Source organism: Chiloscyllium punctatum, chromosome 35 (assembly GCF_047496795.1).
Source record: "Chiloscyllium punctatum isolate Juve2018m chromosome 35, sChiPun1.3, whole genome shotgun sequence".
Classification (NCBI taxonomy): domain Eukaryota; kingdom Metazoa; phylum Chordata; class Chondrichthyes; order Orectolobiformes; family Hemiscylliidae; genus Chiloscyllium; species Chiloscyllium punctatum.
Window position 1 is genome coordinate 15364812 of NC_092773.1, and position 246498 is coordinate 15611309.

Here is a 246498-nt window from a genome sequence, read left to right on the forward strand (position 1 = left end):
CCATATTGTTCTTTGCCTCGAGGAGGCAACTCAGTGACTCTAAACTCTGGAGCTCAAACTCGGACAGCCAGTAACATATCCTTCTCTTGGTCACCAAAATGTCCACGTTTGTCCACATGCCACAGGATAGGCAATCTGTTTGGTCAAGCTGCCTTGCTAGACCTAAACTTATACTTTTCAAATACTTACTGTAACTTTGATTAACTTCACTCTTGTTTTCTTAAATAATACATGCAGATAAGGAGAAAGTGGAAATTCCTCACCCCTGCTCACAAATTAATTCCTTCTTCTGTGCCGAGAAATTCTTTCTTTCCCTGTGCTCATTCAGAAATTTGTATTTAAGTTTGTGAAGTTCAAACACAGTCCCTTACAGTCGTTGCTCAACAACCAATCAACTAACTACTTTCCTGTGATGCCATCCTTAGACTTTGTTTTGTTTTCCTCATACTATTTTATTTGGTGCCCACACATCCCCTTTCCTCGCATTTTCGGGCTGCTGACTTTCTCCACATCCTCCGTCATTCTGCTGCAACCTTATCTGGATTTTCTTTATGTAGTCAAGAGACGCTGGCATCAATTGAGACAGCACAAATCAGGAACTGAACCTCAACTCTAGATGACTCAACTGCAAAATGCCTTCATTCTCCAGTTTTCCAAAATCAACAGATAAATGGAAGGTTATGTAAGTCCCAAAAAATAACAGTAAATCAGTTGTGTTTCTGTTACACACCCTTGACTAGTTTGGTCCAGGAACACTCTTGCGCAGTATGTGGCCAGTTAACAACTGGGAACCTTATCTGTCAGAATGCAGTTGTGAAGGTTTTCTTAATGGGGGAATATGTGCAATTATTATTTCTTGTATGTGTCAGAAATCCATGAGAATGCTCATTCCCATATTCTCACCAGCTGATGTACTAACAATGGTAATTAAAGCAAACATTCTGAAGAAGGGTGACTGGACCCAAAACGTTAACTGTGATTTCTCTCAACGGATGCTTCGAGACCTGCTGAGATTTCCAGCAATTTCTGTTTTTGTTTCTGACTTCCAGCATCTGCAGTTCTTTTGTTCATTTTTAGTTAAGCAAATGTCTTGTTTAAAATTGAAACATTTTCTGTTTTTAATTAACATAGTTCTGTACTTGAATGAAAACCACATGAGACTTTTTTTGTAATTGTTTTGCCTTCCTGTATATGAGCTCATGCCAGATCAAGAAACATATGTTGTTTGTAACTTTTGTACATTTTTCAAACAATTGGCTGAAGTGAACATCTCGCTCAAACAAGGCTTTACATCAAAAGGTTTTAATTTGTAACTTATTTTCTTTAATAAAAAAAAACTGCATTTGATTCCAGTTTAGAACAGAAATAGAATGATAGCAGTCTTGCAAATAAAATCACTTAACACTGTTTCACTTCTCCAATTTAAATGAAGACATATAGATCAAACTTCAGGAGAAAATTATCTTTTTTATTCACAGTCATTAATTGGAAATATTAGGTTTGGAATCAAGTAGTACATTAATTCAAACAATGCCATTACTCCTCAAGAATCTTGCACTGGATTTAATAGCTAATACTCCATTATATCAACCCTTCACAACTGAAAATCAGTGGCTCAAACTGACTATATTGTCTGCACATGTCTTTGGAGAAACCTATTTACAAGTACCTGAGCAAGTTCCCAGCTCATATATATATATATATATATATATATATGAATATATTAATTAGGAGCAGGAATAAGCCATTTGGCCCTTTGATCCTGCTCCGCTATTTCATAACATCATGGCTGATCTGACTCTAACTTCACCTTCAGCCTACCTCCAATAACCTGTCATCCTGGATGTAAGTTGCTTGCTGAACTGAAAGGTTCATTTTCAGACCTTTCATCATGATACTAGGTCACATCATCAGTGAGCCTCTGGTGAAGCGTTAATGATATCATTTTTAGCAACACATCACCACAGGAACTGGCATCACCACAGGAAATGACATCACCAACCCAAGGAACACATAAACGCATAAATAGAAAGCGGGTCACTAAAACCAGCGCTTCACCAGAGCTCACTGATGATGTTAACTAGTGACAAAACGTCTGAAAAGGTACCTTGCCATTCAGCGAGCAAACTTACATCCAGAACCTCAACCTGAGCTACAAATCTTCTCAAAACTCGCTAAGCTGTCTTCCTTTTGCTGACCAAAAGTTTATCCCCCTCTGTCTTAAGAATTCAGAGAAAATTCTTCAAGGGATTGAATAAAAAAACTAATAAGAAAGATTTTACTTCCTTGGCATTCACAAGAGGTTCCACAGGATGAATTTAAGAATCTTTCCTAATTTGGAGGTGCCGGTTTTGGCCTGGGATGTACAAGGTTAAAAATCACACAACACCAGATTATAGTCCAACAGGTTTATATGGAAACACTAGCTTTTGGAACACTGCTCCTTCACCTGATGAAAGAGCAGCATTCTGAAAGCTAGTGCTTCTAAATAAATCTGTTGGACTTTAAGCTAGTGTTGTGTGATTTTTAACCTTCCAAATTTATTTTTCATGCATCAGTAAATTCCTGTTCTCTTAGTGAAACAGACCAAAGAACGGGCCAACAGACATCAAAATGGACATAACCAACAAAGACTATCTGCAAGACATTGGCAAAAAGTATGAATGACATTTAATAAAAAATAGATTGGGATGTTTTCAGTGACTGTAAATCCCTGTGCATAAAAACTCTTTCATTATAGAAACGATTACCTCTAACTTGCATGATTAATGCTGCTCAAGACCCACCAGTGATAGGTTAAGAGAACAATTTTCCACATGGACAACACAGTAAAAGTAGAAGAATTTTAACAAATTCCAAATAACCAGAACATATTATAGGTCTGATAATATGAGACATTGGGGGCTGTTGTGGGTAAAGGTGAATGATTCATTGTATGAATCCCAAGGTGGGAATTTTGATTCTTTGTCCAGCTCACAGATTCCACATTCTGATTCACAGTAGTGACATCATTGGTTTGACCTTCCCCAATTTCTCCAGATGCTGGTGCCTTTCTCAACAGCACCACTCTGTTCCACGAATCTATCCTCATTGCTGCTGGGTCCTAGACCCCTGCATGATATTGTCACTTGTTACCAAACTGCCACAGTTCTTATGCCAGTTAGAACTATCCCAAATTCTGATTCAATTAAACCCCTATTCCTCTTTCCAACTGAACCGCCCTTATTTCCTCCCATCTTGCTTTGACAGCCAAGAACCTGTGCTTCAACACTCATAAACCCTACACTGAGCTCTTACTGAACTTCTCTTGATGTTGCCACTTTTAGTATTATTTAACACAATAGTGCCTAATCTAAGGAATTTCTACCTCCTCTGCTTTTATCATTCTGCAGAAATATCCATCACTGTTATCACAGTCTAACATCACTGTCATGGTGCCAGTCCCAAGGAACTATGTGCCAAAATAGCTGGGGTACAAATGGGGGTTAAAATATTATGTATCAGTGTCTTTTGATTCACTGTTCACAGGAAAATGGCATAGAATTCCTAGAAAATCATGTGTTAAAATGAAAGTTATTGCAAATGAAGTGGTCTGATAACACATTTGTCCATTATGTAGAAATCATTCTTTCTTGGTACAAACAACATATTCTTTTTGAGCATTGCCAACGATATCCTGTAATTGTAATTTTAAAACAGTGGATCCAACACAACTTATCTATCCCACTTCCTCTCCCTGTCTTACACTCTCTCACTGAGATAATGCAATATAGATATCATCAGATGTACACAGCTAATTGACTTATGGTAAAATTTGCATCAATTTAGATTTCCTCTAATTAGCTGTCTGGTACGTAAAATTCTCAGTTGTAATTTGCCTGTTCGCAAATTTATTCACAAGGAGGGGTGAAATAAATTATTTAGAATACTTTCTGAAAATGTTTACATCCACTATTTTTCCACTCAGCTTCCTAACGACATGTGGATTTAAACTTAATTCTAATTCAAGTATGGATAAAGTCAACCTGAGTATTGTAAGATTTCAATCTTTTGTTAGAAATGCAGCATGTAAATGTGAAATCTAAGATTTATAAGTTATCCTGAGATCTTGAATTTAGCATAACCCCGAATGGTGCAGACCAGTTTTTGCTCCCAGTGCTTTGTTCTTGGCCCAAACTGACTTGCAACAACTTGCACAGATACAGCATATTCTATGTACTTTCGGTCTTCATCATGTCCATAGTTCTTCCTTGGGCCTTTCCTTGGGCCATGTCTGTTTGTGTTAAGTTTTCAGCACCACACATTACACTTCACAGGTATCGTTTGAGTTCTGCAAACAGCTTATGTACTTCACCAAAAAAAATGAAAGAACTGCAGATGCTGGGAATCTGAAACAAAAGCAGAAATTGCAATTCTGAAGAAGGGTCAGTGGCTCTGAAAGGTTAACTCTGATTTCTTTCCACAATGCTGCCAGACCTGCTAAGCTTTTCCAGCAATTTCTGTTTTTTGGTATGTACTTGGCCTATTTTTTAAGATTAATGGTGAGATCCTGGAAAATGTGGATGGCGTTTCATCTGTTGGGAGCTTCCTCCCCAGAAAGCTGGACATGGACAATGATACTCATCATTGTTTCCAATGTGCTACCTCAGCCTTTGGGTGTGTGAGGAAGAGTATTTTTGAATCATGCTGTCAAACTTGACATGGAGGTCATGGTTTACAAGGCAAACAGTGAACTCTGTACTTCTTTTAATATTGCAAACTCAAACAGCAGCGAGCACTTTGACAAACATGTATTATCAAAGGTGCCTGAGCAAAATTCTCCAGGTCTGATGGTAAGAAAGCCAGTCTCTGAAGCCTGAATGCCTCATCGCAAGTTGCATTTCAGCAGTTCCACTTCACTTGGTGGTGGCAGGAGGCTCCCAGGAGAACAATGAAAGTGTCCTTGAAGCATCTTATAAGAGATGGAACATTCATGTGGTCTGTGATCTATCAACACAAAAGAAGTTGTTCAGGGAGGCACCAAAGGAGCGAAACATGATGCAGTGAAGTGAAGGATTGTGTAGAGGTAACAGACTTCCAAGTTCCTCATGAATCTGCTCCTTCAAGTGCTGTGTGTGTTTACATGTTACAGGATGCAGAACAATAATAGCCATTTCAGAACCCATTGAACTTGTCCTTGATCCCAGGGAATGCTTCAAAATAAAAGTGATATCTATTCTTATATGTGCACCGAACATGTTAAATCCCACGTGTGGTGTTTTATTACAGATGCAAAACAAATTTAAAATGATGAATGCTTCTGAATTGCAGTCTGACAAGCAAAATTCAAGCCACCAAGTTAAATGTCATGTATAACTTGAAACTGTCATGATTTGGAGGAACCAGTGTTGAACTGGGGTATATAAAGTTAAAAATCACACAACACCAGGGTATAGTCCAACAGGTTTATTTGGAAGCACGAGCTTTTGGAGCGCTGCTCCTTCATCAATGGTTGTCCACTTGATGAAGGAGCAGCGCTCTGAAAGCTAGTGTTTCCAAATAAACCTGTTGGACTAAAACCTGGTGTTGTGTGATTTTTAACTTAAGACTGTGTGCTCTTTACCATATTACAGAAAACAGGTAAACTTCATAAAGATCTCTTGGCACTCTTTCAAAGCAAAGGTGAGTTATTCCTGGTGGTCTCAATAAACATCGCATAAAAACAGATTATCACATTGGTGTTCGTGGGAGTTTGTTAAGTGCAAATTAACTGCCGCGTTTCGTACATTTCAACAGTGACCACACTTTAAAAAAAACTACTTTATGTGTGTGAGAAACAATTTGTAGATGTTTTTGTGTTTTTATGTAATAGGTTACACTGTTACTGTGTGCATTTAAATGGCTGCCAGAATTAACGAGTCCAAAGAAGGAATAAAGAGAATAGTTGTTGAATAAAACCGCATTTAAAAATGTTCTAGCAAAAACTCCCAAAAGTTTTCTCAATGAATTCATCATCAACGGTCGAAATGAAAAAAAAACAGGAAATGCCGGAAATACTCAGCCGGTCAGACAGCATTTGTGGAAATTTAAGATAAAAGTTAACGCTTCAGGCCAACGAGCTTTGCTCAGAAACTTGAGTATTGTTTGAGTTTGGGTGAGAAGATGGGATTAGAACAGGAAGAGTTAAAATGCAAACCACATTCTCGAGTGACTATTTGAGATCGTTAAAATAACAAGTCTGCTTTTCATTTCATTGTACATGGGAATAATTCTAAATGACGGAAATATATACATGACTGTTTGCCAAACTCTGACGGGAAAATAATGAAGTATGATTGTTTGCAGTCCTATCCCTGAGTCATAATTTATACATGGTGCGAGGTTCTGTTGAGTTTCGCGTTGTCGTACTTCCTGTCGCCTGTCCCTTCCTGTAGGACAATCACTGCACGCCTTGTTGCGAGGTTGCATGCCAGGGGGGGGAGGCGGCTGCCCTGTGCATGTTGGGAAATGTAGTTTTAATGCGACCGGATTCCAGCTGAAACGTCAACAAAAGACTACAATTTCCGGCCTGTCCCGCGAGTCGAGTGCATGCGCAGATCGTGTGCGACTGTTAAATAGCGGCTGAGATTGAAGCGAGAGGTAAAGTGGAGATAAGGAAAACATTGTAAAAAAATCATTTGATAAAAAGTATTCAAAGCAGTATCCGATTCATAAGATGTGGAGACCATCATGGCCCCGAAAACAGTAGTTGGTCACAAGTGCTTCAATCGAGTTGTTGGGGTTAATCTCACGTTGTATTGGAATTATTTATGATGAAGTAAAAAATATTGTATAGTTGACCGAGGCCCCATGACAATGGCTTTAACCTGCCATTTCTTGCATTTTTATTATAATTTGAACGTTTTGTACCGATGTCAATATCTTAGGGCGCTACTGGCCTCTTTTTCAATGACAGTTCTTATCCAGGTTGACCATGGAGAGTAGTTGTCTGGGAAGGGTAATGGAAGGTGCCCATTGCTTGTGGCACCCATGCCTGGGGGAAGAGACAGGGCCACTCTGGAGGGGTTAGTGACAACAGCAGTGTTACTTCCATTGGAACCAAAAGGACCAAATGGGTTGTAAAATGCTCAGATTGAGCCATAATCATTGTGGCATGTTGGGTGACCGATAGGAATGGTATCAGGCTAATGAAAGATTATTGGCAAAGTAAGGGGCAATGAGATTTAATGTAAATGAGAAGGTGGGCTTACCTGTCACCATACAGTATTATCCTCTCAAAGATCTCGAGGTAAATATCTTGAATTTGATTTTTTTATTGGCTGTTCTCAATTCCTTTACTGTTCCTCAACACCACTGATGTATGTGAACAATTTCTGGTTTATGTTGGTTGAAAAGAGGAAATTGACCAAAATGAATTTTCTCAGAGCAGCTGTTGTCTTATTTTGTTGCTGCTGTAACTTGCTGGACTTTTCCCATGAATTCCGTGCAGGATGTAAACAAGGCATTAGTCTTCATTGTCAGGAAGCTACTGGAATGTATTTGTTGGGCAGAAAGCACAAAGTTGTCACGCTGAAGTCTGCAAACTCACTCCTCCCTGCTTTTATCTTGGGATTGGCTGATGATGATTTCCCATTTCTTTCAGTATGGATTTTCCTGTTGGAAGTGCACTGGAACAAGAGTGACAGTGTAATAGGAGCAATGACAGTGACTATTATTGTGACATTATTTTTTGACAGTGTAGTGGTGGTAGATATTTGTTAATCAATCTGTTCAGACATGATGTGACAAAATCCCCCATCCCCACCACAGCAGCTGGTCTTGGCCCACAGGTGGTAATGCTCTCACTGCATCGCGAGGTCCAGTCTCAGAACTCAGACATGGTGATCTTGGCATAATCACAGACTTCAGCTACATTGAAGTCACCAAGATGAAAGTAGAAAAAGAACAGTGCAATAGAATTAGTGTAAGATTCAATGTCACAATAATATGGACTTGATTCATGAAATATTCAGCTGGGAAGGAATCTTGTTAGGATTGTGTCAAAATCCCAGAGCATTTGCTGCAGAAGAAGATTTGCGTCAGATACCAAGTTTAGATACATGCCATAAAAATGTGTTGCTGGAAAAGCGCAGCAGGTCAGGCAGCATCAAAGGAGCAGGAGGATCGACGTTTCGGGCATAAACCCTTCTTCAGGAATGAGGAGGGTGTGCCAAGCTGGCTAAGATAAAAGGTAGGGAGGAGGGACTCGGGGGAGGGGCATTGGGAATACAATAGGTGGAAGGAGGTTAAGGTAAGGCTTTTCTCAGTCCCAACCCTCAGACTCAGCACCACCTTCTTGACCTGCAATCTTCTTCCTGACCTCTCCGCCCCCACCCCTCTCCGGCCTATCACCCACACCTTAACCTCCTTCCACCTATCATATTCCAAACACCCCTCCCCCAAGCCCCTCCTCCCTACCTTTTATCTTAGCCTGCTTGGCACACCCTCCTCATTCCTGAAGAAGAGCTTATGCCCGAAACGTTGATTCTCCTGCTCCTTTGATGCTGCCTGACCTGCTGCGCTTTTCCAGCAACACATTTTTAAGCTCTGATCTCCAGCATCTGCAGTCCTCACTTTCTCCTGGATACATGCCATGTCTGTCACACTTTGCAAAAGGCAACTCTTAAGAAGGGCTGATGCCCGAAACGTCGATTCTCCTGTTCCTTGGATGTTGCCTGACCTGCTGCGCTTTTCCAGCAACACATTTTCAGCCCTTTTTTCCAGTACTCCATTTTCAGTTGTTTCAATTCCCAATGATGACTTCTTTCCCAAAACAGGAATTTGGCCCTCACTTACTCTTACTTACCTTCCTCTGAACTTGTAGTACTCTATTAGATCCAACTGTAACATTCTAAACCAATCTGTATCTTACAGAGGCCATCTCTGTGACAGTTCCACCAATCTCTTGTTGAACTATAGCTTCAACAAATCATAGTGCATTAATGTTGTTGAACATCCCAAGGCATTTCAGAGGGAGTTATAAAAGAAAGAATGAAATTGAATTAAGCAGGGAGATATTTGGACAGATGACCAAAGATGCAAGTATTTGAGAATGGCTTGAAGGAAGAATATGAGGTAGAAAGGCAATGTTGTATGTGGAGGGTATGCCAGAGCATTGGGCCGAGGCTATCGAAGTGGAATAAATAAAATTGGAGATACACGAGGCCAGAATGAGAGGAGCACAGAGACCTCTTGACAACAGATCATGAACTCCGAGTTTCAAAGAGTGTCATTGATATTGTCTTTGTAAATGTTCTTTCTCTATCTTCCAAACTCAAATTCCCTCAAGTTGGAAAAGCCCACTTCTGCCTCAGCCCCAAAATATATTAAGGAGACACCTGTTTTTGGACCTATCATTTAATCCTGTTCTTCACTACGACACTTATTTCTTCGTTTTCCCACCATTACATACAGCTCTGTTGACATTATTTGCCAGTTGGGTCGCATTGCCCTAATTGTCTCCTTTACACCAAGTTTATCCAAACTTTTTCCACCTTTATGTATCACAAGGGTGCTCTGAGGACTCTTCTTCTTTGTTGAAAGGAGACCCAACTTTTCCTGAGCCACCATCATTCTGTTTAACTTGATTGACCCTGGTTCTCACATAGAACCACATTCTTGTATAAATCCATTCATTTTGTCTCAAAAAAGCTGTTGCTTAAGAATCCAGATGCATCCTTGAAGCTCCTGCATTTTTCAGCACACATGGAACTTCATCTAGTTTTACTTGGGTCATCTTCCTTATCTGTTTTCCCATAAATTTCACTTTTGTATTGGTGCTGTTTCCTCCTGTCTCCCCACACTGGAAAGTTTCATCAACTTTGGTCCAAAATTCCATTGTTTCTTCAACTTCTTGTGGTCAGTGTCTGACTATTACCTTCCCTCTTGAACTCATTTATCTCCGATTCTGGGGATAGGGTGATCAAAATAGTCTAGGTTTTGTCAGTCTCTTGCTGTACATTGATGTATTCTGATGACTGCACATTGTAAACCAATGTGTTGCATATCTCTTTTGTTTGATGTCTTTGTGAATATATATTCCTTTTCCTTTCAGCCTGTTTGACATGGTCCTTGACTGTGTCAATTCCATGTCCTAGAACTCTTCCCCACATCTTTGCTCTCTCCTCCCTGCCGGAATCACTGGAGAGTTTGTTTTAGTCTCAACTTTCACCCATCAGTCTCCATGTTTTCTGAATCATACTCAATTATTTTTTCAGTGTGATGCCATCAAAGGTATCTTCCTCTTATCTTTCAGTATGAACTTTATTCCTCAATCATCCTCCGCACCGTCTTCCTCCTCAGAATGCACCTTCATCTCCAAGTGCATAAAATATAACACCTGCCCCTTTTATATCCTCCATTCCCATCCCCTAGTGTATCAAGCACTCCTTTGGGTGAATCAGTGCTTTGTGTACTTCTTTTTCCCAAGTTGGCAAAATGTTTTTTATCCTCACGATATGATATTGAGGAAACCATATGTAGAGGTTCTGGTTTCCTATAATTTTAATTCCTTCCCTCCGACTTGGCCTCTTATCCTGTTTCAATGAACCTCAATGTCGCTTGAGAAACAGCATTACAGAAGCATTTTGATTAGATTAGATTAGATTCCCTACAGTGTGGAAACTTCTGCCCTTCAGCCCATCAAGTCCACACCGACCCTCCGTAGAGTAACCCACCCATTCCCATTTCCCTCTGACGAATGCACCTAATACTATGGGCAATTTAGTATGATGAATTCACCTGACCTGCAAATCTTTGGACTGTGGGAGGAAACTGGAGCACCCGGAGGAAACTCAAGCCAACTCAGCTGATTTGGCCAAGAATTTCGACGAATACAGTCCACTACTGGAGACTCTGGACCTCTGTCAAACCGATTGTGAGAATTGTTTTTGTTTTAGTTATGACAGCTTTGAGTCAGATGAATGCAAGGTTTTATTTCCTTTCCTGGTGAGGTCTGTCATGTGAAGGTGAGATTTCAGATTAGATTAGATACAGTGTGGAAACAGGCCCTTCGGCCCAACAAGTCCACACCGACCTGCCGAAGCGCAACCCACCCAGACCCCATTCTCCTACATTTACCCCTTCACCTAACACTACGGGCAATTTAGCATGGCCAATTCACCTAACCTGCACATTTTTGGACTGTGGGAGGAAACCGGAGCACCCAGAGGGAACCCACACAGATATGGAGAGAATGTCCAAACTCCACACAGGCAGTTGCCTGAGGTGGGAATTGAACCCAGGTCTCTGGTGCTGTGAGGAAGCAGTGCTAACCACTATGCCACCGTGGACTTGAATGTGATGAGAGTGTTTCCGGAGGTGTCAGGCGGTGAATATAGAAGGTCTCTTAATTGCGTGCTGGACCCATTGTCTATCCACAAATTGGCTTATGATTCCAGAATAAAGGACAGAAACATTTGGAAAGGAATATGTAATTGCAAATATCCAGTCTTTGAGTGTTCTGATGAAGTCTTTACATTAACCATTCCCCTGTCTTTTTTCCTTCAAGATAATAATGGAAGCACTAATGTATGCTTTGATTTTGGTTCACATTCCAGTTTTATTTGAGCAGTAAAGGAACGATTCTGTAGAATTTATGAATTTAAGGAGTGATCCGATTGATGTCTTCTAGATATTAACAGGAAAAGCCAGGATCGATTAAGATAAACTATTTCCAATGTTTGGGATTATAGAACAAGTAGGTATAGTTTGAGAAATAGGGCCATACTGTTCAGCAGAAATGTAAGGATCACTTAAGTATCCAAAGGTTACAAAGGTGGGTAGAGGTTTGGAACTTTAGACCACAAATGGCAGTTGATGCCAGATCAGTTGTTAATTTTAAATCAGAGATAGATTTTTGTTGAGCAGAGTTATTGAGGGAAATGGGCCAAAGGCAGATAATATGGAGTTAGACCACATATCAGTTATGATTTGGCTGAGTAGTGGAAAAGGCTCAAGAGGCTAAGTGGTCTACTCCTGTTCCTGTGTCGACTCTGATGACTATTGGAAAATTCAAACCTATCCTCAATGTTCAGAGTGACAAAAATTCTGATTTCACTGTCCACGACCCCTCCCTCCCAACCTATGGAGAGTATGGAAGTCCTTGAGCAAAGCATCTGTTTGTCCAGAAAAGCATACTTGATATTTGTCCCATCATTGAGGTCTTTTACTCAAAAGCTACAGAATATCTATTTCCTGTTGAGCGATTACATGTCTGGCTGTTGTTGTAAATAAAGGGCCATTGTCAATGAAAAGGTGTTCAATAGACTTAAGCCATGTCTTCTGCTTCTGAGAGTACACTCACTCCTCGTTATTCACTGATTTGTTACCTGTGAATTTGCAAACTTCTGCGGTCTGCCCCCACCCCAATTTTGTTACACATTGATTCTTCCAGTCTGATCACAAGGACCTTCATGGTACATCAAGGAGCTACATGGGTTCAGGATCCATGGTTTTTTCATTCTGTAGATAATCTGTGCCCCTGTCCCCCACTGCTAATAAGGATTTAGTGTAATCACATTGGCTGACCCCTGCTGGGAGGTTTGCATGGATCTTCTGTAAGGGCAAGACCTATCTTTTCTGCATTATTTTCTGCTCGCACTTTGGAGCTGTGCTCTCATATTGAATAACCATTTGACTGAAATACCCACACTGAGAGTAGCACTCATGTCACTCTACCCAAGAATGGATCTGAGTCCACTGGAACAAAAGAGAGCAAATAGCTGAGGAACGGGAATAATTTTGTGAGTTCATCCTTTTTTGCTGAGGTACACTGAGCAGAGGAAGCAAGGGTGGGTTAAAAAGATTTGTTGTTCAGTTCCAGTTTAGATTTTTTTTCTGCTTTTGTATTCCTCAGAAAGTTGTTCTCCAACTGCATCTCATTTATATTTTTGAAAGTATGAGCAATTTCTTGAAAATCTTTGCATACGAAGGAATCCTTCATTATTTTGGCACAGAATAACAAGTGCAAGAACCCAACCTGTGAAGCTTCGAACATCGTCAAACAAGTCTTTGGATGAGATTTTGTGGATTGAGGGCTGGCATACAAAGGGTAGAGTTTCTCACACATCAGCATCGAGGGTTCCCTTTGTGCAGCACACATCGAATTAAATGACTGCATTTTGTAATAAATTCATTGTCAGCTTCCTGTGCTGTACATGAGCTGGCCAGTGCTTATCGTCACTGCACATGCAACAGGAACTCCAGCACCTTCCTTAACGATACAACTGCTGAACAGGACAACGTCACTTTACACAGTCGACCACACTATATATAAGGATAAGTCTGCTTTCTCGTATGAGATTCAGGACTATTTGCCTGTGATGATGTTGTGCAAATTAGGCCGGGCGCCATTCCAGATGTTGGTTATTGTGCAGTTTTGGTTTTGCACAGCACTGTTCAACTACCACCCTGAACCCATAGCCAATTGTTGACTTTAGAAATTTAAAAGCTGAAGAGACTCCTTTTTCCGGCCATTTCAAAAGCACATGGTTTTAAAGCTACCCAGAATCCTGAGAAGAAGTGACAGCTATTGCCATAGGAACCTGTGAAAAACAATGGATGGGGACCAGCACTGTCGAACTGAGGTGAAGCAAAAGGTATGTGAAACAAGTGGGTGAGTTGGACTGAGACAGTACCTAGCTTGAGTTCACCTTTGTGTACAAGTATAGATTATATTTCATTGTAAAATTTTCTATTACTGTTTTATTACTTGTTTTGGCACAAAACTTGATCTTAACAAGATTACACCAACCGACACTGAGACTGTTGTGTGAACTACTGCTGTCATTAGTGCAGCCTGTAGTTTGTTCATCTTATGTGGTGAGCATGTCCCACCTGGCCCATATCCCTTCAAACCCTTACTATACATATGCCCATCCAGGTGCCTTTTAAATGTTGCAATTGTCCTTGCCTCCACCACTTCCTCTGGCAGCTCATTCCATGCACGTGAAACTTCCATTCCTCTGCATGAAAAAATTGCCTCTTAAGTCTCCTTTATATCTCTCCCCTCTTACCTTAAACAATGCCCTCTAGCTTTGGATCCCCCATCCCAGGGAAAAGACTTCGTCTATTTATCCTATCCATGCCCCTCATAATTTTGTCAACGTCTATAAGGTCTCCCCTCAGCCTCCAACGCTCCAGGGAAAAAAGCCCCAGCCTATTCAGCGTCTCCCTATAGCTCAAGTCCTCCAACCCTGGCAATGCCCTTGGAAATCTTTTCTGAATCCTTTCAAGTTTCACAGTTGCACGCAATCTTCCAACAGGGCCTAACCAATGTCATGTACAGTCGCAACATGACCTCCCAGTTCCCATACTCAACACTCTGACCAATAAATGAAAGCATACCAAATGCTGTCTTCACTGCGACTCCAAGAACTCTTTGTTCATCAACTCTCCCTAGGACCTTAGGATTAAGTGTATAAGTTCTGATAAGATTTGCTTTCCCAAAATGTAGCACCTTGCACTGATCTAAATTAAACTCCATCTTCTACTCATCAGCCCATTGGCCCATCTGACCAAGTAATCTGAGGTAACCTTGTTAGCAGTCCACTACACCTCTAATTTTGGTGTCATCTGCAAACTTACTAACTATACCTATGATGCTCACATCCAAATCATTTATATAAATGATGAAAAGTAGGGGATCCAACATCCAACAACCTTCCATCACGAGCCTCTTTCTTCTACCTTTGAGCCAGTTCTGCATCTAAATGGTTAGTTCTCCCTGTTTTCCATGAGATCAAACCTTGCTAACCAGTCTCCCATGGGGAACCTTGGCGAACGCCTTATTGACGTCCATATAGATCATGTCCACCACTCTGCTCTCATCAATCCTCTTTGTTACTTCTTCAAAAAACTTGATCAAGTTTGTGAGACATGATTTCCAATGCACAAAGCCATGTTGATTATCCCTAATCAGTCCTTGCCTTTCCAAATACATGTCCATCCTGTCCCTCAGGATTCCCTCCAACAACTTGCCCACCACAAGGTCAGGATCACCGGTCTATAGTTCCCTGGCTCGTCCTTACCACTTTTCTTATACAGTGGCACCATGTTAGCCAACCTCCAGTCTTCTGGCACCTCACCTGTGACTATCGATGATACAAATATCTCAGCAAGAGGCCCAGCAATCACTTCTCGAGCTTCCCACAGAGTTCTAGGGTACACCTGATCAGGTCCTGGGGATTTATTCACTTTTAAGTGTATCAAGACATCCAGCACTTATTCCTCTGTGATACGGACATTTTTCAAGATGTCACCATCGATTTCCCTGCATTCTATATTTTCCATATCCTTTTCTGCAGTAAATGCTAATGCAAAATACTTATTTAGTATCTTCCCCATCTCCAATGGCTCCACACAAAGGCCGCCTTGCTGATCTTTGAAGGGCCTTAGTCTCCCTAGTTACCCTTTTGTCTTTAATGTATTGGTGAAAACCCTTTGGATTCTTCTCAACTCTATTTGCCAAAGCTATCTCAAGTCCCCTTTTTGCTTGCCTGATTTCCCTCTTAACTGTACTCCTACTGCCTTAGTACTCTTCTAAGGATTCACTCAACCTCTCCTGCCGATACCTGACGTATGCTTCTTTTTTTTCTTTACCAAACCCTTAATTTCTTTAGTTATCCAGCATTCCCTACATTTACCAGCCTTTCCTTCACCCTAACAGGAATATACTTTCTCTGCACTCTTTTTATCTCATTTCTGAAGGCTTCCCAGTTTCCAGCCGTCCCTTTACCTGCGAACCTCTGCACTGAATCAACCTTTGAAAGTTCTTGCCTAATACTGTCAAAATTAGCCTGCTTCCAATTTAGAACTTCAACTTTTAGATCTGGTCTATCCTATTCCATCACGATTTAAAAACTAATAGAATTATGGTCGCTGGCCCCAAAGTGCTTCCCCACTGAGAGCTCAGTCACCTGCCCTGCCTTATCTCCCAAGAGCAGGTCACGTTTTACACCTTCTCAAGGAGGTACATCCACAAACTGAATCAGAAAATTTTCTTGTACACATTTAATAAATTCCTCTCCATCCAACCCCTTAGCACTATGGTAGTCCCAGTCCATGTTTGGAAAGTTAAAATCCCGAACCATAACCACCCTATTATTCTTCCAAGTAACTGAGATCTCCTTACAAATTTGTTTTTCAATTTCCCTCGGACTATTCGGGGGTCCATAATACAATCGCAATAAGGTGATCATCCCTTTCTTATTTCTCAGTTCCACTCAAATAACTTTCCTGGATGTATTTCCGAGAATATCCTCCCTCAGTACAGCTGCAATGCTATCCCTTATCAAATTGCCACTCCCCCTCCTCTCTTGTCCCCTTTTCTGTCCTTCCTGTAGCATTTGTATCCTGGAACATTGCGCTGCCAATTCCTGTCCATCCCTGAGCCATGTTTCTATAATTGCTATGATATCCCAGTTCTGTGTTCCTAACTATGCCCTGAGTTCATCTGCTTTCCCTGTTCGATCTCTTGCATTGAAATAAATGCAGTTTCATTTATTAGTCCTACCTTGTTGTCTACTTCGTTACTGCCAGCCCTGACTGTTTGACTTGCTTCTTTTCTCAACTGTACCAGTCTGAGATTGATCTCTGTCCTCACTATCTCCCTGGGTCCTACCCCCTGACCTTACTCGTTTAAATCCTCCTGAGCAGCTCTAGCAAGTCTCCCCTGCCAGTATATTAGTCCCCTTGCAATTCAGGCGCAGTCCATCCTCTTGTACAGGTCACTTCTGCCCCAGAAGAGATTCCAATGATCCAAAAATATGAATCCTTCTCCCATACACCAGTTCCTCAGCCTTTAATTCACTTATGCTATGTCATTGGTTCCAGTGTGTACAATGACCTCCTGTTGGGCACTCTCCCCCGTGAGAACATTCTGCACCCTCTCTGAGACATCCTTGATCCTGGCACCAGGAAAGCAACACACCATTCTGATTTTTCACTGCTGGCCACAGAAATGTCTGTCTGTGCCTCGGACTAGAGAGTCCCCTAACACAATGTATCTCTTGGAACCCGACATCGCCCTCATTACATTAGAGCCAGTCTCGATACCAGAAACCTAGCTGTTAGTGCTACATTTTCCTGAGAATCCATCACTCCCTACATTTTCCAAAACAGCATACTTGTTTGAAATGGGAATAGCTACAGAAGGCTCCTGTAATACCTGCCTATCTCTTTTGACTTGCCTGGAGTTAACCCATCGATGTAAGTATCTGAGACTTTTCTCCCTTCCTATAACTGCCATCCATCACACCCCCTTGCTCTTGTAAATTTCTCATTGCCTCTAACTGTTGCTTCAACCAATCCATTCAGTCTGATAGGATTTGCAACCAATGGCATTTATTGCAGATATAATCTTCAATAACATGTAACCCATCCCTAAACTCTCACGTCTGACAAGAAGAGCATATAACTTTACTAAGGGCCATTTTTGCTTCTTCCAATCTACAGACTCAGAAAATAGCACTGTCTTATTCTTCTACAAAACACTGCTCCGTGCTAACTTAATACATGTGGCTTATATTATTAAGTTCAATCAAGAGACATATCTCAAATAAAACATATAATCAAGAAAGAACCCACTCTACTCACTATTGTAGATTTAAAGCAAGACTATACTTAAAATATTCACTTATCTCTTTCTGTGCGGCAATCTCTCCCAAATAGGTTCCTCCAAGATCAGTTTGAATTTCACTGTCCGTTAATTTTTCTAGAGGCACTCCAATGTCCAGCGATACATGAATTCAACAGCAAAGGCAGTAACTGTGCAGGTTCACGACTGTATCAGTTAGCAGTGTGGGTTTCTCTCTCTCTGTCTCTCTCTCTCCCACCGCACTGACCTGACCATGTGCTGCCTTTATCTGTCCCCCTCTCCCCTTTAAATCTGCCTTTGTTTTGACTTTTTTTTCTTCCAAAGTTCCACAACAATGCAACAGCATATAACACATTAATTGCTGCTCCTGGAATTCGAGGAAATCTCCTTCAACATCTAAAATACCTCAGAAAAGCCTGTTACAGCTAGAATGTTTTCTCTTCCTCTATCTTAGCAGATCCATAAATTGTTGAGTTCAACTGTTGTAACTGTCAGTCTTTTCTGTGCAGGTGTTGAACATTCCTGGCATTGGAAATTGTGCTCCTGGGACTCTGCAAGAACAACATAGTTCCAGAAACGTAAGCATTTCAGTCATAGAAATGTGCAGCACGGAAACAGCCCCTTCAGTCTAACTCATCCGTGCCAACCAGATATCCTAACCTAATCTAGTCCCATTTGCCAGCACTTGGCCCATATCCCTCTCAACCCTTCCTATTCATATACCCATTCAGATGCCTTTTAAATGTTGTGATTGTACCAACCTCCACCATTTCCCCTGGCAGCTCATTCCATACACGCATCACCCTCAACATGAAAAAGTTGCCCCTTAGGTCCCTTGTAAATTTTTCCCCTGTCAACCCTAAACCTATGCCCTCTAGTTCTGGAATCCCCCATTCCAGGGACAAGACCTTGTCTATTTATCCTATCCATGCTCCTCATGATTTTGTGAGCCTCTATAAAGTCATGCCTCAGCTTCCGACTCTCCAGGGAAGACAGCCCCAGCCTTCTTAGCCTCTCTCTATAGCTCAAATCTTCCAAACCTGGCAACATCCTTGTAAATCTTTTCTGAACCCTTTCAAGTTTCACAACCTTTGAGCATTGCTGTCTGCCGGGGAGAGGATTTCAGTGAAAACATTTTTCATGAAAATTGTGAAAGAGGGAAAGGAAGAGACTTTATTATGATGCTATGGCTGTTGGACTTTCTCTTGGACTCTGAATATGCACTTGTTATCAGAAGATAGATATGCACCAACTTAGTAAATGATCTTTGTTTTAAAACAACTTTGTCTTGGGTTTTGCAATGAAAGTGTTAGTCATTGCTTAAACAGGAGCAAATGACTCAAACGTATCAGAAATAGTACATCGAAGCACTGAGGAAGCAAAGGCAAAAGATCTCCAAGTTTGAAACCAGAACTGAGATGTTACAGATATTAGGAAACAAAAGAGACTGTGTTTATTTTCTCAAATAAGTATAAAGGGGAAGATTGACCTCACAGAAGTATTTAAAAATTTGAAACAGGTTTGATGAGATTTATCCATATGTTTCTTCAGAACTCCAAAACCACAGGTCATAAATGTGATTGTCACCCATAAATTCTGAGGGAATCAAGTAGAAACATCTTCATCTCGACATTGACAAGACTGCAGAGCGTGCTGCCATGTGGATGAATCCAAAAGACGGCAAGAGAAATATGAGTGTGAAAGGAGCAGAAAGTTATACCATTTGGGTTTGTTTAAGTTAGCTGTTGGGAGGAGTTTTGTGTGGAATTTAAGCATATTCATAGCCAGTTGTATTGAATGGCTGTAAATTCAATATGAAACAATGTAACACCTCAGATATTTTCCTCTTGGTTCTAAATTTATTTACATGAATGCACACAAATAAAGAGGTTTGGAATGGGAGCTGAGTTGGCTGCATGGTCAGCTGCACCATCAATATGATGATGGCTGATCCCATTATGTTACATTCCTGCCTTCCCCTAATAAACTTGCTTACAAAGAATCCATCCACCTCTGCCGTAAAGATGTTTAAATATTTTGTTTCCACTGCTTTTTGAGGAAAAAACTCACAACTGCCTCTGAGAAAAAAGATTCTCCTCATCCCCATCTGAGATTCACACCCTATCATTTTTATCCCTTCATTTGATTGCCTTACAAGATCTCACATTGTTTCCAAATGGTACATGTTATATGTTGTACTCTGATATGTTTCAATCACGAAGCTGATTACTCTTCTGAACTCCATCAGATACAAGCCTAGCCTGTCTAGTCTTTCCTAGTAGCACAGCCTGCCCATTGCAGGTATTAGTCTGCTAATGTTTTTCTTAATTGCTTTCTTCTTTGCTTAGGTAAGGACACGAGTAATGTACACAGTACTCTATGTACTCTCACCAGTGTCCTGCACAAACTGAAGCATAATCTCCCTATTATTATACTTTGTTCCCTTTATGCTAAGTAATAATATTCTACTAGCTTTGCTAATTGCTTGCTGTACCTTTCTGCTAACTTTTGGTGAATCATGAACAAGAATGTCCAGATTTCTTTGCATCTCAGACCTCTGTAATTTGTTCTCATCAGAATGAACCACCATTCCTGTGTGTGCTCCTTGAAAAGATTTATGCGAAAAGGGTATTTATTGAAGAGTTGCTCCAAATTCCAAGGCCTCAGGCTAAAATAAGCAAATTTCTTGATCTAGTTTTATCTGGACTATCTATAGGATTCAACAAGAAGTCAGATAGCTTTGACCCTGATTGTGTGATCAAAGATGAAATTTTGTTGTGTGAACTTATGTGAATTGATTTCCACCCTGTGTTCTGGTCCTGACAAATTGGGAGGTCTTCTTCAAGCTTACTTCATTGAAAGTAAAATGCTCACTGTTTATCCCAACAGTAACAGAAGATTAATGAATTAATGAACTCTTTCTCTCTTTAGTATGGCAGCTTCCTCACCTCCCTGGGCAGGAATGTTTCTGCTTGTGCATGATGTTCTCTTTTGTGCTGCTTTTCAGGGTTTGCTGGGTATGTGTTTACGTCCACATGTGGCTGATGATGTTCGTAATGGGAATGAAGTGCTTAAATCTATGCCTGTGAGTAGCTAGAGCCTTGCAGATTCAGAATGAAATTATGACGGTTCATGGGATATGTGTTTGCATATATTTCGACATTCTTGCTAACATCAGGAGTTCTTCAAGGCTTTGGATTTAGGATTGCTAATACTTGTATTCCAGATTTCTGCATTGAAGAAAAATGGCCTTTTACATTCTCTTACGGCTGGAGTTGATGAAAAAAAGCATGAAGGTGAGTCTGTGGTTCTAAGGTTTGGATAGGATGTGCGTTTCAGTTTCTTTGAAGGTTAACTCCTGCCAAGTATCCTCTCCAGCCACGAATCAACTTGAATTGCACACTTCTTGGACATTGCAGGCCAAAAGGTTGATTTTTGGCTTTAATAATCAAAATGAAGGTTGGCAAATTGGTGTACTGGCAATGAAATGAATGAAAGGCATCTTGCTTAACTTAAAAATGTGCTGTGTATGTGAGCAGCGCAAATATAAAACATAAATACTTTTCCTGAAAGGTGTACATACATGGTGGAAAAAGAAAAAGCTTTGACTCTTTTGCAGCATTAAGTGTTCATGGTCAATGCAACAAAGTGGTTGTTGGAGCTGATAGGGCAGAAATATGTTTTGTGATGTAAGTTTCTAATTTATTAACATAATTTGTGAAATTAGTTTCTCAAGAATTTGTAAACAGGCTGTTGATTTTCAGTTCTGTCAATATGACTTGTATTAGTTTCAGGAATACTTTGTTTTTTAGCAGTGGGTCAAACAACAGTTCGAACAAATCATGTTATGTCAAATGGCCAGAGAAACTGCCTGATGCACTACTTGTTGGAGTGTTTCCTAAGATAATTTTTTATGACCTGGTTAGACGCAGGATCAGTTCAGAAGAAAACAGTTGCACTGTTTAGCAGCTGAGTAGTAGTCAAAGTAATTGAAGAAAACTTTGCATTTCATCTTAGAGTTCCTTTGGAACAGTCAGTAAGTGAGTTTGTGGCTGTGTGTCTCAGGTAGAGATAGTAACACAGAGAATCACATCTTGTATATGTTCAGAAGTTCACCGAAAGGAAATGCTTGCAATCACATGAAGGTTTGAGTTATACTATAATGGGGTTGACTGTCTCTAAAGCATATTGCTGGTAAAGAGGGTTGAATCTTTCTATTTGCTGTTTATGCAAAGATCTTTTCAAGTTGTCATAAAGCTTTGGTTTTGATTTTCTTGTATGTCCTAGACTTGACATTGTTTGTTATAAATGCAGTGTCTTGAGAATATATCTCATGAGTTATCACCACTCCAACCAAATTGAGAAAATAAAACTATGATCCACTAATCTGGTTTTCATTCTGGAATCGAATTTGTCTGAATCGTTGTATGTGGATTGAACTCACTCCGTTCTTGTCAGTCTGTACCATGCTGTGGCCTCTTACTTGACTGAATTTACCAAACCTGAGAAATGTAACTCAGTTTGGAGAAAATAAGTCTATTGGTTATTTTATCAAAGATTATAAAATGAAAAGTACATATTTTGTTTGTGTAGATAGTTTGTTTCAGCTGATTAGGTCAAGAAAAACCAGAATTCATCATCTCAAATTATGAAAATTCATAACTCACCGAGATTCAGGAATATAGTCTTTTTTTCTCCCCCAGAGAAAAATGGAACCACTGGAACATGGTTCCACTGTGCATGCTGAACAACTTGTTTCTTTAAATGAGAATTGGACTGGTGGAGAGAAAAGCAAAATAAGATAGACACCTCGGAGAATCAGTGAGCCAAAGATGGGTTTCTGCACTAGCTTTGATTGTCTAAAGGGATCCTAGAATTTTCCAGATGCTTCCTCCTAATTGTGCAAGTTTGTATCTGGTTTCTCATCGAATCTTATATGGATTTTGGGTAGGCTGGGATGCAAATATTGTGATGTGTGAGCTGTTAGAGCTCTGCCTGAGTGGAACCATTAATTCTTTACGTGACTGTCTATCTCTTATATTTGTGTGTTTGTTGTTGCGACTAGAATAACTCATCAGAGATTTGATGCACATAAAGTATATGGCTGGATGTAGACGAGTAAAAGTTGTTTGGGCAAGAGTAGAACATAGAACATAGAACAGTACAGCGCAGTACAGACCCTTTGGCCCTCAATGTTGTGCTGACCTTTTATCCGACTCTAAGATCAGACTAACCTCCATACCCTTCATTGTACCATCTTCCATGTGCCTATCCAAGAGTCGCTTAAGTGTCCCTCACGTATCGGACTCTACAACCAGTGCTGGCTGTGCATTTCATGCACCTACCATTCTCTGAGTAAAGAACCTACCTCTGACGTCTCCCCTAAACCTTCCTCCAATCACCTTAAAATTATACCCCCTCATGATGGCCATTACCGTCATGAGAAAAAGTCTCTGTCTATCCCCTCTATTGATGCCTCTCATCATCTTATATACCTGTGTCAAGTCACCTTTCATCTTTCTTCACTCCAATGAGAAAAGCCCTAAGTCCCTTGATCTTTCTTCAAAAGACATGCCCTCCAGTCCAGGCGGCATCCTGGTAAATCTCCTCAACACCTTCACTAAAGCTTTCACATCCTTCCTACACTAAGGTGACCAGAATACAATTTTCCAAGTGTAGTCTAACCAGGGCTCTATAGAATTGCAGCATAACCTCATGGCTGTTAAACTCAATCTCCCTGCTAATGAAAGCGAACACACCATATGTCTTCTTGACAAACCTATCAACTTGGGTGGCAACTTTTGAGGGATCGATGAACATGAACCCCAAAATCCTCTGTTCCTCCACACTGCCAAGAAACTTGCCTTTAACCCTGTATTCTGCATTCAAATTCAACCTTCCAAAGTGAATCACTTCACACTTTTCCAGGTTGAACTCCATTTGCCACTTATCAGCCCAGTTCTGCATCCTGTCAATGTCCCTTGGTAACCTACAACAACCCTCCACACTATATACCGCTCCACCAACCTTTGAGTCATTGGCAGTCTTACCAGCCCACCCTTCCACTTCCTCATCTCAGTCATTTGTAAAAGTCACTCAGAGTAGAGGTCCCAGAACTGGTCCCTGCGGAACACCACTGGTCACCAAGTCCAGACTGAATACTTTGAGTCTACCATCACCACCTGTCTTCTATGGACCAGCCAGTTCTGTATTGAGACAGTCAGATTTTCCCATATCCCATGCTCCCTTACTTTCTGAATGAGTTTACCCTGGGGAACCTTATCAAACATCTTGCTAAAATCCATGTACATCGCATCCACTGATCTACCTTGGTCAACGTGCTTTGTCACATCCTCAAATAATTCAATAAGGCTTGTGAGGCATGACCTGCTCCTCAGAACATCATGCTGACTCTCTCCAATCAAACTATGATTTTCCAAGAAATCATAAAAACTGTCTCTCAGAGTCCTCTCCAATACTTTACCCACCACAGGCGTGAGACTGACTGCTTTGTAATTCCCAGGATTATCTCTGTTCCCTTTCTTGAACAAGGGAATAACATTTGCCTCCCTCCCATCATCTGGCACTACTCCGGTAGACAGTGAGGACACAAAGATCATTGCCAAAGTTGCAGGAATCTCTTCCCGAACTTCCTGCGCTTCCCATAGTAACCTAGTGTATATTGTTATGAACCAGGCTAGACCCCTTAAAACATTTCAAGAAGGTAGCCTAGACCCTAGCTTTGCTAGTTGTTTTAAGTCGGTGTAACACGGACATTCCGGGAATCGTGCAGCAGGTCAACCCACTTGGTTTTAAAAAGAGCAGAATTTTTTTACAAGATTACCAAATGAAACACCAACAAAAGAGAACAGAATACCATATCCGAAAACCCAGCAGACTATCCCAATTTAATGATGCTGTTTCAAATCCTTGCGACAATCCCCTTAAACACCCCTTGGCAAAAAGATAAAGTCAAACACAAGTTCTGACAAGGAGAGATGTCAGAGAGAGAGTACCTGCTTCTTTGGGTCCAGCAGCTTTTTTCACGCTACTGCTGAAAACCAACCCAAAACAGAGAAAGGCTGAACTGGCAGAACTGGACACTCAGTTGTACATTGTACAAGTGTTTTTTTAACTTGAAAGTCTTCTGTTTGAGGCAGGATCTGTTATCTGTAGTCAAATTGGCCCGAAAACCCTTCAACCCCAGACTTTTCGGGTCTGTGTCATTTACAATGTCTCTGCAGAGAAAAACAAGGCTAGCATAATCTTGTTAAAGGAGCAGCTTCATCACAATATCCTGTCTGGCCCATGGGATTTATCTGTTATGATAGTTTCAAAATTTTCAGCATATCCTCCTTCTTAACATCAACCTGTTCGAGCATATCAGTCTGTTTCACGTTGTTCTCAGAAACACCGAGGTCCCTCTCAGTAGTGAATACTGAAGCAAAGTATTCATTAAGGACCTCCCCAACCTCCTCTGTCTCTAGGCACAAATTCCCTCCACTGTCCCTGGTCTGCCCACCCTCACTCTGGCCATCCTCTTGTTCCTCACACAAGCATAGAACGCCTTCGAGTTTTCTTTAATCCTTCCTGCTAAAGCTTTTTCATGCCCCCTTCTAGCTCTGGTTCCAATTCCCCCAGCCAAACTAGCTTAAACCCTCCTAAAGAGCTGTGGTAAACCACCCGCCCAGGATACCGGTGTCCCTCTCGTTCAGGTGCAATCCATCCTTCTTGTATACATGTTCCCTTCCCCAGAATGTACCCCAATGATGCACATATCTAAAGCCCTCCCTCCTACACCAGCCTTGCAGCCACGTGTTCATCTGCAGTCACTTTTTATTCCTAGTCTCACGTGCACGTGGCACTGGTAGCAATCCTGAGATTACTACTCTGCTTGTCCTGCCTTTGAGCTTCCAACCTAATTCCTTAAAGTATTTTGAAGTGCTATGATTTCTACTTTATTGTACTTCATTAGATGATAACAGGAGGATAAAATAAAATTGCAATCTTGAAATTATTAATCTCTGAAAATAAGCCACTGGTGCATGGACAAGGCATATAATCTGAAGCAGCAAGAGTACAAAGGGAAGGTTTTCAACTGTGAAAGGAAGGAGTTTGTATACATAAATGGAACATTAATGGAACTTTTTTTGTCATTACTTTTGCAGTGACTTTGGAGGTGCTGCAGGCAGAAGCAGAGTGGGAGGCTTTGGAAACAGTTCACAGAGGTGAGAAATTTATATTTAAAGTTCTTGCTGTTTAAATCAGATCGTAACTAGTTACTGTTTCTGCCAATCCTGAATCATTGACAGTTGGTTGGAGTTTAATTATTTTTACTTAGCACGTTTACTGAGAACTACCTATTTCATTTAGATCCCACAACTTGTTTTGACTTGCTTTCACTATGATTAAACAGACACTGTGATCTCAGGTCATTATTTGACAGATGTGGCACACAGCCAGTCATGTTTCACCTCACATATTGCGATGCTGAAAAAAAGAGGAACCTTGACCTGTTTGTATGTAATGATAAGGGAGCAAGCAACTTCAGACCTTGTAATGTGTCAAGAAACGTGATTAATTAAGAATGTCACCATGATGTATCCTAAGTCAAGAGTGACCATAGCTTGATTCAATTTCATTCTCAGTTTGAAGGTAAGAAATTGACTTAAGAAACTTGAATCTTATCCTTGAAATTGCCTTTATTTAAGTGAATGAAGACAGAATTGGCTCAAGTGATTGGGAAAGTAAGTTAATAGCTAAGGCAATTCAGAAGTAGTGGTAGGCATTTCAGGTGATATTTCATAACTCCCAACAAAGTTATATTCCATTGAGAGAGAGAGAGAGAGAGAGAGAGAGACTCTACAAAAAGGATGCACCATTTGAAGCTAACTAAGAAGGGTAACAATAGTCTGAAATTAAAAAAATCAATGCGAGTATTAGTGCTAGGCTAGATAATTTGGGAAGATTTCAGAAATAGGGAAAGATGAGTTAAAAAAATCGACCAAGTCATTAATGTATCACAATGGCCTTACTCCATTTAAAAGAACTGACCAGCATTTTGTTGAGTGAAACTGGACTCTATGTATGTGCAGATTGTTCTTGCTGAACCAAATGATCCTTAATACCAGTGGCATGAATATTTTCTGTTTTGCACATTTTTTTTGAGAAAGCTGACATTACGCATGTGGACCACAAAAAGAAAGTGAATTCAGAGAAAACAAACGGCCAGCTCACAAATGCTGAGAATTTGCAGAAAACATTCAGGCTAGACATACGAACAAGTGATTCATTGGCTCAAAATATCTCAGTGTTGCCTGGGATACAGATACAGATATTCCAGCTTCATACCCTTGGAGAGTGACAAGGTTTTGTCTCATTTGTAAATGATCAATCCTCAGTCCTGAGACTGTGCCTCCATCTTTTAGGTTCTTCAAACATGGGAAACAACCTCTGGTTGTCTTATCTGGACAGTTATGATTATGTTGTCTTCTGAATGTTGCCATACCCTCTACCCCGATTCCTCCATGAATAATATTTTCTAACAATAACATTGCAGAATGTATGTTATCTCTTTTTCGGTTGCGTATGTTTCCTGATCCTCAAGGACCCTTGCAAATGCAACACCTGTGCCGGAGAAGTTAGGCAATACAGGCCACTGATGACAATGTTAATAGCAAGCAAACAAAATGCTGTATGGCTGGTCTCACAACGACTCCCTGTTGAATTTTCCTCTTTAAATGAAAACATTGGGTCTTTGATTAGATCCTCAGTGGAGTGGCACTTAAAACTCCATTGTGCCACTGAATGGTATTGTGCACAGTTGATCTCAACGACAGTACCATTTTATTTTTCTGGCTTTCCCCTGAAAAGGATTAATTTAGGTGCTGTGACACGTTATTTGTGTGATGTTACAAATATTTTACAGATTTTGCGATCTAGATGTATACAGTTTAATGAGTGGTAAATGAAATATAATGTGGGAAGTTTGTATTTACTTGGGCAGAAAATCAGAAAAGTAGAACTTTTTTTTCAAAAGCTTGAATTTGGAAATGTTGCTGTTCAGAGAGACTTAGATAAAATCATACAAGGAGCAGAAAGTTAGCATGTAGATGCAGCAAGCAGGAAAGCAATGGTAGATTGGTCTTGATCAAATGGGGTTTGATGATAAGATTAAGTGTCCATTGCCATGGACAAAACTAGATGGAAGCAGATTTTTGAAACCCAATGACAACAGAATTTAGAGGTGAAGTAACAGCAGTAAAAAGAACAAACCAAAGATTCGAACTAATAACATAACTAGATATTCCACGTGACAATAAATGCCCTGTTCACTTACAAATTCTGAATCAGCTATCAGGGAAGACAATAATCCTCACCTGCAAAGAATAACTACTATGCAGGATAAAGGAAGTCTTGATTTGAAGAGTTTGATGAGACCAAAGCTGGAGTACTGTGAGGATTGTGATCATAGCCCAGTCCAACATACAAACCAGCATCCCATCCATTACCTTCATCTATATTTCCTGCTGCATTCGGAAAGCACCCAACATAATTAAAGACCCCTCAGTTATATTCTGTTTCATTCTCTTTCATCTGGCAAAAAATGAAAAAGTTTATGCATACAAATGAATTCAAGAATGGCTTCTTTCCTGTTGTTAGCAGAGTATTGAATGGACCTCTTTAATGTTAATGCTGATTTCTCTCTGCACCTTATCGGCAGTTGGAAGATGGTATCCTGAACTTTTTTGTTACCGTGATGCACTTGTGTCGTACAATCTGCCTGTGAAGTGCAGAAGACAACACTTTTCTCTGTACCTTGGACATGTGGCAATGATAAATCAAATTTTGGGTTCCACCATGCAGGATGGATATATTTTGAGAGGAGATTGCACACTGAAGGTTCGCAAGGTTACTTCTTGTGATGAAATGTTGAGAGGCTGAATGTATTTGACCTCTATTCACTGAAGTTTAGAAGAATGAAAGGTGATCACTTTGCAACGAATGAGTCTCTGAAGGAACTTGATAGGACAAACATTGAAGGGTTGTTGGCTGGGTATCAAGAACACTTGGAGAGTAAGGGATTAATCATTTAGCACTGAAATGAAACATGTAAACTGAAAGGCTGGAAATCTTGGAAATTTTCTCTTCCAGAAGGTTGTGCTTTACTTTTTTTTTCATTTCAAAACCATACTTTATTCAGAAAACATCTTCATAAACATACATAGTCACAAGAGCAGTTCGAGTCTGTACTGTCTTAATAAATGGCATCTGATAACTGAATGGACTCCCATTTAACTTCAGCAGAAAGAGCTTAGGTGGTGATCTTTCCGTCTGAGCCTTGACAACAGCTGCCCGCTGAGTGCATCCCTCAGCACATAGTCCTTGGAATGTGCCAGTCAGCAACACTGAGTCAAAGTCAGCTCCTTGCTCTGGAAGACCAACAAGTATTGGACAAACCACAGAACATCTTCCACCACAGTTGATGTTTGACTCAGTGGGCATCGCGGGGGACAGCCCAAAGAGCACAGAGTCCTGTGTCATGGAGCTGTTCGTGATGATGACATAAACCACAGCATCTCTCTTTAGACTTGCTTTGCAAAGGCAAATTCCAGAAGGACATGTGTGACAGTCCCTTAACCCCTCAACTCCAACATCCCGCTTTGAGGGCAGCGTGCAGCATCCATGAAAAATCTCACTAACAGCCAAGTGATAGCTTGGGGCTTGTTGGAAGTTCTGGTGATGAGGCATTCTGCCAAATGACTTCAGCTCTGGGGATAACCTGACAGGATCCATCCTCTTCTTTTCCAGCAGGGTCTCGAGGACACTACGTGCTGATCAATTTGTGATAGATTTGTGGTTAAAGATGTTTCTCTTTGCAAATTACTCCATGAAAGACAGATGTTATGGAACAGTCCAACTACTTGGAGTATTCTGTGGTGCCGAGGCCAGTCTCAATCTTTGTAACACTGAAGACAGGTAGAACCTACACTTGGTGCAAAACTTGATGCAGCCACACGCAAAGGGGCCATTACAATGAGTGTGACGTTTGATATGTTTTTTCCTCCTCCCAACCAGTGCTTTGTACATGGTGTCCCTGCAGGCACAGTCCATCTGAAACCTCCAGCTGAATTGGGAGATTGCTTTGGTAACTGCAACGGCACAGGTTTGGGGAATGAGCCAGACCAGCACCAAGTGCAAAACTAGAGAGTAGCTCACACTTGATATCCAGGTTTTTACTTGCAGTAGAAATTGAGTGATGCTCCTAAAAACCCAGTTTCTGTTTTACCTTGATGATACACTCTTCCCAAGTTTTTATGTACACCCCAGTCCCTCTGAACAGTATTCTCAGCACCATTAGATAATCTGTACTAACGGTGAAGGGAATAAAGGATTAGACAATCCGGTCCCCGAAGAACATGGCCTTGCTGTTGCTTCAATTTATTTTGGCTCCTGACACCAGTTCCAACTGGTCACAGATGCTCAAGACTCTCCGCACTGACAGCGAATCCAAGCAAAAACGGTCATGTCATTCATGTACAGGTCTCCACTGTTAAGAATAATCACCCCTCTCAGACTCACATCTTTCCTCATGGACTCAGCAAAAGGCACTAATCCACACACAAAAAAGGCAGGAGAGAGGGGAAAGCTCTTCGTAACTCCAGATCTGATTCGAATGCTTTCTGATTCACACTTATTGAATGAGACTGCACTAGCAATGATGGTGTCGAGCAGTCAGATCCAATTGCAGATTCCCTCCCCAAAGCCTGTTTTGGAGACCACGTCCCACATGTCAGTGTATGATATCCTGCCACAGGACTTCTCCTGGTCCAGGCAGGCTTTCACCCCCTGTTGTGCATGTCAGTGATCGTATCCCTGAGGAGTGTAAGACTCTCGGGCATCTTCCTTCCTGGTAGAGCACAGGTTTGGACAGAGTGAATCAACAATCGCAGATCAAACTTAACTGGTTTGGCAATGACCTTAGACACAATTTTGTAATCTGCATTCAGCAGTGCAATTGGTTGCCAACTTCTAATTTTCTCCCTCCCCCATTTCAGCTTGTTGGTGAGGGTGATGATACCTTCCCTCATGGATTGATGCCAGATATCTGCCAGAAGCATATTTTTGTACACCTTCGGCGGGTCCTGGTCAATCAATTCCCACAGAGTTGAATACAACTTGGCTGGTAAGCTGTCACTGCTGGAAGTATTGTTCTTTTCTAAGGACTGAGGGCCTTGGTCAGCTCTTTCAGAAATAACGGCTGGTTGAGGCGCTCCCACGTGTTCTGGTCTAACACCTCTATCAAAGAGGTCAGGAGAGATGAGGAGGCCATGTTGTCTGTGGACTTTGTGTCAAATATTCTGACATAAAAAGATTTGCTGATCCTCAGAATGTCTGACTCATCATTTTCCTTCAGGTTGCTGAGCACAGAACTCTGCTTGTGCACCTTCTGGTAGAAGAAATATGAGCACGTTTCAGCTAGCTCCATGGTGTCGACCCTGGACTGGAGGATTATCTTGAAGGCCTCCGAGACCAAGAGAATGGCTTGCTGGCTCTTCACCTCCTGGAGATCCTCTGTGACATCAACCCACATCGTCTGCAATAGGATTAGGTTCTGAATGCTTTTCTGGAGTTTGGACAGTTATCCCCATCTTTCTTTCTCACTTTCTGAACATGTTTGAGGATAAAGAGCCTCTTGATGTTCCCCTTGACTGCTTCCCACCAGTTCTCTGGAGAGTCAAAGAGGGGCTTCACGGTTCTCCAATCTGTGTAATCCCTTTTGAGCTCCTCGGTTTTTTCTGAGGCCATCAGTTTCATGTTCAGCTTCCATGTCCCTTGCTGGTGTACTGGTTGTTGTCCTATAGGTGATAATTGGCCAGCAGGGGGTGTGTACATGAATTATTATCAGGAGCGTTTTGTGATAAAACGTCTGCTATGAGGAGGCATCTGTCGACCACCTCCTTACCCTCAGAGATGGTGAAATTGCCTCACCACAGCAGAATACCCAGATCACAGTAACAGCACTTGTTCCACCCCTGACCAAATTGAAGGCCTGTGTTCACAAGCTTGACCATTTCCTGTAGTTGCTGAGGTGTGCTATCCCATACTCCTGCAGAGGCAGGAGGTCTGCTTGGTCGTTAGCCAGGTAAACCGACATAGAAACACATCGCACAGTAGATTTATGTTAATGCTGGCAATTTTAAAACCCATTTTGAGAGTTTGTAAAATTATCTGTCGACCTGATGTCTGTTCACTTGGGGAACAGTCTTGTCACTGGGGGAGTTCTTGCATCCACCTGTGGTGTGGGTGATCTGTTGGACACTCTTAAGTGCTGAGGGAACTGTTCTCTTCCACCCTGACGGCTCTGCTTGATCTGATTCTGAAGCCACGAAGGTCCATTTCATTGTCCAATACAGGAGCTGTTGTGCTGTGCTCCTGATCTGGAATGTTGCTGCTCCCAGCTGCTGGAGCTGTGGTGCGGTGGGTGCCCCTTGGTTCATGGCAGTTGGAGTTTGTGTTTCACTAGACTGCTTGCGACAGCCATCGCTTCTGGGTTGGGGGTGTTTCTCTCTCTTTCCCCCATGCTGCTGTGCCTCTTTTTTTTGTTGGTGGCCATCCCTCCTCACGTCTTCATTATCAGAGGAGCTGCTGATGTGTCCATCATGCAGATGCCTCTTTCCATTTTGATGTGAGCCTGTGTAGGCCCAACGCATTTTCCTTTTCCTGTTATTTGTCACTGGGATCCACTTCCCTACCACCTTCTGTTTTGACTTCAGACCAACGCCACAGAGTCATAGAGATCTACGACATGGAAACAGACCCTTCTCGTCCAACTCATTCATGCCAACCAGATATCCCATCTAGTTCCACCTGCCAGCACCTGGCCCATATCCCTACAAACCCTTCCTATTCATTGGCCATTCCGGATGCCTTTTAAATGTTGCAATTGTACCAGCCTTCACCACTTCCTCTGCCAGCTCATTCCATGCACAAACCACCCTCTGTATGAAAACGTTGCCCTTAGGTTTCTTTTATGTCTTTCCCTTCTCACCTTAAACCTATACCCTCTAGTTCTGGACTCCCCCACCCCAGGGAAGAGACTTATCCATGCCCCTCATGAATTTATAAATCTCTATAAGATCACCCCTCAACCTCCGACGCTTCAGGGAAAACAGCCCCAGCCAAGTCAACCTCTCCCTATAGCTCAAATCCTCCAACCCTGGCAACATCCTTGTAAATCTTTTCTGAACCCTTTCAAGTTTCACAACACCTTTCCGATAGGAAGGTGACCAGAATTGCAAGCAATATTCCAGAAGTGGCCAAACTTTTATGTGTTTCAAGACATCCAGCACTTACTCCTTTGTGATATGAACATTTTTCAAGAAGTCACTCTCTATTTCCCTACATTCTATTTCTTCCATGTCCTTTTCTACAGTAAACACGAATGCAAAATACCTGTTTAGTATCTCTCCAATCTCCTGTGGCTCCACAAAAATGCCACCTTGCTGATCTTTGAGGGGCCTCATTCTTTCCCTAGTTCGCCTTTTGTCCTTAATGTATTTTAAAAACCCTTTGGATTCTCCTTAACTCTGTTTGCCAACACTATCTCATGTCCCCTTTTTGCCCTCCAGATTTTCCTCTTAAGTACACTCCTACTGCCTTCATACTCTTCTAAGGATTCATTTGATTTATCTTATCTATTCCTGACATATGCTTCCTTTTCTTTCTTAACCAAAACCTCAATTTCATTCGTCATCCAGCCTTTCCCTTCACCCTAACAGGAATATACTGTCTCTGGAGTTAGATCAATTTTTTTGTCTCTCAATCAAGGCAATGAAGGGATTTAGCTCTTGAGGCCCTGGTTGGTCATGATCATATTAAGTGTTGTACCTGCTTGAGGGTTGTATGTTCTACTCCTGCTTTTTCTTAGGTTTTTTGTTCCCTTGCTTTGACATCTCGAAGGGGAAAGTTCAAAGTGTTAATTGAATGAGCAAAGCTCTGTACTCTTTTTCTACTCTGGCTGAGTGATTTTCGTTGGTCTTAGAATTTCCTTTTGAGGAATGGAAAGTAAGGATTCCTCTTCATAGCAGGCTGTTTTAATGACGTTTAACATTCTGATTCCTCAATTGCTAACACAGCCAAAGTAAAATACCAGAGCAACATGTCAAGCTGACTTGGAAACACACCTTGGCATGCTCAGCAGGATTCCCCACTTAAAATGACATCACCTCAGAAGAATGTCCCAGAACAGCTGGCATCAAGCCCCAATACCCTGGCTACATATTGCAGGAACCTGCCGAACTTCACCATCAGAAGTATGGCCTACGAAATGCTTGAGTAGGTTAAACAGGCTACTTTGTCATTTTGATGAAGTGTTTCATAGTTAACTGAACATGGTACAATCACAGTTGCTGTGCATAGATTTGAAAACTTTGGTTGATGTAAACTGAGTGGAGAGTCTGAAATTTTCTTTTGTTTGGGTAAAAGATCATCTGAAAATTAATATGGAGGTGCCAGTGTTGAATTAGGGTGGACAAAGTTAAAAGTCACACAACACCAGGTTATAGTTTAGCAGGTTTATTTGGAAGCACTAGCTCTCGGAGCACTGCTCCTTCATCAGATAGCTGTGGAGCAGGATCATAAGACACAGACTTTATAGCAAAAGATTACAGTGTTGTGTAACTTAGACGATGTATTGAACAAACCTAGATTGCTGTTCAGTTTTTCATCTTTTCGAATGGGTTGCAGGTTTCAGTTCATTAATATGTAAATCTCAGAAGTTCTTTTAAGTCACATTCTCGATAACTTAAGGTTTTTCTTAAAAAGGGGGACATCTCAGCTCAGACAATGCATTAAAAGTGTGAGTCTGTCTTTATCCCAATCTTGAGTCGGCCTGGTTCTATTTCCAAAGTAGGACTTTATAAAATATTACATAGATTGACTGCCTGCAGGTCGTGTGCTTTTTGAGGAAAATAAAATGTGTCTGTAAATACAATTCTGCAAATGCAAATTCATGCACATATAAAACTCCATAGTTTTATATGTGCATGCATGAGAGAGATAGAGTTTGTGTATGTGAGAGAGTGTGTGTTTGCATGTGTGCATACTTGGAAAAGTGCGTGAGTGAGTGTGCTGGAGTATAAACCTGTGTGTGTGTGTGTGTGTGTGTGTGGTGGTGTATATGTGTGTTTGAGAGAGAGTATGTGTATGAGAGAGGGTCCGCGTGAGTGTGTGAGTATGTAAGAGTGTGTGGGGTCACCTGTAGTGTGACATGAACCCAAGTTCCCGATTGAGGCCATCCTCATGGGTACCAAACTTGCCTATCAGCCTCTGCTTGGTTACTTTGCTTTATTGCGTATCCCGAAGTTCATGTACCATGTCGCAGGGCATACTCCTGCCAATGTACCATGTCTCGGAGCATCCTGAGGAATGGTACATTGGCAAGACCAAGTAGCCGCTATAACAACGGATAAATGGACACTGCGCAACAATTGCCAGACAAGGATGTTTCCTCCCAGTCGGGGAACACTTCAGCGGTCAGGGACATTTGGCCTCGGATCTTCGGGTGACCATCCTCCAAAGCAGACTTCGGGATACGCAACAATGCAGAGTGGCTGAGCAGAGGCTGATACCCGTGAGGATGGCCTCAACTGGGTCCTTGGGTTCATGTCACACTACAGGTGGCCCCACTACACGATAGTCTCTCTCTCTCTCTCTCTCTCTCTCTCTCTCTCTTTCAAACACACACACACGCATCCTCTTTCACAGGCTTACACTCTGTAACACTCATGCTCACACTCTGCCAAGCATGCACTCATGCAAACACACACTCACACTCATACTCATGCAAACAATCACACTCCCTCTCTCTCTATCTCGTGTATGCACACACACATGCAAGGGTGAATTTGCATTTGCAGAATTGTATTTACAGGCACATTCTATTTTGCTCAAAAAGCAGACAATCCGCAGGCAGTCAATCATGTAATATTTTATAAATTTCCACTTTGGAAACAAAACCAGTCTGACTCAAGATTGGGATAAAGACAGACTCACACCTTTAATGCATTGTCTGAGCTAAGATGTCACCTTTTTTTATAAAACCTTAAGTTATCCAGAGAGTGTGACTTAAAAGAAGTTCTGGGATTTTCATATTAATGACCTGAAACCTGCAACCCATTCTAAAAGATGAAAGACTGAACAGAAATCTAGGTTGTTCAATATATTGTTTCAGTTACACGATTTTGCTATAAATTCTGTATCTTATGATCCTGCTCCACAGCTACTTGATGAAGGAGCAATGCTCCGAAAGCTCGTGCTTCCAAACAAACCTGTTAGATTACAATCTGATGTTGTGTGATTTTTAACTGAAAATTAATGGCAGTTTTTGTACTGAAATGCATTGTTCTTTTCCAGGTCCAAATGACTTTACTGGAAGCACCCCACTCATCTCCTTTAATGAAGCACTTCAGCATTTTCAAACGGCTGATCTTTGTGAGTACAGGGTAAGCACAATGTCAGACCAGAAAAGCAAGAGCAGAATGCTCAGCTTTTAATTTTGATGGGAGAAAGTGAGGACAGCAGATATTGGAGATCAGAGTCAAAAGTGTGGTGCTGGAAAAATGCAGCCAGTCAGGCAGCATTCGAGGGGCCGGAGAGTCAACATTTTGAGCATAAGCTCTTCATCAGGGATATGGCGGGGGGAGCCCAAGGGGGCTGAGAGATAAATGGGAGGGCACTGGGGCTTGGGGATGAAGGTAGCTGGGAATACGATAGGTAGATCAAGGATGGGGTTGGTGATAATAGGTTGGAGTGGAGGGTGGAGCGGACAGATGGGAAGACAAATGGACAGGTAGGACAGCTCAAGAGGGCGGTACCGGGTTGGAGGGTTGGTTCTGGGATTAGGTGGGGGAAGGGGAGATCAGGCAACTGGTAAAATTGACATTGATCCTCTGTGGTTGGAGAGTCCCAAGGTGGGAGATGAAGTGTTCTTCCTCCAAGCGTTGGGTGGCTGGGATTTGGCGGTGGAGGAGGCCGAGGTCTTGCTTGTCCTTGGCAGAATAAGAGGGGCAGTTGAAGTGTTCGGCCACAGGGCGATGGGGTTGATTGGTGCGTGTGTCCCGGAGACATTCTCTGAAATGTTCTGCAAGTTGGCATCCTGCCTCCCCAATGTCGAGGAGATCACATAATGAGCAATGGACACTGTAGATGAGGTGTTTGGAGGTGCAGGACAATTTCTGCTGGATGTAGAAGGATCCTTTGGGGCCATTGATGAAGGAGAGGGGGAGGTGTGGGTGCAGAATTTACACCTCTTGAGGCAGCAAGAGAACGTGCTGGCATTGGAGGGTGGATTGGTGGGGGTTGGGGACCTAATAAGGAAGTCACTGAGGGAATGGTCTCTATGGAATGCTGAATGGGAAGGGGAGATATATCTCTGGTAGTGGGGTCTGATGGTAGGTGGCGGAAATTGCGGAGGATGTTGCGTTGTATCCGGAGCTGGGTGGGATGGAAGGTGAGGACTGAGGGTTCCTCGGCCTCTGGTACCTGATCTTCACCATGGACAACCAGTCCCTTTACACGTCCATTCATCATGACAAAGACCTTCAAGCCCTCTGTTTCTTCCTCTCCCACCGACCCAATCAGTACCCTTCCACCAACACACTCATTCGATTGGCTGAACTAGTCCTCACACTTAACAATTTCTCCATCGAATCCTTCGACCTACTTCAAACGAAAGGGGTAGCCATGGGCCCCAGCTATGCCTGCCTCTTCATTATGTATGTGAAACAGTCCACCTTCCACAGCTATACCGGCACCATTCCCCATCTTTTCCTCCACTACATCGATGACTTTATTGGCGCCACCTCGTGCTCCCACAAGGAGGTTGAACAGTTCATCAACTTCATGAAAGCCTTCCACCCTGACCTCAAGTACACCTGGACCATCTTGGACACCTCCCTCCTTTTCCTGGACCTCTCCATCTCCGTTTCCAGCAATCAACTCAACACAGACATCTGCTTCAAACCTACTGACTCCCACAGTGACCTGGACTACACCTCCTCCCACACTGCCTCCTGTAAACACATTATCCCTTACTCCCAATTCCTCTGCCATTGCTCCCAGGAGGACCACTTGCACTCCAGAACATCCCTGATGGCGTCCTACTTCAAGGACTGCAATTTCCTTTCCCACGTGGTCAACAATGCCCTTCAGCGCATCCCCTCCACTTCCCACACATCCGCCCTGGAACTCCATCCCTCCAATCGCAACAAGGACAGAACCCTCCCCTAGTCCTCACCTTACACCCCACCAATCTCGGGATACAGTGCCATTTCCACCACTTACTGTCAAACTCCACCAGCAGAGATATATTTCCCTCCCCACCCATTTCAGCATTCTGGGAGAGACCAGTCACTCCAGCTCTTCCTCATTAGGTCCACGCACACCAACAACCACCCTCCACTGCCGGCACCTTTCCTTGGCACCGCAAGAGGTGTAAAATCTGCAACTGTACCAGCCCCCTCGCCTCCATCCAGGGCCCGAAAGGATCCTTCCACACATCCAGCAGAGATTATCCTGCACCTCCAAACACCTCATCTACTGTGTCAATTGCTCTTGGTGTGGTCTCCTTTACACTAGGGAGACAGGACACCAACATGCAGAATGTTTCAGAGAACATCTCTGGGACACACACAGCAATCAACCCCATCACACTATGGCCGAACACTTCATCTGTCCTTCACACTCCGCCAAGGGCATGCAAATCCTGGGCCGCCTCCACCGCCAAATTCTAGCCACCCCGATGCTTGGAGGAAGAACACCTCATCTTCCGCCTTGGGACTCTTCAACCACACAGGATCAATGTCGATTTCACCAGTTTCCTGATCTCCCCTTCCCCCACCTTATTCCCAAATCCAACCGCCTTCTTGAACTGACCTACCTGTCAACCTTCCTTTCCATCTATCTGCTCCATTCTCCTCTCCTACCAATCATCTTCACCCCACCTTCATCTAACTATTGCATTCCCAGCTACCTTCACCCCCATGGCTAATAAAGAGCTAATGCTCGAAATGTTGACTCTCCTGCTGCTCCTCGGAAGCTGCCTGACCAGCTGCACCTTTCCAGCACCAGCACGACTCTTTATGACTTTTAATTTTGATGGTTTGTTTCAGAAAATTACTTTTTGAAATGCCACTTCTTCATTTTCCCTCAAAACCAATGTTTGGCAAAAGGTCTGGTTTCATGTGATATCTTCTCAGACTGATTCCTCAGAGATTTTATTCCTTCTTTTTGGAAGAATCTTGAAAAATCTGATAGATTCAGAGATCTTTTCAGGATACGGTTCACCTGTTAGGGAGTCCTGGTGTTCTGAGAGAGTGTTTGAGACTTGAGCTGTGTGAAAGCGCAAGGTCAGATGTGATAAATGTTTCATGGCAGCAGCATATATGATGTAAAGGGCAGGGTATTCCAAACATAACAAGATCTGCAAGCTTGTTGAACACTATTCCAGATCTGATAGGGTCTAGTAATTTTAGAACATAGAACATGGAAAAGTACAGCACAGAACAGGCCCTTCAGCCCACGATGTTGTGCCGACCATTGATCCTCATGTAAGGTAAACCTAATGTACGAACCCTCAAATTTCTGTGACCATATGCATGTCCAGCAGTCTCTTAAATATCCCCAATGACCTCGCTTCCACAACTGCTGCTGGCAACTCATTCCATGCTCCCACAACTCTCTGCATAAAGAACCCGCCTCTGACACCCCCTCTATACTTTCTGCCAAACAGCTTAAAACTATGACCCCTCGTATTAACAATTTCTGCCCTGGGAAAAAGTCTCTGGCTATCAACTCTATCTATGCCTCTCGTTATCTTGTACACCTGAAATTTCTTTCCATTTACAGAAGAACATCCAGCCTACCGTGCGGAGGACAGGACTTTCTGCCATCACTCATTTTCTCTTTGGCCCTCCACGATTGCACAAGGAGTTGCAGGAGGAGCGGGACTTGGTCTTTGCGATTGGCCAGTGTGAGTGTGTCAAGCAGTGTATTGAATCTGAACTGAGACTGAATCTTGCGCTGGTGCACTGTGTATTGAGGTGATACAGCATGCTTTGCACATTGGTCACGGCCTGACATTCAGCATGGTACTCCTTATCATGTGTGGGTCGTGGAAGTTACTTGTCAGGATCAGTCAATGCTCATTGGAGACTTCTCTCTCCTGTGTGCCATGAGGTTCTGTGTACAATGCCCAATCCAAAACGTCGTCAGAAAACTCACTGCTGACCCTCCAACTCAACACTGCGGGAATACTACATTGATGGAGGGTGGTCTTTAGCATAATATTCAGCCCTGCCTGTGTAGACATAAAAGATCACATCACATTACCTTGAATGGCAGGAGAGTTATCACTGGTGTCATAGAAAACATTTATCCCTCAGTGAACATCATAAAACAGATTGGTTATCACATTTGTTATATGACAACAATGATCACACTTCAAAAAGTACTTAAATGATTGTAAGGTGCATTGTGATGTCCAGTAATCTTGAAACATACTACTTAAATGCAAGTCTTCATTTCTTCGAGTGAAGCTTGAGCTGTATGGTTATGTGCTAGATGAATATGTTGTCGAACATTTTAATGATCGAGCTGTATAGGTATCCAACACACGCTAAGCAGATATCACTGGGTTTTCAGGTTGAATTGACAAGATGATTGATAAGACTAGATATTTTAAGAATCTCAGACTCGAGTGAAATGAAAGCAAAGATGGAGCTTGAAAAAACACTGGTGAATATAATCACAGATAATCCAAATGTGTTTTCAGGGCAAGGTGATAACTAGCGATTAAATTGCAAAAGATATTGATGTGTTTCTTGGCACAGGCTCCTTGGACAATGATCAGGAAGTTCATATTCGGGTTTTGCAGACAATTTACAAGAAACTAACTGGGTCAAAGTTCGACTGTGCACGCTATGGATCACATTGGGAACTATTAGGGTTTCAAGGTAAGGATAAGGAAATTTTCTGATTGAATCTTTGTGTTATGGTAATGCCATGGCATTTCGGGCTGGGGCTCAACAGGGATTTGCCAATGGCGGGACAATTGTTATTCCAGTATCGATGAAGGTTGCATGTGAGCATCCTGTGGAATCCCTGTCGTTACAGACTCTTCAGGAATTACTTTGGAAATTGAAGATTCTGTTGGGTAATCTCCCAACACCTGGACCCAAGTGAAAGCCTTCATTCAAATCAGAGAATCTAGAGGATTGTGATGCATTTAAGTAAATTGTTACTTTGGGAAAATGAACTGATCAAACACCTTATCAAACTCCTAAGTAACTGTTCAATTGATCCCCAACTTAATTCACACCCCAGCTATCTCTTCTGACCTGTCACCTCCCCTCTGCCCCTGTGTGAGCTGACACTGTCTTCCCTACTCTGGACCAGGTGTTTCCTTCCTGAATCTGGACCTGACACCTCTTTACCCCCAGCTCTTGACCTGACCTATAGGAGCTGCCTCCATTCCCTCCTGCAACTCTGGACCCAAGGCCCCTTCACCCTGGAGGTTGACACACCTCCCACACTCTTTGGACCTCCAATCCCTTTTTCTGGACTTGCTATCCCTTTCCTCACTGCTGGGCCCCTCACTCCATGTAGAACCACCTTTCCTGTAACTGCTGTGGACTTAATAATTCTTAGTCTTCTCAGCTCCTGGCCTTCCACACCCGTTCTACATGACAAGAGAAGTGTTAGAATGGAATTATGGCTCTGCATTTCTGCTGGGTTCCTGATCGGAATCTGACAGGACATGTAATAAGAATTCATTTCAAAAACGTGTTTACAATGAGCTTGAACTGTGCAGCAACAAGCATGTTGGAACCAGTAACAAGAAGTATAATATATAACAGTTGTCTGACAGTGTAAGACTGAAATTTGATGACTTAAACTGTTTCATGTGAAGGTGTGTTTGCCACATCCATAAAACTGTTGTCATCTCTTCACATTATGTCTGATAAATAAGAAAACGAAAGGACGTATTTACATAAGAAGTTGTGAACTAGAAGAGCAAACTAGTAAACAAGTTTGACTTCTGTTTCTGCATGTGAATTTTTTATTTTTACTAGGTGCAGATCCAGGGACTGACCTACGTGGGACAGGATTCCTTGGTCTGATGCACACCTTGTACATGGTGATGGATTTGCAGACTTTACCTTTGGCTCGTGATATTTACAAATTGTCACAGCATCCAATACAAGTTAGTCAAATCTACCAGTTTTAATTTGGTTGAAAATTATCAGAAAGAGTCTGATTTGGATAAGGCCACATAAATCTGTTCATTAATATTGAATTCTGCTGAGTACACAGATTAAGTTTATTAAAATTGCAGGTGCATTGGAGTTTTGAAATGGTGTCCGAGGCTTTTTTTTCCTTCTGAGAGGAAGCCTAATTGTCGAACATAAGTATCTATGATTTCTTTCACATGTTAATGGACTGTTTCAGTATTTTTAAATGACACACCATTTTAAGGTTCTGAGAGTGTAACATGAATTCTGCTGTTTGCTTTCACTTTGACCATATTTTCTTTGTTGCAGAATTTCCCTTTCTGTCTAATGTCCATTAACATCACCAGAATCACAATCCAAGCTTTGAGAGAAGAATGTTTATCCAAGTAGGTGACATAGAATAATCCCAATTTGTTCCTATCAAATGAGAGGGCAATTAGAAATTAAACATTGAAACAAGAAAATTGTTGGAAGTGATACATCTCTTCTTCTTTCTTCAAAAAATACCAATGCCACTAAACAGTTCTCATCCTTGTGGCTGACAATTGTGTCTTCGTCTGTCTTAGTGAAATTGCATTTTACAAAGTCTTCGATTGACTATTTATTCATATGGGGACAATGAATTGTGCTTGAAGAATTAAGAAAACTACAGTGAAAATATTTCATCTACTCTCTGCATTCAGTCCACCCGTAAGCAATGTGGCTCACCAGACAACTCCCAGAAATGCAATGGGGCAGTTGTCTCTGACCCATGAACATTAACAGGTGACAGAATAAGTGGTCCCTGGAGGAGGAATTTGGTTTCAGAGCAGAGCTGGTGAGCCAGAAAACCAGGAGGTTTTTCTTTGTGCCTTCACGTGTTTTAACTGGTCGGTCTTGCAGATATTTCCTCACCAACCTGTTCAGAGATAGTATGACACACATCTGGAGCAGCGGGGCCTTGAACTCACACCTAGTGGCTGAAAGGTAGAGACACCACCAGTACATTACAAAAGCACTTGATCATTCTTGCAGCTCCCTCTGCCCACCAGTCTTACCTGTTCTCCCTTCATATCTTGGTGAAAGTGAGGACTGCAGGTGCTGGAAATTAGAGTCAAGTGTGTGGCGCTGGAAAAGCATCCAGCACATCCAAAGAGCGGGAAAATCAACATTTCGGGCTGGACTTTTGCCTGAAACGTCGATTTTCCTGCTCCCCCTTTATATCTGCTCAATCAGTGATTGAATAATTAACTCCATCCCCATGCTTAACTACTTGCTATGTTAACAATGGGAACCAAGTTGTGATAGGAGAAAACTGAAGATTTGGAACTATTACCTTTAAAGACCATTATTGTGATTCTTTTAAATTCTGGCTGAGTTTTAAGAGCTGTGTGTTTTGTGACAGAGAATGTAACCGAAGGCAGCAAGTGATTGGAGTCCTCAATGATTTCTATGTGGCTGCATTCCTGCATCTTTATCAGATATGGAAAACACAGCACAAAACCATCTCTGATTCAGGATTGGTTCTTAAAGGTGAGAAATTGAGTGCAAGATATGCTTCTCTGAAATTCTTTTGACTTGTATTCAATAATGCGTTGTTAGTGGGTTGAGGGACTCCTTGGACTTGATCATAAGGTTGCATGTTGAATGCCTAAAATATTGAAAGAAATACCTGAAAAGCTGCGCCTAAATGTTTGATGAATTCAGAATGGGTCTCACAGCTGGTGGTCGAAATGACATTAAAAGCACAAAATGTAAAACAGATTTGTGGAAGCCTGCGATAGAGACATAAGGCTTCATACAAATTAGAAAAACATTGTTACCTAGTTTGCTCAGACAGTTGGCACTCAGATAGTCCCAGTCAAAATACAATGAGACTTTCTTTTTGTTCATGGGATGGGGGTACTGCCGACTGGGCCAGCATTTATGACTATCCTTTTCTGCTGTTTCAACTGGGTGGCTTGTGAGAACCATTTCACATAGCAGTGCACTGTCAACGACATTATTGTGGATCTGGACTCAAACTCAGCAATGACGATGGATATCCTTCCCGAAAAGACATTTGTGAATTTACAAGAATCAACAAACCATTTGGCAAGTTTTTAATTCCAAATTTTAATTATAGAGTCATAGAGAAGTATCAAAACAGACCCTTCGGTCATACTGACCAGATATCCTAAAATAATATAGTCCCATGTGCCAGCATTTAGAGTCATAGAGATGTCCAGCATGGAAACAGACCCTTCAGTCCAACTCGTTCATGCCGACCAGATATCCCAACCCAATCTAGTCCCACTTGCCAGCACCCAGCCCATATCCCTCCAAACCCTTCCCATTCATATACCCATCCAAATGCCTTTTAAATGTTGCAATTGTACGAGCCTCCACCACTTCCTCTGTCAGCTTATTCCATACCCATACCACCCTCTATGTAAAAACTTTGCCAGTTAGGTCTCTTTTATATCTTTCCCCTCTCACCCTAAACCTATATCCTTTATTTTGGACTCCACAACCCCAAGGAAAAGATCTTGTCTGTTTACCCTATCCATGTCCCTTGTGATTTTGTAAACCACTGGAAAGTCATCCCTCAGTCTTTGATGCTTCATGGAAAATAGCCCCAGTGTAGTTAGCCTTTCCCTGTCGCTCAAACCCTCCAACCCTGTCAACATCCTTGTAAATCTTTTCTGAAGCCTTTCAAGTTTCACAACGTCCTTCCACAGTATTGACACAATATTTCAAAAGTGATCTAACCAATATAATGTACAGCTGCAACATGACCTCTCATCTCTTATACTCAGTGCCCTGACCAATAAAGGCAAGCATGTCAAACACCTTCTTCACTATCGTGTCAACCTGTGACTCCACTTTGATGGAACTATAAATCTGCACTCCAAATCTCTTTGTTCAGCAACACTCCCCAGGATCTACCTACTAATTGTATAAGTTCTGCCCTGATTTGCTTATCCAAAATGCAGCACCTCACATTTATCTAAGTTAAACTCCATCTGCCACTTCTCAGTCCATTGGCCCATCTAATCAGGATCCTATTGTACTCTGAGGTAACCTTCTTCGTTGTCCACTACACCTCCAAATTTGGTGTCATCTGCAGATTTGCTAACCATACCTCCTATGTTCATATCCACATCAGTTATATTATTGATCATTGATTAAGGTTTCACCTTCTGCTATGGTGGGGTTCAAACCAGAACATTAGACTGGATTGCTGGATTAAGAGTTCAATTACAGTTTTTTTATTGCAAAAGTAATACTTTATACATTAAAAACATCTTCATCTGCATTCACTGGGCAGTTCCATGTAGTCTTTGCGTATCAAGAGAAACAAATATTCCAATTTGACAAAAGCTAAAGGTATTTCTTACTTATGCAGGACACTGTTTACATACACTGAGGCAATGAGAAGGTCTGATAATTGAACAGGCACTCATTATCCTTCAGCAAAAAGACGTTATATAGTGGTCTCTCCCCACTGTGCTTTGGCAGCAGCTGCCCAAGCATTAGTGCCTCCCTCAGCATGTATTCCTGGACATTGGAATGTACCAGTCTGTGACACTCGTTTGAGTTCAGCTCATTACATTGGAAGATCAACATGTTTTGGACAGACCAAAGAGCGTCTTTCACTGAGTTGATGATCCTCTAGGCTCAGTTGATGTTTGTCTCAATGTGCATCCCAGGGGACAACCTGTAGAGCAAAGAGTCCTACGTTACGGAGCAGCTCAGTCCAAACCTCGACCAAAACCACTGCATTTCTCTCCAGACCTTCTTTACAAAGGAGCATTCCAGAGGAATGAGTGGCACTCTCCTCACTAGTGCAACCACTTTGAGGGCAGTGTGTGGTGGTGCACAGAGACCCAAGTGTACATAAAGGATCTGATGGGGAGTGCCAGCTACATCTTGATGTTCCTGGGAAAGTTCTGGCGATGTGGCATTCTGCCAAATAATTATGACAGTCTGCTCAGGGAACCATGTTACAGGATTCACTCACTCCTTTTGCTGTAGGAACTCAAGGCTGCTATGTACTGACCACTGCCTGATGGTCTTGTGGTCAAAGATGTTTTTCTTTACAATCACAATACCACTACACCATTGCCTCCCTTGATGTGGAACTGAAAATAGTAGATATCATCAACGCAATATGTCTGAAATTCCATTTCACCTTGTACTTCAAAAGACTGGTTCAAATATTTTCCTATTTCTCCACAGGAGTTGAAATATTTGCCAAAAAAAACCCAAAACAGCTCCTGAAACGGTTGGAAACATACTTGATGGAACGTCAGAATGGAACAGTCTTGTCGGCAGACAAGGTGTCCTCAACTTCAAACCACGCTCAGACTGGGATGAGATCAAAATCAGCATCTAACATAAACACCAAAGAAATGAATTTTATGGGTGTGTGTGAGCTGGAGCCAGAACCTGAGGGCGAGGTGCGGCTAATCTAAATCTGTTGTGAGTGATGAAATGTGAGAAAGATAATCAACGTCACCTTGTAGCAGGGATGTGACACTTGATTGTTTCACCATTATGGCATGCAGTACACAAATACTGGACATTATATGTTGCCGTAAACCCCACAAAACAAAAATAGAACTCTTGCTTTCCTGACAACAGTGGCTTGCAAATGTGTAAGTGTTGTAGGCGTGTCATACTCGCTCAAAAGATATTCAGCACGACTTGAACTTGAGTGCTGTTTCCAGAAAATGCTAGAACACAGATGCTTTCTGCTTCCTTTTGAACACAATAGTGCCAAACTCTTGGCAGGAATGCAGTCCCTACTCAGGAGAGGAGAATGTCTTTGTTTCTTTCAATAGAGGTGCCGCCTGTGCTCGACATAGTTTGTACTGTACATTCAAAGTAATAAAAAGTAGCTTTATTTCTGAGTTTGTGTTGTGAGTAACAAAGAAAGAGTTTAAAGATTTGATTCCACTTTGATGTTACTCATATTAAGGCGAGGCAGTTAAAGGACTTGGGCTGAATGAAGAAATATTCCCTTCAGGATGGTTCTGTCTCTGCCTGACTTAAACTTAACCGTGAAAGCTGGTTGACTTATATATGAGATATATAAACTTATCAAAACGTGATTTTTGTTAGCACTACATGATTTGACAGTACCTAATCCCATTCTCTGTTACCCTTCTGCACTACCCGTTTTGATCATAAGCTATAGGCCATTAGAGCAAGCAAAAAACCTGTTCCAACTTAGGAAAGTGTTAAAGTTCATAATAAAGTACTGGATAAAAGCAAATTACTGTGGATGCTGGAATCTGAAACCAAAAGAGAAAATGCTGGAAAATCTCAGCATGGCTGGCAGCATCTGTAAGGAGAGAAAAGAGCTGACGTTTTGAGTCTAACTGACCTCGAAACATCAGCTCTTTTCTCTCCTTACAGATGCTGCCAGACCTGCTGAGATTTTCCAGCATTTCCTCTTTTGGTTTATAATAAAGTAACTATCCAATTAATTAGTTGCTGGTGACAGGCTCATCACATTTAAATAAATAGTCCTTCATGTAGCCCAGTCTTTTAGAATTTGGTATCATTGTATTTTATCCCTTCATGTTCTTTTGAAAAGATGCTCCAAGGTATCCACCTGGCCAAGGTGGCTTGTATTCATTTGTAACTACTGGTCTTATCAGGATGTAGTTACTCCTCCTTCAATTCGCCTTACTGATTGCAAAATAAGTGACGTCAGGTCTTCTCATCTTGAATCAAACAATTGTCACATTATTCGTCAATTCTTTGAGGCAGTAAAATTGGGCCTGCCGAAAACCTTTTTTTTTGGGTTCATTGTATTCTTTGTGTTAATTTTTTATTCTAAATTGGACTGTTTCACTCTCAAGATCTCTGTGAACAATTGCTAAAAGGCATGAAACATTTCTATTTTCACAGATCTTTGTTTCTGGGTGAAATTAAATTTTAGTGATCCCTTACTTTACCTTTTCAGTATATGATTAGCCTCAATGATTATTAATTGGATTAGTAATTAGTTTATCCTATCAGTGTCAGTCACTTGTGTGCACCATTTTGTTGAAACTGTGGGCAGTTTGGAGCAGTTAAGGATCTGCTGTTTTTGCCAATATTTTGAGAAGAAAAGAATTTTGAACTTACTTTCTAAGAGGAGGCCATTTGGGAGGCTATCGGCAAGAGCAACTCACCTCATGCACTTTTTTTTTGTTCACTCGTGGGACATGGGTGTCACTGGCTGGCCAGCATTTATTGCCCATCCCTAGTTGCTCTTGAGAAGTTGGTGGTGAATTGTTGCCACCCACATGTTGTATGCTGATTGATAATGCCCTTTGGGAGGCAGTTTCATAATTTCGACCCAGCAAGAATGAAGGAATGTCAATATATTTCTAAGTCAGGATGGTGAGTAGCTTGGAGAGGAACTTAAAGGTGGTGGACTCCCCATGTATCTTTGGTCATGGGTTTGGAAGATGTTGTTGAAGTATCTTTGGTGAATTTCTGCAGTGCATCTTCTGGATAGGATACACTACTGTCGCTGAGCGTTGGTGGTGCAGTGAATGTTTTGTGGATGTGGTGCCAATTAAGAGGGCTTTTTTGGCCTGAATGGTGTCAAACGAGGTGTTGTTTGAGCTGCACCCAGCTGCAGGTGGTGAATGTCCCATCTCTCCCCTGATTTGTGCTTTGTAGGTGGCGGACAGACTTTGGGGAGTCAGGAGGTGAGTTATCGCTCCTTATTTCCTTTGTAGCCCTGGATATATTTTGTTTTCATGTACTAATCGAACCCTGTTCCAAAGGCTTTGATTATATCTATTCCCATCATACATTCAGGCATTTCAGATTTACACACCTAACCATTTGCTGCTTAATTTTTTTTGCTGTTACCACTTTAAATCATGTCCTCGTGTTCTTGATCCTTCCACCAAAAGTAATATGATTCTATCTAAACCTGTCATGATTCTGAACACCCTCATCAAATCTCCTTGTGATTTTGTCCAGAGCCCTAACTTTTCCAGTTGATCCCTGTAACTGAAGTTCCTCACACCAGCAACCATTTTCACAGATCCTTTCGACATCCTCCTAACTTCATTCGTACCTTTCCGAAAGTATGTTGCCCAAAATTGTATATTATATTCCAGCTGAGACCAAACCAGTTTTGTTTTTTTTTTGCATTGAATAATTTCATTGCTTTTGTTCTCTATTCCATTATATGCAAAGCTCAGTTTATTTTGAAACATCCAGACTCATTGAGCAGCACATTTACAACTACTTCCTTTCTCCCCAACCCTCACCCTACCCAAACCAACAACTGGAAAACTGCCCTAAATAACTCTTTTAATTCAAGCATTCAAACAGGTAATGTTGACAATCAGCAACATCTGGCTGTGTTAATCTCTAGCAAGATGCCTTTGCACACTTAGATGTTCCCAAGATAAGTTTTTTTTGTCCAACTGCTGTTCAGCTGTCTGAATTTACTTGAATGGGATGTGTCCTTACGAGGTAAGTGTGCATTCCATGCGAGCTGAAGAAAATCTGTTTGTGGACCTTTTCATTGGTTGGCAAACTTTTTCTAATATATGGCGACAACCATGTGATCAAAAATAACATTTTTTTAAAGATTTTAGAAAATGTGAAGGTCGCTGGGTGACATGTTCAGGGACATTCAGCTGCACTGTGTCTGGAGAAAGAATATGGAGCATTACAATAAGAAATTCAGGGGCTGCTAGGTATGGAATCGTCACCAGCAGAGTGAAGCAAGGAATTCAGAGCAGTTCATAATAATCCTATTTGGTGAGAAATTGTTCACAGAAGGTTCAGAGTAGTTGGGACAACATCACTTGAGAGAGATTTTGTTTTGCATCCAATCTTTAATTATTTTATCTGTCTTGAGACAGGTCCGGATCTGAGGTGAGATGAAGACACTTCAATGTTGTGGAGTTGAGGGCTTGGTCAATTTAGTGATTGAAATGGATTTAATATTTGAACACATTTGCACGTGAATCCAAAGGCCCTTTCCAACTCTGAATGTACTGTAATAATTGTGCAGAAACAAGGTGTGTACTGAGAATCTATGAAAATCTCTTAAATCCTTTTCATTAATCTCTGGGCTGTTGAAGTGATTGTAGGTAATGTGATGTAGTTTCAAAACTTTGACTTTTTATTGACAGGTCTCAATTATTATATAGTTTTCTTTGCACAAAGTCGCGGGTTAATTGATGTTTATCATAATCAGGATTTTACTAACGAGCACTGTGATTGGCTGTATTGAAGATGTAATGTTAACACTGTTCTTGGATGTTATGGTAATATAGCACTAAACATCTTTATTTTTGCATCCATTAAATTTTATGTTTTTAAAATAAATGAATGAATCTGCAGCTATTAACTGTTTCAGTATCATCATTACGGGATGGCACAGTAGCTCAGTGGTTAGCACTGCTGCCTCATAGCACCAGGGTCCCAGGTTCGATTCTAGCCTCGGGTGACTGTGTGGAGTTCGTACATTCTCCCCCAATCCAAAGATGTGCAGGTCAGGTGAATTGGCCATGCTAAATTGCCCAGAGTGTTCGGTGCATTAGCCAGAGAGAAGTGGGTCTGTGTGGGTTACTGTTCGGAGGGTCGGTGTGGACAGTTTGGGCCGAAGGGCCTGTTTCCACACTGTAGGAAATCTAATCTGAACAAGTGGAAGAGGTTGCAAGTTTGGCATTTTTGAAACACTCTCCTGTAGTTATAATTTCAGCTATTTTAATAATTATGTTAAAGCTCAGGAAAAAATGTGAAGGCTCGGTTTGGTAAATGCAACACAACAAAAATATTACTGAAAATTAAATTATACAATTTATATTTGAATTTTTCAGCGCTAGTTCTGGCATCACTAATACTTGCTACTTAGGTTGCTGAACTGACATATTCAACTGACACATGTTTTGATATTGTTTGAGGAAATATAAAAGATAGGAGCAGGCGTGAGTCATTCAACCCCTTGAACCTGCATTACCATTCATTATGATCAAGAACAAAATATCAAAGCCAATTTGTGGGAGTAAAGAAAGCAGCAATCATGGAATTTTTTTCAAAAGTAGAATCAGGGAATCTCTACAGTGTGAAAACAGGCCACTCAGCCTATCGAGTCTACACTGGCCCACTAAATTCTGGATTAGTGGTGCTGGAAGAGCACAGCAGTTCAGGCAGCATCCAAGTAGCTTCGAAATCGACGTTTCGGGCACAAGCCCTTCATCAGGAATAAAGGCAGTGAGCCTGAAGTGTGGAGAGATAAGCTAGAGGAGGGTGGGGCACCACCAGATGCCTGGAGGAAGAATGCCTCATCTTCCACCTCGGAACACTTCAACCCCAAGGCATCAATGTGGACTTCAACAGTTTCCTCATTTCCCCTTCCCCCCACCTCACCCTAGTTCTAAACTTCCAGCTCAGTAACTGTCTCCATGACTTGTCCGGACTTGTCCTACCTGCCTATCTTCTTTTCCACCTATCCACTCCACCCTCTCCTCCTTGACCTATCACCTTCATCCCCTCCCCCACTCACCCATTGTACTCTATGCTACTTTCTCCCCACCCCCACCCTCCTCTAGCTTATCTCTCCACGCTTCAGGCTCACTGCCTTTATTCCTGATGAAGGGCTTGTGCCTGAACCGTCGATTTCGAAGCTACTTGGATGCTGCCTGAACTGCTGTGCTCTTCCAGCACCACTAATCCAGAATCTGGTGTCCAGCATCTGCAGTCATTGTTTTTACTGGCCCACTAAAGACCATTTCACCCAGACCCAACCCCATCCATGTAACCCCGCATTTCACATGTCTAATTCATCTAGCTTGCACATTGCTGGATACTATGGGCAATTTACAATGGCCAATCCACCAAACCGGCACATCTTTGGATTTTCCAATGAAACTGGACCACCTGGAGAACACGCACACAAATACAAGGAGAAAGCAAGGGCTGCAGCTGCTGGAGTTCACAGTCAAAAAGTGTGTTGCTGGAAAAGCACAGCCGGTCAGGCAGCATCAGAGGAGCAGAAGAGTCAATGTTTCAAGCACAAGTTCTTCATCAGCTCTTCAACATTTCTGATGAAGAGTTGCTGCTTGAAACATCGACTGTCCTGCTCCTCGGATGCTGCCTGACTAACTGTGCTTTTCCAGCACCACACTTTTTGATGCTCACAGATACAGGAAGAATGTACAAACCTCACACAGACAGTTGCATGAGGCTGGAATTGAACCTGGGTTCCTGGCGCTGTGAGGCAGCACTGATAACCACTGAACTACTATGCTGTGAATGTGAGAAACTCATGGGATTGACAGCATTTTGGGATGGACAGTTTGACTTTGCTTTGGATTTGGATGGAGGGTGCAGAGAATAAAAGTGCTTGACACCCTTAACTGTTGAGTTTTAACATCATGACAGCTGAAGACTGTTCTCCTCTTCTCTGTAACCACTTACAGGTCTTCTGGACCCAATGACATTTGTTTTAACACTTATGCCTTATAACATCACTTTTGATCATAATCATCATTTCAGACCTTTTTCAGATTGCAGCCTTTTGTTCTTTCCCTATTCTTGGTCCCCACACCATTCAGCAATCCTCCCTTTTCCTTGATATGATCCTTGTTTCACAGTTCCAGGATGTTACTTGTATCCTCCAGTTCTGATTAAGGGACATGAATCTGAAATCTTACCTCTTTTCCGCTCTCCATAGGAGGTCTCTGACCTGCTCAGTGTTTTGCTTTCATTTCATATCTTCATTTCGACAGTATTTGGCTTTTGTTTCATGGATTCTTTATTGTGACCTGGACAACTTGATGCATATAATATCATTTGACTTGCCAACAAAACAAATTTGAAAGGTGACAGCCAGTACCCTTGAGTGCATCTCACAAGCCGTTTTTTGACCAATGTATTATGTTTCTTCTGATACTGAGGTTAACCAAATTTGATTGCCTGAAATCTTTTTTCATGTTTCCACAACAATTCTCCATGACTCAGTTTGAGTGCTTTATTTAATGAATTGGTTAGGTTCTGTGCCTTTCCATTAATTTTTCATCCAGAAAGCACAAATCTGGTCAAGGTATTGCCATAATTTTGAATGTGAAAACTGTGGCTTTGGGTGAATTTTAATTCTGTGTCAAAAAGATTAGATCCCCTACAAAATGGAAACAGGCCATTTGGCCCAACAAGTCCACATTGACCCTTCGAAGGGTAAACCACCCAGACCTATTCCCCTACATTTTCCCCAACTTATGCACCTAACACTATGGGCAATTTAGCATGGTCAATTCATCTGACCCGCACATCTTTGGACTGTGGGAGGAAACCCACGCAGACATGGGGAGAATGTACGAACTCCACACAGTCATCCGAGGCTAGAATCAAACGTGGGACCCTGGTGCTATGAGGCAACAGTGCTCACCACTGAGCCGCCATACCACTATTACTCGATGACCCTACTATTTCATGTGAGGGAGAATCCTTCAATTGCCAATTTTGACAACCCATTGGAGACAACTTCACTTCAATGATTTGCTTGTTGATTTAGCTCTACAGGTAAACGAGTGACATACTTCTGCTGCCAACATGACCAGTGCACTACTGTGAGGCACTCCTGCTTCAACCAATTCACACGATGAAAAAATCTTCAGATTTTCCATGAACCTGTTAAATTTGGCAATCTAAAGTTTTTTTTTCTTCTTACAAAGGGTATTTCTTTATGTATTTGAGAACGGTAACCTGGTGCCATGTAATTAAAACAGCTGAAAATGTATATACTGCTAAAGTAAAAATTGAACTCAATTCAGGTTACATCAGCAGAAAACTGGACACCCTTGTTCAAGGTAACTGAAAATAATTTTAGGTTATAGTCCAACAGGTTTCTTTGGAAGCTCTAGCTTTTGGAGCTCTGCTCCTTCATCAGGCACAACCACCTGATGTGTGATTTTTAATTTTGTACACCCCAGTCCAACTCTGGCATCTCCAAATCATGAAAATAATTTAACTTTTTTAATGGTTGTTCAGTCTCTGCAATATTTGACTTTTATTTCATGGATCCTTCATTGTGACCTGTGCAAATTGATGCTCATACCACCATCTAATAGCGTGCAGAAACTCTGAATGTGTCAACACAGCCAGTTACCCTTGCATGCATCTCATGAAAAAATCTTTGACTGGCACATTATATTTCTTCCAATGCTGAGGGTAATCAAATTAGGTTTCCTGAAACCTTTCCAAATCTTTAATGGTGTCATTGTCTTTGAAAATGGAAAAAGTTTTTGACATGAAAAGCTTCTAAAACCAAAAATAACTTAAGTAACCATTACACCTGTACACTAAGGAGAGATGATGGCCTAGTGCTCTTTTCCAGAGACCAAGGTCTGGGGACCTGGGTTTGAATCCCACCAAAGCAGCTGGTGGGGTTTAAATTCAATAAAAATCTGAAGTTAAGAATCTAATAATGCCATCTAATAATGACCATGAATCTGTTGCCAATTGTTGGCAAAATCCATGCGGTTCACTTGTGTCCTTTATGGAAGGAAACTGCTGTCCTTAACTGATCTGGCCTACATGTGACTCCAGACCCACAGCAACCCACTCTTAATTAAGGATGGCCAATAAATGCTGGCCTTGCAAGCAACATCCTATGAATCTGAATTTTTGATTCGGCTTCAGTCTGTTTTATGAACAGACAAATGGGAAAAAGTTTTCATCTAAAAGTTTTCCCTAAGTCTCTCACTATATTCAGGAGGCTGATAAATGTCCCCATCTGCAATGATGGAAGAGCCAATATATCAGTGCAAAAGATAAAGCTGAAGCATTTGCAGCAATCTTCACCCGGAACTGCCCAATTGATGATCCATCTTGGTCTCCAGCATCACAGATACCAGTCTTCAGCCAATTCAATTCATGCCACATGATATCAAGTAATAGTTGGAGGCATTGGAAAGGCCAAGGACCCTGTCAATGTTCTGACAGTAGCACTGAAGACGTGTGCTCCAGAGCTCCCTGAGCCAAGCTCTTCCAACAGTTACAACATTGGCATCTACCGGATAATGTGCAATATTGCCCCAGATATTTCCTGTACACCAAAAAAGGACAAATCCAATCTGGCCAAGTACGGCTCCATCAGTCAAGTGTCAATTATAAATAAAGTGAAGGATGGTGTCATCAACAATACTGTCAAGCATTCTTGTATTGAATACTCTGCTCATTGATGCTCAGTATGGGTTCCACCAGGGCCACTCAGCTCCTGACCTCAGTCCAGTCTTCGTTCAAACAAGGACAAAAGAGGTCAATTCCAGAGCTGAGGTGACAGTGACAGCTGTTGATATCAAGGTTGCATTTGACGAGTATGGTGTCAAGGAGCCCCAGCAAAACGAATCACTGGGTATCAGGGGCAAACTCTCCATTGGTTGGAGTCATACCCGCCAGATCAGAAGATTGTCGTTATTAGTGGTCAGTCATCTCAGCTCCAGGACATCTGTACAGGGTTCCTCAAAGTAGTGTCTTGAACTTGCTAAGGCTTTTGAACAGCATTCTCCAAACCCAAAGCTTTGACTTCCAAGAAGAACAAGGATCACAGACAAATGAGAAAAACACCATACAGAAGTTTTCCCCAAGTCTCCTAATATATTGAGGAGACTCACTAATATCCCCATCTTAAATGATGGAAGAGCCCAACACATTAGTGCAAAAGATAAATGGCCAACCATCTTCAATTGGTTCCTCAATGACCTTTCCTCCGTCATAAGGTCAGAAGTGAGGATGTTGGCCGATGATTGCACAATTTTCAGCACCATTTGCGGCTCCTCAGATACTGAAGGAGTCTGTGTTCAAATGCAACAGGCTTGGTCTGACAAGTGGCAAGTAACATGCCCACCCATACCCATGCCAGCAATGACTGTCTCCAACAAGAGACCATTGAACCACCACCTTTCGACATTCACTGGCTTTACCATCACTGAATCCCCTACTGGCATCCTGGTGATTTCCATTGACCAGAAACAAAACTGGATTCACCACATAAACACAGTAGCTACAAAAGCACATCAGAGGCAAGGAATGCTGCAGCGAGTAACTCATCTCCTGACTCCTGGGGGATATCATAGCAATGACAGAAACATGGCTCAGGGATGGACAGGACTGACAACTTCATGTTCCAGGATACAAATGCGACAAGAAGGATAGATAGGAAGGCAAGAGAGGAGGGGGAGTGGTGTTTTTGAAAAGGGATAGTATTACAGCTGTACTGAGGGAAGATATTCCCGGAGATCTATCGAGGGAAGTTATTTGGATGGAACTGAGAAACAAGGAAGGGATGATCACCTTATTGGGATTGTATTATAGACTCCCTAGTAGTCAGTGGGAAATTGAGAAACAAATTTGTAAAGCGATCTCAGTTATCTGTAAGAATAATAAGGTGGTTAGGGTAGGGGATTTTAACTTTCCAAACATAGACTGGGACTGCTATAGTGTTAAGGGTTTAGATGGAGAGGAATTTGTTAAGAGTGTTGAAGAAAACTTTCTGATTCAGTATGCGGATGTATCGACGAGAGAAGGTGCAAAACTTGACATACTCTTGGGAAATAAGGCAGGGCAGGTGATTGAAGTGTCAGTGTGGGAGCACTTTGGGGCCAGTGACCATAATTCTATTAGTTTTAAAATAGTGATGGAAAAGGATAGACTGGATCTAAAAGTTGAAGTTCTAAATTGGAGAAAGGCCAATTTTGACAGTATTAGGGAAGAACTTTCAAAAGCTGATTGGGAGCAGATGTTCGCAGATAAAAGGATGGCTGAAGAATGGGAAGCCTTCAGAAATGAGATAACAGGAGTCCAGAAACAGTATATTCCTGTTTGGGTGAAAGGAAAGGCTGGTAGGTATAGGGAGTGCTAGATGACTGAAGAAATTGAGGGATTGGTTTAAAAAAAAGGAAGCGTATATCAAGTATAGACAGAATAGATTGAATGAATCCTTAGAAGGGTATAAAGGCAGTGGGAGTACACCTAAGAGGGAAATCAGGAGTGCAAAGAGACATGAAATAACTTTGGCAAAATAGACTTAAGGAGAATCCAAAGAGTTTTTACAAATGCATGAAGGACAAAAAAGTAACTCGGGAGAGAATAGGGCCCCTCAGAGATCAGCAAACCAACCTTTGTCTGGAGCCGCAGGAGATGGGGAGAGACTAAACAAGTATTTTGCATCAGTATTTACTGTGGAAAAGGACATGGAAGATATAGAATGTGGGGAAATAAATGGTGACATTTGAAAAATATCCATATTACAGAGGAGGAAGTGCTGGATGCCTTGAAACACATAAAAGTGGGTAAATCCCCAGGACCTGATCAGGTGTATCCTAGAACTCTGTGGGAAACTCGGGCAGTGATTGCTGGGCCTCTTGCTGAGATATTTGTATCATCAATAGTCACAGGTGAGGTGCCAGATGACTGAAGGTTGGCTAACATGGTACCACTGCTGAGGAAAGGTGGTAAGGACAAACCAGGGAATGATAGACCAGTGAGCCTGACGCCTGCTGGAGGGAATCCTGAGGGACAGGATGGACATGTATTTGGAAAGGCAAGGATTGATTAGGGATAGTCAACATGGCTTTGTGCGTGGGAAATCATGTCTCACAAACTTGATTGAGTTTTTTGAAGAAGTAACACAGAGGATTGATAAGGGCAGAATGGTAGACGTGATCGATATGGACTTTAGTAAGGCGTTTGAAAAAGGTTCCTCATGTGAGATTGGTTAGCAAGGTTAGATCTCACGGAATGCAGGGAGAACTAGCAATTTGGATACAGAACTGGCTCAAAGGGTAGAAGACATTGGGTGGTGGTGGAGGGTTGTTTTTCAGACTGGAGGCCTGTGACCAGTGCAGTGCCACAAGGATCGATGCTGGGTCCACTACTTTTCATCGTTTATATAAATGATTTGGATGTGAGCATAAGAGATGTCGTTAGTAAGTTTGCAGATGACACCAAAATTGAAGGTGTTGTGGACAGGTGAAGGAGGTTACCTCAGATTACAATGGGATCTTGATCAGATGGGCCAATGGGTTGAGAAGTCGCAGATGGAGTTCAATTCAGATAAATGTGAGGTGCTGCATTTTGGGAAAGCAAATGTTAGCAGGACTTAACACACTTAATGGCAAGGTCCCAGGGAGTGTTGCTGAACAAAGAGACCTTGGAGTGCAGGTTTATAGCTCCTTGAAAGTGGAGTCACAGGTAAAGAGGATAGTGAAGAAGGTGTTTCGAACAGTTGCTTTTATTGATCAGAGTGCTGAGTACAGGAATTGGGAGGTCATGTTCCGGCAGTACAGGACATTGGTTAGGCCCTGTTGGAATATTGCGTGCAATTCTGGTCTCCTTCCTATTGGAAAGATGTTGTGAAACTTGAAAGGGTTGAGAAAAGATTTACAAGGATGTTGCCAGGGTTGGAGGGTTTGAGATATAGGGAGAAGTTTAATAGGTTGGGGCTGTTTTCCCTGGTGTGTTAGAGCAGAGGGGTGACCTCATAGAGGTTTATAAAATCATGAGGGGCATGGACAGGATAGACAAGGTCTTTTCCCTGGGGTAGGGGAGTCCAGAACTAGAAGGCATAGGTTTAGGGTGAGAGGGAAAACATATAAAAGAGACCGAATCTCCCCTCATCTCCCCCTCCCCTCCCCCCCTCATCTCCCCCTCCCCTCCCCCCCTCATCTCCCCCCTCCCCCTCATCTCCCCCTCCCCCTTCCCCCTCCCCATCATCTCCCCCCTCCCCCTCATCTCCCCCTTCCCCGTCCCCATCATCTCCCCCCCCTCCCCCTCCCCATCATCTCCCCCCTCCCCATCATCTCCCCCCTCCCCATCATCTCCCACCTCCCCCTCCCCCTCATCTCCCCCCTCCCCTTTCCCGTCATCTCCCCCCTCCCCCTCATCTCCCCCCTCCCCCTCATCTCCCCCTCATCTCCCCCTCCCCCTCATCTCCCCCCTCCCCCTCCCCCTCATCTCCCCCCTCCCCCTCATCTCCCCCCTCCCCCTCATCTCCCCCTCCGCCTCATCTCCCCCCTCCCCCTCATCTCCCACCTCCCCCTCCCCCCTCATTTCCCCCCTCATCTCCCCCCTCCCCCTCCCCCTCATCTACCCCTCCCCCTCATCTACCCCTCCCCCTCATCTCCCCCCTCCCCATCACCTCCCCCTTCCCCCTCCCCATCATCTCCCCCCTCCCCATCATCTCCCTCCTCCCTCCCCTCCCCCTCCTCTCCCCTCCCCCTCCTCTCCCCTCCCCCTCCTCTCCCCTCCCCCTCCCCCTCATCTCCCCCCCTCCCCCTCATCTCCCCCTCCCCCTCATCTCCCCCCCTCCCCCTCATCTCCCCCTCCCCCTCCCGCAGATCTCCCTCCTCTCCCTCATCTCCCCCCTCCCCCTCATCTCCCCCTCCCCCTCATCTCCCCCCTCCCCCTCCCCCTCATCTCCCCCCTCCCCCTCATCTCCCCCCTCCCCATCCCCCTCATCTCCCCCCTCCCCCACCCCCGATCTCCCCCTCCCCCTCCCCCTGATCTCCCCCTCCCCCTGATCTCCCCCTCCCCTCCCCCGATTTCCCCCCCCGATCTCCCCCCCCCGCCCTGATCTCCCCCCTCCGCCCTGATCTCCCCCCTCCCCCGATCTCCCCCCACCATCTCTCCACCCCCCACCCCCCCCCCTTAGCTCCATACAGTCCCTGAGCCGAAGGTGTGTGAGGGCACTTCCTCGGATGGCCGGAGGGGGGCGGGCTGCGAGCTCTGACGGCGGGTCCCAACGCATGACCCAGCGCGAGCGAGGCCAGGTGCCGGTTGGCGGTTGCAGTTCGAACGGAGACAAGGTGGACGGATTCGAAAACGTTCGACCTGCCTGACCACGTGACCTTGCTGCTTCGCTCGTGGTTAGGGGTGGTGGGGTCGGGTGAGCGAAGTGGGGTCGTCGACTGAACATCCCTCTAACCTCCTCCGAAACCTGGGACGAAGGGGAGTTCACCAACAGGTGGTTCGGGTGTAGGAAGCCGTGCCAGGGGAGGTGTGTGGGTATCGGGTGGTGAGCAGTCACCAGGTGCGGCCATCGGGAGTCTGGGTGAGTCAACTGTGGCCGCCATTAAGCAGGGAAGGGGTTGGGGGGGGGGGGGGGGGGTGTGGAGATGGAGCTGGGGAGCAGGACTGGACGGGGTAAGGGAGGGGAATGGGAGGTGGGTACCTGGGGTGGTGGTGGTCCCTTTGTCAGTGCGGAGGTTGGAAAGGGGTGAGAGAGAGTGTGTGAGGGAGGGTCGGTCTGGGGTTGCTGCAGACAAACAGCTGGGTCATGGATGAGCTTGCATTGGGAAGGTTACCTCAGCTGCAGTTGGGGACAGAAAATGCAGTCAACTTGCTTTGTTTCTGTTGTTGAATGCTTAAATGTCAGGGGGAAAAAAAAACTGCCAAGTGTTAATTAGAGGTTGACCTTTTCAAAAACCCTTTCAGAAACTTTAAGCTATGGTCCATAAGAGTAGATTGAACCGCGGACTCTGCTGTGAGGCTTTAGCCTTACTGTCTTTTGGACTTCCCTTGATCCTCATGGCTGTGGACCTGCAGTGTTTCGATTGAGGGTTGAAGCCAGAGTGCCGGGCAGCCCAGTTTACAACCCAGCACTCGCCCAAGAATTGGAATGAAATCCAGATAGTACAGGTAGTTCTCCTCTAATGCCCGAGTTGCGTTCCCATATGATGCCAGGTTATAGAAAATTGTGCAATAGACGTAATGGGGCCTTTGGGAAAAACACGGTTGGGGCAAAAAATCAAAACAAAAATAGCAGTTAGCCTGATACTAATGACAGTACATCTTGACCTGTTGTAACTAACCTGTTGTCTGATACTGTACAGTGCGATTCATTAGAATCTTCAATCCTGTTGGCTGCACTACATCCCTTATTCCTGATGAAGGGCTTTTGCCCGAAACGTCGATTTTGCTGCTCGTTGGATGCTGCCTGAACTGCTGTGCTCTTCCAGCACCACTAATCCAGTATTTGGTTTTCAGCATCTGCAGTCATTATTTTTACCTTGCACTACATCCTTGCCACTCTTTTGACCCCATCCAATCGTAACACTGCACAAGTCAGATCCCAGAATGAAATCTGCCTTAATAGTCAAGGGCTGAATCTAAAATTCTTGAGCTAAGTCAGTTTTGTTAAGTTCTTTGAAGGGTTTCATGTTGTGCTGTATGGGGGTGTCTGTCACTTTAGTTTGTAAAACCCATCTGATTTATTACCTCCCCTCACCCTTCAGTGCCTCTCTAATGCATGAGAGCACCATCATGCCATGTGCCCTTGCCATAACAACTCACCGTTTCCTGTATATCCCAGACTTGACCAACATCCGTGGTGCAGCGCCATTTTGAAAAATATATTGTGCCCCCAGACAAGAGCTGTCACTTCAGAGCTGTCCTGCATGGTTTCTGGCATTGGGTCTGGATGTGGTAGACAAAGGAAAATTGGTGCCTCCTGTTTGTGTGCAGGGACATGAAGATTCTGCTGACGAGGATGAGGTGATCCAGAAGTAGGGATGTACGTCTCTCCCAGGCCAACAGAGGGCAACATTCTACTGGAACCATGCCAACCTGGACCAAGGTTACTCTCCAGACCAGTCCAATCTCTTCCAACTGAAGGAATGCACAGAATGCAGAAAGATGATCAATGACCTTCTCCACTCTGCCAGTGAAAGTGCCACCATCTTATTATTGATGCCTCATACTCATATCTCTGCTACTGTACCCACCATTTCCTGCAATTTCTACCCTACTCACTGTCATCTTTGCTAACATATGACCCTGGCTAACCCTGAATCTCTTCTGCATAGCCGACTCACTCCCTTGGCAAATCTCCATACGTGCTCCAAAAGTAACAGTGTGCCACCGACCTTTGTCTCCCTGACCCATATATGCAGAGTTTCCTGACTCTGACAAAGTTTTTAATGTTTTTTCAGTTTGTTGTTTGCCTGTGAAATATGTGAATGCTGATTTTCAGAATTTGAATTCTTCCTGTCAACAGTCTGAACTGACCGAAGTGATGTGGAACTGGTCAGAATCCTTACCCAGTCACAGTGGTCACATGTTCTGTCTGCAAAAATGATTCCAAACTTGCAGGTTTCTGCTGTTATAACATGCCACCATGTTACATTGTCAACATTGCTGTCTCAGGCCTGCTGTACTGCTTCAACAAGGCTTAATGCAAGCTGGAAGATCAACATCTCATTTTCTGCTTGGGGGACTCTCCAGCTGTCAGCATTTAATTTCAAGTGCAATAAATTGAAATTTTGAACACTGTCTTCCATGTCCCCCTCGTAAATTCCAGCTTCATTCATCTGTGAAAGGTGTAAAAGATGACAGATGAAACTGAAGCAGTTGGGTTTACAGGGAAATCGCTCCAGTAGCTGGAGCCATCCAAATGCAAAGTGAAATTGTTAAATTGTTAGAAGATCATCATCACAAGTTAGGATAAAGATTTCCTTCGGGTGCAAGCAAAATGAAGACAATGACTGTTAACTTTGCTGCTTACTTGTACATGGACACAAATGCTTTCCAATTCATGCATATGGGTGTCTCTATCTGAGCTGTTTAATGTCTCACCGTTTACATGAAATGCTTCTTTCTTTTCCTGCCAGAATGGACAATTTCACATTTTCTCACATTATACTCCATTTGCTAGATATCTCTGCACTCAAGCTGACTAAAATCCCTTTTGTAGCCTTATTATGCTCTTTTCAGAAATTAATTTTCCACCAGTCCTTCTGTCATCAAATTTGGCTTTTATACTTTGGCCCCTCCATGTAAAATCATGTCACATGTCTATCGTGGAAACTATTTACACATGCAGAAAGCTCAGTCCAAATTGTATTACGGGCACCCAGCCCTTCCTGACTCCAAGTGTACTGTGGTTGCTGCCAGTACAAATCGATTGGATGAATTACTACAGCATACTGTCGTAACCTCAACAGACTTTAACTGCAATGCTAACTCAAAAAATCAAGAACAGTAATGTGGGAATGTTACTAATTCTCAGTCTGTCAGTGTTGAAACTTTGACAACTTTTTAGTCATCTTCATAGCTGGGTTAATATCCTAGAACTTGCTTACCAACTAAAATTATGCAGTCAGCATTACTTCAAAACAAAAACAGTTTAAATGGAGAGTTCACTGTCATCTAAAAGCAACTTTGGATGCACTGTAAATGCATGGTCTAGCACCTGTATTGAGACTACTTCAAAAATGATATGCAGACATCTGTATAAAGTTTTTTGAATTTAGTTCTTGGAAGAAAGTCAGAGTTTTCTTAGGATGGCAAATCTTTTGTGCATAAAGCAACTGGGAGCAAGATCCAGTCAAATGGTGTATAAGGATGCAACAGAAGAGCATTTAGAAGTGCATCATAGAATCACAGTCAGCATGGCTTCAGGACAAGAAAATGTCTGACAAATGTATTATAGTTCTAAGAGGAGTGAAGAAGTAGGATAAGTCAAGGATTACCAGGAGCTGTGGTTTATTTTCATAAGTTGTTTGACAAGATACTGCAAGTAAGTTAAGAGCCCATGGTGTTGGATGTAGTATATGATCAAAGATAGAGGGTTGACTAACTCATTGAAAACAGGAGAGTTGGGAAAAATAGTGTTTTCAGAATGGCAATCTGTAATGAGTGCCACACTGTACTGCTGGGGCTGCACTTATTTACATCGCATGTTATTAATAACATCAGGTTTGTGGATCACCCAGAAGTAGGTGGGAAGGGAAATAGTGAATCCAACTGTGGGCAAGTGTGTGGGTAAAAAGTTTGCAGATGAGCTATAGTGTGGGAAATTGTGAGCCCTCGCACTTTGGCTGTCGGAGGAGAAGAGCTAGACTTTATTTAAATGGAAAAAGGGCTGAAGAAAGCTGAGCACCATGTGGGATTTGGGGTTCCTCATGCAAATCCTCTTGCAAGCCTGAGAATTCAGTTGGTAACAGAAACTGTGAATGGGCAGTTTGCCTTTATTTCAAATGAAATGGAGCATAAAAATAGGGGTTCTTGTGAAAACAAATTCCAAGTCAAGCCGCACCTGAATACGGTGAAGAGAGTTCGTCGTCTTATCCAAGCAAAAACGTACTGATATTGGATGCAGTGCATAGAAGATTCATGAAGTTGAATTCTGTTTTTATGAGAAGAGATTCAGAAGGTTGGACTTGGACTTGTTGGAATTTTGAACGCTGAGGGGGGACCTCATTGAAACATCGAAAGTTTTTTGGAGGCTTTCCAGGGTAGATTTGTGGAGTGAATGTACGACCAGAGGACAGAATCTCAAAGTGAGGGGTGCCCCCTAACTACAGAGATGTGGAGTTTTTCTGCCAGGGTAGTGAACCTTTGGGATGACTTAATTGTCGAGGGTTGTTGAGGCTTGGTCCCGTAGTATATTCAAGGCTGAGATAGAAATGAGAAAGTTGTCTAAGAGAGTCAAGGTTTATGGAGAAAAGAGAAGGACGTGGAGTTAAGGATTATCAGATCAGCCATGACCTTGTTGAGTGATATAGAGCAGTCTCAATTGGCTGAATGGCCCACTTTTGCTCCTGTGTTTTAAGATCATATAAGTATGCAATTAAACATCCTTGGATTGAGAAAGATTGCCTTTTCAAGCTATTGTCAACCATGGAAACTGCTCCATACAATGAATGCTGCCATTTATTTCCTGGAGATATTGCAAAAGAGGCAGTTCATTGCACGTTCTACAAATCTTCAATGACAACAGAAAACACTGGAAATGCTGACTTGACAGGCAGTGTCTATGGACAGAAATGTTTCAGGTTAATGTCGTTCTTTCTGTGGAGCATTCTCTTTATGATAGGTAGTTGTTTTTCTTCTCAAACCCAACACAGCCTTGTCTACAGAGAACCCCTTGATGATGCATACATTCCCTCAGCTCCTGTCTCGGTCTAAATGGAATAGAGACCATTTTAGAATGCAGGTTTGCTTTGAAAGCCCTCTCACAGTGGCTCAGGAAAGCATTACAACTGTTGAACAGCAAAATGTAACTGAAATTTCTCTCATTTGAAGCAATTGAATTTTTATCTGAGTTTGCACAACTCGTGGTTGCTTTGAGGTATTTTGCCATTATTTTCATTGTTTTTCACATTGGATGTGGCCACTGTAATTCAAGGACACATTACAGCCAAACGTGAAGGAGTCCTGCTCTGAAGGGTCACAGCCTTAACTCTGCTTTGTCTCCATGGATGCGGCCAGATCTGCTCAGTTTTTTTTCATCTGTTTCTGTTTTTGTTTCAGATTTCCAGCACCTGCAGTTCTCTGATTTTGTTTTTGAAAATGTACTTACCCTTTGTCCACACTGGTACTGGATCCTTCTGTTGCACGATTTGTGCTGTTCAGTTGCATGTCGTTCTGTTATTCCTTGTTCACCTACAGTGGCCACAAGCTGATATGGGACAAGATAATCAGAAATCTGGTTAGTGATATTGCATATGAAGAAAACTCAGATTTCTGCACCAAAGCGTTTTTAAAGTTTTCAGCCAAGTGAAAAAACATGAGAACTAGGAGCAGGAGGAGGCAATCTGACCCTTTGAGGCCTGCACCACCATTCAGTAAGGTCATGGCTGATCTTCTTGTGTTAGATGTTGGAGAACGGGTCTGGGTGGGTTGCTCTTCGGAGGGTCGGTGTGGACTTGTTGGGCCAAAGGGCCTGTTTCCACACTAAGTAATCTAATCACTGGGCAGGGAATTCCATCGATTCACAACCGTCTGGATGAAGAAGTTCCTTGTCAATTCAGTCCTAAATCTGCTCCCCCTAATTTTAAGGCTACGCCCTCTGCCAGTGCAAACATCCTCTCTATGTCTGACTTACCTATTCCCTTCATAATTTTGTGTTTCTGTAAGATCCTACCAGATTCTACTAAATTACAATGAACATAATCCCAGTCTACTTGGTCTCTCCTCATACTCCAACCCTCTCAACCTAGCGGACTTCCTCTGCACTCAGATATCAACTTAGTTATATGCAAAGATTACCTGTTCCTGTCTTATTAACTGTACATGGTATTTGTAATTCCCTGACTTATTCATCTTACCTCCATTTTTCCTTTAGTTGATACCATGGCTTCAGAGCACGATCGCGATAATGGATTTGTTCAGGCCTCGGCTCCTCAGAAATCAAGCAAATTTATCAAACAAGTAATTTTAACTTTTTGTTGCTTTTATTGGAGATGAATCATTAAAACAAGCACAGCCTTCATCCAGGTCATCATTTTGACTCATTAATTTCTCAGACTGTTCTTGCTGCTAAGTTCAGTTCAGTTAAATGAATTCCATCCCTTGGAATTCCTACAGCATGTGGACTGCAGCAGTTTACAAAGGCAGCTCACCACCGTCTTTGCAAGGGAGCTGGGGACGGGCAATAGATGCTGGCCAGCCAGCAATTCCCACGTCCCAGGATTGGTTTCCAAAAACGTTTGAAAATTGCTGATCTGTAAGCTGTCATGACAACTGTTTTGCATATAGCAAAAATCCTGTAAGAATAAGTCCAGTGTCATTTTTTTTTGTTAAACAATAAATTTTAGCTCAGACTATGGAAGAAACCTTGAGGTTGTTGAACGAGTTTGTGAAGCACTGACAATGCACCCAAATGCAAATTTGTTTAAAAGGTCTCATTGGCTGACTGGCAGCATTCTTTGAATGTTCAAGTGCCTTTTTATGAGCCTCAATCCTCACATGTGAGTCCTTGACACATTATTTTGAAGGAAGAGTGATTTACCCAAACTGACAAGTGACACAGTTTGATCAATAGGCACAGTGTTTCTGTTGAATTGTTTTTTATTGCAAAAGGGATTGAATACTCAAGATTACACATACTTCAGGTCGAGGACAAAAAGAGCTCGTGCTTCAAGTATTGTGTAATTTGTACAGTGTTAATCTACTTACTTCAGGTGGGATGATACTATGGCTTTAAGAGGTGTATTTTGTCCTGTCTTTTTTTACCGTAAAAATTGCTGTTTAGTTCTTCAGTAATTTATTACTCTTAAGTTTTCCAACAGGGTTTGAAGTCGACCGATTCATTATTTTGCTTGTATTTCAACTATCGATAAGAACAAATTTTTGCTCAACAAATTGAATTATATTTGGAACAGAGCACTTCACTCTTGCCTTCAATTATGATAGACTAGACCCAAACTTCTATCTCCTTGATATATTTTCACGGGATTTGGTCGAGTCCATAACAAAGGAATGAAAAAAGAGATTGAAACATTTAAGACATTGAGGGCTCTTGACAGGGTGTATGTGGAACCGATGAGAGGTTCCAGAATGAGGGATTACTTTTGAAAAATTTGGGATTGCTGATGTAAGACAGCTGGCAAGAATTCTTATCAGGTCGTTAATCTTTTAATCTCTTTAAAGACAGAGGAAGTGGAGTCTTTCACTCTTGTTAGGGCAGAGTTCAAAGATTCTTGACCAGAGTAGACTGGAATGTGGAGTAATCAGATCAGCTGGAATCTTGTTGAATAACCAGTCATGTTCTTGGGCCTGAGTGGCTGACTGCAGCTCTTAATTTGTATATTTACATGTTCAAACGTATAAAACCTGGGTAACTTAGGTGCAATAATGTATCAACTTATGCAGCACCTTCCGCACAGCAAAAGAGGCAAATGAATGGCATTTGCAAGTCAAGAGCATGTCATTAGCCTTAAGACAAATTCAAAAAATTACATTGGATAAGAATGACAATTTTATAAGCAAGTAATTGTTTGGAAGGCGGTATGTGCGAGTTGCTGTGCTGGAAATACTTATGGGACCTCAGCTTTGCATGATGCAATAGTTTAGTTGAAGGCACAGTGAATTCTGTGTCCAAATTTGCAAATCACCAAAAAAAGTAGAGTAGCTTGCGTTGACAGAACTGATCAATTAGAATAGGATCATATGGATTTCATAAATGAGCCAAACTGTGAACAAATGGAACATTAGTTAATCTATTTATGGGATGTGGGATGTGAGTCACAAAGAAAATTATGGAAGAAGTTAAAGTCCGGGGAGCACTCAGCAAAGGTTATTCAAGTTTCCAGACAAGTAATGGGATGGAAAGTATGACGAGGCTCAGGAGTCTCACTTTGGGATCAACAGATAGGCAGACAACTATGGGGTGGGGTTCAATATTTGATTGACTGTTTTGTAGATAAATGCATATTGAAAACAAAGCAAAGTAAATTAACTTGTAGTGCAAGTTGCAATTGATGCGTCACATATTATGGGTATCACAGAGACATGGGGGCAAGGATATCAGGGTTTGGAATGAAATATCTAAGGATTTGCATCCTCTCTCAAGGGGAGACGAGGGGTGGGCTTGCCTAGTCAGTAAGAAATATAATTAAATTGATAGCAAGAAGTGGTAAATAGTTGCAATGCTCAGAATCTGAGAGTAGAGTTGAGGAACCACAAAGGAAAATGACCCTGAATAGATTGACAAATAGGCCTCCTAGCAGTTCTCAGGATGTGGGGAACAAAATAAATCAGGATGTAGAAAAGGCAAGTAAGAAAGATGTAGATGGACTGAGAAAGTCAGGTGGGGAGCAAGTCCCAAGGAAGGGAGTCCATGGAATGTCTACATGGAGCAGCTTGTGGTCAAATCCACTAAAGAACAGGCAGTTTTGGATTTGATGATGTGTAATGAGGCAGACTTGACATAGGAACTGAAGGTGAAGGAATCCCTCAGCAGCAGTGATGATAGAATTCACGTGGCTGTTTTAGAAGGAGAAGCTGGAATCAGATTTAATTATACATTTTCTCATTTGTAGTAATGACAAATACCTGACGGAGGAGCTGGCCTGAGTTGGTTGGAAGGGGTAATAGAATAGGGCGATGGTGGAGGAGTTTTGGCAAGAGTTTCTGGGTAATTTGTACCAAACAAATCTGTTACTGTTCTTTGAGAAGGTAACAAGCAAGTTTATCAAAGGAGACCCAGGTGGACATGATAATTTGGATTTCCAGAAAGCCTTTGATTTGCTACGGCACAGAAGGCTGCTTTGTAGATCAGAGCCCATGGTGTTGTGGATGAGGCACTGCCACGGATATAGCATTGGCTAACTGGCAGAAGGTAGAAAGTGGGGATATAAGGGTCTTTTTCAGAATCACAGCTGGTGACTCGTGGAATTGCACAGGGGTCAATGATGGAGCCAGAACTGTTCACTTTATACATTAGCAATCTGAACAAAGGAACAAAGCGCATTGTTGGAAAATTTACCGATGACCCCAAGATAGGTGTGGTGACAGTTAGTTGTGAGGAATGGTGGAGGCTGTAGAAGGACTTGGGTATGCCAAGCGAGTGGGCAAAAGTAGCAGATGGAATACGATGGGGCAAAGTGTGAGGTTTTGCACTTTGGTAGGAAGAATAGAAATTTTTCTGAATGATGAAAGGCTTCAGAAATCTGAAGCACAATTGTGGAGGCCAAGCCATTGAGTGTATTTCAGACAGCTAGGTTTTTGATTGGTAAAGGGATCAAGGGTTGTGGAGAGAAGACAGGAGAATGAGTTTGATAAACATATCAGCCATTAAATTAAATGGCAGTGCAGGCCAGTGACCGAATGGCGCATTTCTGCTCCTGTACGTCCCGCTGTTATGTGGACGGCGCTGGCTCGGACAGATATATTGCCTACTCTGAATTGTCTTGAAGAAGGTGCTGGTGAAATGCCTCCCTGAAGTGCTGCAGCCCATGAGAGCTTAGATACACAGATTAATATTGGGAAGTGAGTTCATTGATTTTGATTCAGTGACAGTGAAGCAGTATAGATCCATTTTCATTGCTTCCATTTCAGTAGAGAGCAAAATCTCATTGCTTCTGCTGTTGGCCCTGACAGCTTTTCAAACCAATCTTTTATTTCATGTATCTGTTTATGCACTGCATGATCGTTTCTCTTGTAATAAAGCATTCCAATACTCTACCATGTCTTGTACTTAAAATTTGATTTTTTTTAAACATCCACTGCCTATTTGGCCAGCAAACAAAGGGAAAGACTTGAAATCTTATCTGATGTTGATGGAATCTATCGATCTGGCACAGTATCTGTATTTCCTCTGCAGCAAGAGCCATTCCATTGGAGTAAACATGGCTCCTGGCAATTTGAGAGGAGATTGTTGTCTCATTGTGTAAATATGCAAGGATTGTAAGCTGATCTCCAGGAGATGCCACTGCAGAGTTAATTATAAGCTAAAAATGGATAATTCTGGTCTATGAGTTGAACAAGTTGTACTCCAAGATTTCAAATATTTTCATTAAAAAAGGAACTTGTGACCATTTTTAATGTTTTTCCAAAAGTGCAAATATATTACTCCATAAAGTAGCTGCAGATGATGCCTCAATCCTTTGTCCTTTTATATTGGCACATGTTCACGCAGCTTCTGCTTCAAATGAGTTTAGACTGTTGTTCCTAAAGTAATAAGACTCAGTTTGTTTTCCCTTTAGGTGAATCACAGTGGCCTGTTATCAACTCTGGCTTTCAGTTCACCATCTGGAGGGGTCAGTCTTTTCTTGGGAAACATTCGACCATTTGTGGGTCGTTGCTGTTACATCTGTGCACCCCAAAGCTGGGTAAGAACATGGAATGCACTTGAAAGAAAGGGGAAGTCTCGGTGACACAGCTTTTGAAGACCAAACATTTTGTTGACCATGCAGTGCTAATAATATTGGATGAGTTGTTGGGGGGATCTAATTTTGACTTTGCATTTCAAAGATCATGAAGTGGCATTTAGGAAAGGTCAAGTATTTTTGGTGAAGTGGGCATTTGGATGAAGTAGTAGTATTTTTGGGGTTAATTGTTCCCCTATTTTTCCAGAGAATTTTCAATACAGGTCATTCTGCTTGAACACGTGTTCCATTAATGCAGATTTATTGGGGGCACGGTTTCTAAAGCGTGAACTTTTAAAATGTGCATTGGCTGTAATGTGATTACATCACCAACACTTGAAGCACTATTTCTAAAGCACAGTTTGTCAGTAGTGTGATGTTGCATGAACGCAACCATCTTGATGTAGACGAACTACCTGTATTTGGCACTGTTTTCAACAGTGTATGCTTTTAAATGGAACTGACTTTGGGACAACAAGTTGCACGTTCTGTTTTCCTTCTGTACCGTTTCTTTGACAGATTTTTTTTACATTCCCCCAAACATAATGTAGCAGATGTTTCTTGTAAAATACATAATCAACCTCTTAAGTGTTGGCAGCTTTCCACAATGAAATTACCTCTGTATTTCAGGCTTTGCTTTTCCACAATCACTTATCCTTGCTGGGATTTCGAAATGCCATCCTTGTTACAGAGACGCAGACACGGTACGTTGTTTAAGATGTGGATGCAAACAAATTGCTGTTTTCACTCTGAGTCAGAAAGGATAAAACAAGCTGAGATTTTATTGTTTTGGTCTTTGTTAGAGCCATTGCCACTGCTCACCATCCAGACCCAGAGTGAGCAACAATTTCCATGGAAGCTGCTGTGCACTGGTAACACAAATGCCTCTTGAAGTTTGTGTCACTGCCATGATCTCTTTCAGGAGTCAGTACGTTCTTCTATGCAGGATGAACTTGAGTTTTTACCCATTTTGTCTGCTCACTGATGTCTGGTTGAGTTCTTCAAGCACCATGCAGCTGCGTACCTCCTAATGGCCTTTTGGTTGAAAAATTGACAACAGAGCTGAATTGTAGACTGACGTGGAAGTGATTGCCCTTTACGTCAAATCAGCATTTGACAAAGTACATGCACCAAACCACCCTGGAAAGCTTGAAGTCACTGGTAACAAGGGGTTGGAAATCACTTAGTGGTTGAAGTCATACCCAGCACAAAGAAAGATGGAAGGTCATGGAATCAGAGAGATGTGCAACACAGAAATAGACCCTTTTGTCCAGCTTGTCCATGCCGACCAGATATCCTGAATTTATTTGGACCGATTTGCCAACACTTGGCCCATATCCCGCTAGACCCTTCCTATTCACATACTCATCCGAATGCCTTTTAAATGTTGTAGTTATACCAGCTTCCACACTTTCTTTTGTGACTCATTCCGTACATGCACCACCCTTTGCATGAAAAAGTTGCCCCTTAGGTTCCTTTCCTATCATTCCCCTCTCAACTAAAGCTATGCCCTCGAATTTTGCACTCCCCGAAGTCAGGGGAAAGACCTTTCCCTTTTACCTTATCCATGTCCCTCATAATTTTGTAAACCTCTATAAGGTCACCTCAGTCTCTGCTCTGGGGAAAACACCCCCTGTCTATTCAGCCTCCCCCTTGAGCTCAAATCCTCTTTGGCATCGTCCTTGTAACTCTTTTCTGAATCCTTTCAAATTTCACAACATCTTTCCTATTGGAGGGAGACCAGAATTGGGCATGATATTCCAAAAGTGGCTGAACCAATGTCCTGTACAGCCGCAATGTGACCTCTTAACTCCTGTACTCTATACTTTGACCAATAAAGGAAAGCATGCCAAACAACTTTTTCATTGTCTTATCTACCTGCGACTGTCCCTTCAAGGAACTATGAACCTGCACTCCAAGGTCTCTACTACCACCCTCTGTCTTATACCTTGGAGCCAGTTCTGTCTTCACATGGTTAGTTCTTCCTGTATCCCACATGATCTAACATTGCCAACCAGTCTACCACAAGCAACCTTGTCAAATGCCTTATTGAATTCCATATAGGTCACATGCACTGCTCTGCTGCCTTCAATCCTCTTTGTTCCTTCTTCAGAAAACTCAATCCACTCAGTGAGACATGATTTCCCACGCACAAAACCACATTGACTATCCCTAATCAGTCATTGCCATTCCAAATACATGTAAATCCTGTCCCTTAGGAATTTCTCCAACAACTTGTCCACAACTGATGTCAGCCTCAAGGGTCTATAGTTCCATGGCTTTTCCTTACACTTGACTTAAATAGTGGCTCCAAGTTAACCAACCTACAGTCTTTTGGCACCTCACTTGTGGCTATCAGTGATGCAAATATCTCAGCAACTGTATCCAGCCATCACTTTGCTTGCTTCCCATAGAGTTCTAGAGTACACCTGATCAGGTCATGGGGTGTTATCCACCTTTGTGCATTCTAAGACACCTCGCACTATCTCCTCTGTAATGCAGTTATTTTTCAAGATGCCACCATCTGTGTGTTAGAGTAATTCAGCATTGAAACAGACTTTTGGTCCAACCAATCCATGCCAAACATAATCCCAAAATAAACTAGTCCAACCTCCTAGCTCCTGGCCTAAATCCCTCCAACATTTTCTATTCATGTATTTAGCGAAATATTTTTTAAATATTGTAATTGTGCCTGTACCTACCGTTTCCTCAGGAAATTCATTCTACACGTGAGCGACTCTTTCATTTAACGTGGGGGTCACCACACCTCAGGTTGTTGAGCTGGTGAGTTCTTCACATTATCCTCAGCTACTGTGGGATGTCCGATCTCAGTCAAGTCGGTCCCAGAGCATCCTGACAGAAGTTGCACAGGGTAGTGTCCAATGCTTAGCCACCTTGAAATGCTTGATGAAAGAACCTCCTTTCATCGTCATGTCAGAATTGTGGTTTTTCATTGTGCAATCAACAATGTTTGTTCCAATTTTTGGCTCCTTGGAACCTCCAGAATTATCTTCCACAAGCCCTGTACAAGTTTAAGGTTTGGGTTGACAACAGGCTTGGGCTTAGACATTCAGTGATGTTATCAACACTGATTACTCCACTTTCAATATCTCAAGCCAGAAACTGAACTGGACTCAGTGTACGAACAAATTAATGATGAGATCAAATCAGAAGTTAGGAATTGTGTGGAGAAGAACTCATTTTACATCACCCCAAAGCTTGTAGGATTGCAACTTTAACAATGGAGAAACTTGACCTCATCCAGCACAATACAGTTCGCTTGATTGGCCACCTTGTCCACTACTCTCACCTTTCACATTGAAAAACATTGTTTGCACTTTATTCCACATTCCAGTTGCACTGCAGCAACTTGTCAAGGCCTTTCCCACATTGCTGAGAAGGACAAGGATGCAGATAGACGGGACTGCAGGCATCTGCAAGTTTGCCTGCCTCCACTCACCAATTTGACTTGGATTTATATCATTTTGCTTTTGTTCACTCATGGGGTGAGGGCATTGTTCGCTGGGCTGGAATTTGTCCATCCCTCGTTGCCCTTGATAAAGGGGTGATGAGCTGCCTTCTTGAATAGTTGCTCCCCATATGTGGGGATGGTGGGGTGTGTTGCTGGAAAAGCACATCAGGTCAGGCAGCATCCGAGGAGCAGGAAAATCAACATTTCAGGCCAGAGCCCTTCAGCCCTTTCCTGATGAAGAGCTCCGGCCTGAAACTTTGATCTTTCTGCTCTTTGGATGCTGCCTGACCTGTGTTTTCTATATGCTATCAGCAGACCCACAATGCCATTAGGGAGTGAATTCCTGGATTTTGACTCAGCATGCGTGAAGGAATGTCAATCTATTACCAAATCAGGATGATCAGTGGCTTGGAGGAAAACTTGTAGATGATGTATCTGAATCCCTTGTCCATTGAGACAGAGACAGAGATATCGTTGGCTCAGAAAATGCTTTTTGAAAGAGCGATAGCCGATTTGTGCATTACAGCTTGTAGATTGTATACATTGTTGCTACTGAGCAACAATGGTGGAGAGGGTGGATATTTGCGGATATGGTGCCAATCAAGCAGCTGTTTTGTCCTGGATGGTGTCAAGCCTTTTGAGTGTAGTTGAACTTGCAGTCATCCAGGCAAATGGTGAGCGTTCCATCACCTTCCTTACTCTAAGCTTGATGGACTGGCTTTCGGGAGGTGAATTACTCATTGCAGGATTCCTAGCCTGACCAGCTCTTGTAGTCATTGTATTTATGTAGTCAGTTGAGTTGAGTTTCTGGTCAGTGGTAACCTCAGATAGTAGGGTATTCAGTGACGATCATCCCATTGAATGTCAAGGGGTATTGGTTAGATTGTCTCGCTGGGGGATGGTCATTGCCTGGCATTTATTTGGCATGAATGTTACTTGTCAGTTTGCAACCCAAGCCTGGAAATTGGCAAGTTGTAAACCCTCTCTTTTTGGAGATAGTCATCAGCTGGTACTTTTGTGTAAATACTTGCCTACTTGTTCACTCATATCTGGATATAGTGTGGAACCTGTTGCGTTTGAACACCAAACTGCTTCAGCACCTGAGGAGTTGTGATTTGTGCTGAACATGGTGAAGTCAACAGCAAACATCTCCACTTCTGACCTTATGGAAGGAAGGTCATTGAAGCAGCTGAAGGTGGTTGGACCTGGAACACTACCCTGAGGAAATCTGCACTCATTGATTTGTGAACAAGTGACCAGTTATTGATGACAAAGGCACTCAACCTCCGCCAATTGAATTTGGTTCTCAGGTTGCTGAACAGTTTGGACCCGTGAACAGAGAGCCTTCAAACCATTCATTACCTGCATAGTGATGTTGTCTCTGATCTCTGCAGTCAGCCACTTTAAGCCTGAAGATAATCAGTTCACCTTTCCTTCAGTTGTAAGCTGTGAATTTTCATGAATAAATCGCAAGTTTTTTATAAATAAATCAGCCCCTGGGCCTCATGGAAACCGATGAAAGTGTCCAGGGAAGGAAGACTGAGTAACAGTGTTCTGACCAGCTGAAGAGCCAAAAGTATCATCTCAGCACAGGAATCACAAACGGCTTTCCCCCATTCACAACTCTTTCTCTTTGCCCGAATTGATTTCTGATTTGGTGTGTGGTTGTGAGGGGAAGTTTATAAGAGGATTTGAGTTTAAATTTGCTTGAGTTATGTGCTGATGGTTTATAATTGTTTATCTGTAGCATGAGTCAGATGCCTTGAAGTAAACTTGTTTTGGAAAGTATAGAAACTTGGTTCGTGTTTTCTATCAATTTGCTTTGAAGAAAAGAGTTATATTGGGGAATTTTGCATGTGTTTTGTTAGAAATTTTGAACATTTGTCATTACTCTAGCAATAAGACCATAAGACATAAGAACAGAAATTAGACTATTCAGCCCATCAAATCTGCTCTGCCATTCAAACATGGCTGATGGATTTTTCTCTCCATAACCTTTGAGCCCCTTGGCAGTCAAGAACTTATCTATCTCTGTTTTCAATATACTCAATGACCATGCCTCCACAGCCTTGCTGAATTCCACAGATGTACAGAATAGTGGGGCTGAATTTCCTGTGTCCTACTGCAGTAAAATTTGACATGGTTGAATTTCTCGAACTTGCGTGCTATTGACACCTAAAATCATAGAATCCTGTAATGCTGAAGCAGGGCCTTTGACCCATCATTCTGACCTTCAGAAGCTCATCCCACCTAGACCCATCCACCTGTGTTATCCCTGGAACTCTGCATTTTCCATGGCCAATCACCAAACCTGTACATCGTTGGACTGAGGGAGGGAACCGGACAAAACCCACACAGACACTGGGAGAATGTGCAAACTCCACACAGATAGTCACCCAAGGCTGGAACTGAACTACTGGACCACCTCACCCAAGTGGAGGTAGTTACCATGCAAAGACTGCATTGACTCAAGGAGGCATCTCACCAACTTGGGCAGTTGGGTGTTTGCAGTAAATGCTGACCTGGTCTGTGATGCTCATATTCCATGATTACATTTAAAGCACAATGCGTTTTGCTATTCAAGAGGTTTGAGAACTTGGCTTCTGGCCAACTTAAAAAAATATGAAAATGTCAACAGCTGACACAAATCTGAACAACTTAAGAGTGCATTTCTGGCAAGGAGCCTCAACATGAGGAATGTGACAAACATTGATACCTTCTTTTGTGGTGCAATGTCTTTTCAGGTACAGGGTTATGGTAAGAAATGATTTCTGCAGTTCCTTGCGAGTCAAAGTCTTGTGCTGTAATGAGGTTGCAATACATATTCTAGCACTGAAATGTTGGATTCTGTGTGCGAGAAGAGCATGTCTTCAATTGTTGTAAAGCAACAGCAAATGTCCAACATACCATTCTGTCCTTTTGAAGTAATACTACTTCAACAAGACTGATGCGTTTATTGATGAATTGTGATGACTGATTGAACAAAAGTAATGGCAGTGACAATAAGCTCATACTTATTTCTGATCTATATCACCCCTGTCAGTAGTGAGTGATTTTTCACATATGTTCAACTTGAATTTCCGCCGATTATTGTCTTCTATGCAAAGTTTGCATTTCATAAGCAGTGTGCAGAATTTGTAATACGAAGTGCCACCTCGTTCATTCCTGTGAAACGCTCTTTGCTGAACTGCCCATACAGATATCGTGGATGGCTGGCTCGACGCCTGTGCTATTTCCTGTTTGTTGATGGCTGCACAGTTTACCCAGATGTTCCCTTCCTGGAGCACAAAATAATCAACAATGCAAGGTAAGAAATTTATTGATACATATGCTGTTAATGTAGGAAAGTTCTCCTATTGCCTTTTCCTTCCATTTTAGAATGGGTTTACAGTGATAAAAGCAACTAATTCTGTTTATGCAGAGTTCAGGAAGCCATTAGGGAAAACTCATGTGGTATATATGACCAAAAGTCAACTTGTAACATGAGGAATGTACTCGGAATCTTCCACCAGATCCAAGCTACAATCTCGCCCCTCTTACTCAGGTACGAGTCCATTTCACAACTTGGTAAAATGCTGCATTTGTGCAAAACTGTCCCTGCACTGAAGTCATCTGGTTGTTCTTGCACATGCTGTGATTTCCCTCTATATACGTTTCAAACAGGTATGCTGTTTTGGACATGTAGGGGGTGATGGATTCTCAGGGCAACGTAGCACAAACAGCCAAGTTTCTGGTATTGAGACTGGCTCTAATGCAACGAGGGGCACGTGGGCTTCCAAGAGATCAATTGTGTTAGGGGATTCTGTAGTCAGAGATACAGACAGACGTTTCTGTGGCCCGCAGAGAAAAAGCAGAATGGTGTGTTGTTTCCCTGGTGCCAGGATCAAGGATGTCTCAGAATGTTCTCACATTGGAACCAACAACATTGGAAGGGAAAAGGTTGAGACTCTGAAGGGAGATTAAAGAGAGTTAGGCAGAAATTTAAAAAGGAGATCCTCCAGGGTAGTAACACCTGGATTACTCCCAGTGCTACGAGCTAGTGAGGGCAGGAAGAGGAGGATAGAGCAGATGAATGCATGGCTGAGGAGCCTGTGTATGGGAGAAGGATCCACATTTTTGGATCACTGGAATCTCTTTTGGGGTAGAAGTGACCTGTACAAGAAGGACGGATTGCACTTTAATTGGAAGGGGGCAAATATACTGGCAAGGAAATTTGCTAGAACTGCTTGGGAGGATTTAAACTAGGAAGGTGGTGGGGTGGGGGGGGGGGGGGACCCAGGGAGACGGTGAGAAAAGAGATCGATCTGAGACGGGTACAGCTGAGAACAGAAGTGAGTCAAACAGTCAGGGCTGGTAGGGACAAGGTAGGACTAATAAATTAAACTGCATTTATTTCAATGCAAGGAGCCTAACAAGGAAGGCAGATGAACTCAGGGCACAGTTAGGAACATGGGACTGGGATATCATAGCAATTACAGAAACATGGCTCAGGGATGGGCAGGACTGGCAGCTTAATGTTCCAGGATACAAATGCTACAGCAAGGATAGAGAGGGAGGCAAGAGAGGAGAGGGAGTGGCATTTTTGCTCAGGGATAGCATTGCAGCAGTGCTGAGGGAGGATATTCCCGGAAATACATCCAGGGAAGTTATTTGGATGGAACTGAGAAATAAGAAAGGGATGATCACCTTATTGGGATTGTATTATAGACCCCCTAATAAGTCAGAGGAAAATTGAGAAACAAACTGGTAAGGAGATCTCAGCTATCTGTAAGAGTAATAGGGTAGTTATGGTAGGGGATTTTGACTTTGCAAACGTCGACTGGGACTACCATAATGTTAAAGGTTTAGATGGAGAGGAATTTGTTAAGTGTGTACAAGACAATTTTCTGATTCAGTATGTGGATGTACCTACTAGAGAAGGTTTAAAACTTGACCTCCTCTTGGGAAATAAGGCAGGGCAGGTGACTGAGGTGTCAGTGGGGGAGCACTTTGGTGCCAGCGACCATAATTCTATTTGTTTTAAAATAGTGATGGAAAAGGATAGACCAGATCTAAAAGTTGAAGTTCTAAATTGGAGAAAAGCCAATTTTGATGGTATTAGGCAAGAAATTTCGAAAGCTGATTGGGGTAGATGTTCGCAGGTGAAGGGACGGTTGGAAAATGGGAAGCCTTCAGAAATTAGATAACAAGAATTCAAAGAAAGTATATTCCTGTTAGGGTGAAAGGGAAGGCTGGTAGGTATAGGGAATGCTGGATGACTAAAGAAATTGAGGGTTTGGTTAAGAAAAAGAAGGAAGCATATGTCAGGTATAGACAGGATAGATCGAGTGAATCCTTAGAAGAGTAGAAAGAAAGTAGGAGTATACTTAAGAGGGAAATCAGGAGGGCAAAACGGGGACATGAGATAGCTTTGGCAAATAGCATTAAGGAGAATCCAAAGGGATTTTACAAACGTATTAAGGACAAAAGGGTAACTAGGGAGAGAATAGGGCCCCTCAAAGATCAGCAAGGCAGCCTTTGTGTGGAGCCACAGATAATGGGGGAGATACTAAATGAATATTTTGCATCAGTATTGACTGTGGAAAAGGATATGGAAGATATAGACTGTAGGAAAATAGATGGTGACATCTTGCAAAATGTCCAGATTACGGGGGGGGGGGGGGGGGGGGGGGGGGGAGTGCTGGATGTCTTGAAACGGTTAAAGGTGGATAAATCCCCAGGACTTGATCAGGTGTACCCGAGAACTCTGTGGGAAGCAAGAGAAGTGATTGCTGGGCCTCTTGCTGAGACATTTGTATCATCGCTAGTCACAGGTGAGGTGCTGGAAGACTGGAGGTTGGCAAACGTGGTGCCACTGTTTAAGAAGGGTGGTAAAGACAAGCCAGGGAACTGTAGACCGGTGAGCCTGTCCTCGGTGGTGGGCAAGTTGTTGGAGGGAATCCTGAGGGACAGGATGTACATGTATTTGGAAAGACAAGGACTGATTTGCGATAGTCAACATGGCTTTGTGCATGGGAAATCATGTCTCACAAACTTGATTGAGTTTTTTGAAGAAGTAACAAAGAAGATTGATGAGGGCAGAGCAGTAGATGTGATCTATATGGACTTCAGTAAGGCGTTCGACAAGGTTCCCCATGGGAGACTGATTAGCAAGGCTAGATCGCATGGAATACAGGGAGAACTCGCCATTTGGATACAGAACTGACTCAAAGGTAGAAGACAGGGTTGTTTTTCAGACTGGAGGCCTGTGACCAGTGGAGTGCCACAAGGATTGGTGCTGGGCCCTCTACTTTTCGTAATTTACAGAAATGATTTGGATGCGAGCATAGGAGTACAATTAGTAAGTTTGCAGATGACACCAAAATTGGGGGTGTAGTGGACAGCGAAGAGGGTGACCTCAGATTACAACAGGATCTGGACCAGATGGGCCAATGGGCTGAGAAGTAGCAGGTGGCGTTTAATTCAGATAAATGTGAGGTGCTGCATTTTGGGAAAACAAATCTTAGCAGGACTTATACACTTAATGGTAAGGTCCTAGGGAGTGTTGCTGAACAGAGACCTTGGAGTGCAGGTTCATTGCTCCTTGAAAGTGGAGTAGCAGGTAGACAGGATTGTGAAGAAGGTGTTTGGTATGCTTTCTTTTATTGGTCAGAGTATTGAGAACAGGAGTTGTGAGGTCATGTTGCGGCTGTACAGGACATTGGTGAGGCCACTATTGAAATATTGCGTGCAATTTTGGTCTCCTTTCTATCAGAAAGATGTTGTGAAACTTGGAAGGGTTCAGAAAAGATGTACAAGGATGTTGCCAGTGTTGGAGGATTTGAGTTATCGGGAGAGGCTGAACAGGTTGGGGCTGTTTTCCCTGGATCGTCTGAGGCTGAGGGGTGACCTTCTAGAGGTTTACAAAATTATGATGGGCATGGATAGGGTAGATATGCGAAGACTTTTCCCTGGGGTGGGGGAGTCCAGAACGAGAGAGCATAGGTTTAGGGTGAGAGGGGAAAGATATAAAAGAGACCTAAGGGGCAACATTTTCACGCAGAGGGTGGTACATGTATGGAATGAGCTGCCAGAGGATGTGGTGGAGGCTGGTAGAATTGCAACATTGACGAGGCATTTGGATGGGTATATGAATCGAAAGGGTTTGGAGGGATATGGTCCGGGTGCTGGCAAGCGGGACTAGATTGGGTTGGGACATCTGGTCGGCATGAACGGGTTGGACTGAAAGATCTGTTTCTATTCTGTACTCTATGACTCTATAACTTGGACTCTAAAGAATTAACTCTCGAGTTGTTGCTGGCTAATTAAACCACAGTGGGTTGATGTATGTCTGGACTTGGATTTACTTGATTTGCTTTCGGAAACCCTTATGAGCCATTTAGTTACTGAGAGGGCAAGTTCCAATCCAGGGCTTATCGGAACTCTGGGATCTTCTCCTAACGATGGAATTCAGCTGGTTAAATTTCAGTTACGCTTTTATGGTCCTCAGAGGTTCTCCACCTTGGTTTGTGGCAAGCTCCCTTGGTTTAGCAAAGTAGAGAATGCATGCTAATGGGAGAGAGTGTGAGTTCTGTATCCAACAAGAAATAAGCATCTGGATTTCTCTGTTGTTTGGCTTAGAGTCATAAAGTTGTACAGACAGTGCAGAAACTGACTCTTTGGTTCATCTTGTCCATGTCAACCAGGTGCCCAAATTGTTGAATGATGCAGCATTTTTTGTGTGTTGGACACCTCAGTGCAATGAATCTCTTCTGTTCTTTTGATAAATATATTTTAACTTTGTGAAGTACAATCAGATTGAGTGGCACAGTTAGCCAGATGGAAATGTGAATTAATTCAGGACAACATATTTAAATGCAAGGTGTGTTTGACAATTGTTAGGATGACCAGTTGGACGCTGCTGAAAATATTTAACTGGGTTTTCGTGAATCTGCAAGTGCATCGAGGGCAAATTGAGATGCTGCGGAAAGCAAGTAAAGAGGTGAGGCACTGATCTTTTAACCTGTTGGGAGAACTGTTGCAGGAGAGACAGATTCCATCTGATGATTAAAGTTTCTTCTGAAAGGATTGAAAACTGAAGCCCATCATGGGATACTAAAGGTACTGCAGTCAGGGTTTTGTTTTGATTCAGTATAAATGATCAATGCTTAAGTTAGCTGACATTCTGCTTCTGCATTGCATTGCAGCATTATCTTTTTGCAGGCAGCTTACTGGAATTCCCCTGGGAACCAACATGCTCAGATTCATTCTGTTACAAAAATAGAAATTGCTGGAAAAGCTTAGGTTTGGCAGCATCTGAGAAGAGAAATCAAAGTTTGTTGGGGTCACGTGACCCTTTCTCAGGAGTTCTGAGGAAGGACCTGAACTATAAACTGATTTCTTTCCATGATGCTGCCAGTCCTGCTGAGCTTTTCCAGCAGTTTTGTTTTTTCTGCATCCACAGTTCTTTTGATTTTCATTTGCTTAGTTCCTTTAAGCAAGTTAGATTGAAATGTGTATGCTGTAACCAACCATATTCTCTTAAAGAATTTAAAGAATATCATTTATACAGTCTTGTCACTGTTTTCACAGCACAGGATGAGAATGTAATGACCAGTTGTCTTGAATTGTATCTGCATTACATGTGGATAGACGTTTTTCCTTTTTTTGACAGTATGATGGTCCATTTGTCTTTGTGCCTCTTCATAAGTCTCGCCTCGACTACCTACTGGTTACCTTTGTCCTTTTCTGCCACAGTATCAGAGTCCCATACTTTACTTGTGGGGAAGATGTCCAACTTCCATTTCTCAGGTAATGACTGAAACCACAGTCAAGTATTTTCACACCTTTGAGTGTGAAGAATGTGCGGTTTTCTTGTGTTTTTGTTCCATTTGGTTCAGATGTGTTCAGCAGCCCCACTGTCAACAGAAGACTTATTTGCTTGTATACATGTGATTGTCTTGGGCAGAAAACGACAACATCAGTTTTCTTCAGGTTGGGCATATATTTGTTATTTCTGTGCAGTGTTTAGATTGAACCTCCAGAATTGCTATTGTTGGAAAGCATCATGACTTTGATGCCGTTGTCACAAGTTTTTCCCGAACTAAAATGCAGCACCACCTCTGTGCTTGGATGTCTGTTTGCTATGCTATTCACATTCATCTTGTTTTTCACCTGCTCAGGCCTCTGCTTCGGAAATTGGGAGGCATTTTTACTTCACATGATCATGGAGACCACTTGTTCCAGGTTGTTTTAAAATCGGTATGTGAGAAACATTTTCTTCTTTGAAATACTTTATGAAATCTAAATTTGCAACACTTGATCTCAGAACCAATTTGAACTCAGCAAAGATGTGTTTGTTTTCTTGATGTGCGTTACTTTGTCATTTTTAATTCGAGCAGATACAACAACAGTCTTGAAAGCTGGGCAGAATCATTTTGGGGAACTGACCAGGCCCCCTCCAAAATGTAATATAATTCCACCTCACCAATTCTTGTGGAACATATTAAATATTATACTGCATGTAAAATGCAGTGACTTAGAGGCTTTGAGGAGAGTGTTTAACCAATATTGTTGTTCAATATGCTGCCTCCAAATGTTAAAAATTTTGTACTTAGTTCCTCTGCTTGGTTGTCGTTATAGTTGGGGTATCAAGCAAGACAGAAAATGTCGGTCAGGGCGCAGTTAGCTAAAGGAAGTTTGGATTGAAACTGCTGAAACCAGACTGAAAATAATTTTTTCCAACAAGCAAACATGGTTCACGTAATGATCCAGCTCACATGACGAACAAGCCCATTCTTTATATTTTGCAAAATCAGACGATATCTTGCATTTCCTAACTAAGAAAAATGGAATAAGATACACCCATGAGCTTGTTACCAAAAATAGCTGGGAATCCACAGTTGATCTGAAGCTGAAATAGGTCTTTGCTGAAACAATACTATCACCCTTTAACTCTGTAAAAACTGAAGGAACTGCGGATGCTGCAAATCAGAAACAAAAACCGAAGTTGCTGGAAAAACTCAGCATCTGGTCGAAATCACAGTTAACATTTGGGTCCGGTAACCCTTCCTCAAGATCCAAAACTTTAACTCTGATTTCTCTACACAGGTGCTGCCAGACCTGCTGAGCTTTTCCAGCAACTTCTGTTTTCAATGCTTTAACTGTTAGTGCGTTGACACACATTTTGATCACTTCATTTTTTTTGTTCAGCTGGAAGTGGGAAGGAACATTCATTTTCTTAAAAGATCCCAAGGACTGGGAATTGGTATTCTGGAGCCAGTCGTTAAGCCGGGTACAACATGGACAATTTATCTAATTGCCTCCTGTTCCTCCTCCGAATGACCCTTTGCTGCCAAGTTTTTCAGAGAGACATGTTCTTCAACCTGGCTTTTTTCAAATTGTTGGCCTTGTGTGTTTCTCTTGCTCTCTGTAGCTCTTCTCCCCACCTTTTTATTTTCTCCTTTCCTGAAAATAGTGACGTTACATTCCTCCCAATACAGTCATAGGAGCATCCAAACACTGTGTTTTGACTTCTTCTAATTACATAACTGCCATCCAGTTTGTGTTCTCGAAGTTCGCACACATGCATATAGATAAATTCAAGCACTAAGCCTCACCATGTAGTTGTCAGATGTTGTTCAGTCCATGCAGGATTAGGTATCAGGCTTCTGCTAAGTTGTTTGGCTGCGGTTCTGAAGTAGTTTGATTTTCTTCACTGTTTTTCATTTTACAGTACATCGAGGAACTGTTGAATGAGCAGCAGAGCCTGGCAGTTTACCTGAAAAGTCCTGTTTCATGTCCTATGCTTTCAAGTCTTTCAGGATTAGTGTGGTTGTCTCAGGTGTTTGATGCTTTTCAGAACTGTTTAATACCAGATGCAGTTCTCATACCTGTGGGTGTAGCGTATGATCGCATCGTAGAGGAAAACTACTTGGAACAAATGGTAAGATTGTTTGTGTGCAACCTTGGAGATGACATGAAAATTACTCAGCGTGGTGATTGGACTTTATCAGACCTGCACATGATTTTTATTTCTGGCTTGTGAAAGAAGCTTCATCCTATTTGAACATGAATTGTATATGTTTTCTTGTTTCTTCTAATCCTATAGTATGAGAATGACAAGTGTAAAGATTGACTTTGGCGCTTAATCTTGATTTTGCAAGATTCAAAAACCTACAGTCTTGAGTGAACTTTGAATTGAGTCACATCTGTCCAGAAAGCAGACAGCCACTTTGCATACAGTGGCAGAGAGGAACACTGGTTAGGAAGGCAAGACGATTTTCTGTTCTTCACATTGTGATTTGAGTTATTTTCTTTCATGTGAGCAGGCAAAGCCAATATTGATTTCATACTTCTTAGATCAATGGTATTGTACCTTACTGTCCACCTCTATCACGTGTGTGAGACATTGTGTTTATGTTCTGCAAACAACAGTTATGCACCAGGTAGTAGGTGGGAATGGTTCAGGCCTTGTTTCCAGGAAGAAGCAGAAAACACTATGACAATCGTAATTGAGAGGGTGGGTATTTGGAGAGTGGTGATGGTGGTGGACATGCAAAGGGATTGCGTGTCCTTGGTGGTGAGGAGACGGTTTTGAACAGGAAATGTTGACATATATATGAAATGTGAGAAGAATTGCACAAGTAAGTGGGGAGGGGCTTGACAAGGGGAGAAAAATATCAAGTCAAAGTCAGAAAAAATAAGTTCAATGAGGCTGGCACAAGTAGAAACAGTCGATCTATCTGGGAAGCCATGTTTGTGGACTTTGGGAAAAGGTACAGGATTAGGTCAATGATCTGAGAAGCTATTAGGAGAAGGTCATCAGATGAGGTGAGGTTGGTGACATTTGTGGACACAATAGCCTGATGTTTCATTGTATGGTCAGGGAAGATTGGAGAAAGTGTCCATGAGGTGGTGCTCAGCCTCAACAATGTAGAGGACAGTATGCCAGACAACAGTAGCACCACTGTTTTGGCAGGCTTGATGACAAAGACAGAATTGGATCTAGTGCACAGAGTGCCATGTTCAAAGAGCATTAGATTAGGACGGTGAGGAGGACACAGAAACCTATGTCACGTCAGCAGTTCCAAATGAACACATTGAGTGAAGCTAAAAGGCCAATAGAAGGGGTCCAGATCAAGGGTGAGTGTTGGAGGTGGGTGAAGTTGTCTGTGGGACAGGGAGAGCACACCTGTCCAAAAGAAATGAGCATGGAAGTTGAAGTGACGGGAAAAGAGTTCACCATAATCAAGCCCAAAATTCATGGACTTGGGGGTTCAGGGGGATCAAACTAAGACTTTTGCTGTGTACAGAACGTGCAACATTGCAGCGTAAGATCAAAAGGGATAATAAAGAATTTCTGAAAAAGTTTGAGGAAAGCTGCATTTGGTGTCATTGATGCACGAGAACATAGAACATTTTCATTGAGGAGCAGGAATAGATCATTCAACCCTTGTTCTTCTGTTTCCACTCTTCTGTAATATCATGGCTGATCTGATTTTGGTTTCAACTCCACATTTCTGTCCATGTGTGTTAAACTTTGACTGTTGCTGGACCTGAGATTCCTTAATCTTTTGATAATTTTGATTAATTGACTGCTAAACACTGCTGTTGGTTCGTGTGCAAGAATCAGTTAATTGGTGTTACTGAACCTGGGTATATTTTAAAATTAAAATCAAAATTAAAACTTGAAAAACCTCACAATTGACCCAATGGTTCTAAACTAGACTTTTCGAATATCCAATCCTAGACACTTGAATTATAAATTCTATAGGTCAATTTGTAACTTAAATAATTTGCAATTTAGTGACAAGACAGTAACTTCAGTGAAAAAATCATTAAAAAAAAGTAATATTATGTTTTATTCAAACTCCATACTGTTTGTTTTCAGCCATATTTCCACAAAAGACAGACAGACAAACAAGTACATTTTAGGGATAAATGAAAGAAAATAACAAAATTGGCCAGGTCACATAGGTGGTTTTCATGATGCAAGGTTTCCACAGGAATAGATTATTGTTTCAAGGTTGATTTTCCAAAGATATTGATCAGGACTATCTTTGCAGTTCACTGACAAAAAGTCTGTAATACTTAAAACTCAGTTTCTCTACTCTGAACATTCAATAGCTGATTACAGGGGGTTATCCAGGGACCTTGCAAATCTTCATGCGGTGCCATTAACAGCCAAACTAATCTGTTGGACTATAACCTGGTGTCATGTGATTTTTCACTTTGCTCACAGAAAACATAGCCCAAAAAGCTAGTTTAACATTCTGGCCTCTCCCCGTCAAACTGACTGTCTCCCCACAAGGTCTGAGTTCCAGTTAACATTGGCTATTTGCTTGAACTTTCGAGGCATGGTGGAACTGACTCTGAGGTCCTGTCCTCCTTATTGGTGAAATGTGCTGTGTTTCAATATAATGGTCTTCACCCGTTTTAAAAAAAAATCTATAGAATCTTTTGTTCAGGGATCAACTTGCAATTCATTCCAGGCCTGACCTCTCAAATAAACAAAGCTTGTTTGTTCTATTTTTTTGCAACACAAGCTGTTGGATGCAGACCAAATGTTACTTTCAGTTCACAATTTCCAGTTCACAACTCTAAACCAAAACTGATGACACAATAAAATTTTGAAAATGAAAAATCTGTGGGTGTTCCAACAAAAGGAACATTGACTCACCCTTTGAAAGGCTGCAACAACTTTAGAAAGGATCACCCAAATTTACTGTCTTGAACAAAGAGAACAAAGAAAATTTATAGCCTACGAACAGGCCGTTCGGCCCTCCAAGCCTGTGCCGATCCAAATTCACAATCTAAACCTATCGCCCAATTCCTAAGCATCTGTATCCCTCTGCTCCCCACTTACTCATGCATCTGTCCAGATGCACCTTAAGTGAATCTACTGTGCCTGTCTCTACTACATCTGCTGGCAACGTGTTCTAGACACCTACCACTCTCTGTGTAAAGTACTTTCCGTATGTATCCTCAAACATTTCTCCTCTCACCTTGAACGCATGACCTCTCGTTATTGAATCCCTCACCCTGGCAAAAAAGCTTATCTCTATCCACCCTGTCTGTACCCTTAATGATTTTGTAGACCACAATCATGTCCCCCCCTCAATATCTTTTTGGAATGAAAACAATCCTAACCTACTCAACCTCTCTTCATAGCTAGCACCTTCCATACCAGGCAACATCCTCATAAACCTTCTCTGCACCCTCTCCAAGGCATCCACCCACATCTTTTGGATAATGTGGTGACCAGAACTGTACACAGTATTCTAAATGTGGCTGAACCAAAGTCTTGTACAATTTAACATGCGCTGCCAGCTCTTATACTTCATATCCTGTTGATGAAGGCACGCATACCATATACCACCTTGACCACACTATTCACTTGTGCAGCCATCTTCAGGGGACAATGGATGTGAACTCCGAGATCTCTCTGCTCATCAACTTTTCCCAAGGCTCTTCCATTTATAGTATCGTTCGTTCTAGAATTAGACCTTTCCAAAATGCATCCCCTCACATTTGCCCAGATTGAACTCCATCTGCCACTTCTCCGTCCAAATCTCTAATCTATCTAGATTCTCCTGTTTTCTTTGACAGTCCCTATGCTTTCTGCTACTCCACCAATCTTCGTGTCATCTGCAGACTTAGTGATCGTACCACCAATATCCTCTTCCAGATTATTTATGTACATCACAAACAACAGTGGCCCTAGCACTGATCCTTGTGGAACACCACTGGTCACCTTTCTTCATTTCGAGAAAGTGGGTAACGAGAGAAAGGGTTGGTCCACTAAAGGATAAGGAAGGAAGGTTGTGTGTCGAACTGGAGAGGATCTGTTGATCTATCTTCAACTACTACTGTCTCCTGTTGCTCAACCAGTTCTTTATCTACCTTGCACGAACACCCTGCACATAATGTGACTTAACTTTCTTCATGAGTTTACCATGGGGAACCTGATCAAATGCCTTACTGAAGTCCATGTATATGGCATCTACAGCCCTTCCTTCATCCATCAACTTGGTCACTTCCTCAAAGAACTCTATTGCATTGTTAAGGCACGATCTCTCCCGCACAAAACCATGTTGCCTATTATGTTCCAAATATCAATACATCCAATGCCTCAGTACCTTCTCCAGCAACTTTCCCACCACTGATGTCAGGCTCACTGGTCTGTAATTACGCGGAATATCCCTACTACACTTCTTGAACAGGTGACAACATGAGCAACTTTCCCGTCGTCCGGCACATTACCCTGTTTTTAAGGATGCTCCAAAGATATCTGTCAGGGCCCCAGCTATTTCCTCTCTCGCCTCTCTCAGCAACCTGGGATAGATCCCATTCGATCCTGAGGATTTGTCCACCCTATTATCTTTTAGCCTACCCAACACATCCTCCCTTCTTTATGTCACTGATCCAGAGTAAACAAACTTCTATCTCTAATCGCAACATTTATTCTGCCCCTCTCCCCAGTGAACACTGATGCAAAGTAATCATTGAGAATCTCCCCCATTTTGTCAGGTTCGGCACACAATTTTCCTTCCTTATCCTTTAGTGGGCCAACCCTTTCTCTAGTTACCCTCTTGCTTCTTAAATATGAAGAAAAGGCCTTAATTCTGCTTGCTCAAGTTATTTCATGAGCCCTTTTAGCCTGCTTGATTCCTCGTTTAAGGTTGTTTCTACTTTCCAAATATTCTTCCAAAGCCTGTTCTGTTCTTAGCTGCCTGGACCTGAGGTATGCTTGCCTTTTCCTCTTGGCTAGTCACACAATTTCTGCTGTCATCCAGCATGATTGAATCTTGCCTCTCCTATCCATTGTTTTTAAAGGGACATGCCTATCCTGCACTATCTTCAACCTATCTTTGAAAGCCTCCACATATCAAATGTGGACTTATCTTCAAATACCTGCCCCCAATCCACATTTCCCAGTTCCTGCCGAATTTTGATATAATTGGCCTTGTCCCGGTTTAGTACTCTTCCCTGAGGACTACTCTCATCTTTGTCTACAAGTATTCTAAAACTTAGAGAATTGTGGTCACTGTTCCCAAAGAAATCTCCCACTGCAACTTCTACCACCTGGCTTGGCTCATTCCCCAACACCAGGTCCAGTATGGCCCCTTCGTGGTTGGAACTATTGACATATGCTCTATAAAACTTTCAGGATGCTCCTTACAAATTCTGCCAAATCCAGACCTTTGACATGAAGTGTGTCCCGGTTCATGTTGGGAAAGTTAAAATCTCCCAACACCACCACCCTGTTGCCTCTACATCTTTGCATAATCTGTTAACCTATTTGTTCTTCTACATCCAGGTCACTGTTGGGAGGCCTGTAATACAGCCCCAACAATGTATCTCCACCCATAATGCCTCACTACCCAAGCCCTCCATAGTGTCCTCCTTTAGCACAGCCATGATGCCATCCCTGACCAGCAATGCAACTCCTCCCCCACCTTTTACTTCCCCCTCTGTCCTGTCTGAAGCACCTGTAGGTCAGGCAGCATCCAAGAAGCAGGAGAATCGATGTTTCGGGCATAAGCCCTTCAGGCATTCCTGAAGAAGGACTTATGCCCGAAATGTCGATTCTCCTGCTCCTTGGATGCTGCCTGACCTGCTGCGCTTTTCCAGCAACACGTTTTTCAGCTCTGATCTACAGCATCTGCAGTCCTCACTTTCTCCTGAAGCATCTGTATCCTGGAACACTTGGTTGCCAGTCGTGCCCTTCCTTCAACCAAGTCTCTGTGATCACAATAATGTCATCCAAGCTCTGTTGTCAGCCTTAACCCCTTGCATTCCTCTGCTCTCTGCCTACGCTTCCCCTTAGTAATGCTAACTTCATGATCCTGTTTCTTAGAGTCTCTGCAGTCCTTGTCGTTTCCACCTTACTGTCTACTAGTCTTCTGGTTCCCAGCTCCCTGCCACATTAGTTTAAACCCTCCCCAACAGCAGTAGCAAAAACTCCTCCAAAGACATTAGTTCCAGTCTGGTTCAGATGTAGAATATACAATTTGTAATAGTCCCACCTTCCCAAGAGCCGGTCCCAATGTCCCACAAATCTGAACCCCTCCCTTCTGCACCATCTGTCAAGACATGTTTCACCCTGCCTATTCTTTTATTTCTACCCTAGCTAGCATGTGGCACTGGTAGCAATACTGAGATCACTACCTTTTGAGGTCCTCTTTAACTTCTCTCCTCGTTCCCTGAATTCTGCTTTCAGGACCTCATCTTTTTTTTTACTTAGATCTATATGTACCATGACAATGGGCTGTTCACCCTCCCCTTGCAGAATGCTTTGTAGCCGATCAATGACATCCCTGACCCAAGCACCTGAGAGGCAACCTACCATCTGGGAATCTCATTTTCGGCCACAGAATCACCCATACAAGAGAATTCCACATAACTATGGCCCTATGAGTCTTTTTCCCGCCCTTCTAAACAGTAGAGCCTGCCACAGTGTCATGATCCTGGCAACTGCTGCCCTCCCCTGGTGACCCATCTCCCCCAACAGTATCCAAAATAGTATACCTGTTTTGGAGGGAGATGACTGCAGGGGACACCTGCACTGCCTTCCTTCTCTTTCTCTACCTTTTAGTCACCCATTCACTGTTTCCCTCAGCAATTCTAGTCTGCGGTATGATCAGTTCAGTAAACGTGCTATCCACAACCTCCTCAGCATCACGGGTGCTCCACAGTGAGTCCATCCGCAGCTTCAGAGCAGTCATTTGGTCACATGAGCCGCAGGTAGACACACCTGCCAGTGTAAGAGTCTGGGATGTCAATCAAGCAAGAGACACATGCTATGGGTCTTCATGTGACTGACAACCATGTGCCACATGGGTACTTTTCAGCATGCACTCCACATGATTGTGGTTTTTAAAGCAGACATCACATTGACAACGACCAGCTTCCAATGTGGCTCACATCTTCTTAGTTTGCTGATTTGTTGCATTGAGTGACTATGGAAACAGTTTTTGTTAAGTTACTGAACTGACTACCAGCAGTTAAGGCCAGTTCAGTGATGTATGCTTTGGCATTTCCAGGGTAAATCTTCAAAGACTGGAGTGTCATGGGATGCTTATTTTCAACTAGAGGGTGTCGTCCCTCTGCTTTCTGTATCATAGCTAACAGAAAGGCAGGATGCTCTATTCTGTTGACTACACTTGTTGCAACCTTTGATTGTCCTGAGACACCCTTCTCTCTTTCTCTGCAAAACTAAACCAAGACATGAAGTCTGTCTTTATTGAGTCCAGCTGTTGTTGCTTTTGTTTCGTGTGTAAATGTTTTGCACTTTGATCTTGGTGTGACTCACACTGAAGTGCTCTGGCCCACATTGTGACCAGGCCATGCAGACATATTGGATAGAAATGATTGCAATCACATGACACTCATGATGACCCTCATTTTACTTTCAATTAGACACTGTTCCAAAGCGTAATCCTCTTGTAAAACCTTGCATTAATGACTGCAGATTCATACAGAATTCTGGACACAGTTTCCATTTGCTTGAGGAAGTGACAAGTGTAGAACAGGTAAATGAAGAGAGGGTCAACAAAATTTCAAGATCCTAATTTGTTGCTTCATTTAGTCGATGAAAATGACGTTATGGCAGCATCTTTATTGCTTGATGAGCAAAGTACCTTTGTGACGTCATAAATTCACTGGCATAATCTTCATGAGAGGACAGGAAGATATTCGAAGAAAATTTAGTTGTTTGGTTTGTACCAGAGTATCACATCAATATCTCGAATGCTGGCACATTTGTAACTTGAATGTCGTAGTTAAATGTTGTAAATTTTTGTAGGGACCTGGAAAGACTAGTATTTTTGCAGCAGTTCGTTGGGTGCTCAGATTCCTACAAAAGAACTACGGCTGCATCCGGGTGGATTTTGGACAGCCAGTTTCTCTGAAGGTATGAAGTGGGTTTTTCTGTGTTGGAGCATTGTGGTGTTGCATATTTAGCGTTAGTGCCCATTCATAAAAGCGGGCAGTGAACATGAATTCCCTTGAATAATCCAGTGACGTGCATCAGTTGAGAAATATTTTAGACTTGAATTCTGGTCAAAATAGATTATAATTTCAACAACCTGTGCAGTCATCAGTCTGTTGGGTTAGTTGATACATGAGTGGATGTGTACTTGCAAATGTATTTGCAGCTCTTTGGCTACTTTTAGTACAATGCCCAGATTGACTGAAGTCAGTTTTAACCTGATATTCAACAAGAACCTACATTTATATGGTGCCTTTAAATGATAAAATGTTGCTTAAGATTTGTGAAATGCTTTGAAGTAAAATTTGACAGCGAGACACATCAGGAGATGCCATGTAAGGTGACCAAAAACATGATCAAAGCTGGAGGTTTGAAGCGATGTCTTAGGTGGGATAGAAGAAATGTGAAGCACTTGACCTTTCAAATGTTGGGTGACAGCTTAGTTTGCATTTCTTTGAGGAGTCTAGTTCATGTGGGTTTTTCTCTGCTCTAGGATTACGTAGAGAATGAAGGAATGCATTTGTGCAGCTCTGCAATTCCGCTCCAGAAGATCTTATTGCCCTGTGTGCTCGGATGCAGGTGAGGAAGAGAGACATTGAGTGTTTTGAGCACTAAGTAACTCAGTTCACCGTTGAAGGTTCATTTCCTTTTGTATCCTTTTTCCAATATCTCACAGTATGTGTTGGGCCTTCCAACGAAGATAACTGTGCCACCATAGAGAATAAATCAAATCCAAACATTTTTTGAAAAAAGTGTTCTTAAAACATGTTGTGTGCATCTTAATGGCTAGGTTAATCCTCAGTGATACAATATTAGACTGACTAGAAGGTGCCAAGTTCACTGCTTATTTTAGAGTCAAGAAATTGTACAGGACAGAAACAGACCTTTCAGTCCAACTTGTCATGCTGACCAGGTATCCTCAATGAATCTTGTCCCATTTGCCAGCATTTGGCTGACATCCCACAAAATCCTTCCTGTTCACGTATCCATCGAGATGCCTTTTAAACATTGTAATTGTACCAGTTTTTACCACTTCCTATGGTAGCTTGTTCCACACGTGCACCACGCTCTGCATGGCAAAGTTGCCCTTAGGTCGTTTTTAAATCTTGCCCTTCTCATCTTAAACCAATGCCTTTTCGGTTTGGATTCCGGTACCCTGGGGACAAGACCTTGACAGTTCACCTTATCCAACTCACATCTCAGCCAACCTTCATAATAATTAATTTGCAGGGAAATAGTAAGCATTATATTCGGAAAAAGAAACAGCTGGGAGGAAGTTATTTGGAAAGGCTCAAGAAAGAAGTTGTTTTTAGTGGAGAAGTGCTGGCAGTGTGAGATTTTCCATTTGATGTTTTTTACAGAGTGAAAATCTTATTTCTGTTGCTCTAAAGATAAGGGACATTCAAGTGTATGTGCAGGATCGTCACTCCAAGAGGGAGATAGCGATTGGATAAGAGTGGTTGTCAGTGGTTAAAACTTGAGATTCTTGTGCGCTATTTCAAAGGGAAAAAGACGCATTCATTCAGAGAAGAGACACAGAAAAAAGGTTTAAAATTAACTTTCAGTACAAATACAATGAGCTGAAAAATGAAAAAAAAAGATTTTATGTCATGCTTTCATGACCTCAGGATATTTGAAAATGATTTACAAACTGTGAAGAATTTGAATTATCGTCAGTGTTGGGCAGGGGGTAAACTGTCGTCAGGTTTTGCACGGCTGGCTCTGCAAACAGCAATGTGATGATGAATAGATTACCTCTTTGTTCAGTAATGTTAATTGAGGGATCAACATTGGCAAGTGCTCTGGGGATAATTCCCTTTCTTCAAGGTTGTGTCATGGAATCTTTTATATCAACCTGACAGCAAGGATGGGATTGTGGTTTATCATCCAATTCAAAACTCTGGAACTGCGGCAGCGCAGTCCTCCCTCTGCTGTCCAATGAAGTGTAAGCATTGGCCATATCCCTCTAAACCTTTCGTATTCACATATCTAATGGCCATCTGGTTTGAAGCCCTAAATGAAAGCTTTGAGCCCTGGATAACACTTTGCTTCACAATCTATGATTGAAACCCATACTTTAATGGAAGCACATAAAAAGTGGAACAAATAATTGTGTAACATTCATCCTGATAAAATGAGGGCATTTTCAGCTAAAATTCATCCCTTCATGTGCCTGAACTCTCCAGCATTGTAACCCTCAATCTCATAAGGACAGCTGCAACCTGTTGATTCTGAGCATACTCTGCTGGAACATTTCCACACTCTGGAATCATGCATGGTAATATTGTTGGGAGTGTGGGAACTAAGACCAGCATATCGATTAGATTTCAAAAGCTATTAGCATTGTCCTCTAGTGGTTTCTTATTTGCAAATACTGTGATTTTAACCTCCAAGGTATTACCTTTCAGTTGTTCTGATGCATACATATAGATTCTAATTTCATTGTTTTCTGGAAAGATGGAAATTCAAACTTAAACGTAGCTGTTCAGACAACTTGAAAAGATAGAAACCAAAAGAACTGCTGATGCTGTAAATCAGAAATGCTGGTAAAGCTTAGCAGGTGATGTTTGTCATTAACAAATCGTCAATATTTTAATATAAGGCATTATGTTTCAGCACTGATTCTGTGTACTATGAGAAGTCTCAGGACTGGCTATTGAACAATGATGAATTGACACAACTCAGCAAACACCATCGAGCGCTAGTAGCTGATCTGGGGCGACACATGCTTTACAGTAAGTTGACTGGCACTGATGAACACCTACACCTACTGTTCAGGGATCTGTTTGTCTACATGCGTCTTCAGCAATTCATCTGTTCTACTTCAGCTATTTCATGCAATCTTAAATTGTACTTGCAATTTGTGCCAGGTGAATTTGGTCAAGTTTAGCATTGACCCTAAAGGGCAATGTAATTTAGCCATGGGAAGTAGCAAAGTTATATAACCACAACTTGAGACTGCAGGAGCTTGCAACTTGATGTTCCAGACTGTGGCATCCTACCTCTTAGTCATCACATCTAGTTAACCTCTCATGTATTATTGTTAAAGAGTCAGTTGGAGTCACGTGTGAAAGGAAGGTTAACATGACTGGTATCATTGTTTAAAACTTGAACCGCTCGAGCCAATTTGAACTGTCAGGATATTGGCATAAATTCTAGTACAATTGTGAAATGTATCCAGAACATGACCCTGATTTTGGAAGACCTGTTGGTCTCCGTTTAGAAAGTTAGAAGTTTTTCTATTCATTCTGATCTGTAATTAAAAGTTTTGAGTCTTGTTCAGAATTATGAAACTGTAGTGAAATTGGTACTGATGTCCTAACTCAAGCTCCATTTGCAATGAGTTTTGGATTATTTTTATTTGAATGCTCTTTCTCTTTTTCATTCCATTTTTTTTGCATCTCTTGAAACCTCGAGTAGCCTATAATTCCAAAACAAAAAGTGATGCATTTGAAGTTGTGGACTTAGATATTGATCATTTTATGGAACGTCATCAGTTGGAATTCTTAAAACATGTAAATAACGAAGTCGTTCTCAGGAGTTCAGCACAGTTTACTGCAGAGCCGAATATTGTGCATGCTTCTGATTCCTTTGCTAACATGATCCAGGTGAGGACAAAATAGACTTCAGTTTTGTTCTTTTGAAACATAAGCAGAAGGGGAAGAATCTGTTCTTCAGGAGAAGATGGTGTAAAGGATCTACCATCCTTACATGGTTTGGCCTATATGTGACTCCAGGGTTCACTAACATGGTTAACTCTTAACTGTCCCCAGAAACAGTTGAGCAAATCTTGCAGTTGTATCAAACCATGAAATAGTTCAGAAACAGAATGGAACCTGACCTTGAACTGGGTGTGGAATCAGACCATATGATCACCATCATAGTATCTGGGTGCATGCTATTTTGCAGACAGGATAGACCCAGTATAGTTTGTGGAACAGTGGCATAGTTTTGGGAGTGAGTTGCCTCAGGCATCTTCAACGTTGTGTCTGGACCCCATGACGTCTTATGGTATCAGATCAAAAATGGGCATGAGTTCTCCTGTAGTACCACCATCTCTTTATTGACAAATGTGTATTTCATGTTGAGCACCACTTGGGTGCAGACTGTACAAAAAATGGGGAATCACTGACCATCACCCAAAAGTGGCAGTGCACCACGACTGCTGTCTGAGCTTGTCAAGTCCTGATTGATGCGGCTCCTCAAGTAGGTTTGTGGCAGGTGATAAGGGAACCAACAAGACAGAAAAACATGCTTGACTTTGTCATTCCCACTCATCTTGTCACCGATGCATGTGTCCATGGCAGTATCAGGATGCGTTACTATCACACAGACCTTGTAGAAACAAAGTGACTTGGGCACATTGCGGATATCCACCAGTATATTATATGGTACTATCAGTGTGCTAAACGGCGTAAATTTCACATAGGTTGAACAACTTCAGACTAGACATCCATAAGGCAGTATGGGCCATCAGCAGCAGCAACGTTGAACTTCAACATTACCTACAAAATCGTGGCTCAGCATAGCTCTCACTTTGTCATATGCCATCTATCTCTGCCATCTCGACCATCAAGCAAGGGTTCAAACTGGTGAATTGAAGGTTAAGTAATTTCACAGTCAATAAATCAAATCTAGAGTCTGCAGTCCTACTTGATGCAGTCATGAATGGTGCTGAACAATTTCTCAACTGTTTGGAGGTGGAGGCTCCACAACTATCCCCATCTTAATGGTGAGGGGGCCACACATGAATGCAGAAGATAAGGCTGAAGCATTTGCAACAATCTTCAGCTCGTTGTGTCAAGGGAATGATCTATTTCAACCTTCTCTGGAGATTCCCAACATCACAAATGCTATCCTTCAGCCAGTTCAATTGATTCCATGTGCTACCAAGAAACCAGCTACGCATTATTGAAGCTTGGGCTGATAAGTGCCAAGTCATGTTTTTGCCACATAGTGTTGCCAGGTAATAGACATTGCCAAGCCCTTGGCATTCCACAGCGATACCACGACTGAATTCTTCACTGTCAAGATCCTGGCAGTTACCATAGACCAGAAACTGAATTTGACGAGCCACATAAATAGTGTGGTACGAAGAACAGGCCAGCAGTTCAGAATTGTGCAATGAGCAATTATTTCCTGATTCCTCAAAGCCAGTCTGCCATTTACAATGCTCCAGCAACACTCATGCAGCTTGACACAAAGCTGCCTGCTTGATTGGCTCTGCATCCACAAAAGTTTGCTCCCTCCACCACTCAAACATAGTAGCTCCCTTGTGTGCCTTCTGTATTACACTGCAGAAATTCACCAAGGCTTTTTGGCAACTCTTTCCATAGCCAGACTCTGTACCATCTCAAAAAAACAAGGGCAGTAAATCCATGTGAATACCACCACCTGCAATTTTCAACCCAAACCAGTCACTATCTTGACTTGGAAGTACATTGTCATTCCTTCACTGCTGCTGGATCAAACCTTGGAACTCCCTCCCAAAACAGCACTGGGTGTACTGACACCAAATGGACTGTAGCTGTTCAAGAAGACAGCTCACCATGACGTTTTCAAGTGCTGTTGGTGTTGGGCACTATCTGCTGGCCCTACCAGAAAAGCCTACATTCCCTGAATGAATGAAAATCAATGAAAATATCTGTGCTGTCTTGAAGAGAGTAATGAGAAAGTTTATTGGTACATACTATGGCTGAGTAGCTTGAGCTGGATGGTGAAATTGGACATCCGGGAGCAGAGAAGATTCAGGGGATATAAAAAGTTTGTCAAACAATGTGGTTTTCACATAGCAAATGGAAACTGTTTGAGCTGACAAGTGGTTGGGTAACCAGATGTTATAGACTTAAAATAAAGGTCCAAAGAAATTGAAAGGAAATGTAAAGATTTCTTGACAGAGTTGGCAATATTTGGATTATGTAACTTGTAAGCAATTGTGAACAAAATTGCACATGTGCTTGAAGAGGACTAACCTGGGATATTATTAGGTAAATGATCATGTGCTAGATTAAATTCATCAGCTTTTCTGTACTGAAGATGAACAGAATGGCTTCTTCACATTAGAAGATTCTCTGTGTTAACCAGTCATGATAGGGCGTGGAGAACACTTGTCACTGAAGACTTAAATTTGTTGTGAGTAATACCTATTCTTTCTTTCCGATAGCTGCTTCTTGCTCCTCGGCAGTTATGTCCACCACCATCTTGGCCTGCCTTCTGTTTCACAAACATCAACAGGTAGGTTGTATCTGTGATAAATAACTTCATTTCAATTATAACAAGCGCATTGATTTGCAAATGGAGAAAGTGAGGACTGCAGATGCTGGAGATCAGAGCTGAAAAATGTGTTGCTGGAAAAGCGCAGCAGGTCAGGCAGCATTCAAGGAGAAGGAGAATCGACGTTTCGGGCATAAGCCCTTCAGCATTGATTTGAAAATGTCTGCTTTTGGGGTATTTTTAAAAGATTACTGAGAAATGAGCAGTTCTGATCATTGCTGAAATAAATAATATTTTAAAGCCATTAATACTTTTAACCAAATCTTTCTCCAGGGCATATTTCTGAGCACATTGGCAAAAGATTTCTGCTGGTTAATGAATGAGGTTCTCGCACGGCATTTTGATGTCGGATTTTCAGGGAAGTTGCTGGATATTGTGCTGCATGCCCTTTTTCTGCTGAGAGAATGTGTGATACTGAGGAGTTGTCCACTGAATAATCTGATTGTGATACCAAAGGCAACCAGGAAAGCTGTGGAGGAGCTCAGTTTTTACAGTAATTCGATTCTACCTGTCTTTCTTGGTGAGGCTGTAGCTGGTAAGTAGCGAACCATCTCTTTATTTCAGGAAAATAGAAAAAGTGGATGCAGCATTTATAAAAGAATGGAGGCAATGTTTTGCTGAGAACCTGCTTTCTACAACAAATGGTTGTACCCCCGTTAACATTGCTCTCTGTCACTTTGGTACTCAATAAAGTGTTGTGCACTTCCAGTATTTATTTCTGCTTTGATTAGTGCTGAGTATTCTTCCGTCATTTCACTTGGAGTCTGTCTGCAAGTGAACTGATAAAAAAGATGCCCATGGATTTTGTTTTCAAGTTCAGTATCAACTTGGTTTTCTTCAGCTGTATTTATTATGCTGTGAGACAATGTTTCTGATTGTGTATTGCATAATTGAGGAATTTTTAGCATAGAAAGGAGCAAAACTTGATGCTGTCCATGCTTCGCAACAGCAACCAATTCCTTCCTGTCTGGTGAAAGAGTAGTTTGATGGCAATCAAAGATGGCTCGTGTGTGCAGTATGGTAGAGAGCCTATGTGGTGTATGACTGCGGACACTTCCCACGTCAAACCTATCATCTTTTTTCTTTCAGCCTGTGCTTTAAATTCACTTCTAAGGGAAGTGGCTAAACACATGGTGGACTGGGACTCTGATGCAGAAGTTGCAATCAGCCAAGAGGAACTTATCTGTAAAACTGTACAGCTGTGTCAGTTACTCTCCAGTGAGACACTGCTTCTACCAGTAAGAACAGTAACAGTTTGTATTCAGAGATTAAAACAGAGCATATTGTTTAGAAAATAAGTGATTTTAAGTTAGGGAATTGAAGAAATTCAACTAAATTGAATTGAATGACTTATTGTCACTTGCATTTTAAAGTGAGTAACAGAATAAAATCCGATGAAAAGCTTCAAATGTCAGCTCAGTCTTGTGCTATTTTGAAGAGTTTAAGGTAAAAAGATAGAACTGAAAGAGAGTTCATCTTCATTCCAATGCCTCCACCCTGAGTTCTGAACTAGCTCACCAGTGACCCTTGCACTGCCACCCTGCAACATCTGCGCCAGACACACCACTGTAGCAATTGCCACCCTTTAGGTGCCATCTCTGCTGCTAGTCTCATTTCACCATTGCTGAATCCCATGCTGAATCCACAGTCACCCTGCAAATGAAGACAGTTGAAAGTTGCCAGTATAAATTTCTGCATGGATATTTGTGTCTGACAAAGCTGAGCAAGCAAAAATGTGATCGAAAAAATTGATAACGAGGAATGTTAGGCCTTGGACCGATACTTCAGGAAACAAGACCACCCATTTGGTGGTCGTGCTTTTAGAAGTTTTGGCATTAAATTCTAGAATGATGTTTCTGCTTCTCGACATTGCTTAATTCTTTGTGTCCCCCTTGAGCCCCTCTTATTTCGCGGAGCTTTTTGGCGCCATTTTAATACCTAGTTGTTTGACTGAACATTCATTTTGTTACATAAAGTACCTTGGCACATTATTCAGTTTTAATTCAGCTTGTGACATGCAGAAGGAGTTCAATCAGTAAATAGTGGTGTTAGTCGGCATTATGTTGTTTTCCTATGTCTGAATGATTTCTATTAAAAATATTTATTTTCAGTTGTTTCCTTACTTTCCATCATAACAATCTGTATTTTACTTGAAACTCCTGCAGCCCTGCCACTCAGTGTACCAGTTTTCACAGGAAGCAGTGGACAAGCTGATGTATTGTGAGATTCTTCTCATGGAGGAGGTATGATCATTTTTCTTGTTACTGTGCTGATGAGGTGGTGACTCATGGGAGTTAGTGTTTTGTTTCAGTCATCATTGGAAATTTGGATTCTGTGGTTGTAGACAGCAATGTGAAAAGTTATTCTTGATGTTATCTGGATCTTTAGCCCAGGACACTTCTATTGAGAATGTGATAAACAAAACATTTTGGGATTTTGACCTTTTATCAACTGAGGAGTAGAGTACAGAAACTAGATATTTGCAGTGAGTATGTACAGAACCATAGATTGGCCTCAAAAAGATTATTGTGCCATTTCTGGGCACCATATTTCACAAAGTATGTGGCAGTAAGTACCACTATGTAGAATGTTTCTTGAGAATGGTTGCAGAGATCAAGTACTCCATGTTTGTGGATTGGAGTATCATTCAAGGAGAGAAGATTAAGAGAACATTTTGTCAAGGTGTTCTAAATCATGAGCCTTCTGAACAGACAGAGACAATGTTCTTTGTGGTTGAAGGACGGAGAGGCAGTGTATTCTGATTTAAGGAGATTGACACATTCCAAAGCATTTTCATACAGCAAGTGGCTATCATCTGAAATGCATTATTTGAGAGTTCAGCGGAGGCAGATTGATTCAAAGAAGAAATCGGATAATTATCTGAAAAGAGGAATAATTACAGTGTTGAGCAAGTATGACTAGTTGAAATGTTCTTGCAGAGTGCCAGCACAAACATTATGGACCAAACAGCCTCTTTCTGGGCTGCATCAGTCAAATGATTCCACATATTCTGTTCAGATTTTAAAAAACAGGTTGTTACATTTCAAAATAAAAACAGAAATTGTGGAGAAACCCAGCTTCTCAGAAGAAGTGTCATGGAATCTGAAAGTGAGCGTTCCTTCCAGGCCTTCTGAGTTTCTCCAGCAATGTCTGTTTTTATTTCAGATTTCCAGCATCTGCAGTTCTTTATTTTTTGTTTTGTATGTGAACTACTTTTGAATGTTCGAGAGAAATGATGGTCTGTCTTGTTCCATTTTGGAATTCATGAGGAGACTTGTGGACTGTAGGCATTGAGAGACTGAATTTAAATCCAGGTCTGAAAAGGTTTCTCATTCATACAAAGGTGTCAGAGGCAAGTTTTTAGTTGTTTTTCTTCCTGTGCATAGGATCAGGTGATGGAAACAAGAGTCTACAGCCTATTGAGGACAAACTAATGAAGGTCTTTTGTCCCACGAGTGAAGTAACCAGTAATCCAAATTTAAAAACCATAAGTGTGATAGTTGCCAATGAAATCAATCAGGAACCCATTGGTTAGATTGTGAAACTTGACCACAAGGAATAGTTAGGACAAACAGCATAGAAGCACCAATGTGAAAACTCAAAGCATGTGGGAGAATAAGGAATATGAGGTTGTGCTGCTAAGATTAGATGAAGCAGAGTAAGAAGAGACTATTGTGAAGCATTAATGCTGGCATGAACCATTTGGGTTATCTGACTACTTAAGTAAATTCCACTTCAGTGTGCTTAATAGCAGATACACACATCTGATAGTGAATGAATGGAATATACAGTGTAGAATAGGCATTCCCCTCCGCATTCTTGGGCTTAAGAGGGTGAAGTATATATATATGATTGTGACTGTAGGGAGCTGAAGTATCATGATGGCTAAAGGATGAGATTTGACTTTGTTCATCTCCCAACAAAGACTTGCGATCTCAATTAAGAATGAAATGATCCCTGAGATCATGTACTAGGGAAGTTGCTAAAACAGGCTGTAGCAGTTTAGACATTGATCCACTGTTTATTCACCAGCCAGCTGTAACATTTTCAGAAGTGATCTCTCTGGGTAGAGGCAGGAAAAAATTTGGCAGATGGCACTTAATACAAGTGTGAAATTGTGTACTTGGATGGAAAGGACAGCAAGGCAGTGTACTATTTAAATTGAAAGCAATTGCAGAACCGTATGATGTAGCGGTATCTGGATGTCTGGTACATAAATCAGATAAAGGTATTATGTAGGGAAAGCAAGTGATTTGGACGGTTTGAGAAATGTTGTTTATTGCAGAGGGAATGGAATGCAACAGTAGGGAAGCTGAACCATAGTTATACAGTTGGCGAGAGCACATCTCAAGTGCTGTGTGCCGATTTTGTCTCTGTTTGAAGAAAGAAAGAGTTGCTTCAGGATCAATTAACTGAAGATTCACATGACATGTTGCAGTGTCTAAAGACCGAACACGTCTGTCTTAAATCAGTTGGTGTTGAGAATGATGAAATAATCTTTTTGAAATATGTAGCACTTTGAGAGGATGAGATGAGTGGATATCTTGTAAAGTTCCCTCTTCGAGTAAACGCTGGAATGAACTGCAGAAATTCCATTTGAGAAAGATGAAAATATCTTTTCACTGAATTACTCGTGCAGAATTTTCTTCCTTGTAATGCCATGGAGGCTGAGATTTCACAGGTATTTGAGGCGAAGTTGGATGGTTTTCTGCTTGTCTTGAGAGCTTTTGGGTGCAGACAGGAAATTTGAGTTGGGATCACAAACAAATTAATCATGGTCTTCTTGAGTAGTGGAGCATACACAAAGGACCAAATAGCTTTAGTTCTTAAATAATTGTCCTGAACCTTTTGCTTTTTCTCCTCCTTTTGTAGAATGAGAACAAACAGCCAGCCTGTGACACATGGCAGAAACGGTTTGGGAAGGAGATGACATGGAAGGTGATGGATGATTTTGATGACTCTGAGAGTGACACTGATGAAACAGTCTGGACCTGTTACTTTAAGGTATTACACTCATTTGAAAATCTAGCTCCTGTCAGAATGTTCTCAACTTTTCTAGATTTGAAGAACATGTACATAAGACTATGTGTTGAAATTGCGGACGTAAAGACTAACAACTTCGCAGAATTATTTGGCTGAGCATCGGATATACTGGTGGACGGCCACTGGAAGCTACAATTGCAGAATGATGCGAATCTTTTGTGAGGTTGGTTGATTGTACAAGAGCAGAGTTTTGACTTGAGTTAGTATTTCTGATGTAAAAGTACAGCAGCTAACTGTGTTAACATTCATGGGGGTACGTCTTTGCATTTTGGTTGGTTGTACACAATGTGTCAGCTGTAAATCCAAGAGTAGAACAGTATGCGCATTTTTGGTCTTGTTTCTTGTTTTGTTCAACTCGGTTTGGCAGCAGGTGCCTAATTTATTGTTATATTATTTCCAGCTTGGCCAAACCCAGGAAAGCCACACATTTTTCCTTTTTCTCTGTAGCTTGCTGCAGCCTGTATTGAAAGTGTATGAGACAGCAGCAGGTTTGCTGCACAAATTGGACTTTCCAGTAGAAGGTACTGTTTGTATGATTGTTGAACTACTTTTGAATGATCAAATAATTAATAAAATAAGAATTTTGAGCGCTTTGGTGGTGTCTTGGTTTGTAGAATGCTGTCCCTTGGCTTATATCCATCTGTCATGAAGACACCACCCCTTTCCTCCTCAATATTCATGATTTTGGAATGTCACCAATGGTTTTGAGTGTCATGAGTCTGAGTGGGATGCTCAGGATATGTCACCTTTTGAAACTGAGATGTGTTGAAGTTGGAATCTTTGCTCATATGAATAAACAAAACAATCACCTTTATTGTTATGCCATTCAAGTAAAACTGAAAGGAAAAGTGATCTTATTGCATCTCAATAAATAAATTCCAGTTCCCCTTTTTTGTGGTTTACCTGGCTAATGTTGTGTTTAACAAGAATTTTATTAGAAGTGTCCTACACAGGCCAAAATTCTCAAATTTCACATGCTATGAATTGAGATAGTGAAAAGAGAACATAGCCGTTCTGACAGGATTCAACGAGAAAAGAATCAAGTTCATTCTGCTTCTGTGCTTTTTCCTTCAGAGCCGCAGTGTGTACTGAAGATGTTTCAGCTTTTGAATGCGCAGGGAGAAGAACAGCATGGTAAGTCAAACAATATAACAGAATGATTTGAATCAACGATTTGCTCACAAACCACTCCATTATGCACAGGAAGGAATGATTACAGATATCGTGTTCATGGCATATAGAAAAGTCATGTCGCTGTTTTTAAAATTGGTTAGCACTGTGACCTTCCTTTGGCTGATCTCAGCTTGTTTCAGATGTGGTTATTGTTCACTCAGCAACAATGAAAGAGTTTTGGGTTCACGTCAATTTTAACTGGAAGAGCTTACTCAGTAAGTTTATCATAATTTTTATTGCAAAAATATACTTTATTCATAAAACGATTATCCAAAGTACATGAAAAGGATTCTCAATCTGTTCTGTACAGTCTGTGTGGAGGGAAAAGAGGCATAAATGACAGAAATTTGACATCCCACAAAGAAATCGTGCAGTTGCAAAAGACGAAGATATTTTTTAAGCCATGCAGGTAAAATATGTATATTCATTTTGAGGCAACGGTGGGGCCTGAGAAGTGAATAGACCTCCACCTTTGTTTGGCAAACCGAAAAGTTCCTTGAACCAAGTGCATATTCCTTTTTGGCCCATTTGATGTTTGTCTATATGTGTCCGGGAAACAGCCCGTGGAGCATGGAGTCCTGAGTCAGGGAGCTGTTCAGGACAATCCTCAGCAAAAACCACTGCATTTCTCTTCAGATCTTCTTTACAAAGGCACATTGCGGAAGATAGTGTAGGACTGTCTTTTTCCCCTCTGTAGCCACTTCAAGGGCAGCATGTGGTGGTGGAGAAAGTACTTACGTTCACAAAGGATCTCTCAGGCAGTGCTCTTTTCACTATGAGCTAAGCCACATCTTAGTGCTTGTTGGAAAGCTCTGGTTATAAGGCATTCTGCCAAATTATTTCAACAGTCTTGCTCATGGAACCACTTGACAGGATAAATCCTCTCATTTTCCCGCAGGGTTGTGAGGACACCACATGCTGACCACTGCTAGATGGAGGTCTGGTCAAATGTGTTTTCCTTGGCAAATTTTACATGAGGGCCAGTAATGAGAAATGTTTCAACCACTTGAAGTGTTCTATGGCACTGAGGCCAAACCAATCCTTAGCAACACCAGAGACAGGTAGAACCTCAGTACACACTGTCGCTGAGTGTTTGCTTACTAAGCATTGACACACCGCTTCATGCCTCTGCACGCAGCAGCCATCAGGATGAAGGTGGTGTTGGGTATGACCACCCCCATCCAGAACTTTATAAATGTTGTCCCTGCAGACACGATGCATCTTACCTCCAAATCAAGCGGAAAATGGCTTGGGTGACGGAGGCACAGGCCCGCAGAATGGACCAAACCTGTACTTTGTACAGCAACACTGAGAGTACGTCACACCTGATAATCAAGCTTTTACCCAAAATGGAGAGGGAGTGGTGCTCCCAGATGCCTAATTTCTGCCTCACCTTGACAAGATGCTCTTCCAAGTTCTGGTGCCAGCCATGGCTCCCTCTGAGTCACGTAATCAGCTCATAGAGTAGTCTAATCCGATTGCAGATTCCCTCCCCAAAGCACATTTTGGAGAGCCTGTCCCACCTGCATGTTGAAGACCTTTTGTCCAGAGTGATGAGGCAAGTGTCCATCCCCCTATCCTGCAGGTAGGCAATCGTAACCCTGAGCAGTGGGAGGCTTTCAGGAATCACAGGTCTGGTCGGGGTGACTCATTGATTCACGAGCAGACCTGATCTGGTTGGTAACGATCTTATATTTGAATTTATAATCTGTATTCAGCAATGACGATGGTCAATTTGTAATATCTTTCTGCTTGTAGAAGAGGGGGATGATATCTTTCCAAAATTGGATTTGCACATGCTACCTCCCAGAAGCATGCTGTCGTATACATCCAGCAGGTCCTGGCCAATCAAGTCCCGCAGAGGTGAATATAACTCGGCCAGAAAGCAGTCGCTTTTGGGAGTTTATTCTTTTCAAAGCACTCGAGGGCCTTAGCTCATTCAGAGGTAATGGCTGTTCCAGCCTCTTCCACATGCTGTCATCGAAGACCTCAGTGATAGAGGACGGGAATGACCAGGAGGCCGGGCTGTCTTTGGGATTTGTGTCATATAGCCTGACCTAAAAATGATTGCTGATCCTCAGGATGTCAAACTGAGATGACATTTCTGAACTATCTTCTTCCTTCAGGCTGCTAATCACAGTGCTCTCCCTGTGTACCTTCTGGATGAAGAAAAGTGAACACATTTCATTCTTCTCCACAGTGCAGATCCTGGACTAGAAAATTATCTTGAAGACCTTTGAGGCGAAAAAACCATGCTTGCTGGCAGTTCACTTCTTAGGGATCCCCATTACCCCCATTTCTTCCTGCTTGTCTGGAATTTGGACAGTTATTCCTGTCTTTCTTTCGCACCTTCTGAATGCCTTTGAGGTTAAAGAAGCTGTTGATATTCTCCTTGAATGTTTCCCGCCAATCTGCTAGAGACTCAGAGAGGCTTCATGGTTCTCCAGCCTGTATAATCCCTTTGCAGCTCCTCAGTGTTTTCTGGGGTAAAGAGTTTCGCGTTCAGCATCCATTTTCACTTGCCAGCCTGCTGGTTGTACTGTACGTCACAGTTGGTCAGCACGAGGCAATGGTCAGAGAAGAACACAGCCTTGACGCTGATTGATCTGACAGAGAATGTGGGGAATTGACTCATCCATGCTGCACTTCATCTGCATGGGTGCAGAAGATGTTACGCGGCTTGGCTATCGCGAATCTGATTTGGTGTCCAGTTGCTGTCAGTCCCCTGGATTGAAGTCTCCAGCCAGAATGTTGTCAGCAACAGTTCCTGATGGCTGGAGATTGGGTTTCACTGGGCTGCTCACAACTTCCAGATTGGGTGATGATACTCTCCTTCTCCCCTGAGGTGCTGTGCCTCATTTGTTTGGTTAATGGCTATCCCTCTACATGACTTTATCAGAGGAGGTGATGTGTCTATCATCCAGCTGCCTCTTTCTGTTTTGCTGTTGGCCTGATATGTTTTCCTTTTTCCAGTTGTTTCCCATTGGTATACGTTCCCCTGTCTCCTTCATTTCCTCCTCCTCCATTGACTCCATTTGTTCAGATGGACATTGAGTCGGTTGTTGTGCCGCCACTCTGGCAACCACAATCCATCGATGATCTCGAGGTCTTGTGATTAAAGTTCTCAGTTCAGATTTATCCTTGGAGAACCACCTTTTGGATCACCTACCAGTACAAGTTGGATCACCTGACTTAATTGGCCAGGACCTGCTGGATGTATATGACAGCATGCTTCTGGGTGGTAGCATGTCCAATTTACAAATCCAATTTCAGTCAAAGTCAACTGTGTACCTCCATTAACCTGACTGTGCTCTTGACACTCTGGCCTGACACATGGTTATTTGCAGTGGTCATAGCTCTGGCTCTGTTGTGCCGGCATGATGATGCACCATTTGCACCTCAGTTCAAGCAACAATCCTTCAATGTCCAATCAGAATCAGGCGATTATCTTAAAACCCTCTGACTTGCAACTCTTAAACTTGGTCAGAACCAAACGGCCAAGAAGTGAAAACTCTGGATTCAGTCTGTTAACAATTGAATACCAGCTCCCCATTACTGTCCTGACATGTGTCTCTTGTTCTGTTTTGTTCACTGAAGTTTTTCTTATGTTGTCAGTCTTATTTTCTGAACTCAAAAATAGCAACAATCCACACTTCGCAACTGCTTGAGCATGACAAGAGGCTACACTACATTGGACAAACGGGCAGAAAACTAGCCACCAGGATACATGAACGCCAATTAGCCACAAAACGACATGACCATCTCTCACTCGGAAGGACACCACTTCGACTGGAACAATACATCCATCCTAGGACAAGCCAAACAGAGACATGCACGAGAATTTCTAGAAGCATGGCATTCCAACCGGAACTCGAGCAATGAACACATTGACTTGAATCCCATTTACCACCCCCTGAGAAAAAGAACAGGAAATGACATCACCAATCTGAGGAAACCCAAACATGCATAGAAAGTGGGAAATGCCAGCAGTGCTTCATCTAGAGACTCACTGAAGATGTTTCCTAGGATGCTGACGAAATGTCTGAAAATGAACCTTCCAGCTCAGTGAGCAAACCTACATAGAGAACCGCAACCTGAGCTATAAATCTTCTCAAAACTTGCTAATCCATTTGTCACTCCACAAAAGGTCTTCATACCTGAAGCAAGTTAGCTGAAGTACTTGGAGAAAGATAGGCAAGCTTATTTTATTCTCTAAACAAAAGCAAGTCACATTAACAAGAATTGCATCTTACTCCCACACTGAAGTAAGTGAACTGCTAAAAGAGGCAGAAAATACGTGCAGCTCACAACAACTGTGGAGAGCTCGCATACATTGGTCTGTTGCATACTTGAAGTCAGAACTAATCCATTTTAAAATATAGCTCTGTCCTTGTGGAAAAACCTTCAACCTCAGCATTTTCACACTTGTAAACCTTGCGTCATAAAACCAGACTTGATTTTTGACCAGGAACACCAATGCTCACAAAGGGTTTTATAACTAATCACAGTTAAACAGAAATTAATTGAATTCTTCATTTGTTGAATCAAGTCCAAAACAAATGCAAGTGTACAATATTGCTCTGGCATCAGAATTTATGTGGCTTGAATCGTTGTTGTCCTTGTGCTCTGCTGTGACTTCCTGTTGAGATTTGTGAGACCATTTATTAGTGACAAAGACAAGGTGAAGTATTTGCAATCGTCTTCAGCTGAAAATACTGAGCAGATGATTCATCTTTCTTTCCTCTTCGGTCTGTGTTGTCATGGATGCAACCCATGTGATATCAAAAAATTGCTGAAGATACTGGATACAAAAAGGCTGTGTGTCCTGATTGCATCATGTGTGCAGCAATGAAAACCTTGGTGCCAGAACTAGGCAGGGTTTCAGCTAATATTTCCAATACAATTATGCACCTTTGACTATCTGACAATGTAGAAGGTTGTCCAACCTTGAAAAAGACAGGGCAGTCCATTGTGACCGTTTACATCTATACCTCAACTACCTTGAATAGTAGGTGCTTGCAAAGACTATTACCTGCAAGTTCCTGTCTAATCACACACTACTCTGACTTTCAACTCCTCAATACTTCATTTATAACTGGATTATAAACCTGTATACTGTGTGACATAGACTGCAGCGTTCAAGAAGGTAGCTAACCACCAGTTACTCAGTGGCAGTTAAGGGTGGGCAATAAATGTTTGGCCTGAAGTATTTGTCACACTTAATGTATGATTAATTTGAAAGATGAACAATGAAGTATGTTTTTGGTGAAGATGAGTTTAGTTTTGAATGCATGCATCACTGAAGCATTTTCAAACATTTTACAGGAAGTGCCACAGTCAGCATTGTAAACAGCGCTATTAAGATCTTCAGGGAATTGGGGGTAAGTGAAATTAATGTCTACCTTATTCAGAAAATAACTGAGTCATGATCCCATGCCCCTCCTGAGCTATAAGTTGTGTGCTTTGGCATTGCAATTTGCACAGTGCTCGTATGTTATGGAGGGAAATTGACCTGTAGAATCTTTCTTGTCGCCGTGAAATGATACATGACCATAGTGCAGGTTAATAGTTTTGGGTAATTTTGCAGTGATCCACAGGGTGGTTAACCAGCCAATACTAAGCCTAGCAATATCCTGTGACAAGTGTTAATGCACAATTCTTTGCCAAATGGCTAAGGTAATGAGGAACACCTTTTGATATGCACCATGTCCGGGAGGATTCATACTCATACAACTCAGCAAAGAGAAGCTGTTGCAATATTCATTGAGAAACTCATTGAGATCCTTGGGTAATTTGGAAAGATTAAAGTTGTATACTTTGAGGATCTGAGGCATGTACCATTTGTCACATGTCATTGTTCATAGAGTCACAGAGATGTACATCACAGAAACAGACCCTTTGGTCCAACTCGTCTATGGTGACCCAATCTACTCCCACCTGCCAGCACCTGGCCTATATCCCTCCAAAACCTTCCTATTCATATACCCATCCAGCTGCCTCTTAAATGTTGCAATTGTACCAATCTTCACCACTTGCTGTGGCAGCTCATTCCATACACATACCACACTCTGCATGAAAAGGTTGCCCCTTAGGTTTCTTTTATGTCTTTCCCCTCTCACCCTAAACCTATGCCCTCTAGTTCTGGACTCCCCGACCCCCAGGAAAAGACTTTGTCTATTTATCCTATCCATGCCCTTCATGATTTTGTAAACCTCTGTAAGATCACCCCTCAGCCTCTGACGCTCCAGGGAAAACAGTCCCAACCTATTCAACTTCTCCCATCGCTCAAATCCTCCAACCCTGGCAGCATCCTTGTAAACCTTTGCTGAACCCTTTCACGTTGAACAGCATCTTTCCGAGAGGAAGGAGACTGGAATTGCACGCAATATACTAACATTGGCCTTACAAATGTCCTGTACAGCTGCAGCATGACCTCCCAGCTCCTGTACTCAATGCTCTGACCAGTAAAGAAAAGCATACCAAACGCTGCCTTCACTTTCAAGGAGCTATGAACCTGCACTCCAAAGTCTCTTTGTTCAGCAATACTCCCTAGGACCTTTAGCATTAAATGTATAAGTCCCAAATGTGTAAGATTTGCTTTCCCAAAATGCAGCACCTCACATTCATCTAAATTAAACTCCATCTGCCACTTCTCAGCCCATTGGCCTGTCTGATCAAGATCCCATTGTAAATATTTAGTAAATGAAAATTAAAGCATGCATCACACATCATGGAACATTTTAAATTGAAGGGTAATGATCATTTTTTGTGCACACTTAGTGCTGGATGTCCCAGCTCAGTCAACTGAAAATGCGCCACCTTATTGCATTGTAGAAATATATAGAAAATCGCAGATTACAGGATGCATCATTTTGGGAATTTGACAGGCACAATTATAGAATCATAGAGCTGTACTGCATGGAAACAGACCCTTCAGGTCTAGCTCCTCCATGCTGACCCGATATCCTAAATAAATTTAATCCTATTTGCCAGCTTTTGGCCCATATCCCTCTAAACCTTTCTTATTCATGTATTCATTCAGATACCTTTTAAATGTTGTAATTGTACCAACCTCCACCACATCCTCTGGCAACTCATTCCATCCACACACCACCCTCTGCGTGAAACAGTTGCCCCTTAGGTGCGGTTTAAAACTTTCCCCTCTCACTTTAAACCTATGTTCTCCAGTTCTGGACTTCCCCACCCTGGGAAAAAGTCCTTGTCTATTTACCTTATCTGTGCTCCTCATGATTTTATAAACCTCTATATAAGGTCACCCCTCATCCTCTGATGCTGCAGGGAAAATAGCCTCAATCTATTCAGCTCCTCCCTATAGCTCAAACCCTCCAACCCTGGCAACATGCTTGTAAACTTTTCTGAACCCTTTAAAGTTTCACAACGTCCTACCGACAGCAGGGCAACCTGAATTGCACGTAGCATTCCAAATCAATGTCCAGTACAGCTGCAGTATGAACTCCCAACTCCTATACTCAGTGCACTGACCAATAAAGGCAAACATACCTGCCGCCTTCTTCATTATTCCATCTACCTGCAACTCCAATTTCAAGGAATTATAAACCTACACTCTAAGGTATCCTTGTTCAGCAACAGTATCCAGGACCTTACCTTTCAGTGTATAAGTTCTACCCTGATTTGCCCTCCAAAATGCAGCATCTCCCATTTATCTGAAATAAACTCTTACCTTCCACTCCTTGGCCCGATGGCCCATCTGGGAATCAAGATCCCATTGCATTCTAAGGTAACCTTCTTTGCTGTCACTACATCTCCAATTTTTGTATCATCTGCAAACTTAACAAACATACCTCCCATGTTCACATCAAAATCATTTATGTACATGACAAAAAGCAGTGGACCCAGCACCGATCCTTACAGCACATTGTTGATCACAGGCCTCCAATCTGAAAAGCAACCTTCCACCACCACCCTCTGTCTTCTACCTTTTGAGCTAGTTCTGTATCCAAATATCTAGTTCTCCTATTGGTTCGTGTGATCTAACCTTGCTAACCAGTCCAACATGAGGAACCTTGTCGAATGCCTTACTGAAGTCCATATAGATCACGTCGATTGCACTATCCTCATGAATCCTCTTTGATACTACTTCAAAAAACTCAAGTTCATGAGATATGATTTCTTATGCACAGAGTCATTTTGACTATCCGTGAGTACAACTTTAAGTTTCGGGGATCGATTAGCTCAGTTGGACAGCTGTTTTGCAAAGCAGAGTGATGACAACAGTGTGGGTTCAATTCTTGCATCCGCTAAGATTAATATGAAGGTATCTCCTCCTGAACCCCTCCCCTTGCCTGAGGCATGCTAACTCTGAAGGTAATCCACCAGCACTCATCTTGTGCTGTCTCTCTGTTTCATGAGAGAGCAGCTTTGTGGTCTGGTGGGATTACAGCAACTTTTGTCCATGAGAGCTAGGAGCACAAAGGAGGACACCATTCAGCCCCTCAACCTTGCTCCACTGTTTGATATGATCATGACTGATCTCATGTCCGTTTCAAGCCCACTTTGCTGAATCCTCTTCATAACCCTTCAACCCATTATAGATTAAAAACTTGTCTATTTTGTTCTTAAATTTACTCAGTGTCCTAGCGTCCACTGCACTCTGGGGTAGTGAATTCTACAGATTCATGATCCTTTGAGAGAAATAATTTATTGTAATCTGTCTTAAATCTGCAACCCCTTATCCTTGGACTGTGACCACTAGTTATAGATTGCCCCATGGGAGGAATCATCGTTTGTACGTTTCCCTGTCAATAACCTTTTGCATCTTAGATCTGAATTGGACCTCCCCTCAAATCTTCAGAATTTGAGATGATATGTCTAAACTTCCCAATCCCTCTTTATAAGATAAACATGACATCTCTGGAATGAATCTAGTGAATTATCTCTGAAATGCCTGCAATGTAATTACATCCCTCCTCAGGTAAGCGGACTAATTTTTTTTTTGCAGTATTCCAGGTGCAGTTTAACAAATGCCTTGTACAGTTGCAGCAATACCTCCCTGCTTTTATACGCTATTTCTTTTGCAATAAATGCTGAAATTCCATTTAGCTTCCATGTTATTTGCTGTAACTGCATGCCATGTTTCTGCATTTGATGCATGAGGACACCCAGGTCCCTTTGCACCAAAGCATTCTGAATTTTTTCTCCATTTAACAAATAAGGTGCCTTTATAGTCTTCTGACCAAAATGGATAACCTTACAAATAATGTTTGATTTACCAAATTTTGTCCTACTCTCTCAACCGATCCAAATCCTTAACCTTTAATTGTAAAGTTAAATGTTTCAGCTTTTTCAAAATTTGGTTTTATTAACATTTTTAGTGCATACCAATTCTTGACAAACAATGAAGTACGTTTGCGAGTAGCTGCTGAAGAAGCAGTCAACAGAACCATTTCCTTCACTTCTAGGTTTTCAAAGAGGAGCCAGGAACAAAGGGACCCTTACTGAAACTCAGTAACACTTTCCAGCAACCTGATAATTTACTGAAGCTCCAGCAGTACATTCAACAATTCTGTGATTAAATGTAAAAGAAAAAAAATTGGTAAACAATTCTTCATTACATGTGACTGAACCAGCTGAGAGATTGTATTGAGATTTTTTTGCAGTGACCCATAACTGCTTTGGTCATCACCTGGAGAAAAGGCCCCCCAGCTTATCTCTGATTAAACATTTCCACGCAGTCCTGTTCTGGACTGCTCCCACCTTCCTGATGTGTGGAAAGCGAAGTTCAAAACTGCATTGTTTTTCACCCCACGTCCTGAATGGTTGAAAATCCAAAGACATTTTTCAAAAAAAACCTTTTCATGGGATATGGCTGTCACTGGCTAAGCCACCATTTATTACCTATCTCAAATGGATCGTAAGAAGTTGGCTTTCAGCTGTCCTCTTGAGTTGGTGCAGTGCTTGTGGTCAAGGCACACCCACAGAAGAAACTGGAATCATGATTGTGAGTAAAACCCTTGAATTATCTTGTCATGAGAAAAGTCTTGCAAGTTGTGTGTCAAATAGGCAGAATTGTATTTCAGCTTGAATGGAAAAAAAAACAATTCTATAAATATTTTGATTGAAAAAATGTTTTGAAATCTTTGCAAAAATGTAAAAAATTACCATAAAATAATCCAACAATCTTAAAATATAACAACAACCGTAAACATACGACTACTCTACACCATAAACAATGTAGGAGAAAAATAACTCTACACAAACTGCAACTCAATAAATAACTAAATCAAAACAAAAAGAAACTTAATTAAGCTGAGTTGAACCAAGCCAAATTACATTAAATTACGTTAAGTTACAACACTCAGTGCAATCCCACCAAAGCTCCCCATCACAGGGAGCATCAGTTGACATACCCATATTTGTTCAGAATTCTTGTTCCCAGGGGCTGCCAGGCACAGCCCTCATGGCTACACAACGGCCTTAACCAATATAGCAGATATGGGCGGCACGGTGGCACAGTGGTTAGCACTGCTGCCTCACAGCGCCAGAGACCCGGGTTCAATTCCCGCCTCAGGCGACTCTCTGTGTGGAGTTTGCACATTCTCCCCATGTCTGCGTGGGTTTCCTCCCACACTCCAAAGATGTGAAGGTCAGGTGAATTGGCCATACTAAATTGCCCGTAGTGTTAGGTAAGGGGTAGATGTAGGGGTATGGGTGGGTTGCGCTTCGGCGGGGCGGTGTGGACTTGTTGGGCCGAAGGGCCTGTTTCCACACTGTAAGTAATCTAATCTAATCTAATCTAATCTAATAAATTTGCGTCTATGTGGTTCGAAAAGAGCCACCACGTCCTGTAAAAATGTTCTGTTTTCTGGTGCACCATACTTGTAAGGAAATGCTTCATAACTAAACGACATCATCGAGAGAGTCCTAGAGGAATTTTGGATACTCAGCTCATCAGAATGTCCTTCCTCGCACAAATGAAAGAATACTAAACAATTTCTTCCCATGTGCATCCAAACAGGGGAGATTCAGCCAACCCAAGAGAAGGGACACTGGATCTACTTTGACCTCTGTTCTCAAGACCCTTCCAAAACATTCATTAAAGCGCCCCAATACCTATGAAGCTTGTGGCATGACCACAGACAATGACTAAGAGTAACAGCCTCTATTTTACATTTGTGGCACATTGGGAACGCTCCTGCCTTAAATTTTGCAAACTGCTCCAGTGCCAAATAAACACTTTGGAGTATCTTCAACTGTATAGCCTGTGTCCTATTGCAAATCGAAATCTTCCTTGCGTTCTCCCAAATATGTTTCCACTTCTCTGGTGAGATCTCCACAACCAATTTCTGAGCTCGATGTCCGGCGAGATACAACCTCTGCGTAAATGATAAAGGGTGCTGAGCGAGAGAATGTCCGTAGACCGAAGCGCGCTCCTGTCCGACTCAGAGGGACTAACCATAAATGTAGTCTTTTTCAGTATAAAGTCCCTAAACTGAAAGTAACCAAAGAGGTCCCTCCCAGATTGCTCATATTTTGGCTCAGCTGCTTGAAAGCCATCAGGACCTCCCCATCAAAAAGGTCTCCCAAGCAGGAAACTCCTCAACTCCCAGAGCCTAAAGCTGGAATCCATCGATCCTGGCTGGAATCCTACCAATCCTGCTTTGGGAGTAAAAGGGGAAGTTTTTTGTCAGTTGCCCTCACTTTGTCGCACTGTTCTCCATGCTTTAACTGTGTTTAGGACAAGTGGATTTCTGCAATGGTCCATAACAGTCCGCATCTTGTCCATGAACAACAGATTAACTAGGGGACATTTTGCCTGGGAGGCCTCAATGTCCAGCCAAATTGACCGTGGGTCCTGGCAAGTCCAATCAGCCACATAGGATAGCAGGGAATTTAGTTGTATTTCTTCAAGTCTGGAACCCCCCCCACCCCCCATGGCTAAATCCCCTGTGGAAGCTGCAATTTGGCCAACTTAATAAGAGGCCGCCTGTGATGCCAGATAAAAGAGCCGAGCCAACTGTTAAGCCTCTGAAGCGCCTGCCTGGGCAGCATTCACATGGGATATAATAAAGGAGTGTTGGACTCTGGCTCAATCTACTAGCTTACTTTCTTCTATGTGTGAGCCAAGTCCTGCGTGTTCTTTAAAATGAAGCAATAGGAGAAGATATTCGGTCTCACACTTATTGAGTTTATTTTACAGTAAGTGGATAAAGCATACAGAGCTTTGGGTCTAGACCTTTCCGTCCCTGACAAACTATACAGTATGTCAGTTCAGAAAAATACCACACCCTTGCCTCAGACCCAGTCTTTTTATATAGTACAAAACATTGTGCAGTCACTGAGGTGGGATTATCTTCTGATTGGTTGTTAGTCTGACTCCATTCTCCGCCTCCTTCCATTCCCGGATGTTCGACTCCACGTGACCTTGTTTTGCGCGCAAAACGGAGTACCACGTGACCCCATTTTGCCCGTGAAACGGAGTACCACGTGACCTCCCTGCATGCCTCCGGCGCGTGAAACAGTGCATCACGTGACCTTGTTTTGGAACGGTGCGATGCACCACGTGACCTTATCCTGCGCGCATGCGTAATGGAGCGTCCCCAAAGGCCTCCGAATGCCGAGTACATCCACAGTGGCAGCCAGCCACATACTTATAAGTAAGCCATATATTTACAGGAGGAAGAACATTCGTTTTAACCCAAATGATTGTACCTAACCAAGATATTGGAAGATCCTCCCAGTTCCAAAGGCCTTGTCTTATTTTCTCTTGCAACTGCACAAAGTTAGCTTTATATAATTGATTGAAGGCCAGGGTGGTAAAAATGCTTAAATATAAGGAGCCTTCCTGTGACCATCTGAACGGGAATCTGATCAGCTACTTGAAAAAGACCCCAACAGGCGTGGCTTCCAATTTCATAAAATTGATTTTATACCCCAAGAAAGAGCCAAATAAATTCATCACTTATATTAAATGGGGCACAGATAGCGTTGGCTTAGGTAGAAAGAGAAGAACATCACCCACGTAAAGGGTGATCTTATGCCTTCCTGATCCGACCTCTGGGGTTTTTCTGTTTACGGCTCAATCACCAATCTAAATAGCAACGTGCTGCCTCTGCCAATGCTAAAGTTGTCAGACCTTGTACCATTAGTGAGAACTGCAATTTTGGCTCACAATATAACACTGCCACCCAGCTGGCAAAGACCCTTCTAAGGTCACACCATTCCAGGTATAGCCACTCCACCTGGTCAAATGCTTTCTCTGCACCCAGGGAGACCACCAAGCCTGGAATTGAACTTTGCTGGAACACCTGAATCATGTTTAGCACTCTACTAATGTTATTAGAGGATCTGCGACCCCGAATAAAACCTGTCTGGCCCTCCTTTGCAGTGAAGGGCAAGACCTACTCCAGCCTCAACGTCAGCATTTTCAACTAAGTTTTAAAGTCCACATTTAATAATAATATGGGCCTATACGAAGTGCAATCCTCTGGGGCTTTCCCTTTCTTGAATTTGAGAGATATTTGCCTCTCTCAGGATGGGAGGCAGTCCTGACTACACGAATAATTGTACGTATCCAACATTGGCCCAGCCAGCATGCCTATGCATTCCTTATAAAACTCACTCTGAAATCCATCTAGGCTGGGTGTTTTACCACTCTGGAGCTGCCTCACTGCCTCCCGTATCTCTTGGATTGTCAAAGGGGCATTCAAAAGAGATGTCTGCTCTGAACTTAGACCTGGGAAGTCCAAGATCTTAAAAAAGGACTCCACCTTCACCAATCTATCCTCACAGCCCTCCAAACGGTGCAACTCAGTAAAACTTCCTGAATGCTGCATTAATCTTTTTGGGATTGCAAGTGATAGTAGCAGGACACACTCTAATTGATGTGATAGATTGGGGGACACTCTTCTTTCTGGCCAAATTCGCCCAATATCTACCCAATTTATCACCAAACTTGAATAACCTCTGCTTCACAAAGGAAACCTCCCTCTTTGCTGTCTGGGTGAGTGCAGCATTCAGAGCAGCCGGGAGAACTGTAATCCGCTGCAACTCAGTGACAGTCGGTCTGTCAAAATATGCTGTCTCAGCTGCCTTCAGCCAAGTCTTGAGCATACACTGCTGCTGTTGCTTCTGCCACTTCAGAGTCGCCGAGTAAGAAATAGTTAAACCCTTGCATAGGCCTTGACAATCTCCCAGAGCACTGACTGATTACTAGCTGTACCCGAATTAATGTTCCAGAAAATTTTAAACTCCCACAAAAAATACTGAATGAACGTACTATCTTTCAGGAGGAAAGGATCCATGTGTGAGCCTGTCCCATCGCCACTAGCCTTAACCTCCATGCACACTGCCGCATGATCAGAAATGGCCATGTTCCTACCTCTGTAGGACAGCACAGAGTTCAAAAAAGGCTGATGAGGCAAAAAACATGTCAATCTTAATATAGCACTTATGTGGATTAGAAGAAAGGTGAAGTCCCTACCCTCATGGTGAAGACATCTCCACACATCCACCAACCCCAGCTATCTTTTCAGGTCCACCAGCTGCATGGATTGCGGGGATATACCCGTGAGACCTCTCGGAATCATATCCACCTCGGTTGATAAATTGGTTAAAGGCTTCCCCCTATAATTGTGTGATGCGTCCCAAGGGCACTCAACCTGGAGAGTGCATCCGTTAAGAATTTGAGAGGGTGTGCCGGGGACAACATATATTCCAGATCTCATAAACCTCTCCATGCATTGAAGCTTTAAGGATCAGAAACCACCCACATTCGTCCTTAATTTGGTCTAACAACTGAAATGGTAGATTCTTCTGAATGAGTACAGCTACTACTCTGCTTTTCAAATTAAAGGGTGAACAAAACACCCAGCCAAACCCTCCCTGCTGTCACTTTAAGTGCTCCTTAACGATTCTATGTGTTTCTTGCAGCAAAGCTATCTCGACCCTTTCCTTTCTGAGGCTTGAAAGTATCTTAATCGGTGAGTGACTCCCCTTAACGTTCAAGGTGCACCATTTAAACAAGTGGTTAGCCATAGCCATCTGAAGCAGCCCCATTAACACCCCCCCTTCTCTCTCTTTCCCCCCGCCCCCCCAGCCCAGGAGGAAGAACCCCATTTATAGTGCGTTGAGTGAAAACAGTCAGTTCATATATACTTGAAAATAGAACTAAAGAAACTACCAGATCAAAACTTCTAACAACTACTTATACAATGAACTAACGTATAACACAAATAAAAGGAGATTTTCCCCATTGTCCACAGGGGTTGCTCATACCACCTAATTACCCCTCCATGGTTCCTTCTAGCTGAAGCCGTGTCCCAAACCCAAGCAAAACAAAGCATGTAAAAGTCACACTTATCTTTTAGTTTAGATTAGATTACTTCGTGTGGAAACAGGCCCCTCAGCCTAACAAGTCCACACACACCCGCCGAAGCGCAACCCACCCAGACCCATTGCCCTACATTTATCCATTCACCTAACACTTCAACCCATCCCATCCATACTTTGACCCACCCTGTACTTAAGAGAAAAATAAGGGAATAACAGAAGAACAAGGGATAATGGGAAGGGAGAAAAAAGGGAGAGGAGAGAGAAAGAGGAAAAACAAGGAAGACCCCCACATATTAAAAAGATAAAACTAGGTAAACCACGAAACGTTTGGAAAAAAACAAAGTGAACATGATTGTCCATATTATTTGAGGCAGCCAATCTATTTTAAGTTGTCCAGGAAGTCCTTTGCCTTTTCGGATGAGTCAAAATTAAACACGGACCCTCCGTGGCTGAAGTGTAATATTGCCCGACATCTTGCAGAGCTGAAAATGTGTTGCTGGAAAAGCGCAGCAGGTTCCTGAAGAAGGGCTCATGCCCGAAACGTCGATTCTCCTGCTCCTTGGATGCTGCCTGACCTGTGCTTTTCCAGCAACACATTTTCAGCTCTGATCTGCAGTCCTCACTTTCTCCTCGGACATCTTGCAGAGTACTGAATGTTGAAGTCCTTCAGCCTCCATTTTACCTCATCAAAGGCCTTCCTCTTATGGATCACAGCCGCAGAAGAATCTTGAAAGAACATAATCCTTTATATATCAGAGCCTGTGGATCCTTCCCCATGCTCTAGCAGCTTCCAGCACCATTTGCTTGTCTTGCTAATGCTGGATTACACTAGGACCAGGACCTGCACACTGCAACCCAGTGGGCCCGCTCGACCCGCACCCAGTCCGTCCCAACTTGCAGCCTCAAAACCTGTGGGGGCCATTGCTCAAAGAAGCTTATCAGCTGGCCTCCCTCTTCCTGCTCCGGCAGCCCAATCAGGCAGTTATTCTCTGACGGCCTCAATTTTCAAGGTCTTCGACCTGTTCAACTAAGGCTGTACCTGCCATTGCAGGGCCTGGACCTGGCCCTCTGAAGATTCCACCGTGGTTTTGGAAGGCGCAGCTAGCTGCTCCACCTCCACGCCGAGATGCTGGATCTCCTGATCATGCTTTTGTAGCATGGCCGAGGTCAGTTCCTGCCTGGTCTGAGTCTTCTCCATCGCTGAAACAATCTTCTCTGAGTTTTACAAACTCCGAGGCTGTGCTCCACAGATAAATCCACAGGAGTGTTCCTGGAGGCTATGGACGTGACTTGTACTGCAGGGGCGTGCCCTGCTTATTGCAATCTTCGCAGTCCTTTTCTCTAAGTCATTTTTCTTTAAAAAAAGCACTGAAACTAATTAATAACAGTTCTAGCGGTCTAAAACCAGCGATTTACACCACAGCTGGGTAAAAAGGGAGGGTGAATGCACCCCTTTTGTGGATTTTTGAGCAGAGCCTAGGAGGGCATCGCTGCCATCTTGGATCTCAAATACAACTCTTTAATTTCACTCGTGGTTGTTCCCTTTCCCTTATGTTACTTCAAAACTGAAATAAAATGAGGTGATCAATACGTGAGTGAAAACAGTCTTCCATGTCTGTTCTTAATGGAAATATCAGTGTTGAAAGCTCAGCCATGGTGCTACTTGTTTCAAATCAAAATTAGAGTTCTTGAGAGCTGTACCTAATGAATCTCACAGGGTAACGTTGTGTACTTTATTTGATAAGTATAAGTAACTTTGTTTATCTCACTCTTCCCCTCCTTATTTGCCCATTATTGCATCTCTCTCTGAAGAGAACCCAAACCTTGCATCATTCTCAGCACAGAAACTCAAATCCTGGAATGAAATTGGGACTTTCCAGTCTTCGTGGTTCATATATCCACCAAATCAGTTTGCTTTCAAAGTTTCGATAACACATTAGAGTTTAAGCGTGGCTTGTTAAAATGCTTTGGATTTATATGCATTTTTAAGATGGTTCTCTTGTGATGGCTTTTCACAGATGAGGTCTAATACATGGCAGATGTTGAGCTACTAATGTAACATATATCTTATACTTATCAAGGTCATACCTATTTCTAAATCATTAAGATTTATCAAAGAGGATTTGCAATTGTTTATAAGTTTTTGGCACCCTGTTCTGTGTGACTTTGCTTCAGTAATTGTCAGAGAAACACATAAGATGCTTAGTTAAACTGACTGATGAATAATAGCTGGACTTAACCTGACAATCTTTCTTGATCAAGGTCTTCACGTTTGTAATTCCAATCTAATTCTTCTGACTCAAAGGAAGATTGAAACAATAGTGCTCCTGCATTCTCCATCCTCACTTCCTGCAAAATCCTTGGATACATCTCATTGGTCCCAGTTCTTTGTCAGCTTTGGATATCAACATCCGTGCAACCCTTCCTGATTAAATTTTGAACCATCTAGTGACAGAGTTTACTCCTATGTCACCATGGCATGGGTGGCATCTCTCTCTTTGGTAAAGACAGATACAAAGTATTCATATAACAACTCAGCCATGCCCATTGCCTCCCTCTTTGCCATTTGAGATCACTAATTAGCTGTAATTCTCCCTTTTTTTTAAATTCACTCATGGGACATGGACATCGCTAGCTGGTGAGCCTTTTTTTTCGATTCCTAGTTGCTCTTGAGAAGGTGATGGTGGTGATCTGCTTTCTTGAATTGTTGCTGATTTAGGTTGACCACAATACTCTTAGGGAGTTTGATGCAGTGACAGTGAAGGAACAGCGATATATTTGCAACTCAGGAAGGCAAGTGGCTTGGAGGGCAACATTCCCATGTTATCTGTTGCCCTTGACCTTCCAGGCGGAAGTGGTCATGGGTTTGGAAGGTGCTGTCGAAGGATCTTCGGTGATTTTCTATAATACATCTTGAAAATCGTACACACTAATGCTATTGGGCCTTGGTAGTGGGAGCAGGAACAGCTTGTATATCTGGTACCAAACAGTGGACTGCTTTGTCCTGAATAATATCAAGCTTCTTGCGTGTTGTTGGGACTACCCATCCAGGCAAGTGAGAAGATTTTCATTGCAATCCTAACTTCTTCTTTGCAGATGATGGACAGGCGTTGAGGAGTCAGGAAATTGAGTCAACTGTTGCAGTCGTCTGGCCTCTGACCTGCTCTTAATAGCCACTGTTTGTGGTGAGTTCAGTTGAGTTTCTGGTCAATGATACCTTCTAGGATGTTCATAGCCAGGGATTTAGTGATGGTAATACCACTAAATGTCAAGTGTCAATGGTCAGATTGTCTCTTGGAGGTGATCATTGCCTTGCATTTCTGTGGCGCAAATGTTACTTACCACTTGTCAGCCCAGGCCTCTGAATGTTGTCCAGATCTTGATGTATTTGAACATGGACTTGATGAACATTGTGCAATCATCAGCAACATTCCCAATTCTGACCTTAGTACAGAGGGAAGGTAAAGAATAATGAAGCAACTGAAGATGCTTGGACAGAGGACACTACTCTGAGGAACTTAATGCAGAGATGTCAGAGATGTCTGATGCCCAACAACCACAACCATGTTCCTGTGTACCATTTGCCATATGCAGATTTGTAACTCTGTAAGCTTTACAAACTATACCAAGCAATGTAATTTTATCCTTTTTGTTTCTTTGCGCTAGGCAAATCAATTCTGTCCTTGAACACACTGCGATATTCTCTGCCTCTATCAATGCAGTGGTTCTTAAAAAAAAGTGACCCCTCAACTTTGCTTCATATCATATTGTTACTTCACGCCTTGTACCCAGGAACATTTCACATGCAGCCTTGCTCTAGAGCAAGGTCTCTGTTCACATCTCAACACAAAATTTCCGATCTGTGCTTCTAATTCCAGTCTCATTTAGTGTTCACCACACATTCACATGGATGCACGTTAATTCTGACTTCAACTTTACTTTCTCCCTTACTCAGACTTCACCTATCAACCTGGCGTTCTCTTTGATAGCTCTTGCTGTATCTCAAAGCATTTGTTGACACAATGTATTTTTTGACGTTGTTAACTCTATTTGCATCCCCCTGCCAAATGAGTTAAAGCCCTTCCAGTACTAGTAAAATGCTCCTCTCTGTCTTGGCTATGTTATGTAATCTTTCTGGCTTGCAGAAGTACTATCTTGTACAGAATCATTCCCAGAGATCCAGGAATATAAAACTCTCCCTTCTGCATCATTTTTGCAGCCACAAATACATTTATCTTATTCTCCTGTTTCTGCAATCCCTTGTGCATGTGTGAGGGATAATTGGCCATAAGTGCATTTGAGGGCCTGCTTGCTAACTTCTTATCCAGCTCCCTAAATTTTGATTGCAAGAGTCATCTCACTACCTTTAATCTAATTCATTGGGATCAACATAGAATATGACCTCTGGCTGTGCAACCTTCCCCAGAAGAAATTCCTTGACACTGGAACCATGCAGGAATTGCATTGTCAGCTCCAAAAACACCTGTTATCTGAATAAGTCATAGAGATGTACAGCATGGAAACAGACCCTTCGGTCACTGTTGCTCCTGTCTTCTCCCTCCTGTCCTGTAAAGCTGAGTTGCATGTGGTGTCAAAATGCAGCTATGACTGCAATCCATGAAGGAACCTGCACCCTCATCAATTATGAAATTGAAAACTGATATGTGCTCAGGACCCCAGTGACTACTTGCCTATTTCTCTTAGAATGCCTGAATGTATATAATCTTATTTACTCACTCAGTATCAAACTTCCTTTCAGTTAAATTTACATCCCTGACCCTACTGGGAATAATTACAATAATTTCTTATAATGTGTTATGGACTAGACCAGATCCCTCAAAACATTTTGAGGAAGTAGCCTGGACCCTAGTTGTTATAAGTAGGTACAGAGTGGATATTCCAGGAGCAATGCAGCTGGCCTAACTACTTAGTTTTAAACAAAACAGAATTTATTTGCAAGATTACCAAATAAAACACAAACAGAAGAGAACCAAATATAAAATAACAACCTATTTGAAAACCCAACAGATTATCCCAACCTAATGCTGCTGTTCCAAATTCCTGCAACAATTCCCATAAAATTCCTTTGGCAAAAAAGGTAAAATCAAACACTGTTTCAGAGGAGAGATGTCAGAGAGAGGGAGGATCAGCATAGACCTGCTTCTTTGGGTCCAGCAGCTTCAAAACTGACTACTTGCTGAAACCAAGCCAAACCAGAGAGAAGCTGAGCTCGGAGAATGGGCCACTCCACTTTAATTTTCCTGGAGTTTTTTTATAAACTCTAAAGTTTCCCCAAGTAGATCAATCCAGATATTTTGGAACCTGTGTCTTTACGACCCTCCTGAAAAACAAAACCAAGGACAACATAACCTTGTTAAAGGAGCAACATAATCACAAATAGCCCTGACTTTGACAAGCTCCTGTTTCTCAGTTCATCCCACCTTTCAAAAACATCACTTGTAATCACAAGCCAGCCAACAGTACACTTCATTGTGTGAAAACCCTTGTTGATTTTTCATTTACTTCTATTGTTTTGTCACAACTTCTTGCAGCTGTGGGAGGAGAGGAGGCGGCCATAATGGGTGCAGTGAGTGGGTGGGGTAGCCAGGCTTTACAGCCTGGTCTTCGCTGGGCCCCTCTGCCTCAAGGCCTGTGCTGTCGACTCTGTTTGCCAACACCACCCTGTCCTGCCCAGTGTCCAGAGATAGGCTGTTTAACTCATGCATGAGGCGCTGGCTGCTTTGGCATGGTGGGCACAACCTGGAGTTTGTGCCTAGTTTGGGACCCAGTAGCTTCAGCAGAGGCTGCATTACTGAGATCAACCCAGTGCTGGCTCATGGCAGCCATGACATTGGTCAAAGCAAGATGTCGAAGAATGATGGCATGATTCCAGTGTAAATGGCGTGTCTGCACAACGTGGTTGGGCCCTGTCTATTTGACTGATGTGGTAGTGTCCCGGCTGTGGCAGCATATGGGGACTCGGGGGTCCCTGAGTGTTTGTTGACTGTGAGGGGATGGACTTTGTGACTTTGTTTTACTGGTCGTGAGGACTGATGGCCAGAGGTGGGGGACTGATCTCGATTTTGTTTTGGCTGTATCTTTTTATTTCTTTTATTAATCCTGTCTTCTGTATACTCAGGAGAATGGTAACCTTGTGCACTTCTCAATATTCTACTACTCAAGTATATATAGTGACAGTAAAATCTAAAATTTAAAAATTTTGCTCTGGAGCGGTCAACTGGGAATTGTGGGCTGAAGATGACTTTTGGACTTGAGGAAACAACTTGTAGTGGAAGGCCAAGAACAGACCAAGTGGGCTTCCATGTGTTTGTGAGGCTCAGCCTGGAGGATAATTGCAGGCTGATTATTGATTGAGATGATTCCAAAAGACAGCAACACAAGGAAGAAGATTATATTTAAAAAGATGGCAGGAGTTGGCGAGTTGTCAGTACCAGGGAATTAGTTCTGACAAGTCTGAAAGAGCCCCTGTATTGAAAGGTATTTTGAAGCCTTCAGAAAATATGATGTGGAGGTGCCAGTGTTGGACCTGAGGGCACAGCCTTAGAGGAAGAGTAAAACCTTTTTGAATGGAGATAGGGAGAGACCTAAGGGGCAACTTTTTCACCCAAGGTGGTGCATGTGTGGAATGGGCTGCCAGAGGAAGTGGTAGAGGCTTGTATGATTGCCAGCATTTAAAACGCATCTGGATGGGTATATGAATAGGAAGGGTTTGGAGGGATGGATATCTGTTTGACACGGGTGAGTTCGACTGAAGGATCTTTTGCATGCTGTACATCTCTAGGACTCTATGATTGAATGGCTGGTCTGAATGGCCTAACTTCTGCTCCAATGTCTTATAGTCTTAAAAAGCCTCAGAAATATAACCCTGCTTTCATATTCCAGTTACCTCAAAATATATGCCAACATTGCATTTGCCTTCCTAATTACCAACTCAACCTGAAAATTTTCCTTTTAGAGAATCCTGGACTGGAACTACCGAGTCCCTTTGCACTTCAGACTAATAAGGCAATTCTACCCCCTTTGCCTACGTTTTGGACAGGATACAGCACGATGGAGACGTGGCTGCAAGGGGACCAAGACTGGGATCCAAGACGTGTATCCTTAGATATTTGGTTCCCACTCCTGTTCCCCTTGCAGCCACGTCTCCATAATGCCTCCCATATCATACCAGCCAATTTCAATTTGCGCCACAAGCTTATTTAGTTTGTATGCTGCGTGCATTCAGATAAAACACGTTCAGTCCTGAATTTATTGTCCCTCTTTGCACTGTCATCCTTTTATCCATTGCGCTTGAAGTCATACGCATGGAAGCAAACCCTTTGGTCCAACCTGTCCATGTTCCCAAACTGAACTGATCCTACCTGCCTTTGCCCACATCCTGACAGTCCTTTCTTATTCATGAACTTATCTGGATGTCTTTTTAAACATGGTGACTGTATCTGCATCCAGCACACTAATTGACTGTTCATTCCACACACGATTCACTGTTACAAAAGAAAGTTGCTCCTCGTCCTTTTTAAGTCTTTCTCTTCTCATCTTAAAAACATACCTCCTAGTTTTGAACTCCCCCACTATTAGAGAAAAGACTTTTGTCATTCACCTTACCTGTGCCCTTTGTGATTTTATAACTGTTCAACCTCCTATGTTTCAGTGAAAAAGATTCAAGCCCTTCCAGTCTTTTTATATTTCAAATCCTTCATTCCCATTCCTTCTGAGAACAGGGCGACTGGAACTGCACAGAGCACTCCAGAAGAGGCCTTGCCAACATCCTGTACAACCTCAACATGATCATCTATTCTTTTGTACAACCAACACCATTCCATTTGCTGTCTTATTCACTTCCTGTACCTGCAAACCAAGTTTGTGATTCATGTACCAGGCTATCCAGATCCTTCAGTACCAGAGATCCCACATCCCTGTGTACCACCAAGTTTTATTAGATTACTTAGTGTGGAAACAGGCCCTTCAGGCCAACAGGTCCACACTGACCCGCTAAAGCGTAACCCACCCAGACCCATTCTCCTACATTTACCCCTTCACTGAACACTACAGGCAATTTAGCATGGCCAGTTCACCTAACCTGCACATTTTTGGACTGTGGGAGGAAACCGGAGCACCCGGAGGAAACCCACGCAGACACTGGGAGAATGTGCAAACTCCACACAGAGAGTCGCCTGAGGTGGGAATTGAACCCGGGTCTCTGGCGCTGTGAGGCAGCAGTGCTAACCACTGTGCCACCATGCCGCCCACTATAATTTCTCTCCAAGTAAAATGCCATTTTCTCTTCATTCTAGCAACATAGGCAGTTGATATTTACCACCATTTAACTCCATCTGCAACTGTTTTGCCTTTTGGATAATGATATTCTTGCTTTCATGTTTCAGGGTTAAATATTTATGATATTTTTAGGATCTTTTATGATGTTTGTCTTTTTCTGTCAAGGTAAAGTCGCAAAATATACTGTGAATGTAGTCTGAAAAATGTCAACCTATTATGACGAAATATGAATAAACCAATCGTGGTTGTTAAACAATGTTAATATGCAAGCTGGGAAAAGGACAGCATAATTTAAACATCTGCTGCAGTGAAAAGTGGTCTGTCTGAAACCGCAGTTACGTAGTGTTGTGAATGTCAAGTCTTTAAGTTGAAAAAACAATTCGTTATGTTGAGAACTGAATGAATGGTACAACTACATGCCTTGTAATTTCAATACTTTGCAAAGCAAATGTTATTCTGCATCTCGTAAAATGTTGAAAATTTTGTTGAATGAGGAAATGCTTTGAAATGCTCTGTAGGATTGTAATATTGTAATCTTTTGAGAAGTACAGGGAAACCCTGTGGGAAAATGTGGACTGAAATGCCAAGATATTATTCAACAGAAATTGGGATATGATCGAAATAAGCCTTTGGGAGAGAGTGTGTGTTGAAGTGCACAGGTTTTGACAAGGAGAAAGGGATACAAGACACCACTCGATCTTCATTTGACATGAAGATACCCACCACATTTGAGAAGTGAAAAGTGATGGCGAAGTGATATGAGTGTCTGCCACCACTTTCGTTAAGTATCACATTAGAAAAGATTCCATTATGCTTGTCTTGCTCATGCCCTTGCTCTAGCACATGCTTCCTCCGGTACAGACCCCAAACACACTTCCAAATGCCATCTGACCAAAGTGATTTCTTGGTTTTGTTGTAACTGCCTGTGAAGCCTCATTTTCCAGTGGTCCAGTGTCCACTCATGCTTTTCTTTTAGCTTTTATTTATCAGAATAAAAAACCTCTTGCAATGTTCTTTTACATTACTAGCTAGATTACGCTCATATTTCATCTTCTCTCCCCTTTTTGGCTTTTTCAGATATCCTGTGGTAGTTCTTAAAGGCTTTCCAATCTTCTGGCTTAAAGAGTCATCTTCAAATTGTATGCTTTTGCTTTTTCTTTTTGTTTTTTGCTGTCCCTGACTTCCTTGTTAGCCATGGTTAATTTGTGCTCCCCTTCATATATTTCTTCTTCAGGATGAATTTCTGCCACTGCACTGTCATCCCTGTTAGGGTCCTCTTTCAGTCAACTCTGGCCAGCTTCTTCCTCCTGTCTTTGCAGTTATTTACTCAATTGCAATACTGTTGCATCTGATTCCAACTTCTAAAACTGCAGCGTGAATTCTGTCTTGTTTTGTCACTGCCACACAGGGGCTCCTGCACCTGAAGCTTCCGAGTTTACCTCATTACACATCATCAAAACAATGGCAATTTCAAAAGGAGGAAGTGAAACAAAGGCAAGAACCACATGGTCAGAGAAAGAAGCCTACACTGCTGTTTGACACAGCAGTGAATCTGCACATTTAATGCCTTTACTGTTTGAATTCAAGTATTTTTGGACATTGGAGTGTGCCAAGGAGAAATTAACCAACAGTGAAATTCACAGCTGACCTTGGAGGAACCTTTGTGGGAGAGCTCATAGCATGGAAGATATTAAGTGCATAGTTTTTATATGTAACTCTGCTGTTAATCTACAGTAGTGAGTAGAGTGGGTTCTTTTTTGAATGTGTTTTATTAAGATCTGTCTCTAAATTACATTTTAAAAATATAAAATATTCGTACGAAGTTAGCCTGGAGCTGTGCTTTTTAGAGCAGTAAGATGGTGCTTTTTTCTGCGTCAGCAGATGATTAAGGAGTAAAGATGGCCTTTCATAGAGTGATGTGCTCTGCCTGTTGTATTTGGGAGTTTAGGGAGATTTTCCATGTTCTTGATTATTCTGTCGACAGGAAGTGTCTTTTGTTACGAATCCCATCACATCGCATCAAGTGGCAGTGAAAGGCAATGAGGTATTTCAAGGAGCGAGGGGGTGTGATGGATGGTAGTTCTTGGAAGGAAGAAAAACCACAGATACAGCCAGGTAGATGGGTTACCTCCAGGAAAGGTAGGAGAAGGGAGGCAGGTAGTACAAGCGTCTCCTGTGGCTATCACCATGTCAAACAAGTATGCTGTTTTAGAATATGTAGGGACTTTCAGAGGAAGGTAGCGCGAACAGCCAACTTTCTGGTACTGAGATTGGCTCCAGTGTATCGAGGGTTACGTTAGGTTCCAAGTGATCGATTGTGATATCTCTTGGAGGCACAGACTGACCTTTCTGCAGCCAGAAGTGAAAAATCAGAATGATATGTTGCCTCCCTGCTGCCAGGATCAAGGATATCTCTGAGAGGGTGCAGAATGTTCTCAAAGGGGATATAGGGTCCAGCAGGACGTTGTTGTACACTTTGGAACTAACGACATATGAAGGGCAAAGGATGAGATTCTGAAGGAAGCGTATACAAAGTAAGGGAGGAATTTAAAAAGGAGGTCCTCATGGGAAGTAATATCTAGGTTACTCCCAGTGCTGCGAACTAGTGAAGGTAGGAATAGGTGTATAGAGCAGATCAATGCGTGGCTGAGGAGCTGTTGCAGAAAACGGTTCATGTTTTTGGATCATTGGAATCTCTTCTGGGGCAAAAGTGTTCTTAAGAATGGATAGTACCTGATTTGGAAGAGGACTCATGCCAACAAGGAGATTTGCTGGAGCTGCTCAGAAAGATTTAAGCAAGTAAGATGGTGGGGTAGAGCCCAGGGAGATAGTGAGGAAAGAAATCAGTCTGATAGTGGTACAATTGGAAAAAGGAGCAAGTGAAACAATCAAGGGAGGAAGGAACAAAGCAGAGAATGAGGTCAGACTGATGAATTAAACTGCATTTATTTCAATGCAAGAGATCTAACAGGGAAGGCAGGTGAACTCAGCATGCTTAGATATCATAGCAATCTTGGAGATGTGGCTCAGGGATGGACAATGACTGGCAGCCTAATGTTCCAGCATACAAATGCTATCCAAAGAATAAAAAGGGAGGCAAGTGAGGAGGGGGAGTGGCATTTTTGACAAGAGATAACATTATGGCTGTACTGGGGAAGGATATTCCTGGGAATACGTCAAGAGAAGTTACTCGGGTGGAACTGAGAAATAAGAAAGGGATGATCACCAAATTTGTAAGGAGATCTCAGTTATCTGTGAGAATAATAGGTTGGTTCTGGTTGGGAGTTTCAACAATATGTTCCTGTTCGGGTAAAGGCAAGGCCATTAGGTGTATGGAATGCTGGCTGTCTAGAGAAATTGAGGTTTTGGTTAATAAAAAGGAAGCATCTGTCAGGTAGTGACAGCAGCGATCAAGTGAATCCTTAGAGTATAAAAGCAGCAGGAGTATACTTAAGAGGGAAATCAGGAGGGCAAAAAGGGGACAAGACAAAGCTTTGGCAACTAGGGATAAGAAGAATCCAAAGGGATTTTGTATATACATAAAGGGCAAAAGGGTAACCAGAGAGAGAAGAGGACCCCTCAACAAGGTGACCTGCAGGAGGTGGGCTTATTATGGAAAAGAACGTGAAGATATATAATGTGGGGAAATAGATGGTGACATCTTGAAAAATGTCCATATTACAGAAGAAGTGCTGCTAGATAAATTCCCAGGACTTGATCAGGTGCACTGTAGAACTCCTGTGGGAAGATGGGAAAGTGATTGCTGGGCCCTTTGCTGATACATTTGTATCATCGATAGCCACATGAGGTGCCAGAAGATTGGAGGTTTATTAACATAGTGCCACTATTTAAGAAAGGTGGTACAGAAAAGCCAGGGAACTGGAGATCTGTGAGCTTGACATTGGTAGTGGGCAAGTTGTTGGAGGGAATCCTGAGGGAGTGGATTTACATGTATTTGGAAAGGCAAGGACTGATTACGGATCATTAACATGGCTTTGTGCGTGGGAAATAATATTTCACTAACTTGGTTGAATGTTTTGAATAAGTACCGAAGATAATTGATAGGGGCACAGCGATGAATGTGGTCTTTCGGGATCTCAGTAAGGCATTTGACGAGGTTCCTCATGGTCGACAGGTTAGCAAGGTTAGAATACAGGGAGAAGTAGCCATTTGGATACAGAACTGGCTGCAAGATAGAAGACAGAGGGTGGTGGTGGAGGGTTGCATTTCAGAATGGAGGCCTGTGACTTATAGTGTGCCACAAGGATTTTGTTATTTATATAAACGATTTGGATGTGAAGGTATGAGGTATAGTTAGTAACAGATGACACCAGATTTGCAGGTATAGTGGACAGCATATAGAAGATTTCCTCAGAGTACACTGGGATCTTGATCAGATGGGCCAGTGATCCATGGAGTGACAGGCTAATGGTTCAAGGAGGAGCAGATGGAATTTAATTTAGATAAATGTGAGGTGCTGCATTTTGGAAAGCACTTAATGGGAACATCCGGGGAGTGTTGCTAAACCAAGAGATTTTGTAGTGCAGGTTCATAGTTCCTTCAAAGTGGAGTCTCACGTAGATAGAATAGTGAAGGTGTTTGGTATGCTTTGTTTTCTTGGTCACGGCATCAAGTATAGGAGTTGATAGATCATATTGGGACGGTACAAGAGATTGGGTAGGTCACTTTTGGAATATTGTGTGCAGTTCTAGTCTCCATCCTATTGGAAGGGTGTTGTGAAACTTGAAAGGTTCAGAAAAGATCAAGATAAATGTTGCCAGGGTTGGAGGTTTTGAGCAATAGGCAGGTGCTGAATAGGTTGGGGATGTTTTCCTTAGAGCGTCTGAAGCTAAGGGGTGACCTTACAGAGGCTTTTAAAATCATGAGGGGCATGGCTAATGTAAATAGACAAGGTCTTTTCCCTGGGGTGCATAAGTCTGGAACTAGAGGGCATAGATGTGGGTGAAAGGAGAAAAATTTAAAAGTGGCCTGAAGGGCAACTTTTTCACTCAGGATGGGACACGTATGGAAAGAGCTGCCAGAGGAAATGGTGGAGTCTAGTAAAATTACAACATTTAAAAGGCATCTGGATGGGTATGTGAACAGGAAGGGTTGAGAAGGATATTGGCCAAATGCTGGCAAATGGGAACAGATTACTTTAGAATATCTGGTTGGTATGGACAAGTTGGACCGGAGAGTGTGCTGTACATTTCTGTGACTCTAAGGCTGCCTCTTCTACGCACTTGCCCATCCCTTCCATTGGATATTTATTCTTGGATATTTAGTTCCCACCCCTGATCCCCTTGGAGCCATGCCTGTGATACTGACAGTATTGTACGCAATCCACATTTTGAGTCTGTGCTGCAAGCTCATTTATCTTGTTTCGTATATAGCACGCCGTTAAGTCAAAAAACACTCAATCCTCTCTTGACTGTCTCCCTCCTCAGAGTTGTCCCCTTACCTGCTCCGCCTGAAGTTAGATTCCTGAGCTTCTCCATATTCTCTGTCTCATTGTTTGTTGTGGAATCTTGAATAACATCACCACCTCCCACCACCCCAGTTGTTTTTTTAAATTCCCTAATTTTAATGTATTTGAATACTACCACGCCACTCTTCCTCCTTTGCCCCCAACTTCCCCATCCCCCACCTTCTATTTCATTTAAAATCCTGCCCTGATTGTTGTTTACTGTTGTTCCTCTGACCATGAACTTTGGTCATTGTCAACTTCAGCACAGGGTAAAGGTCTCCTCGCCATAATTAATGTTTATGAGGTTGATTGCTCTCTGGTGCTGAGGAATTTGAAGAGTTCACTGTTAGCCCTGGAGTAGGATAGATTGGAAACATCTCACAAACTATGCCAGAACATGTATGTCTATAGTCATTTGTTTTATCAATTGAAAATATTTAATTGTGTACAATGAAAGTCAGTTAAAATTGGAACAAGACGATTGAATGCATCTTAATGCATGCGCAGACCCATTCGAAATTAGAAAAGTGTTTGTAACATACAATAAAATAACTGGGAAAATTTTGAGAACTTGATAAATGTGTACTGAAGCAAAAAAAAATTGAATGTGTTGTCAGTGGTATCTCTGATTTTAGCTTGTTTTTTTTGGAGGATCAGTTCTACTGCAGGTATGGACCCTGGATTGGCCAGCAGGAATTGGCAAGATGATAGCAGCCTAGGCCAAGGGAGTGACTTTGAATCAGAAACTGGGACAGAGAGTACCAAAATAGTGCCAGTTTTATCATGTAAATAATGTTGAAATGAATCTTGTGCTGCTTCACAAGATTACAGTCCTGAATAAGTTTCCACTGTGGAAGCAACACAATATAAACTCTCAATGAGGGAGCTGGGTCAGTGTCATGTGATTTGCACATTAAATAAAGGGTGTCTTGGTGATGAGAGACAAACCTTTGCGGAGTTTGACATAAACTAGGTAATTTCAAGTGTGGACCTCATGTAGATGGGAACCTCCATGTGTATTGCAGCATAGCTAAACTGCTTTGTGTCCATAAGGCTGCATTTATTTACCATATCTCACGAATCTTGAAATGCCATGACCTGAATGTTTTATTTCCAATGTAAGAGCACTTCTGTCATCAGCATACAAATGAAGTCTGCTTCTTTGGACAGGATTTCTACCTCAAGCACTGTAACTCTACTTTGTCCATGCCCTGGTTTCTGTTCATGAAAAGAGGCTCCATATTGCTGGTAAATCAGCCTGCAAAACAAGTATGTTATTCCTGTTTAAATTTGTTTCAACTTTTGATGCAACTTTCTGGTTGTTTGCTTTGGAGGAGCTTGTAAGTGAGCAGAAATTTTTCCTTTGATCATTTATGCAATTTTGTCCCATTCAGTAAAATTCCTAGCTGATGACATTTAAAATGTTGCATTAAATTATTCAAGAATGAATAATTTAAATTCGTCATTTCAGTCGTGTTTACCATTTTTATTCTGTTTATCCTTTTGCTATACCGGGGCACAATGTACTATTTTCTGAAATGCAGATCCACCATCTTGGAAAATTAAATTCCATTTGTCAGTTTCTTAAATTGAATTGAAATTTGTGTATCATGCTGCTGAGCATCACAATTTAGCTCGCAGTCTGTGGCATCTACCTGTCCTAAAATGTTGATTAAGTTTGCAGCACTAAGACTGTTGTATTTGGCACTTTGTTTGTGCCCAGTTTCCTGACATTTTCCTGATGTCTTCCACAACTACTTTTAGGAATTAACACCACCTGATCAGTTATGATTGTGACATTTGTTCCCATGTGTCAGCAGGATCCACAAAGATTTTGGTTTAATGTATAGTAATTCAAGGTTTAAAAAAAACTTAGCGAATGCGAAATGAGAAACGGCCATTCAGCCCCTGAAGGACATTTCTCTTACTGTCCTGTTTGTCTCCCCATCAATGTAAACATGTATCCTTAACGAATTCCTTCTCCCCCATCAATTTGACAGAGGTTCTTAATCACTAACTATCAAATGAGGCAATCTCTGGCAGCTTTTACCATCCACTTATTTCCCTTCAGTGCTTTTGGATGTTGAGATCAGGACTGGGAGCTAAATATCCACTGATATACATCCTGTCACAAAGACAGGCAGGTGGGCAGATGGGGTGGGATTGCTTGGAAAGTGGAAATGAAATTAAATCAATAGCTGTAAATGAATTAGGGTCAGATGATGTAGAATTTGTGTGGGTAAAGTTGAGGAAATGCAAAGATGAGAAAACCATAATCGGAGTAACCTATAGAGCTCCAGGCAGTAGTCAGGTTTTGGGACATGAGATACACCAACAGATAGAAAAGGGATATAAGTAAGGCAAGATTACAGTGATCATGGAAGATTTCAATATGTAGGTGGACTAGGAAGACCAGGTTGGTAGTGGATTGCAAGAAAAATAACTTGTGGAATGTCTATGAGATGGCTTTTGGAGCAGCTTCTGGTGGAGTCCACTGGAGAACAGGCAATTCTGGATTTAGTGTTGTGCAATGAAGCAGACTTGATAAGGGAGCTTAAGGTTAAGGAATCCTTTAGAGGTAGTGACCATAATGTGAGAAAATTTACTCTGCACTTTGAAAGATTTGACTAGAATCAAATGTAATGGTATTACAGTTGAACAAAGGCAACTATAGAGGTATGAAGGAGGAGCTGACTGTAATTGACTGGGAGAGGAGCCTAATAGGAAAGACAATGGAACAACAAAGGCCAGAGACTGTGGAAGCAATTCGAGAGAGACAGCAAAAAAAAATTCTGATAAAGATCAGTATACTAAGGGGAGGATGAAGTAACCATGGCTGACCAGGAGGTCTACAACAGCACAAAAACAAAAGAGAAAACATATTAATGTGGCCAAGGGCAGTGGGAAGCTGACAAAGACCAACAGAGAACAACTAAGAAAGAAATAAGCAGAGAGACGATTAAATATAAGGATAGGTGAGCTGGTAATATTGGGAAAGGTTGCAGGAACTTCTTTATATATCTAAAGGGTAAAAGAGAGGCAAAAGTGGACACTGTGCTGCTGGAGAGGTAGTAATGGGGAACAGAGAAATGGCTAAGAAGCTGAATAAGTACTTTGTATCAGTCTTCACAATGGAAGACATGAATAATATCCCAAAAATTCAAGGGAGTCAGGGAGCAGAGCTGTGTATGTGACGGGGAGGGGAGGGGGGGAGGGGAGGCCAAGTCATTGAGTATATTTAAAACAGATGTAGAGAAGTTCTTGATTATCAAGGGGATCAAAGACTATAGGGAGAAAGCAGGAAAATGGGGTTGGAAAACCTATCAGCCATGATTGAATGGCATGGCAGACTTGATGGGCTGAATGACCTAATTTCTGCTCCTACATCTTATATTATTGAAACATTTACAATTAAAAATAAATTTGATACCTTGTTTGAAAGCACTCTGTAAACCTAAATGATAGTGTTCCTCAAGGTTCCTATTTCATCAATTTCACATTCCACAGTGTCTCCACGCTGCAAGAAATTCAAATAAAATGAACAGCATATTTTTTCTATGGGGATGTGGACTTTTTAAGAGGCTATCTATATTACAAAATTAAGCACACGATTTAGATTATGAACAGTGTTTGTAAAAATGATATGTTGGCTTATTTGTCACCCTGCTGTCGAAACAAACGAATTTTGAACAAAATGGATGAGTCACTGTTCTCATCTTTTATTTAATATTTCAAAGCTTCGCATTTATTCATATGCGAAATAACTCCAGAGGCCTGTATCCCTTCACTAAGTTTCCCTTATCTGTGGAAACTACTTGACACTGATCCTGCTTTTTCAGCTTGAGCAAAATGTCTGACACTCTTGTTGATTGCTGACCGCTAGGGCTCCCTAATTGGACCCGATTAACAGCCCCAGTCTGGGAACTCAGATTCTATGAGGTCCACCTACCTGACCTTGTTACAATCGCTACAGGATGTACCTATGAATTTGGAGCAGAAATGGGGCAATCAGCCCTTCAAGTCTGCTCCACCATTTGATAAGATTATGGCTGATCTGTTTATGTTCTAAATTCTATATTTGCATCAATCCCCGATAACCTTTTATTCCCTTGCCTGACAAGAATCTACTTGTGCTTGGAAGTTATTCAATTACCCTGTTTCTTCCACTGAGGAGGCATATGAAGGCTGCACGACTGTCAAATACAAAAAAATTCTTCTCTCTGTTCCAAAAGGGCAACCCGTTAAGGAAACAAATAGCAAATGATGCATTCAACAAATTTGAGAAAATTAATTCCAAATGTGCTTTTTCACAGGTATTTGAATTTGGGTACTACTGTGTAAAACATTTGTCCTACACATATTTCTGAAAAAAATCTCCAAGTGAACTAAAATGACACTCCATTGTGTTCTTGAGGATCTCGAGATAGTTTGTGGAAAGTGCCAGTACGCTCATGAGATGATTTGTACTCTGCTGTTCCCTTTTGTCAAACAGACTATCAACCTTTACTTTTAAAGCTGATACATGATTCATGGTTATTTGGATGAAAGAGCAGAATATAGTTGTGCTCAAAGAATATTACCCACTTTGCATGGTGTTGAAATGGAGGGATCCTTGAATTTGCATTAATTTTGCGCTTCAGTATACCTTGCAGAAATATTTCACAAATTTCACAAACAGTGAATAATTTGGAGAAGTAACAGTCCATGTTTAGAAAGGCCAAAATCAACATTGCTTACTTTGAGGAACATGGGTGGTTTTCTAAATACTCCAACTCCAGAGGGTGTTCCAGTGAGGAAAACGTCTCCTGGATTCAAGGTCACAAACCTAAGAAATCAATTGGTGACAAGTAGAAACAGTGTAAGTGTTGTTCTAATGACAAAATGCCTTGCAATGCAAATTATTTTTCAGTCACAGCAGGTTGTGAATTCCCTCCCAAAAACCTGCCCATCTGTCAAACTTCCTTGCTCCTCCCTGAAGATGCTAACTTGGCCATGAACTATGTTTTGATTGTCACTGTTCCTTTGGGGTTTCTTTGAATGTTTTACTCTGTTAACAATATTCTGTGGCGGGATTAAGTAGAGTCTGAATTATCATGGTGATGAAAGGGAAGGCTAATCAGCAGACTTCACTTCAGTTTGATTTTGAACTCGATTCCTGCAAGAATCTCACCAATCGTGCAGTTGGTGCAAACATTTATAAAATGGTCTGACATTGGAAATCATGTGGTTACCAGAGGCAAATTAAAGTGAAAAGAGAACTCGTTCTGAGCCAGCAACTCATTCAAAACTCAAAAGTCTCCAGTATCCTGTCCTACTTGTCACAGAAACTTCCATTGATGGGCCTAACAGTGACCAAAACACCTCATGATGAACATGGTCAACTTCACTTCAAAGGATGAACAAAGTTAAAAATTGTATATAAAATCATGTTTTGTTGCTTTCTCAAAGTGGACTAAATGCCAATTTTCTGATCTTCCTCAACATTTACAGATATCCCCCACCTTTCGAAAGTTTGCTTTACGCCACTTTGCTTTTATGAAAGCCCTACATGAGTATCTGTTTTCGCAAACAGAAAGAAATCTAAAGAGGATTTTTGCTTTTATGAAAAAAGTCAAAATTTTTGCAATGTAAATTGATGCTTCTTTGCTTTAAGCCATTTTGGCTAATGAAAGGTTTCATTGGAACGACCAACTTTCGGGTAGTGGGGGATAATTATAAGTGCTTTTTAATATTTTGTTGGACAGAACATGACTGCAACATTATTTTCCTTTCATGCAGCCTAAAATGGAATTTTTAAAGAAATTCTTGACAGCATCATTTTAATAGGATATCTGCGTTGGTGGCCTTTTCATCTTGTCATCTCAGAAAATAATTACAGGCTCACGACTGAATCACAAACTCTTTTTCTCTCCCTGCAAAGAGGCTGCCTAACCTGGTGAGTTTTTGTCCCAAGCATTTTCTGTGTTTATTCCAAGAAATTATAGTTTGGCATAAATGACAAACTAAAATTTGCTGGAATTCTCCAGCCTCACTTGTTTTCCTTTTTGATATAACAGCTATCTTACACAGTACTGCCTCAATAAAATCAACAGTAGTTCTGACTTTTAAAAAAAAACGCTGCTTTGTTCACTACATCCGCAGATTGTTTAAAAACTACCTTTCCTGACTGCAGTGATTCCAGAAAGATCACCACCAATGCCCAAACAATCTCTTCAGTACTCTGCGATGTAGTCTCCTTGGTCCAGGTGATTTATCCATCCTCCGATGTTTCAGTTTTCTCATTACCACCTCCTTCGTGCTGGCCACTGCACTCATTTTTTCCTCCTGATTCTCTTAGAAGTCTGGTATGACATTTGTGTCTTCTACCTTGAAAACTGATGCAAAATACCTCTGTCGTTCCTTTGCCATTTCTTTGTTCCCTCTTAGTCCTTCTCCAGCCTCATTGTACAGTGATCCATTATCCACTCTTGCCTCTCTCTTATCTGTTATAATATCAAAAACACTCTTCATATTACCAGGTAGCCTACCTCCTCTTTTATGTTCTTCATGCATCGTTTTTTTATAGATGCTGTCCCTGACTTCCCTTTTCAGCAATGGTTGCCTCAAACTCCCCTAAGTATGTTTCTTCTTCGTTGGGTTGAATTTCTGCTTTAACTGCTGACATTGCTGTAACACTGTGTTCCCTGCTTGGCTCCCTTTCCAATCAACTCTAGCTAGCTCCTCCCTCATGTCTTTGCTGTTAACTTTACTCAGTTGCAGTACCATTACATCTGATTCCAGTTTCTCCTTCTCAAACTGTTGGGTGAATTCAATCATACCCTGGTCACTGTGCCCTTGGGATCTCTAATCTTGAGCTCAATCATTAAGTCTGCCTCATTACCTATCACCAAATGCAGAATTGCCTGTGCAGAGAGGGCTTAATCACAGACTGTTCCAATAAATTCACCTTCATAGTGAAGTCCACAACTGATTATTGTAAGAGTGACTGTCATACATGCAATTTCTATCTCATGATTTATTTTCTTCCTCACATCCTGACTACTGCTCGGCAGTCTGTAACTGAATTCCAACAGAGTATTTTGTCCTTTGCAGTTTCTCACCTTTACCCAAACAGATTGTATATCTTCTGACTCAAGATCACTTCTTGCTAATCGACTTGTTAACAGAGCAACTATGCTCCCTTTGCCCATTTGCCTGTCCTTTCAGTTGAATGCATATTGTTGGATATTTAGTTCCTAGCCTTGATCATCTTGCTGCCATGTATGTGTCTGATGTCCACAACATGGTACTCCTCAATTTCAATCTGCACAAGCTCATTTACCTCATTTACAACACCTTCAATTTTGCATTGACTGCTCCTTTTTCATAATTGTCCAGTTATCTACTGTATCTGAAGTTACTGATTTTGATGGATGTTACATGTCTCACCTGACAGGAACATCCTGAATGAAGACACACAATTCTTTGCAAGAGGAAATGTGGAAAAAGAACTGGTGAAAGCAATGCCAACAATCTCCCCAACTATTACTATCTCCTGGAGGATCGAGGACGTTTTCTTTGTCAATCTTTTGGAATTTTCTAACCCAGGGAGCACTAGGGGCTCCCAAAATTGCTTCAGCATGATCCTCTCCCTCTTAAAAGCCACCTTTGTTTTCTGTCCAAGGGTACCTCTACTCTCTTAACTAACTTTTTTTTGGATGCACATCTGTTTCACTTAGTGCTGTGAATTGTTTGCAGTACAAACTTAATTTGTTTTAATCTTGTGACATTCAACACTGAAAAATTTCACATTCCAATTCAAATTTTAATGGTAAATTCGTCCATCATGAAATTACACTCACTGTGACACCCAAACGATAAGTTCCTCTGTTTTAAATATTAGCTGATTGGTGTTGCTATTCTGCATAATTTCTTTGTTAACCCGGCAGCGAATCCCAAGGTTGTGGGGATCTGTAACATAAAGTGTGGCTTAAATGTTAAAAGAAGCTTGGAATAAAGGACCATTTCTTTCAACCCTGCATTATTGAAAAATTGCACTTTAGAAAAGTGCTTCAAGTGTTGGTACTGTAATCGTATTACACCCAACACGTTCCCAGCTCGGCGAACAGAACCACAACTAGCACCTGAGCTACAAATCTTCTCTCAAACTTTGAACATGTTTTAAAAGTTTGCGCTGCAGAGACAGTGTCACCAATTCATCAATCGTGTTAGTGCAAATGTGCACTGACAAAATTTGTGTTACAATGAAACGTCCTGTACATGTCACAGACTTAAGAATATTGGTTCAGCTTAATTCATAGATCAGACTTTGTTTGGATCAAGCATTAATGATGTTGGCAGCAGAGAGCTCAGGTGGAACCTAACGTGAGTGGATTCAGCTGCACGATCCTGATCTGTAAGTATCCCATGCAGAAAGGGGTGAACAGGTGAGAGGTCCTTCACATGGTTCTGCTTCTGGACCTGGCCAAAGTGGCCATGAAAAGGTCCAGACAGCAGGCCAGGTAGGGGATCATTCTGCCCAACTGTCTGCCCCAGTCTTGTGGCAATGTTCGCACTTGGGTCTCCCTCTAGAGGGAGCAAGCTATGCTCACTGGCATGGTAGAGGCCTTTTAGGATGGGTGAGCACCACACCTCCGGGGATGCATCATAACACAGGACCATGTTATTTTGAATTATGACATTTGCATCAGCAGTTAATTTGTATTTTGCTACAGTGCCTCATTAGGGACTGTTTAAAAAGAAACAAATGGATAAGGAAGAAAGTGGCAGAGTTGAATTTGTTCTGTTGATGAGCACAAGATGGAGCTGGTTCATTTTCAAAATTGTTGGGTAAATAACTGTCATTTAATTCTTCAGTTCGATGGTCGTCAGGGTCCATATTCTTTTGAGTAACTTGTGCTTTTGCCCATTTCTTGATATCACATGGAGTGATTTGATTGAGATTAACACGTATGATGCTCAGGACCCTAATTTAGGCGAAAGTGGATCATCCATTTGGGACTGCTTGCTGATGATGGTTGCAAATATTATCAGCCTTGTCTTTTACACTTAAGCTTTGGGTTCCCCCATCATTGAAGATAGATATACTTGTGGAGTCCTCACATCCTGTTGGCTGTCCATCACCATTCACGCTGAATGTGGCAGGATTGTAGACTTCAGATATATCTTGTTCTGTTGGCATGCAAATAATGCTGTGTTGTAGTTTCACCGAGTTGGCACTTCATTTTTAGCTGTTTCTCTAATCTACTCTTGCACTTCTGATTGAACTAGGTTGGATCTCTTGGCTTGATGGCAGTGGTAGAGCAGGGAATAAGCTGGGCCTTCAGGCTGCAGCTTTTGCTTGAATAGAATTCTGTTGTTGCTGATGGCCTATCGTGCCTCATGGATGCACACATTGGAATTGCTGGATCTCAGTAAAGTTTATCTCACTTACCACTCTGTTGGTGCCACAAAACATGATGGATGATATACTCATTGTGAAGTTAGGATTTCGTCTCCACAGAACTGAGGCGCTCGCTCTTGGAGATACTGTCATAGACAGATGCAGCTGTGGCAGGCAGATTAGTGAAGGTATCATCAAGTATGTTTTTCTGTCTTATTGATTCTTTCCGTACTCAATGTACACCCAGTCTAGCAGCTACGTCATTTACTGAGCTATTTGTGGTGATGAACATGGATGTCCCTCACTTTAAGTACATTATGGATGTCACTACCCTCAATGTTTGCTCCAAGTGGTGTCTATTCCAGGGAGTCATCAGCTGAGGGGGGAGTGTTGAGTGGTCATTGGTAGGAGATTTTATTGTCCATGTTTGATCTGTGCCATCAGATTTCATACAGTCTGGAGTCAGTGTTGTGAATTCCCAGGGCATCTCCAGGTGAGGCAGAACATAACTGGAGATGGTGCTGGTCATGTGCGGAACAACATCTATAACGTATGATTCAATGTGTGTGACTGTGTCAGGCTATTGATTGACTGATCTGTGGGATAACTCTGCCAGTTTGGGCACAATCTCCCAGCTGTTCGTAAGAACTTTGCAGTTGACAGAACTGTGTTCACTCATGATGTTTGCAATGCCTAGGATGATGCCAGGTAGTACATCTGGTTTCAGTATTTTGTCCAGCTTTCATAATGATTTAGTAAAGCTGATTGGCTTACTGGGCCATTATGAGTCTGGTGGCATTCCCACAATACTACTGCTTCACATCAATGATATCAAATGAGTGTGTCAAGAGCTTTGGAAAGATGTGAGTAAAACAAAGATGAAGGACAACAAGAACGTAAAACTGTTCGTGAAGTTCATGATTTAACAAAATGCAAGGTAAATTAAAATGAGAATGAGAATAAGGCCACACAACACTGGGATGAATTCACAAATAATGACAATATTTCAAAAATATTGCAGAGCTTAGGAAAGAACTGAATAGAACAATGAGTAAAATAAAGATCAAGGACAACAACAATTTGAAAATTATTGATGAAGTTCATAATTTACCTTGCATTTTGTTAAATAAAAATGGGAATAAGGCCATGCAACGCTGGCATGAATTCACAGAACATGATGGTAAAATATCAAAAATGTTGCACAATTACATCTGGCATTAAGACACCACCAAAAACATAGTCTGAGTGAATACTTCACAGTAAGATACAGTTTGATACTGAGACACGCATGGAAATAATCAGGGAGATCTCAAATGTTTGGTTTGAAAGTCAGTTTTTTGTGATATTTTCAGGAGGTGGAAGGTGGGAAGACAGAGTCGATTGGAAAAAGAAATCCTGAGCTTAGACTCTAGACATCTGAAGGAAAGATGCCAGGATAGACCAAGGAAATCATGGAAGATGTTACAGAGATATGTAAAATGAGACAAGGACAGGTTTGAAAACAAGGATGGGAATTTAAAATCCGAGATGTTTTCAGACTGAGTACCACTGTACATCAGTAACTACAAATGTGATGTGTCAGCTACCTTTTCCATTTTAATTACATGGTCAGACTATCTAGTCTCAGATAGAGAGATCTGGGAGTACCTGAGAGAGCATCTCTGGTGACTATGGCTGGTCCCAATGGACAGAATGTGTCAAATGTTTTACCCAGGAGCCACTGCTTGCCATTCCGTTTCATCTGCCAGTCACGTGCACTGACATCATGAGCGACTGTGAATCCAGCAACATAGTCCATTGCTTCCTCCTTCTGTGAAGAGGACACAACATATTTATTGCCAGCTGTGTATTCAGATCAGTGTTGATTCTCTTAATATGGTGCGACCTAATGGTTTTCTTGGACCATACAGCAAAGGACCAGAACTTCCAGTCAGAATCGGAAATCCCTTTTTGTTGTTTGATCAGGATCACAAGTGTCAAAGTATGGACTTCATTCATTAAGGTTCAGTCATCTCCTTCAGGGAAGAGAATTCCTATTCTTGCATGGTCTGGCCTGCAAAAGACCCACAGCCACACCAAATGGTTACCTGTTAACCACTGTCTAAAATGGCCTCGCAAGCCACTTATTAAGGGCAACTGAGGATACCAAAGGCCAGCACTACCACTGACGGCCACATCTCATAAATGATTTAAAATAAGGTCCCAATATTTTAGTACAGAAACTTCTCAGTCTGATTTACTGTGAATTTTCCCTTCCGAGTAACACTGCTGGTGTGCTGCCACCAAACGGATTACTGTGGTTCAAGTTGGCAGCTTAACATCATCTAATGAATGGGAATTCAGGGTGAGGAACCAATGTTGGACTTGGCAGCGATACTCACATTTCAAAAAAATATAATGAAACAGCCATTTCTCCAAAGTACACTTTAGCACTGGTCTGCTGTTCCTCTGATATTCCCTGCCTGACACTCATTCATGATGAGAAACTGTATGGCCATATTTGGAGTGGAAAAAGCCATTCAACTCATGCTGAAGTCCAACAGGCTTCAGGATTTTATTATGAATGAGGATACCAAGCTGAGATCAAACAATATGCTGCTGGACCTCCAAATGAGAACAGATGAATTCTATATGACAGGCATACATTGCTGTCTATTCCAGGTGCTGACCAAGAATTTGATTTTGAAAATTGGATGATCAACAGACTAGTAATAAAGATTTCAAAACTACTCTTCTGCTTCATAAAATACAGGCTGTACACTGAATTGCAAGTGTGATTTTGCTAATATTCTGTCTTGGCTTCCACCCTTGTTGGTATCCTACATGGGCAACTTTGTCTTCAGTGGTTCATGATAAAAATGGTTTTGTCTAACACCAGAAATTGTCCAAGTACACTATGCTATTCAAGAGTTTCCACTGTCTCCTATTCACTTGGCAATGTGCACTATCCATAATTGGCATCGGCTTACTGCCTCATTCACCATGAGTTCTTGGCCTCTATCAGCAGACCTGATGTTGATACTTCTTCACTGTCAAAACCTCAATGATCCGAGATCCAATCAACAGAATCCTGACTGACATGAATTTCAATTCAGTATTGAATAATTTCTGATTGTCTTCAAATGAGATGTTGCTCTCAAAAGCAGATTCAGGGACATGAAAGGTCTCATGGCGCTATACAAACCACAGGTAGAAGCTCCCACTGTCCTGGTTCTCATCCTGGTTCTTTCTCATCCAAAATCAGATTAATTGTTCATGCACCTGACTGTTCTGCAGTTCATGGTCTGTGCAAATTCGTTATCATCTTTTGTCTACTGAGCAACAGTACCATCAAATGAAAACAATTAATTGGACTTTGGGAAATCTAGGAACTTAGTACAGCCAAGCACACGGTTACAAGTTTTTTATTTTTCCAACAGAAAATATGCCAAGCAACTCTGAAGTTGCTGCGTTGTCATTTCGGGAATGCTGCTTACACTGTGGACTGTATATCTCACCAGTCTGGGAATGGATCTTTATTGGAAGCAGTCATATATTGGTTTGCAGACCAAAGCATTAGATTTGATGGTAAATTTTGGCAGATCCCAATTGCTTCTCCTTAAATGTAGTATTGGAGAAACAGAGTTTGTGATTGATATTAATTACAAGTTGCTGATGACAAGTGTGATGATACTGACACTGAAAAGGTGATATTGTCCTGGGTTTTTTTGAAGTGAGGTTGTAAAGGCCGAGATCCAAACTGGCTGTTGGAAACAACTTTTGTCAACAATTTAGGAAGCCTTTAGGCTTTTTTAAAAACAGTTGTAACAATGGAACAGGACTGGCCAGTTGTCTCAGTTCAGGCTTTCTAATTTGTTTTGAGTTGTAGCAGTCAAACTGTTTCAGGTCCCAGAGGTATGGAAGCTTCAGGAAATGATTCGTAGTTGCTACATTCTCTGAAATCTCTCAATGTTGTTTCCTCCTGAACTGGAGAACCGCATGTGAGAATCTGTGTGTGAATTTATCTTTTTGCCAAATGGTGTGTTAATGGGATGCCACTATATTGGAATAGATAATTAGTAACAGGAACTATATATTATTAGGCTAACTTTTCCAATAATGCAGTTACTTTAAATTGCTCTTTGTTTTGTTTGTATTTTAACTGTAGTGTTTAGATAAATTGTGGTCTGCTTTACGTGGAGTAGTTTGACCAGTCACACAAAGTCTGGAACATGCACTTCACGTCTACCTTTAAATTAAGGAAAAGTAAGGGTATTGGATACCTTCTTGAAATATTTAGTGGGGGTCTGGTCTAGTCTATAACACAAGCAGAGTCAAAATGTGTAGTGCTGGAAAAGCACAGCAGGTCAGGCAGCAGGAGAGTTGAAGCATTGGGCTTTTGCCTGAAACATCGACTCTCCTGTTTCTCACAAGCTGCCTGACCTGCTGTGCTTGTCGAGCGCCACACTTTTGACTCTGCCTTTCCAGCATGTGCACTCCTCAATTTCTCCATTCACAAGCTGTATGCTAAGGTCTTCTGGACAATTTATTGCTTTAGAAATCAATAAGCACAAGTACAGACCTTGATATGTTTTCCTTTCTTGCCAATAACAAATGCCAGCTCCACTTCCCAATCCACTTCCTGCAAGGAACAAAGCACAAAAGAGAACAATTGTTGGCTCATACTGAAACATGTGATGAATCACTGCTCTATAACTCATGTTTATGGTCAACTGTATTCAAATGAAGAGGAACTGAAAATGCCAAATTATTTTTTGTCAAAATGGACTAAACATACAGAACTTGCTGAAAAATTAACAAAAGTAATTTAATCACCAAAGCAAAGAGAAAGACTGATTGATGTATCAGGAGGATCACCAGAATTTGGTAAAGTGTCTTGTGTAAATGGAAAGTCATCTTTGTCAAATGTACATACTTCAGAACAGAAATACTTATTTATTCTGCATGGTTAAATGAATGTCAACCAAGTTTAAAGCAACACACTCTACTTGGCTGAAACTGTTGTCAGTGACACTTCAACTTCTTCCTACATCTACCGAAGTCGTCTTTGGCTTCTTCCTTCTGAGAAACGTTCTCGTTCTCTTGCTGCCAACTGTGGAAGAAAAGCACACTCACATTGCTCTCTTCTGGGTGAATGATGTCGCTGTAAGGACCAACTATGGAACTACCAAACTTGCTAAATATAACCGGCTCCTTTGGGACTGCTACATTCTGCTCCACGCAGTGATCCATATAGTTCATTCCAACACACACCACTTTGTCTGGGTTTGTTATTGGTGATAGAAGTGTTATTTCTGAGTGACATCGGGTGTACTTCCCACAATCCACAGCTCTGCAAACATAAAAATACTGGAAGGTTACTGTTAACTTACAAGTTCTTCACATTGACCAACCGCAAACTCTCAATAATAAGTTTAAATCTGTAAACATCTGATCAGACAGTATCAATATTTCAACAAGCAGAGTGATCCAAGTGTACAATATTAGTGATGATACACGCGGACTCTCAACTTGAAAGGGTTTAGAAGAATTTGTATGGTTATCACAAAACATACCACCAGTAAATATTTCAAATTATCTCGCTTAATCAGAGCCAGTTTCAGGTATGCTGTTTATTTCTGTGGGCAGAGCCGTGAATGGGAATGTTTGATGGCTTTGAATCAGACAGCTTTGAGTTAGTAGGGTTCATCAGCCTTAATTGGGAGTCTGTCTTGGAGATAGGGAGTCTGATTTCAAAATCTACAGCTATGGATTATTAGCAGGGTGTACATCAGCTGAGATGTGGAAGACCACATATCATTCTAACGTAACCGAACAAAACAATTAAATACCTTCTCGCAGTTTCCAGAGCTGTGTCTCCTATTTCCAGAAACTCTTTCATGGTTCGAGGTAGGGAACTGTCAAATGAATTCAAATCAATAATGTTTCCTCCATCCTTCTCGACTCCCAATCTGACTCCATTCTGATCACCAACAGTCAGGAACTGAATGAGCCTCATTCTTGAACTCTTAGATGCAGAAAGCTGCCTCACTTGGAAACAGTAACTGCCCTGTGAGCAAATAGTGCCAGCTCTAAGTTGGACCAAACGGAGAAATGGAGTTGCTTGAACAAGAGCCTGCATTATAAAACTGAATATGGTGATTTAATCAACTTCATCAGATATTCTTGATAGAAAAGTAGCTGTTTATTGAAACTTCTCAATCATTTGCAAGACATAGTAAGTTGGAGATGTATGAGTAATTTCTAATATACCACAATTAGAAGGCTATCATACCAGACGTATGAATGATATAGCTTTCAAATTAGAGATGTTTTATTTCTGTGAGAAAAAAGGAGATGAAAGGAGGAATCTGATAATGATATTCATTGAGTCAAACAGATCATCTTGACATTTCATTTCACCTAAAGCTAAACTTTAAACACCAGATATTGGACATCACAAAGAAAACAGAAGTCTATTTCTCACATCCCTTGCTTTCAATTTAACCACTCCCCATCTGCTGTTCAAATCCTTATCTAAGCCTTTGCAACTGAATTGACAATGCTAATTTCAAGGATAGATAAAAAATGAAGGCCTGGGTAGCGACACTCATATCACTTCAACAATTACATTTCTTGAAATCCGAATCTCCACAATCTGAAAACATAGAAATGCAAAACATTTACAGGACAGAAGGAAGCTGTTGACCTGTTTTGTCAACTTGTCTGCACCTTTGTTGTTTGTATCCAAGTGGTGGCAGAATGCCCCTCAAATATTCACCATTTCACAGATCAATATTATCTCCTTACTCCCAAAATGTGTCCATCTCTCAAATTGAAAATGCCTATTCTGAATTTGAAAGTTCCACTATTAGTTTCCTGTTCACAACCTATAACTTTCTCCAACATAATAACTGAACCCAGATTCCATATTAGGTCAATTTTGATCTCATTAGGGTCTAGCAATGTTTTTATGTTTTTCCTGTAAATCTGAAAACCCAAGTATTTTCAATCTCACTTCACTAAAAAAAAACTAATAATTACTTTATATGAAATAGTAATGTTCTAGATTTTGAGAGTACAATGAATCTAGTATCTTGTCATCAAACCCAAAGTTTTGAAGTTACATTTTCCTTTCTGGATTGATTTGACTTAAATCCTAAAAAGCTCAACATGCCCTCTCCCCAAATAATTAACTTTTTTTTTATCCCTTTTACTTTTTTTAATCTCCAAGGTAGCTGAGTTCCACAATCAAGGCAGGAAGTGGAAATCAGGATTATAAAATCATGATCTCTTGAACGCCAGGGCTGACTTGATGGGCTACATGGCCTAGTTTTGCTCCAACATCTTAAGATCCTGTAGCAATGTCCTCGAGCTGAGGTGACGGAACTGCAACAACCACAACCATATTCCTTTGTGTCAGCTATGACTGCAGTCCACTAGTTTCCCATGATTCTCACAGATTGCAGTTTTGCTTGGAATCCTTGATTCCAGGATGTAGGGTTTTTTAAAGGAGAGAATTAAGTTCACCAAATTTGATTTACACACAAATCATGAACCATTGGAGCTTGATGAGCATTGAGGTTTTAAATGAACTAAGAAAATTGTCTTCATGTGAAGAGTTGCTCATCAGTAGTTTGTGTCCCATAGCGGTGAATGAATAAGAGCATATCAAATCACTTTAAATGAATTGGATAAATGTTGGAAAAGGAAAATATTGGCGAGTCTTTAAAGCATTGAACATTTCAAGCTGAAGAGCTAGGAGATACACATGAACTCCTATCCTTTGTTTCATCCACTAAAACAGGTCAGATTGTTTATCCTTGACATTTTTGACAAGTATGATCTAAATCAATCAGGCTATGAATACAGAGGAGCCTTGATTATCTGAATGAGATGGGTGGGCACGATTTCGTTTGGATAATTGATTATTCAGATAATCAATTTTACAAAGGAAGCCATATTGATCTAATGCTGTGCTCTACCAGAGAATTTGTTATAATCTATAATATTAATGAGTCTGCTATTTAAACAACTCATCTTTGCATTCTACAAATTACAAGCTAAACTGAGAAGGACTTACCTTCACATAAATACTGTATATGAAATTCCAGCATTAAACAAAGTCCTGAACAGTTTCTACGATTGCAAGAGCATTTATCAGTTTCTGGGAGCTCAGTGTCACGTTAGAATGAGAGAAGCACCACCTTGAGCATGTATTTACGTTCTTGGCCATTTTTTTTCATGAATGGCCCAGTAAAGTGACGGCAATACTGTAAAACATTTACTTTTGCAAAGGGGTGTGTAACTAACCCTTACCTAAAAGATATCCATTCACTGATGCTTGAGCTGCTTATGTTTATTTTTGTTTTTGCCAGCATTTTCACATGTTCTTCAGTACAGATAAATCAAATACACTTACCTCTTTGATTAGATTAGATTAGATTCCCTACAGTGTGGAAACAGGCCCTTTGGACTAACAAGTCCCCAACGACCCTCCGAAGAGTAACCCACCCAGACCCATTTCCCTCTGACTGATGCACCTAACACCATGGACAATTTAGCATGACCAATTCACCTGACCTGCACATCTTTGAACTGTGGGAGGAAACCCACGCAGACACAGGGACAATGTGCAAACTCCACACAGTCACCCTGTAACGTTTTTGCAGGACTTGAAATCTTCTTCAGATAATCCAAATTCGGATAATCAATATTCAGATAATTGAGGTTCCTCTGTAGTTGAAATTTGAGAACACTAAGTTAGACATAATAGATTAACCTGGAATGAATTCCCAAAATTAAAGTTTTAATAAAATATTACATCTTACTGCTCCTGTATGACTTCATCAGAAACAAAATTATCATTGGGTTTTGCTTGTGCTGGGAATCCAAAATCATGAGCCATACCTCTGAGATACTAACTAATCTTCACAGAGATCGCTTCGAATGTTCATCACTAAATGATTTGCAAGATGGTAAATAGTATTGATGCATCTCATGGGAACCCAGTGACAGTGAGAGAGAATAGGCACAGGTGAGGTGCCGGAAGACTGGAGGTTGGCAAATGTGGTGCCACTGTTTAAAAGGGGGGTAAGGACAAGCCAGGGAACAATACATCAGTGAGCCTTATGTCAATGGTGGGCACATTGTTGGTGGGAATCCTGAGGGACAGGATGTACATGTATTTGGAAAGGCAAGGACTGATTAGGGATAGTCAACATGGCTTTGTGCGTGGGAAATCATGTCTCACAAACTTGATTGAGTTTTTTTGAAGAAGTAACAAAGAGGACTGATGAGGGCAGAGTGGTAGATGTGATCTATATGGACTTCAGTAAGGCATTCAACAAGGTTCCCTATGGGAGACTGGTTAGCAAGGTTAGATCTCACGGAATACAGGGAGAACTAGCCATTTAGATACAGAACTGGTTCAAAGGTGGAAGACAAAGGGTGGTGGTGGAGGTTTTTTTTCATACTGGAGGCCTGTGACCAGTGGAGTGCCAAAAAGGATCAGTGATGGGTCCTCTACTTTTTCATTTATATAAATGATTTGTATGCGAGCGTACGGTTAGTAAGTTTGCAGATGACACCAAAATTGGAGGTGTGGTGGACACGAAGAGGGTTACCTCGGATTACAACAGGATCTTGATCAGGAGGGCCAATGGGCTGAAGAATGGCAGATGGAGTTTAATTCAGATAAAATGAGATGCTGCATTTTGGGAAAGCAAATCCTAGCAGGACTCAGACTATTAAGTGTTAACCGTGCAGAACATCATACATTCCCACAGAACTGAACAGAAAGGATCATGATTTGAAAAGGCAAGAATTTGAGCAATAAAAATGAAGGAACTCTTTCGATGAGCTAGCATCATGGTAAATGGACAAAGAGAATTGATGTTTCAGATCTGTGACTTTTTGTCAGAACTGGGAAAAGTTGAAGAGATGTAAAATAGCTTTCAAACAAAGGGTGGGCAGGACAAAGACAAAAGGGAGGTCTTTGATCTGATAGAAATCAGGAGAGAATTAATAAGTTAGTCCCCAGGAAGCAAAAAGAAGAGAGATGCAGCAAGAAAAGAAATAAAGTCGTGCTAGAGGTGGTGTGCATCTGGCTAAAAAAGGATAAATTAAGTTGGAGAAAGGGAACAAGGTTTGTTGCTTGAAACTGTTCAACTGATTGTCGATCCAAAGGGCTGTAAAGTGCCTGACTGAAAGACGACGTACTGTTTATGAGACTTCTGATGAGTCTCACTGGAGACATCAGTTTGCAGTAAAGTGGAGAATTAGAATGACAGGCCCCTTGAAGCTCAGGCTCACAGCTGTGAATTGATCAGAGGTGCTCCGCAATATAGTCTTCCAGTCAGTGATTAATCTTCGCAATGTTGAGATCATATTGTAATTATGTGACATGAGATCGAAAGCACTGTATGTAAATCTCTACATGGAAGCTATGTTGGGCTGCCCATAAGAGTGCAGGTACAAGGGCAGGTGTTGTCTCTCTTCTATGTGCATGCAAATCTAAGAAAGAGACCATGTTTCAGCAGTCACTGAGGAATAAACCAGTTCCCCTTCCTTCCCTTTCCAGAATTTGGAGGGTCTGTTTCCTCTGTGATACTCTGGTTCGTACCCTGTCAGCACCAATATGCTGTTTCTTCACCTGAATAGACAGTTAGGAGGCTGGAAGAACACAACAAGCCAGCAATTTCAGAAGGTGGAGAAGTCGACATTTCAGGTGTAACCTTTCTTCAGGGCTGGAGATTGGTATTGGGGGGTCACAGATAAAGGCACTGGTTGGAGGCAGGGTAATGAAGTGGGGATAGGTGAAGACTGGTCGAGGGTGCGGCTTGGTTGGTTAATGGGAGGAATGAATCGTTGGTGGCAGGGAGTGGGAAGGGAGGCATTTTGAAATTGGAGAACTCAGTGTGGAGTCCTCTCAACAGGTATGGCAGCATCTGTGGCAAAAAAGCAGTTGATGGGACTTGTAACGTTTACTTTCTGTTCTTCTCACAGATGCTACCAAACTTGCTGAGTTTCACCAGCAGTTGCTGTTTTTGTTTCAGATCTACAGTATACACACGTTTTTTTTGTGTTCCTTTTTTTGGCAGTTTTGCACACATGGAGATGGAACACTGATCCTTTTATTTCCTTTCTCCTCAGCAACCTAGGTCACAAGTAACTCCTTCCTGATGAAGGTGCAATTTCTTGGCACTTAATGCAAGCTCTTACACGACTTGCTGGTCCCAGTGTGGACTTTTACTTGGTAGAGACTGAATGTTGATTGGGTGACTCCAGAACACCTCTGTTCATTTTTCAAAAGTAACTCCAAGCTTCACTTGGGCTGTGAATTCAATTTCCACCATGCTGTCACATTGACATTGATGATCTTGGCTGATTACTCTTGTGAGGCTCAATGAAACATTCATAAACAATATCCAAGGAACAGAAGAATCGACATTTCGAGCATAAGCCCTTCTTCAGGAATGAGGAAAGTGTGTCCAGCAGGCTAAGATAAAAGGTAGGGAGGAGGGACTTGGGGGAGGGGCATTGGAAATGCGATAGGTGGAAGGAGGTCAAGGTGAGGGTAATAGGCCGAGTGGTGGTGGGGGCGGAGAGGTCAGGAAGAAGATTGCAGGTTAGGAAGGCGGTGCTGAGTTCGAGGGATTTGACTGAGAATAGGTGGGGGGAGGGGAAATGAGGAAACTGGAGAAATCTGAGTTCAGATTTCTCCAGTTTCCTCTGAACTCAGATTTCTCCAGTTTCCTCTGAACTCAGATTTCTCCAGTTTCCTCATTTCCCCTCCCCCCACCTATTCTCAGTCAAATCCCTCGAACTCAGCACCGCCTTCCTAACCTGCAATCTTATTCCTGTCCTCTCCGCCCCCACCCCACTCTGGCCTATCACCCTCACCTTGACTTCCTTCTGCATTTCCAACGCCCCTCCCCCAAGTCCCTCCTCCCTACCTTTTATCTTAGCCTGCTGGACACACTTTCCTCATTCCTGAAGAAGGGCTGATGCTCGAAACGTCGCTTCTTCTGTTCCTTGGATACTGTCTGACCTGCTGCGCTTTTCCAGCAACACATTTTCTGCTCTGATCTCCAGCATCTGCAGTCCTCACTTTCTCTTCATAAATAATATCTCATATTTCATTTTGGCACTTAGCAGCCTTATGAATCCAACACAGAGTTCAAACATTCCAGAATGTAAACTCTGCTGTGTTTCATTTCCTTTCTTCTGCCTTCTTATTCATTTTTCTGTCAGCTGACCGGCTTTTGATACATACTTTGTTTCTTTTTCACTTGGAGATTAAATTTGGCCGTGCAGAAGAGATTTTTATCTTTTAATCACAACTGTTTTCTGCTCGAGTTCAGTTTTCCCTCTATCCATGTTTGTGAGAGGCCCTTGCAATGGTTGTTGTTTCTGCAAATATCATAACGCTGAGTCATGGTGGTGGGGGGGGGGGGGGGGTGGTGGTATATGTTAAGCTAGATATACTTGCATGCAGTTACAAGTAACTGTATCTTGCTTCTGCAAATATCGCAAGGTGAAATCATGAGAGTATATACCAAGAAATAACCAATCAAAAAGGGAGGTGGTCGACTGGTCGAAACAGATGCATTGACATGACTGTTGCAATTGTCACGCACATAGGGAGTTAGTATGAATAAGATAACCAAATAAGACCCCGTGTTGCATCAGCAAAAGTTATAAAACCCGGCTATCAAGGGGGGGCGGGGGGTTGCACACCACCAATAGGCCACAGACATGTGGTAAACTGATTAGATTAGCAACTGCACAGAGCAATTACAACTACCACATATGAAGTAAAAGGGGGAGTACCGAGAGACTCAATTGAACTGTAGAAATTGTCATGTAACCTCCTGATCGGGGTGCCTCCTTTAACGGTGACCCGGCTTGCGAGACCGTATGAAAAAAGACTGCTTCAGAATTTGACTCGGACTGAAATTATTGAACAGTGAGCTTCGTTTCTCTCTCCACCTGCTCAAAACCTGTTCCAATTGTAACTTTTCACAGAAAGTGAACATGAACTCTGTCTTTTACACTTATGCTCCTTCATGCGATTGGTTTTGTATTCATTTTCAGATCTCTAGCATTACTAAAATGATTTTCGATCATTATTTCGACAGTTATTTTCGACGACTCTGAAGGTTTATTAAGCAAGAATGAGCGGAGCTAGAATCTGAGCCGAATTCGGGTTAACGTTGATCTAAATTGCAATGGGAGAGAATAGAGAGAAAGAAATGTGGCTTGGGTTTCCAGCAACTGCGAAGGCTTGAGATCACCTGACTTAGGTCGACATGTCAAATTTTTTAGTTGACACGGAATCCATTAAGTAAAAACTGGTATCTTCATATTTGTCAAAATCAATTTACACCAGTTCTGACTTTACAACATATTATTTTCTGTCAACACCGCAAATCTCAGATTTCTGTCCCTCGCTCACGAGAACTGCTCTTGGCGTTTTTTTTTCAGCCAGACCTGTAAGTGAACCCAACGTTTTGCTTTCTGCAAAAATCCCTCAAAGGGGCCGATACCGAAAGCGGAATTCTTTTACCATTACTGTACCTCCTTCCCTTCGAAAACAGCTGAGGAAGCAGAGTTGACCTCCGTGTTCAGGAGGCAAGGGTCAATCGACAGAGACAAAGGTCATGGCGAAGAAGCGGACCAATCAGCGGTGGGTGGGCGGTAACGTGCCGGTTGACAGCGTATCAGCGTGGAGCAGGGACGGACGGTTCAGAGAGGATTGCCGCTGAGCTGGAGCTGGAGTGATGGAGGCCCTTGGGTCGGATTTGAGGTGAGAGCGCATCGCAAATCAAAACTCCCCTCCCTCCGACGCGCGTTATTTTCCGAAGCTGATTCCTTTCGTCCTCTCCTCACCCCGCAAACTTTTGTTTTAAACCGTCGGTGCCTCAGCTCCGTGTAGGGTGAAACGGGGATCTAGAGAATTTTCTGGAAGGGGATGCGACCCGAAATTTCCATCAGGGAGGCTGCTGGTGCTCTCCCTTTGGATGACCCACTTTGATTCTCACTGATTTCTTTAACACTAATAGGAAGTGCTGGAGAAACTATGCGGCTCTGGAAACATTGGCGGAGAGAGAAAGAAGCTGTTCATGTTTCGAGCCCACTGTGACCGTTTTCGAGATTTTTATTTAAATGGTGTGTCCCGATCATCTTTCGTGTGTACTTTTTGCGCAAACGGAAATTTTTTATCTGCAAGTTTATTTTCTTAGATCTTGTGCGCAGTTGTCTTCAGTGACTTGCTTTTGCAAGTATTTTATCAGTTGCTCAGTGCCCAACCTCCAGCCACCCCAGAGCAATGTTCAAACTACTGGAAATGAGTGCCTGTTAATACAAAGGTGACTGAATATGAGTGAAGTACTTTGTGCAATGAGCTGCGTTCCCTGGATGTCGTTCCACCCCTCACACTTGTCCTCTGTCTGTTTGTGTGTGGTCAGAATTTTACCGAGCAGTCAGACATCGATGCTAATTGCTAATCTGTAGCTGGAATCTAAATGCTTGCAATATGTAGTAACTTGTTTTAAGTTCAGAAACTATCTATACTTTCTGTGAACTTACATCGAAGAAGATTGGAGAAATGGGGAGACTTGCATATTTGATCTTGAACTTGTGTGAACGGTCTAGGATTTGTGGTAGTTGATTGCTCGCATGACCCCCCCCCCCCCCCAATAAGGCACTTCACTTGGTTTGTTTTCCCCACAGGTGCTGTTTTTCACATATATTTAATTGAACAGTGGCTTTCTTCATCAAAAGACCTTTGGTTTCAGTTTATTTGACGTTTTTCAGATCTGTTGACTGCTTCTAAGAACATGTAATTTTTTAAAGCTTTGTCATATACCAGTCTTCAAGGAGGGAGAGAGGGGAAATTGCAGAAGTGATTCCAGCTAATTATACCCTCAAAGTTTCAACATATTTTTCAAGCACAACTTCCTTTTGTGGCTTTAAGAGGTGTTGTGTTTTCTTTTTGTGAAGAGAGGTTGAGATTGGTGCTGAATGCTCTGTTCCCATCTAATGAGGTTGACAGCTTTTGAGGCCCTGGAATGTTTTAAAGTTGGAAAAAATAAAACAGCATCAAGGGTGGGGCCAAGCTTCCACACAACCAGGATTTTAGCTTTAACATTCAGTAGTTGCTTCCACAGCTGGCTTCAATGATTTCTGTTCACATTATAGCTAAAAACTTGGATTCTCTTCCTGCTGCTAAAATTGCATGTGAGATAACCTCTTTTATTGAATTTGCCTTTGCCAAGGGTGTGTTTTGGATTGTTACTCCATTGGAACAGTTATTTAATAGTTAAATCAAATATGTTATTCTGTTAAGTTTTCTAGTACAGTAAATTTATTATGGTTTTGTTTGTATTTGACTTAGATCGAAAATAAAGTGTGTTTTGCTTCAAGCCTGGTAGTTTGATCATTTGAGTTGCATCCGGAACGTAGTGCCTTAGACTTGCCTTTTTACAGCCCTTTTTGGGCCTTAGTAATATATTTTGAGTGGATTTGATCCGGTCTGTCAAGACTCTTCTTAAACCAATGCTGACTCTGGCTAATCCTGTCACTATCTTCCATGTGTTCAGCTAGTACTTTTACGATGAACTCCAGCATTTTTCCCACTATCCATGTCAAGCTAACTCATCGACAATTAAAGGTTTTCTTTCTGCCATCCTTCTTAAATAGTTGATTTACATTCATTACCATCCAATCTATATGTCCTCTTCCAGAGTCTGTAGAATTTGGAAAATGACCAACGGTCTGTCTACTACTATCAAATTGTTTTGCATCAGTCACTGGGATAGCATTAGTTCTCCTTGAGTTTTTGTTCCCTGTGCAGTTTGTAACTAATGGTCTTGGTCTTCAGGCTCAACTCCGAGTTAGACATGCTACCATTGTAAACTGTTTTTTTTCTTAAAGAAGATCCCTCTTCAACTTATGTTTGATCACTGTCCTCATTTGTCAAAAAAAAGACCAAGTATCCTGATAATGGAAATTGCTTGTATCCTATTTAGTTGACTGCCAAATGACCAACTAATACAAATCACCACTGTTCAAGCCTGCTGAATGTAATCAAGGTGTCCAACTGGGTAAAGCCTGTTTCTATCTCTGCTGTGATAAGAGAATTGTTCATTCTCCTTGCTGTACAGCCTAACTAAACATGACAGAAGCTTTGCTATGTTTATTATGAAATATAAAGAAACGTTAGGTTTCTAGCAAAACCTCAGAGGCTTATAATGTTAGGTTCTAATGACCCGCCTGGCTCTTGAGAATGGTCAATTGTGAATTTACTACTAGAAATTGTTTGTGGTAGAATTTTATGCTCAAAGTTGAGTTTGAAGCACACGTGAACCAAGACACTAGAACCATTTTCTTAACGGATGCTGCTTGGATGTTTTCATTTTATGGCAGGTTTTACAGATTTTGTCTAATAAATGGTTGCTTTCAAACTTAACATTTCAACAGATTCCAAACTCCTCTTCGAGTTAATTTTAAATTCAGCTTGCAGTTAAAAATCTTCATACCTTTTCAGATTTCGGCCTTGAATTGCAAATGTTTACTGACCTGAACTGGTGGTTGAATTCATTCCATTTGTTGAGATTGGCCATGACCATAGACTACATGACCATAGACTACACTATGCATATGATAGTCATGCTTTGAAATGCCAGGTCATTTATTTACTGATCAACAGATGCGGTCTTTAAAACGTAGAAATTATGAGTCTGTCATCTGAATACGGATGTAAGGTTTTGGACCCTTGATTACTGCTGCTATTCTGCTGAGACTCTGTCCCTCTCCTTGTCATAAGGGTTGTAGTTGAGTTTTGCTCATGCAAATTGGCTGCAACTTGCATTATAAAGTGAATAAACTAAAGTGCGATGGATATCCCATGTGTGATGATAGAAATGGCCTTTAAATCTGAAGTTCAAGTTCCTTTGTTTTCAGGGTGAACAGGTTTAAAATAATGGCAAACTCGGAACCACAGTCGTTTTGCCCCAGAACTGGCCTGGTCTAAGTTGTTGGTGCAGTCACTGCCAAATTGCAAAAGGGCATCTCTTGAATTGACTAATTCAAATCTATAAGTTTCATCATGAGTACCTTGACATTGGGATTGAAGTACTGTCTTAAGTATCTCAGCCTCCATTTGATGTACATAATTGTAAAATTAAGTTGCAAGTTACAACTTGGTGAATTCAGGAATCTGAGATTTGAGCCTTTTTTGATGTTGGTGAAATGACATCTTTAACTAAAGATGCTAACTCTGATTTTAAAATAATTTATTTTGCAGGATTCCTGAAATTTTCTTCACAACTGAGTTGCAAGCCACAGAGTGAGTACAATATAAATGGATGTTGCCTTGTGTTGTAAATACTCTTTGTCTTTACAAACAGGATCTTTTCTCTTTTTAAAAGTAGCTGTCTTTGTTCTGGCAAAAGCACCAAATTCGAGTGAATAACATGTAATTTTGTTCTCAAACTTTTCAAAAAATACTTATAATCATTTCAAATTTCTCCCAAAGCACATGAAAATGAGATGCAACTGTTTGTGGAATTCATAGGATCCTGGTTAGTGTTGAAAAAGGCCATTTGGCACAACAAATTCACACCGACCCTCTGAAGATCATTCCACCCAGACCCATTCCCAACCCTTTTCTCCCCTGTGATCTCTGCATTTCTCAACACACCTAATCTACACATCCCTGAACATGGCCAGATTCCCAAGCTTCCCACAGAGTTCGAGGGTGTATCTGATCAGGTGCTAGAGATGTATTCACTTTTGTGTTTTAAGACATCCAGCACCTCCACTTCTGTAATACATATATTTTTCAAATGTCCCCATCTGTTTCCCCACATCGTGTATCATCAGTGTTCTTCTCCACAATAAACACTGACGCAAAATACTGTGATAGTGTCTGGTCATCTCCTGCAGTTCCACACACAAGCTGCCATGCTGATACTTGAGGGGCCCTATTCTCTCCCTAGTTATCCTTTTGTCCTTAACATATTTATAAAATCCCTTTGGATTCTCCTTAACTCTATTTCCCAAAGTTATCTCATATTTTCTTTTTTTCCCCTGTTAACTGTACTCCTACTGCCTGGATACTCTTCAAAGGATTCACTTGATCTCTGCTGTCTCTCGCTCTGACATATGCTTCCTTTTTCTTGACCTAAACCTCCATTTCTCTCGTCATCCAATATTCCATACACCTACCAGCCTTTCCTTTCACCCTAACAGAAACCTCATGTCTCTGGACTCTCATTATCTCTTTTTTGAAGGCTGCCCGTTTTCCAGCCATCCCTTTACCTGTCAACATCTGCCCCCAAACAACATTTGAAAGTTCTTACCTAATACTGTCAAAATTGGCTTTCTTCCAATTTATAACTTTAGCTTTTAGATCTGGTCTATCCTTTTTCTATCACTATTTTAGAATTAATAGAATTATGGTCGCTGGCCCCAAAGTGCTCCCCGACTGACACCTCAGTCACCTGCCCTGCCTTCTTTCCCAAGAGTAGGTCATGTTTTGCACCTTCTCTCATGGGTATATCCACAAACTGAATCAGAAAATTTTCTTGCACACACTTAACAAATTCCTCTCCATCTAAACCCTTAACACAATGGCAGTCCCAGTCTATGTTTGGAAAGTTAAAATCCTCTACCATAACCATTCTATTATTCTTACAGATAAGTGAGATCTCCTTATGAATTTGTTTCTCATTTTTCTGCTGACTATTGGGGTTCTATAATACAATCCCCAATAAGGTGATCATCCTTCTATTTCTGTTCACCCAAATAACTTCCCTGGATGTATTCCCAGGAATATCCGTCCTCAGTACAGCTGGAATTCTATCCCTTACTAAAAAAGGTACTCCCCCACCTCTCTTGCCACCCTTTCTATCCTTCTGATAGCAGTTGTATCCTGGAACGTTACACTGCCAGTCTTGTGCATTGTTGAGCTGTCTCTGTAATTGCTATGATATCCCAGTCTCATGTTCATAACTTTGCCCTGAATTCATTTACCTTCCCCTGTTATGCCTCTTGGATTGAAATAAATGCAGTTGCATTTATCAGTCCTACCTTATTCTTTGCTGCGTTCCTGCCTGCCCTGACTGTTGGACTCACCCTTTTTTTTTCCCAACTGTACCAGTCTCAGATTGAGCTCTTGCCTCACTATTTCCTTGGGCTCCCCTGCCCAACCTTACTTGGTCACATCTTCCTGAGCAGCTCTAGCAAATCTCCCTGCCAGTATATTATTCCTCTTCTGATTCTGGTGCAATCCCTCTTTCTTATACCAGCCACTTCTACCCCAGAAGAGGTTCCAATGATCCAACAATATGAATCCTTCTTCCCGGCATCAGCTCTCAACTACACATTCATCTGCTCTATCCTCCTATTCTTAACCTCGCAAGCTCAGTGCTGGGAGTAATTACTACCCTTGAGGATCTCCTTTTTAAATTCCTCCCTAACTTTGTACATTTTCCCTTCATAATCTTATCCTTTTCCCTTCCTGTGTTGTCAGTTCCAATATGTATAATGACCTCCTGCTGATCCCTCCCTCTCTAACATATTCTTGATCCTTGCAGCAGGGAGGCAACATTACCGTTCTGATGTTTTGGTTGTGTCTGCAGAAACATTTTGTGTGCGCCTCTGACTAAAGACTCCCCTATTAGTTGATTGCTTGGAACCTGATGTACCCTTCGTTACAGAAGAAACGTTCTCACCACCAGGCACTTGGCTGTTCGTACTACAACCTCCTGAGTCCATCACCCTCCACATGTTCCAAAACAGCAGACTTATTTGAGATGGGGATAGCCACAGAAGACTCCTGCGCTACCTGCCTATCCCTCCTACCATTTCTGGCATTAACCCATCTTCCTGACTATACCGGTCATTGTTCATTCCATGTAATTGCCATCCATCATACCCCCTCGTTCCTGTAAATTCCTTATTGCCTCCAACTATCAATCTATGCGATCTGATGGGATTTGCAACAAAAGACACTTCCTGCAGACAAAATCATCAGTAATATGGAAACTCGCCCCGAAGGCAGTCTTTGCTCCATCAGAAGGACATGTCTCCTTGGGATTCATGTGTTTGTGTCAATGTTCCACAATTACTTTCTGACCCTGATGTTTTAGAAAATAAACTTGTCAGATGTAACCTTTTCTCCTCATGATTTTTCTTTTGAAAATAAAACAAATTTCCAACATGTTAAGTTTTTAACACAGCTTTCATCACTTGAGAGTGCTTCCCTTTCTTCAAAAGTCTGGATTTGTTTTACAGTTTGTGGCTCAGACGTTTAAGTGTATCTAAAATTTCTTGAAGAACTATGGGCAGTAGTTTATTTTGCATATTTTACCTGCACTAAGGTAATGTTTTTGTCAGTTTCCCACTGGAATCAAATTGGTAAATGTTGAGGAAATTTGTTGGTTTATGATCTCCAATGATGTCAAATTAAAATAACAATGTCATGAACGTATTGTATTTTGTGGTACACAGGCCAACTTGTGATGGTATTGTCTTAGTTACCGACAGCATCAACAAGCTTTCTGGAGATCTACAACAATTGAAAGTTCCACTCAACCGCTACAAATCTGTAAGTACACCAGTATTATCATGTTAACTGCACCTGTGAACCTGTTTCCATTAGGGACTTGATATCCAGTACAATAGTCCTGTGGTTTGAGTAAATTAGCAATATGTGCAATTTTAACGAACTGTTTAGATCCAATTCAAAGCAGTCGAGGCCAGATTTTTGCTGCTGACAAGAAAATATTTTTAGCAACTGAAATTACCTCCTGAACAAATGATTTATAGTGAAGGAAGAAAAACATTGCTCACTTATCAATTTGCAACTTCAACTTCTCTCATTTTTCAAGTCCCACAGAGACATATACATAGTAGGAAATGCTGGCATGATGTAAAAATCATGGGTAGGAGGAGAACTAAGTCATAGTCACTTTCTTATCAAAAATCAAGATCATCAAACTCCCTGTTTTGCTCTTAGAATCTTGTTTGTTTCTTCAGTAATAAAACAGTGTTATTTGCAGAACAATCATCAGCTTTTAGCAAACTGGTTGATTGAGCCTTTTACTTTAAGTTGTTTCCTTTTACTTGAAGTTTCAAAGTAATTCTTTCAGCCTCTGTCGATTGTAGTTATGTTGCTCTTTTGACAGATTGGTGGTGAACAACATTCTAGAAGGGAACAGGAAGAGATGTGTTGTTGCAGTAAGGAGTTGAATGTTTGTCTTTCTGTTCACATTCTCCTGATATCGGCTGTGTCAACTGCAGCTGGATATCATTGGAGGCTTTTTTGTCTGCTGAGCTCTCCTGTCGGCAGAAAACTTGGCACCACAACAACTTGAGACACTAACAGATGCATGATGTACACTAGTTAGCTTCACTTAATCTTCCCAGTTGCAAACGTCACCCTGGACATTTACCTAATGTTGTTTAACCCAAACGGAGAGGCAACTTTGCAGTCAAGTCTTTCATGTTGTTTACCTGCCTTGTATTCCTCACCTGTGGCTGCTTTAGTTTATCAAGGTCTTAATTGATGTTTTTTTAAATGAGTGATGATGAAATGTTTGCCTTCTAGATTGATGCGTCAGTCGAGAAAGAAGTGGTATTGGCCGATGCTCCAGATTTTCCAGGGGCAAGAGTGGTGAGTGAGCATTTCAGGTGGGAGCAGACCTTATAAGACATATGAATGGAAGTAAGGCCATTCAGCCCATCGAGTCCACTCCGCCATTCAATCATGGCTGATGGGCATTTCAACTCCACTTACCCGCATTCTCCCCGTCGCCCTTAATTCCTTGTGACATCAAGAATTTATCAATTTCTGCCTTGAAGACATTTAGCATCCCGGCCTCCACGGCAGTCTACGGCAATGAATTCCACAGGCCCGCCACACTCTGGCTGAAGAAATGTCTCCGCATTTCTTTTCTGAATTTACCCCCTCTAATTCTAAGGCTGTGTCCACGGGTCCTAGTCTCCTTGCCTAGCGTCCACCCTTTCCAAGCCATGTCAGTTTCTAATAGATCTCCCCTTAATCTTCTTAACTGCAATGAATACAATCCCAGGATCCTCAGTCGTTCCTCCTATGTTAGACCTACCATTCCAGGGATCATCCATGTGAATCTCCACTGGACACGCTCCAGTGCCAGTATGTCCTTCCTGAAGTGTGGGGACCAAAACTGGACACAGTACTCCAAATGGGGCCTAACCAGAGCTTTATAAAGTCTCAGTAGCACAACGGTGCTTTTATATTCCAACCCTCTTGAGAGAAATGACAACATTGCATTCGCTTTCTTAATCACTGACTCAACTTGCATGTTTACCTTTAGAGAATCCTCAACTAGCACTCCCGGATCCCTCTGTACTTTGGCTTTACGAATTTTCTCACCGTTTAGAAAGTAGTCCATGCTTGTATTCTTTTTTCCGAAGTGCAAGACCTTGCATTTGCTCACATTGAATTCCATCAGCCATTTCCTGGACCACTCTCCCAAATTGACTAGATCCTTCTGCAGCCTCCCCACTTCCTCAGTACTACCTGCCTGTCCACCTAACTTCATTTCATCGGCAAACTTTGCTAGAATGCTCCCAGTCCCTTCATCCAGATCATTAGTGTAGAACGTGAACAGCTGCGGCACCAACACTGAACTCTATGGGGCACCACTTGTCACCGGCTGCCATTCTGAAAAAGAACCTTTTATCCCAACTCTCTGCCTTCCGTCAGACAGCCAATCCTCAATCCATACCAGTAGCTCACCTCGAACACCATGGGCCCTCACCTTGCTCAGCAGCCTCCTGTGTGGCACCTTCTCAAAGGCCTTTTGGAAGTCTAGGTAGACCACATCCACTGGGTTTCCCTGGTCTAACCTACTTGTCACCTCTTCAAAGGTTTGTCAGGCACGACCTCCCCCTACTAAATCCATGTTGACTTGTTCTAATCCGACCCTGCTCTTTCAAGAATTTAGAAACCTCATCCTTAACGATGGATCCTAGAATTTTACCAACAACCGAGGTTAGGCTGATTGGCCTATAATTTTCCATCTTTTATCTCGATCCTTTCTTGAACAAGGGGGTTACAACAGCGATCTTCCAATCATCCGGGACTTTACCTGACTCCAGTGACTTTTGAAAGATCTCAACCAATGCTTCCGCTATTTCCTCAGCCACCTCCCTCAGAACCATAGGATGTAACCTATCAGAGCCAGAAGATTGATCAATTTTAAGACCTTTTAGCTTTTCTAGCACTTTCTTTTTTGTAATGGCAACCATACTCAACTCAGCCCCCTGACTCCCTTCAATTGTTGGGATATTACTCATGTCTTCCACTGTGAAAACTGACGCAAAGTACTTGTTAAGTTCTCCAGCTATTTCCTTATCTCCCATCAGTAGGACCACCTTATCACCTCACTGGAATTGCACAGCATTTGTTTAATAGTCTTTAATGAGAACCTATTGGAAGGATAAGGCCAGCATTTGTTTGCTCCATTGTTCCAGCATTGTTACCAACGGTTCCTGAATGAGTAGCGACTTAGTTTCAAGTCATACAGTTCATTGCTTAGGAGGGAACATAAGAGAATGCTCCTGTTCCTTTGTACCTCCTGCCCGTGTCCTTTTTGAGGTGGTCTCATTTGCACCTGAGGAAGGTGCTGTCTGTGGAACCTTCGTAATACACTGCTGTGCGCCTTGCAGCTGATGCACACTGCTGTTACTGTGTGCTTGTCATGGAGTGTTGAAAGGGTATTAAAGAGTTCTAGTTTCCCGTGTTGTGTTTTGTGTCTGAATTCTTTTTATTTCCTTGTAAACTGGTTTGTCACAACAGTCTGGAAATGGCATTGTTGCATGTCAGGAAAGGAAAATATTCTCCACTGCTTTGCTGAAGAATAATCAACACACCAACTGAGGAATCTGTGTTCCTATTGCCTGAGATACGCAAGAATATGGTCACACTGGAAAGTTTACAGATCAGCATTTTTTTTATTTTTCAAAGTTCAGATTTCTTTTGTTTATGGAACATGTAACCATACTGGACACAAAATTTAAAAAAAAGGTTAAAGGAAACTAATTAGTATCTTTTTCCTGGAAGACATTTTAAAAAGAAGCATATTTTAAGTTCATATAGTATTTGATGACTTGGGTTTTGTTTTTCATTGGTGTGATGTCTTTGCAATTACACAGCACTAGACAACTAATATTGGCACTTGGCTGTTTTGTTATTGGTACTGTTGAGTTTCATTGGTCCTGTGTTTAAATACAAGAACATCAATCACCTAATTTCAGACTGGCAGTGCTGTGAAGAGTGGAGAACAAGAATTATGCAATTAATGTCATTGTTAGTGTTGTCCAACAGAGACATTGGAAATATAATGCTTTGAAATTTGCCTCCCAGGTAGACTGGATGGTTAAGGAAGCATTCAGCATACTTGTTTTCATTGTTCAGACATTAGAGTCTTTTTGAGTTGGTGTACCTTGTTGAGGTTGTATGGGATATAAGTGAGGCCCAGTTTGGACAACTGTGTGTTTTTTCCTGGTTGCCTGCTATAGGAAGGATATTATTGAACTGGGGTGGGTTCCGAACAGATTTACTAGGATGTTGGTGAGAATGAAGGGTTTGAGTTCAAGTAGACTGGAAAGGCTGGGACTTTCTTCACTGTGACCTTTCTTGAGGTTTAAAAAATCATGACGGGCATAGAGAACATGTGTGACAAGGGTCTTTTCACGTGTGTGGACAAGTTCAAAACTTGGCAGATTTTTACGATGAGAAGAGAAAACTTAAAAAGGACATGAGCGGCAACTTTGTTGCACTGAGTGTTTCATGTGTGGAGTGCCAGAGGCGGAGGTGGATACGTGTATGGTTATAATGTTTCAAAGACTTTTGAATAAGCATGTGAATAAGAAATATTCCAAGAGATATGGGCCAAGCACAGGCCAGTGGGACTAGGGTAGTTTGAGAAGATGTTCAGCGTGGACTTTGAGGTGGATACACTATGGAAATGTGTATAAAACTTCATTGAGTGGTGTCTCTCCAGGAAGAAGCTCCAAGTGCCTACTAAAACATGAATAGCTATCGGAAAAGGCGATCCAACCTTTAAACGTTGAATAAGTGAGGTCCTACTGAAAGTTGATGAACAGTTGCTCTTGGGGAACCAAGTGGGAACGTTGCCAAATCCTTGGGATCAAGTTGTTGAGTTGTTTGCCCTGGACCTGTCCTCCACCCAACACACCAATTCTTCTTTGTGTATCTGTCTCTCTGTGTGCACGGAAAGGTATTAGGAACTTTTAGAATTTCAGCTAGTCAGGTTATATGTAGATTTTCATGTTTTGGTTTGCAATTGATTTTTTGGGACAATCAATACTTGCATCTTGTCTTGTCTTTCTCTTCTCCGCAGCCCCCCCCACACCCCGCCGCGCCCAACTGATTTTGCTGTGTAAACACAACTTGCTTCAACATCCCAGCTTTTGGTCTGAGAAGTCACCCACTTCTTCAAGAGCTCTTTCAAGGATGTGCTGTTTAAACCTGCTTCTCCATAATCTATTTCCCTCTGCCTTAAAAAGACAGTAATATCACTGCTTTTCTGGAGGAGCATTTCAAACCTGAATGAAAGCAAATCACCTGACCTCTATCTTCAGTGTGCAGTGCTTTATTTTTTATCTGCGATCCCAAAGTTGTAGATAATCTGACAAGAGGCAGTATCCTTTCCACATGAGCACTGCCAAGACTCAGGATCTTGTGTTTCAATCAGTTCAGCTCTTGGTCTTCTAAACTAGACTAGATACAAGGAGAAGGTGAGGACTGCAGATGCTGGAGATTAGAGCTGAAAATGTGTTGCTGGAAAAGCGCAGCAGGTCAGGCAGAATCCAAAGACCAGGAGAATCGACACTTCGGGCATGAGCCCTTCAGGAATGAGGAGGGTGTGCCAAGCGGGCTAAGATAAAAGGTAGGGAGGAGGGACTTGGGGGAGGGGCGTTGGAAATGCGATAGGTGGAAGGAGGTTAAGTTGAGGGTGATGGGGTGGGGGCGGAGAGGACAGGAAGAAGATTGCAGGTTGGGAAGGTGGTGCTGCGCTGTGTTGCTATGGTCTGGCGATGGAGGAATCCAAGGACCTGCAAGGGTGGAGGTGTGGGTGCATGTTTTGCATTTCTTGTGGTTGCAGGGGAAGGTGCCGGAAGTGGAGGTTGGGTTGGTGGGGGGTGTGGACCTGACGAGGGAGTCATGGAGGAAGTGGTCTTTCTAGAACGCTGATAGGGGAGGGAAATATATCCCTGCCGGTGGGGTTCGTTTGAAGGTGGTGGAAACGACGACGGATGATGCGATGTTTCCCTCCCCTCCCCTATCAGTGTTCCAAAAAGACCACTCCCTCCGTGACTCCCTCGTCAGGTCCACACCCCCCACCAACCCAACCTCCACTCCCGGCACCTTCCCCTGTAACCGCAAGAAATACAAAACTTGCGCCCATCCCTCCCCCCTTACTTCCCTCCACGGCCCCAAGGTATCCTTCCACCATATCCGCCACAAATTCACCTGCACCTCCACACACATCATTTACTGCATCCGCTGCACCCGATGTGGCCTCCTCTGTATTGAGGAGACTGGCCACCTACTTGCAGAACGTTTGAGAACACCTCTGGGACACCCGGACCAACCACCCCGTGGCTCAACACTTCAACTCCCCCTCCCACTCCACCAAGGACATGCAGGTCCTTGGACTCCTCTATTGCCAGACCATAGCAACACAACGGCTTGAGGAAGAGGGCCTCATCTTCCGCCTAGGAACCCTCCAACCACAAGAGATGAACTCAGATTTCTCCAGTTTCCTCATTTTCCTCTTTTTTCCCCCCCCCCCCCCCCCCACCCCCCCAACTTGTCTCAATCCCAACCCTCGAACTCAGCACCACCTTCCTAACATGCAAACTTCTTCCTGACGTCTCCGCCCCCACCCCCACCCCCACCCCCACTCCGGCCTATCACCCTAACTTTAACCTCCTTCCACTTATCGCATTTCCAATGCCCCTCCCCCAAGTCCGTCCTCCCTACCTTTTCTCTTAGCCTGCTGGACAGACTTTCCTCATTCCTGAAGAAGGGCTCATGCCCGAAACGTCGATTCTCCTGCTCCTTGGATGCTGCCTGACGTGATGAGCGTTGGGACTGACCCCCCACCTTTTCTCAGTCCCAACCCTCAGACTCAGCGCCGTCTTCTTGACCTAAAATCATCATCCCGACCTCTCCGCCCCCACCCCCTCTCTGGCCTATCACCCTCACCTTAACCTCCTTCCACCTATCGCATTCCCAACGCCCCTCCCCCAGGTCCCTCCTCCCTACCTTTTATCTTAGCCTGCTTGGCACACCCTCCTCATTCCTGAAGAAGGGCTTATGCCTGAAAAGTCCATTCTCCTGCTCCTTGGATGCTGCCTGACCTGCTGCGCTTTTCCAGCAACACATTTTTAAGCTCAAACACCTGCCTTTACTGACTTGTTCCACGACTCTGAAAAGGCAAATTCTCCGAATTTAGGATGTATCCAAATGGTGAGATAATTGGATTGTTGTCTTTTTTTCTTGCACAGATCTTTTCACCCACAGGACCCCTCAACAGGGATTATGATGATGTTCGGAGATTCAGTGATGCAGCTGTAATTGGCATCAAGCGGTATGTGGTCCAGTGTTAGGTATAGTCAGTCTCTCTCTCTTTGTATGTTTCCTTTTTATTGACTTGAATGGATCTGAAATCATGAAACTGGTGTTGTCTCTGTACTTTTTTTGAGAAGGAGCAAAATCATTGTAAATCGTTTTATGAAATACTATTTGTTTTACAGATCTGCAGCATATAGAAAGGCCTATCGGCCCATCACATCCATGGTGGCCAAAAGCAATTACCAAATTATTCTAATCAGCTTCCAGCTCTTGGCCCACAACCTTGCATGCCTTGGTGTTATAAGTGCTTATCAAAATGCTACTGCAATGGTTGGACAGTTTGTGCTCCTCCCACCCTTCACAAGCAAAGTGCTCCAGATTGCCATCACCCTCTACTCACATCCTGTCATGACATTGTGCCTCTTCCCTTAATTCTCGGCCTCTGGTGACACCAAGGCGACATGTTTTATTCCTGTCTGCCCTATTTGTGCTGTTTTCTCAATTTTTCATCTCTATCAAGTCTCCCATAAATCTCTTCTGCTTGAGTCTGTCCAATCTGAAACTGTGTGTAACCAGTGCAACATTCTGGTAAATTTCCTCTGCAGCCTGTCCAGTACAGTCTAGGCCCTCCTATATTGTAGATTCCTGAACTGCCTCCCCCCTCAGTACTCCTGTTGGGGGCTAATCAACGTTCATGCATAACCTAGCTACTCTAAAACTTGATGTTTAACTGATCAAGGCAAGTAAACCTTCTTCACGCTTGGTCCACCTGACATGCTCATTTAAAAGACTGATGTATGTGAACACCAAGATCCCTCTGAATCTCTGTTTCCCAGCACCCTAATGTTCATCATGTATACCCTTGCCTTGTTTTTCTTTCCTAAGCCATCATATGGCACTTACCCAGATATAATTCCATTTGCTATTGATCAACTCATCTGACCAGCCCGTCTCTATCACCCCACCAATTTTTCGCAACGATAACTAGACTGCATGCAAGAAATGTTGGCCATTCTGCTTTTCCAGCTTTATTTCTAAATACACTTTACTCAGATGGTGCAAAATGTGAGGTTTTGTTTGTGGTGCAGAGCGGTTTACGCCCTGCTTGTATCATATACCATACGGGGACAATAAAATGGAAAGATATACTTGAAAAAGAAGTGATGTTGCACCAAAGCTCATGGGTCTTTTGTGTCTTTCCTAGTGCTTTGAAATCTGGCATGATGAAGCCCCTCCTTGTTTGTCCTCCAGACAAGCTTTTCAAAGAAGCTCCATTAGTGACTCTGCTTGGAGCTCTGCATGCCTTGTATGTGGTGAGTAGGGTATTGCATTAAAGGATAGAAATGTTTGCAGTTAAGTTGGAATGGGATGAATTGAAGGATCTTTGTGCTTGCTGACTGCTTACTGTGAAATAATTTGGCCTAGTCTTGCAGGAACAAGTGCTGTTATCGCTGGACTGTTCATCCTGGGACCTGGATTCATTGGTGGCAAATGGTGAAATTTGAATTCAACTTTTAAATCAAAACTGGAATTAAGGGTTGAATGGTGACCATGAATCTTGATGTTTATCAGAAAAACCCATCTGGTTCACTAATGTCAATAAGGCAAAGAAACTGCCATCCTTGCCTGGTCTGGCCTGCATGTGACTCCGCACCCGCAGCCAATGTGGTTGACTCTTAACTGCCTTCTGGACAATTAGGGATGATGCTTCAAGCTATGCTCTTATCCCATGAATGATTAAAGGAAACAAAAAGAATTCAGTGTTTGCAACCATTTCTTAACATGATTTGGATTGAATCAAACTTGCTGAAGATGGGCATCTGTACTGCTTGGAGCCACTGGAAGAAGCAGAGGTGGATTATCCACTCAGCACTTCTGGCTGGAGCTGCCTGTGAATGTGTCAGCCTTATCACTTGCACTGATGTGATGGGTCCTTCCATCATTGAATATTTGTGGAACTGTCTCCTCTCGTGAGTTGTCTTCTTGCCCGCCACCATTCATCATTGGATATGGTAGGACTGCAGAGCTTAGATTTGATCTGTTCATTGTGGGATTGCTGAGATCTCTCACTTGTTGCATATACTGTTTGCCATGCAAGTAGTCCTGTTTTGGTAGCTTCACCAAGTTTATTGCCCGTTTTTAAGAATGCCTGCCTAGTGCTGCTCCTGATGTGCCCTCCTACACTCTGCATTGAACTGGGGTTGATCCCTGGCTTGATGGTCATGGTTGAGTTTGGGATTTTCTCGGCCATGAGATATGAATGTTGTGCTGGAGTACAATTCTGCTGCTGTTGATGGCCCACAGCGTTTTGTTGGTACCTGGTCTTGAGTTCCTAGATCTGTTTGTAGTCCTAGCGGCGTAGCACAGTTACAGTGCCACACACGAGTGCAGGTATTTTCGATGCAAAGGCAGGACTTTGTCTCCACAAGGGCTGTACAGCAGTCACTGTTCGGGATACTGTCACGGACAGATGCATTTGCAGCTGGTAGACTGGTAAGGATGATTTAAGTATATTTTCCGTCTTGTTACTTCCCAGATATGGGTCTGGAGTAGCATGTAGACTAGATGAGGATGGCAGATTTCCTTCCTGAAGGACATTAGTGAACCAAATGGGTTTTTCTGATAACTGACCAAGGGTTCATCATCATCAAGACATTGGATTTGATACCTGGTCCCCAAGACTTTGCTAAGTCTCGCGATTAATACCTCCTGAGCCACCACCTCCTGGATACAAGGTCCATTATGGCAGCCAAGAAGTTTTGAACATAAGACCACTTAAGTTTTCTGGCTGAGCTGATGACATGTTGGATCATTTGACTTAATTCAAAATGATTTTAGAGATTGGTAAATCTATTCCAATGTTCATTGTATTGCAGCCATTGGAGATTCGTGAGACATGCCCAGAAAAGGCAGCTAAAGTAGATTTTCTGGTAGTATGGGCCTCAAGTCAGGAGGAAGGGAAGAAGCTTGTACTGCTGTCATCAGCATTGGAGAGTGGCAGGTAAGAATTTGCCAAGGATTGTGTAGGTTTAAAAAGCCATCTCTTAGCACTGGGATAAAATTGGTTACTTAATGTACTGATTAACCAACTCCATACTTGTTATTTGGATCTGTTATTATATGCATGTTGCAACCACATAATAACTAATTTGGGCTGTTGGCGTAAGTTTTATTTGTTTGTCTGTCTTGCAACACAATGTTCCTTGTGTTCTGGGCATTATTGCTACATCTGCAGTTTGTGTTCATTTGCTGTTTAGTATTGTTTTTTCCAGTCCAGAGTTCAGTTGCTGTTGCTGGCACAGAGAATCTTACTGCTCCTGATTATAATGTTTGCTTAGTCACTTGAACGCTCTTGACTGTAGAAAGCTGTAGAATGGCAGCATTACAAGTTAAGTTTAAAATCTATACACGGCACCAGTATATAACTCATTCACTCAACTGGTATTCCCTCTTGTCATTGGTCAGGCTACTTGAATGTAAGGGTAGTTATTTTGCTTGTAGCTTGGAATTATCTGCAATTATTACTGAAAATCCATTGAAGCGTCGCATCTTTCATATACTTTTTTTTTAGACTTGAAAACTGCTTGAGTCAACTCCAAGCTACTGACCATTGGTCGCAAATATGGCAACCATCATCCACTTTTACTGAGACATGTAATCTCCTCTTGTTAGTTACTATCAGCCTGACTTTGCCACTCTGTGGTCAGGACTCCTTACTTCTGTGCTCCTGTAAGGGAGGTCACCACATGTCTTGAAGCTTGCATATCAACTTGATCATTTTTCCATCATGCTCTTAAATTAGGTTACAGCTGCATTGCTAACAAATTGGTTCATTTCTCTGACTGAATATCATCACTTTTGTCTTTACAGAACTGTATGCAGGGATATTGGTGGATCTGACCCAGAGAGAATGGCTGCTCCAAAAGTGGCTGATTATGTTCAGAGTCTTTTTAGTAATTCTGTTGTTGCTGTAAGTTTTCTCTTTGCTGGACTTGTTTTTCATCTTTTCATGTAACAGTTGCAAATTCTGCCCTTGTTTTCATACATCCGCTGCACTTCTGTTCTCAAATGAATGACAAGTTTAGAACGATCAAGAACAGATTGCACCCCTAATCTTTCATACCATGATCTTCAAATTAGCTCCTTCAAGCTACTGTGCCAACCTCAAGTCCTCAATTTTTGCCATTTAAAATATTTTTACATTTATCTTCTGGCAGTTGGAATTTGATTTGCTTGTAATGTTTTCAGGCCATGCGTTAAAAATCTTCAGTTGTTGGGTGGATTTAATTGTGGTTTTTTTTTTATTGGCTTGTGACAATTATAGCCATATAATTTCAAGGCCCATATTTACTCCCAACATCAGTTTCTCTGCAGAAGATTGAGATAGAAAATTGATGTTTCGGGTCGGAGCCCTTGGCTCTGGCCGAAAACGTTGATTTTCCTGCTCCTCGGGTGCTGCCTGACCTGCTGTGCTTTTCCAGCAACACACTCTCAACTCTGATCTCCAGGATCTGCAGATCTCACTGTCTCCTCGAAGATTGAGATGGACTGGTTCAGCTCCTTCTATAGTGACTTAAGAAGGGCAAATCCAGGATATTGATCTGGCAACAGTGAGTGAACCATCGTATTCCTCCAAATCAGGATGGGAGTGGCTTGGAGGGAAGTATGCAGGTTGTGCTGTTTCCTGTTGGCCCAATTCTTATATAGGCCGACCTCTGTATCTGCGGGTCCGGTTTCCATGGTTTCCTTTTCCGTTTCTGTGGCCGGAACACACAAGGGAACGTTCTGGAGCCAGGGGCCCACAGGCTGCCAGGCAGGTATGTTTCCCATGTAAATGAATGAGTTTGCTCCTATCCGTGGTTTCAGGCTTCTGTGGTAGGTCCTGGAACATATCTCCTGTGGGTATTGGGGGATGACTGTATTTGAGAAATCTCAAATTTAGAAGCTTCTGTTGAAGGAATTTATGGTAAGTTGCAACTACTTCTACAGTCAACAATGGGGGGATTAAACATTGAAGGCAAAGCAGCAGTCGAAATATGACATGTTAATTCAGCTAAGAAAGGAAATATCTGATCTCTGACATAGATGAGAATGCTTTCTTGACGTTGGCAGTTTAGAGCCAATTTTTATTTTACCAGCTTCTCTCCTTATTCTGTGGTAGATCCCATCAGTCCCTTAGGATGTAGCTACCTTTAATGATCTGCAAGACACCCAACACCACTTCATGAATAATATTGGCCTGCCAAAGAATATCAATATAACTTCCCGAATCTTAGCATCATCTGTGTCATTCTCTGTGGTGTTTACCAATGTGAAGTACTGGTCCTGACCTGTTTCCTCTGGCTCCTTGCATAAATGGCCTTGTGTTTTGTCCTTGATTGGATCGACCCTATCCCTTGCTATCCTCTTGTTCCTAGTTTTGGTATGAAAAGCGTTGGTATTTTCCTAAATCCTACTTGCAAATGCCACTTCATGGCCCCTTTTCACTGCAGTTCCTTGATTTGTGCAAGTAAGAGGTTTGAAATTTTTTTTTCAAACAGCAGAAAGGATGAGTTGAACCTTGGCCCGGTTGTGGACTCTCTCAGCTTGATCTGCCTTCACGTATTATTGTTCGTTAGCTTCTGGTAGCTTACTCTGAACATTTGATGATTTAGATCTTTTCCATGTGACAGATTTTTAATGTAAAATTAGAGTAACCAGTGGGACTGTTTCAAAATCTAAGTTATGATTCAGTGGGTTTGTCCTTCTTGCAGAGCCTAACGCCAGGGCTTGATGGTCCAAGGAAGATGAGTTCACATTACAGCCAAATAGCTCGAGTATCCCCATGGAATTACTTTGGTAATGTCACTGAACTAACCAGGCAGAACCCCAGGCTAATGTTTTGGACATGATTGGAAGTTGTGCTATGAAGTTGAAGCCAAACTAAGCCTGGGATTTGGAGAAAAGTGTTATGCCAAACATGTATTCCCTTTGGATTTTCATAAAAGCTCATCTCCTTCTCCCATGCTCTTTTTTTTTATTTGAGGGAAATAAATGTACTTTTCTTACTTGATTCCACGCCCACAGCAATGTGGATGACTTTGAATTCCCTTCTGGACAACTAGGACTGGGAACTAATTGCCGGACAAGCCAGCGATATTCAAACAAATCAATGAAAAAGGTAGTGGGCTTGGTTCCTGAGCAGCCATGTAATGGAAAGAACATTGCAGCCATGGCCATTCAACGTAAAAATTCCAGATGAGAAAGGGTACGTAGAGGTGTATGCTGCCACAGCATTCCTGATTGCTTGCAGGGGCATCTTGTTACTTGACTACAATTAGTATATGGATCAGATTGGTAGCACCAGTGCAGGATTTGGTCCTGTGTGCATGCTAAGGTGCATTTGGGTGCTGCCTCCATGCCCTGCCTGTGGGGGTCTTGTTGGTGTGGGTGAAATCTGCATTGGGTCAAGAACCATTATGCAAGCCATTTTCAGGAAGTCGAGGCAAAATGTTAAGAAGCCTAATGTGAAAAACTGAATTATCTGTTGGAATTATTTGGAATTTATGAAAGCTAAGAGCCAGGTGGAAAATAAATTCTTCATCTTAATTGCCAGGTTTCAGTCACAAGTGATTCTGTGATTCTCAACGAGCAGTACCCGTGCTTGGCAGCAGTCAATCGCTGTGCCAAAGGTAAGTTGGTGTTCCACTCAGCTGAGTCTTTACCCTCGTAAAAGTCAGTTAGATTGCTGAAGTATTTTGTTAGATTGAATTTTATCGATATCTGCTTGGCTATTTTCACACTAAGTTTCTTTTGGTATTCCAAGATGATTTTTCTCAACATGTTTGAAACATTTGATTTGTGGAACAAAAGCAGTCTTCAGTGTACATCCATATGTGTTAGATGAGGTGCAGATATGGTTTGTTCCAAGCCCAAGGCGGATTCAGTGTGTCCCTTGATCAAGGATTGGAGGTGCGATGGTGGGGTATGCTCTTGGATGCAGGAGGACAGATTGGGACAGGGCATGGCACCCTCTGCATATAACAGTCAATGGGCTGTGTGCCGAATGAGAATTGTTGGGACGTTGCCACCCTTGGGTCTGTGAAGGAGGAGGGTTGGAGATGTCCTTGTGTGCACAAGGGCTGTCATGACCTGAGGTGCACGCATGCTCACTCAAGAGCCAAGGTGGGGGTCATGGCTTTCACAAGTGAGCTGTGTTTGCTTTTTGTGGAATGAGTCCCTTGTTTGAGAGTTGGTCGTGGGCAATGGGGTGGTGCCTATTGCAGTTGGGATGTGTGCCCAGGATGGAAGAAACTGGGTTTGTACAATTGTAGTTATGAGGAGGCTGTCATGGGCTGCGGGCTCGGGCTGTTCAGGTTGTGGGGGACACTCCTTAGGCATGGAGGCTTGTCATGTGCTTTGAGAGGTCTTTAGATTCTCCAACCCTTGGAATCTCACACATCGGATTATTTTTCTGTCTGTCTGCCATGACTACCCTCCACCCCCAACTTGCTGAGTCTTCAATTCGCAGAGTACATGTGCTATGATTTTTCCCTTTTCATTCCCACAGATGTTGAGCGGCATCGAGCACGTGTTATTGAACTGCATTACACAGGAGAGGGTGTCACTGATAAAACACTCATGCTTGTGGGCAAGGTAAGTACCGCATCACAGAATTGTGAACTGGCTTACCTTGTCCTTCATGTATTCTTAACTGTATATAGCATATCTCAAGAAGTTTATAACAAATTGCAAAACCATGTCTCTGGATGGGTATTAGCTGCATGCACCTGTTGTAAACAAATTACATTTTGTGTTCAATGAGTTTGGAGGTGAAAGTCCTTTTTTACACAAAAGTCAAGGCAGTTCAATATTCATGTGAGAAATTCGAAGTCCTCGTAGCTACACAGTACATGAAGTTTAGCTGTCTGGTGCTAGAATGGGATTTACTTCTATCATGAATTTAGCATTTTGAATTGTTGTATGAATAATTTTTAACACCTGAGGGGTTTTGTTAAATTATTAATGTTTTCTACAAACTTGCATGTTGCACAAGGTTGGTGAAAATGCTTGAATAATCAATCCCTAAACTTCAGGCATTATTTTGACCTTGCAGCTAAGTAACAGTCAAAATAACAAACATGAAATGGTCATCTTTCACAGGGGATAACCTACGATACAGGAGGCGCAGACATAAAAGCTGGAGGTATAATGGCAGGAATGCACAGAGACAAATGTGGAGCTGCAGCAGTTGCAGGCTTTTTCCAGGTATTTACTCTGTTTTCCTGTTCAGATGAAGCTTGCTTATTTGTATCAATACTTGTGATCAACTCGGCTCAGCCTTGTTTCCTGAGTTTTTGATGTTTAATTCTGTATGACAGCAGGATCTTGGCTGTGTTTCTCTCTTTTTTTTGAGAGAAGGGGTAATACTCAAACGTAGACTGTTGTGGTCAAGAAACTGAATCTGATAAATTCTGTGAATCAGAACAAAACAGTGTTACATAATGATGAGTTCTGTGTCTTTGTGGCTGTCTATCCTGCCATTTGCTTCAAATCTGTTGTTTGCAAGCAATGCAACCTTAACTTGGGTTTCGTCAATCGTGTCTTGTTTTGACGGCTGCTACTTCATGTGCAGCATTATTATTGCAGGAATGATAGGCCATCTTTACAAGTTGTTTGCTGTCAAATAGCTTGTATTCATTTTGCAAACTCATTTGCCCTGTCCAAATTGTTTTCTTGTGCTGAAGGGAATGAAGCCTCTTTGCACCCCTTCTTAGTTTGCAATTTAAGTTTCATCTTCCATTCTTCCGAATGCACAGTGATGTTTTATTGAATGTTGTTGTTGTCCACAGGTGTTGTCCATTCTGAAACCAAAAGGAATCCAAGTGATAGGAGCAATGGCAATGGTTAGGAACAGTGTTGGTTCAGGTAATGTGAATCAGAGAAGCATGGCATTTATAAATGGATGATGACAACTGCATTTATTCAGTCCTGCTGCTGTTTGTCCAAATTGGCAAGGATGAGGGAGTTTATTTTGTAAGCTGTGATGCATCTGTTGCTTTTGGATCATCATGGAAGGACGAAGAATTTAGTGTTGGCAATGAAATTCACTCCAAAACTTACAAAGATGGTGCTCTGATTGCTCTTTAAGTTTCAGCTGAGTAACAGTTATATGGAAGGCAGAAAAGTAAAAGGAGAAAGTGAGGACTGCAGATGCTGGAGATCAGAGTCAAAGAAAATGTGGCACTGAGTAAAACAACAGGCAGTGTCATCCGTTTGTTTTGGTTTTGTATTTGCTTGTTGAGGCTACTGATCTGAAGTGGCATTTCAAGTTGCCTTTCTCTGATGGGATTCACCTTCGCTGATCTGGGGCCAATGGCTGTTCACAGGAACTTGAAAGGAGTGATCAGGGAGGCCCCAAGTGAAGTCACTACAGTTTCAGAATCAAATAATAGGACAGAAAGTGAAGAAACAATTATCAATCCTACTTCAGGTATGGCAGGTGAAGGCAACATTTAACGAAGTGTATTCTAAACCATTTCTCACTTGTGGTTTTAACAAGTTATTAAAGCACCAGTGCTGAGTGACAGGTTACACTGTGTCTGGCCCAAATCAGAGTTATTACTCTCTAGTTGGAAGAGACTTGGAACAGTTGCTTTGGTCCATCCAGCCCATACTGACCATAATCTCAAACAAAACTAGTCCCACCTTCTTGTATTTGGCCCACCTCCCTCCAAACCTTTCTTCACGTACTATAAAACACTGTAACTACCTCCATCCACCACTTTGCGTGGAAGTTCATTGCACACAGGAATCATCCTCTGTTTTTAAAAAAATTCTTGCCCTTCATGTCTCTTTAAATATTTCTCCTCTCACCTTAAAACTATACCCCAAGTCTTGAAATTCGCCCACCCAAGGGAAAAGACACCTGCTATTCACCTCATGCAGAGCCTTGATCTTGCTTCTGATTTGATATACCTCTGTGAAGTCACCCCTCAACTTCCTACAGTTATTAAATTGAAGGCATGTACTGTGCCTTTGAGGGAGAAAATGCTGTTCTGAGCTGAGAGCTTCTAAACACCTGTGTATATGAGTAGATGGCAGTTCCAGAGTGTACTGGAAAACTGAAAATATGTACCATTTGGCTGTGAAATGGCTACCTGAGTTTTGGTTGCTGCTGAGACGACAATTCAAATTTCACCAGTTAAATTATGCCACTGGATTCTAAAACCCAATCTTGTTTGAATTTATTTGATCCAATGAGATAATCTGATGGCGCAGTCAAAGAATATGGACATATTGCAAAGTGGTCAGAGAGAAACTGCTCGAGAGTTAATTGCCCATTTAACATCATGCTGTCCAAGAAATGAGAAAATACTGACCATCAAAGGTACCTTTCACATGAACCCATATTAGCAGTAATCAGAAAGAAGGTGACCCTGAGAGATCAGCAGCAAGAAAATTGAAGACAGCAGAGAAGGTACAGATTGTGTGTGATTTTGAGATTAAGCTTAATGTAATTTTAATAAGTGTCTTATTGGAACAGCATACTGTTACAGAGTTGGAGCCAGAGTAAGCAATTAAGAAAGGGGGTGCTTAGATTTGTGATTTTTTTTCTTTAATGTTCACTTTTCAGGGTAAGAAAACAGTGATGTTATTTTCTTTAGGAAATAGGAGTTAAGGAGTTGTCTGTCAGTTACATTTTAACCCATTACAAGGCAAGGCTCGTGATTTAATTAACAGAAAAGGTTCACCCCATGTCATAACACTACGCTCCAGTGGAAAAACGTCCTAGCCTATCCAGCCTCTCCTTACAACTCAAACCCTTCATTTCTGACAACATCCTTTTTAAATCTCTTCAGCTGAATAATATCCTTCCTATAATGGGACAACCACAATTGGACATAGTTAATTATAAGAAGCCTCACCAATGTCCTGGACAATCACAACATGCACCAACTCTTATACTCCAAAGTCTGAGCGATGAAGGGAAGCATGCTATGCACCTCTTTCACTACCCTGTCTGTATGTGACAGAATCTTCAAGGAATTATGCACCTGAACCCCTCAGTTTCTCTGTTCAACAACACTGCCCACTGCCCAACTTTTAATTGTAAATCCTGTCCTTGTTTGTTTGATCAAAATGCAACATCTCACATGTATCCAAATTAAACTGTTTGTCACTCTTCAGCTCATTCATCTCATTGATGAGGATATCTTCATAATCTTAAATAACATTTTCTTCATCGTCAACTACGCCATGAACTTTGCAGTCAGCTGCCAAGTTACTAACTGTGCCTTCAAAATTGTCGTTGAAATCATTTAAATAAATGACAGACAAAAATTGGCCCAGCGCTGATCCCTGTGGAATACTTCTGGTCATACACTTCTAGTTTGAAAATGAACTCCTTGCCACCACTGTTGGTCTCCTGCATTTAAGCCAATTTTATATCCTATCAGCAAGTTCACCCTGAATCCCATGTGATCTAACTCTACTAATTCATCTACCCTGAGGAAACTTGCCCAAGTCTTTCCTGAAAACCAAGTAAACCATATCTACCGCTCTGCTCTCATTAATCTTACAGGTCACATCCTCAAAAAATTCAATCAAATCTTTCAGACACAATTCCCTCACATACAATCATGCTGACCATGACTAATCATTCCTTGTCTTTCCAAAGGCATATAAATCCTATCTTTTAAGAATCACCTCAACAACTTAACTGCCACCAAAGTCAGACTTTGAGATCTAGGCTTTCCAGGCTTCTCCTTCGAACCCCTTTCTAAACAAAGACACTCTACAGTCATCTGGCACTTTGCCCATAGCTAAAGAAGATATTTCTGGAAGGAGCAGAAACATTTGGTTAACTGAATCTGAGATGCATAGGATTTTTGTTCAGCAAAGGTATTAAGGGATGTGGGCCAAAGGCAAGTATATGGAATTAGGGCACAGATCAGCAATGATCTAAACTGGAAGAGGTTTGAGGTACTGAACGGCCTACATCTGTTCCTGTGTTTTCATGCAGAGTAAGATTACTTAGTTTTAGATCATTACAATTACAACTTGGTTTGGGCTTGTTTCTTAATCATTTTATTGCTTCATGTGGGTTTTGTATTTCAACGTGGTGCTGACTTTGTCATTTTTTGAGACAGTTGAGACGTTTTATTTTAGTCTTCAAGAAGCACTGGCTATGGCTCTCTGAATCTTGAGTTTGTCATTTTTCTTGTCTAGATTGTTATGTAGCAGATGAGCTTATCACATCCCGTGCGAAGAGAAGAATTCGGGTGGGAAATACAGATGCAGAAGGGCGGATGGCAATGGTGGATCTGCTGTGCCACATGAAAGAATTGGTGTGTATATCCTCTGAATTCAAGGTTGGAAAGCACTTAAGTTGCAGTTGGCTGTTGTACAACATCTTTCAAGTACTTGTTGCGTGAGGCGGAGGATGATTTTTTTTTTGGGGTTCCACAAAAACCAAGACCTGTTCTCGAGTTTTAAACATGGGCTGAAGAATGAGAAACAGAGGCTGAGACATTTCTTGCTGATGTTGGTTTTCCTTTAACTTTGCTACCTCACGGTCAAAACAGTTGGCTTTTAAGTTGTTGCGGTTTATTTCAGTTTAACGAGCAAATTATGAATCATTTTAGTCTCTGAGGAAAAGGTACAACATTGACTACAAGTTGGAGATTATTAACATTGACACTGACCACTATATAATTTTATGAAGATGTCGAGGTCCTGGACCTTGAAGAGGGTTGAAAAGCTAGTAAGGCCTGCCTAACTCAGCACCAAGAGTTCTGAACAAGTTAACAATGTAACATTTGGTCAAAACAGCTAGCCATGAGACAGAATCAAATTCAAATTTGTCCAGTGTGTTGAAATTATGCTCCAAGATACTCAAGTCCAATCAAGTTTCAATTTAGTATTTTGATTCATGTTTCATTGGTTTTATTAATCTGATGTTTTCGGGTATAAAACCGGACATTTCTCAACAGTTGAGAGAGAACTGCTAAAAGGCCAGCAATGTCGGCTGTGGGTTTAAGAGCTCTTTGAGAGGTTCATGTCTGTGGAAGAAGTCTGCACAGCAGAACATTGCAACAGACCTGGAGAGAATCGACAAAGGAGGTTTGGCAAAGCTGACCGATTTTGAAACGTGATTTTTTTTAAATCAGATGAGAGTGGGAGATAAAAGGTAGGTTTAAAAGAAAGTAGCTATGGGAGATCCAAGATGGTGGCAATCTAGGAAGATGGCACTGCAGAGCTCTGCACTGCTGTACAAGCAGGGAAGAACTTCTCACCCACCCACCCCGTGCCACTGTGATATCCTGGGACTCTGGAAAGGTTGTGGAGTCCCAGGAAACTGTGGAAAATCAACTTAGCTGCGTTTTTTTGCCATCCAGGCATGCCAAGCGATGGAGGAGGAGTGTCCGAGGCCGGGCCCACAGCCCAGCCTGCAGGATCTTTGGACTCTATTACCTACCAGGCTCTGGTGAAGGAGCTTGCGAAATGTTGGGGAAGCAGATAGATATTTGGGCCAGTTTCTCCTCTATCATGCTGCAGAAACATGAACAGCAGCTGGGAGACCTGGGAAAAAGGATGGGTGAGATTGAACACAGAGTCAGTCGTGGAAGCTGATGCCAGTTCCTCCACTGACAGGATCCAAACCATGGAGATGCAGGTTTTTAACTTGCATGACCAAGTGAAGGGTCTTGAAAACATGGGCAGGAGAAAAACTATCCAGATCGTCAGTCTGTTGGAGGGTAAGGAAGGTAAGCGGCTGGTGGAATTTATTGAGATTGGTTGCTGAATTTCCTTAACTTGGAGGCTGGATTGCAAGGCTTGAAGGTTGAGAGGGCGCACTGGGTCACGGTGCGGAGGTCAGATCTGGGTTGACATCCTTGTCCTTTTGGTGCTGTTTTATCATGATCGAGACAAGAAGAGAATCTTGGAAGCTCCCAGAATGCAGGGGAAGGGAAGGTTCTAATTTATGGGGGCTCCAAGATAATGTTCTTCCAGGACTTCTCAGCAGCAGTGATCCTGTAAAGGAATTCTATGACGATGTCGAGAGAAGACTGAGGGAGCTTGGAATCCAGTATTCTGAGAAATCTGGTGGTGCTTCAGATCATCTTAGATGGATCTGTACATTTCTTTGACACGTCAGAGAAGGCAAGAGACTTTGTTCAGATTAAGTTAATTTGTCAACTATGTAGTATATACAAATAGTGTCTTTGTTTTTTTTCTTTGAAAAAAAGCAGGAAGTGCAGTTGGGGCTTTCTTGTCCTATATTTCTTGGTAATAATCTGGTTGAAACTATGTTTGGAGGCGGTTGAGATGTGTACTTTTAATTTCTAAGTTAAGTTAGATTCAAGGATGGATGGGAGATTTATCCCCTTTTTTGTACTTTCAAAATTTCTATGTTCACATTGCTATTCCATATTTTGTTTCTTTTTCCGCTTGTGTTTGCGGTGCGGCTGTAGCTAGGAGGACGGAAAATGGTTGAGATGGCTAGATGCCTACTTGCCGGTAGTTTATACCTGGTTCAGGTATCTAAATGCTTGGGCTGCAGTCTTGGCAGTGGGATGCGAAATTGAGTTTTTGGATGAGTAGTTTTCCCCCTTTGGGCAGGGGTGAGTTCCCCTATTCAGTGCCGTGGGACATTATATGTTGGTTTGCTTTTTGGTTTTTGTTGTACTTAATCTTTGAGAGCTTTGTAGGTTTGTTTACTGTCATGGTTTTAGTTTATGTAGTTTTTATGTTCGATGCATCTTGCGACACTCAGGCTCGGCAATTTGAGGTTCAAGTTCCTCCTGTCAGGAATTTAAATGTTACGACAGAAGGTTATGGCTCTTGACTTGATTAAATAGTGCACCTGGAACATCAAGGGGAGTCGCCCTCCTATTAAGAGGAAGAAGGTACTTTTGAGTCTGAGAAAGGAGAAGGTGGATATTGTTTTGTTACAGGAGACACAATTGGATGATAGAGAGCATTTGAAACTGGAGCATAATGGCTTTGATCAGGTTTACTTTTACTTTTCATCTTTTTAATACCAGAAGTAGGGAAGTGGCAACATTGATTAGGAGGCATCTCCCATTTAAGTTGCTAGTATGTGTTAAAGACACACACGGGAGGCTTGTAATCCTTAAAGCCCTGATAAACTGGGAAGAATATGGTGTTTTTGAATGTTTTATTGCTCTCCGGCCCATCCCTCAAATTTCTGGTAGATGCGTTCTCTGAACTGGTCAGTCTTCAGTCCCTGAATATCATTTATAGGGGAAGATTTTAACTGTTGCATGAATCCCACAGTAGACAGATTGCCCAAAGGCCTCTTCGCCCCCCCCCCTCCCCCCCCCCCCCACCAATCCACCCTTGCCCCAGCTGCCATATCCTGTGTACAAACTAAACAATTAGTGGATCTGTGTGTGAAGTTAGGGCTGGTGACCATCTGGAGGCATCTCCACCTTTTTAAAGGCAGTGATTTTACATTTTTTTTTCAATCTGCGCAGATGTCATGCCAGGAATTAATTTTTTTTTTTGTTTCTGACCTTCATGGCACTCTTGGACTTGTTGGCATCTTGTACGATAGGTAATATTACCATCGCCGATCACGCTTCAGTGTACCTGTTGGTTAAGATGAAGGACGTTACAATGGGTCTGAGGCAGTGGTGAATAGATCCCTTTGATCCCCAAGGATAATAAGTTGGTGGAGTACTTCTCTATGGAATTTTGTGCATCCCTAGATGTTTAACTCAGGCTCTGTTAGTAGCCCATCCGTTCTTTGGAAAACTGCTAAAGTTTATGCTAGGGGGATGAGTTATTTCCTACTCTTCCAGCAGGAAGCAGCAGAAATAGCAGCAATGTCTCCTCGAAGCATGCTTCAAAGCAGCTGAGAAGGCTTGCTTTGACAGGCCCTAGTTGGTCAAGCTACAGCGGATTACAGTGCTGTGGTCGACATTGAATTCCATGCTCACAGAGACAGCAAAGAAGGAGCTTACTTTTGCAGAGCAAAGACTATATGAGCACGGTGACAGGCCTGGCAAGTTCTTAGCATTTCTTACCAGGAATAGGAGCCTGCCTCAAGCCATTACGACAATCAGGGAAGGGTCTGGGAACCAACATGTGACTCCAAAAAGATTAAAGTGGCATTCCAGATATTTTACTCTAGGTTATACCAATCTGAGGATTGTGAGGAGGAGTCAGCCGAAATTGAGTTTTTTTTCAAGGATCTGAGCTCCCGGGTATGACCCCCAAACAAAAGTCTCTTCTCAGTGCCCCCTTATCAGAGCAAGAGCTGCAGGAAGCTATGAAGCAGCTTCAGAGTGGAAGGGTACCGGTCCTGACTGACCTCCCAGCGAATTCTACAAAGAATTTATAAACATTATCAGGCCCGATGCTCAACATGTTGAAAGACTCATACAGCCGTGATTGTCTCCTGCCATATCTGAGAGAGGCCAATATTTCACTTATTCTTAAAAAAGAAGGTCCCCTAGGACTGTGCGTCATACAGACCCATTTCACTCTTATATGTGGACTTTAAAATGCTCTCTAAGACTCTTGCATAAGGCTGGAGACTATTGTTAAAGAGGAACAGACTGGCTTCATAAAGGGCTGCAACTCCTCCAATAATGTTAGAAGGCTGCTTGATATCGTTCAAGCATGTCAACAACAGTCAATACAGGGATTGGTGGTTTTCTTTAGATGCTGAGAAGGCATTTGACAGAGTTGTGGCCATACCTTTTCTTTAGTCTGGAGCAGTTTGGCTTGAGTGAAGGTTCTCTACAGTGGCCCTGCGGTCATCACCAGTGGGGTGGGATCAAGCAATTTTAACATTTTTAGGGGCACCCTGCAGAGCAATTTGCAATAGGACCCATGCTTTATAGTTGAAGGTTGTCCACAGGGTCCCCTTGGCTCCAGACCATTTGTCAAAATTTAAACCAGGGGTATCTTCAACATGTCCCAAATGCAAAGTTGGTTCGGGCACTCTGAACCACTGTCTCTGGTCCCCTGGTCGGCTTCAAACATACTGGAGCGATGTGGCAGGTGCAATGGAGGGGACTTTGGGTGTAAGGGTGAAGGGCCTGTCTCTCCTCTTCTTGGCCTGTCCAGTGTGTTCCCTGTGGATGCAACATCCTCACTTTCTGCGCAAGAAAGAATATCTTGTCAGGTTGGGTGTCTGAAAGTTCCCTGGGCTTGGCGGGTTGGTGTAGGATTGTTTTGGAGTATATCCCCTTGGATTTTCTCACAAGTATGGTACACCACAAAACTGAGAATTTCTATCAGATATGGCAGTCATTTTTGGAACACCTGGACACAGATTTATCTGTCACACGAATAATGGCTTTTATATAACCGTAACAATTATGTTTTACAAGTCCAATATCCAAAGGGGAGGAACTGCAAACGTATAAGTGTTATGTTTGGCTGAATTGAGTTATTACTATTTATGAGTTTGTTGGTTATTATTTATTTTGTTAAATAGTTGGGGGTTTTAAAATCAATCACTTGACAGCTCATTGGGATATAAATACAGGATACATTTCCTCTGTTTAGATGTTTAACTATGGAGAATTTCTTGGCAGAGGGTAGTCAATCTGTGCAATTGTTAACCATAGAATGCTGGAGAGGTGGTCATGAAATACGTTCAGAGCTGATTGTTAAACCATCATGTCATTGAAGGTGCTGGTGGTATGGAAGGAAAGTGGGAGTTCAGCATTAATAGGTCAACTGTCATCTCATTGAATGATGGAGTAGACTTGAGAGACCAAATGGCCACTTTGTCTGCAAGTATTTCTATATATTCTCAAACTGCTCAAAACCATGCATCGCTGTCCACTTCCTATAAGGAAGCAAATTGCACGTTAGCTGTTTGGACAAGATGATTTCTGGTTTTTATCTTCTCTCAAAGGTTAAAATGTTTGCCCCTTTTCTTACAGGAAGTAATGTCTTTGTATTCAGGTTATTGTTTTACATTGGCAAACACTCAAATCCTTTTGACTTGAACACTTTCACTCCATTATTTTCCTTTTGGAAGGACACGTGGTGAAAAGTCTTAATACTGCAAAGGATCTTTGCACGATGGGGCAAGGAACAAATATCCAGGTGCATGAATTTGGACCTCCTGACTGTTTCTTTGTTTGTTTCGACATGACTGTGCATTGTGTTTTCATACACTAACAATTTGGGAGCAGGCATTAAATTCTTTATTGCTCATGTCGCCAGAATTAGTTTCAGCTGTATTTAGGGATTTATGCTTCATCACATTTGGCAAACTAAGGATGACAACATCCACTTATTAATTGTTGTTAATTGAACTTGCACTTCTTCAGTACAGATTGACCTGCATCCACGTTGGATTATGTTCTGCAATATTTGAATTAGTTAGTCTGTATTTATTAATGAAGCCAGGATATTATTGTACTTCATGGAAGCTTTCCAGCTTTTGAGCACTGAGGCTGGCATTGATTAGTAATTTTTGAATGTTGCTCTCTTTCCAAAGGCTCTTGAGGATTATGATCCCGACCGCTTTGAACTGTTCACTATTGCAACACTAACTGGGCATGCTATTCGAGCTGTTGGTGGCAATTACTCGGTGAGTATGATCAGGTTTATGATCTACACACATCTGAAGTATGCTGAATAATGCAACGAATCTCCGCTACCTGGAAAATAAACTTGCTAAGGGAGTTTAAGGTGAAGGGACCCTTGGTAGGCAGTGATCATAATATAGCTGAATTTTCTTAGCAATTTGCAAGGGAGAAGACCAGAATCAGAGGTAACAGTATTGCAGCTCAATAAAGGCAATCACAGAAGCGTGAGGGAGTAGTTGGGTAGAATTGACTGGGACAGCAGGAAAGAGTGGAACAAGAATGGCAGGAGTTTCTGGGAGTAATTCAGGAGATACAATAGAGGTTCATCCCGAGGAGAAAGAAATGTAGTACAGGGAGGATGAGGCAATCATGGCTGACTTGGGAACTCAGGGACAGCATAAAACCAAAAGTGTGTGTATAATGTGGCGAGGGGTAGTGGGAAACCAGAGATTTGGGAAGTTTACAAAGATCAACGGAGACCAACAAAAAAAAGAGAAAATGAAGTATGAGGGCAAGTTAGCCGTAATATAAAGGAAGACTAAGAGTTTCTTTAGATATAAAGGGCAAAAAGAGGCAAAAGTGGACTTTGGGCCACTGGAGGGACAGTAGTGGGGAACAAGGAAATGACTGAAGAACTGAATAATTACTGTGCTGGAATCTTTGTGGTGGAAAAAATAAGTATTATGCAAGAAATTCAATTCCGTGAGGGGGCAGAGCTGAGTATGGCAGCTATCACCAAGGAGAAGGTTTAAAAAAAAAAGTAAGTGGCCTGAAGGTTAATAAATCACCTGGACCAGATGGACGACACCCCAGAGTTCTCTGAGAGAGCTGAAGAGATCATGGAGGCATCTGTTTCAAAAGGGAGTCAGGCACAAGATGGCAAATTACAGACCAATTAGCCTAACCTCAGTCATAGAGATGTACAGCATGAAAACAGACCCTTCAGTCCAACCCGTCCATGCCAACCAGATATCCCAACCCAATCTAGTCCCACCTGCCAGCACCTGGCCCATGTCCACATCCTCTGGCAGCTCATTCCATACACTTACCATCCTCTGTGTGAAAAAGTTGCCCTTCGGTCTCTTTTATATCTTTCCCCTCTCACCCTAAACCTATGCCCTCTAGTTCTGGACTCCCCAATCCCAGGGAAGAGACTTGTCTATTTATCCTATCCATGCCCCTCGTAATTTTGTAAACCTCTGTAAGGTCACCCCTCAGCCTCCGATGCTCCAGAGAAAACAGCCCCAGCCTGTTCAGCCTCTCCCTGTAGCTCAGATCCTCCAACCCTGGCAACATCCTTGTAAATCTTGTCTGAACCCTTTCAAGTTTCACAACATCTTTCTGATAGGAAGGAGACCAGAATTGCACACAATATCCCAACAGACACCCTCTGTCTTCTACCTTTGAGCCAGTTCTGTATCCAAATGTCCCTCAGGATTCCCTCCAACAACTTGCCCACTACCAAGGTCAGGCTCACCGGTCTATAGTTCCCTGGCTTGTCTTTACCGCCCTTCTTAAACAGTGGCACCACGTTTGCCAACCTCCAGTCTTCCAGCACCTCACCTGTGACTGTCAATGATACAAATATCTCAGTAAGACGCTCAGCTTCCCACAGTTCTTGAGTACACCTGATCAGCTCCTGGAGATTTATCCACCTTTCACCATTTCAAGAAACCCAGCACTTCCTCCTCTATAATCTGGACATTTCGCAAGATGTCACCATCTATTTCCCTACAGTCTATATCTTACATATCCTTGTCCTGATGCAAAATGTTCATTTAGTATCTCCCCCATTATCTGTGGCTCCACACAAAGGCTGCCTTGCTGATCTTTGAGGGACACTATTCTCTCCCTAGTTATCCTTTTTTTTAGATTAGATTACTTAGTGTGGAAACAGGCCCTTCGGCCCAACAAGTCCACACCGCCCCGCCGAAGCGTAACCAACCCATACCCCTACCCCTACATCAACATCTACATCTAACACTACGGGCAATTTAGCATGGCCAATTCACCTGGCCTGCACATCTTTGGACTGTGGGAGGAAACCGGAGCACCTGGAGGAAACCCACGCAGACACGGGGAGAACGTGCAAACTCCACACAGTCAGTCGCCTGAGGCGGGAATTGAACCCGGGTCTCTGGCGCTGTGAGGCAGGAGTGCTAACCACTGTGCCACCGTGCCGTCCTTAATATATTTGTAAAAACCCTTTGGATTCTCCTTAATTCGATTTGCCAAAGCTATCTCATGTCCCCGTTTTGCCCTCCTGATTTCCCTCTTAAGTATACTCCTACTTTCTTTCTACTCTAAGGGTTCACTCGATCTATCCTGTCTATACCTGATATATGCTTCCTTCTTTTTCTTAACCAAACCCTCAATTTCTTTAGTCATCCAGCATTCCCTATACCTACCAGCCTTCCCTTTCACCCTAACAGGAATATACTTTCTCTGGATTCTTATTATCTCATTTCTGAAGGCTTCCTATTTTCCAGCCGTCCCTTTACCTGCAAACATCTGCCTCTGATCAGCTTTCAAAAGTTATTGCCTAATACCGTCAAAATTGGCCTTTCTCCAATTTTAGAACTTCAACTTTTAGATCTGATCTATCCTTTTCCATCACTATTTGAAAACGAATAGAATTATGGTCGCTGACCCCAAAGTGCTCTCCCACTGATACCTCAGTCATCTGCCCTGCCTTAGGACAGAGATGAGGAGAAACCTCTTCACCCAGAGAAGGGTGGGTGTGTGGAATGCTCTGCCCCAGAGAGCAGTGGAGGCCCAGTCTCTGGATTCATTGAAGAAAAAGTTGGATAGAGCTCAAGGATAATGGAATCAAGGGTTATGGAGATAAGGCAAGAACAGGATACTGATTGAGGATGATCAGCCATGATCATATTGAATGGTGGTGCAGGCTCGAAGGGCAGAATGGCCTACTCCTGCACCTATTGTCTGTTGTCTTATTGTCTACCCTATTCTTATTACAGATAGCTGAGATCTCCTTACAAGTTTGATTCTCAATTTCCCTCTGACTATTAGGGGGTCTATAATACAATCCCAATAAGGTGATCATCCCTTTCTTATTTCTCAGTTCCACCCTAATCACTTCCCTGGATGTATTTCCGGGAATATCCTCCTTCAACACAGCTGTAATGTTATCCCTTTGCAAAAATGCCACTTGCCCTCCTCTCTTGCCTCCCTTTCTATCCTTCCTGCAGCATTTGTATCCTGGAACATTAAGCTGCCAGTCCTGCCCATCCCTGAGCCATGTTTCCGTAATTGCTGTGATATCCCACTCCCATGTTCCTAACCATGCCCTGAGTTCATCTGCCTTCCCTATTCAACCCTTTCATTGAAATAAATGCAGTTTAATTTATTAGTCCCACCTTGGCCCTGCTTGCCTGTCTGTCTGTCGTTCTCAGCTGTACCCATCTCAGATCGATCTCTTTCCTCACTATCTCCCTGAATTCCCTCCCTCACCTTAGTAGTTTAAATCCATTGGTAAGATCCTGGAATCCATTGTGAAGAATGACATTTCTGAATACTTGGAAGTGTATCACAAAATAGGGCAAAGTCAGCATGGTTTCATCAAGGAGGTCATGTCTGATAAATATTGTGGAATCCTTTGAGAAAGTAGTGAGCAGGTGAGACCAAGGAGAGCCAATGGATATATTTTACCTGAACTTGAAGGTATTTGACAAGGTGCTGCCACAGGAGGCTACTGAGTAAGTTAAGGGCCTGTGCTGTTAGAGGCAAGATATCCAACAGAAAGCAGAGAGTGGGAATACAACAGTCTTTCTCAGGATGGCAGCCGATGAGAAGTTGTGTTCCGCAAGGCTGTGTTGGGACCACAACTTTTCACTTTATACATTTAACGATCTAGATGAAGAAACTGAGGGCATTATGGCTAAGTTTACAGATGATACAAAGATAGCTCGAGGGACCGGCAGCATTGGTGAGGCTGTCGAAGGGTTTGGAAAGATTAGCAGAATGGGCAAAGAAGTGGCATGTGAAATACAACGAATTCAGAAGTCTGACATGCAAAGAGACTTGGGAATTCTTGACCAGGATTCTGTTAAGGTAAACTTGCAGATTGAGACAGCAGTTGGAACGCAAATGCAACAATGGCATTGTACTTGTGAGGGATGTACTTCTGAGGCTCGATAAGGCTCTGATCAGGCCACATTGTGTGCAGTTTTGGGCCATATATCTCAGGAAGGATGTACTGGCCCTGGAGCGTTTTCAGAGGTGGTTCACGATAATGAAAAGCTTAACATATGAGCAACATTTTGAGCACTCTGGGGCTATACTCAATGGAGTGTAGAACGATGGTGGGGGGGAATGTAAATGAAAAATACCGAATACTAAATGGCACACACCGAGTAGGTGTTGGCAAGATGTTTCAATTGATAGGAGAGACTAGGACCTGAGGGCACAGCCTTCAGAGTAAAGGGAAGACCTTTTTAGAACCGTGATAAGTAGAAACGTCTTCAGCCAGAGACTGGTGAATCTATGGAATTGACTGCCACAAAAGCATGTGGAGGCCAGATCATGGAGCATAACTAGGACTGAGACAGTTTCTTGAGTATCAAGGGTTATGGGGAGAATGCAGGAGAATGGGATTGAGAAACTTAATAGCTATGATTGAATGGCAGAGCAGTCTCAATCGGCTCAATGGCCTAATTGCTGCTCCTGTATCTTGTGGTCTCATGGTCTTCATATCCTGTACAGTGAAATGTTTTTAATGTGGCCTCTCAGCACCATCTTAGTCACAGAATTGGACTAGTATCAAAAATATTAGCATGGCAATATACAGTTTACAAGTCCAGAATGAGAACACAAAATGTCATCATAGCACTCGAGTCCCAGACTCCAGCATGAGTCTGTGCCCGCCAGGCTTAAGAACACAAGGCCTGCTCCTGGACTCTTTCTGCACTCGCTCTGCTGTCACCCAGGCTCTGGCCATGACTCGTCTCCCTTCATTTTGCTTCCATTCTTTAGATAGGGCAGGGGAGTTTAAGAAGTGAATTGTTGTTGGGGCTGAAAGAAAAACTGGTGCAAAGAGAGGGGAAAAAGGGAAAAGGAACTGGCAAACAGAAGAGCTTGACTGGAGCATCTTACTTTGCCACCATCTTGTGCAGAGATACCAGGACAGTATCACTCCATTAACAAAAGGAGCAGTAAAATGTGCTGTGTATGCAAGGTCAATTACAAATCCAACCAACACAAACTATTGATGCCAATAATGTTGTCATTGAATTTTTTTTTGGCTTGTTTTGTGGGAATGGACTCCAGACAACTTGTCCAAGCTGATTCAGTGCTGAGGGGATGCTGCATGATTGAATATGTTAGCATTCTCATGAAATACAAAGTAAAGGCCCTAGTACAAATTTTAGAATCGACCAGTGTTTTTGGAAGAGTTGACAACTGGGTGTCAGATTGCTGGCCTGTGAAACAAAACTCTCTCAATGTAACTCTTGTGTTCAAAATTAGCTGAGTTTGTCGACATTGCAACAACAATTATAATTGACTAGTAAATATTTCAAAGACTTCATTGATTGAGCTGTAAAAATTTCCAAAGCTGAATTCACTGCAGTCCATTGTCTCCATTTAATGTAAGCCTCCGTAATGTGTTTCACATGAACATTTGTATTCTTCAAGCCTTCTTTTTGTGCTTTGCCTTGTAGTTTTCATTTTACCATCAGTTGTGTGTTTTGTCAGTGTTTGTTACCCTCACAAATTAGTATCTAATGGTGAATTGCATGCATTTTGGATGCATGCCCAAGCATACTCCTCTGTGTGAGGTGAAGGGTTATGTACCTTTCTTGGCCTTAATTCCCAGTTTCTGTATGACCTGGTGTAGGAGACCTCATGTTCCCTTTGGCTCCCTCTCCCAGCTTGCTATGGCTCTGTACCATTTCCCAGTCTCATCATTTTAAGTTACCTTAGACTTAACTTTAGCCTCTAAGTCTTTGGCTGCTGGCACCATTCCTCCTGGCTGCTCACTTTGTTCCTGAATTCAAGTAGACGTCTTGTGTTCCATGGTCTTGGGAGTTCAGATGTCTTGTGTGACTTGTGCTGCAAAATGAAGCTTGGTCAATCGAAGAGTGCCTTTTGCATATTAATTTGCATATTAACCCTAACTATTATTTAATTCTGTTTAATATTGTTTGGAAAATCAGTGGTCTACTTATGATTTCACATGAAAAACCTGATTTTCATGAATGTATTCCTGGCTGCTTTCAGTGAGGACACCTGCATAATTTTTCTTTGAAACTTGGTTAACTTCATATGTTCCTGTGCATTTTTGTGCAGTCTTAATGTTTTGAGCATAACTTTCTACTTTGTGCTGAACTGAAACATGTCACACTCATTGCATTGTCTCTCACTTTAATCTAAAGTTACTTTCTCTTTAATAGACTGTCAACAAATGTGCTTTCTTCCTTTGGTTTAGATCATCATGGATAATGGTCCTGCCCAACAGGCTAAGACTGCATTCCAACTTCAGTCAGGTAAAGCCTGTTTGTCCTCTCATCTCCACTGCATCGTGTATACTGAACTCCATTTCAAGCAGCCAAGGCTGTAAATAGCTTTCCTGCTAAGTCATAACTGATAGTTTTATGCAGTTTCTGTATGCATTGGAGAGTAATGTAAGTTGCAGAATCTCTGCAGTGCAAAGAGAGCATTTGGTCCATCAAGTCTGTGCTGACCCTGCAAAGAGCATCCAACATTATCCCTGTCAACTCACATTTTTAAAGGCTAATCTACCTAGCCTGCGCATTGAATATTGTAGGCAATTTAGCATGCCCAATCCATGTGATTTTCACATGTTTGGTTTGTGGGCAGCAACTAGTGCACCCAACAGAAAATCAGCCATATGTTAGGAGTATATGCAAATTCCACACAGGCAGTTACCCAAGATTGAATCAAACCTGGGTATTAACTGACCAATCCCATTCCAAGTTTGCTCGAGTCTAAGTTCCCATTTTAATATTTTCTGTGTATTTTGATACTGTAGTCAAGGGTGTGCTAAAATTCAGAAATTACAAATTTTAAACCGGGCCAAATATTCATTTCCCATCTACTCCCATCCTTAGAACTTTGGTTTTTTCCTCGACAAATTGTTTACATGATTTGAGATCAGTTTGGTTATCGTCACAGAATTTTATTCCCATGATGGTTGACTTACTCTCAGAACTAGGTTATTGAATGTTTCCTTGATTTGATGAGCTATCAAGGAACCGAATATAAATCCGTGTGAATTGAATGCTGTTTCTTTGCTGTTAGCTGGTGATGAAGTGGCTGATCCTTTCGAAATCTCCACCATTCGACGTGAAGATTACGATTTTCACAAGGGGAAGTCTGAGTATGAAGAGATTCTGCAGTGCAACAACCAGCCATCCAGTGCCACACCCCGTGGACATCAGTCGCCTGCAGCTTTCCTCATCATGGCTTCTGGCCTGGATAAGGTAACATTCTTTGCAATCTGACCATTAATTGTGCTAGATACCTTTAAAATTAGAAATGTTTTTAAATTACCTGTTTAGGTATGTCATGGTGGATTTGTGATGCAGATGGAACTTCAACCTCCACCTTACAGCCCAGAGGCCCCTGGTTTTAAATTGTGCGTTTCGTGAAGAAATGACAAATTAAAATATCACTTTCTTTAGACTCAACTTACTTTCTGACCCCAGTCCCAAAATAGACTTTACAATTAGCTAATGGGAGGTATTGAATTTGGCCATATCTGATGGTATTTTTGCAATTCGACCTGCAGCACCCAACCCAAAACTCCTGACTCTGAATCCAAATCTTGCCTCCTTTTTGACTGTAATGAGGATGAGTAAAGTATCAGAATTGCTGTGACTACATCGTTAAACCAAACCTTGATTATCTGTTTTATCTAATTATTCTGCCAGAGCAAGATCTAACACTGTGTGTTCATTAGGAAGGGGGGAGACATGCTTCAGCAGAGCAAAACCTAATTACAGCAAAAAAAAACCCCAAAATTACTTGACATAATGGTTTCTTCCTCTAATATGGTACTGTTTCATGGAGTGGTTTTGTTTTTTGTTTCATTGCAGCAGGTTGCAAACCATTTTATTGATATCATTTCTTTGTTTCAGCATGGAATCGATTCTGAAAAACCCCTGCACTATTCTCACATTGATATAGCTGGATCCTCTGGCCCATTTCCTGGCATACCCACTGGATCACCAGTGGTTGCCCTGGCAGCAAAATACGTGCTAAGTCGTATTTGAATAGCTGATGGAAAGCACAAAGGCACATGGAGATAAGAAATGTCACATTATCAACTATTGGAGGCCATGCAGTGTCATAGGACGTCTTAATAATGGGCTTTGTAGTTTCACCTGACATGGGAACAAAAAATGAAGTTAAACATGAGTTGTTGGTATAAATCAGTCAGTACAGCCTTCCTAGAACTGACTGCAGACAGTACTCCAAAGTTCCTCAGGTAGGAAAATGAATAAGTTACTGTCTTTCAGTACAAAATTGTATTGGTGCAATGTAAACACTTCTGCAAAGCTAAACTCCCAACACTTCAAATTTCAAGTTGAGCTGAGATGGGGAAAAAAATTATGTGGGGTCACACGATCGGAAGAAGGAAATTAGTGATTGTGACAGAAACAAACAGCAAATGTAATTTCAGAAATAAATAAAGATTAAGATGGCCTTGTTTGGGAGGGTCTTATTGGAGGTAATGAAGCCAGTGAATACACATGAAATGCCAGTTCACTTGGTATCTGTGGTTGACCTTGTCCTGCAAATATAATTGCAGTTGTACTTGTTGTTAAGTATCAAGATTTGCATTCTGGCTCTTGTTTGAATGTATGATTTAAACCAAACTAAATATTAGAAAGTACTTGTTCCAAACTTCTCTTTAGTCATGAATGGACATTGTGCATTGGTAGTGGATTATTTTCAGCAAATACCGTTCATGAAATAGTGCAGGTATGATAGCCTTGTGGTATTATCGTTGTACTGTTCATTGGGAGACCCAGCAAAAGTTCTGGGGACACTGATTCAATTCTGCCAAGGCAGATGGTGACATTTGAACCCAGGAAAAATCTGGATTAATGAATCTAATGTCAATGAAACCATTGCCAATTATTCATTCATGTCCATGAGAGATGGAAACGGCTGTTCTTATCTGGTCTTGCTGACATGTGACTCCTGACCCACTGCAATATAGTTGATTCTTAACTGCCATCTGGACAATTTAAGTACAGGCTATATTTGCTGGCTTAGCCAGTAATGTCCTCATCTTTTCAAAGCATGTCCTCATCTTTTGAGGCATGTACCACCATTGAACAGGACAATTAATTTCCTTGAGGTGTCGTAATTCTCACGACATTATATTTCGATTACGGAGCATCACTTGTTTGGGCTGTTACTTAATGAATGCACATACTTAGGGTTTCAGTATAGAATTGGTGCAATAGCACATGAAAAACTGTTTTGGTGAAGTTCTTGGTTTTCACTGTCCAATAACAACTTCTCTTATACTTAAATGATCCCATGATGTCATAAACGTTAAATGGTTTTTCTAAGTTGCCCTTTGAGATAAATTTTGGTCCAAAATTTCATTCTTGTGGTGAGTGGGATTGAGAGCAGTGTTTTCGTGAGAGGTGCTGATTTCTCTAATCTGAGTCACAAGGCTGTGCGTATGCTCACGAGGTATGCTCACTGCTTAAAACCAGTCATAAACTCAATTGGAGATTTGCTTCAATCCCTGATCTTTAATGTTTCATGAAGAAGTCATTGCAGAATCCAGCATGCTCCAGATACTTGTGCTTTGTAGCAGGTTTTATGCTAAAGTTAGTAATCGTGCCTCAGATCTAACATCAGTCGAAACGTGCGGCTGATTTAAGAGTAAACTGGCCTGCACTGTGAGGAGCTGGATTAATTGTCAACTCAACCCAGCAGCACAATTCTTAGAAGTTTTGAATTGAGGTGCTCTCATCTGGAATGTCAAAAAAGAGGTAAGACAGCATAGCAGAAGTTTGTTTTCGTACTTTTTTTACTCCTGTCAAAAACAGAACAATTGTTCACCACTTGTGACCAGAACAAATCTCTCAAATGCAAAGGTTGTTCCCTCACATCAGGAACCTGGGACTGCTTTTCACATCAAGGCTTGCAGATAGGGCTTGAACTTGCATCATGATTCTGTCTTCTCGTGTACGTTGGCCAGGATAACATTTTTTGGATCAATTTGCAGACTCAAGTCTTGGTTAATTGATGCTGAAAGACCAAGTCTTATCAGTAAACCAAATGTTTGTACAGAATCCATGTTATTTGTTTGTGTGACCTGATCACAAACTACTCTGATTGTTGCTTCTCCACGATGTCATAATATTGTTCTGAGATCTTCAGTTAAAACAAGAGCTAATGATTTGTGCATATTCATCATTGCAGATTCCAAAAGAAGGATGTCAATGAGATATGAACTTTGAACATAATTAACAGAAATTTAGTTTGTAAATGCACGCTTAGTTATGAGCGAAGTAATCTTTTTATCCTGCAGAGAAAAGTAACTCCAAGTAGATGACTGTGCATGATTTGTAGAGATCGTTATCTTGGCTTGAAACACAAGTGTTTAAAAAGACACCATTTTTGAAAGGACTTGTGGATCATAAGATCAAAAGCATTTTGGAACTGACCTGCAGCAGAATGTTCCTGCACATTGGTGGAGTAGGTGAGACTTCGTTCTGGCCTTGTGGCTCACAGATTGGTGGACTACCACTGTAGCCCCAGAGCCCAGATGGTCTGTGGGCAACTACCAAACCTGAAAGGTGAGGAATATATCCACTTTTTACAACTACAAAAACAAGAAAGCCTTACTCACTGCGTGGAGTCTGCAGGTGAGCAGGCAAAGGATAATACAATGGTCATGGAAAGCCACCCCTTCTCTAGCCTCTGCTATTCCTGTCCCTCCTTTTTCTGTACACACCGAAACGCACATATCATTTTCCTCTCTCTTACCCCCATCTCCTGTGATAGCCTTCTGAAAGGTAAAAAAGCAAAACAAGTTGCTCCTCTAGCAAATCTATCATGGTGATGCTATTTTAGCTTCCAATCATGTTTGCAGGCAGGTAATGTTTGAAATGGAGACCCTTCTAAATGCATGAGAAACTTTCTGGACACAGGTTGCATACTTGAGTTGTGCTTAGCATGCAATAGAAAAAAAAATCCCTACAGTGCGGAAACAGGCCCTTCAGCCCAACATGTCCACACCCACCCTCCAAAGAGTAACCCAGCCAGACCTGTTCCCTGACCCTACATTAACCACTGACTAATACACCTAACTTACACCTCCCTGAACATAAAGGGCAGTTTAGAATGGCCAATTCACCGAACCTCTACATCTTAGAATTGTGGGACGAAACTGGAGCACCCAGAGGAAACCCATGCAGACAAGAGGAGAATGTGCAAACTCCACACAGGCAGTTGCCTCAGGCTGGGATTGAATGCAGTCCCTGGCTCTGAGGAAACAGTGCTAACCACTGAGCCACCGTGCTGCCCGGTAATTAACCAATGAGCTCTTTCTGATGGGAATGGAGAGTTAGTTCTCCTCTAACTCGCTTGCAATAAAACTTCTTTACTCAGTGTAGTAGGGGCATGGAATGGCCTGCCTGCAACAGTCATAGTCTGGCAGACGTTAAGGGCATTTAAATGGGCATTGAACATACATATGGAGAGTAATGGAAAGTGTAGGTTCAATGGTCATCAGATTAATTTTGCAGGTCAGCACAACATCAAGGGCCAAAGGGCCTGTATTGCGCTGTAAAATTCTATGTTCTAATACTTGATCCACAGAGCATTAATTTGTTTCCTCAAAACATCCAATGATAACACAGGGCCAGGATTTAAAGAATAGGACGAGACATCAATCATTGTGCTTTTTAATCTGGGTTTAGATCTGGGGCTGCCTCCGTCCAAAATAGCATATGATAAAGACAGAACAAGCTCATTAACCTTCTGTGGTCATGACTACAATTCATTTATCTTGCATTATATGGTGCTGACAACAGCAATTTAGTTTGAGCAAATCAAGTCTCGATTGTTGTATGTTAATCTGTTTGTCATTTGTGTGCCACTCAAATGAGCGTAGGCAAAAGACAATGTAAGGTGATGTAATTCTGGTCTGAGGCAACCCAAAGGCTCAGGGAGAGAGATGACTGCTTCAGATTTAAAAGGAAGATCACTATACTTTAGGTCAGGGAAGGGTTACAACGCAGTCTTTCATGGTACCCACACCAGGGACAGGGATCAAACCCCTGCTGTTTATATAACTCTGCATCACAAACAAGTCGTCGAGTCAACCAAACATCATGCTGACAGCAGGTGATTCTTTGTGGTCTCCCTTTACCAGGTCTTCTTCTAACATTTCTGACAACTCTTCTGCACACCATTGTTTGCTATGATCTGCCTGTACTGTATGCAAAACCATGCTTTTCCATATTACTTAGGTACATGTGATTACAACAAATCAAATTGGATTAACATCGCCCACAAAAAGAGAGGTTACGATGAGTGAGAAGCAAGGGCTGGGGGGGGCATTAGCACAGGAAGGCAGGAGTGAAAAAGAAATCATAGGCCATGACCAGAGGGGCATAAACTATGTAGAATGAATAAGAGAAGATGAAACACAGGAGTACAAGCAGCAGCACAACAGAGAGGAGAAACAGTGGACAAGAATCAGGGACATAAGCCAAGGGCAATAAATGAGTGAAGAAGACGGACATCGTGGATGTGAGGTTACACTGTGGGTGAAAGAGAGAGCCAAAAACATGAGCTCAAACAGGAAAACAGATGGGGACGTAACTGTCAAAATTGGGCCACAAAAAGAGAGAGAAATAGAGAGTCACCGATATAGACGGAGAAACAGGAACACAAAGAGGAGAAATCAAGGGTCATTAACCACAGTATAGACTAAGGGGTGAAATGGAGAGACACCAACAGAGGGCAGACCAATTGGAAAAACAGAGACAAGCACAGTGGAAGGAATAGAGCAATACAAAAATCGGAGAAATGGCACAAACAGTTGCAAAATAGAGGTCGAGAACCAGGTGGACACGAATTGGACAACAGGGTCATAAACAAAGTGAGAAACGGGCACAAAGATAAGGAATGGGCTCATTTGAGCACAACAGGAATTCAGTCATTGTTGGGTAGAAACAACTGGAAAAGCAGAGGGGCATAAACTTAAGGGGAGAGATGTTTGGGCAAGATGGGCACAAAGATGAGAGAAACTGGGAAAGAAAGACAGTGGGTGTAAGGTGCAGTTGAACAGAACGAGAGGAACATATTGACACTGGTTGGGGGAGAAACGGACAAAAACCATGGCATAAACCGAAGCTCAAACCGAGGAAGAGAAAAGGGGCTCAATCGGTAGTGACAGATGGGTAGAAAAAGGTGGAGAAGCAGAGGGACAAACTGAATGAGACAGAGGGGCAGCTTCAGTCAGAAAAAGTGGGAAGAAACTCAGATCATAAGTAATAAGACACCACAACTCTTAATGCAAGGCGTTACGAAGACTCAGTCGTCAGAGAAAAAGAATCCTCCATCTTTTGGCACCCGTTTCGTTTGAAGTGTGCCTTCTGTTTCTAAAGCCTACCATGTGGGGAAACATCATATCAATCCTTTCAGAATCCTATATGTTTCAAAGAGATGTCCTCATTGTTATAAACGCCAATGAGTGGAATACTGTCTAATTTTGGTCTCCCTAATTGAGAAAGGATGTACTGGCACTGGAGGCTGTGCAGAGGAGGTTCATTAGCTTATGTTCTCAGGCCAATAGTTAACTAACTGCCTCTTGCTTCCTTCCTCTTTGGAAGAGGAATGTCACATTGGATAACTGCCAATCTTCTGATACTTGTCCAGAACCCAAGGGTTTTTGGAAAATTAGCACCAATGCATACTTATCTCTATCGAGCATCCCAGGATGCAAGCCATCAAGGTCAGCACACCTAACTGCCTTTTGGTGAAAGTGAGGACTGCAAATGCTGGAGATCAGAATGGTGCTGGAAAAGCACAGCAGGTAAGGCAGCATCCAAGGAGCAGGAAATTCGAAATTTTGGGTAGGAGACGGATGTTGCCTGAACTGCTGTGCTTTTCCATCACCACTCTAATCTTAACAGCCTTTAGCCCCATTTGTTTGTCGAATAAGAGTTCTCTTGTGATGGTGTTGATACTTCTTTCTTCCCATGTTTTTCAGTATTACTGATATGTTCACTATCAAGACCGATACCAAGTGTCACTTCAGTTTATCTCTTGTGTTTCCTTGTTCCCCATAACTGTCTCATTTGATTCATTTTCTAAGGGGCTGATATTCACTTTGACCCCTCTCTTTTTTTGTGTATTTGTAAAAAAGATCTGATTGTCAGGTTTTTTTTATTCTCTGCTCCTTTGTCTTCGCAGTTTATTTTCTCTCTGTTCACTTTTTAGAATTCCTTTTGCTGGATTCTTAATTTGATCCCAGTCTTCTGATTGTTGTCGATGCATCATAGAAAGCATTCTATCTTGATGCACCACCATTTGGTATGGCAACTGCTTTGCCCAAGGCCACAAGGCCACTCTCACGTCAGGCAGAAGATAGAAACATTTGAAACCACAGGCCAAATAATTCAAAAGCAGCTTCTTCCCTGCTCATGAATGGATCTCTCATTTATTCGAGTTGATCTTTCACTGGACTATCTCTCTCGCTGTAACACTTCAGTTGGTATTCTGTTCTATTACCCTGATGTGCTGAAGTAAGATGTGATGTCTCTGGATAGTATGTAAAACAATATGTTTCACTGTATCTCATTATATGTCACAAGAATAAATTGAACAAAATAGGAGCTCGCCTTGCCTCTTCACATGCCTTTTTGTTCCTCGTAATGCAGTTGTCAACTTTCCAGGTTCACCCCTCTCTCCGAATCTTTCTTCCTAACTGGGACATAGTTTCACTGAGAGTCATCAGTTAACCCCTTTTAAATATCTGTAACTGCTTGTTTACTGTCTTGCCTGCTAATCTATCCATCCAGTCCATTTAAACTTACTCTGTGATCATTTTATTCTTTGTCTTAAATGAAAGGAATTACATATTGGATTCCAATACATGTTTTTCATTTTGAAACTGAACAGACTAGCAACAAACAAAATCTTGTCATCATCATTATTTCCTTGGATAGCTGCTACTTTGAGGTAATTTACTAGACCTGCCTCATGACCCATTACAGGAACCAAGATATCCTGTTCTGTGGTTGTACAGACATATACATACACAGCACAGAAACAGCCCCTTCAGCCCAACCCATCCATGCCAACAGGATTCCTAAACTAAATTAGTTCCTTTTGCCTGCATTTGGCCCATGTCCCTCTCAGCCTTTCCTATCTATAAACCTGTCCTCCCTGTATTTTAAACATTGTAATTATACAAACCTCTGCCACTTCCTTTGGCAGCTCATTCCATGTACACACCACCCTTTTGTGTGAAAAAGTTGTCCCTTGAGTCCCTGTGAAATCTTTCTCCTCCTGGAGAAAAGACCTTGGTTATCCAACTTAACTCTGCATGTTACGATCTGTCAAACTCCCAATAAGGCCATCCCTCTGCCTCTTACGCTCCAGGGGAAAAAGTCCTAATGTATCCAGCCTCTCCCTGTAGCTCAAACCTCCAGTCTCCGTAACATCCTTTGTAAATCTTTCTTGCACCCTTTCCAGTCCAGTAGCATGCTTTCTATAGCAAGGTGACCAGAATGAAATGCAGTACTCCAAATGTGGCTCTACCTGTGCCTTGTACAGCCATAACACAACGTCCCAACTCCTGTACTCTGTATTCTGACTGATGAAGGCAAAGGAGCCAAACAACTTTTTCACCACCCTATCTACCTGTCACACTATGTTCACGCAACTATGTACCTGCACCCCGAGTCTCTATGTTCGACAATGCTCCCTAGGGCCCTACCATACACCCTGTAAGTGCAATCCCTTTACACGTCCATCCCCCATCAGGATTGTCACAGGTCTTTCTGCTTCCTTCTTGAAATAAATGCCTAGACTGTCTCCATCCACTGCCATCCACCTCTGAGCCAAGCTCATCCTCACCCTGAACAAGTTTTCTTTTAACTACTCTCACTTTTATAGAGTCATAGAGATAGCCAGCGCAGAAACAGACCCTTCGGTCCAAGTCGTCCATGCCGACCAGATATCCCAACCTCATCCAGTCCCATTTGCCAGCACCCAGCCCATATCCCTCCAAACCCTTCCTATTCATATACCCATCCAGATGCCTTTTAAATGTTGTAATTGTACCAGCCTCCACCACTTCCTGTGGCTGTCCACTCCGTATACACACGCAATTCTGTGCGTGAAAAAGTTGCCCCTTAGGTCTCCCTTACATCATTCCCCTCTCACCCCAAACCTATGCCCTCCACTTCCGGACTCCCCTCCCCACTCCAGGGAAAAGACCTTGTCCATTCATCCTATCCACTCCTTCAGGATCGAGGGGCAGCCATAAGTACTGACCTGGGCCCCAGTTATGCCTTTCTCTTTGTGGCATATTTGGCATATTCCTTTGTTCCAGTCCTATTCTGGCTACCACCCACAACTTTCTCTAATATTTCAATGATATAATTGGTGCTGCTTCCCTCAGTCATCTGGATGTTTATTTCCATCCCTCACTTTGACTTGGTCCATCTGACTCCTCCTTTCCCTTCCCTTCCTCAACATCTGTTTCCATTTCTGGGGATAGGCGAGCCATCAATATCCAGAGCAAACCAACCGACTCCCACAGTTCTCTGGATTGAACATCCTTGCACTCTGCTTCCTGCTAAGACTGGCTTCCATTCTCCCAGTTCATCTGTCTCCGTTGCATCTGTTCTCATGATACCAGCTTCAACTGAGGATTCCCCAACACTGTAGGTGACAGGGCCCTCAGCTAGGTCTGAGCCATCTCCTGCACTTCAGCTTTCAGCTCGCCCCCCCCCCCCCCCCCCCCCCCCCCAACCATTCCCTCCCACAACAGCAATAGAGTCTTCCTTGTACTCATTCAATGTCCCACCAGCATCCACATTTTGAGGATCATCAGCTGCCATTTCTGCCACATCCAGCAAGATACCACCACCAGACAAAATCGCCTCACCTCCCTTGTCAGCCTTCTGCAAGGACCACTCCCAACATCCTTCCTGCAACTGCAGAAAGCTTAATATCTGCTTGTTGACTTGCTCCCTCCTTTGTATCCAAGGCCCCAAAAACACCTTGTAGTTGAGGCAACACTTTCCCGGCACTTCATTCAATCTAGTCTACTCCTTTTGCTACAGCTCTTACAGCTCCTATACTCCTCAAGGGATTCACTGCATCCCAGCTGAAATAACCTTGTCCTTGACGATCTGTAATCATTTGGTGTTCCCTCCTCCTGCCAGCCTTGCCCTTCACATGAACAGGAATATACTGAACCTGTACTCTTGTTACGTTGCTTCAAAAGCCTGCCATTTGTCAGATGTCCCTTCATCTGCAAACAGCATTACCCAATCAAGTTTGAAAACTTCCTGTCCGATGCCATCAAAATTGGCCTTGCCCCAATTCAGGACTTGAACTTGTGACCAGGCATATTCTTTTCCATAACTTGTTTAAAACAACTGGTCAGTGGTCTCAAAGTACTCCCCCAGTCACGTGCCCTGCCTTATTTGCCAACAGGAGATCAGACTTTGCCCTTGTCTAGTTATCTACGAGATATTGAAGGATTCTGAAGGAGAGCGTTTTCTTCACACTTAAACAATTAATTTCAATCCATGCACATAAAACTATGGCAGTCGTAATGTTGGTTTAGAAAGCTAAAAGCCCTGTTCATGATAACTCTGTTACTTTTACAGCTGTCTCTGATCTACCGACATTATTGCTTCTCAGTGTTCCCATCTTATTTCTCAGTTCCATCCACATAGCTTAGCTGGGTGATTCCCCCAGGCATATCCTCTTTCAGTACTGCAGTGATGATTTTTTGCATCAAAAATGCCATTCACCCTTCTCTGCTGAACCCACTTCTAATGTGGAACATGGAGCTACCAGTCCTGACCCCATATCAGACATCAGGTGAACCTCTTGCATTGAAACAAAAACAATTTAATTCATCAGTCTGCACACCCTTTCTGCTGTGCTCTTGTTTATTTAACTTGCTTCTGTAACAACCTCAACCTTCTCTCTTGTCTCACTGCAGCTTTGGGTCCTAACCCCTGCCAGACTAGTTTAAACCCTCGCAAAGTGTGACAATGCTGACCCTTTAACAATGTTAATTTGTCCTTGGGTTCTCTTTAAGGGAGGTAATAAAGGCAGAGGGACCAGTATGTCTGGGAGGGGGTATTGTAACAAGGGCAGTGGAGTGGCCAGTTCAATTAGTTCAGATTATTTCTAGTTTGTTTTTGCAGTTAGTCAGAACTTGCTGCATTGCAAAAAAGGTTCCATGTTTAAGCAGATGATGCTTGCCTGGCTTCTCCTTGAAATCTCTCCTGGCTGTATTTGAATTTACCTTTTGCCAAGGGGTGGGTTCATGGGGTGTTGCAGAAATTGGAACAGCTCCTAAATTAAATTTCAGTTTCAAGTCAGTTGAGTTTTCAAATAATTAAGCTTTCTAAATTTTGTTTTCTTTTGTTCATGTTTCAATTGTAGTATTTAAATAAGTTCTGTTTTGCTTAAACCCATGTGATTTGACCAGTTGCATCATATCTGGAATATCCACTTCCCATCTGCCTTTCAAATTGGAAAATGTTAGTCTCGGCTGCCTTCTAGAAATATTTTGAGGGACTCTGGCCTGGTCCATAACACCAAATAGCTTAAGCAAATCTCCTTGCCAAAATGTTAGTTCCTCCAACAATTCAGGTGCAACCCATCTGTCTTGAACAGGTCACTGCTACCCCAAAAGAGGTCCCACTGATTCCCCAAAAATCTGCCTACCCCTTACACCAGATCCTCAGCCACACATTCACCTGCCCATATCCTCCTAGTCTTACTCTGACGAGGGTGTGGCACAGAGTGAAATTGAGACATGACAACCTGTTGTGATCCTGCATTTTAATCTGCCTAATTCCCTGTATTCACTCTGCAGGACCTCATCCCTTTCTCTGCATATGTCATTGGTACCAATAAGGACAAGACATTCAGCTGTTCAGGCTTCCCTTTGAGAATTGGCTGCAACTGCTCCAAGGCACCAGGGAGATAACACGTCATTCTGGAATCTTGTGGTCTCAGAAACACAATCTATGCCCCCAACTGGTGAGACCCCTGTCACAATTGCTTGCTTGGACTTCACCATATCCTGCTTTACAGCATAGCCAGTCATGTTGTGAAAAGACCTAGCTGCTGCTGCTATTTACCTCTTTAGTTATCTCCCTCACCCACTACCTCAACAGTATCCAAAACAGTATAGGTGTTTGAGAGGGGTATAGCCAGAGAAAACTCCTGCACTACCTTTGACCATCACCCATCTACTTGTCTGTACCTGCAGTGTGAGCACCTCCAGAAAGCTGCAATCTGTATACTGCTCAGTGTGCTCTGTATGCACCTCATTGGTTCAATATGCTGCTTTGACTGGTCTCTTCAGTTTGAGAAGAGCTACAAACAGACACACATGCTGCAGACATTGTCTCCAGGGCAGTTAGTTGGTCTCTCATCCCCCACATCTAATAGGAGCAGCATACTACTGATTTGGCTGCCATCTCTGCCTCTTTAACAATCAGCAGATTTCAGGGGAAAAATAAGGTCTTTCCTTATCCTTACCTTGTTTCTACTTCCCCTCCTCAAGAAAGCCTAGCATTCACCTTAGCTCGCTCCTCTGTCTAACCACCAGCACTCAACCACAAAGCAGCTCCGTGCAAAAATGATCAGAACAAGACATAGCAGTGCCTTCCTCTCCCACTTGCCTAAACTCCCATACTTGGCTAAATTGCCAGCGTTTGCACTCTTTTTTTTACGGATTCCACTCCATGTTTGGCTCAGTGACAGATCTTCAATGTACTCTATGAATTTATTGCCCTGCTACCATTTCTAATTTGATGAACCCAGTCAACAAGAAATTTGAAGATTTACATAGTCATTACTCTATTCTTTTTACATTGTCTGTTTATTTTTTGATTTATACTCCTCCTTCATACACTGTGGCTCCTGTCTGGGGAGTCTGTTACCACTCCTACCAATATCTTCTGTCTTCTGCTGTTTTGTCACCTCCAACCCAATGGAATCTGTCTTTCGAGTCTAGTTTGTCTCTTGCTATCCCTCATTTCATCTTTTACTCACAAAGTTACCCCTCCACCTTTTTCCTTCCTTCCTGAAATATCAAACATCCCTGAATGCCCAGTTCCCAATTTTGATCTTGACACTATACCTCTGTAATGGCAACGACATGATACATTTACCTCCGTTTGCATCGTCCGTTCATCTACCTTATTCCAAATGCCTTCTGCATTGAGATACAAAGCTTTCAAGTTTGTTGTTTTAGATTTCCCTACACTTTCATGATTCCTACTTCAATATGACATTGACACATGCTGTCCATTGCTTTTATTTTCTGGTTTCAATAAGTCTCACCACTAATCTACCCTCCTACCTCTTTTTCTGATTGTTTTGTTGGACATTGGCATTGGCTGGTCAGCATTTATTGCCCATTCCTTGTTTGCCTTGAGAGGTTGGTGCTGAACTGCTGCAGACCATGTGCTGTAGGTAGACCCACAGTGCCATTTGGAAAGGATTTCCAGAATTTTGATCCATTGACCATGGAGGAATGACAATATATTTGCCAGCAGGATGATTAATGGCTTGGAGGAGATCTAGCAATTGGTGGTATCCCCATGTATTTGCTGCCATTGTACTTCTGGATGAAACTCGTTAGAGATTTGGAAGATGCTAAGGATCTTTGGTGAATTTCTGCAGTCCATCTTGTACACCGTGCACATTGCTGCTCCTGAGTGTTGGCGTTGGAGGGAGTTAACGCTCGTGCATGTGGTGTCAATCAAGTGGGCTGCTTTGTTCCAAAGTTCTCGAGTATTGTTGGAGCTGTACTCAATCTGGCAAGTGTGAAGTACTCCATTATATACCTGACTTGTGCCTTGTAGATGGTGAGCAGGCTTTGGGAAGTCACATTTTCCAAGCAACTGAACACCTTTCCCTGCAATTATTGATTTTAAAACCATATTTGCAGCCCCAGTTATATGATTCACCAGGTCTCTGGTTTCAGGCTGATTCTCATGGAGTCCATCCTACCCCAGTTGTGGTATCAATGTCCCATAAATTCAAAACCACCTCTTTGATCAAGTTGACCCTATGCTATTTTGAGTCATAGACCCACAGCGAGGAACCAGGCCCTTTGTCCCAAACGGGTCCATGCTGATTAAAATGTCTGTCCATGCTCACATTTCAATGGCATATGTACCTTCCCAAAAGCCTCCTGGTCCCTGGTTCTGGAAGGTTCCCTTAAATATGTTCGGACCGCGGAAAGTGATTCGCGGATACGGGGGTTGCCCAGTGTATTTTATCCCTCAGAATTTTCTCAAGTAACTTGGCCACCACAGACATTAGATTTACTCGTCTATAGTTCCCAGGCTTTTCTTTCCAGCCCTCCTTTAATAAGAGCACAGCATTCGTTACCCTCCAGTCTTCTCGGATCTCACCTGTAGCCAACCATGATACAAAAATAGCAACCACAGCCCCTGCAATATCTTCTCTTGCCTCTTGCAGTGTTCTTATCTACCTTCATACATTCTAATGCATCCAACACCTCCACCACTGTGATATGGATTGACCCCAAAACATCACCAGTAACTTCCCCAAGTTCCCAAGTCTTCCTGTCTTTCTCCATGGGAAATACAGAGGAGAAATATTCATTAAGAATCTCTCCCATCTCCTGTGGTTCTCCACATACATATCTACTTTGATCTCTCCCCAGTTGTTCTTTTTGCTTTAATATACTTACAAGTATCTCTTTGGATTCACCTTAATCTTCTCAGCCAAGACTATCTCATGCCCCCATTTCACACTCCTGATTTCCCTATTCAATAAATTCCTGTATACCTCCAGGGATTCCTTTTCATTCCAGCTGTTTGTACCAGAGCCATGCATCTTTTTTTTTTCCCTGGTCAAAGCCTCAATATCTCTTCACATCCAGGGTTCCCTATTCCTGCCAACCTTGCCTTTCACCCTCGCAGGAGCCTATAGCCCTTGAACTCCAGCTATCTCAGTTTTAAAAGCCTCCCACTTGCCAGAAACCCCTTTGTCTGCAAACTACTCCAATCAACCCCCGCCAGCTCCTGTGTAGTTCCATCAAAATTTGTCTTGCCCCAATTTAGAACTTGAATCTGTGGACCAGTTTTGTCCCTCTCCATAACCATTTTAAATTAATAGAACTATGGTCACTGGTCTCAAAGTGCACCCCCACTGTCAGCCTCAGTCACTCGTCTTCTCCCCTCCTTCCACCATCTGTGTTCTGCCTAAAGCACCTTTACCCTGGCACATTAAGCTGCCAGTCTGTCCCTCCTTATAGCCATAATAGCTTTAATATCCCAGTCCCACGTACCTATCCAGGCCCTGAGTTCAGCCCTCTTTCATTGAAATAGATGTAATTGAATCCAACAGGCAATCATTGCTCCCTGTTGTGTTCCAGTCTGACCTATCTCTCCAACTTAGTATTTCTGATTACTGTATCTCCTTTAAACCTTGCACTGTCCTCCCTGCTGTGGAGGATTCCCCGCCCGTCAGGTTTGGAGTACTTGCAAACCTGACTGCAAAGATGTTGGTCTTCCTCTAGTTCAGGTGCAACCCATCTGTCTTCAACAGGTTACCTCTGCCCCAGAAACGATCCTGATGATCGAAAACAGGCTCTAGACGGGCTCACCTTGTTTTGTGCCGACAGAAATGCAGCTCAATTCAGTGAGGGTCAGGGTGGAGGTCTGTATGTCTACATCAACACGAACTGGTGCAAAGACTCTGTGCTAGTCTCCAGTTACTGCTCATCGTTGGTAGAATTTGTTGACTGTTTGATGCAGACCATTTTATTTGCCCCGGGAATTCACTGCTGTCCTTATAGTTGGGGTGTATATTCCTCTCAGTACTAACACTAAGGAGGCATTCTGAACTATATAGGGTGATTACCAGCCTGCAGAACACATGCTCTGATAGACTGTTTATTGTTGCTGGAGATTTCAACCATGTGAATCTCAAGATTGTGCTCCCTAAATTCCATCAGCAAGTGGACTTTGTGACGAGGAGGGGGGAGAGCGGGGGGAATCACACTGGATCTGGTTTATACAAACATTCTCGACGCATACAGGGCAGAGCAATGGCCACCCCTCAGCTCCTCAGACCACATCTCTGTTCTGCTAATCCCAGCACACAGACCACTCGTCAGATGTGTCGAACCGGTCTGAAGCCGGTGAAATTCTGGTCAGCAGGAACCATTTCAAGACCATTTTGAGCGCACTGACTGGCGTGTGTTCAGGAGGTGGCAACTGATGGCGACTCCATCAACTTGGTGGAGTACATGGTGTCAGTGATTTGATATATTAGCAAGTATGTTGACGACGTTGCTGTGTCCAAGACCGTCACTTCTTGATCCAACCAGAAGTCGTGGATGACCGCAAAGGTGTGTGCACTGCTGAGGACCTGTGATTCTGTTTTCGGAGCAGATGACAAGGCGGCTCTAACAACAGCAAGGGCCAACCTGACCCGGACCATCGAAGAGACAAAGGCATGCATATGCACAGACAATACGTGGCCTTTTTCAGGACAGCAGCGTTACACAGCATGTGGAAGGGCATCCAGGCCATCACCAACAACAGAACAGCATTGTCTGCTTGTACTGGTGATGAGTTGAACAACTTCTTTGCACATTTTGAGGCACAAAAAAGACACAGCAGTGAGGAAGCTCAACCCCCCTCCCAGTGACCAGATGCTGTGTCTTACCATGGCCGACTGTTAGATGCAGACTATTTTATTTGCCACAGGAATTCATCACTGTCCTTATAGTCAGGGTGCATCTTTCACCCAGTACTAATGCAAAGGAGGCATCTGTGAACTATATGGGGCAATTAGCAGCCTGCAGAACACACATGAAAGACTGTTGGACCAGATAACATCCCAGAGTGCTCAGAGGATGCTGTAATGGACTGGTGGATGTTCTCACTGACATCTTCAATATCTCCTTTACCTGCACCATGGTTCCAATATGCTTCAAAGCTCCCATCCCCATGCTAAAGAAGTCTTCAGCATCCTGTCTCAATGACACTGCCCCATTGTGCATGAAGTATGTCCCATCGTCATGAAGTGGTAGAGAGGCTCATGATGAGACATATTAAGAACCTGCTGCCCCTTACTGGTACCCTGCAGTTTGTGTGTCATCCCAGCCACTCAATAGATGATGCAATTTCCATCACCCACCTGGAGAAGGACACCTACATCAGATTACAGTTCATAGACTTCAGTTTTGCATTTAACAGTATCAGTCCTCAGCACCTGATTAGAAAGCTGAATCTGCTGGGCCTAAATACCTCCCTTTGTAACTGGATCCAGGACTTCCTGACTGGGAGACCTCAGTCAATCTGGATTGAGAACAGCATTTCCAAAACCATCACACTGTCATGGGTACCCCTCCAGGGCTGGGTGCACAGTCAACTGCTGCTCACCCTGCTGACACACAACTGTGTGGCGATGCACAAGTCGAATCACATCATCAAGTTTGCTGATGACGTGACTGTAGTGGATCTCATCAGCAGGAACGACATGTCAGCATACAGAGAAGAGGTGTAATGTCTTATGGACTGGTGCAGAGCCAACAATCTGTCTCTGAATGTGAATGAAACAAAACCAATGGTTGTTGACTTCAGGAGGGCACAGAGCAACCACGCTCATCTGGACATCGATGGCTCCCCCGTGAAAATCGTGAAGAGCATCAAATTTCTTGGCATCCACCTGGCGGAGAATCTCACCTGGTTCTTCGACACCAGCTCCATAACCAAGAAAGCCCAGCAGTGTGTCTACGTTCTGTGTGGACTGAGGAAAGCCCATTTCCCACCCCCCCATCCTCACCACGTTCTACAGAAGAGTCATTGAGAGTACCCTCTGCAGCTGCATCACTGTTGGTTCGGGAATTGCACTGTCGCAGATGATAAGACCCGACACTGGATAGTGACGACAGTTGAGAAGATCACCGGGGTCTCTCTTCCCTCCATTACAGACATTTGCACCACATGCTGTATCTAAAGAGCATTGTAGAAGCCCCTACTCACCCCTCACTCAAACCCTTCTCCTTCCTGCAATCTGGCAGAAGAAACTGGAGCATTTGGTCTGTCATGGCCAGACTGTGCAACAGTTTCTTCCCCCCAAGCCATCAAGCTCCTTAACACGATATGATCGGGCTCTTTTCCATCTGAAATTCTTTGCACGACTTCAAATTGCTGCTCGAGCAATGTCTATTAATTATCATTCATTAATTACACAGTAATTTGCGTGTTTTGCACTTGTGTACTTCATGCCGCCCTTTGTATGATCATTTATTTTGTGCTGTCCATGTAGCACCTTGGTCCTGGAGGAACGCTGTCTCGTTTTTTATTGTATCAATTGTATAAGGTTGAAATGACAAATAAAAGTTACTTTGCTCTTAAAAAAAAATGTCACTCTGCAGTAGTGATGGAGACAACAAATGGTTATTTTAGATGCTAATCAAGCCAATATGTAGGCATTTTTGTTCAAATTCTCCAGTCCTGGGAGCATAAAGTTTGAGAACATACCAGTCTCTAAAATTCATTGTGATATATTGCTGATCTGAAATTATTGCAGGAAATTGTTCCTTTTAATTGTTCGCATTGTGAGTTACAAAGAGTGCTGTGGTTCAGCTTTTGTGCAATTGGGTCTCCGTGGGATTGCTGATGTAGCATGCTGGAAGTTGTCAATGTTCAAGACTTGCAAACCACAAAATTAACATCCATATTCGAATTGAAGCAATTATTTTTGTTGTTGCAGTAAGTTGGATGCAGTTTTCTATAGAATAATGTAGTGTGAGAGTCAGCACAGTGACAGGAAATAAAAAAGGGCATGCAATGAATTTTTCCTTTTTTTTCTGAAGTTATATTGCAACTTAAGTACTTATTTTTGCAGTTTAGTTTGAATTTTACAATAGTTTAGCTGCTCATGATATTGTTTTGAATAAGAAACACAACAAAGGGTTTAAAAATTGGTCAATCTTGGATGACAGGAATTTCCCATGACCTTCCAGAAGCCTAAGGGTTAAGTTCATGTTCAGCTATTTGTTATTTATTTTAGCTTCAAGTTAATAGTAATTGCTCAAATATACAAGGGTTCATCAACCGAAGTGTCTTTCCAGGGAGCTTTGCACTGGTTTATTTCCTTGAGACTTTATACAATCTTAGATATTTATCATGTGTATTGAATTTCCTAATTCCTACAACTGCAGTGAATATCTCTACTTCATACAGGGGATTGAAAACTTCATCTGGCTGTCTAAGTTTTGATTTTATTATCTCTAAACAAATAAACTGAACATTTCCCATGCAACAGTAGAAAGCGAAGTCCTCAGTTGTCTGGCATATATTTTTGACCACCCTCTTAAACTGAACCTTCCTTGGTTCTTGGAAGTTTTTACAGTTAATAATTTATGAGGATTTGAGAGGCCTCTGCTATAGTGCCTTGTTCTGTGATTGCCTGCTATTCTGCACGGTTGTGATGGAGCAAATCTGCTTGAATGCAAAATTACAGTTTATCATTGCCAGTGCAAGATCATGGACCTCATCACAGAACAGCACTTCCACCACATCTCCTACAACTATCAAAGAAATCAACTCATGGCCTTCAGAAGTGAACCGAGATTGTGTCATTAAGGCTTGCAGTAAGAGCAATGCCAATATGCCAGAATTAAAAAAGGTCCACCTGGAGGAATGCTAACTATAGTCAAGCACCCCTTGGCCGTAAAACTCAGAAAATAATGACAGACTTTAGGTTGGGCAGCAAGTGCTGAACAATCCCAGGTGAATTGAGTGTGACACTGAAAACCAATTAATCAGTCAGGCTTGCAATATAAATCATTTAGCCTTGCTACAAACCGTGTGTACTCAGATGCAGGGCCCTATTGCTGCAAGAAGAGAGAATGTGCACAGGATTGTTCCAATTTTTAATAAAGTTCAAGGATGGTAAATAAGAATTCCCTGACACATTTTACACAGCCATCAGAGTTGACTGGCAAATCAGTTCGTACCTTTTTTGCGTTAAATATAAAAACTCACTTGCTATGAAATTGATATCCTTGATGCTAATGAGTACAAGACAAAAACCTTCAACCCCAACTGGAATTTCCATTTTGGACTGCAAGGATTGCCTTTGGTAACTTCAGCGGTATCACATCAACAATGTCTCATGATGACTTTATTGGATGGATAATTTGCTTTTCAGCATATTTTATACACAAGTGAATTTGATTCTAACATAAATTACAAATCATGTGCAGCTGACAGGCAGAAGTACTTTCCACGTTTGAAGATACTGGTATCAGATTTCAAGGACCCCTTTGCTAATTAAAACTCGCACGGAGAACTCACCTTGCAATCTGCTAAAAAAGTGAGTCAAAGAAAACCATAAATTATTTTTTCTTGAAACAGTGGAAATTGATTTTCCTAACTCAAACAGTGAACACTAAATAGAAACTATAAACAACTCCAAGCCCCTTTTTTTCTAAAGTAATCACCATCTGGCCCAAACTCTATTAAAATGCTACTCTAATAACACAATTGCTAAACATTGAATTAACTTAATCTCTCAAAGTCCATACAGTCTCTTATGCTGTCTCCCTATCATCTTCTGAATCTGCTGTTTTTCCTGGGCCATCTTCTTCACATTTTACTGTTGTTACTGGAAAAGGTACCATTCATTGATTGTGCCTTCTGAGAAATTTCTTTGAGAGCTCCTTCAGAATAATGTGCTCTCCAGTTCATTGGGCAGTTAGCTCTGACTAATTTTTAATAGCCTTCCTTTTAAAGCTCCAAGACTTGTACCTTCCCATTAGTCCAACGTTGCCAATACAGTCAAAATTCAAATTCAATTGGGTTTTGGTGTCCTGGGCCGAATTTAATTTAATTGCTTAAATTCAAATTCAGTTGCTTAAACATCAAATGACAACTCCAAGCTGATTGTTACATCTTATCAATTCTCTGCAGTCCCTGTACCTGTCAGCTAGTCACAGACACATGTATTGTCACCATCTCTCTGATCAGAAAGGCATCTCTTTCTAAAGTGACCAAACTGTCTTTCAACATTGTAACATTTACTGAGGTGGAGTAAATATGAGCAATGCTGCAGAGGTGGAAGTAGTCAGTTTTTGTAATCAAGAGGATATGAGCACTAAATCTTAATTCATATTGAACTTGATATCAGGCAAGGAGGTAGTTGTTGAGAGAGGGAGCCATGGTTTAGTAAAGAGGTTGAAGCTCTTTGTCAAGAGGCAGAAGAAGGCTTATGTGAGAATGAGGTGTGAAGGCTCAGTTTGGGGGATTGAGAGTTATAAGTTAGCCAGAAAAGATGTAAAGAGAGGGCTAAGAAGAGTCAGGAGGGAACATGAGAAGTTGTTGACAGATAGGATCAGGGAAAACCCTAAGGCCGTCTATAGGTAAATCGGGAATAAAAGAATGACTAGAGTAAGATTAAGGCCAAACAAAGACAGCAGTGGAGAGTTGTGTGTGGATCCTGAGGACATAGGGGAAGTGCTTAATGAGTACTTTTCATCAGTGCTCACATTGGAAAAGAGCAATGTTAGTGAGAATACAGAGGTACGGGCCACAAGATTAGATGGGATTGAGGTTGACAAAGAGGAGGTTTTAGCAATTTTGGAAGATCTGAATATAGATATGACCCCTGGGCCAGATGGGAGTTATCCTCAGATTCTCTGGGAAGCCAAGGAGAAGATTACAGAGCCTTTGGCTTTGATCTTTATGTCATCATTATTGACAGGAGAAGTGCCAGATGATTGGAGGATAGCAAATGTTGTTCCCTTGTTTATGAAGGGGAGTCGGGCCAACCCTGGTAATTGTAGGCCAATGAGCCTTTGGTTGGAAAAGGTTATTAGAGATAGGATTTATAATCATCTGGAAAGGAATAATGGTTTTGTGAAGAGTAGGTTGTGCCTCACTAACCCTATTGAGTTATTTGAGAAGGTGACAAAACAGATGGATAAAGGTAAGGCAGTTGATGTGGTGTATGGACTTCAGTAAGGCATTTGATAAGGCTCCACAGAGTAGGCTATTGCACAAAATATGGAGTTTTGGGATTGAAGGTGATTTAGTGGTCGGGATCAGAAATTGGCTAGATGAAAGAAGACAGAGGGTGGTGGTTGATGGAAAATGTTCATCGTGGAGCTCAGTTACCAGTGGTGTGCCGCAAGGATCTGTTTTAGGGCCATTGCTGTTTGTCATTTTAATAAATGATCTGGATGTGGATGGAGAAGTTTGGGTCAGTGAATTTGCAGATGGCAGTAAGGAAGGCAGAGCTGTGGATAGTGTCAAGGGATGTTGTGGGTTTCAGAGGGACATAGATAAGATGCAGACCTGCGCTGAGAAGTGGCAAATGGAGTTTAATGTGAAAAAGTGTGAGGTAGTTTACTTAAGAAGTAACAGGAATGCAGAATACTGGGCTAATGGTAAAATTCATGGCAGTGTGATTGAACAGAGAGATCTTGATGTCCTGGTGCATAAATCCCTGAAAGTTGCCACCCAGGTTGAGAGGGTTATTAAGAGGTTATATATGGTGTGTTGGCGTTTATTGGTAGGGGGATTGAGTTTCAGAGCCATGAGGTCATGCTTCAGCCGTACAAGACACTGGTAAGGCCGCACCTGGAGTATTGCATGCAGTTCTGGTCACCGCATTACAGGAAGGATGTGGAATCTTTGGAAAGGATTCAGAAAGAAATTAACTGGGATGTTGCCAGATATGGAAGGAAGGTCTTAAGAGGAAAGCTGCGGGAACTGAGGCTGTTTTCATTGGAGAGAAGAAAGTTGAGAGGTGACTTAATCAAGATGTATAAGAAAATCAGACGGTTAGATAGGGTGGACAGTGAGAGTCTTTTTCCTCAGATGGTGAAGGTGAACACAAGGGGTGGTAGATTTAGGATAGATATCAGGGGTAGTTTCTTTACTCCGAGCATAGGGGCATGGAATGGCCTGCCTGCAACAGTAGTAGACTTGCCAACTTTAAGGGCATTTTGGTGCAGGTTAGATTTCTCAGGTCAATGCAGCATCGAGGGCTAAAGGAGCTCGACAGTGCTATAACGTTCTATGTTCTATGTCTCTGTTCTGTGTAATAAGTAGCCTTCAGCCTGACACACTGACCAGAGGACGTGTCCTATTTCAGAAAGCCAGTTAGTAAAATCTTTCTTCCATCTTGCATTTAGTTGAAACAGTGAAGCATAACAGTATACACCACCTCTCACAACCTTCTCGTTTCACTTATTGTCACTTGCAAATTTACTCTGAAAATGGAGAGACTGAGACAGATAATGATACTGTCTTTGTAGGTGTAGTGATCGATACCAAGTGGACCTTATTGAATACAAGGTTCCAGATTGAGGTTATTAACCTCAGCCAATCACGACAGCATTGGCTGGCTGATATAATTTGAATAAAGCCCATGGATTTCCAACAAAAATATAACCAGGACAATTAGAATCTCCTCAGTTCAAAGGGCTAACTCTGAGCTGGCTGGCCACACAACGAGTGTGTACTGCTGGAGAACTGATTTCTGTACTGGCTGGGCTATAGCCAGTGTGTTATTGTTGGGTTCTTTTTTGAGACCTGATTGCTGAAAAATAAAACCAGGAGATTAGAATCTCTTCACTTGAGGACTGACTCTGTGTTGGCTGGTGCCAGAGTCTGTGTTTTACCATTGGCTTCTGCTTTTTTTGGTGGAGGGAGCAACAAGATTCCTGAACTGGCTGAATTATTTAGCCAGTTTGTTAATGGGTATTCCTTCTTTATTGAGAACTGATTTTGAAACTGCCTGATGCACACAGTCAAGGTGTTTCAGGTGTAACTCAGTTCTCATTTGGGGATTGTTGTTTTACTGGCTGGTTACAGCCTGTGTGTTACTCTTTTCTCCTTTCCTTTGAGAAAAGGACAATGTTGATTTTGTGGCGGGGCTTAGCCCTTGCACTCTAGTTTTCTTTGTTTTTTTGTGTGTGTCTTCACTGTTTTTTGGTGTTTGGACTGAGCGCTTGTGAGCAAATACATCATACCAGATGAGCTGTTCCTGTGGGAACGCCTAGCCCTGGGACTGAGCCCCTGGAAAGACTGAGCACCTGTGTGTGTGTTGAGTGGTGAGCACTTGCTGCATCCTGGAGTTTGGGAGTGGACCAAACCCCTGAGAGAACCTGAAGGTGGGTAGGCCACCCTGATGCCGGTCACCTTGAGAGCTCAAAGGTGGGAAGACCGTTCTCAGCGCTGTCGTCTCAAGAAGGGGTGATCGGGATGGGCTGTCCTAGAGGTGGTTGGAAGGTGTGTCAGAGCGGCCAATAGTCAGAAGGTGCGTAGGGGCAGGCCAAGATCTGGAAGGCTTGTGAGCTGCTCTAGGGAAGGGGACAGGTTGTCCAAGAGGTGGCCAGAAGGTGTCAGGGTGGACTGAGAACTTGAAGGGGCTTGGGGTGGACCGACAGCCGGAAGGGCTGCCCTAGAATAGCCAGAAGGTGGGAGGGATGGGTGGCGTGCTGGGGGTCTGTACTTTATGCACTGTGTTTTTCTGAAATTGGACTGTCTTATATGTACAAATGTTATTATTACTGTTTTGTAATGATTTGAAAATGGGATTTGATGTTTGTCCTCATATCCCTGAAAACTGGTTGAATGGTAGGGTTTGGGGCCTAGCTTGCTGCTCCTCTCCCTTGTAAAATTGCTGTTTCTCTGTATACAGTTGTTAATGTTAATTGTTTTGTAAACTGTGTATTGTTTAATAAAATAAAAAAAACACACACAGCCAGTGCGTACTGCTGGAGAACTGATTTCTGTGCTGGCTGAGCTGTAACCAGTCTGTTATTGTTGGGTTCTTTTTTGAGACCTACTTGCTGAAAAGCAAAACCAGGAGATCAGAATCTCTTCAGTCGAGGACTGACTCTGAGCGTGCTGGCCACACCTGATGTACTGTGCACTATGGTGATGGGATGCCAGCCTCTGTGTCGTTATTTCAGTGCTGACAAGAGAAAACAGGGCATGACTGAAGAATATTCAGTTGCTACATTCATCTTGCTGTTTTGAAGTTTGTCTCATTTCACCCTGCTGTTGAAGACTGGACCTATGATGTGGAAAGAATGTGATATTTTTGCCAGGAAATGTCATTGGGGCAGGTGAGTAATCTTTCTGATTGTGTGTGGAGTGACAGCACTTCAGACACTAAAACCTTCCAAGAGTTGGTTAAGGAATATTATGACTCCAAAGTTGTTGTAATCTTGATGCTTATTGGCTTTATTCGGCTGTTAGAGAACTGGGGGAAGCCATAACTAGATTTTTGATGAGGTTACAATGAATGCCAGAGGCATGTGGTTTTGGGTTAACTCTGAATGAGATGCTGAGAGACTGTTTGTTTGATATATGGGATTAATAATGTAACCACACAGAAGTGTCTACGAGCTGAAGTCCAACTGTATTTCAAGCAGGCCCTGCAGCTGGTCCCTATCAATGAGCTTGGAAGGTCCAAGTCCAGTTTCCACCTGCTCCTGAAGCATGTAACATATTTGCACAGTTTAAAAAATGTGTATACAGAAATTTAGACTGGGACATGACAATACTTTCTTTGATTCATGAGCAGTTGCTAAGTTTGCAATGCAAAACTGAATTGTTAAAAATAGTAAAGTAGTTTGTAGTGAAAAGTAGCAAACCAAATCTTAGAGGGGGCTGAGCAAAATGGTCCAGGTCTGATATGTGTGGCAGAATTGGAAAAGAAGTCCAGCAAGGCCTTTTTAACATAGGGAGCACCTCACTGTTTCATTTATGCCTTTCACAACCAGCGTGGAGGGTTTCTAGCAAGATCGCAGCAAAGGTTACCTCAGATTACAATGGGATCTAGATGAGATGAGCCAATGGGTTGAGAAGTGGCAGATGCAGTTTAATTTAGATAAATGTGAGGTGCTGCATTTTGGGAAAGCAAATCCTAGCAGAACTTGTACACTTAATGATCAGATCCTAGGGAATGTTGCTGCACAAAGAGACCTTGGAGTGTAAGTTCATAGTTCCTTGCAAATGGAGTCACAGGTAGATAGGATAGTGAAGAAGGCATTTGGTATGCTTTCCTTTATTGGTCAGAGTATAGAGTACAGGAGTTGGGAGGTCATTGTTGCGGCTGCACAGGATATTGGTGAGACCACTGTTGGAATATTGCGTGCAATTCTGGTCTCCTTCCTATCGGAAGGATGTTGTGAAACTTGAAAGGGTTCAGAAAAGATTTATAAGGGTGTTGTCAGGGTTGGCGGATTTGAGCTATAGAGAGAGGTTGAATAGGCTGGGGCTGTTTTCCCTGGAGCATCGAAGGCAGAGGGGTGATCTTATAGAGGTTTGCAAAATTATGAGGGGCATGGATAGGATAACTAGACAAAGTCTTTTCCCTGGGATCGGGGAGTCCAGAACTAGAGGGCATAGGTTTAGGGTGAGAAGGGAAAGATATAAAAGAGACCTTGGGGGCAATGTTTTCACACAGAGGGTGGTGCGTGTGTGGAATGAGCTGCCAGAGGGAAGTGATGGGGGCTGGTACAATTGCAACATAGGAAAGGCAGCTGGATAGGCCTACGAATAGGATGGGTTTGGAGGGATATGGGCCGGGTGCTGGCAGGTGGGACTAGATTGGGTTGGGATATCTGGTTGGCATAGACGAGTTGGACCGAAGGGTCTGTTTCCGTACTGTACGTCTCTATGACTATGACGATTAGCAGATAAGTACTATCTACTGAATGCTTTATTAATGGCTCAGTTCATAAGTTTCATAAGATGGAAGCTGAAAACTAACCAACCAATCTACATATTGGGTGAACTTGGACATAGAAACCAGAGCTTGTACATGGCACAGTTACCTCACTGTTCACTCCAAATGACCCTCATGCCAACAACTAAACGGCAGACCAGCCACAATCTGCACGCACCAGCCACATGGGCCCTTCCTCCACAGACAATGGCATGTGGCATCCAGCATCCCTCATGACCATCCTTGCAATTCTTTGCACTGACAGTGCACCATTAAAACGTAAACTTGCACTACAAGGAGCACCCAGCAATCGACAATGAGAAGTTACTCTAAGCACACTTTGCGTACAGTGACAGGCACCAAGCTCATGGATCTCAGGGATACTCACTTGCTCTCTAAGCAGTCATCCATTTTGTGACCTATATGCATGCAGTGGACATGCTTTGTTATTAGCACAGACGTGCAACCAGGCAGCTTATGTTGTTGCTGTATAGTTTCTCTCCAAGGAATGCTCATCTCACTAGGTGCTACATCCATCTCGCATCTGCACCATGTGCCAACCGCTTACTGCATAGAGAGCAAACAGTCAGCCATACATCAGAAAATCTTAGGCCTGAATTATGCAGATTTTCTTTGGCTAAGGCCAAGTTGCAATCAAATTTTTGGAACAATTCTTGCTGCAAGGTCAAGTGAGTTCTCTTGCTTTGTCTGAACAAACTGCCCCATTAATTATCTACCCTGACACTATGACATCTCTCAAACTTGATTTCCACCCATCTGACCATATTCCCATAATGATTTGCTACTTCTTGAATCTTAGAATTCACAAGTATCCCTTGTGCCCATACCATCTTTGAAAGCCTCTTATGAATCCAGATGAGCACTGTCATTCCAGAGTTGCCGTACACCATTCCTGACATTTGCCCAGAAATAGCAGACAGGAATCAACAATCCTTTTGCAGGAAGGTACCTGAACATCCTGTAAGACTTGGTAATATACAGCCAGGACTTTCTCTTTTGCCAGGACCAGAATTACAGGCAGCTACCCTTGTCCATGCCAGCCTGCTCTGAGGTACCATCTGGGTGAAAGTAGTCTCAGTTGTCTGGAGGAATGCTCAGTCCTGTTGGAGTACGGTCTTTGTCCTTCTCCACTCTGCCAGGGTAAGGTCTACCATGTTGTCTCTGATACTTCACCTCCAATTGAGGTTGTAGTAAATCCTGTTAAATAAACTAAAGGCAGCGTGAGTATTACTCTCTGCACTAAACAGCTGTGGAAGAGAGTGCACACTAGAGAAACAGCATGGTTTTGTTTTACAACACTGTGCTATGCATTTATTTTATAGGTTACAATGAGAATTAAGTGTAGTTTGAAAGACACACTAGCAGACTTGGTCCAAACATGGACAAAGAGATGAGATGAACATGCCTTTCATTACAAGGCAGCTTAAACAGACTATGGCATCAAGCACCCAGCAAAATAAGGGTGAAAAGGAAACCTCTCTGCTGGTTAGGATTCATTCTAAACACAAAGGAAATTGGTAGGTTGTGGTTCTTGAAGGTCAGCCATCTCAGTCCAAGATCATCAATGCAGACATTCTTCAACATTGTGTCCTTCAATCTTCAGCTACTTCATCGATGACCTGCTCTCCAGAAGTGGGGATATTTGTTAATGAGTGCACAAGGTTCAGGACTTTTTGCAACTATTCAGATATATCAGCAATCCATGTTCAGATGCATCAAGACAGGGCAGTGTTCAAGTTTCGGCTGACAAATGCCAAGCAGCATTCATGCCATACAAATGCAAGATGTTTGTTCGCAATAAGTCATAATTAAACTATCTCTCCTTGACATTCAGCAGCATTATATCACTGAATCTCTGACTACCCTGGGGGTTACCCAAAACCAGAAGCTGAACCTGACCAGCCAGATAAATAATGTGGTTGCAAATAAGTCAAAGGATTGTGAATCTATGGTGTATAACTCACCTCCTGCCTCCCCAAATCCTGTCCACCATCGACAAGCCTCAAGTTAAGAATATGACTTGTGTAATTGAGTGCAGTTCCACTGACGCTGGAGAACAGAAGATGCCACCCGAAACAACGCAGCATCCTTGATCAACACCCATCCACCACCTTCAACATTCACTTCCTTCACTACTGATATGCAGTGAGCAGTATCTACAATGTGCACTGACATACTTGCCCAGCATCTCCCAAACTAGATTAGATTACTTACAGTGTGGAAGCAGGCCCTTGGGTCCAACAAGTCCACACCAACCCTCCAAAGAGCAACCTACCCAAACCCATTCCCCTACATTTACCCCTTCACCTAACACATATTATGAGTGAAGAAAACAAAATAGCGTTCCTGCTGCAACTGAATAATCTCATAAATCTTTGTCTGTTAGCTAACAGAGCCAGTATATGGAATTCGTCCACTCAAAATAATCTCCCAGCTGACCACACAGACAGGCAATATCCCAAGAAAAACATGTATCAATGGAATGTTTATGTTGATGTGTGGGGAATCAGATGGAAATCCTTTGAGTAAGATCATGTGAATCATATCAGTTATATACAGGAAATGTAATTCATTTCGGACTGCAGTAGAAGTTTTGCTACAGTTTCAAAAGTTTTGGCAAGTTTTTCATACTTTGCCCATGTGGCCATTCTTCAGGTGAAAGGTATCACTGCTGAATCTGCACTTGTGCTCATCTGATTTCTATATGAAATTTGCATCAGATTTTCTGCTCAAACACTTCCATCTCTTCATTTCCCTATCCTCAAAAACGACCCTTCCAAAAGCCAAGCTTAGTAATCACATTTTTGCTCATTCTTTTTAACAGCTTCCCTGACAGAGATCAGTTCTGATGCTTATGTCTCAATGAAACTTCTCAAGTGATTTTCTACAATAAATTGTTTGCAAGTTGCAAATAGGGTGGAAATAAAACAGTAATTTTAATTTGTTGCTGCATTTTTCCTGCTGCATTGAAAATAAACCTCTTTGTGCCACAGCACTGGGCCTCTGAGGCAATATTGCAGAATCAGTTCTTAATATAGTCTTGAAGCAGGAGTGTCCTACTGATAAAAGATATGGAGGAGCCGGTGTTGGACTGGGGTGGACAGCATTAAAAATCACAAAACACCAGATTATGGTCCAATGATTTATTTGGAAGCACTAGCTTTCGGAGCGCCGCTCCTTCATCAGGTAGTAGTGGAACAGAACTGACACAGAATTTATAGCAACTGAAATGATATATTGAACAAACCTAGATTCTTGTTAAATCTTTCATTTTTTAGATTGGGTTGCACGGTTCAGTTCACTACTATGTAAATTCCAATTTGTGCAATACTCTTTAGCAGGGAGGGTTCAGCCAGTGAGGAGCGTGTGTGTCTGTGGTTAAATAGTCTAAACAGTGTTCTGATATTTCAGGCATTCCGTTGACATGTTTCTAAGTGACGGATGATGTGCAAGCTTTCAGGAGTTAATGTATGGTCTATTCACACTCAGCTGCAGGATTTCTCGAGGAAAGCAGATAGTATGTGCCAGAAAGCACCACACAGATGTGACCTGATATATTGGACATATGACTACAACTACATGGTATTTAGCTGCAGCCTGTCACAAATTACAATTGATATTTAATATCGAGCACTTCAGTAGTTTTGACCTTGCTGACCGAGGATTTGCCATTACTACAATACAAGAACATTTTGAACCCTTTGACATGAAGGGAGAATTAATGTACCATCTCTTCAAACTGAACTCAAATTAATCAGTCAACATACATAATTCTTCAACACCAACTGAATGTGGGAAGATTAAAAACTTGCTAACTGTGCACAACATAAAATGTTCACACCTCGACCTGATATTGAATATTGATCCCTCTGGGCTGAGTGTGAAACGTAGATCCTTCTGCATCGGAGATTTAACACAAGGCGTTATGTACCTGACAGCTCTCCCTTGATATCCAGATTATTAGAGCGATTAAACACCATGGAGGCATTTGAGACAATGAGAAAATAATGCTCCTGTGTTCAGTCAAGTTGCAACATGTTTGGAACATCTTTTGCCATTGGCTGTCAGGGAAGGTTGTAATAATTATTAAGAGATTACATTGCCTACATTTATTTTTACCCAGCTGTAATCAATCTATGTACATGAATTGAAACACTAATTCAATCAGATATTATGAGATTGTTCTGGTAAATAAATTGGAGCAATATTTTACCCATCAGAAAACTTCCTTTGTGATATCAGTCACATGTGAAGCAACCACTGGTAGGTCCTCAGTCCTCACTTACCTCATGTGGATGAGCGCTTAATTTGACCACTGATCCTTCTCCACAACAGAAACTAAACAACCAATTGTGAAGAAGGACAAATGGACTGTTGCCAAATGTTTACAAGCTTCCTGTTCATCTTGATGGTGTATGTAAAATCCTGGTCTTGGAATTATACAGCATAGAATCAGGCCCTTCGGTCTCTCATGTCTATGATGACCATCAAGCACGATCCTGTTTACCTGCAGTTGGTCCATTGCCTACTATGCCCTAGCATTTTAAGTGTTCATACACATACTCACATGTTGCAAGATTTCCTTTCTCCATCACCCTCTCAGCACTTTCCATATTTCAACCACGCTTGGCATGAAAAAAGTCTTCTTTGACCTCCTCAAAACTACTTAATTCCTCACCTTAAACTTGTGCGCTCTGGTTTTAGACACATCTGCCATGGGAACACGTTCTCATGATTTACCCTGTTTATGCCTCTCGTAATTTTGCATCCCTCAACCAGATGCCCCCTCAGCCTCCACTACCCTAAAAGAAACAAACCTAGCATATCCAGTCTTTCCTCATAACTGAGACTTTTCATCCCAGACAATATCCTGGTGATATTCCTCTGCACCTCCTCCAGTGCAGTCACATCTTCATGATGGTGTAGCAACCAGAATGGCACAATTAGTTCTACCTGTGGCCTAACCAGTGTTTATCAAGTTTGAACAAGACTTCCTTGCTCATATATTCTACACCTTGGCTGATGAAGACAAGCATCCCTTACACCTTCTTCAATTTCCTAACTACCCTTGCTGACACCCTTGTACACCTTCTTTTCTGCTCAGTATTCCCTCAGGGCCTTCTATTCATTGTGTATATTCTTCCCTTATTAGACCTCCCAGAATGCATCATCTTGCATTTATCAGAATTAAATTTCATCTTTCCTTGCTCAGCTGTATCTATCAGTCGTTCTGATGAAGGGTGACTCAGCCTGAAATGTAAACTCTGCTTTCTACCCACAGATGCTGCCACAACTACTTATCCACATGTCTTTTTACATTGTAAGTGTCCCTACATCCACCACTTGCTCAGGAAGTTCATGCCACATACAAACCATATGCGTCGAAGTTCTTTGTACTTTTGAATGTAGTCAGTATCATAAAATAGAAAATGTAACAGTCAGCTTGCACTTCAAAAGCTCCCATCAGTAAAGATGAAATCACAATCGTCCCAGAGGATTGCTTGCTCAATAGAGAGAGATGACTGGTGGTTGTTTAACCTGAGGGTCACCACAAAGCCATTAAATAAAATGGCCAGTCTGTTACTTGAGGGTTAAGTATTGGCTCGATATTGGGAGAACTTTGTTCATCTCCATATACTGCTGTGGAATCTTTTATGTCCATCTGAGAGGGCAAACTCAATGTCAGTTTAGCATCTTAACCTGAATGATGGCACTTCCAACCATGCCGAATTAATATACCAATCTTGCGTTGTTTACTGAAGTCTCTGGAGTAGAACTTCAAACCACAACTTTTCAACTCAGAGATGAATGTGCAACCAATGAGCTATGTATTTTGTTGCTCTAACTGCAATTTGAATCCTCTGCAAAAACGTAACTAAGTTAAAGCTCCGAGGATGATTCAGTGCCAGATGACAGATCCTAAAATCAGGATTCATTTTTACAGATGATTTTGATTAAATGCAAGTTGTCATTTCTGAACATAAATATGAAAGATGAAACTGACGAAGTAAGAATTATAGCAAAGCAAAGGGAAAGAGACATCTGATGGTGGTTTAACCTGAAAGTCACCACTCAGGCAAGGGGAGAGGTTGAGAAGGAGCGTCTTGCATGGCAACCTCAGCCAACGCAGGAATTGAACCCACAATGATGTCATTGCAAACCAGCTGCTTACATTTTAACTGACTATGTGAAACAAAAAAAACCAGAATTTAGGATTGAGAAAACAGTTTTCCCATTTGTATAAACATTTGATGCTGAAAGTTGAGATAAAAATTAGTGAATTAAGTTTGTAAATAGATGCTGTGGGACTGGAGTTTAATTTATGGAGAGGGACTTGTGGGCAGCACTATGGATGAACAATCTGCCTCGGCTGTTATGTATCTTATGATCTTGGTGGTTGATGATCTGTTTGCATTCAGGCAGTCCATTAATTATCAAGATTCCTTCAATTTTATAAATCAGCAAGTATCATTGAGCTATTACTAGTACTAGCAAATTCGTGCTGACTTTTGGGGTGGGGGGGCTCTATTTTTCCCAAATTAAAGCCGCTCCCACTGAGCTGAAATTTGGTTATGTTGGAAGCTAAAACACAGATCTTCACCATTACTGCACGTCGACCACAGAAAGGAAGTGCCATCCTACTTTTAAATAAACAGATCAGGTATTCTGATGTCATGCGAAATCCACAAAAATCAGTATAAAGTAAATATGGGTGTGAGTTGGATGTTGGGTGAGAAGAGGTGAAAGATCTCAATGTCACGGTCTTGATGCAAGGGAAAGCAATGGCCTAATCTTACTATCATTGGACTATTTGTCCACAGACCCAGGACATGTTCTGGAAAATCAGATTTCAATCCTGCTGCGGTAGATGGTGGAATTTGAATTCAATAAAATTTGGAATTAAGAGTCCAACAATGAGCATGAGTGCATTGTTGATTGTTGTAAAAGCCCATCTGGTTCACTAATGTCTTTCAGGGAAGAACACTACCATTCATACCCGGTCTGCCCTGCATGCCATTCGAGACCACAGCAATATGGTTGACTCTTAACTGCCCTCTGGGCAATTAGGGATGGGCAAAAAATGTTGGCCTGTGAATGAATAAAAACAAATGCTTTTCTGAACTTTCTCCCAATTCTGCCACTGAGTCTATTCTGTAGGATAAATTTACAAAATATCATGATTAATTTGAGGCTTGGTGTCTCATTAAATTAAAACAAAGAACCAGAAGATTTAGTTTTTCACATTTTTAAAATTGATTCCACAGTATCAGATTATTTGAATAAATGGAATTCCCAGTGTTCGGGTATTTTTTCATTTTATATGTAATGGGGAGATTAAGTTCAGAATAGCCCTCAGCACATCTGTGTCAGTCCTCAAGTGAGATTTCATGAAATTGTCTGGAAGTAAATTATGACTTTTTTTTTTGTTTGGGCTCTGTGCCTACACCCCCCACCACAGACTCAATCACCAGCATAAATACAATCCTTTCCCAGCTGCTTTCAGTTCTGAAGAAGGATCACTGGACTTGAAACTAGAGGAAACTCTTTTCACTCTCCAGCACTCCCTGTCATTGTTTCAGAAATATATTCAGTCCCAATATATCCCTGCTTTTGGCCCAACAGCATTTTGGAGATGTTTTTTCAAGTACTTACTCTTAACTCTTTGACCTATGCACTAATTGTGTGGTGTTTAGATAGGGGTGAAGGTTAATGTAAAATTTTCTGTCCCCTGTAGGAGATGGAAACAAGTCATTATGAGGTTTACCTTCACAAAATATTCATGCATTTATAAAGGTACTCAACAACATGGGGTAGCACCAGGAAATGTAGTCGGTGTGATAAATCCTACAATCTTTGTCATAATTTCACTAGAGGGGTTATCAGAGGATTCATTTTCGTCAACAAATCATCTTTGAAAATTTCAAACATGATAAAATGTTTCATCATTAGTTTCTTTTTACTTTGTCTCATACATTGATCCCTTGCTGTATTTTATGAGTGTCACTGCCCCATCATTTATATTCTCACAGTGAATATCCATAAGTTATTTCACTGTAGGAGGACAGCACAGCCATTCATGCCCTCACCTGACAACCTGGGCACCAGCTCCAATAGGTGATAACTAGATAGCAATCAAAAGCACAATGCTGGACTGATCTTTGACTCTAAGCCATCGAAGAAAACAACCAGAGATCTGACATTGCTTCTTTCAACTGCATCTCTCAGTTTCAAACTTTTACCATGAAATGCATTAAGTTTGCCAAGAACAGCTTTGAAAATGTTCTCTGTGTCCTTAATCAATAATGTTTGAATGGTTCAGTACATCAACAGATGTCAGTAGAAGTTATGCTTAAGCAGTCAGATAAGGTGCCATCCTTCAAGATCTGTAATATTTTCTTGCCTGCTCCCAAAACGTAATCTCAACACACCAATTGTGTCTTGATTGCAGGTATCTGATGCAGTCATTGCAGCGAGGTCAGGTCAACCAGGTGGAGTTCCTAGGATCTGAGTTCCTTGATTGGGGCTGTTAATCTGGGAGCCCTGGCTGACATAAAAAGATTGAGTGTCATAAAGACTGACCTTAAGGACCTGACTCTGTGTGGGGCAGTATGAAAGTCAAGGACTATTCACATGTAAGTAAAGGGTGACTTAGTGACCGGGATAACTTTGTGGAGTTATTTCATCTGCTAATTTCGCTCGAGCTACCCAGACTAAGAATGAGAGTTCATCATTTTAATGTGTGTTCACAAGGGATTATTGGAGTTTGCCAATGATTTTACTGGGAGCTTTGTTCCATCATGATGAGCTTTCTGTTTGCAGATGATTGTGGGAAGAAGCAGGAATGTTGATGATTTTTCTCCTGTAATAAAACCAGCAAACTATTCTTTTGTCTCACTCTACTGATAAATCTGATAATGTAGCATTGTAGTTGAAAGTACTTGAGATCCTGCCTTGGTGGAGTCAAGTACCAAACCTCTCAGGTACATAATTATATTAGTTGGTCAGATGTAAATCTGTTCCAAGCATGATTTGTATTAGAGCAACTTAAAGGTAACTTACAAGTCACATGTTGAATCACAATGAAGGATGATTTCCAACAGGTAATAACTGTGGAAACTCTGAGTTTGGGATGATCACTCCTGGATGAATTATCTAGATGTTCTGTTTCAGATTTTGTTGTCCCAGGGCTCAGAATTCTCTTGATTGCATTTCAAGAAGGCAGGGTATTGAGGTTTTACATTTAGCTGGCGATCCGTGACTCACCAGGATTTTAATTTGTGCCAATTCTGCAGTCAGAAAGATAGTAGCAGTTTTCATGTTCTGCAGTGTCATAAGAGTCACAGAGATGTACAGCATGGAAACAGACCATTCGGTCGAACTCATCCATGCCAATCAGATATCCCAACCCAATTTAGTCCCACCTGCCAGCACCCGGCCCATATCCCTCCAAACCCTTCCTATTCATATACCCATCCAAATGCCTCTTAAATGTTGCAATTGTAATTGCCTCCACCACTTCCTCTGGCAGCTCACTCCATACCCGTACCTCCCTCTGTGTGAAAATGTTGCCCCTTAGGTCTCTTTTATATATTTCCCCTCTCACCCTAAACCAATGGCCTCTAGTTCTGGACTCCACGACCCCAGGGAAAAGATTTTGCCTATTTACCCTATCCATGCCCCTCATAATTTTGTAAACCTCTGCAAGGTCCCCCCTCGGCCTCCGACGCTCCAGGGAAAACAGCCCAGCCTGTTCAGCCTCTCCCCATAGCTCAAATCCTCCAACCCTGGCAGTGATTTGATCTTCTTGCCATATCACTTTTGAGCTGTTCCCAGTGCCTGTAAACAATCCATCAAGGGCTTGAACCCCTGTTTGTGACTTGCATAATGGCCAATTGATGATAATCCTTCTTGGCGAGAAAGCAGGTGGGAAATCTGTGGTGCTGAGGGGCTCCAAAATGACATGCCAAGCAAAGGAAGTTTGGCAGCAAGGTAGCCTTTTTTGGCAGGCTTAAAAAATCCAGTGGCTGAATCAGGACAGTCTGTAGTGCTCCATGGCAGAGTTGATCAACAACTTGACTCATTGACACAAGAGGATTTGACCTGTCATTGGGGCAAATGTCTTTCCCATTCAGCTTCAAATAGTTTGGAAGGTCAATAACTATTGATAAAAATAGTTCAGTGGGATGCTTATAACTGCTGTGGTGCTGGTAGCCCCAGTGGTTTTAACTGGTTAGAATTCACTTGTAACAAGGCCCATACACTTTGCCAACTTGTGTCTATATTCTCTGGATTTAAGATAATTGGAGTACGTTCCCACAGGCAGATAAAAATAAAATACTGTAGATGCTAGAAATCAGAAATGAATACAGAAAATGCTGGAGAGTTGGCATGTTGGCAGAACCTGTGGAGAGAGAAGCAGAATTAATGTTTTGAATCTGATGTGACTTCTACAGAACTGCTGAGTCAGCAGATACATGTTGCTCTATTCTTTGACCGGATCCTGCTGGGGATCTCGCAATTCTGTGGAAATTGAAATAATTTCTGAAAGGAATAAGACAAAGAAGTGTGGATGCAGAAGATCTGAAACAAAAACAAATTTCTGGAGAAAGTCAGAATAAGAGTCTCTGGACCCAAAATGTTAACTTTAATTTCTGAAAGGTATTGGTGTGTACATAGTCTGTGGTGGACTGGGTGAATAGACATTCTTACATTCTGTTTATCTTGCTATGTTATGTCCCTAGCTTTTGTGTATCTTATGTTAGGTCTGTTGAGCATTTTTTGTTGTGTAACTATGAGAAATTTGCATACATTCAGTACGATAAGATTGAACATAGATCAATTCAGAATAAATATTTATAAGTTTCCATGTTGAAGAGATTTAGACTGAGCTATATTTAAACTTTAAGTGATAGCATTGTGAGTGCTGTGCCCACTCACAGAAGGCTGAGATTACTGGTATCTGTACGTTCACATGGGATGTGGGAGCTGATTGACCTGAACCTCGACCCCCCCCAACCAGAGATCACCATCACAGAAATGCTCCAATATTCTGGCACAGGACAGAACTAAACAAGACAAATGAGATTTTGGGGCAGACAAAGTGACACTGTGCTTTGTAACTCAGATTATACGTGACAGTCACCTCTGCAGTAAACACTGACATATTAATACTCCCACAAACAGCTTGTAAAACTCATTTACTGAACTGACCCCTCTGAATGTTTATTTCCTGTGAGAATGATTGAACTTGGGATTGGATTGTTAGCTCTGCAGATTCTGCTTGTCATATCTTTATCAAAGGCTAATATTAAACAAAGCCAAGAGGTCCCTTTCCAACTCGTTGCTGTTTTGCATCATGTATGAGAACTTTTCTAATTTTGGAATGCAGTGTTTCTCTTCATGTGGTATGCACATGTGCGCCCAACCATATCCTGCATTCCAGGCTCTTGATACACTAATGTTGTTCCTTTTCTCTCAGGATAGTTATTTTGTGCTGAGTTTTGGTTTTGAGTGAGACCGTTCTGAGAAGGTCGTTGAGTATTGCTTCAATCTTATACTAGATGTGGATCGTTTACAGTTCAGACAAGGTGACAGATTGTTGTCTCCCTTGAGGAGACATTCATACTTGTGGAACAATGTAACTCATCACTGGCCCATTTTACAATGAACTAGTTGTAATGAAAGGTGAAGTATTCATCACATTAATTCCATGGCTCCATCAACATTTGAAGGCTAGATTTTATTATCTGTGTGTTATCCACCCTTTACTTAAAATGGTTCAGGGGTTCTAGTTGCAAATATAGCAGTAGTGTTTTCATTTACGGACACTTCTGCCGAATATTTGTGCTGAATCATGCTTTTTGGTTCCTTTAGAAACAAATATTGAATTTTTGACTTTGAGAGCCTATGGTTTCCAGCACCTCATGGGTGTCCTGTTTTAATTTGCTGAATCTTTTCAAAATCTAGCTCAAGGAGTACAATGCTGGTGTCACACAACACACTGAAGGGTATCTACATTATGACGATGAGATGATGTCTTCACAAAGACTGTGCGGTGGTCATTCATACAAATGCTGTCGCAGTCAGGTGCATCTGCAGAAGGCAGATGACTGAGGATGAGGTATGTTTTTGCCTCTTATTAATTGCCTTGGCATCTGCCAAGACTTCCCAGCTCAGTCAGTAGTGGTGCTGCCGTAGCTTGACCAGTTTGTGAGATAACTGTCTTAACTTTAAGCCTTACCTTCCATGTGCTAATAAGAAAGACTTTCCAGGATCAACAGGGCTGAGTTTGCTAGTGTCATTTCCAACTTACCTGGATCAGTGCGAGGTGGTCAGTCCAGTTTCTTTCCTTTGAGTCTTGTTGGAGGTTTGATCCAACTGAATGGCATGCATAGTTAGTGCAGAGGATAGTTCAGAGTCAACCACATTGTTGTATGTCTGAAGTCAACTATAAGACAAATCAGAGAAGCAAGGCTGATTTCCGACCCAAGTAAACCAAGTAGATTTTTATGACAAGGAGAAGAAAGTGAGGACTGCAGATGCTGGAGATCAGAGTCAAGAGTGTGGTACTGGAAAAACACAGCAGGTCAGGCAGCATCCGAGGAGCAGGAGAATCATCGTTTCGGGCATAAGCCCTTTCCTGATGAGGCTGAATGTCAGGGGTTAATTTATAACCTGTCTATCATAACATTTCAAAAGATTAATTCCCACACTACCAACAAAAGTCACCAAAGGTCAAGATGCCATCTCTTAAAACTTGTACTATAACAAACCAACTAAAATCAAATTATTCAAATGTTGATTAGCAGACGTATCATATTACAGTCTGGTTGGCTCTGACCATAACAGGGGACTTGCCTAATATGAGTTCAGCTTTCTGTCCGTTTTTACTGTATGATGCGTGAATCTCTTTGTAAAAGATATCCTTTCTGTTTGCATCTACTATATCTTCTTTTCTGCACACAGTTATTTGTCTTTATAATTTCTGAGACCAGTTGCAATTCTGGAGCCAGTTTGCTGTCTATTTTGCCTTTGCTTTAGTTCCAAATCAAATGTACATTTCACAAATATGAAAAGACTCATTGCCAGAAGTATCTTTGTTTCACTTTAGACTTAAAAAGGCATCTCCCAAAAAGAAAATAGAGGCTTTTACCAAAAGCACAAATGCTAACACCAATTCTTGACATTAAGGCAACACTTAGCTGAATTTGGTGTAAGGAATCCTTGAAGATTTGAAGTCAGTAAGAATAAGGAGGGAAACTTTACACTTGATGGTGCCATACCGAACACAAAATTAACAACTGGGGATTGCAAAGTGTTCAGTGCCATTTTCAGTCCTCAAACAATGAAGTGGTCTGTTGTGGCATGCAACAAAATCGTGGCAATGTTCAGGCTTGGGATAGTAGTGACAACTCATAGTCACATAATCTTGGTTGTGGACGATGATTGTCTTTTCACTATCTGTATGGCACAAGTCAGAAGTGTGATAAAGTACTGTCCATTTGCCTGATTGAGTTTTTCAACAAAGCTGAAGAAACTCAATGCCATTCAGAATCAAACAATCTCATTAACCACCTGAAACATTCACTCTCTCCACCATTAGTGTCCTGTAGGTGCAGTGGAACACTATAGCATCCTCCCAAGACCTCTTCCATCATTTGCCCGAAACTTGCAAACTGTGCTGCTTAGTGATTTGAGGAAGGTAGCCACCTTGGAACACCGGCACCTAGGAACACCACCACCTGCAAGTACACCTCCAAATCACCCATCGTTCTGGCATGGAAATATATTTGTGTTACTTCAACCCACCAAAAGGTCCCAACATTCCTTGATATCACCAGACTTTTAAACCAATTTATACATTTACGTCTTCCTTGATAACTTTTTCCAAAACTGATTTATTTTTTGGTTCACAAAGATCTTCCTGACTTTCATTCTGACTTCCTTCATTTTTTAAAAGTTATGTTTGTTGAATAATCATGAAAAAACATGCTCAATGATACAAACTTGCAAAATCAGCATGAAATAGATGTTCATGCCAATTAAAATCCAAGTTGCTTTGTTGTGCCATTGTGCATCTATTGTCACAGAACCAATAACCTGCTTTTTAAGCGTGAAGCATTTTTCAGATAAAATCCATATTCATTTATGGAAATGTACCTCTTTTTGCAGCTCAAGGGAATGCTTTTGTATCAGAGATATTTTTTGAAAAAGTTTTTGTAACTGAACCTAAAATAAAAATTTGTCACAATCACAGAACTACATTGTAGAAGCATTTGCTCACGCTGAGCTACTTCATAAGTGATATAATCACGATTTATTCTTTTGTATTGATGCAACACATAATTTATTGAAAAAAGTACATTTTACCAGTGGTGAAGATATTAAATAGGAATGTTGTGTGTGATCTTATCAATTTGAATTTAATGCAAACCATCACAACTACGGTACAGAGGAATTCACTGGCACTGGTTAAGAATGGGAGTTGAACTGATCAGAGAATTCAATAATCTCAGTCTTGCTGTATCAAGAGCAAAATAATTAAACCAAATGAAAGTTGGATTTCCAAAGACTTGTTTCGTTATATCTTTTGCAAGTAAAGCCACACACACTTAAGAACCAAATTTCAAGCCTTCATCTGTCCAAAATTCACTGATTTAGTTGGGTTTGAATGAATATGCTATTGTTGGCCTCAGCATCCCTCAGAGTAAACAGTGAAAAATAATAAACTCGGGTTCTTCAAATTTGTTGTGTATTATGTTTTGCTGGTGAAAAGAAAATAGGTGTGATTTTGGAGAGCCACAGGATTATCCTGGTCTATGACACTCATCTTAGCAGAGTAACCTAAAATTATTCACGGGAAACCCAACACTGAAGGGCAGCTCGCACATGTGAACTCACCTCAGGAACAGGCACTACACTCAGGGAAGGAATAAGGGTTGAAATGTGCAAACAGAAAAGTTTAAATATTTATAATATCATCTGGTATAATCCAATTAGGTTCAAAAAACCATGAAAAGTGTCAATAAATTATGAGAGTAAATGATGTCTGTCGTACTGATTCTGTGAAGCGTACGGTTGTTTGATGAAACAGCTTGCAATCTTCCTGAGATGGTAATGTTGGCTACAGAACCGAAGGACTGCAGATGTTAGTCTTGCTGAAAAACAGGAGAAGGATAACCAGAGCACTCCAGGTCATGTTGTTTCCCCTCAATGGAGAGATTACCTTCAAAGAAACAAGAATCTGTGCAATAATTAACAACCACTGGCCAAGCACGGACTGATCAAAAAAAAAGTCAACACAGATTGAGAGCAAATCATGCCAAACTAACTTGATTGAGCTTTTTAAAAAAGGTAGGAGTAAGTGGATTCAAGTTATGCAGTGATATAGCCTGTATGAACTTTTAAAACAGAATTCAGAAAATACCACGTCTTAAAACTTGTAGGCAGAGTTGAAAAACCTTGAAAAGCAAAGTTAGGAATAAAGTGTGGAATTTTCCCAGTCTCTGAATGACAAGGATAATTAGTGAGGCATTTGGGAAAATAAGGTGACATCTCTGTGGCCAAGGAGAAAAAGATGCTTTTTTAACCACGTTTTGAACGACAAAGTGAGAATTCGACCAGAGAGCAGTGATAGGTCTACATCCTCCATTGGCATGCATTAATGTGCCATATTTACTTCATCTCATTACATTGATATGTAGTTCCCAATTGTCCCACCTGTCAGATAGAAACAAAACAGTGACTGCAGTGATTGTAATGAGGTCTTCCAGTAGGATCCCATGTTCCCTGATTGGACCAGATTCACAGACCCAATCAGGAAGAACTGGCTGATATAAAAGAATGAATGTCAGGGATACTGGGTTGCTGAATGCTTGACTCACTGAGAGTCAGTGCTTTTTTCAAAGGCTATGCATTTGTAAATAAAGGGTGATTGGTGATGAGATCCCAGCCTCCGAAGATTACTTCAATGATAATTTCCAGAATGAAAGTCAGAGTGAGTACCTGGCCATAGCATCTCACTGCCTGTAGCATCAGTCTGTATCTTGGACAGGCATCACCAGCATCTCAGGATGGACTCCTTTTCCACTGATCCAATCACCCCTCTTCCTTTTCACATGGAATGCCAATGAAGGAAGTAGGCTTATCGCTGCTCTCTGGTCGAATTCTCACCTTGTTGTTCAAACCTTGGTCAAAGAAGCAGACTTTTCTCCTTGACGCAGAGATGTCCACCCTTGCATCATCAACCTACTTACTATTCAGTTCTGCAGCTCAGAGCTGCATATTGGAGCACACCAGCACCTTTTGTTGCAGCCAGAAAACTTTGAAACTCCAGGAGAAGCTCTCACCTTGTGGATTGGACTAGAGTACATCTCAGAGCTGTTCATGTGTTTCTCATCTGTTTTCTTTGTGCACCACCTTGCACCTACTTTTCCATGCCTTGCCTTTTTGCTCTTTGCTCAATAATCAGAGTAAGACGGCCCATAGACCTTTTGTCTTGCTTTGCCTTTTAGCTACATATACAAAGCCAGGAAATTTGCAGTTGTCAGCAGTGAGGTGTGCATGTTGCTTTTCATGATATTGCACCATGCTACATCAACCTCACACCTCCAACGTGTGCCAGCAAAAACACACAGCAATCATACTGCATGAACCATCAACTAAATGGTCATGCTTCAAAGTCAAGCAGGACTAGTACAACAAAGCAAGGACAGCATCCAATATCAGTTCAGGGGCTTAGCCATGGTCAGTTGCTCCCCTGATGGGATGAGGATCAGAAGGTTAATATCACGACTGTCCAGGCAGTAAGCCACGGTCAGTCTAGCTGGTCTGGTGCAATTAATCTGTGGATTTGAGGTGTTCAGTTATGGAGCTGCATAGATCAGAGTTGGGTGAGTCATCATTTGGGGTAAGTCTGTCCAAATCTGCCTATGGCTATGCTACTGTCATTCTGGGGTTCATCTCATTGAAAGTCAATGTGTTTGTCAGGGGCCATTGCTGTGGTAGAGACTTTGGGCACATTGATTCTGGGGATTGGAGGCTGCATGTTGGATCGCAGAAGGAAGAAAAGTTGTGAATGGGGAAACTCAACTTGTAATTGGGTGAGATGATAGTGCATTAGAGGACATTGGATACTGCAGAAGGGTGTGTGCTCATCAAATGGTCACAACTGTCTCTGTCTCAGTGAGGAGATAGTGCTGCATGATGGTTGGCATGATTACATTTTAAGGTCAGTTCTCAAAGGGTAATATTGGGAGATTAAATTGTAATTTCAACAGGAGTGTGAAAATATGTGAAGGTTAAATATTGATGGCCTCAACAGAGAGTGCAAGAAAGAAAGGAACATGGAGGTCTGTAAGTCCTCCAGGTCCGAGGGCTGGTCACCTTCTGAAGGGCTACCCTCTGCACCCATGGCTGATGACTCTTGTCACACAGTCCCTGAATCCAGCTAAACGTATGTGCAATGCGGTCATTCTTCAATCAGAGCTGTCTTCGAGCACAAGATAGGTCTGGTGGCAGTGTTTGGATTAGTCTGGGGCAGGTGCCTTGTAGTCTAGTTCCGTCAGAGTATGTACATAATCCTATCACGTTGTACTCTGCACAGCTGGAGCAGGCAAAGAGGGGACTGCTGAAGAACTGGGAGAGTGGCAGCAGTTTTCTGAGCAGGAAGATAAGTTTATTGAGCTGGAGGAGCATCAACTTCATCATGATTGATTGCTGCATTGTCAAGTGCACCAAGCTAAGCAAGACTGATTTGATAACTGGTTTCAAGACATGTGAGCTGGGTGCAGTGATCGCTCGAAAGGCAATGCAGCCTTTGTTTGTTGATCTTTTTCTTTGTTGTTGTTGACTAAAAGTGAACATTTTCAACTGTCTGAAGGCTTTCTAGAATAGAATTGACCCATAATGAACAATGAGAAAATGGTCTGCTGCATTGGGCATTGATGAAAGAGGAGCACTCCCTTTGGCAGTGTTCTGAGGTGGGATAAAACGGATAATTGGTGACTTATGCAGGTTATTTTTTAATTATCAATGGATTTGCAGATTTGTATTTGTATTTGTAATTAAGTGTCAATCATGCTACCAATGTGCTCTAAGTAGCATTTTGTTGGTTTCCTTCCCAAAACATGCACAGTGAAGTACAAACTCTGGCTGGTACCACTTGACCTGGTGCATGGCTTGCTTTTTAAAAAGGCTCTTACACTGAATATCCCAGGAGGCTCTGGCAGTGACAAATACTTCTGCCTGTGGCAGTAGGGAAGATAAGAGGAGCATAGGGAATGAGGCAAGCTTTGGAGAACAGTGTGAGAATTCTTGCTTAGGCTTGCCAAGGAAACAACTCACAAAACTATCCAAAATTATACCACGTAGCCAATTCCTGTTAAAATGTAACCCAAAGTATTGTGAAGAATGGCTTTCTTCTGGACTGGAATATGGTGGTGGTGGAGATCATCTTAATGGTTCAGAACGAGAATCAACGCTATTTTTAGATACATAAATGACTGACTCACACACGAAGTGAATCTTGTTATTATGGTCAACAGTGAGGAAGGTTGTGATAAATTTCAAGAAAATACAGACAACCTGGTGGAATAGATACACATATGACAGATGAAATGCAACACAGGAAAGTGTGAGGTGATCCATTTTGATAGGAAGATTGAGAAGATGTAATGCACACTGAATAGTACAGTTTATGGATGGATGCAAGAAGAGGGAGAATTGGGAGTGTGATGCACAAATCTTTGAAGGTAGCAGCGCAAGTTAATAAATGAGTTAAAAAACATTTGGGGAACCTGGAACTGCATGAAATGGGTGGAGAGGTGGCAGAGCAGGGAGGCACTGTTTGATCAAACTATACAAGACCTATTGACCAAAACCAAATCGACCCTACAGTGATATTTTGCTGCAAATTGCTTTAAAAGGTAAGACGGGGATATGATGGGTAATGAGTCTTCTGCCATTCGGAGGAGGATATCCTGCCCATCAGAACTGCCAACCAATTGTATTGGGCGTTGCCAGGACTGCAGGCAGGACCATGAAGAAGATGGCCTTGGATCCTGGACTGAAGTAAGTTTGAGTATTGAGCAGAAAGAGATTAGACATTTTGGGGAGTAGGAGTCAGGGAATGGGTTTTGCAATGCAGACAGGGTGGCAGGAAGTAGAGGAGTATGTTTTCTGAGAAGGAGTATAGCCCCAGTAAGTTGCAGTCATCACCACCACCCTATCCCCACTCCATTTCAAAAGCATTTTTAAAAACTGGGTGCCACAGTCCTGCTTGTCTCTTTGTACCAGCCATGATGTGACATTGGCAGGGTAGTGTTCAACTATGCGCATGAATGTCAAGTAAAATGAGCTATGAGATGGTTTGAAAGGAACTAGGTTCACCCCTTGACTTATTTTATGTGCCCTTATGCCAAAACCATGCCCATCATGGGATGTGTAATATCCAGCTACTGGAGTTTATAAACAAAAACACCGAGAAAAATATACCAAAATGATATGAAACGCTAGTTCAGACCCATATTATATCCAGGTCTTGGCAGCATATATTTGGAGTTTCATGAAGGCTTTGAAGTAGATACAGATTTGAAACTTGACAACTGAATTAAATATGGACAGCATCCAACATCCACCAGCACTTGAGAACATAACTTGCAAACTCCTTCATTAAGAGTACTGTGCTGTATGAGTGCAAGAGCTGCTCCCTAAGTAAGGCTGTAAAAATAGATGGATGGAGAGGTTTTACTAGAATAGCTCCAGGGATGGGGGATTAAAGTTCCTTGTCGGGACTGAAGATGCTTGGATGTAGTACTTTGCTTCAGAACAGGGAATTTTAAGAGATATATGATAGATATTTGTAAAATCATGTTGGCTTGTGTTGAGTAAGAAAATGAAACAATTTCCAATCGCTGAAGGATTGAAAGTCATGTCATAGATTTAAGGTAATTGGCAAAAAGGCTATGACATAAAGAGAAACTTTTCACCATTTGTGGCTTGGATCTGGAGTGTTTTTCCTCAGAATGTGGGAGCAGCAGATTTAGTTGTGACTTTCAAATTCAGTTGTGACTTTCAGTCAGAAATTGGATGATTGCTTGCAAGAGAACAAAGATACAGGGGAATTCAGAAATGCTCCACTGTGATGATGCTGCTCCTTTAACAAGGTTATGTTGTCCTTGGGTTTTTTTTTCAGAGGGGTCATAAACACAGAGTTGCCAAGAGGTCCAGGTTTGAAAGACTTAAGGGCCAATTTGATTATAGATAACACGTACTGCCTCAGGAAAGAGGCTTTCAACTTTAAAAAAAAAATCACTGGCACAATGTAAGAGGAGAGGCTAGTTCTCCCAGCTTAATTTTTTCCTGGTTTGATTTGGTTTTAGCAGGCAGCCAATGATGAATCTGCTGGATCCAAAGGAGCAGGTCCATATTGATCCTCCCTCTCTCTGACATCTCTCCTTTAAGAACCTATGTTGGATTTTTCCTTTTTCTGCAAAAGTGTATTTATGGGGATTGTTGCAAGTATTTGGAGCAGCATCATTAAGTTAGGATAGTCTGTTGGGTTTTCAGGTAAGTTATTTTGTATTCTGTTCTCTTTTGTTTGTGTTTCAGTAGGTAATCTTGCAAATACATTCTGTTTTGTTTAAAATTAAGTGGTTGGGCTGATTGCATCACTTCCGAAATATCCACTATGCACCTCCTTAAAACAATTAGTAAAGTTAGGATCCGGGCTACTTTCTTGAAATGTTTTGAGGGGGTCTGGCCTGGTCCATAACACCATGGAGAAGCACCAACACATCTCTGAAAGAGTCAGCACAGGCCATCTTTTTCTGCATTGCATTTTCTATCATTCTTTTATAGGATGTGGGTGCACTGGAAAGGGCAGCATTTGTTGCCATCCCAAATTGCCCTTGAATTGAGGAGCTTCATCAGTCACTTCAAAGAGTAGTTGAGAGTCAATCACTTTGCTGTGAATCTGGATACACATGTACACCAGACTGGGCGAGGTTTCATTTCCAAGGGGACACTCATGAACGAGATGGTCTTTACAACAATTGCTGATAGTTTTGTGACCGTCATGATCCAGACTTGCTGAAGGGTCCACACTTGGTGATTTCAGTTTAAATCCTGTCAGTGACCATGAAGAGATTTGAGCCTGCACTTCAAATTATTGGTCTCATGACATTATCACTGTGACACCATCACCCTCTGTTTTGTAAAGTCACATTCCCCAATTAATTTGTCTGAGATCTGTTGATTGACAGCAAGTATGGTTTTGTGACAAGAATATTGTACATTATCTGTTGTTGCTATTCATGAGGGTGGCAGTGATTTTTTGGAGAGAATGCTATCACTGCTATGTGTACCCTGCTATTAATAATCAGTTTCTTTCGAGGGCCTGTAAGGATACACTGCATGAATGACCAAGTGAAAAAAAATTGCATTTGAACAGAAAAAACTGAGAACTTGTAATTTATTTACAGTGGTGCTCCGTGCTCTGTTGCCCGTTACTTAAAACCAAAAAATGATTCCTGTGAATTCTTAAAAGTTGTCTTATGCCTCAGTAGATTTCATTTTTCACTTCACTTGTGCCTAATGCATAGTATTCTTGTGTAATGGAGCTTTAGTAGAAATTTGGAGTGATAAATTGATCTCATTGACATTCATTTTGCAACAAGGCCAACCTTATTATGAAGTTGAGAGATGCTTGGGATCAGGATGGAAGACAGAATCTCATAATTGACATCCAAGCCCAGGTGAGCCAGTAAATATGGCTGTGCTGCCTGGTGCAAGATTAAGGCTGTTTTAAAATCCCAGTACAAAGTTCACCTGCAAGGATGGAGATTACTTTCAACAAGTTTCCATCAGTTGTCCCACGTCTTGTGTGGCCAAGCTAATGGATGCTGAAGAAGGCACCAGTGCCTGTCAAAAAAGGTGCAAACTTCTTTCTAAATTATGCTTTTAAGAAAGTGGAGTAATTGCCCTTCTAGTTCACCACAGCAGTAGTTTAGGATGCTAAGTGTTTTTGTTCTTCTGGTGCTTCGTTCTTGCAACTAATATACAACCAGCAAAACATCTAGAAACCCAGAAATTACCACCCAGGAATCTTGTTCCTGTTTCTCAGTGTAGCTACGTATTCAAAGGGAGAGAGGCATTTATAGCTCTCATACTCTGTTGTTAGTTCAAAGAATTGTCTTGGTTCTTCCTGAAACAATTATCACTTTGGCTACTTGCCAATGGCTGCTATAAATAAAACAAACAACCATGGATGCTTGAGATTTGAGACAAAAACAGACATTGCTGGTGAAACATAGCAGGTCTGGCAGCAACTGTGGGAAGAAAGCAGAGTTAACGTTTCAAGTCTGGGGTCTCATCATCAGAAGAGGTGGCCACTGTTAACTGTGGAACCAAATTGCAATAACA

At 42.0% G+C, this 246498-nt stretch overlaps 4 protein-coding genes across 15 annotated transcripts; 3 read left to right on the plus strand and 1 right to left on the minus strand.

The window, feature by feature from the left end:
- Positions 1 to 6551: 6551 nt before the first annotated feature.
- elmod3 (ELMO/CED-12 domain containing 3) lies at positions 6552 to 50233 on the plus strand. 7 transcript variants are annotated; one of them, XM_072554045.1, is made up of 14 exons: positions 6552 to 6618; positions 12875 to 13616; positions 18124 to 18192; positions 20622 to 20699; positions 20841 to 20910; positions 25783 to 25842; positions 36032 to 36120; positions 39524 to 39647; positions 40507 to 40629; positions 41749 to 41879; positions 42217 to 42293; positions 43292 to 43419; positions 46108 to 46328; positions 49751 to 50233. In XM_072554045.1, the coding sequence occupies exons 2-14, from the start codon at positions 13575 to 13577 to the stop codon at positions 49769 to 49771; spliced, it is 1233 nt and encodes a 410-aa protein (XP_072410146.1). In that variant the 5' UTR covers positions 6552 to 6618; positions 12875 to 13574; the 3' UTR covers positions 49772 to 50233. The 7 variants fall into 7 exon arrangements, with proteins under 7 accessions (XP_072410146.1, XP_072410150.1, XP_072410153.1 ...); XM_072554049.1 differs by having other exon boundaries at positions 49755 to 50233; XM_072554047.1 differs by lacking the exon at positions 6552 to 6618 and adding an exon at positions 6685 to 7267.
- A 14765-nt stretch (positions 50234 to 64998) lies between these two features.
- Positions 64999 to 115460, plus strand: LOC140459688 (glycerol-3-phosphate acyltransferase 1, mitochondrial-like). The gene is made up of 22 exons (XM_072554053.1): positions 64999 to 65326; positions 65963 to 66048; positions 70326 to 70451; positions 71118 to 71191; positions 77159 to 77266; positions 77381 to 77503; positions 81841 to 81940; positions 82613 to 82749; positions 83121 to 83199; positions 84674 to 84883; positions 92747 to 92854; positions 93426 to 93511; positions 95549 to 95667; positions 99096 to 99166; positions 99479 to 99740; positions 100295 to 100443; positions 101371 to 101448; positions 104078 to 104209; positions 104649 to 104769; positions 105323 to 105382; positions 110747 to 110802; positions 114862 to 115460. Exons 1-22 carry the CDS (start codon positions 65188 to 65190, stop codon positions 114973 to 114975), a joined length of 2538 nt encoding a protein of 845 aa, XP_072410154.1. The 5' UTR covers positions 64999 to 65187; the 3' UTR covers positions 114976 to 115460.
- A 10204-nt stretch (positions 115461 to 125664) lies between these two features.
- fahd2a (fumarylacetoacetate hydrolase domain containing 2A) lies at positions 125665 to 157504 on the minus strand. Of its 6 annotated transcripts, none has more exons than XM_072554060.1 (9): positions 157441 to 157504; positions 149712 to 149951; positions 148996 to 149212; positions 148442 to 148501; positions 145528 to 145690; positions 142340 to 142448; positions 139236 to 139323; positions 137929 to 138015; positions 125665 to 126074 (listed from the first exon to the last, which is right to left on the minus strand). In XM_072554060.1, the coding sequence occupies exons 2-8, from the start codon at positions 149876 to 149878 to the stop codon at positions 137953 to 137955; spliced, it is 867 nt and encodes a 288-aa protein (XP_072410161.1). In that variant the 5' UTR covers positions 149879 to 149951; positions 157441 to 157504; the 3' UTR covers positions 125665 to 126074; positions 137929 to 137952. The 6 variants fall into 6 exon arrangements, with proteins under 6 accessions (XP_072410161.1, XP_072410162.1, XP_072410157.1 ...); XM_072554061.1 differs by having other exon boundaries at positions 149712 to 149929; positions 157441 to 157502; XM_072554056.1 differs by having other exon boundaries at positions 149712 to 150008; positions 157441 to 157495.
- Positions 157505 to 157566: 62 nt separating this feature from the next.
- Positions 157567 to 198775, plus strand: LOC140459689 (putative aminopeptidase W07G4.4). The gene is made up of 17 exons (XM_072554054.1): positions 157567 to 157669; positions 161171 to 161212; positions 164380 to 164476; positions 165479 to 165544; positions 171454 to 171536; positions 172725 to 172833; positions 174397 to 174521; positions 175391 to 175490; positions 178116 to 178191; positions 179070 to 179155; positions 179663 to 179767; positions 180352 to 180427; positions 183731 to 183849; positions 189993 to 190085; positions 196532 to 196589; positions 197365 to 197546; positions 198204 to 198775. Exons 1-17 carry the CDS (start codon positions 157644 to 157646, stop codon positions 198336 to 198338), a joined length of 1578 nt encoding a protein of 525 aa, XP_072410155.1. The 5' UTR covers positions 157567 to 157643; the 3' UTR covers positions 198339 to 198775.
- The last annotated feature ends 47723 nt before the right edge of the window (positions 198776 to 246498 follow it).

Bases quoted from the DNA above. Each gene is read 5' to 3' on its own strand.
- elmod3 (XM_072554045.1), top strand. From the start codon at position 13,575: ATGGATGGGGACCAGCACTGTCGAACTGAGGTGAAGCAAAAG. The intron at 20,700-20,840 runs GTGAGTAGCTAG...CTTGTATTCCAG, and splicing joins AAGTGCTTAAATCTATGCCT to ATTTCTGCATTGAAGAAAAA. The intron at 36,121-39,523 runs GTAAGCACAATG...TTCCATTTACAG, and splicing joins CTGATCTTTGTGAGTACAGG to AAGAACATCCAGCCTACCGT.
- LOC140459688 (XM_072554053.1), top strand. From the start codon at position 65,188: ATGTACTTACCCTTTGTCCACACTGGTACTGGATCCTTCTGTTGCACG. The intron at 82,750-83,120 runs GTAATGACTGAA...TCACCTGCTCAG, and splicing joins GTCCAACTTCCATTTCTCAG to GCCTCTGCTTCGGAAATTGG. The intron at 84,884-92,746 runs GTAAGATTGTTT...AAATTTTTGTAG, and splicing joins AAAACTACTTGGAACAAATG to GGACCTGGAAAGACTAGTAT.
- fahd2a (XM_072554056.1), bottom strand. From the start codon at position 150,001: ATGCAGGCTCTTGTTCAAGCAACTCCATTTCTCCGTTTGGTCCAACTT. The intron at 145,691-148,441 runs GTCTGTACTTGT...TCCTCTTCACAG, and splicing joins AGAAAGGAAAACATATCAAG to AAGGAGGAAGCAATGGACTA. The intron at 142,449-145,527 runs GTACTCCCAGAT...TTTATGTTACAG, and splicing joins CACCAGAGATGCTCTCTCAG to ATCCCCACAACCTTGGGATT.
- LOC140459689 (XM_072554054.1), top strand. From the start codon at position 157,644: ATGGAGGCCCTTGGGTCGGATTTGAG. The intron at 164,477-165,478 runs GTAAGTACACCA...TTTGCCTTCTAG, and splicing joins CACTCAACCGCTACAAATCT to ATTGATGCGTCAGTCGAGAA. The intron at 171,537-172,724 runs GTATGTGGTCCA...TGTCTTTCCTAG, and splicing joins GCTGTAATTGGCATCAAGCG to TGCTTTGAAATCTGGCATGA.